Source organism: Solea senegalensis, linkage group LG10 (genome assembly GCF_019176455.1).
Source record: "Solea senegalensis isolate Sse05_10M linkage group LG10, IFAPA_SoseM_1, whole genome shotgun sequence".
NCBI classification, from domain to species: Eukaryota; Metazoa; Chordata; class Actinopteri; order Pleuronectiformes; family Soleidae; genus Solea; species Solea senegalensis.
The window spans coordinates 19,025,215-19,313,572 of record NC_058030.1 but is presented as its reverse complement, the minus strand read 5'-3'; the positions used below and the strand labels follow the sequence as shown (position 1 = coordinate 19,313,572).

General features: G+C 40.6%; 13 protein-coding genes, 2 long non-coding RNA genes and 3 other non-coding genes across 29 annotated transcripts; 9 read left to right on the top strand and 9 right to left on the bottom strand.

Moving 5' to 3' along the window:
* Positions 1-62,421: 62,421 nt before the first annotated feature.
* LOC122776302 lies at positions 62,422-113,122 on the bottom strand. The gene is made up of 3 exons (XR_006361199.1): positions 112,944-113,122; positions 93,405-93,449; positions 62,422-62,474 (listed from the first exon to the last, which is right to left on the bottom strand). It is a non-coding gene; the product is annotated as an uncharacterized LOC122776302 (long non-coding RNA).
* A 4,074-nt stretch (positions 113,123-117,196) lies between these two features.
* LOC122776485 (BTG3 associated nuclear protein) lies at positions 117,197-154,470 on the bottom strand. Of its 3 annotated transcripts, none has more exons than XM_044037055.1 (14): positions 154,387-154,469; positions 152,219-152,284; positions 152,008-152,086; positions 151,602-151,717; positions 151,293-151,492; positions 150,775-150,864; positions 150,404-150,576; positions 149,810-150,049; positions 147,507-147,665; positions 144,963-145,084; positions 143,242-143,313; positions 139,605-139,649; positions 125,950-126,090; positions 117,197-118,147 (listed from the first exon to the last, which is right to left on the bottom strand). In XM_044037055.1, exons 3-14 carry the CDS (start codon positions 152,075-152,077, stop codon positions 118,031-118,033), a joined length of 1,545 nt encoding a protein of 514 aa, XP_043892990.1. In that variant the 5' UTR covers positions 152,078-152,086; positions 152,219-152,284; positions 154,387-154,469; the 3' UTR covers positions 117,197-118,030. The 3 variants fall into 3 exon arrangements, with proteins under 3 accessions (XP_043892990.1, XP_043892992.1, XP_043892991.1); XM_044037057.1 differs by lacking the exon at positions 154,387-154,469 and adding an exon at positions 152,385-154,305; XM_044037056.1 differs by lacking the exon at positions 152,219-152,284 and having other exon boundaries at positions 154,387-154,470.
* A 2,800-nt stretch (positions 154,471-157,270) lies between these two features.
* Positions 157,271-161,785, top strand: LOC122776483 (fatty acyl-CoA hydrolase precursor, medium chain-like). Of its 2 annotated transcripts, none has more exons than XM_044037054.1 (13): positions 157,271-157,499; positions 158,414-158,603; positions 158,686-158,827; positions 158,989-159,122; positions 159,284-159,437; positions 159,555-159,659; positions 160,130-160,228; positions 160,351-160,494; positions 160,571-160,648; positions 160,740-160,887; positions 160,986-161,135; positions 161,215-161,287; positions 161,386-161,785. In XM_044037054.1, exons 1-13 carry the CDS (start codon positions 157,421-157,423, stop codon positions 161,570-161,572), a joined length of 1,683 nt encoding a protein of 560 aa, XP_043892989.1. In that variant the 5' UTR covers positions 157,271-157,420; the 3' UTR covers positions 161,573-161,785. The 2 variants fall into 2 exon arrangements, with proteins under 2 accessions (XP_043892989.1, XP_043892988.1); XM_044037053.1 differs by having other exon boundaries at positions 157,273-157,499; positions 158,411-158,603.
* Positions 161,786-162,485: 700 nt separating this feature from the next.
* On the bottom strand, positions 162,486-170,647 carry fbxo31 (F-box protein 31). 2 transcript variants are annotated; one of them, XM_044037051.1, is made up of 10 exons: positions 170,109-170,647; positions 168,349-168,420; positions 167,887-167,973; positions 167,451-167,527; positions 166,721-166,888; positions 166,552-166,626; positions 166,318-166,427; positions 165,818-165,971; positions 165,225-165,607; positions 162,486-163,766 (listed from the first exon to the last, which is right to left on the bottom strand). In XM_044037051.1, the coding sequence occupies exons 1-10, from the start codon at positions 170,527-170,529 to the stop codon at positions 163,544-163,546; spliced, it is 1,770 nt and encodes a 589-aa protein (XP_043892986.1). In that variant the 5' UTR covers positions 170,530-170,647; the 3' UTR covers positions 162,486-163,543. The 2 variants fall into 2 exon arrangements, with proteins under 2 accessions (XP_043892986.1, XP_043892987.1); XM_044037052.1 differs by lacking the exon at positions 167,887-167,973 and having other exon boundaries at positions 170,109-170,641.
* Positions 170,648-171,695: 1,048 nt separating this feature from the next.
* trnar-acg lies at positions 171,696-171,768 on the top strand. The gene has a single exon. It is a non-coding gene; the product is annotated as a tRNA-Arg (tRNA).
* A 3,747-nt stretch (positions 171,769-175,515) lies between these two features.
* Positions 175,516-186,226, top strand: fanci (FA complementation group I). Of its 2 annotated transcripts, XM_044035798.1 has the most exons (37): positions 175,516-175,854; positions 175,936-176,008; positions 176,172-176,302; positions 176,808-176,961; positions 177,079-177,136; positions 177,210-177,251; positions 177,359-177,482; positions 177,586-177,671; positions 177,767-177,899; positions 177,996-178,073; positions 178,173-178,309; positions 178,543-178,723; positions 178,825-178,912; positions 179,028-179,158; positions 179,250-179,320; positions 179,453-179,567; positions 180,127-180,249; positions 180,441-180,509; positions 180,817-180,918; positions 181,013-181,204; positions 181,780-181,901; positions 182,022-182,183; positions 182,422-182,601; positions 182,682-182,848; positions 182,939-183,015; positions 183,192-183,308; positions 183,408-183,459; positions 183,635-183,762; positions 183,920-183,985; positions 184,091-184,187; positions 184,273-184,457; positions 184,551-184,607; positions 184,686-184,745; positions 184,826-184,900; positions 185,000-185,095; positions 185,174-185,275; positions 185,613-186,226. In XM_044035798.1, the coding sequence occupies exons 1-37, from the start codon at positions 175,762-175,764 to the stop codon at positions 185,673-185,675; spliced, it is 3,987 nt and encodes a 1,328-aa protein (XP_043891733.1). In that variant the 5' UTR covers positions 175,516-175,761; the 3' UTR covers positions 185,676-186,226. The 2 variants fall into 2 exon arrangements, with proteins under 2 accessions (XP_043891733.1, XP_043891732.1); XM_044035797.1 differs by having other exon boundaries at positions 185,174-186,226.
* On the bottom strand, positions 185,759-194,762 carry polg (polymerase (DNA directed), gamma). Its single transcript, XM_044035799.1, has 23 exons — positions 194,631-194,762; positions 193,592-194,189; positions 192,954-193,149; positions 192,647-192,814; positions 192,398-192,544; positions 192,181-192,260; positions 191,891-192,073; positions 191,340-191,485; positions 191,138-191,261; positions 190,816-191,040; positions 190,543-190,660; positions 190,000-190,092; positions 189,641-189,748; positions 189,388-189,548; positions 189,255-189,308; positions 189,047-189,164; positions 188,841-188,976; positions 188,105-188,351; positions 187,881-188,003; positions 187,605-187,773; positions 186,650-186,858; positions 186,393-186,553; positions 185,759-185,823 (listed from the first exon to the last, which is right to left on the bottom strand). Exons 2-23 carry the CDS (start codon positions 194,161-194,163, stop codon positions 185,759-185,761), a joined length of 3,603 nt encoding a protein of 1,200 aa, XP_043891734.1. The 5' UTR covers positions 194,164-194,189; positions 194,631-194,762.
* A 225-nt stretch (positions 194,763-194,987) lies between these two features.
* trnar-ucg lies at positions 194,988-195,060 on the top strand. The gene has a single exon. It is a non-coding gene; the product is annotated as a tRNA-Arg (tRNA).
* A 191-nt stretch (positions 195,061-195,251) lies between these two features.
* LOC122775702 (Golgi apparatus membrane protein TVP23 homolog A-like) lies at positions 195,252-198,246 on the top strand. The gene is made up of 7 exons (XM_044035800.1): positions 195,252-195,314; positions 195,463-195,545; positions 196,785-196,929; positions 197,038-197,127; positions 197,592-197,717; positions 197,831-197,959; positions 198,050-198,246. Exons 2-7 carry the CDS (start codon positions 195,466-195,468, stop codon positions 198,074-198,076), a joined length of 597 nt encoding a protein of 198 aa, XP_043891735.1. The 5' UTR covers positions 195,252-195,314; positions 195,463-195,465; the 3' UTR covers positions 198,077-198,246.
* Positions 198,247-200,382: 2,136 nt separating this feature from the next.
* On the top strand, positions 200,383-210,590 carry LOC122776351. Its single transcript, XR_006361207.1, has 4 exons — positions 200,383-200,505; positions 201,845-202,046; positions 203,604-203,927; positions 210,121-210,590. It is a non-coding gene; the product is annotated as an uncharacterized LOC122776351 (long non-coding RNA).
* Positions 210,591-223,996: 13,406 nt separating this feature from the next.
* rhcgb (Rh family, C glycoprotein b) lies at positions 223,997-232,944 on the bottom strand. Its single transcript, XM_044035343.1, has 11 exons — positions 232,602-232,944; positions 230,653-230,845; positions 229,579-229,729; positions 229,203-229,350; positions 228,963-229,129; positions 228,064-228,201; positions 227,823-227,959; positions 227,256-227,380; positions 227,033-227,106; positions 226,238-226,305; positions 223,997-225,068 (listed from the first exon to the last, which is right to left on the bottom strand). The coding sequence occupies exons 1-11, from the start codon at positions 232,822-232,824 to the stop codon at positions 225,035-225,037; spliced, it is 1,458 nt and encodes a 485-aa protein (XP_043891278.1). The 5' UTR covers positions 232,825-232,944; the 3' UTR covers positions 223,997-225,034.
* A 4,158-nt stretch (positions 232,945-237,102) lies between these two features.
* Positions 237,103-240,066, bottom strand: gdpgp1 (GDP-D-glucose phosphorylase 1). The gene is made up of 2 exons (XM_044036427.1): positions 239,924-240,066; positions 237,103-238,841 (listed from the first exon to the last, which is right to left on the bottom strand). Exons 1-2 carry the CDS (start codon positions 239,937-239,939, stop codon positions 237,736-237,738), a joined length of 1,122 nt encoding a protein of 373 aa, XP_043892362.1. The 5' UTR covers positions 239,940-240,066; the 3' UTR covers positions 237,103-237,735.
* A 585-nt stretch (positions 240,067-240,651) lies between these two features.
* On the top strand, positions 240,652-248,452 carry LOC122775481 (titin-like). The gene is made up of 4 exons (XM_044035367.1): positions 240,652-240,736; positions 241,068-241,173; positions 241,766-248,032; positions 248,243-248,452. The coding sequence occupies exons 1-4, from the start codon at positions 240,716-240,718 to the stop codon at positions 248,275-248,277; spliced, it is 6,429 nt and encodes a 2,142-aa protein (XP_043891302.1). The 5' UTR covers positions 240,652-240,715; the 3' UTR covers positions 248,278-248,452.
* A 1,119-nt stretch (positions 248,453-249,571) lies between these two features.
* On the top strand, positions 249,572-252,978 carry LOC122776348 (calcium and integrin-binding protein 1-like). The gene is made up of 7 exons (XM_044036832.1): positions 249,572-249,733; positions 251,820-251,854; positions 251,948-252,047; positions 252,155-252,308; positions 252,402-252,520; positions 252,593-252,681; positions 252,763-252,978. Exons 1-7 carry the CDS (start codon positions 249,683-249,685, stop codon positions 252,782-252,784), a joined length of 570 nt encoding a protein of 189 aa, XP_043892767.1. The 5' UTR covers positions 249,572-249,682; the 3' UTR covers positions 252,785-252,978.
* A 15-nt stretch (positions 252,979-252,993) lies between these two features.
* On the bottom strand, positions 252,994-257,285 carry LOC122776346 (RCC1 domain-containing protein 1-like). 2 transcript variants are annotated; one of them, XM_044036830.1, is made up of 8 exons: positions 256,815-257,285; positions 255,660-255,875; positions 255,409-255,574; positions 254,384-254,505; positions 254,200-254,304; positions 253,495-253,677; positions 253,379-253,408; positions 252,994-253,282 (listed from the first exon to the last, which is right to left on the bottom strand). In XM_044036830.1, exons 1-8 carry the CDS (start codon positions 257,008-257,010, stop codon positions 253,125-253,127), a joined length of 1,176 nt encoding a protein of 391 aa, XP_043892765.1. In that variant the 5' UTR covers positions 257,011-257,285; the 3' UTR covers positions 252,994-253,124. The 2 variants fall into 2 exon arrangements, with proteins under 2 accessions (XP_043892765.1, XP_043892766.1); XM_044036831.1 differs by having other exon boundaries at positions 253,495-253,650; positions 256,815-257,284.
* A 455-nt stretch (positions 257,286-257,740) lies between these two features.
* On the bottom strand, positions 257,741-264,609 carry unc45a (unc-45 myosin chaperone A). Of its 2 annotated transcripts, none has more exons than XM_044037019.1 (19): positions 264,452-264,609; positions 264,140-264,332; positions 262,831-263,006; positions 262,628-262,717; positions 262,355-262,522; positions 261,867-262,035; positions 261,612-261,782; positions 261,272-261,443; positions 260,892-261,192; positions 260,720-260,814; positions 260,490-260,631; positions 259,966-260,106; positions 259,665-259,792; positions 259,521-259,587; positions 259,313-259,426; positions 259,120-259,235; positions 258,897-259,014; positions 258,655-258,810; positions 257,741-258,289 (listed from the first exon to the last, which is right to left on the bottom strand). In XM_044037019.1, exons 1-19 carry the CDS (start codon positions 264,473-264,475, stop codon positions 258,002-258,004), a joined length of 2,829 nt encoding a protein of 942 aa, XP_043892954.1. In that variant the 5' UTR covers positions 264,476-264,609; the 3' UTR covers positions 257,741-258,001. The 2 variants fall into 2 exon arrangements, with proteins under 2 accessions (XP_043892954.1, XP_043892955.1); XM_044037020.1 differs by having other exon boundaries at positions 264,140-264,329.
* A 2,886-nt stretch (positions 264,610-267,495) lies between these two features.
* On the top strand, positions 267,496-284,062 carry man2a2 (mannosidase, alpha, class 2A, member 2). Of its 5 annotated transcripts, none has more exons than XM_044036123.1 (24): positions 267,496-267,607; positions 268,808-269,727; positions 270,105-270,362; positions 270,575-270,719; positions 271,798-271,969; positions 272,167-272,294; positions 272,636-272,809; positions 273,178-273,364; positions 274,681-274,858; positions 275,107-275,309; positions 276,307-276,489; positions 276,705-276,819; positions 276,933-277,003; positions 277,090-277,255; positions 278,849-279,085; positions 279,324-279,446; positions 279,699-279,813; positions 280,800-280,933; positions 281,362-281,503; positions 281,816-281,949; positions 282,179-282,253; positions 282,763-282,960; positions 283,070-283,186; positions 283,870-284,062. In XM_044036123.1, the coding sequence occupies exons 2-24, from the start codon at positions 269,596-269,598 to the stop codon at positions 284,020-284,022; spliced, it is 3,540 nt and encodes a 1,179-aa protein (XP_043892058.1). In that variant the 5' UTR covers positions 267,496-267,607; positions 268,808-269,595; the 3' UTR covers positions 284,023-284,062. The 5 variants fall into 5 exon arrangements, with proteins under 5 accessions (XP_043892058.1, XP_043892059.1, XP_043892057.1 ...); XM_044036124.1 differs by having other exon boundaries at positions 267,496-267,760; positions 283,073-283,186; XM_044036122.1 differs by having other exon boundaries at positions 267,496-267,760.
* Positions 284,063-288,083: 4,021 nt separating this feature from the next.
* Positions 288,084-288,157, bottom strand: trnat-ugu. Its single transcript has one exon. It is a non-coding gene; the product is annotated as a tRNA-Thr (tRNA).
* Positions 288,158-288,358: the final 201 nt, after the last annotated feature.

The following is a 288,358-nucleotide window of genomic DNA, read 5'->3' as shown; positions in this document are numbered from 1 at the left end:
GAAACCACCTCAAACAGCCTTCTAAGGAAGGGAGGATAAAATCGGTAAAACACACACACACACACACACACTATCTGAAATGACTCAAACTAATTTGACCCCAGAGACACTGATGCCTGAAACACTTTCACTAAGGGACAACGATGTTATCTGGAATCCATAAAGTGTTCCCTGTTAGCACCTAATCAACTCATTTATGGTTACAGGGAAAAGAAAAGGAAAAACACCCCTCTGGGCTTTACGCAGACGAGCAGTAAATACAGAGCTTCATTTATCACCGTCACAGCTTTGGGGCACGATTTGACTACAAGCACGAGAAGTGAAAATGAGCAGTGGCTGCACGCTGCAGGACAACAGTGTTATCAAATACAAACACTGATGCACCTGGACACATGCACACACACTCGCCAAACAATACACATGTAATCATGTGCACTCGCAGACTCTTTTTATCCCTGTCTCCTGGCAACAGTCACTTCCTCAGGATACAGACCAGTTTTGTTTTACTTCAAACACCACCTCTCCCCGAATCCTGCCCTGTCCTGTTTCCTCCTCCGTACCCATCTGTCTCTCTGACTGTCTGTCTCTTAGTGTCTCTTTTTATTTTCCCCTTCCCTCCAAAGAAGTCAGGGACACAAACTAAATCAGGCAGACTGAACAAAGGAACAAGTGACAAGGGGAGAGAACCGCAGAGCTTTCTAATCTGCAGAAGGATGTCAGGATTGAAAAAAAAAAATGGGCATGAGCTACCACCATTCCCTACCGCTCACTTCCACCTAGTCAAACCAACAACAGCCATATTTTATGTCCTTACCCCAATACTAACCACAGACTGAACCCCAAATTACTATCTGCCAAGCATGACAATCTCACAAGCCCACCCACAACTCCAGCGATGCCGCTACCTCAAAGCGAGACAAAGACCGACAACTACTACTTTTGGCACATTCAGCACACTGTAATCAACCAGGCCCCAGGCAATTATTTTGTGTGTGTGTGTGTGTCTGTGTGTGCGTGCGTGCATGCATTGCATCTAAGAATGTGCACTGTCCGCATACAGAGAGCGTGTTTTCATTTAAAACAGTTTTACGTATTCAAAGAGGTGATGAACAAAAGGACGGGTAGTGTTGCTTTCTGGCATAGTGCATATCCTCCCGACGCTCGCCAAAACACTTACCTACCACAGAACCTGATAACATCTGTGTCTCTGGTTAAAATCGTCAGGAACACTCAGGTGATGTGGTAGAAGCTACATGATGTTATTTTCCTTTTTAGGGAGTGCCAAATTCATTGTGATGCAACAGCAGGTACGGTAGGCAGCGTAGGAAATCAAAGACGAGGAACTGCAGCTGGAAAACAATCAAATCCCATCTAATCAGCTCATCTTCCTGTAGTGTGTCAACAGAGAATGCAAGCACAGTCAGTGCTGTTTGTAGTGTCTTGCCACCGCGCATCCTGCCAGGCCATAATTAAGATGATTTAGGGGCTGTTAAATACAATTAGTCTGTCTGTGCATAAAGCTAGTGTGTGATTGGTCTTAACGTCCTATTATCTAGTGCACATGCAATGATTTAATGTGTAACATTATCATTGTTGTCATCATTAGTGATGTCATCATTGTCATTTGTGTCTACTCCGGCCTGACCACCCGACAACGGGACAACAACTTAGTGGCAGCAGGTGACCAACAATGAGCTAACTGGCAGGTTTATTCCCTTGTCAGGGCTTATCCTTCAAGTCACCGTGATACGAAGGGGTAAAAACTAATTTAGCAATGGAATTTACAGTAACTCAAGTCTGTCATATAAGTTGTTAGGTGTCACATATATGGTACAGTGTCAACTTGGAACATTTATGTTTATCGGAAGACAATTAGCAACACTTTTTAAAGCAGGTCAATGGGCAAAGGATTTATCCCTCTTGTCATGTCCTATTTTACAGCAGACATATTGACTTACACAATAAGGACAACACTGGGTAAAACAATAATGAATGAATGAATGAATGAATGCTGACTTCATTTCACTGCTTCGGGGTCCAGGTATTGTGCATTCTGGCTACCTGTCAAACTGACATTAGCTTATTGGAACGTTTGACAGAAAACAGTCTTCAGGTAAAAGTACAGATGTTACATTTAACTTGTTTGACAAGTCCAAGTGTTTGTTGTGGCCAACACAGACTGAACCACTGAACAACCTGCCAAGGGGCACATGTATCTTCTTGTCTATGCACAAATTCAATATCTTAAAACGCCGCCGCAATGACGTCACGCTTTTTTGGCCCACACTTGGGCCAGGGAAGTAAGTCAATATAGTCTTTGTTCACTCCAATAAGCTTTGATCGTCCCATCATCCAGACAAAGCTCCTGAATCAGTTAGTGAAATGTGTTTTCTTCACATTTGAAGGAAAGGATTCACCCAGACAGTTTAATGGCAGTTTAATTTCCACACCGCTGCGAAGTAAGTGGTGCTGGTAAGCCATTGAATGCATTATTTAAGTCCGAGACCGCAGCTATTTCATAGTCATCTGAGTAGCAACCAGGTTTTGGTTGACAGGTGCAAAAGAAGTATCTGAACGGCCCCTTATACGTTTCATTCCCTTTTTGTGAATGTGCCTGCATAAAGTGGCATGGAGTAAGTTCTTTGAGAGTTTGAGTTAATGAAAAGCACTGTATAAATAAAATGTAATATTAACATTAAGTGTGCACGCTCCAGCTCCTTTTGCACTTTGCATTCTGCTGGCCTTGCACCTTCATAGAAAACAGGCAGTGTGCGTATGAATTTGGAACGTCAGCTAATAGCGGGTGAAGATTGAGAAGTCTTTCATAAGATTTCCTGGAATGCACTACCAAACACAAGTGCATCAGAATGTCCAGGTGCTGTGGCCAAGAACTGTCGTACTTCAACTATAATGAGGCTTTTGAAGAACTGTGCCACTTAGCTACTCATTACAGATGCAGAAAACCCAATGGTCACTCTGAGAACTGAGAAATGTCTGAGGTGTCTAACATCAGACTTGTCCAACACAGAGTTTAATGCTTTTTACTGACCTTGAGTTACTGGTAAACAGTTTTTCATACCACGACTCAGGGCAGACGTTAACAAGTGGACAGGATGTTTGATCTGCTCAGTGTTGTTTGTACATTGTGTATACAAATTACTTTTTGAAATGAATAACTTATTATCAGGAAACTAAACTGTCCGCTCATCCTCGATTTCTAGAACCTTCTAGAAGCTTTAATATTCCGCTTGTGTCAGACGCCCACAACTCTAGAGAGGTCGAGCTGACAGCTACAGTCTCGGTGCTAAGGGCTCTTGTAAAACCACAGGGACCTGTCTACACGATATAAAAGGCATCAGCAAGGCCTCTGTAACACTGGAACTGATCCTCTCACAAATAACAAGCATGACCTCGTGCCTCCCAACATGGGATTTCACCACCGATTCATGGCATTCTGCTCGATAAGTGTTAGTGGGAGAGCCCTGTTCTGTTGTGCATGTGTGATGTGTTGTGTTATTTTACCTCTGTCAAAGAGCAAAGAAAAGGAAAATCATTCTGCAAACAACAGCATTTTTTTTTTTTTTTTCACACAAGGCAACACGTCTGCACTATTTCAAATCAAGTCACATGTGTTTTTGCGATACTGAACAGCAGTCATAAATGAGAAGAACAATTACATTGTGTCAAATTTAAAAACATTTCAACATATGGTCATTTTTCATAACTTCTCCAGGCCTGGTAAATAAAAACTTAAAATGATTCGACTTTTCCTGTGTGAGAATCATGGTAGTCCATTGTCCATGTCAGGGTGTTTTTCTTTTTCAGTCAGGCAGAGGGGCTGCATGTGTGTTTTGGCTTTAGCTCCCGGTGAATTTGAGATGAAAAATGAGAGGAGACAGCAGGCTACCTGTTATCACTTTAAATATTTTCTTTCCACATACCCAGAGTTTAACTTCAACAAATGATTGAAAATTAGATTACATACAGCTCATATCGTTTAATTCAATTACTCTTTAGAGACGATGGCCTGAATGTAGCCAACCAGTCGCTTTGCGGTCAAAGTTGTGCAGTTCATGGATTGTGAAAAGCATAACCCTCTTTAAATTATTGACAATGATTAAAAGATAACAGTACCAAGTGATTGATGTTGCATTATGAATTCCATACGTCCTAAAGTCTTGGTATTGCTCCAAACAAGTGATTAACAGATGTAACTTCACTTACGAGAGCAAACAGATTTGTGCATTTTGCACAAATCTCGTGGCAGTACAGACATAACTGTTCTCCTTTCACTACCTCCTCTTAAAAGTCTAAATGTCCTTGACCACTAGGAAATGACGGGATAGCAGAGACATGAGCGGTGTCCCAATTCAGGGGCTGTACCCTCTGGAGGTTGCATTTGAAGACCTTTCCATTTCAAAGGCAAAAACAGTCTACAAATGTGCCCTTCCATTCCAAAGGATGCAGTTTCAATGTGTGATTAATTCGCTAAAAACTAGCTATAGTGCAGTGAATTAAAGTACCTGCAGATGCAATGGTAAAGCTGCTGACAGGGACAGGAAGTCCTCCACAGACAAAACCGTCTCATTTTGGTTTGACCTGGTTGTGGCCATTGCATACCACAAAGAATGTCGTCAAAATTCTAGATTCTCTTCCTTTCCCTCCTTCTTTTATCTTGGTTTATGCATGTGGGCAAGGCAGTGAATCAAAGGTACAGTCAAGGTATTTTCTAATAGTTCCTCTGCAGTTATGATCTAAAGCTCAAAAACAGCTGCTTGAAGTAAAAACACACATGAACTGAGCTTCTGAATGGCAGGGACGCTGCTGTGAGAAGACATGTCTCCTCCTGAAGCTTTGTGACAGACACACAGACACAGAGAGAGAGAGAGAGAGAGAGAGAGAGAGAAAGAGAGAGAAAGAGAGAGAGAGAGAGAGAGAGAGAGAGAGAGAGAGAGAGAGAGAGAGGGGAGAGAGAGAGAAGCTGCCTCAGGACTATGTGGATTAGGAGGGAACTTTTTGTGGGTGTTTCTTGACATGTACTTTCAAGGAGGCGGGCAGTGACATCAGACTTTCCCTGCTCCTCAGGTGAGTCTGCAGAGCTTTCATAAAGGATGACTCTGGGTCCATATTCCAACTGTTCACTGCCATCTCACAGCATAGCAGATACTTTCACCTTCCTTCCATCAGTCATGATGTGAAAAGCATTACTCTGAATGAATGCAGTGTGGGAATATCACCACAGACATGAAAACACAACACCGAGAGATACTGGGAGAAACCCTGAGAAACACAGATCAACATTGTCCAGACCTGCCAACCTCTATGCATTTTGCGTAGCAGACACAAGGGTATAGCGGCTTTCAGTTAATCTGTTTACGTGCATCAGTGCAGCAACCCACGGGCTACAATCTAAGTCTAACTTTAGCAACTTAAGCCTGTGGAGAGCTGGAGAGACGCCAAATTGCAAGTGACGAAATCGATTGTATCCGTATCAGTCGATCTTGATAGTCTCCCTGGTTTTCCAGGGGAGGGCGGCGCTGAACACCGTCCTAATGCTACATGGACCGGGTTTAAGAATGTAAAATTGTAGAATTGCTGGTTTTGTAATTGTGTGTTAATTTTAATTACAGACCTCTAAACTTCTGGATGAAATTTAATATGAATGACGTGACCGTTTTAACGCCACAGCTAAAGAAATGTAACACTAGTAAGATGGTCCTTTTTTAGTCCCGCAGTGAGGAAATGTACAGTTAAACTATAAAGCAGTGAGAGCTGCTGCAACACGTGAGACGCCCATTTCACTCAAGTGCATGTGGCACAGAAATATTCCTACAGAAAAAATATGTGGATTATGATTATGGTTGGTTGCACCATCTCCATATGTAAGAACAATAACATTGACAATAATTCCCCAGTTGCTACTAAGTTGTCTGACTGTCTGAACTCATCATCAACATTTATACACAAATGCAAATATATTGATGTGGTGTAAAAATAAACCCTCCTAAATGTTACATACTGGCCTTTTAATGCCCCATCATTACACGGGAACACTGTGGAAATGTTTCTAATAGCTCATGTACCATCTGCTATGAATAATGCCCACACTAGTGTTCACTACACACCAAGCACCGATGCTAATGTTGCCCTTGTTTTACTTCCTCACAAAGCCATTTTGTATTTCCACATGTGTACATGGAATGGATGGGAAACCTGTACATACACATGTTTCCATTGCTGTGCCAATCTCAGCTGACGATAGGGCGATCACCAGTCACCAGTCCATCATAATGCCACATAGAGACAAACAACCATTCACTCTCACACCTATTTAGAGTGTCCAATTTACATAATCCCACATTCCATTCCAATATTGGTATATTCTGCATGGCCAGGAGTTTTGCAGCAAGAAGACCTGGGTTTGCGACATGGTTGGAACTAGAGTCTTTCTGCATGGAGTTTGTAAGTTCCCCCGTTTGTGCTTGGGTTTCCTTCAGATTCTCCAGTTTGAATCCAAAAAAAACAGAATGATTTGGGGATTACGCAAATTGGACACACTAAATTGACCATGTCAGCTGGGATTGGCCGCAGTGCCCCCCGTGACCCTCATGTGGAGGATAAAGCGGTAGAAGATTATACACGTGCGAGTACTGGTGGACCTCAAGCAAGTGTCCGTGGTTGCTGTCTTTTTCGCTGTCTCTATTGACCAAAACAAGAGTGGACCAGGACTTGAACATATCGTGCTACAGCGAGCATGTGCAGTTGGCAAACACAGCACATGCAGACTCAAACTGCTTACAATCGTCTGCGCAGGATCAGCAGAAATTAGTGGATGATATCCCACAGGCCGTCTGTGGAAATGCAAAGTATGATCTGGGCTTGAGACGGATCATTTTCAGCTGTCACCTGTCTGTCAGGAAACTGAAATGATTTCAGTGCCAAACTATTCCAAACAGGCAGTGTCGTGCACAGTGAAGTCAGCTGGCAAGTCTTTGCCAAAACAAAGAGCAGCACACAGTGTAAAATAATACCACCACTGAAGGATAGACAGTCCACAGCAGAGGGCCTCCCATCACCTCAGGCTCCTACATGTAATCACAATCTCTGCATGATGGGAACTCTGTATATGAACAGTAGCATAGGGGCCTCATTCATATGAGTTTAACCACAGAGCACGAGATTGGTGATGACAACACGCCAACCAATCAGAGCAGAGCATCCAACAGGGTTATTAGACGGTTTGTTTTATAGAAGAGGAGTCTCTGGCACTGGTCATGATTCCTGCTAATAAAAAAACATCGGGGGCCTTCACTTTTCTGTTCGGGGCTGACAATGATTTAGGCCTAAAACATTCTTCAGTGTGTTTACTTTGCATAGTCAATAAAAACCTGACCTCTGCACAGAGTCATTGGTATGCCTCTCTGAGGGTTTCAATAAGCATGTAAAATATAAACGCTAAATTAGAGATTTTGGTGTGAAATAGTTACAGTGTTGGACAAAGACAGTCTCTAAAAGCTTCGAGGAGCACAGAGTGGTGAGTGTGCTACTATACTGAATGAAGCATGCATTGAAAAGTTCTGGGGGTTCTTTGAGTTTTAAGAATCAGAGCCTTGAAGCGAAGCCAAAATTAACAAACTCTAATGGTCCATTATTTGCCCAAGCGCTTTAATTTATCATGTTGTTTCATTCAAAGTTGACTGAACAAAGGGCTTTGTCGAGGTTCCTCAATAGCCCCATTCTTTCCAGCGGTATTCTCATGTAAGTGTAAATTGTTACATACTCACTTTCTAATTAGGAAAAAACCTTGAATTATTTCTTGATTTCTGAAATATTGATCTGGGAGCTCATGAAAAAAATTTGTCCAGATGTAAAATTGGCTACTGTATTAAATATCTGAAAACTTTGCAATCTGGAACTATTTATTTCTTAATCTAACCTGATCCATCAAAATGATTGCACCATTATTAAATGTTTGGCTGCAAAGATGTGGATATAATCAGATAGCACTTACCTTCATTAGAATCCCAAATCACTGACAAGATGATTTCCATAGTTTAAACCACATCAGGGAATTTCTTTACTTTTATTCTACCTTTAAATCCTAGATATGAAAACCTCATTCAAGGCTAAGCTGGCACATCATTTCAAGATTAGAAAATGATGGAAATAAAGCATATCCAAAACAAATATAATCATGAGCATTTTTTTCATCTGCACTGCGTGTAAAGTGTATGTTCATGGGTCGACAAGTTAATAAAAGGGGATTAAAAAGTGCAGCCTACATTCCAAGTCTGACATCTTTGGAGCTTAAATATCTCACAGTCTGCGCTAGAATTTGAAATACATGTGTGGTTGAAGACAATGCCGTAATGACGGACCTGTAGTTCAGTTTAAATGCTCAAATGGAAATAACATTGAAGATTTTTATTTCGGTAACTCTAAATCTCTGTAGAAATGCAGTGCAGTAACGCATGATAACAAGTTGACAGACGCACACATTTGCACACAAAAAAAACCCCTTAACAATCAGTTTTCAGAACAGAAAGAAACACCCAAGGCTCAATAGTTACAACGACACAAAACCAGCGATTCTAGAAATATTACACTCTGACAGGTCTCAAACTAAAAACACACTACAAACAACACCCCACATCATTAAATACTTCAAACCCAAACCACAGGGATGACAAATGGCACAATAGTGCTCGCACACATTTACTACTATTACAACACAGGGTGAGGAGAGTGCCAAAAAGGGAACAGTAACACCACAACAAAAATGGTTGCTAAAAGAACCTACAGTAAATGTACTGAAGCTCGACTCATTTGCTTAAGTATAATGTATACGTCTAAGTTTGTGTAGTAATTAAATGGGAGTTCAAACTTCTTCTAAATTGTTTGCCATGAAAAAAATAAAGTAAAGTAAATCAGAATGGCACGATTGTAGTGGTTTCTTTTCTCCAGCAACACGCTCACTGTTTTCAGAAGTGCAAATCCAACATGTGCCAAGGTCATGGGTGAGGGCCCAGCATCTGATTTGGATGTGCTGACATTCATTGACTTCTCCTGACCTGCTTCTTTGTTTCCCTCACTCACCAACTCTATCTTTTTCCCTTACCCATTTTAACTCACCAGTTCAATTACTGCCTCTCATCAAGAAGTCTCACCCCCCGGCCACATACTTTACTGTGTGGGAAAGTTAATTGCATGTGAAACAGCAGTTCATGTAAAATACAGATTCAAGGCAGAATAAGGAAAACAATGGGACATTGTTGGATGTCGTGCAGGATCAGCTGGCGGAAGTTGTTACGAACATGCGCACACACGCAAAATAACTGTACATGTACATGCCGTGTCCATTTTTGTGCTGCGTCCATATGGTTCTTTACTGGAAGCACAACTGAGCTATATTTTATTAATAATGACTGACGCTCTATGGGCAACATTCAGCTCAGTGCTTTTGGCCATACACTCTCAACACAGCATGGGAGAGAAAGAAATTGGGCAACTGGTATGTTTCAGAGTCTTCAGAGAGTATTTTAGTTGGACCACCTCAAGACACTAAAAGTACATACATTTATCAGGTAAGGCTCACCTCCACGCTGTAAGAATTTAATGAACTCTGTCACTGACATTTATGATTTCTTTGTCCTCACATAACTTCACGTTCTCACACTATGTTGCACAGCTCAACCTTCAGAGCCAAGAGTTTCAGTATACGTCGCGCAATAGGTCACTCCATTCACTCATCACTCATCGTAAAGCCATATTTTTCCAGACATGTTTCTCTTTAATAGAGACGTGTGCAAGGTTAGCTGTAGCAGTGCTGCGGCAGGAGCAAAGCAGGAAAGCAGGTGATGGATATGGAATAATATGGATGATGCACTTACATCATCATTGTTGACTGTTCCACAGCTTTATTATTGTATCCATGATATCACAGTTCCGCAGTTGGAGATGTCTCTCGTTTGGAGAAAGGGAGTGAACTACACGTGTGTTTCATTACAACTTCTGCTGACAAACAAGTTTCACTCCATGTTTACGTTCTCATGTGTTCTGGAGCAAAAGACAAAGGAAAACTGTTTACTTTTGTCTGTGTTGTTCAAGACTTCACAGCGATATCGATGAATGTACGATATACTCAAAACTTGAAAATAGCACCTCAGTTTCCTTTTAACATGACGTATATGACAATATATCTGTTTCACTCACGGAAACACTGATGCTTCTCAATCATTTTAACAATCCCTCTGACATTTTGGCTGCTAAACCCCTGGTTATTATTTCTGCAAGACAAAATTAAACATTATAACTCAAAATTGACAAACTAAGTCAATATAATTGCATTTAAATAAAAACTACATGCCGACTGGATCAATTCACTGGCTTCAATGTTTGTCTATGAACATGTGCCTTAGCCTTAAAATAACAAAAAGACAAATGAGAGAAGGTTTCACTCTACCACTGGAGATTTGTCTGTGGGTGTGAAGAGTGAAAGAGTTCAGCGATAATCCCAGAGTATTAGTGTTCTATTTGCTGATCAGGGTAGCAGGGTGCATATGTATTACTCCACTCACTACGCTGTGTTTACCTTTAATGCCGACTAATAAGAAAATCCTTGAGAAAACAAGCAATTTGTCTGAGTCACTGCTGCTAATTCATGCCGGCCACGGAATGCCTGTTTGAACGCCGTTTCCTCAACCACTGACATATTTCTTTCGCATTAGTCAACAGGAAGGAAACCATCGTAGTTACAGGCAACCTAATGGCTGTTTGAATCTGATTTGATGACTGATATTCACAAAGAGTGAAGACAGAGGTTGGGATAGTTTCTCACACCAGGTGTCACCAGGAGGATTTAGGCGTTTCCGGTGCGAATTCATGTGAGATTTCAGAAAAATGTCACACTCTCGTGTTTGTCTGTGCCATCAGCGCACAGAAAAGGCTCCACTGATTGTTTTATTTCTGCTGGATTTCCTCTTCTAATCTTTCTGCATGCAGGAGCAGAGTCGCAGGGCAGATGCAGAGACACACACATCTCTAATGATGGGGCTCCCGTTAAACAATACCTTTTCCAGACATCACTCCTCAGCCTGTGTACACCAACGAGCCCTTGAGGACACTTCTCATAGCAGCGGCGCTAAACAAAACTAAAAATACCATGAACAGAAATACAAAGTGCATACCACCGTCTGCTGTCAAACATGAACGAGCGATGTGAAGTTATGGTCTGTGTTTTGTGAGGGGAAATTCATTGTCAGGATTGATGTTACTTTGATAACTACGATCATGCAAGAAGAAATAAACCGTTGTGTAACCGTCAGCTCAGTTTTTAGGTAGTAATGAGGCATTTCATCCACATATCATTTCTATCATCAATAAAATAAATTGCCTGTAGTCCTCACATTACCATAATAAACACGACCGATCCTTTCACTTGGTGTTTTTTTTTTTTTTACAAACGACATGAATCAAACTGTCATTACAGTACTTTCTCCTTCACTACTGTTCAACTTTGAATTTATTGTTTGAGGGTGGAGTTTTGAAATAAAGGCTTAAAGCCTAATTAAAATAATTGATTTGATTTGAAGAGAAATCTACTTAATACTTAACATGCCAGGCAATAAAATTGACTTTAACTGTTGACAAATCATCAATAAAAAAGGCTTTTCTCCTGGAAATCCTTTTTGGAATTTGGAGTGGACAAGCTGAGGCTTGTGACGAGCTCAGTCCATTTGACTTCAAAAACATTCACAAAGAAAAGAATAATTGTGCTTCAACAGGAGTTGAAAGCCGGGAATAACTGACGGGCTTTGTGAAAGCTTCAGTAACAGGAGGTGTTGAGTTAGAACAATTAATCATTTTCAAATCAAAATTCGCAATTTGAAACGATGCACATAGCCAATCGTAAACATATTCTATCAATGTAACATGTGCACATTGGAAACAGTTCATTTCTTTACATTTCAATCCTTGTTTTGATAGAAAGAGGAAGATGAAGGAAGATGAACAGGTTGAGAACTGCCTGCCCACTTTCAGCTCCACACCCCTTCAAAGCTGTGTTTTCTTTCAGATCATACTCTAAACAAGAAATCTTTCTGCAATACAAATGAGCTGTGCGCCTGCAACGTCTACTTCCACAGATCTCTGAAGTGACAAGAGCATTTCATCTCCATTGCATCACTGTTGGAAGCCACTCCGGAGAGAAACAAAGCGAAATGCAAATAACCACAGTGCATTAAGTTTTCCAAAACACAGCGTGCAGATTGAAAGCATGCATGTGGCCGTGGCCAGACAAACAACAGCACCGCTGTCAGATCCCCGATGTGAGGACTCGGTTTTGCAAACCACCAGAACACAATGAGCTGGACCTCAGCGTGGCCTCGTGGTCGTATGGACAGTAATAGGCCCAGAACCTCACCACAGGTTAAATAAGAGTGTGACCAGACTCTAACCGAGGGATCCCAAAATGTAGATCCCAAAGACACAACCCTGCATTGGTTCTAAACGTGGTGTCAAGGCCGTTCAGCAGAGGACAGCAGTAAATTGTTTTGAGTTTCTGGCACACCTAAGAAAACTACAAAAGAGGGTCACTTGTTCTATTCTCTTTCTGCAACACTGAGGGGTTTTCTTAATGATCCATCCTTTGTAAAATGAGCATGTACTGGCTCAAGATTTGTAGAAACTGGCAGTAGGTGACAGAAATAGTAATCCCTGCTTTTTAAGCCCGTAATCGCTCCATTATCATTGAGAAATACTGGAGGCAGGAGACGTCAGGAGAGTCAGACTATAGCTGAGAGGCACAGTGCCAAGAGGACATCCGGCTGGTGGTGGTATGGGTGTGGGCTGAGGCTACATTAAGGACAGACCAGAGACTTGGAGCTGGTCCAAGATATAGTATGAGGCTCTGGACCAGGGCCAAGTCAGCTGGAGAAAAGTAAAGAGTAAAGCCCTGCACTGGATCAACCTGGATCTGTGCAGTCTAGCTGCACTGCTGACAGATTTATCAACCTGGCTTGGAAGAATTGCCGACTTAAATGGCAATATACCTATAACCATCTCCCTCACTCACTGTAAGCTCCTCTCTGCATGAGCTGCTTTACTTTAGTTCTTGTATTTCTCCCACTATTCTATCTTGTATCTATCGTTTACTCTTTCACTTCATGTTCATACTATTCTTATTCTTAGTTTGTGCTGTTATGGCCCTGAGATGTAGGGCTTGATGAGGGTGTTGTTTAATGTTTTATGGGGACAGTTTAGCTTTCTTTTCTTTAATGGATCATCTGTCGATGCCGCCGGGGATTCCTCTGCCCTCCTGTGAGTGCTTTTGTTTCTCCACGCTTCCTGTGGTCCCTGTGCTACCTGCATGGATGTCACGTCAAGTCGTCCAATCACCGGGTGCAACAGTAATGTGTTCCTTTTTTGGGCTCTGTTGGCTGTGAAGCTGTCACTCACTCGCCTATAGTTAACAAGTATGCTGTAACTAAAGTTAAAAGTGTATATCTGTGTGTATATATATTTAGTTTTTAATAAATATATACAATTGCTGCATTGTAATCTTATGGGGCAATAGCGCTATTATTATAGTTATTATATGAAGTTTGATCTATAAAAATACCGGAATTCCCCTTTAACGCACTCCATTTTTTAAATGAGTAAGTTAGGAATATTAAGTTGGGTTTATGAATTATTGCTGCCCACAGCCTTTCTCTCTGCTCTCTGTAACTCAGTTGTTTTTACTTTATGGTCAGTAAACAGTAAACAGCTTTTAGCTATTTAACATCAATAGCCACTAGAACCTTATTCACAACATTAAAACAGTGTGCATCACTGAAAACAATTATGGTGCTGTATATAGAGCTGGCCAATATAATGACCTCAAAATGGGATCACAACAGAATTTAGGACGACAGTGATGGCAATCTTTGGACATATTTAACTGATAACAACAGCTGTCAACAAGATTCTGCCTGTTTGTTATGCAGGATATTGAGTGTAGTTTCAATTGCCATGGAACAGTGACGTTGGAAGGAAGGAGGAACTGAGCAGAAATCAAGCTGAAGGCAACAAAAGTAATGGTGGATATCAAAGTGTTTTGCTTGTTTTATCCCTCCAAGATCAGAACATTGTTGCTGACAGTGACAAGTGTGTGGAGCTGGTTTACGTCTCGCAAAGAAAAAAGATGAGGAGCAGCCAACCGGGATAGGAAACACAACAAATCTTTTCCATCACCTGAAAAGATACCGTGCCAACACATGATGAGAGAATGCACTAACACTGGCACATTACAGCACACTGTTTTATGTTTTATGTTTGATGAGGTCATAGGCAAGTGAGCTGTTCTAGAATGTTAAAGTTGAAGCTGTTGTTATTGTTGAAACAGGGACATTGTCCAAGTGCTCCAAGAGTACAAGCCCATAAAAGCCACACAAGCCCATGTACCCGTCTCTCTGCATATATACTGAAGTTGAACTAATTAAACTTCTGGTTACTTCAGGCTTTAGATGCTCCTGGAATGGGCAGTATTAGATAAAATAGTATGCCACAAAATGATTGACAAAAAAAATAAAATAATGCCCTAAGCTCTACACTGGTCTATTATTTTTGAGCATGTCCCTGAAACTTTCCATATTCAATAATTCACAATACTGTGGCAGCTGCAGCTTTCCAACTCAACTATTAATTATGAGCCATTTAAATTCAATCAAACTTTGAGCTGCAGCAATAAGACAAAAATGAGAGGAGAGATGGCCTGGAGGAGGCAAAGAGTCCAGAAGTGGGCTGTGCCACTGGAGTGAGGCGACTGCAGAGCGGCACACCTGTCTGCCTGATTAAGCCATGGACAATGAGACCTCTGTTGCTACCTGTCCACCTGTCTACCAAGTGAGGCCCCTTTGCTCTTTCTCTGCAGCCATTAAATTCCTTACTGCAGCTCCCAAACGTTAATGCACCCCAGGGTCTGCTGGTTATTAATAAATACTACTTGCACACACATTAGTGTAGAAAAAAAACATCAGCATGGAATACAGATCTTATATATCCGTGACAGTTTTTTTAACCAGAGCACCTGCCGGGAAAAACACAGATGCCTTGCAGCTAGAGCTTCACTTTTGTACACAATCTCACACAAAGCAAAATAACTTATCCTGTCCAGTCAAACAAATCCAAAGCTGGTCACTAAAGCAACTGTGTAGAAGCTTGTGCTGCCATAGCTGCAGATTTGAATATGTGTTAGGTTATTTCTAAGGTCTTTTTCTCAATTAAATTAAATTGATATGTTTATTCCTCAAATAAACATATCAATTAAATATCCTTACAGACGACAGACAATTATTTCTAAAAGTCATTCTAGGTTAATATGTACTTCAAAAAATGAAATATTTCCATCAGGGTAATTAAATATTGGTCTGTAAAATCCATCCATGCATGTTTAATCACACGATAGGCCAGGCGTGTCAAACATACGGCCCGGGGGCCAGAACCGGCACGCCAGACGGTCCAATCCGGCCCACAGGATGAATTTGTTAAAATTTCACACTAATCTAAATGTAATGTCAAATGCTCCAGATACCCGTGACTAAATGTTTGTGCCTTTATAGATCCAGTGTGCTGTGTAAATAGTCAATTTAGGCATGATATTGTTGAAATTGCACTTATATTTCTCAAGAAATTTCATGTTTTGTAAAATTATCCTTCATTAAATGTAAAACAAAGGAGTTGTTCATAGGTTATTATTCTATTATTTTGCTATTTTTACTGGTCCGGCCCCCTTGAGATCAAATTGTGCGATAGAGAGGTTGTCTGCCTTTTAAATCAAGTGGAAGCAGAGGGACACTTAGAAACATTTGGAAACAACAATGGCGACCACAAAACAAGTGGGAGAAGAATTCATGTGTTTGTTGAATGAGAAGATATCATGTGCAGACCCTCTATGCCAAGAGCTGGGGACTACAGTATGCAGTACTCTATGGTTATTGTTTTTCAACTGGACTGCAAAGTGTTAAACAACAAAATATAACGGAACACAGTCAGCGTCCACAAGGTCACAAAATCTGGATAGATTTGCATGTACTACTGCAAACATGAGCGGATGATGAAACGTGTGTCACACGGAACAAAGAGAGAAAGTATGGATCCAATGTGTTGCTTAATGGTCAAGGTCAGATTTCATTTTTGGCAACAACCTAAGTAAAGAGACATTATGGAAAAGAAAAAACAACATTTTCTTTAGTTAGCCCAGCACCAAGTCTTTTTGGGGAAAAATAAATAAATCTTAAAATAATAAAACGATTACAAATATAAAGTTAAACATGCGGTTGGAAACAGCTACATGGAGCATTTTCTGTAACTGAGCCATCAATCAGCCAAAACTAACACACAGTCCTCGTTCGCTACTGAACCTCATTATCAAGTCTTCTCTCCCACATTACGGCCTGTCTGGACTGCAGCCTGTGTCATGTGAAGCATGTACACAGTATCACGATCACCGATGATGAACGACGTGAATGTGATGTGAATGCTTCGACGGGTCTTTGAGTCTGATACTGGTGGCATTTTCGTTTTCTTGTGGTTTCCAATGGAATGGTTTGTGTGCATAAGAGTGTGTGGGTGTGTGTGTGTTTCTACACATTCCCTTTTCCTGTTTCCTTTACTGTTTTACTCATCAAACTTCTGTTTGGATCCCTCTCCGTCTCTTCCCCTCACTTAAAATGCACTCACATTTATCACCATTTACCTTCATCCCTGTTTTGCTTTGGAGCATGTGAACAGTTAAGTAAGGGTTACTTGAAACCCACTTATGAAGTAGGAGAAATTATACCATTACATCTTTGAGTTTTGGACAAAAAATCTATTAAACAACAAAAAAGACTGAAAGATGAAGAAATGAATCATTACAGTAGCAGCTACATCATAAACACACAAGCTTTTACATTTCCTGTACTTTATTCTTTGCATTACTGATCATAATATGACTTCTATAACATATCTTGTCTACCTTCAGACTGATACTTGAACCATCTCACTGGAAAGGTGAGTAAAAACCAGCAAAAGAAAGCAAAAGCATGTACAGATGTCACTCCTGGACACCACATCTTACTTATTTTTACCTGTGAAGACCACTTCCACAGTGTCTTGCAATGAGGAAAAAAGGTAATGATGTGTATAAAGTACTCAGTGCATAATAATCCCTTTTTAAGTAGGAACACATACCCATTATAAAAGCTCACACACTGCATGCAGGATTCAAACCACTTAGGATAAGAAGTGCAATTTCTTCTAAATGAAGTGACACATTTACGAGGAAATGTGCCGAAGAATATTTGGTGAAGAGGTCCCACAATGAAGTTTTCCAACAGACTCAGACATACTTAAGAAATTATACTATATTAAACTACGTATGGATTACAGACTGTGATACTTTCCAGTGGACTCGAAAATGCACAGACATTCTGACCTAGCAAATTTGTCAAAAGCTATTTTTCCAAAGCAGGCTAATGACAACCTTTTTTTGGAGAGAGCAGAGAAAGTGTCTGAGGCTGTATTGTTAAATGTCCCTTTCTAAAAACCCTCGCAGCTGCGCTCTGTCCCACTGCCAACCGTGTCCATTAGAAAAAAGCCACAAGGTTCCAACATGTATTGTTTAATGTGAATCGAATACCCACTGTTCACATTATATGGTTCCAAATTCCAGCCTCGCCGCAAAAATAGCATCAGAAACTTGTGTGTGGCTGGAAACTTTGTATGGACAGACTAAAGGAGGGAGAGATGAAAGCGGTGGTTTATCCCGATCAATGATATTCCCCTTTCCCACCATTCTCACTATTGTTGCACTCTCCACCACATCAACACGGACACAGCTTTTCAGAGGCAGGAAATGTGTGGTCAAGTTCAAGAAGGAGTTTAGAGTTGGGATGAGCAATAAAATAACCAATTGTCAGTTGCCTCACTTCAAGAGTTTACACTAGCTACTTATTGTTTTGTTATTTATTGGTTTGTCAATACGTAAGTGTATTATAAATTTATAAGTGTATAAATCGTCATCCTTCCCAGTGTTGCAGTTTGAACACTTCACTTGTTTGTCCTCATACAACCAAGCGGCCAACAAATGAACTTTATTTAAAGTGATTTTCTCCAAACCATGAAATAAATTCATTGTTTATTGAAACCAGTATATCAAAAACATCCGTGAGGCTCTTTTATTCCAGTTTTATGTTACTTACTCCACTTCAACAGTCTGAAGAAAAGACTTCCAGCCAAAGGGGGGATTAAGAACATGATGAGTGGTTTCTGCACCGCTGAATATCACATGAAATTAACTGCAGTCCATTTGATGGAGTTGAAACAACAGCGTGTGATACAGATGTTGGGAAAAGTGTGAATATATACACACTATATTGTATGTTTGGGATGAGGTTTACTGAGGGAGAAAGGTCGTTCCTCTGTTTGAAATGTACGTCAGTGCAGAGACGTGTGTGGAATCGCGAGTTCTTCTACTGGAAGGAAGTAGAACGAGCAAATGATGCAGGAGCCCTGAACTATCCTGGGAAGACAGTTCATGATTGGTTCTTTATTTGACTTTCCCCTCGAGCCTCATTACAGGTCAAGCTGACATTTACACATGTCCTTCGCTTTATTATCAGACCAAACTGAGAGAAGGAAGATGGTGGAGAAAAGACTGTCTCATACACATCATAGCATAGATCTGTCCAGCAGAGAGCAGACTCACAGCAAGCCACAAACCATTGCCCAGTGGTTTCACTCTAACACGTCAGCCACTGTGTGTGTGTGGCTACTGTGGTATGTCACCTCCAGTGATCGTACGGAGCTGTTTTCACAGACCCAAACTCTCATTAGCAGCGTCACTATTAGCTGTGATTAAAACACTATTAAGGCACACTTCCTCCCTTTCACAATTTCCTCTCCTCCTCGCCTAATCCGCCATGAAGGTCCTGGCTTGAAGGACAATAATGAGGTAGTATATTTAAACATCTGTGGACACACACCATTAGTAGATGTCTCACTTTTTAACCTGCGTACAGCGATGTGGGCTCGATAAGAAAGGAAAAACCCTATTTATAAAAAGATCCACAACATGACCCCCAGAACTCTCTCGTGTTTGCTGTCTCTCTCCCCGTCGCTCTGCTGCCAGACACATTAAGGAATGTATTTTTGTGTGCTTTGGCAGCAGATCAGCATTGGTTGGCGGAGTGTAGCTGTGCAGATGGCTATCAGCCTTATCTGCTGCTAATAATTCTCCCAGAGGAACCGTATAGAATCCTGTGCTCAGACTAAACTCTGTGCCTTTCAACCGGTCTTCATCACCATCCACCCAATAATCTGCACAATTTGGAAGGGAAAAGTACACAAGACCATGATGCAAAGCACTCGTCAACAAAATGACCTTCGAGCTTAAACGATTAGGAGAGGTCAGCATCAATAACTGGCTGGACAACTGTTCTGACTTTGTTTTAGAATCAGAAAATACCAGCACACTTTGCTCATTGTTGGCATTTCTCTCATCCCAATTGTCCCCTAATGAAGAAGCTGCCGACATCGTGTGATTATATTTGAGATTGTACTACGTTGTTTACTCTTTAAGGCCAAGTCTTACTTTCTGCACAGCACGTATCAGTCCAGTTGTTTTTTTCAAAAGAGACAACTAAAAGGACAGTAACCATGGAAACGTGCTTGAGGTTAGGTGAGGAGGTCCACCAGTACCCACACATGTACAACCCAGTGGTCAAAAAAGACAAGGTAATATAAGTGAAAACATGCATGTGGCTAAAGTGCTTTGTTTTGGACCTTTATTTTTAATGAATTTAGCAACATCAACAAAAAAAAAGTTAAATATGTAAAAATGCTGTTTTGTAAATAAATACGGGTCTAGAAAAGTGAGGCAGTGCAGCATGAAACAGAACTGCATCAATCTCTGAGCAGTCTCCTGATTGTGATGCTAATAAAAGCTCAAATAAAGGTAATGTGTGTTATGTAGCTACTTAATCAAGACACTGTTGACACTATCTTTAGGAAATCTCAATTAATGTGTTAAATGTCTGAGAAAATTAGGGCTAAAGGACTTCACCTCGACTCAGACCATAGTCAGTAACTTGATGGTTCGTGTCACATGTTTACATCGGTAACGAGCTAGAATAAACCTGCTGTTACCTATTATAATTTAGCCGTGGAACGTACAGTATACTTTGCTGTGATCAAACGGTTGTGGCTCAATACATTCCTGTGTTTATGGGACACTTTCAGTAGTGGCTGCACAACACATGGCTGAGAAATGGAGTAGAGGGAGTAGCCGTGGCTGAAGCCAAGCGGTCCAGTGCAACATCCAGGGATGCTGGACTTTGCATATATGACCTTTAATGTCTCTCACTGCTCCTCACTGAGCAACTGTTCCTTGTCAAAGGAAAAGTTTCACATTTTCAGCAATACAAATATTTGCATTCTTGCTGAGAGAAAGATAAGAAGATGGATATCACTTTCATGTGTACGTGAACATGAAGCTCCATCCAGCTGCCACTTATATAAACACCAGTGATGACTGAAATAAATATTTATGTCATAAGTAAACAAAAATAAACCTGCCCATCTGCTCCTTTGAAGCTAATCAACTCATATCTCGTATGATTGGACAGAACAATTACATTTTTACAAGGTAATGCCTTGAGATTGACACATAAATAGCTGATGCTCCAGGAGTGTCATAGAACCTGTCTGCCATTTTGAAAGGGAAGAGACTAAAAATCCACAATGTAGCTGATCATCATCTCCCAATCACACGCAGGTACATCCACACCCGCACATGGTGTGATGCAGAATGTGGCGCTGCATGGATCCTCACACAGACAGCCAGGGTGGGCTACATACCACCTCCCTTCAACCCTGCCCTTTTTGGTTCTCATCACATTTGAGGAGAAACAGTGTGTGGAAGAAGATTCACTTTGACCACAGCTGCCGAATGTACTCACACACTCTCATGCACTCACACCAGAACAATGCCACTACAATCCAAGCACAACATCTGTTCCAGTCAGAAAGCAAGCCACTGCCAGAAACATGTTCAAAAACAAAATAGCATAAAAGCAATGAAGTAAAAGAGAAATAAAGTAAAGGAGAGGTGGTGCATGAAAAACGAAAACAAGAAAGTCTGTATTTCCATTTGATACTCTGTGTTTTTTGTGGCACCCCGCGTCATTTTCCAAGTAGCTGCGCTCCCACACAGCCGAAGCCCTCAGTCCTGGGTTTTCTCTCCGAGATAATGAAATCACATTGACATTAAGAAAAGTGAAGTTAAACTAATTAAAAGAGAAAGGATAAATAACAGCAGAAATGACCGGAATGAACATTAATATTTACACAGAAGGAAGTGTGTGTCTCTATATTATATGTAAGTGTGTAGAAGTGAGCGTATGGGGAAAGCACACGGCAAAATGCTAAAGGGGAAAAAGATTCCTTCATGAAGAAAAATGATTTTTGTAATTTTATTTATTTCAAAAATCACACATTTGTATATTTTCTTGGCACTGCATGCTGGAATCTACATTGTTTTTCCTCTTAAAGGAACTTCGAAAATAGTTCAGCCATGGGTTAAAACTTCCAAAGATCCAAAGCAGCATTTGCAGTTAGCATCAAGCCATAGGTTTAAAGTCTGCAGAGCCTTGACAGGCAAACTTAAGAACAATTACAGTTGATTACACAAACACTTTCTTTAGAGACCATAAAAAAGTCCAGTAAATGTTCCTCAGGTGTCAGGCTATTAATGTCTTCCTCTTTCCTCCCATGAGGAATCTAATCAAGAGCATATGGGCACAACAGCTGCCACCTCCAGGGAGATAGACGCACATTATCTCACGTAATATCTGCTAAGTCGCGTAAACAAGTCCACTCTTTTGCACTGACTCTTGTTTAAGGCACAAAACGGTTGTGAAAATCATATTTAACATTTCATGACTTTTGAATTCTCCAGCTAAATAATTTAATCAACACGTTTTTTTTTTTTGTTTTAATAAAATGAAAAAAACATTTTGTGAAGAGACATTTTATGTGCAGTCTTTAAGTCGCTCTATCAGAAGTGGAAATGTTTCCACAGAGATAATTAACAGGTCTTTGATGACTCTTTTCTTCTGCTGCCTCCGTCGCCAAGTTTTTAAAGAACTACAGCATGTCCAAGTGTGTGCTGAGAGTGCATATACAATGTGAATGTGAGCAGCCGAGTGCACCGCGGGACACACTGCTGAGACACTGGCTGTGATCACAGGGATGGGCGCTTGATTTGGATACAAAAGGAGACAAAAGGAGACAAAAGGATTTGGACAGTGCAACTATTGCATTGAGCTCGGGGATGAATGTCAACACATATCGCAAGAATCCTGGCTGCTTAGCGTCAAAATGACTTCACAATCAGATGTTTTTGAAGGAGTCATCAAGGAAACCGATGACAGAAACTGTAACAGAGGGTAGAAAGTGGAACGACGGCTGGACCTTTGACTTTAATAAGAGTAAACGGACACACCCACTTGTTGTCTGCCTCCACCGCGCTGAGATTTAACAGGGTTTGAAACCTAGTTTTCAGTCTCTTGGGTTCTGCCTGAAGGAGCGCTGGATGTGAAAGCCAGCAATTAGTCTTATTTTAATCTGCTCCAACAGAAAGTGCAGGTGAACTGCGCGCCTGTGGATAATTCGCACAAAAGAGTGATTCATGGTTTTTTTTTCTGTCAGCACCGTAGTGAGTGCATGATTGAAAAACTATGTGTGCAACACATATGACAGAGCATGATGGAGCAAGCTGCAGCAAGAGAGAGAGCGAGAACTGAACGCTTGGTATAGGAATTTGCTGCAACACACGTGTGCAGCATGTTACGGTAAATGTGTAATTTTATATTATACAGTCATTTCTAAGAGTGGGTAGATCGTCTTGCCGTTCTGAAGATAATTTGCTGTGAGGTCACTTCACTGAAGCCTTTTGGGAGTTTTAAAAGGTTTTAAGTGTCATTCAAAGAAAAAGAAGGCCAATAGTTAATTTGTGTTATAATGGGAAAATGTGACAGGTCTCCAAAGACACAGGGATAATGAAAATGATCCTCTGGAAAATGTGTCCCTGTAACCTGAGGATCGTCATCTGGACGATCTGTTTACCCTTTTGTTTGGTGTGTGTGTGTGTGTGTGTGTGTGTTTGTGAACTGACCTTGTTAGGACCAGTATCCTCATGGAGGGCTTCTAGTGTTAGGCATTGGTTAGGTTGTCTAAATTCAGAGTCTCGCTACGTGAAGCGATGTGTGTTTTTGTGTGCGTCTCCCAATACTTTCCATGTGTGCAGGGGGAACACTGACAGTGTTTTGAAGGGACCAGAGAGAGCGCTCGCACAACAGGGCCAGAAAACTGCACTACTGGTTGTTGCTGACGCCATTCGTCACCGCAAAGACCACTATCAACAAAGAAGGGACAGTAACGAAGAGAGACTGTGTTTTTGACGTTTGATTTCCCCTTTTTTCCACAAAAATCATCATTGGACAATTACAAGCACGCTGTATACATAACCACTCGCCTTCAACCATAGATCTCCTAAATACTGTGGCTGGAAAAACTCCAACTACTGTTCTTTTGATCCGTCAAATCGAGGCAACGGAAAATTCCATCACAACAGATGCGTAAATGAAATATTACCTTACAATCACAGGCACGAGATGTGAAATCAATCCGCCGTGTCCCCACATCCCTTTTTCAAAATCTTAAATACTGGTCAAATACGTAAACAGCCGTGGGATTGTCAAACATAACAAAGCTCCGAGATGCGACTTTGGCTGAAACCTTTGAAATAAACATCACACGATGACAAGGTCGACACTGTGAAAACATTGACAGACGACTTTCTGCAAACGGCTGCCTCCAAGGACAGAAAGTGAAGCTTATACATATTTATGTATGTATATATCTATATATCTATATCTATATACATAGATATAGATATATACGTATATACACACACATATATGTATATTTCCTCAGCTGGTTTAGACTAAACAAACAACAGCAATCTTGTCGATTTTGTGGTTTTAACTTTAGGTTTTCCATGTTGTTGTAATTATACTCATCATCTTCTGATCCCTGGTTAATCCTTAAAGTCATTCCCCTCTGCCTCATACACACGCCAATGAAAACCAAACCTTTACTCTTCCCTTTCCCTTTCTCTCCCTCTCGCTCTCTCTCTGTCTCTCTCTCTCTCTCACACACACACACACACACCTCATTTTCTCCAAACTCATCCACATGCGGAAACAGTAGTGAGGCCGATGCTGTGGCGCAGGGATCCCGGTCTGTGTGATGTGGAAGCTGAGCGTCTACTGTTTCAGAAAATAAACATAGCAGGATTGCCCCAGAGAAACGTACACTTGCCGGCAGACAGACTGAAAATATTTCTCCCCACCTGATGACAACTGGGAGAGTTTTCCATCGTGATAACAGAACTGTTTTCACACCCTCTGGACACATACAGTCTCCTCATTGTGGCCATTTTCACACAGAGAACTTGTGTAGGGTCCAAGGTGCACACACCAGAGTCCAAATGAAGGCGGCTTGCCCACTGGAGACGCTGACAGATGATATATCTGTGGGTTTGGCTGGGATTTTCTCTCACAGTCAAAGACTTATCTGAGATTCTTCCTTTCTCTGTTTCTGATCAGGTCCTAATCCCCCCCAACTATATCATGTGAGTCAAACCTGACCAAACCTGTGCCAACACTGTCATTTAAAGAGTGCACAAGCACATTAGCCGTTTGCAGTTGTAACAGAATATGTCCAAACGTGCATTGTGTATATTTCTTGGGGTTGAGAGAGGCAGTGAGGCCTGACACAGCGGCAACCATTGATAATCCCTGGAACAACACAGGCAGGCTTTGTCGCTTCCTCTCTCAAACCAAGGCCCTAATATTACACACACACGCTTTATGCTACACAGAGACCATTGGAAACCACAGATGAGTGAATACCTGTCTATGTACATTCAACAGCCAGGTGAGAAGTCACCGCCTTCCAATGTCTTTCCTCTGACCCTGTGCAGGAACATCCTGGACACTTCTCATATCACGTACATCCTCATCTGCTGTGGTTTCTTTCTGTACATCGGTTTATTTCTTTCTGTCAGTGCAATAGTGGCACATCCTTGCAATAGCAATACTTTACAGATGTGTAGCTGATTACAGAATGAAGGGAAACACAAAGACTACTCAACTAGACAAAACATTCCGAGACTTCTCCATTTTCACCACCTATTTTCCCACTGAATAACCACCAAAATAGAATCATGTTTTTCTTTGGACCATAAGCGACATTCCCAGAAACTTTCCCCTAAATCCGTCCTTTACTTTTTGAGATATGCGGCTCACCACTGCCAGTCAGACAAACACAATCAAAAACACGGCCTCGTGGGCAGAAGGGAAGAGGCAATAATGTGATAACGTTTCTGAACATTGGAATAATGATATCAGTTAGAACAAATTCAAACATGTGGTGTTAATGTCTTTCTGCTTTGGCTAACATAGTCCCAAAAAATCAAATGCATTATTTCCATTGCAGCAACATTGTTTTATCTTAAACCCACAAAAATATGCAACAAACTGGTTTCATTTTAAATAAAATAATAACCTCAGTCCTTTTTATTAAAACTGCAAAACCATGTTTTTTCTCATTTTTTGCAAACAAAGTTGGGTATAAGAGTGTTGTAGTATGGCGATTTAAAGGTGTAGTTTGTAAATTGCTTGGTACATTCGCACCACTGTCAAATGAGTTCACACAACGCTGATTATGCTGATTAAGCGTGCTTGACCGCAATCATGGTAGGAAAAAAAAAAATCTGAAAAATAAATAAATACATAAATTCTCTACATTGATGGCAAGTTCTTGGCCATTTCTCCCAGCTCGCACTGTCTTTGTGTTAAGTATTATATCTTTTGTGATATGTATCTTGCACACAATATAACAATGAGGGTAAATGGTTGATATACTGTGCAGCCCTTGCAGAGGTAATGAAATAATGACTATATAAGTAACCCCACCAGTACTCAATTGACATGTTGACAAGCGTCACTGTTGGTGGGATCCAATTACATAATGGTCTTTAGTTTTGAGCTTGCCTGTGTTTTTGAAGTGAGGACTTTGCTTGGTTTTCTGAAAGCGGCTGATTGCCAGTTCAGAATCTCTATCTTTAAATCTGCCCCCTGAACCTTGCTCTCAGGTCCCTTTTGTGAGAGCCGTGACAAATTCACAAAATTGCAAATGCACGCTCATAAATACAGAGTCAAATTTCCACAGTACTGTAATGTTGCTGCTTGCAGGAAGCTTTTGAGTCCAGGCCAGAGGTGACGGTATGTTGCCAATCAAACTATAAAGAGTTTGCTCACTTAAGGCAGTTGACGAAGACCTGAATACATAATGAGGACCCAAGGGGTTCGTTGAGTTCCCTGCGCGTTTCTGTGAGCCCGTCCCAGCAAGTTCAGAGCAGATGGGAGGGTGGTGTTACACACACCTGACTGAGTTCATACCCGTGTTCCTGACAGGGTAAAAGAGCCATCACTGTGCACATACACACACACATCAAACAGTGATGGGTTAGTTAACAACAGCCTATGGATAGTTAACAACAAATTAACTAATGCTATTTTAATTTGCAAATGTATATTTTTGTTTTCTTTAAAAAAACTCCAAAGTTATTCACATGAATATGAACAATGATCACATTACCTGACTGACTAACATCCCAACATATCCCATCCTTTAAAACACACACACACGCACGCACACATGCACACACGCACACACGCACACACACACACACCGCAGGGACATCAGGAACAATACATGTAGCTCCTTCTGCCAAGCAAGTCCTGAGCATAATTTAATAAATTGTTGTCAGCACACTGTGCAGTTGAATGGAAGATGTATGGGAAAGACTATCCACATCTGAAAGATCTGAAAGAAAAAAGCTGGAGAGAGGCCTCTGCATTCCCCAGGGGCCAAGATAAGAAAAGATAACCTTTAAAATAACCACACTGTGACTGTCACGTCCATATGATAGGTATGCATATTACAGTAGTCGTGTGTGTGTGTGTGTGTGTGTGTGTAAAAAGCAGCTTTGCTTCTTAATTCTAGCCCGCAGAACCAAAGGAAAACTGCTGTTCATCAATTATAGAACAAATATTGATTTACCTCTGATTTACCTCTGCCAGGTAGCTGAGACTGACAAGAACTAAGTAGCTGATCGGAGCGATAAACAGGGAGCCAGGTCTAAACTAATAATCACACACCTGAGGCAGTGTTGTCATGATTTCAAATTCTGGTTTCTAATCTGATCATTTTGTTTTTCTTAAAAGCCTGCAAAGATAAAATCTGAGATATGATCTAAATCATGGCTTAACCCAAGCAAAAGAAAAACATTTATTTAGTTATTTATTGGTTTGTGTCATTTCCTCTGGCGAAAAAGGATGTCATTAATTATCTGTTTGCCAGTTACTTGCCACATTAAAATGTATTTATTCACTACTTATGTACACAAAATGCAGAGAAAAGGGAAATGCTTTAAATTTCGCAACCCTATACTGTCAGATTTGAACAAGAGCTTAAAGCTTATGGGTTTTGTCCTCTCAAATGCAAGGATTTGCTTTTTTCTTCAGTTATTGAGGCTTGATAGGTTCCACTACTTTAATTTGCAAATGTATTTTTTTTTCTTTAAAAAAACTCCAAAGTTATCTATCTATCTATCTATCTATCTATATATAAATACATATACATATATATACATATACATACATATATATATATACATACATATATATGTATATGTATATATATATATATATATATATATACACATATATATATATATATATATATATATATATATATATATATATATATACACATATATATATATATATATATTTATTTCGGTCATGACATTTAGATCACTCATCACACATCAGTGTAGTTCACACAATACACATAACCGATAATTCATGTGATATTGCATCATTTCATCAAAGCAATGCCACGGTGGATGCGTTATGTATTCAAGCTGAAGGCAATCCAAAAAAATAATTCAAACTTGTCGTCCAGGCAGACGAAATTCACGTCTTAGTGTGAGTCTGTGGTACAAACAGCGACACGTGATCTGAATGAAAACTATTCCTCCGGTGCAGATGGATGTGACACTTATCTGACAGCTCTGCACAGCACTGCATGCAGTTAAATAACCACACGTCTTTATGAAAGTAGCACAATGAGCTCAGCTACAACACATTATCCGGTGTGTCCTTACTCGAGCAGGGAACGTGTTGCAGGATAAAATGCATGCGCTGAGCCGAGAAAGAGGAGTTTGCCACATTTCATTAACCTCACACAGAGCTGAGCAGCACTGATGAAGTCATACACTCCTCACTCCATTTTGATATAACTTAAAAGACTTTCACTGCAGTACACAAGTCATCAATCATGTCCTCATGCGGGCTGCCCCCGGGTTCACGATGGAGCTGGAGCCACATGTATGAGCTCAAAGGCACAAGCACACACTTAAACAGAGCAGGAACATGTACAGCCAATCTCTTCTCCAGCCTCGCACATCATTTTTACCTTGTACAGTCGCACTTATGCAGATGCACATAAGTGAAGCAACATGCATCAGTCAGGAAGGTCAAATGGGCTCGAACAAAAGCTGAGGTAAAGCCTCTTAATTCTGTCACCTTTGAAGAGGAGGAAGAGGATTCAAAAACAAAATAATCAGTGATTCGGATTGAAGTTTAAATTCAATTTAAATTGAATTAAAGGATTTGCTAATTATTTCCGTTTTAACCCTTTAACACCAAGTTGCACTTTGGAATACCGTAATTACGCAACTGTTTGTGCTATCGGAAAAAACGGTTTCCAACAGTTTCTGAAAGGTGAAAAGTGTCATGTGAAAGCCAACATTGTGGTTATTGCAATAATTTCACTAGTGCTTGTGCAGGAAGCCGACAAATCAGCGTCTTTGTCGCCAGAGCAGGGAGTTGGAAAAACGCCCGTACATAGTTTCCATTTGTTGGCCTGTTTTTGGACATTAAGACAATATGTTTTAAATTCTAATTTAACATGCAAAATGTTTTTTTTTTCTCAAAGACCAATTTCCATTTTTGTTTCTCGTCATTTTAAATTGTTAATACACTGCCAGATATTCAAAGTTATTCTGGAAAAATCATTTATTCGGAGGACATTTTTCTGGCACTTCTACAGTTAAAATAAGCAGGACATTTTGAGGCTTAGGTGTTGAAGGTTTAAATGTACATAAAAGTGAATATTAAAAATAGTCCAGTTAATTAGGTATAGCTGTTAAACTGCTTGTTCATAAATATCTAATCAGTCAGTCACATGGCAGCAACTCAGTTCATTCAGACATGCAGACATTATCAAGACAACCTGCAGAAGACATTTTAGATTTATGGGACTTTAAAAATGGCATGGTTGTTGGTGACAGACAGGCTCATGCGTATTTCCATCCATCTATTCATTTATCCTCCACCGGAGGGTCGCAGGGGGTGCTGTGCCAATCTCAGCTGACATAGGGCGATAGGCGGGGTACACACCCGGGACAGTGCGCCAGTCCATCACAGGGCCACACATAGAGATAAACAACCATTCACTCTCTCATTTACACCTATGGTCAATTTAGAGTGACCAATTTACCTAATCCCCATATTGCATGTTTTTGGACAGTAGGAGGAAACCGGAGAACCCGGAGAAAACCCACACGCACACACGAGGAGAACATGCAAACTCCATGCAGAAAGGCCCTTGTTCCAACCGGGGCTCGAACCCGGGTCTTCTTGCTGCAAAGGCAAGAACGCTAACTGCTCATCCGTATTTGTATATTTCAGAAACTGGTTAACAACTGGGGTTTGCAATGGTCAGGAAAAGGCAACATGTAAAATGCCTTGCTGATACCATAGATCAGAGGATGACCAAACTAGTATGGACTTACAGGAAAGGCAACTCAAATGACATTTCAAATGAGATTTGTTAGCAAGTTATAATGAGGAGCATCTGTGAAAATGTCCAACCTTGAAGCAGATGGACAGCAGAAGATTACTTTGGGTGCCTTGTTCACCAAAAAAGCTGGCGACTAAAGATATAAAGCCAGTTCAGACACAACAAAAACTACTGCATTTTCCAACCCATTTCATGATAGCAAGAGAAAAAGATCCACAACTAGGGGGAATTTACAAAATATTAATGTGGGAATAAACCCCTGCATGTTGGTGAGGGCTGTAAATCCAATAGAGCGGTTAAAACTGGCAACCACTAGAGTCTGTTGAGAACATGGAAAACAGCACGATACCTGCAAGCTTCAGCAGACTGTCAGACCCTTTAAAGCCCGTCTCATCACTTACTCTGAGCGGTCTGCTGGCCTGCAGGAAATAACTCCTTACAGCAGTTGATTTCTGGACGCCCACTGGATTTGTCCATTTAATAAAGTGTCCAATCTGTGGCCAGGCCTGGACCCACTCTCATAATATTTTCCTTGATTCCTTCCATCTAAGTCCCAGATTTAACCAGATTTCCTCATATTAATAACTATGTAAATAAAGATAAATCCCGTTTATTCCTCCAATTCTCCTAATTAAAGAGAAGGAACATAGTAGCTGAAGTTTCCCACTGCCCTCCTTTACAATGTAACAGTTCCTCCATAGTTCCCTCTTTAGTGTTAGAGCCTCTCAGCATGAGCCGGGCGACGTCCCAGAGACATTAAGTGAAGATTTGTTAAGCGCAGATATAAATATATACATTATATATCATAGGACAGAGCTCTATGCGTTTGTTGACGTATCAAAGACATATCCTCCCAGCACTGATTTATCACAGATCTTCTGATTACAGTGCAAACAAACTGTATTACGATCACGGATCTCACCATTGTGCCCTCGGCATTACTCATCACCACCATTCTCTTTAACAGCTGAACCGTGCGCGTGCAGCGAGGTGGAAGTGTCGACTGGGAGAGGGTGGCCGCTGTCAGCGTGAGCTTCTCCAGCCAAAAACCATCATCTTGTTCTTCAACCGTGGCCCATAAAGATTCGTCTGTGTTTTCATTTTCAAGAGGAAAAGCGGTTTTTAAAGCAGACTGTCCTCATCTTTTGGCAGATATGGCCTCTCCTGCAAAAACACGCACTCCATCAAAGAAATATATAGTCGAAAAAACATGCATTTATTCTCTACGTGAATCTAATAGAAGGCTTAAATCGTGACTCAGACAGGCTCAGGGAAAACATTTTGGATAACTGATGGTTATTTGAAAGACGGGCATTAAAAAGCATAAAGAGCTGAAGGGGAAAAGATGAGCTTTACAGAGCTAACTAGGTGCTAACAATGTTCCCTCTTTTTTGGTGCAGTAAATGTCCTCATAAATGTCACATAGCAGAACGGTATATATCTGCATGAGAAAAGTCCCGCTGTTTAAGTGGCAGGTTTTTAACCTCATTAGGAAAACTCCTTATTTTCCCTTCTTTCTATTCTAATAAATGAGTTATTGTCGTTGTGACAGTTGTGTTGATATGAAAGAGCAGGAGGTTGGAGAAAAAAAACAACTGAATCCAACATTTTTTTTTCTCATGAAGATTTAGAGCCCTTGTGTGTTGGAGATGAAGTTGCTGTAAGGGTATAAAAGTGCGTGCAGATGTTTTGTCCTAAACCGAGTCACTTGCTGCCATGTTTAGACATTTACGTGGCTGCTCAAGTGTGTCAGACTGTCAGGGGACCATGAGCGTTTTCTTACAATGTTTACATATATATGAATTGCGGTTTCCGTGAGGCAAAGAAGACCAAACAAGAGTACATGGGTATGCCACAGAGAAACAAAGGAGACACAAATGACGGCAAAGTGGGTAATGTCAAATCTGGTTTGGTTTACTGCACACTTTAAAAATTAGTTCCATCATGAAGCTGGAATCACACACCAAATTTTACAGCTTCCAATTTCTGTATGAAATTGTAGGAGACAGGAGTGTAATGCTGTTGCTGCTAGAAAACACAGACGCTGAAGAAGGTGGAAAATGAGTAAAATGCTGTATATTGTTTTTGTGTCAAGATCACAACCTTCACTTCCTACCGACACCTATGAGAGTCCGATACAGTCTCTTTTAAACAACCACCGATTGACAGTGGTGGTGCATATCTCTCTATACAGCATTCATGTCATAGTTAGGGTTTAAGGATCAAAATAGATTTGACTTTTTTCTTTTCCTGATATCCAATCCAGTGATTTGAGCCAGTATTGAACCGAGATGAAATGAGAGAGAGAGGAGATGTAGACTGGAAGAGGGAAAAGGGATCTAGGGGACACACACACACACACACACACACAAAACTGATTTATGATAACAAAAGAGGCTCTATGAATTTATCCAAAAGTATATTAGTTGCATTCTTTGAGCATCAACCACCTCCTTTGTGGAAACTTGAAAACATAATTGCACATTAATATGAAATGTTATTAATAACCATTGGAAGACCCTTCCAAGGTTCCTGATGCAGACGCGATTTAGACTCAAGGAAAGATGAGATGGAGATGCTGTGGTGGCGGAAGGATGGCACTGGGTGCCAGGGGCTCAGTGCCACGGGGAAGAGAGCCAGTCTGGAGTACACAGCACTATCCCACTAACTAACCATCATCAATATGGTAGCAATCAGCTGTGGTGCTGGAGGAAAATGGAGCTGAAGGAAAAAATCCCCCACACACCGACTTCAATCCCCAACCCCCCTACACAAGGCGCCCCTATGTTTTTCCTCTACTCCTTCCCACCTTCTCCTTAAGTCAGTGGTGCTGATTGTTCATTTGGAGACATGAACAAACTAACATGACTGTTCTGGGCAAATGCACAGAAGCAGACATGCCAGTGGTTGAGGCAACTGGCAGGGCACAAGACACCACATTATCCATCCCAAACCCCCTTCTCCCTCTGCTTCCCATCTTATTACCCATGAGCAGAGATCTACTGATGTATGTATAATGACATATGGAGATACAGTTAAAACTACTGTTTCTTCTGCTGTTTATGGTGAGAAACAGAACATTTCTTTTCGTTAATTTATGCTTTAATGGATTTACAAGATTTTTATTACTGCCTGGTACGCTGCCCACAGTCTGAGGTGAGGAAGTTTTCATGTCAGTGCTTGAAAACCTTCAGCCCAGTGAGAAAGGCCCAACTTATGGGAGCACTAAATCAAATCTGCCAGCATTTAGATCAAGGGAATCACATTGCTGTGGAAAAGCACACTTGCACCCACAAACAGCTACAGTCCCAACCAAGACACATCTGTGCCAAGAGAGCACATGGTAAATCATACCCACCCCTGCGTACAGATCCAAATTATCTTTACAGACTGGGATGTGCATGTAGTAGCATTTCTTAAACGTCAGTACAAAGGCTGCAGCTTGAACAGAGTTTTTCTGCAGCACAGTTTCAACTGCAGAGAGATTTAAACCAGAGAAAATAAACAGCGAGTGTGAGGCAGCCTCTGTGTCGGTGCTTTTCTCCGCGAGTGTGCGGACAGCACGGCTCTGCTGTTTGTCTCTCTTTAATAACCACTAGAAAAGCAGCCACAGATCCAGCTAGATGTTTTCAAAACCAGTGAGTTATGGTTTTACCACACTGATGTCACCGTTTAATGGCTTGTATTTTGCTGAATTCTGAACTTTCCTCTAGTACTTGAAGCATTGAGGACAGAAAATCTTTGTTGCCCCTCAGTGCCCTTCTGCTTTCTGTGCAATCAGCAATTGTCATTGGGTTTGTGTTGAGAAACACAAGCCACAACCACACACACACACGCGCACACGCACACATACGCACGCTCCACCACTTTTATTGATGACTGACTGCACCCTAGACTTCAACTTCCATCCAACCATTTTCTACCGCTTTATCCTCCACATGAGGGTCGCCGGGAGACTTCAACTTAAACTGAACTATATACATAGTCTATGGTTTGCCTGTCGATAGTTGTTTGCTTTGATGAAGAAACCCCCCCGATATTTCTCTCCATCTCCCTCCTTCTCCATCATCTTCTTTGGGTTCTCATTCTCCAGCTCTGACTCATTCTCCATCACAAGTCCCAGGTTTGGCATCAGACAAAGCACACATTTACAAAATCAAGCTACACAACGCTGTCTTTTAATCTCCATGGTTTTCAAGTGGACATGCATTATTTCTGTGTCCAATGGAAAGTCAATATAATGTGTGTCTTCACTGCCAGACTTGTGCAGCATTGTTATAGGTTTGTGCATATATGGTTTAAATCATCCATAGACAGCTTTAGTTCATATACACTTTTGTATAAATAAGAAATGAGCAAAGCACGTGTTCTGCCAGTGTGCGCATGACCCTGGTAATGCGTTGTTTATAGACGCATAAATGAAAGACTGTACTTTTCAATTAGAGTCCATAAAAACACACAGAAAACATGAGACACTGCCATGATGACATCATGTCTCACAAACGAAGACATTCTGAGGTCATCCAACATCTTCTTCCTTTGCATAATGTCAAAAAAATCATATTAGATGAATTTTATATTTGTTTTCATAAAGAGCACAGGTCACAATTCTAAACAAAGGCAAACGGCTTGCCTCAACTCCTGCGATGGTGTGATGCAGTTTAAATTTCCTAACTATCCTAAAACCTTCTCTCCAGCTGTTTGCTGCCATCTACGACCACCTCAGCTGCCACAGATCAAATGTTACATACCTTTACATTTCCATACTTCCTAATTGCTGACATTTTTCACTCTGACAGTCATGGATGAGAGGAGGGGGAGGAGAGATCTCCCAGGTTCCCCGGTGGCCTTTTAAAGAGAAGCTCATCCATCACCTCCTGACAGCACTTCTGTCATTCCAACCTCTCAGTCCAGATTGAAAATTATTTTTTACAATAAAAATATTTCTGTCACTGGAAACAGCCGACAGCTCCTCCCTCCTGTACAGCATGTGACTAAGTAATGCAATGTAACTGTGCATGTGCATTACTCTCTATTTATTTCAGTGTGACAAACAAATTAGCTCCGTTTTGCACAATTATCAGTAAACCTATAATTCTGTTGAAAGTTTCACTTCACCTTGTTGTCAGCCAATTTTAAAGCACATTTCATATTTGCGCAAAGAAAAAAGCCTGAATAGAAACACAGAAAACTTGGAAAATGACATTGTTATGCTGCGAGAGGTGGAAAAGCTGGTGTATCGATAAAAGGCAGATGCGAATGAGTGCATTTCATATTACTGGAAAATTGGGGATACGGTGACTGATGAGGAAACCACCACAACATTTTTCAACTTAGTGCAGGACGCAAATATTATTACAATAATGAATTGCGGTAGCAATGATATGTTAGCACATATCAACAGCTCATAAATACATGATCAGGTCGTGACTTGTTATCCCTCTGTGGACGTTTGCACCACTTACTTGCTTATCTTGTTTCTCAGTGTACTAACGACCAATATTTGCTTACAGCAGTTGATGGAAATGTCAATGCATTTTAATGGAAACCTATCTTTTTAAGCTAAGCAAACAGCACAGGAGAAACTCTATTTCCTGTTTACACCAGCATGCCCGGTGTACCTGAATAGTCACGTGATATACTGTATGTTTTGAAGGCACATTAGAATGGATGCAGCTTAATTCTAAAACACAGCTGGAACACTTGTCTGTATACAGTTGTATTTGAAGAATAACTTGGACCAGTGGTTCTCAAACTACCACATGAGAAAATATTGAGCTCTCCAAGTACCACCATTATCATTATATATATTTATCTATATCATATATATCTATATCTTCACCAACTCAACTAACCACAATCCAAACCACCTCTTTCTCACATATACTTCACACACACAAGACGGAGCGAGAGATAAGGAGATTCTAATTATCATTATTTAATTTATTATTATTAATATTATTTGCTATATAATTGTCATTTTCCTCCATGTACCACCAGAAGAAGCTCACGTACAACTGGTGGTACACGTACCGCATTTTTGGTGCTTTTCCATTGTACAATTCTAGACCTACTCGGCTCGGTTTGGTATCAGGCACGTCACTATCAATGACTATAGTAGCTCCTACACGTGGGGAGCATGGAGCGGCCGCATGTAACTGCCATGACGTTGTTTTATATGCAACACAAAGACACAAACTAGTGACGAGCAGTTGTTTTTGGTGTACTGAACAACAAAAAAACGAGGAGAGTCGAGCTGAGCTGAGTCATGTATGGTGAAAAAGCTCTGTTTAAGAACTATGGCATTAGACTAACACAACTATGTTTTTCTTGTGTTGGTGGCCCAGCCAAGCTTAGGATTCCCTCTCTGGGTTGCATGATGGGGAGTGATAAAAGTCTGAAGAGGAAAGCCCCAATTATGGGGGGGGGGGCTGCAGCCATGTGTTACTCAATGCCATGTGTGGTGCCTACTGTAGGGCACACAGACTCTGCTCTCAGTGTAATGAATGCCCTTAGGGCCTGAGCTGCAGTTCCTATACCACCTAATGAAAGAAAGATGGCTGTGTCAGCATCCCGCACTCAAAGTCTTTAGCTAACAATCCCCCTGTGAAATATTCCTCTCTGCCACAATACCCCATTATTATATTCAAATAATGCATGCAGGGCCTGACATCCAGTCCATGTGTAGTGCTGTTTGTTTATTCTTTAAGACTTTGTCATGCACCGACATGTTCTTGTCGATGTTGTGCTCTTCTGCACCCATGTGAATCCCATAGATTTGATGCAGATTGCTCTGTGTGCTCTGTTGTCTGCAGTCACTGTTTCACTTGGTTCCTGTTTACAACAGACAGGCAGGGCTCACTGTATGCCAAGCTGGCTCGCTCCCTGGGATAATGAGAGACTACACTTCAGATTGTTGATTAAGGATTATTCAGCAACCAAACAAGCTACTGTTCAGCCATGTGTGCACACATGATGCATACCGAGCTTTAAAGTGCACAGTCAGGTTTGGTGTCGGCATACACAGAAACTAAATGAAAACAAGAGGAAAGTTAATATAATAATAGTGCATTAGTTATGTGTGTATCAACACTGGGTTGGCATCCCCTCACCCATGCTGTTTGCTTCTCTGTGCTGACATAAGTGACAATAAATACTTGTGTCCTTCTTTTGCTATTTACGAGTCAAATTTACAAGGCAATGGGGTTTACTCTTGTTTTTATAAACATTTCTAATTTAAGATTTAAAAGAAAATGCTAATGACATTGCAGACATACAGAGGTCTCATTATCTAGCACCCTACCTAGAGTGGTTAGATTCTTGTTTACTTTACTGGCCTTTCAGGAGGTATTTTGTGTCTTGGAATTCACTAGCAAATAATCATGAATGTAAACAAGGCTGGAAATCCTGTCTTTTCTGCAGTTACGCTGAGGTGCAATGAAATACAGTGAAGAGAAATAACCTACAGCCTATTGAATTAGAATTGGTGACATCTAATGGTGAGACAGCAGATTGAATTAACCCCATTTCTTTCCTAAACGCATAAAGGAACTACGGTGGCCCTCACATACCATAACAGTTATCATTATGTACTTATCCTGTCAACCTGCTTCATGGTCGGGGTTTGTGAGCAGTAGAATTCAATTCCGAAATTTTCATTGTTGCTTCTTTGTCTTTTCAGTCGTAAGCCAACGTGTTTGCAGACGTCTCGCATTTGTTCTTGATATAAGAGAAATCACTTCCTGTCTGCAGCCAGGGACTGTTGCCAGGTGACTCAAGATCACCACTGTACTGGGAAATGCAGAGACAGTCACATGGAGCTGATAGGCTTGTTCAGCATTGTGTGAACTCATTCGACAATGTAGTGAACATTTGGTTGTATTTAAAAGTTACACACTGGAGCTTTAAACAATAATCATAAGTTTTGGAAAAATAGCTAAAGGGCAGGTTTAAGCAGTCATTGTAATTACTTGTGCATACTCCCTGTGGTTTAAATCATAACATGCATTATCTGCTAATAACCAAACCAAACTTTCACCGTTGCATACATTATCCCACCAAAAAAAAGATCAAATCAGTGTTGTAGCTCACCGTGCATCTGCAGCTACACGACACAAGTGCAACACTAAATGCTGTGCAGCTACAGTGCCTCAGACAACTGCATGTGTAAGTACAGTTTGTCCAGATACAGTCACATTTGGGAATTGATTCGATACGCTCACTTAGATAAGTCACTTTTTAGATTCACCCAATTGCAGAATCAAATATCACTCACAGGGAAAGTGAGTATCTGTTTCCAAGAAAAGAACAGCATATCTAATACACTGTGTCCCTTAAACAAGTTAAAGCATCCTTTTAACGATAACAAGCTTGTTTGAATAAAATAGAAAACGACTTTCACATTTCACAAGATATAAAGTCTCTGGTTCCTTACTGATGAGGCCGAGCTGAACTGAGAGACAGAGCTGGACAGTAAATCGAGGGAAGAGGGAGGAAGGATGGTATGAGATGAGTTTTGACATGAACACTTGCTGAACTATATGCACACATTGAGAGAGCATGTGGGGAAACTGTGTTTGTTTTCCTCGTGCCTTCCATTCCACAAGTCATCTAAGCCGCAGTGAAATTACATTTATGTCAAAATTGTTTACTTAGATTTTTATATTCAGTTTGCTTATGCACCTGAACGCAACCTGTGGTTAGCAAAGATACTCGGCACAAATTAAAGAGGAAGCAGTCTTTTCTTGCACACTGCTCCCTTGTGCATTTCATCCTTCTGTCTATTTTGGCCTTGCAGACAGTTACTTTCCAGTAGCATAGATGTAGTAAAATTCACCTGGCACAGGAGCTGAAATCAGGGGTGACTGCACCTTTCCAATGTGCACTTATAATAACTGTTATGCATTTTCCAGTTTAAAAAATCTCTGGTAGGTGAGTGTGAGACCTCACTGTCGGCTCGCTACACTTTTTCAATCATGGAAAAATCAGTTATTCATTTTTATGGAAATGAAACAATATACTTTTACCATCTGTAAAGCAGCGCACTTAGAAATCGCTGCCAAAATAAGTGTTATTTCTGCCAAGATCAATCACAATGAATTTGGTTGAGACATGCAAGGCAGAGGTCCAGCAGGACACAGCACGGGTCCTCGGTGACAGGGCTGGCTGACGCACGTTACAAGGTCAGTGGTGAAACACATAACAAGTAACACACTACAGACCTTTACCATGTCAGCTGACAGCAGCCATGACACACAGGTGTGCAGGTGTGGTGCTGATCACAAGGAAAAAGTGATGATCATGGGTCATTTTAATAAAAGAATCAATCATCCCCATGAATGTAAAGAGCAGTATCTCACAGCAGATGGTTGGTTTTCTGTGCTAAAGATCAATCTTTCACATGATTGTGTGAAAAATTGCATGAAAATGGCCACACAGCGGCATAATGACTAGCACTGTTGCTTTGCAGCGAAAAGAATCAGGATCATGACCCTGCATGAGTTTGTTCTCCCCGTGGGTTTTCTTTGGATACTCTGGTTTCCTTTCACAGTCCAAAAACATGCAGATGCTGATTGGACACTCTAAATTGACCATAGGTCTGAGTGTGAGTGGTTTTCCATCTCTCTATGTTGGCCCTGTCATGGACTGGTGACCTGTCCAGGGTGAACCCCGTGTTCCCCCTTTGTCAGCTGGAATTGGCTGCAGTGGCCCACGAACCTCATGTGGAGGATTAAGTAGTCGACATAAGTGCATTTTAATATGGCAATTCACATCTCACTCATTCCCATGAAATAAGTGTGACTCACTGTTATCATACAGGTTTTTGTTTTTTTTCACTGCGAACATTTTCACTTTCCATTGTAGAAAAAGCGGTGTGACGAATAACATTAGCTGTGGCTGCATTCCACTCAGGTGTGCCAATTGCAGAGCCACTTGGCTTGGCTTACTGGCTCTCAGACGGGCCATCATTAATGAGTTTAGTTACAGTTGTGTTTGAAAAGTCAGATTTTCTGCTCTGATAAGTCTCTTCTGTTCATTTGAAACAACTGTGTCCAAAAAAAACCTCAAGATACTATAAACTATAAACGCAGCCATGACAAAGGCTCTGTGAAGACTCAGCTTTTATCACAGTGCTCAGAGATAAATGCTCACATCAACACAGGAAACAATGACAAAGCATTTTAATTAAAAATGTGTCATATGTGTGTAAATACTAATTGTATCATAGTCGCTGACCTCTTTCTCTCTGGGGTTCATTTTGACCACACGATTTACGGGTTTGTCTCACTGTCTAGCAGCCATAAGGTACATCACCAATGACTGTGGTTCATTAAAATTGTGCCATATTTGACAATTCAATTCTGAGATGTGTTTTTATTCAATATGGCTTTGTCCCACATAATGTGTCACTGTTTTCTGTGGATAACAATAATCCCGCACTGTCAGTGAACAAGAATCAAGTAGTGTCACAATTATTTGTATCCCAGACATCTCTTGAGTTGTTAAATCAGCTTTCTAGTTTCCTCTATGATTTTCTGTTAGGTGATTTGTGCAGTTCCCTGCCACGACTGATGGCATAATGACAAATGACATTAAGTGACAAATAAACATAATAAATTGAGATGTTTGGACTTACTTTTCACAACTTCAAATACATTTTTTTGTTACTACAGAGATGGTGAGAATCGCAAAATGGTATCGTTTGGTACGAGTGCCCAATTCAAGGCATGTGTATTTGTATTAGTACCAGTATCAGTTCAGATGTGATTTGCTAATAAAAGCAAATCACTTTCTGTATGCAGCGCAGGAATGCCATTGGGGGAGCCAAGATCTAAGCGCTACGATACTGAACACAGAGAGAAGTATTGTGTGAAGCTGATGAACTCCGTTGACAATTGTTTGAATGTAGTTGGACATGTGTTTATATTTAAAAGTTGTGCACTAGTTTTACAGGTCCAGTGTGTAAAATTAAGGGGAAATTATTTTCAATTGGCAGAAACTGAAAGTAAAATGATTCAAATGAATATTTTATAGGTGTACAAGTACCTGATTGTATAAATTGTTGGTTTTTTTATTAGCGCAGAATGAGCCTTAACCCAGCTCTTTGGAGGCCACCATTTTAAACCATTATATCTTTACAATAGCACACAATGGACAAACCAATAATCGTTTTATGCTTTGATGCTAACTGAAGGCTACACAGCTTCTCCAACACACCTGGGCGTGAAGGGTACATTTTACACACCGTAACATTCATAGAAACCAAGTTTGGGTGAGTTTATAAATATGGCCTAAGTTTAGATTTATATTGGATATCGCAATCACAAGGTTTCATGCAGAGGAATTAATATCGTAGGTAAGTAGTCTTATATAGGATTGTATTGTGTTTGTTGTATTTGTTGTTATTTTGAATTTACATATTGCAGTTAAAAATAAAAAAAGTTGTTTTTTATTTTTTAAATAACTACATTTCAACAGCAATGTACAATGTCACAGAGAAAGCTTGGGAAAAAAAAAAGTGACACTTCCCGGATTATAGGCCCTTGCACACAAACAGTATGCATGGAGAGCACGTGTGTTACATTCCTGTTGGGTGCACAAGTGGGAACCTGCCAGGCTCAGCATCCTGTGAAGGGGCGGGAGGTGACCGAGAGAACAGAGGCGTCTCAGGGACCGGACAGCATCATCATTATGAGCCCTGAGGATAAATAACCCAGCCTTAATGCAACACGGCACGGCCTGGCCAACCCTTGTCAATCGTGCCTCAGATAGCACAGCCCGCAGCAGCCAACATCTCAACAAGTATACAGGAAATGTCGATAAATACATAAATAAATATGAGTGTTGGAGTTGGCAGTCCTGCGTTGTTTGAGAATAACTCTGTATATTTGGGTTGCTACTCGAAGCGCCGTGCACTGCTGGATAGTCAGTGTCTATACAGGCCTTTCATGAGGCAACAGAAGGCTGAATACGGGGTTTGATAATTAGGGAGGAGGGCAATTGAAATGTACCACAGTTTAGGTGCTGAATGTTTAGCCTGGGTAAATGTAGATTTAATGAGTTATTGACATCATTATGCATCATTAATGTTAATGTGTCTCTGCTGCTAAACTTCTCCTGGAACACATGCATTCATTTACATGCACACAAAACTTAAACCTATACACTCACAGGCACTTCGTTAGGTATAATGTGCACCTAATAAAGTTCGCCGGTGTGGTCTTCTGCTGCTGCAGCCCATCTGCTTCAAGGTTTGACATGTTGTGCATTCAGAGATATTCTTCTGCATAACTCGGTGGTAACCAGTGGTTATTTGAGTTACAGAAAACTGCCACTCACTGGAAATTTCTTCTTTCTCTGACCATTCTCTGTAAACACTAGAGATGGATGGATGTGAAAATCCCAGTCGATCAGCAGTTTTTTAAATATTTAGGCCAGACCGTCAGGCGCCAACAATCATGCTACTTTCAAAGTCACAAAAAAATAGTCTTTCGACATTAAAATATCTAAAAACATTGAGATTAATGGTATTTTGTTGAATTGTGCAATTACACAGCCCAAAATGTTTCCAAGACTTCAAATCAATTCCATTTTTCAATTTAAAGTAAATAAAGGACAATTTAATATTGGTCACCTTTTAACAACGTCATCCATTTTACCCTTCTCTGCTTTGATGCCCGGGGGCAAACGTGGGCATCAAATGAAATGTCATGAGTAAGGGAAAAAAATGTTGGTACTATTCTTTTTTAAGTTCCCATAATTCCTTGCTGCTTCCCAATTTCATCAAACTAAGCCTTTTTTGATTATTGTTTCGACTGAGAGACCTCCTAAATTACACACTGTGTGTTGAAATCACCTTTCCTCCTTTGCATTAATGAGTGGATGAACAAGTCCAAATAAAGAGGTGACAAGTGAGTGTAGTTACACACAGAAAACCTGCACATAAAAAAGACAGTGTCATGGTATCTATGACAAATCTTGTGCAGTATGACGACGTTAATGGACCCGTGTGAACATGTGATGATGTGTTTAGTGATACAGTATATGTTGTTATATACATTTGAAATGAACATTTGAATTTGATCAACTCAAAGGAAGAAAACAACAAAAAAACAACAGAAGAACGTCTTCCCAGAAACACTTATTTCTCTGGATAATCCGCAGACTTTGCTGTCAACAGTTTTCACATGAACAATTTCTTTGGTAGAAATTTGTTCCACTAAAAACAGTTTACAAAAAAAGTCTGTGAATAATAATGTTAACACAAAAACATTTTTTGGAAAAATGGGGAAAATGTAATCTCTTAAAGCTTTGAGCACCACAAATGTAATGCTGATCATTTCAAATGATTCAAAGAGTGGTTTTAGTAAAAATATCTACATGACAAGAATCTCGGCACCGCTTCAGTACAAAAATATTGAGAGTTGTAATCCAACTGACCGTTGCAATAATGTCACCAAATTTGTTGTGTGTCGTACCTTAAATTGTCGAGTCTTAAATTGAACATATAGAGTGGGTTCAGTGTTCAGTCTTTAACACTGTGCACAGCGTCCCAAACCAACCAAGTCTGCAAGTTGTCTCCACTGTTGTTCTAATCCTTTTCTCTGCCAAAGCTCTGGAAAAGACGAGAAAGTTGGGGCAAGAAATCCCCTCGCAAACAACAGCTGAGACCTGGGACATGTTTTAAATCTGGACACTAATGTTGGCTCTTTTTACAGGCCTTCTGTAATATGTTTTATGTGCCTCTCAGATATTAGTTCTTGCGTCGCTTTCCCTTGTCCACTGCTCCACTCCTCCTTTATCCATCCCATACATCACACGGAGGAGCTGGATGTCAACTCGCCTTGGGTCTCCTGCTCTTTCTCTCGCTCATAGAGCAAGAACAAAAGGAGTTGATGACATGAGGGGAGAAGGGATAAAATAAAAGGCACGAGAGATAGAGCGAGGAGCATAAATCCTCACGTATAAGTCTTTTTCTACAAGAACAAGGGGGAAGGAAAGGTCATCTGCTGAAAACATCTGGTGTCAAAGCTTTCGCTGACTGAAGCCACAAATCACTGGTCCTTTAATTAGCAACAGAGCAAATTTTTTGGACATGAAACTGGATATCTAATATTCAATCGTGGTTGGAAAGAAAAAGGGAATGAATGACTCAACTATCGCTATTTACCAATAATATACATGTCTGGTTCCCTCAAAAGTAATTTAACACCGCTTTGTCCTCAAAGAACTAGAAATGCAACACCTATTTCTGTATGACCCCCTGACCTTCAGAAGCATGATCTAATACTATCAATTGTATAAAAGAAATGAAAATGATTTGCAGCTGGGGAGGAAAAAACGTGCAGTGATTTCTTCCATTTCAATACTAATAGGAAGCGTTATATTTTAAAACACATGTACACACTCTGAAGAGAGAGAGCGAGAGAAATATATAATATATAAATATGGTGTGAATAATATGAGTGATGAGGAGCAAATCCTCTCATCTTTCTTTCCCGGTGAAAGCAGGACTTTTTCTCACTACGGCTAGATTAATGGTGAACACATGTGAGGAGGAGGAGGAGGAGGAGGTCACTGTCTTCCAGTGGCTGCAATTTAGCATTAGTGGAAACAATCAGATGGAAACAGCTCGGCTCCCATTCTGCCTTTCACTTAACCCGCTCCTTCTCACAAGACCTCCCCGTCATTTTAAACCCCCTCATTCATTTCCCCTCAAATCACCAGCTGAATTGGAGGCCTCACGCTCTTTCCTACGAGGCTGGTGTGGTTTTTCTCCGAGGAGGAACATAAACAAGACACATGAATCGGGTTAGGGGAAAGGGGAGGAGAGGGACACGATTAGTTCTCTGAATGCTGGAGACCAAAGTGCTGTGGCAGGGAAATGCACTGGCAGTCAGGCTCTGTGCTGCTCCAACATTAACAGTGGCCGTCTGTATCACACACGATGCACACACATACGTCTTCCTGCAACGGCCTCGGCGTAAAACAGCGAGACTGACACACACACACACACTTGCATGCATGCACATGACATCAGGATAATCCCTCACAATCTGGGCTACTGCCACGGAGGTATGAAAGCCTGGCAAGGACATGTGAGAATCGACACCAAACCAGAACAAATAAACCGCAGCGTAACTTTTTCCCTCACTGCAAGAACTGCGAGAAAAACTGAAAAAAAAAATGAAGTGTTGTGAGAAAGTGAAAAGCTGCAGAGGTTTTAAAGGGTAGAAAAGCCCACAGCACGAGGCGCAGTGTGTGCCTCGCATGCAACTGCTTCCCACCCACAGGAGACGCGTCTCCATCATGCTGCGCTACACCAGGGCCAGCATGGTGAGCGCTGGAGCTGACACTGTTAAGACTAGATAACAGATATTACTGCAGCAGCGGCCAACAGAGATCAGGCTTGTTGATTTAAGAGCAAATGAAGGTCAAGAAGGCAGGGATATTTCAGGGAAAAGTGGTCATAAAGGGAAAATGTGTGTGTGTGTGGGGGGGGGGTAAAAGAAACATCCATTATGCGATCCACATGCAAGAAGATAAAAGAGTGGAAAATGGTTCTGTCTCACCTAACGTGAATGTGATGTGTCTATATGAAACTTTGTTTATTTGCTTTTATTTAGCACGGCATTGATTTATGTATATAAACACAGAGTCACCGCGCTCACATTACATTTGACTCAATGACAAGACGAATATCAGCTGACTGTAGTTCCCCCTGAGCGCCACGGAGCATTTCAACATCTTTCAGCAGCAGCTGCAGGCAACAGTTTACAGAAAAGTAAATCCACAGAACAAACTAGCAGCAAAAGAGAAAAGTATCTCGCAGCTAAAAATGTAAGTGTTTATTTCAGGGGTTGGAGAAGAAACCGGAGCTGATTTACATTTATTGTGGGGCCAGAAACATTTCAGCATGCATCTCAAACTACTGTAATCTGAAAGTACCATCAAAAGTGCAGCAGACTGCAGTAACAAATACAGACCTGCTGTTGAGGTTGAGGCAACTGTGCCAAGCAATCGACCTACAGTTTGTGTTTCTGTGCTGTAATGTTTCTCATATGTCCAGTATGTGTGTGTTGCTGCTCACAGATCTGGTTTAAAACTGTAGTGTGTGTATATAATCAAATGTCCATTACAATTAAACCATTGTCAAGACAGATGGAGGCAACAGCAACACTGCTAGAAAAGTGAGACTGCAGCAAAAAGGTTCAATGTCATATAGTGCATTACATGATTTAGTCTTGATGCTGCTTTACTCTACCACTGCCATTCACCCATTCACTCACACTTTCATACCGTGCATCTAGTGAATGTGCAAGCACGCATATTTCATACTCTTTCACACACAGCCATCAGGAGCAACTCTGGGTCAAGTGGCTCAGGGACACACATCAACATGTGGATTAGTGAAGCCGAAAACTTAACCTTCGATCTTCCAGTTAAAAGACGATTCACTCTACCACTGATCCACCACTGATCCAAAAATGATGGTGTATGAATGAAAACAAGTCCCAGGACTGAATTCTACTGCTCAAAAATCCAAGTCATTCATCATCTTGAATGGTTGCCTCAGGTCTGATAGTATTGCTTGACAGAGACCAGTTTCAGATGAAGGACGAAGCACACAAAATACGTTATGTTGTTTCTGTTTACAGAGACCAAACAGAGGCAGAATAATAACGTCAACAACAACAACAACAACAATCACCAACGTTACGCAGCACAGTTTTAACTTTGATTGTGTACAATGTAATGCACAAAAAGACAAAGATAAAGCATGAGAGGCAAAAAGTCAATTGGGCTCCTTTGAAGCAAATATTTTTCTTTTTTTTCTAGTTAAAATATGAATAACAATAATACAAAAATATATAATAAAATTAAGATAATTTAACCAGTTCAGGTCAAGAGTCTCTTCCAGAGAAAGAGGTCAGTCCTGTAGCCACCCTCAAAACAGCCAGTGACAAGTCGTGGCCATCACTTCAGACCAGAGTGGGTTCACATGAAGTGAATGTGGCTGAAAGTTGGGGGCAAAGTGGTGAGGGAGAAGAAAAACTGCAGTTAGACGAGATGTTAAGTTGATGGGAGGCAGGGCAAATGAGGGGGTTGGGCTGTGGAGAGTGGGCCCAGGGAGGCCCATGCCTGACCTCAGCTGCCGCGACGGAAATGATCCCATCAATTAACCAGGACATATTCCCAGAGGGCTCCAAACATTCAGTGGCCAGACTTTACGGCCGTAGGAAACTTTCTGCGCTGTTTAACTGCGGTGACCTCACTGCAGTTAGCGTGCACGGCAGCTCTGTGCTAACCCAAAAGCATGACGTCAGGGGCAGAGAGAGTTTAAAGGCCTGTGCAGTTTCTATACAGTAGTTAGCGTAGCGACGTAATGTGTGTGTCTGCAGGAAGCAGACTGGCTCGAAAAAGTGAACGTCTAGGAGGAAAATAGCAAGACTTATTAGCAACCAGACAGCTGTTTAAAGTATGCTACTGGATGGCTGAAGGATATAAACATGAGCTCAATTAAATAAATAAGAACTATCCATACTGCTGATAATGTAAACTGTTTGACAAAATAAAACAAGGCCCCTTGCTTTGGGAACATAAGTCCACCTCCATAAATACAAAAACGGCTGTTTTCATATCCAAGTCATTATTAAAATATGCAAGTGATATGTCAAGGCATAACAATTTATGCTGTGATGATACTTTGGTCAGAGATAGTTCTAAACAGGGCTATATTTTTTAAAATCATTTTAACACCAGTGGTGGAAAAGACAATACACATGATCCTACGCTGCTTCCCGACATAATCAAACTCCATATTTTGATTTTATTAAGCAACCGCTTACGTATATACTGTGCGTTTAAAGGTCCAGTCTGTAAGAGGCTTTACTGGCAGATATTGAATTTACTACACATAGGTATGCTTGTAAAAGTGAATAATCAATTTAAAATAAAAATCTTTTCATAGCCTTAGAATAACATTACTAACATTTCACATTTTGAACGAACCAGTATTTAAATACACAAACAAAGAAGAAAGGCTGTGCCCACATAAACCTGATGATTCATTTTATTAAAAACATCTCTGCAGTATCTATGGAAACCTCATCCTTTTTACGGACAACCTGACAAGCTTGTTGACAACATAATCCTTTCTGGTATGTGAAGGCCACCGTACTTCCCTGACATGCTTGGGTAAGGGAGCGGAGAGGAGAGGAGTCTTCCATTTGTTGCAGTCTGCAGTCTCACTATAAGAGGTCACTCATTCTTACAAAATGGACCTTTAATTATTCATAAGTATCTAACATATGCGCTCACACACAGGACGCTAACAGCCAAGCAGGGAAAAGTGAAAACAGGTAATGATTCTTGGCAAACTTCAACTCATGCTTGTCAAACCGTGGGCCAATCACAATGTTGTAAATAGTCATGGGCAGTCAAATACCTCAATGTCAGAATGTGGGGATATCGCAAATGTATCTATTTTTACAACTGTAATTCATATAAACTGTTGTTTCACACAGCGGCTGAATGCTGCCATTTGATAGCCAAACTGGAATCGGCTAGAGACCGATGTCAACCAGGATCAAAGTAAATGATTCCCACAGTTAATAAGGCAGTTAATTTATCCAATGCATTATTCATAAGTAAAACAAACACTACATGCGTCAGTTTTTCTTGGTAAGACTTTTGTGGAGAAATACTGAAAACTAAGTAACATAACCACACATATGACCTTCCATTAAGCTAAAAAAGATGTAAAATAAATAGTATGCTGCAGTCCACATATCCAGAATAAATGTTCTGCTGACTCGGAGAAGTCAGGGCACGACCTGGTGTTGTCAATCACACCCTGTGTTCAAGACGTGTCACTCATCAGATTCTGTTGTAATACAAGTGAAATATCATGTTCATTGTTCACAGTCAACAGAGCATGATTAATAATCCCCATCCATGCCAGTAAAACCATATGGGTTTAAAAGAAAAGATTCAGCTGTAAAATGAATAGTATTAGTCCATCTGACGGAATTAACAATTGGACAAATACAGTAAAGAGCAGCTCAACAGTTGGGCTGGGAGAAAAACACTGGAGTGGGCCAATATTGGCCAGAAAAAAGAAAGCCACTAATCTGTTTTTGCCTACATGCAAATGGGAAACAGATATAAAGGGCCCCACATACAGACCGAGGCTCGGTCAAGGAAAGAAGTGGAGACCGGTGAGCAGCAGTACGGGTTCATGCCAAGAAAGAATATCACAGATGCCCTGTTTGTTTTGAGAGTGTTGATGGAAGTATACAGTAGAAGGAGAAAGCTTTTGATCGGGTGCCAAGAGAGGAACTGTCGTATTGCATGAGGAAGTCGGGAGTGGCAGACAAGTATGTGAGGGTGGTGAAGCCTCTTCTTGTTTGCAATGGTGATGGACAGGTTGACAGATGAGGTCAGGCAGGATGTTGTTTGCAGATGATATTGTAATCTGTAGTGAGAGTGGGAGACAGGTGGAAGAGAGCCACCTGTGCATACCTCCACCAAGAGAGGTGGTGGTATGCACTGGAGAGAAGAGGAATGAAGGTCAGTCAGAGAGAGTCAGATAACCTGTGTGTGTGTGAATGACAGTGAGACAGGTGGTACAGTGAAGATGCTAGGAGGTAGAGGTAGCGAAAGTGGATGAGTTTGAAATACCTGGGGTCAACCATCCAAAGCAATGGACACTGCACAAGACAGATGAAGAAAAAAGTGCACGCAGGGTGGAGGCGAGTGTCAGGGGTGATGTGTGACAGAAGGATCACAGCAAAAGTGAAAGGGAAGGTCTACAAGATGGTAGCGAGATCTGATATGATATGATGTATGGCTTGAAGACATGTTAAAAGTCAGATTTTAGTCAGTTTCATAATGTCATGTAAACACATTAATTATTAGTAAAATTGAGCTAGTCTTAGTAGGACTAACATACCTGGATATGTTGCACATACAATGCGATTCATTGAAATAGCTCAATGATGGCTCAATGAAACTGTGCATGAAAACGCTTCGACTGGCACTGTCTTAACGACAGGTGATGCAGCTGGAGGGGGCAGAGCTGAAGATGATGAGATTCCCTGTGGGGGTGACCAGGATGGCTACGATTAGAAATGAGCATATTCGGGCCAGCTCCGATTGAACGGTCTGGAAATAAATTAAGAGAGACAGAGCTGAGAAGGTTTGGTCAAAAAGGATGTTGAAGATGGAGCTGCCGGGCAGGAGGAAATTAGGAAGACCGCAGAGAAGGTTTTTGGATGTTGTAGAGGAGGACGTGAGGACAGCTGCTGTAACAGAGGACAAAAGGGAGAGGACAAGACGGAGGCAGATGATCGGCTGTGGCGACCCATGAAGGGAGAATCCAAAAGTAGATGAAGAAGAAGTAGTAAGTATGACCGTTCACATCTGGAAATCCTAGATACATCTCATTTGACCAGATATAATTGAATCTCAAACCCGTTGTTTTAAAGCAAGTGTTCGAGAGAAGTATCATTGTACAGTCCCTTGTCAGTGTGTATGTGCGTAATGTGTTTGTGTATCGACGCAAGCAACAGAACTACACACTGATGTGTGTAACACAAAAAAACTGTACACTTGGAAAAAAGAAAGCACTTGTTGATCAGTGCTTATACTGGCCACAGTCTACAACATGTGATGCTGATTAGCATTAAAAATTCACTGTGAAGCTGCAGCATGTCACAGGACGTCAGATTGCATTTAGGAATGTGTCCTCAAACTCCCTCTGCATGTGTTTTTTGTGATTGGATCTGAAGACACATTCAGGACGCAATGGGTGTGTTCAGACCTGCACTTGGTGCGGTCTGTATGTGACTGGATCACTGAGGACATGTGTAACTACCTGGTCAGAACAGAGTCATGAACAACTGGCTTATGGCATTTCAAACAAGACACTACCTTACATGCTACACTGCTCATAATCAGATCAGGAATCGTATCTGCCTCAAACACGGAGGCAGATCTGAGCAGACGCACTGCATGTTTGCATGTACAAGCACGAGTACAAGACAGATGTTATGTGTGCTGCAATGAAGTCAGACAATTATGTCTTCACACTGGCTCCCAGTCAGCTATAGAATATTGTTAAGAATAAGTTATTTATTTTAGAATATAATTTTAGAATATGTTTTGTTGCTAGTCTACAAATCATTATACGGTTTAGGTAATAATATACATATTTAAAAAATATATAAACCTCGCAGGGCTCCTAGATCAACTGACTCACTGCAGATAGTTGAGCCCAGAGTGATGAAGCAGTGGAACAAATTACCAGTGGACATTAGCACCAAATGTTTTTAAATCAGGTTAAAACATTTTTTATTCTCGTATGCTTATGATTGAGGAATTTTAAAGCACTTTTAATTTTGAAAGTTTTACTTTTTGTTTTTATGTAAAGCACATTGGGTTTCCCTTGTCTATGTGTATGAAATGTGCTACACAAATAAAGCTGCCTTGACAAAGGCAATGCACACAATCTCTTTCCTAAGCATGGCAGGACGACAGATCCATCATGACCACGGAGCATGACATCATGACAAAAGGAAATACATCAGTCCCATAATAAATTCAGCGCTGACAATTTTAATAATCTCTTGTGTTTTAGCAGATTACCTCCCTGTGTAATAAATAGCGTCTGAAAAAAAAAAAACTGCACCACATAAATTAAGGTTGTGAGCCATTTTTTCCATCATTATGCAGCATGCTGTCTGTGTCAGTGTGGGTCACTGTGGAGGAGACACTTAAAATACAGAAGATGCTGACAGCAGAAATCATGTCACATGACATCACCCCCCGGGTCCTAAGGAATTAGCTGATGAGGGGCTGAGGTGAAAGTGGTAAAAAGGTCAACAAGTGTTTTATCGCTTGTGTGGAGAGGAGGTTTCATCACTAAACACACAAACACCAAAATCCACTACGACACTTTGAGCAAAACCCGCCAACTTTAAGTGAAGTGAGGGGGCACTTTTTTTTCTAAACAGTCTTTTATTGTTGCTCTACACAACTTTAGACAGCACCACTTACATCAAAGGCTGTGGCACAAGGCATTCATTAGTCTCTGACGCTGCAAAAATGGGAAAAACATTGAAATTCCTCAACATTGCATGCATCTCTGAACAATCTCATTTACCACATCACACATTTAGACTTTCCTCCTGCGGCCTCCCTCACACTTGGAGTTCTGCATTAATGCAAAACTCCAGTCAGACCTATTACTAACAATCACTTGACAAGTTTGACTTGCAGCATTTGTTCGTAGATGGGCTTCAGATGAAGTCCATGATCACACGTGCAGTTGCATTTAGCCTTTTTATTTTGTAAGTTAAAAAATGTTATATAAAGAATGTACTTAGGGCTGGGCAATGTGGCAAAAAAGATTATCATTACAAAAATATGTTCAATAACTGATACAGGCATTTGGTTGCAGAAAACATTCACAAATCTGATTAAAATATTAGTACAGTTTATGTTGCAATAATTATTGTGAAAGAACTCTCGCTACCCTTTCTTCCCATCTCAGCAAACAATGGATGCAACATTTTTCATAATGCAAATCATTCCTTCTGTTTATAATAAAGGCAAGAGGGCATACAACTTACCCACATACAGTATGATTAGCCTGCCTGCAGTCACTTGATACTCCAACTAATTTGGCCTTAAATATTCTAACTATTGCTGTAATATTAAATAATTAACAGCCACTACACACATAAAGTGACACTGTATGCACTGAAGCAGTCAGACCTTTAAATCTCGGGCAATAATATTTGGAGTGCAGGGCAAAAATTTTAAATCCCCAAAGACAGACTCCTGCCCACACCTTCACACCAGCAGTGTTTGTTTTCCATTCCTCGGATGTCAGTAGACATGGCAGCAAAGAAGAAACAACCAGAGCTATGTAGGAAATGGCTTCAAAAATAAATCTCTTTCGGTGGATTATTAGTTAACATAACAGTTGCATTCGTATCAGTGTCATAAGTAAGATCTAGTGCAGGAAAGCGATTGGTGGTAAAACTGGCTGTGATTTCATCTGCATTCATTAATGCAGATTTATGAATGGCTTAAGCTCAGCTGCAGCTCAGCTCACTGCCGTTAAATGCCTTTGGTCGGTGTAGCATTTTAGTAGTGTGTTTTACTGCACTTAATAATTGTAATTTTACTGCAGCACATTGGGCATTTCATTGCTCAAGGTGTGTTACTAACCAAGTCTTTTACTGCAATGTTGTACCTGGCAGCATGTTAGTGGGATCTGCATCCAAATATCACTCACACAGGTTACACAGTTTGATCAAACAAAACTAAAAACAGACTGAAACAGGCAGGCGTTTATGAGCTGTGCTAATAATATATGTTTTAATAGTTCCTTGACAACCTTGGATTGTTGTTTTTGCAACTTTTTCCTCAGTTCTATTGACAATACCCCACAGTCAGGAGCACTTAATTGATTCATTGCTTTGCTGCTTTTTTAATAACCTGTTTGATAAATGGCCCAGTCCTGTTTGAGTACTTTCCCCCAGTGTTTGAGGTGGAGAGGATAGAGGAGAGCAATGTGCAGAGCAGGGTAGCAATGGGCATGAAGAAAAGAAATATAGAGGGGGAGCACAATGAAAAGTGAGGCTATGGTTACGAAGACCTTCACATGAAAACAGTAAAACGACTATTTTCAAAGATCACTGCAGAGAAATTACAAAAAAAAAACATTTAGAATAGAATTGACAGAAATTAAGACTTGTGTGTAAAAATGTATGTGTGGGGGGTGATTTGGAGAACACAGCTCCCTTGATGTGCTTCAATGCACACACAGTCAATCCGTGGAGGAACGCAGTGGCCTCACCTGGCAAAGGTGAGGCCACTGCTATATGTTATATAGGTTCAGGAGTACACAAAAGACATGGTTCTCTTCCAAAACTCTGATTACAATTTTTGAAAAAAGAAGAATTTTCCTCCTCCCTTGATGCTCTGACTGACTCACTCACTCACTGACTCACTCAATGAAGGAAGTGATACTCGAGGCAGAGACAGGTCCCATCTTGTACACAGACTCGCTTGCCGAGAGCATCATGATGGAAAATGCATGTCCATCAAACCTCTTGTATCATATCACTGTCGGTGTCGAGTAAAGTGCAGAGCAGAGGAAAGCACAGCTCCAACCTGCCACATTTGTTATTCTTAGCTGTTAACGCACACATTTTTTCATAAATCACAGCATCGATTTTCTTCACAAATGTTACCGAATGCTTAATACTCGACGTGGGACTCAGTAACTTTTTCAAAGGGAAATGAGGTGACTTCAATGTCTGTCTGAGCACAATCATATTTAATAAGTGAGATAATTTTCCACAAGCTTATCCTTATTTTCCCCCAGTAAACTACCCTCTCGTTTTTTTCCACATTAGTATCCGCTTATGAATATGAATGAATGCTTGTCAAAGAAATTCCATATCACTCAATTTTCCACGCTGATTGTTGCTACTGAAGCATTCCAGACAGGCACATGTCATTAGGTCTGCCTAATCCCACATTAGTCTCCATTACTAAGACATGGTTTAATGATTCCACTATCTCTGCGTATTAGCCCACCACTACTGTCCTTCTCTCACTCCCCATAACACACACACACACACACACATACACGTTTGAGCAGCTACTCTTCTTAGGACACTGCTTTGACATCCATTCATTAGGACCAGTAAATACAAGTACACACACACATATATACAAAAACACACTATCTGTGCTGAAATACAAAATCCTTCAGTCACATGTGCCATGTTTTCATATTTTCAGACATGTGTCCATCTATGACAAATCTTTCGCAATGGATTTAATGCATGGAGAACACCGAAGCCTGTAAAACATATAGCTGTTAATGTCAGCTCCAAATGACACACATTTTACTCTCTGATTTACTGGTTAACATTTCCTGCTGAAATCTATCCAGCATTACAGAACATATGGAATGAAATCAAAACGTAAATCAACACATGTAAGGTCAGCCTCCACCTGAGGAGGCTGGACTGAACAGACAATAGCACACACTCCTATACAAACACACCAAAGCCAAGAATGGATATGCTATAGCACAGACGTCTTGCTCAATATATTATGGCTTTTTTACTGCTGTTGGCTTGTGTTCCACTCAACGCTCTTTTACAAACACACACAGTATATCAATCAGCTGCCTCTCAGCTCACCGTGTGGCTAAACCCATGGATCAGTTAGCTGGAGAAGCCATGAATGTCACTGGATCTGGGGTCAGCAGGCAGGGCAAACGGAGTGCACAGGAAAATTACACCAACCTTTTGACTGTTGTAGGTTTCTTTTACTGTACACGTGTGCATACTTGCTCCAAATGCATAGTATGCAGAAATGTAGAATGTATTCTCTCCATGTTATATGCCACATAAATGGGGTTGATATTTAAGGTTAAAGTAGGTTTCTATGGCCTTGATTAGACTGCGGCCCAAATTGTATTTTTAAGCATATCCAGATTATATCTAGCTTGATTTTTTTGGCAGCCTGGACAGCTCAAAAACACATTTTTCCAAACCACATAAGGAGGTGGTTTCAAATGTGATTCAGATCGGATTTTTACAGATCCGTTTCAATCTGAATGTCTCAGTCGCTCAGGTAGGATTTCAAAGTGTCTTCCCCCGGGGTTCTGCGTCCCTCGCAACAACATAGATCCGGAAATTAATTGAAGGCATGTTAAACAATCGAGTAGAAGGCAATAGTTTAAAAATCAGAAGAAAGTCTGCACCGCAGCGCCACATAACCATTTGAGACAGAAACAGGCATCGATTTATGTCTAATATAGTTAATTTTGCCTTGACTGCTTGTTTTTTTTTTCCAGGGCGTGGCCTGTAACCATAGAAATCCATGTGGAAGACTAGACTAGACCAAGTCAACATGGACACACACCAATCGGATCTGATTACTTGCAATATATAATGTGAACAGTTGGTCAGGATGATCAGATTCGAATATGTTTACAAATCAGATTTGGGCTGCCAGTCATATCATACCAAATCAGGACATGTAAGTACAAGTAAACAATGTAATTGCTCTGAATGATGCATGCTACAGACCCAATACCCTTAAAGGTCCAGTGTATAACATTTAGCAACATTTATTGGTGAAGTTGCATGTTGCAGCTGAATATCCTTCCCTCACTTTGCCTTTCCAAATGTGGTGAATAACCTATGTAGGCTTCAGTTAGCATCAAAACTGGAAAGATGTTTAGTTTATCCATTGCGGACTAACGTAAAAACATGGTGGGCCAAAATGGCACCCTCTGCACAGCTGACCCAGCTCTACAGAGTTAACCTTTGTGGCTTACATGCAGGATAAATCCCTACTGTGACCAGAGTTTGTATGAGATGGAAGAAGGTAAAGAACTCATGTTTTCCTCCGTAGCTGACAACATTCTTGACTAAAAAGGTTACACGTCAGTTGTGTGAGGTGTCGGGGGGGCGTGAGAGGCAGGGCAGGAAAACTCATACAATGCTTTATACAGATAAATAAATAATGATTAGGTTCTCATTTTTTAAAAACGTATTTCAATTCTGTCCTGGGGCATGACAATAAATAATAGAGAAGCACTGCACTACACCGAGAATGGAGAAGACTACACATGACAGAAATGGAGACCGATTGAACCGAGCCAGGGGAAAGAAAAGGAAATTTAAAAGTTATCATTAAGCAAAAAGACAAAACAACAGTGTTGACTTTGTTGCTATATTTAGCGACTTTACAGACTTTCTTCAAAAAAAGCAACACATCTAGCGAAGCGCGACTTTCTGGCATAATCCTATCAACTTTCCGAGAAGAAAATCGTCAGTTCCGCAGTTTATCTAGCTGTATTTACTGCAGGCGGCGATTCGGTCTGACTGTAGACACACAGAGAAAGAGAAACACTGACTGCACAGAGTCACAGACGAGAACAAGCTGTGGATGTGCAGTACAGCTGACAGTGTGCGGAATAATCACTGACCTGTAAAAGTAGTGTCTGTGAAAATAGGTTCCGTTTTCTCCTCCCCTTATTTTACAATTCTGCTTTACTGTTAATCTTCAACACTTATTTATTTCTTCACCTCTGTGGTGGTGAAGAAAAAAGTCGCTGAGGACAGGACGTGTCCTAGTGACATCTAGCGTCTTTTCAGACTGACTTTAGTTGCTATTCATTGATAGCAGTTGGTTACACTGCCAAACGATCTCCAAACACAATGATATGATGACAATAACAACTATGCGTGTTCACCTACACTCGTTTCCTCACCTAAAAGACTCTATTGTTAAGTTTACCTAATTAAAATCCTGTTTTTTTTAGTCTTCAGTCAAGATGGTCTTGTGATATATGATAATAATATACATAAAACACAATGTTGTAATAAATATCAATATTGATCAACATGGGAATGTAGTGTAATCACATTTAAGGTCTCCAAGCATGACCTTCAAACCTGATTCTTGTAGGTGGACTGAGCAGGAATCACAGAGGTAATGGATGTTTGGGTCTGTGGTGACATATTCAGAGGGGACAGCAGCTGAATGATCCCCACGGGACGCCTGAGTCATCCAGCTGAGCAAACACATGAGGCTGTGGTCCAGACTCTTTCAATAAAGCTGAGCTCTGAGCGAACACATGGACTAATGCAGACCAGGAGGGCAGTAATCGGCAAGTTGTCACAAAATGCAGAGTCATGATTAAGTTCAGCAGGTAGTAAAACACCGAAAAGAGAAACGTAAATAAATGGGAAAGAAATTAGAAAAGTAGTAGTTCAGCATTTTCATAAATTATGTTTTATAGACAGAATCACAGTTGTTGCACAGACTAGGAAAATCAATTTCCAGTATTAAGATTTGTACCAAGGCAAAAATGTTGATGTCGATTAATTGGTTCAAAGTTTTTTTCATGATTAAAACAAGATTTCCAATTGTTTGAGCTTATTAAATGTGAGTATTTTCTTAATTTCTTTGCTCGGGAGAACAAATAAATCATTAAAAGGTAATCATTTTGGTTTGTGGACAAAACAAGACATTTGAGAACATCATCATTTCCAGGTTTGACGAACACCGATCAACATTTTGAACCAAGGACCAACCGATTAATCGAGAACATAATTGACAGATTAATCGATGATGAAAATAATCATTAGTTGCAGCTCTAGTCCATAAGTACAAGTATCAAACGACCAACCTTCATACATCAGGTGTGTGTGGAGTGGAAAAGTTCACTTTATGCTCCATCATATTCTTTGTATAAGTTTGTCTGGTACAAACATGATGAGACAACAATATGCCGTCAGCCACAAGATAATGTCATTTTGCCGCTTTACGTTGAACCCTCTTCCCTCGAGCTGTAAGACAAGGTTGGTTAAGTCATAATTAAACACATAGCACCTTTCAGCTGTAATTTAACCTCTGACTGCACATAAGACTCACAAAAAAAAAAAAAATGCTAACACACCGAGCAAGATCTCATGGCACTGTTTTATGGAAGGTTCTGTCAACACTATGTCTCCTGTGATTAACATGATTGCTGTTCCACAAAACTGAAAAAATGAAATGAAATGAAATGCGGGTAGGTAATGTGAGGAGATTTGAGTCCAGACATTTTCTGAGTTGGCTGTTCACATAAGACCGATCACAGCGGGGGACACTGTCTGAGGGAGAGGCGTTCACATCAGTGGGAGAATCATCAGAGCATCCATGCGAGAGGATGGAGTCTAGCTTAAGCATGAAGGAAGCAGGACACACGCCCATCCACTCACTGTGGATCTTGCTCAGAATGTGGCAGAAGAATCTGCAGAGAATCTTCTCTCATAGAGAAACTTTGTGATTCAGTGCATGTCTGAAAGCAGATTTAGAGGTTATTACTGAATGCACAGAGTAACGGTGAAACTGATCCCCTATTAGCCTAACCTTCACTATATTATTCTCTTAACCACTGGGAACGGGATTTCCATGAAAATATGACAGCTTGATTTATGGCATGAATTAAATGCATTATTCCGTATCCAAAACAATGAAGAAACAGTGTTCTCCCAAAACCTATTAAGTTTTTTTTCACACAGGGCTGCTTATTTTGACCCAACACAAGGATAACATGCTTGTGTCCTTGCAAAGCTCTTGCTACTGCTGCATCTTTATGACACAGACCAAAGAACAACCACTATGTTTGTTTAGGTTTATAATCGCTTTAAAATAGAAAATGTTTCGTTTTCACGGCTTAGAATCAGCCTTTTACTGTATATTTACTTTAGGCGAGGACCTTGCTTTACGGAGGCCACCATATTGTGCTGCCATGTTTCTACAGCAGCCTGAACAGACAGTCTGTTATGAAATGAGAGCAAAGACCACTGTACTTCCCTGACACGCTGAGGAAATTGAGAGGTTCGTTAAAATCAACCTCCGCCTGGTACAATCTGCAGTCTTGTCATTAGACGTCACTAATTCTTACACACTGGAATTTAAAGAGGACATGTTTGTGGAAAAGTGACAGTAGCTGAGAAATGGTATCGTGCAATCATCACCAGAGCTGGATACCATAACCGTGACCATAACATCAGTTTTTATCCCAAACCATACGTCCTGACATTATATGTAGTGCAACTTTCATTAACAGACGAGAGACATGTATGTATCATGCAATAAGAGATCCTTTCCTTGAAAGAGAACAGCAGTTGGAAGTGGACTCTTTTCTACAATTATCAGTTTATGTCTTAACCCTGACAAAAAAGAACTGTGCACATAAGTATGATTGCACTAGCAGCTTAACCCCTCCTAACAGGCAGCTTCTGCCTGACACGTGCAAAGTGGGGAAAAGATTTAGTCCCATAAGAAATCTCAGTATCTCCTTGGTAGCAAATAAGCCATAAAATGCAGAGGCAAAAATCTCTGGCATCTGCTTTTCAAAAGGGCCATCGGGGAGTCTCCACTTTCTCTTGGTTACACAAACAATGGAGCATTAAAGTCTAAATGCCTTTAACAGTATGACTACTGTCGTTTCCTCCCTTCCTCCTTCTTAGCACAAACTTAACCTTATAGACCATGTTGTCTGAGTAAAGCTGCATCCTAAAAATGACCAAGCACCAACATTCCAATGAGGTTTGTAACTACGTGCTTTGTATAAACACTTTCACTATAAATGTACAAAAAAAAAAAGCTGGGTGATGTGACATCTAATAAGGTTTCAGGTCTGACCAAATAATGGCAAGTAATAAAAGTTATAACCAATTTAAGGTTGGCAGAAAAAGGAGGTTTTATGAGAAAATTAAATACAAAAGCAATATAGAGGGTGAGAGGGGAGGGATAATGTCATGGTCTTTTGAATGTTCCCAGCCTGAGAAAAGACAACACCGGCTCGCATTTAATTTGTTTACATCTTTCATGCAACTCATTGTTTTTAACAAGGCCAAGAACTTACACAAAAGCAAGAAAAATAAGCTTTGTTTTTATTTGAGAACAGAAGGGAAAGTGAGCATTTCCCTCAGTGTGAGCCAGCAAGCATTTTATTATGTGTTGCTGCATATGTGTGTGTGTGTGTGTGTGTGTGTGTGTGTGTGTGTGAGGGAAAGAGACTGTTTACACAGCTGCAAGTTAAGAGCGGAATCACTTCACCTGGCGGTGGTTCCTGGGGTGTCCACTGTGATCCCATTAAAAGACAGACAGGCTCTGGCACCTTTTCCAGAAAACAATGAGGATTTCACATATGCCCCCACATTAGAGCTCAAAAAGCTGGCCTTATCCCAACAAACCCCTGCTGAATTGACTTAGGGGGCAAATGGTTCATTCTCTGAACTGCTGATAGCTGATGGCACTGGCAAGGATAAGGTGGATCTGCTGAGTGGCCTCCAGCCCAGTTTCCACTCCATTCAAGTTTCCATTCAGACCCAGACCTGCCTCTGCACATCCCTCTCTCTTGCTCTCACTACAACCCAGCCTCTTCGCGTCCTCCTCCACAGGGTTCAGTCCTAAAGCCAAAAACACTCATGCCAGATTTAGTGAAACTTCCATATCAGAAGGTGTTTGAGGACCTACTGTACCTCTGTCTGACTGTCTATGCTGCTCTCTCTCTCGCTCTCTGACCCTGGAGCTTTCTGCTAGATGTGATTCACTGATGAGGAGATCCATTACCGAGCACAGTTTTGTTGTAGATCAAATGAAGCTCAACTGCCCCTCATGGGATTGTTAATCCATCTCACTAACAGCTCCTCTGAGTCATGGTCTGTGATACAGGACAGAGGACTACACAGAGCTTGATCCATTAATAATCTATTGACCCAAAGCCAACCTTAGCAGCACTACAGTCAGCCTGCCTGCATGTCTTTATCATTTTTTTTTCTTTCCTGGAGGCCTTCATGGCTTCACTGCGATATCAAATAAATATATAAATAAGCTCCTTTTCATTCACACTTAGATAAGCATGCGTGCCTCCAAATGCCCCATGAACACAAGCACACATGCTCAAACACATCCACATACAAAACTAGTTGCATTTCAGTCTGCAGAGCACAAGCCCAAGACTGTTTCTCACTTATCTTCTGGTCACTGATCTGCAGTCAACAGGAATGAAGCACGGAGACCAAAACCTATTACATTACATTACATTATCACTATTAGCAGTGAGCCTGAAGTCACGGCTGTCACGTGAAACATGGAAACTTAGACTGTATGTAACAATGTATGTGGTCATTTTTTTTCTGAAAAGTGAGGTCTACAAAGTAGGACAGACATAGCAGTGAGCCACAAGACGGTTGCAAAAAGAACTCATTTACTAACGGGGAAATGAGCTTCTACTTCTTACTTGATTTATAACATCAGTTCACATTCTCCTGAAGAGCCAGGAGATCTCAATCACTAGTTTCAGCTCTTCTTCAATAGAATATTATGTCACTTTAAAGCAGGGTGTGAGGCGCCAGTCAAATCGCAAATCTCACGGCCTCACAACGGACGTTCATTTTGCAACTAGAAGACTTTTTATATTCAGCCTATGCACAGAAACTGGACTCACTCTGTGTTTCATAATTAGTCTGCTGTCCCCGCCCCGCGCCTGTCTGATTAAGTTCTACTGAAGCAGTTCACTGGCTGCTCACTTATCGTTTGTGCGTCATACCAGACCGAAAAAAAGGGAAGCACTCTTGCATGTAATTAAGGCAACAGCATCAGCTTCATACACATTGTGGGAGGTGGAGGGAGAGAGAGTGAGAAAGAGGGGGAATAGTGCATTATATTGATATTGACCACATTTTAACCACAAGCAGACACATATTTAGACAGAAGAGACAAGTGTCCGTGTGTCATAATGTCAGTAGTTCTGCTTGTATTTTAAGTCAACAACAACACTTTTTTCGATTCAGTTCATACCTGTGTGGTGTTCAGCCAATCAGTCAACGCGAGGATCCAAACTGGAGCTGCAGCTGCACAAAAGAAAAATATGTTATGCAGCTGTTGCCATGACACGATACAGTGGGTCATTCATGTGTAACATTAACATTAATACATGGTCTTTATAGAAAAACATGAAGAACAGTGATATCACATAGTAACAGAAAGAGTAAATTTTTTGTCATTACTGTGATATATGTATCTACTTTTTTATGTGAAATAATAAAACATCAGTCTTTTACAGCTTTGTGATTTCTGAGCAAACGCTCTCAGATTGTACCTATCTCACCGCAAAGCTCTCGGTGTGCAAACAGGCAGAGGGTGTAATCTTTGGTACTCGTAAAATTCTGACAGGATGATGCCACAGAGATGAACACGTTACAAAAATCTGGAAACTGTGATGATTTAGGACAGGGCTCAGCAAGACCAGCCATTGTAAAACAAAAGGGTAAATATTTCTTCCTGCGAGAAACTGGCTTTGGAGCCAGTCATCGCAGATGCACAATAAAAACAAACAAATAAATCAACAGCAACATTGAGATATCCATGCAATTCAGAACAAGTTTTGATTCCATGGAAAATATAAGTTTGGTAGGTGCTGGAATAAGATGTTGGCTAATAAACAAAATGATCCAACAATAAGTCAAAGCATCATCTTGACGTGGTGCAAACTGCAGTTTGGCAAAAGTTCGTGCTGACAGAGCAATTTTATAAGTGCATTGTTGCTCCAATAAAAGTAGTATAAATTCAACCTGGTCAATATTTATTTTACATGATTTACTTCAAGTCAAGTAAATCAGTGCTTAAACTGATAAGTAAACAGAGATAGGTTTGAAAGCTCACAGCTGCCAGGGGGATTAGTGGTTTACTTATCTGTCAACAATCTGACTCTCAATATAAGAAGTCATATTTAAACAAGACAGTGTGTCGTACAAGTACAACAGGAACTGTTACTGTATGCAGTGAAAGTGCCTGCACCAACAATGTGTCAGCCTTCAGAAATCTTTCTGTCAACAGACATCACGATAAACACCTTCCAGTTTGGTGCTTTTATGGCAAGCTACGGCACGCTTCAAACTACCAGTCAGCTAAACATCATCAGGAGGGCACATAAGAATGTGCACGTCCACAGGTTACAATTGAATGCAATGTAAAATACAAGCTGCTGTGCTTATATATATGTGTGTATATATATAGATACATATATATATATATGATTTTATATATATTATGATATGACAATATGATTTTTAACCATGATTTAATATACCATAACATTTTTTTAAAAAACATGACACCATATTAGGGCCACACAGTGGTGCCCATGGCTAGCACTGTTGCCTCACAGCGAGTATGTGGTTCGTGCCCTGGTCCGGTGCAGTTCTGTGTGGTGTTTGCATGTTCTCTCGCTGTGTGTGCATGGGTTTTCTCCAGTTTCCTCCCACATGTCCAAAAACATGCAGCAGTTACTTGAACACTCTAATCCCCCGTAGGTGTGAATGTGAGAGTGAATGATTGATTATCTCTGTGTGTTGGCTCCGCGATGGCCTGATGACCTTTCCCCTACATTTTACACCCCTATTCAACAATGTTTTTAAACTGAGCCTGACATGTTACGCAACATTTTGAGTGACGGCACATTTCACAAACAAAGGTAAGCCTTCCCTTTGGGCCTTTCATTCTACTCAACGTAAATTAATTAAATCCAATTAAAATCTTGCTGAGGTTTCCCAAAATTTATAACCTTGAAATCGGAGCTTCAGACTTGTCCTTTTTTGATGATGGACTCATAATAACCAAAATACCTGTACACATTCCTTTTCTGCAAGATCAAAGGGATGTGCCTACAGCGACGCATTTAACGGCATAAACAACATGACATGTGTTTCAACATACGCCCAGGGATACATCGCTAAAATGGAATGACCATGCGCGCAAACATACTGGACGGATGCGTATAACACATACATGCACACTGATGCCAGACAGAGCCTGAATGCTGCTGTTTTGATAGGCAGTAGAGTGAGTGTTGGAGATGAGGATGTGTGTGAAAAATTGGACCTGCTCAGAAGCTGCTGCGCATGAAGCCTTGGAACCCACACATGGAACACGTAATTGAATGAGAAACGGTCTCTCGTTGGATCTAGACAGTTTTCTGGCTCAGCCATTAAAGTATGAGGTCGGTGCAGACCTTTAGTATTGTTGCTGCCTTCATTCCGTTTGTAGATCTTTTATTTAGTTAGCCTTTTTGGGTGCTCCCTCTGCATCCTCCCTGTACCAAAGCATGCACAATGTCATGAACCTCCATTGTTCAATATTTAATAAAACATATAAATCAGATCCAATAAACAGAGGAAGTACCTGTTTCCAGAAGTAAGAGAGGCCGAGAGATTGGCTAAGTGCTTTTACTGTGCTGCTGCAGCTACTCTGCCTCTCCAGTGTCACAGGTCTGCTGCCAAGATGCCTCAGCACTGGGCTCCTTCTTTCACACTTATATAAAAACGGAGGCAGCCACCAGGAATGACTCAGTGGTATGCCGTTAAGTAATGCAACAAGAGGTGCAGCAGTTACATGTACATAAATAAAAATAAATGGTAATGTGAACTCCAGACGAGGAGATGACAAAGTGACAAGAGGCAACTGATTTACAATCCATGGCCGCAGAGACAAAAAACAAAAACATATGTGTAAACAGGCTCTTACTTTTAGATGCTTTTTGGCAAACTCGCTGCCACAATCAACAAAATATATCCCCTCCGACTGACACGCTGGGAAACTTCTAATTATCTCTTAAAGGAACCAAAATAGTAGCCTATTCATTGACTCGTATGGGAATAAACTAACAAGGCCTAGAAAACTGCCCTGCTTCTCACAAGTTATTTGTTTGAACTGTGAAGTCCAAAAGTTTTATCTTAAAATCCTCTTGGCTGTTTATGTAGGCATCAAAATGTGGGAAGTTTAAACATTAACATCCTCCAGTGGCCGTAACATCAAGTCCCGATTGGTTGATAAAGTTATGAGGACAGTAAAACTGTCATTAAGTGGTGATACATGGGGTGGAAAACATTATTAATTTACAAATGAAAACACTGTCACTATCAAACATTTGTGGAAAAAATCTAAAAATAACAGATGAGCACAAAGAAAAAGTAACAGTTTTTTTTTTTTTAAACCTAAAAATGTTATTAGGGTCAAGAAATGTCTGAAATAATGGATTTATAGAACAGTCTTCTTCATGTGCTCTCTGGTTACTCTGACATCCTCCCACAGAAGAAAGTCATACAGACTAAATGATATATTGATAAGGATTTAAGTGTTGATGGTTGCGTCCTGTCATTTTAGTTTGAGTGAGCATGGATCAGGTTTCATGTCGGCGTGATCATGTTTAACGTCCCAGACAACCGTGGTGTTCACTTAACCTGTTTTTAGAGACAAAAAAAACCTAGAAACTCAAAGTGGGGTACACACTAATATATAACAGATATGAAGTTGAGTTCACCACGTACCTTATTTCAGTTACATAACCACAACACCATTTAGAAAACCATTAGGGGTCAAAAGAAGTGGGAGTTTAAATATGCATAAGTTACTTTTACCAATATCTCCAGCACACATCTATCAGAAACAGAGAGGACCACAGACATCAAGGGAGTTTTGACTTGGTTAATGATGTGACGTTACAAGACTAATGATGTGTTAACCCTAAACGTGGAGCAGATTGTTTTACAATAAATAAGTGTTTGACCGTAATGTGTCATCATCACCTCGGCAATTTACATTTAAGATAAGCAAAGGAATGGAAAACAGTGAATGGCAGTGAAGCGACCAGAGCTAATGCTATGTCAGAAAAAAAAGTTAAATGAAACAAATAACAGCCTATCGCAATACAAAAAAATAGACAACTGACACGTTGATGAACAGACACTCTTCATCAACGCAAGGCTTAAACATTCGACATACAAATATGTTAGAGAAATGCATCCAATAAACCAGTTTCCATCGAGTTATTTATCTCATTTATAAAATCAAAAAAATCGTAATAGAATTTTCCGATTGTCACTCCAATTTTCATGGTACTGTCGGTGCTCCCAAGTGTTAAACAATGGCCAGACTTCATAAGAGAAGTCAGTCCTGGCTTTATAAGGACTTTGGCTACTCACATAGCCACAAACATCTATCAATGTGTTTCACAATGTCAGACCACACTCATAGAAAATGAATATTTACTGAGAGGGAGGTGATGGAGGGGTTTAATGGAGTTAACGGAAAGAAGCAAATAGTTCTGGCTTCGTATCTTAAAACTAAAATTTGGCATGTCGTGCCTCTCGTGAACCCAGACACCCCTGTGATGGGTGGTTTTATTCACAGGTTTATACAGAGACAGGTGATTAGAGTGAAAGGATTTAGAGGGGCAGTGAAAACCAGAGCAACAAGCAAGTTCCTTGATTAATCCCACATTGTCTTTCTGGCACCCACAGAAACTGTTCTTTTGTTGCAGAACCCCTTTCACTATTGTGTGCTCTCAAACAACAAATACATAGCACCCTGGCAAATAAAAAGCAGGTTTATTAAAGTTAAAAAAGGTGCAAACAATCTGAAACACGATTTACAGCCACATAGGGTGTTCAATTTCAGTTCGATCCCTTATAAATCAATGTCACGAGTGCATGTGAGGAGGACTGGTCTGAACAGGAGCCATGATAACAATCAAATCCTCATCGAGTGATCCCGAGGTTGGACTAAGATTCACAGTTAGTGGGTGATCGGAGTCCAATGACTTACTGAAACCATGAATAAAGTGAAACATTTCATTATTCTCAGTCCTCGTTAGCTCAGGATCCAGATTTGTTTCATGAATTATTAGCCATCTGAGTAGCAGACAGTTGTGTACACAAGTCCCACCTGCATCAATTCCAAGACTTACAAGCGGCCCAAAAGACTTTTGAGTTGCTTCATTGCACAAGAAACATGGAAATGTCAATACATAATTGTAAACACACCAAAGCCCTGGACATGTGGATGCAGGCTCTCTGAGCAATACAAAAAACAAACCCGTTTTTACTGCAAACCGGTTTCTTTGGATTTATTTTGCAAAGTAATCCATACAAATCACACACAACAAAGATCGAACAGGGCAAATCCATTTGTCCCACAAAAGTATGTTTCTGGCCAATCAAAAGACACAAGGCTTTCATTCATAAACACTGCACTGGTGTCAAATCCTGAAGTCAGTGGACATACTCAAGTCAAGTGACTGTATTTACATTCACATGAAGTATTCCGGTAGTGCTAGCCTGTGACTCTTAATAAATTATCCCTGTAAGCATTACCCGAATAAGCCCTTATTCCAGCAATGAATAACCTGAATAAGATAGATCCCGGCTTGCACACGTCCACAGCTTTTCTCTCTCTCCGCTTTCCCTTTCTCTCCGTCTCTCCCTCACAGCGCTGAACAACGATCATCATGTTTGATCATTAATCGATCACTTACCCGTCACTACGATCCGCGTCAGCTGTTTTCTTCTTCTTTTCTTTTGATTCATAAACAACTCTTCAGCTGTGGCTGCAGATCAAAGTGATATAGTAGGATCGCATTAAGGCTTCATTACGCCACATGACTTGTCATAAGACCTTCAGGACATACTGAACTTTTCTTTCCATTCACCATCAAAGTTATGTTCAGGTCGTGCTTGTTGTTTGTTTTTATATAAAATGCGCCCCCCCTCCCCCCCACAAACATTTTTTATCACCAGCCACCGGTGAAAACACCGCCTTAAATTTGATGATCATGACTATAAATTTAAGCAACGTCTCACAAATAACAAATCACTTTGACATTCTCCAGCATTTTTTTTAACGTAGTTCTCCTAAGGTCATGTGTTCCACTCAAACTGCAGTCCGGATGATAACGTCAATCTTCTGTGTATCCTCCAGCCACATAGTTATCATGTTTGATCACATCACAAATTGGCAAGATGTGCAAGTCAAGACAAAAACATCTACTAATCCCCTGTTGATTTGTGGCAGATTCAATTGTAGCGTGCACAGGGTTTTAGAATCTCCAGGCAAATGACAAACTGTTTATGTTTATGGTGAACATCAAGATCTTACATCAAGATCATGCTGTAATCCAAACCAGTATCCCTCTCGAAACAAGTAGCCATGAAAGCCTGAGGCCAAATCACACTTCTGCAGGAACTGAAACATTCTCGCAATCGGCAAAGAAACACAAACACTGGCAACGTCAAACTATCCTATTGTGTATCTCTCCAACCAGCAGAGCTAGAGCCAAGGAACCTACACTACATGAAACCACAAGTCCCTCAGGATTTAGGCACAGAATGAATACCACACCATTAAAAAAATGTAGTTTAAGTAGTCAGGGATATTTTTGAACAAAGCTTAAGGCGTGATCTCATCTTAGTGTAATATACTTAGCAGTAATACGACAGAAAAAAATCATTAGGCTATGAACTCACAAAATGCTCACTTGTGGTAAAGACCAGCTACTCCATTGATTTATGGAAAGCAGAGGTTGTATTGCATTTTTGTTGGACCACGGCTCATTTGGCAAAAGAGACTAATTCCACCTTAATGCGGCAAATACCCGTTTACCTGACATCCCTCCCTAAACCCCTCTGGCCTCCTGCTGGCTACAGGACATAATGACTTACCCCCACCAAGACAGAACTGTTTGTCAGGCACTACAACATAAAAAAATAACACTAAAACTGGAAGTTCCTTTTTGGTTTTAACTCTTTCTGCCAAGAAATTTAATTTATGAGAAGGTTTGTCTACAATAACACATTAAAGCTCAGTGAGACGGCAACGGCTGTTTTTATTTCGCCTACAGGAGGAGCAGTCAACGGAAAGTGGAGGAGTGGAGTTGTTCTGGTTAGAGTCACAGTGCACTGCAAATGTACTCAAGTGGTTATTTGGTGTAGGAAGTGTGTGCTAGAATTTGACAGAAGCATGTACTGTATTTCTGAGGGAAGTGAAGGCATTTGGTATCGTGGTCAGGTTGTATCCAGAGCCAGCCTTAAGAGTGTGCCTCGTGTCTCAAACAATGCTTCAGCGCTGCAGCACATTGTTTGAGGTTAAGCCATGTGGTTGAGTAGAGGTCTAGTGCACACTGAACTCCAGTGTCTGCCTCTTCCTTTAAAACACTGCAGTCTCTCAACAACAAAAGGGAAACCAGTGACTCTGAAGTCAAAGGTTTAACGGGATTGACTCGGAGTGTTCGCCGCCATTTTCTTTCAGCAATGTACACGTTCAATACAGCATGATATGATAGTGACACTGAAGGCGTGACCAGTCTGAGAGAACCCTACACAATGTGTCAGTTTGTTTGATTTAACGGAACAAAAGTGTCTACCACCATTGACCTGAGACAGAATAGTTGTTTTGGGAGAGAGATGAAGAAGGTGAAGGTGATAGAGGTGTATTATGAGAAGCCACTTGGAAAATTGTCAGCCCAGAACAATGTGGAAAGGTGTTGTCTGAAGTAGACAAAGGATTCACACATGGGGCCACCAGCCCTCACAAAGAGACAAATATCAAAGTGACACCTTTTGTGGACACATGTGTGCTGATGTTGTATACCTACACATCTTAATAAAGGTGTAACTGCACTCCTCCAGACAAAATAAAAATACTACAACAGTCATGATGTCTGCAGGGACCTGTGCCCATATTCAAAAGGGAGTGATGTTGAGCCTTAACTCAGTTTTTTTGGGGAAATGTGAAGGATTATACAGTCAACCTCTAAGTTGTTTCAGGACTCTGGTGTGGCATTACAGTAGAGCTTCTGCATGTGTGTCCAAAGAGTAACAGTGGGAGTCATAATCACAACCCCTGCTTCACTTCAGCTCCACTAGACTACAGTGTGTATTATGTGAAGTAGATCAGAGTTTGACTACCAGAGTGCCAGGTTCAAGGGCGTCATTATGTGACCTCACACCCCATGTGTAACGAAATTGTTTGTTTTTGAGAAATTGGACGTGGTCATACGGCGCCCACCCGGATTATCATCAGTCCTGTGAACCACACTGTGGTTCTGTCCTAATTTTAGTAAGGTGTTTGACTTATAGTGTCATGGATTGTCTGGGGAAAAAAAAAAAATTATAAGTTCAGCTTGTCTGAGTTTATGTTTACTCTGCAGTGCAAACACCTAATAAACCTGTCTGAGCACTGGAGAACTGAGTAAAAAAAATAAAAAATGAACGCCTACATGTGGTAACTGCGCAAACGCACTCACAAAAGGAATCTTTGCAACACTGCCTGGGTGCTGTGGAAGTGTGTTTGGCCAGGTTAGCCAGATCCACTGACTTTCACAGCATATTGTAAATGATCATATCACTGCAGAGCCAAGGAACACTGGGGGAAGCTATTACAGGCGTTTCAGGCTATAAATGTTGCTGAGGCACACCTTTCATTTTTGACACTGATAGAACTGGTAACGTGCCACTTACTGCAGAATTTATATTTCTTTCATATTGTGCAATAAATTTAAGAGCAGCTGTGCAACAAAAAGTATCAATTTCCAGCATGAATGGCAATTCCAGTGACAGCTAGGAAGCCAGCCACTCAAGCCCCGCCTGTCAATGGGAAGGGGGCTTAGTGAAAGAGGCAAGCAAAACAACATTCTCCAGCAATGCTAATTGGCATACTTTCACATAGGCTGGAATGCTATGATAACATCCACCTCTATTCCCTGTGGAGGCCTTGATCATGCAGGCATTTAGTGGGTCAGGAGTCCTTGATGTGGATGAAAGCAAGGTAAAGGGGCTCCATTATGGATATACCAAAATGGGGGATGGTCTCTCACTCTTGGAAAGACACATGGTATTTGGATATGTTGGGGGATGTTGGAGCTTCCAGCAATGGTGTTTTGAAGCATTGGGGGATAGAGGGAGCTTTGGACTAAACTTGCTGTAATTTAGGGGCCTCTGCTGTCAGGTAGCTGCCACAACCGATGCACAGTGGGGTCTATGAAGCAGGGGGCCTGGTGAAAAGGCAGGGTGGGTTTGGGACAAAGTGGAGCCCTGTCTCTGCAGGGATGGTCACAGAGGCACGGGATTGATGGGGTGGTGATGAGAGACGGAGATGTCAAGAAACAGACACCCATTCAGTGTGGGACCAGTAAGAGAGGCCTACTGGGGAAGTCTGGGGCCCATCATCACCTCTGCTCTCTGGCCTGGGTTTGGTAGAAGAACCTGGGGGAGGGAAGAAAGGAGAAGAAGAGGGGACTGTCCAGTAGGGTTCACAAACATCACCCCCACTATATGTTTATTATTCTGGAGTGTGACCCGAGCCAGCTGCCCAGAGGTGTACAGAACATACAGTCTGTGTCCACACAATATGCCGGGAGTCAATAAGTTCTCTATGCGACTTCAGTAAAAAACATGCGTTTCCATGCGAAAAACGTTTCCTCATTTGAAGAGCATGACATTTTGGGTCACACAGCTCCATCAAAGGACCTCCCAGACTGAAATATGAGACTGATAAGAATCAGTCAGCTAAGGTCAAATGAGGTTCTCAGAGGGAGACTTTAGATGATATCCAAATGTAAAAGGGATTCATCAATCAAATTCTCTCGCTCTCTCCATTCCAATACCTCAACTCGAGGTCAAATTATCATTCTGATACAAGTCTTTCTTTTTTACCAAATTTAAAATCTGTGCATGTCACTGCTTTTTGGTCAATTTGATATTTTACTGACAATAGATGGTAAAATGATGAGCGTTGGGTCATTCTTTGCATGTTTGGTGCCAACAGAGAGCTGTTTCACATTTCTGCGTGTTCATACACAGCCACAGTTCCTTTCCTTCTAAAATGAGTCGAGTTCTAGTACTGGCCAACCTCAAACAAGCGTCCATGTTTATAGTCTTCTTCGTTGTCTCTGTGGACCAAACAAGAGTGCAGCACTATGTTGAGGCGCTTGTGTTCCTCTGAAAAGTGTCCACATGCACCTTTGCGTACATGATGGATCACAGCATATATGTCATGCGGACCCAAACCTGACCTCTTACCACACATGTGTAAACAATGACCCAGGCCTGACAAGAAATAAGAGGGGAGAGAGCATGAAACGTCGAGGAAGCCAGGTGAGATGTGGATGAACGACGTTGATCGATCCATTCATATAATTACATCTCCTGATATAAGGTAAATCTCTGCCATAGGGAATCAACAGAATGACTTTTTTTGTTAATTACTCTCTACAAGATAATACCGTATAATGTTTTGTCTATATACGCACTGGAAGCATTCTCACTTAGGGAAGAATTGAAGGTCTTTTTTTGTATTTTTGCTGGTTCTACCACCCCTGATTGTGGCTGCTGCTGCTGCAGACAAAGACATGGATGAATTGGCTATTGTTTGAGGTACATGTGGCATATACATCAAGGGACAGAGTAACCAGAGACAGAGCCTGTCCACATCCGCACCAGGGAGTTTAGCCTGAGAAACTTTAGTCACGTTCAAATAAATGCTTTCCTGTCCAAACTGACACCCTTCCGTTGCCATGGTGTGGCTTTGGTTTAGTTTACAGTAATTTGGAGTTTGGGTGGCAAACTGAGGGACTGGTTTTTAGGTTTCAGGTGACCTGAATGCACAAATGATGGGCTGGATTATCACTATTAACTATGTAAAGAAAATGTTTATCAGAGGGTAGGATTTTAAATGAGTTAATTGATCATCAAACCCTTAAAAACACGTGAAAAACACTTGGAGTTGTTTTCAACCAAGGTTACACTCATGCTACATCTGTCTTGGCTGAGCAATCTGGGAGTTACTGAGATGATTGAATTCACCACAGCCTTGCCATGTTAATTAATGGATTAAACAACAAGAACAAAATCAAAACAAACATGATGGGTTATCAGCACCCTATTTTTACAGCTTGACTGATCGATGCATGGATTAAAAAAACAGATTTAAACATTTGCCATGTCAGGGTGTGTCCAATGCTTCACCTACCAACTCAACAAATGTAGATATTTTTATCTTGGTGTGGAGCAGACATCTGTTGTATGTCTTCAATTAAAATAATGAGTTTGTGTGAACAAAACACTGTGCAGAAACCACCCATGAAAAACAGCTTAATAATGCATCTCTCTTCCAATGTGATTCTTGATCTTTGTCTTCCCACATGTCAGAATTTGTAGTGAAGAAAAAGAAAACGATGCATAAAAACATACTATCCCAACCAATGCATCTATTCCAAATATAATCAACCATTAACGTCACCAAACTAAAAACATTAAGTTTTTACACTAAGTATAAGAGACTGCCCAGACGGCAATACTGACAGACTTGGTTTGGTCAATTTGAAACAATGACAGATCTACATGTGGTGCAGTCTTCATTTTCAGAGGGCAAGATCTAATAAACGTTTTCTATGTACACAGGATGGACAGACACATGGTGTTCATAAGTGACATAATGCTTTCACTGCTAAATGGTAATGGAATCCCCATAACACAGAGGAATTAAATACAGACATATGGATATGTGCACACATCCACAAAAAGACAACATCCCTCCCTCACACACACACACACACGCGCACACACACATTTGTGTAGCTATTCTTCTCAGGGCACTGCAACGACACACTGCATTGGTTGCCATTCATTTGGACAACAAAGCGTTATCCATAACCTTCTAATCTTAGCCCTAAACTTAGACTTGTAGTCAAGACCGCCTAAACCGAGACCATGACAATACCAAGACCGGAGGGTATCGAGACCAAGACAAGACCAAGACCAGAGGGTATCGAGACCAAGACAAGACCAAGACCAAGACAGACCGAGTCAAGACCAAGACCAAGTCGAGACAAGACCAAGACCGGGGGGAAAAAACTGACTAGTGTTGAAGTTACAACAGCAGAACAGCAGCATACTGGAGTTCAGCCACAGTTTACATTCAATACATTTAAGAGGGTATTATTTCAACTAGAGGCAGAACAATACAGAGACAGAGTATGTCATGTGAGCTCACTCACTGTAAAGGTTTTCACAGATTGGGTGAGATAAACTATGACGGCTGTTACTGCACTATTAGAAGATTGAGACTGTGTTGAGGACTGACATGACTGCTACTGACTGGTCCCAAAGTCATCTGGGAAAACAGCCAACAGCCCCAACACCATCTTTCACCTCCAACAACTGTCTAAAATGGGAAATATGTAACTGATTTAAATCAATCGTAACATCAAATTCATGACACACAATTCGCTGACATGATGACTGACTGACTGCTATGCTGGATCTGTGCTCTTAATAGTGAGGCATAGCCTATTGAATGGATGAGCTCCCAGACCACTATGTCGGTCTGAGACAGCGAGACCTAGACAAGACCAAGAGATCCGAGACCAAGACAAGACCGAGACCAAAGACTATGTAAAAGTGGTCTTGAGACCAAGAGCGGTCTCGAAACGTAGAACTCTATCTAAACTTAACCAGTTCCTAGGAAATTAGGTTCCGCCTCATTAGGGCAAGGTTTTGGTCTCCATTAGGACTTATCTCTGTTTCTTCATCTCTTTTACACATTTTTACTATTCCTATACCCATAATCTAAATTGTCAGCAGTCCAAATTCCTGTCCTAATGTCAAAACCTGTCCTCTGTTGAGAGATGAGGCAGATCTGCAATACAGATCAGATTTCTGTTAGTGTCCATCTTACCTGCTGTTGGTTAAGATAGGGCAAGTTAAGGACAATAACAGTAGTAGCAGTCCAAATCTAGAGTCCCATAGAACAGGGACATTTAATTAAAATTCAGGAGACGTCTCAGTGGGGAAAATCTCCTCATGCAAAGGTTTGGAACATTGTGATGTCTTATTCGTAGTGTTATGTTTCAGTACAATATAAACTGTTGCAGCAGCATCTGTGTGGCAATAACTGACTGGAATGAAATTTTCACATTGAACTGGAGGGGTTCTCAATAAGCAGGTCACTACAAATCCTATATCACAGTAAACAAAACACATTTTAGGAAGAAAACGTGTAAAATCAGTTTAACTTCTGTGAACCAGAAAAGTCTGTCCAAATTAAAAATGTCATGTCCCCAGAGTTGTGAATTTTCTTGTCTCGATTGATCTTCTTCCGAGTGTCTATAAAGCTTGAAAAGCTGCACAAAAAAAATGCTCCATCAAAACATGGACAATAGGAATAGTTTATCAGATCAACATCTGGATCTGGGTCTGGATTTGAGACAACATCCTCCATCTGCCATTTTGTGACCTCAGCTATAAGTTACAGTGTGCTAAAAAGTAAGACACTTTGTAGCACTATGTTAAGTGACATTAACAACATTTTTTGTGATACATAAGATATTAGGTCACTTAAAGCTCAGCACTTCACTGCAGTATGAAAATTAAACCATATACAATTAGTTAACTGTTAATATTGTTAATATTATTATTATTATTATTATTATTATGATAAATGTTGAGTGTTGTTTTAACTGGGCTACAGTACAGAAAAGGAAAGGAGAGCTGAAGTGTTACAATGAGATGAAAGGTAGACCAGCAGTGTGCATCATGCAGCTTAAACAGCAGTTGATATAGATGCTAAATCAAAGTTCATAATATGACTGTGATCCTAGGGTTAAACCTAAACCTTTACAATGGTTCTCATTAAGTCACACTGTTTGGGGGCTGGGGCTGCAGAAAAAGCCTAATCTGTGTTACTCTTTAACATAGGACAACGCAACTCACATTTAATCAAATCAGTCTTAACCATAACATCACAGGCAAGGTGCACCATAATATAAATTTAAACTACCCCAATTTACTCAATTAAAGAAATTAATCTCGTCGTATCTTGTCTCTAATAATATTTGTGAATATAAATATATTTATTTACTTCATTTTATTTCATATTCTTTTTTTCTTAAGCGAGTGAATAATTAAATTCTTTCTCAGCCATCAGGGTCAACGATTCAAAGACATAAATAAAATATTAATGCAGTGGTTATTATTCTTTCCAGTTACATAGTACTGTGAAGGTTAAAGCAGTCTAACTTGAGGTTCACAGTCCTTGAGTAACAGGAGAACACACAGGGCAGCAATGTTTGCCCAGTCTGCCTCGGACATCAAACTGTTTCCAGGGTCTGGAAGCGGACTCCCAATGGAAGAGCTCACCAAAAACAATGTTCCTCTACAAATCCAAACCATCCTACGTGTCTAACAGCGCAGCACTGATGATGTCTGCAGCACAGACCACGAGGGATCCCCATGTACTTTAATGAGAGACTAAGCTGGATGTCACTGTTTATAAAAGGAGGCCTATTCTCGTTAATACCATTGCATATTTCCGTATGTTGCTGCCCTGGCCATGACCACTTACAACTTGATTATTACAATAAATCTCTCCACATACAGGACACAGAGCAGTAAGCGTCTTTACGGCCACTTGTTTCCTTTCCAAGGTTGATCACCACATTGAATAAAAGATCAGAAGTGCAGCGAGTGCGAGGCTGGAACAGTTAATCTCTCTGTTTGAAACAAAGAAAAACATCTCAGGTCAATAAAACACTGAAGTAATGAAGTGTTGAGTTCACAGTGAGTCAGTGGGACGGTCCAGCTTTGCAACGAGGGACAACAAGGCCAGGTTAGGTCCACAACTGTTAACATTGGTGCTGGACCATAAAGACAAGCTGGACAACTATGATGTATGATAGCAGGAGGAAATACACAGTGCTGACCAGCTGCTGAAAGAACAAGCCTTTTGTTTCTCTGACATCCATGTGAAAGAAGTGTTTGATTCAAACGTGTAGAAACTTGCTGTTATACTTTACATTCTCCCTTAACATCCAGTTTTTGAGACCTGAAATTCACATACGTCGCCTGCAACCAGGCACCTGTTGGACAGTATCAGCCGTTGATCACACTGGGGTTCTAGCCTCTTGTTCTTCACCCTGCTAACCCATTACTGTCCACCAAGGCTCAGCACCAATCACCCCATTAAGTTTGCACACGACACAACTGGAACAATGAGACCAATGACAGGAGAGATGTGAGCCACAAGACAGCAGGTGCAATGATAACCTCCTGCTTAACAAAGGAGTCAGTTCTTGACTTCAGGAGACGCCACATCCAGCACCGCCCGCTGAACTTCAACATCTCTGTTGTAGAGAGAGTCAGCAGCACAGCATTTCTGAAAGAGCACATCACTACGGCCCTCTCCTGGACACCCAACACCACATCGCAACAACAACGACGATGTCACTATTTCCTCCGCAAACCCGAAGAGAGCGTGGAGGCCTGCACCCATCGTGTCCACCTCCTACTGAGGCACAGTTGAGAGTATCCTGACTGGCTTTAATCACTATAGTATGAAAGCTGCTCTGTCCACAAAAGGAAGACCCTGCAGTGTAAAGTGAATGCAGCCAGCAGGATCATTGACGCCTCCTCCTCTCCCCATCGGCCATCTATAACATCAGCTTCGCCCCAAGAAACAGTGAGCATCGCAGCTGACCCCACCCATCCCTCCCACCCCCTGTCCAGCCTCATCCAAAACAGATATTGAGAAACGGTTTCAGATTCCAAGTTGTTAGGACGCCCACTCTCTCACTGAATGTATATATTGTCTAATGTTATCTTAGTAAGATTACTGTATTTTAGCTTGTTTATGGTATTTCATATTTTTTATTATATATATTTGTTATTTCAGCTCCAACTCAACACAACAGACAACAATGGAGAACATCCAGCAGCTATTTTTCCCTGCTCAGTCTGTGAATGTATGTCTCAACACAACGTCAAGCTTTGTATTTTGACTTTTGCCTCAACTTTCATGGGACATTTTTCGATCAGCTGACTGTCGTGGGTGAACCCTGACTGTACCAAACATTTTACTCTGGCAGTCCAATTAGAAGGGTGCCAAAGAATAAAACGGCTGGAGCCGGTTATTTTATACTATACAAATGTTTTATGGACTTTGTGACTTTGGGAGTTCCTTAAATATGGTAGATGAAGCTCTTTATTTTAAAAAGTACTAATGCGCAACTGGAATTCTTAGTAATTTCCAAAAACTGACAAATGACATATGCCTGAATGATCTCACACCACTCCCATCCCTCCATTATAGTTGCAAGAAGCATTTATCCCACCACATTGATAAATGTGCAGTTTTTAGTCATCCTCTCTTTACTAGTGTTATGTTGTTGTCAGTCTTGACGTATCAAATGACTTCATATGAGCAGTGTGGGAATGTTACTCAGCCTCACGAGATTCAAAACACCACAACACATACAAACGGAGAGAATCACGTGGGGCTGACAAGTTTAACGTCAGGACTGTTTTAATCACCCCCTTTCGTTCCCCCTTTCCTTCCTCGCCATTTACCTGACTGTGCTGTCCCTGCTGTTTTCACCTATGTCAACCTGTGTATATATTCTGCAGCACTCACCGCTGTCCCTGCCAGATTGTCTTTCTGTCCCTTGAGCCCATTACTCTGTTGAGTTTTCCTAGTGTTTGCCTGTTGATGTTGGACCTGGTTTGTATATTTGGTTTTTGGATTTTTGCCTTGCCGTTGCCTGATTTGTTTGCCTGGTTAAGACTGCATTGCTGAGTATGACTTTGCTTGCCCAGTGGATTTGTGTTTGGATTTTGGACTGGACTTTTGTTGTTTGTCTTCTCTGCATCTGAATTCTCTCTGTCCCAGTTTATGTCACATTTAATCAGCATTGTGTAAACTCATTTGCCAATGGCTTCAACGTAACAAACTTTCATTTATATTTAAAAGATACACGTTGCTTTCAGTCCTTATAACTGCTCTGCAAGACTGCAAAACGCTAAAGACTGCTGTGCCAGACTGAGGTACTTTTATCCACTAACTTTAACTCAGTCAGACACTGTTTGTGGAAGATCATACTCACCCACCAGAGTAACATAATTATTGGAAGAGAACAGGTGTTTGGTGTGAGGAGTGGGAGGGAAAGTAGCACCAGTTTCCCCCATTACTGGTCAGTGTACCATCAAAATGTTGATGGTGATGATGAAGCTTTTATTTGAAAAGGTAACCCTTGATGAAGAAAATCTACATATGTACATAACTGTACATAGGGCATTAAAGGGCCAGGGTTAGGGTGTTCATATACATTTTCTCCACTTTATCAGCAGTTGATGAAAATTACATATGATCTCATACTTCAGGTGCATAACATACTTTCTTCTCTCACCTTGGGGCTAATTCTCTGTCTGATGAATGCTTTAACAAAGTTGTTTTGACTTGGAGCATGGAGGGGATAAGCACCTGCTAATGTGGAAGTTAACAAAAAGGTACTTGACGCAGCAGACCTTATTAAAAACTGTTTTAATGGTTCACCAAACAGACAGGAGGAAAACATTTGACCTGGAGTTGGAGATGATTTGTTTATCCTCTGTTTTTCACTCCTGCGCCGGAGGACTAAATGAAAATGGCACAAGGACGAGACTGTGCACATTAAGTTTTGGGCAGATTTGCATTTTTGCACACGGTTTGAGTTAATAACAATGTGTGTATCATTTTGTATTTTGAGCCATTGCCTGACTCTTTTGTGACAGTGGGTGGGAGCCAAGGTCTGGCTTCACTTCTTCATGTAGGATCTGGCTCTGTTTACCTAGTCCTGATGGAGTCCAGATGAGCTCTCTATGACTCTCCTCTTCCTTACAGTCAAACCAAGTCTGGACCACCGACTCCAACAGCCGGACAGGGCTGAGTGGATCATCTCTGGCCAAGGAAGAGCAGATAGTTCTAAACTGAGAGGCAAGACGGCTAATGCATCATCATGACAAACCTGGATATGAATTCAAATATGAAGTCCAGCTAGGAATGAAAAAGATGATGTCCAAAGAAAGTGACAGAAAGCGCTGGACTTCAGTCCTCTGAAGGGTGAAGTTATCTTGGCAGAGAAATGTCAGTCTACCTAAAATCCATGGATAATGCATGATGCAGGATGAATAATTGTAGTGTGCGAAATAACGCCATTGACAAACGGACTACACATAATGTAAATTCTTGCAGACTAGGTTTCACACTCTTTACGGTTAAAATGAAACCAGGCCTTCCTCAGCTCCACTAAGAAGACAGGGGGCTTCAAGGAAAAACAAGCTCCTGGGCATAATGCATAGATGGTCTCCAGCCCCCTTTCTCCCTGTGGAAAAGCACTCCTAACCCTCAGGCTAATAGCTTCCATGTGCACAACCCAATGCTCTAAAAAAAAGTGTAATAACAACATGGAAAAAGAGCCATGTTATTGCATTGCATGTCATAATCTTCAAAAGGCTGACACTTCAGCGCGTCAGAGAGATGCACCTCCGACGGCTGCAGGGGCCCAAATGTCAGGTCTGTTTAGATACGTCACTGAAGCGCGCATCATTCTTCTCTCTCTTAATCACCCACATATTTATAAGCATATGTGTATTGTACAGTCACAGCAGCCATAACGCCAAGTTATGTTACAGTTTTTTTAAACAGAACCGCTATACACATTTTCTGCCTTCACCTATCCAAATGAAATATTGTCACATTTATAGCCATAGCCAACAAAAAGGTGTTGTACATGTACATGTCTTAGTAATTTAACAGTCAGTACACAATCCCCGAGTCAAAAACTACCTGTGTGAACAAGCCGAGCGTTGGAACAAATACAGCAACAATGTGCTTCACTTGTGACAGATATTATGGGATTGAAAATCATCCAAATCAAATGAATTTGACACTACATGTTCTCATTTTCCATTAAAAACACGCTGTTTTGCCACAGGCTGTTACTATAGCTGTTACTAAGTTTTCATACAAGCCATATTCATGAATATTATGCTTACATCACTTATGTACACAGAGCAGCAGCTGTGCAAGTACATACATATCCAGAGAAGGACCAAGGACAGCCAGGTTTGATTTTTTTTTTCTTTTTTTAATCAAAATGTCTCAGCCTTGAAACCTGAGATCATTGTCCTGAACACAAACAAATACACAGATGCATATATGTAGGTACCATTAAGTATCTCTGATTGCACTGCACTGTTTCCTCAGTAAATCAGCCCCAAGGACACTCTTTGTGCTCAGTGACAGTTCACCAAACTAAAAGTTGCTAAGGAGCCGGATTTTTACCAACCGCAACAACAAAGAGCATAATGACAGTAATCCAGATGACACCGGCCCAAGACCAGACGCATGGAGGTGCTTCCACACATTTAGCGAGACTTGCCAGTTTGCTCCTCTATTGCTGCAGAACTTGGTTCCTTCCTCCAGTGTCACTTCCAGTTGGAAAATTCATTTGAGAGCTAAAGCAAATCAAAATAGCACATTCCATACAAGTAACCTTAATGCAGTTTAAGCAAAGTAAAATAAATCAAAAGTTAAACCTCTGGGATTAACTTGGGTCTGCTAACAATTCCAGCACATAACTGTAAATGAATAGAGCCTCAAGTTTGGATCTGGATCACACAAAAGAACTGAAGGAAGATTAACGGTGTTTATTGCATTCATGGGGTGACAGACTGCTGTTATGTTTGTTGGATATGTACATATGCTATACTCAATTGACACACAGCTGTTCCAATCTCATATTTAATGAGCATGTTTTTAATTTGGGGTTAAGTTTAAGTTGGGGTTTGCATTAAAATTTAAAGGGATGTTTGTCATGAGCGCTGTGACTGCGTTTGACCTTCCTACCCCACCAGAGTCCTCGTCTGCTTATACAGATTTACGTCCTTCAAAAGCCCAATATTAAAGGACTGTTGACTGAAAATTTAGAAATGTCATGAGACGATAGGCTGTGGGCTTGATAGGGGCAATATAACATATGGTTTATTAATCTGTAGGGTTCCATCATAACAAAACACGCTTTGTTGTTGTCACACATTTTCCTGAACGGATGATGTCAGACTGAAGCGTGGTGTCAGGCCAAACCAAAATCTGTGACAGAACATGGCAGCATAGCTGCTTTCCCTCATTACTCGTCTCAACTGCTTCTCCTAAAACACCCTGCTTTTACCAGTCGCTGCCCTGACCTGCCATAAAGGCAAAGTACAGGACAGAACTAAACCACTAAGTGAAACTGATACAGCATTTCACAATTTAAATGCATACATGGATATTTATGTACACGAGCATTTATGCCAGCTGGAGCAAGGATGCAAGCAGTACTGGGTTAAATGACATTTTCCATCAGTCCCATTCATTACTTAACACCCATGAGAAGGGATGGATAGTCCAAGCTTACTAGACTGGACTACACAATGATACCCAAGTGGCTGCCAGGGTCTTTAAATGAATGAAAAGTAAATGGATATCCACTCAGTTATACAAGGAAATGGAGTCATTCTGTCCACAGTAGTTCCTCTCATATATTTTGTCCTTGTTAATCCGCTGTCTTGTGTATTGCTCTACATTTTCTTTCTTCTTCAATTCTTTCCATTTCCCTTGCTCTGCTTAATGTAAAAAATCATCTGCTCCAGGACTTTACTTCACCAATCATTATGCAAATCGTCTGACAGATGACAGAAAGAAAGCCTCCACCCACTGCATTATAGCATGCGTGATTTCTTTTTTCACCTGCAGATACAGATCCCTTGAGATGTCTTCCACGCTTGCATAACTTTTTGCAATATCGCTCCAGGAATATTTGTTAAAAGCAATGTGAGTCATCGGACTACTGAAGCTGCTGACTCGTGTCCAGGTGCACTCAGTCCCCCCATCTGTCCTTGAGGACAACTACATCATCATTCATCCAGATAACAATGGAATGATTGGATCTTCCTGAGCCACCAACCCAACTCCAAATTCCATCTGTAGGAGAATAGAGAACATATTGTTCCTTTAACACACGAACAAACGCTGTAGGTGATCCACTCACTGCATTCCACTCACAAATGTGTCTAATAGTTTGTCCTTGGTGATCCAAGGACAGAATATTTTTATATTTGTATGGACAAATGTGTATCTGTGTAAAATTAGACATAAACCCGTTGACTTCTGTAACCTACTGCTGCTCTCCATCAATTCTCAAAATCTCAATAAGAGTTTGGAAATGCAATGCAGCTTTTTTTTAGCCATTTTCCACTTCAACAATGCCCTAATGAGTTCAAAGCTTCCTGCATCAGGCGATTCAAACACATGACAACACACGGCTCCAAGCGAGAGGCAGTGCAGTGTCTGTGTTTCAGCACAGATCTCAATTCTGTTGCTGCTCATGAAAATGCAGCGTCTCGTCCTCCCAGCTCCAACTCTGCTAGATGTATGAAATGTGCTTATGGTTATGTGTCGCTACTGACTCAAGGTGCTGTTGGCATCACTTTTTAGAACTTCTACTAAATGTTTTAATCACAGAGGCAAGCAGTGGGCAAAGAAGTTAGTCCAAGAAGGCCTGCCCTCTAGTGGTAAGGTAACACTCTCTCGCAGCTCTCCATCACACCTTTGTGTTCTGGGTCTTTAGCATGAAATGATAACGATGTGTCAATAAAAGGATCAAAATGCATAAGTATTGAACAATTCAATAATAATAACAATAGTAATTGTATGGATAAAATCCGGACAATACCCATTCCTGACAAACTCTGATAGGTTCGACCCTGGTTTAAAAACACCCAATTTCCACTAGTGAAATTCACACAAGCTGCAAATGTAAGCGCCGTCAGGGTCAGAGATGTTCCGAATGTCAAAACCCAGCTACTAGGGAGGAGGAAAACGTCCAATATACTGTACATACCCAGCCACGTATGTTGGTTCAGCACTGACAGTCAAACAATACCGTCATGGACAGATGAGATGACAGATGACAGCACCACACCCACACTGACAATAGTAAGTAGCCAATCAAAGCCTGTATGTGCAAAAGAATAACTGAGATCATGCTGTAAAAGCAGCTTAAAATGGGGACCACAGATGGAAAAGCAGAGAGAATTAGGAGTGGCACTTGTCCAGACTTTCTGATGTGCAAATCAGTGGAGCTTGAATCTGAAAATGGAGTACAGCAAGTTCAAACACAAATGGAGACAAATTAGTCTTATTACAAACATACCACTGTGTCTTCATGATGAAAATGTTATAACTGCTTCAGCGTGTACCTTTTGTCAGATGTGATGGCGCCTGCTTCACGGGTATGAAATCAGTAAATATAGTGGCCCAGTAGCAGAAATTCCACAGTGTGTTTTTAAAGTGAGTTCATGCCTTGAGTGAATAATTTAAAACTTATGAACAATAAAAAATAAATGATGTCATAAGAGAAAGGTCACCTTTATAGCAACAGTGTCTTATTTTGTTTTGTAAGAGTAGCACACGGAGTATGAAACGATAGCAGCAAAACCTAAACACTTTCTATACACCTCCTCGGCCACCGATTTTACAAGATTAAACAGGCAACTGAACGTACTGCGAGAGGCGTCCCCAGTTTGAACTCATAGTTTAGTATAGTGCCAGTGCAGTGCAGCCAACACATGCTTGAATCTTACCAATTCAAGCCAAAATATTTCTCCTGAGAGTAAAAGTTGGAAAGTGTGACAATGGACTGACATTAGAGGACAATAGCATTACTGTGATTCCAGAGACAATAGGACCAACAAAAAACAAGGCAGAGATATGACTGCAGCGGTGTGGAGAGAGATCCATGGGAGAAAAACGGAGAGAAGCAGTGCAGTACATCAGACTATTTTGGAGGAGTGTCAGTATGGAAGTGAAGGGCCTCATATATCTGCAGACGCATACATAAATCAGTTATCCCCTGCACGCGCACACACACACACACGCACACAGACTTGATATGAAATTCAGCTGACCTGCACGGCCTTTGCAGTCAACAGAGGGTTTTAATTGTTCATGTATTTTATTTTAAAATAAAACATCTTTTCTCAGTTCAACACATATGGGAAAATGTGGACAAAGCACCACAAAAGGGGATCTGTTTGAGCATCCAATCCCTCTTCAAGTGTTCCAAGGCTCCAACACACTGTGTTGTCACATATTTAATGTCACATGTGTGTATTCGACACATGATGATGAGCCAAAACAACATGTATAAAGTCCATCTAATGCTTTTTTGCTGCGTTTCGTGCGTGTACACATGCATTACCATAGCTCCTGTTAGGATTATTTAACAAAACACTGTGTAACCGAGCAGTAATATTTATAGCTGGCAACATTAGGCTTTTAATCAAAAGTATCCCAGATTGATATCACCCATTCGTCTACTCTGAATCATTTATTTCCCACCCACCATTTACAGTAATGTCATAACAACAGACTCAACAATTGTTTTACCACCAGTCCAGTGCTGATGAGGGTCATCATGATAACTAATGAGAGCATTATGTTTGCATGGGAAACAAAAAAAATGAATTGAGAGCTTATGAGTAAGATATGCTGATTATCTCAAGATGTGTGTCAACCTGAAATTCCGTCTTGATCCTAATTTCCCTTCACACTGCCATGCAACATATGTGTATGTAGCTTAGGGAAAATGCACACACTTTCTGATCTCTTCTTTGTTTTCTGAAATATTCTTATAGACATTTGCTGCTCACCATCTTTTATAAATGTGTGATCGGCAGCATGATCTGTCAGTCTGTGTTACTCAAAGGTTTAGAGAGGGGCCTATTGAGATAATGATGGACCCTTACAGGTGATGACTGGGTCTTCTTGAGGATCATGTCCTTTGTCTTGCTGTGTTGCATTAAGTGCAGGCCATATTAGTATCCATTGTGCTGTATGAATTTGCCTATTAAGGACTTTGAACACAACTCAGTGTTTAAAAGTAAACACAGCATGAAGACACAGTCAGATAAAACAAAGTCAGATGGGATTCATTGTGTCCCTGTCACTTCCTTAAACTGATCCAAGTCTTTGACTGTGGAAAAAAAGCCCCATATGTGTGCTGAATGTCTACCCCCTTGTGGACAAAAGACATATTGCTCTGTCTTGTGCAGTAAAGACAATGGGGTTTGTTTGTTTTCACATCTGACAAGGGTCATCTGAAAATAAAGAAGTTAAATAAGAAAAAGTAGGCTTTAATATTAAACCCCATTCATGTAAAAGAGATGCAGGGCTTCTTTTGGTTAAGCGCTGTTGAGAATACGATAAAAAAGTGTAAATTATCCCATCCCTAATTCTGCCTTTACTGTTCTCATGAATACAACTGTCAGGATAATTTCCATTGACCCAAGACAATCCTGTGTGCCAAGCATCATTTAGAAGCTATAAAGGCTGCCAAGGCCAAGCCCTGCAGGCCCTGATGTAGACGGAGGAGCAATGTGCATGAACCTGCTAACCTTCAGCAAAGGAAAACTTGCACTAATCTCAGTGTCACTTCAATATGCTAATTTAAGAGTGTTTTTTATTTTTCAAGTATAGCAGAGATGCTCCCAATTGCACTATGAGTGGCACTGGTGCACACATTTGGACCAAGAAAAAGGAGACAGGAAAAAGAGATTTCTCTGGAACTGATCAGGATCTCTGATATTTCTTTCCACGCAGACTGGGATTTTTCTTTCCACACAGACAGGGATTTATTTATCTTCACAGGAACACGACTGTTGTGAAAGAAAGGCAGGTTAGTGTATCTGAAATCTGCATGTGCAAAAGTGCTTCGGATGCTATCGGCATCAGGGTTAAATTCAAGATAGTGATCTCAGAGCGATTGCTTACTCAGTGACTCACTATGGCACAGTCTTGGCCATTTACCAAGATGTTCTCCTGTCATGCTGCCAGATGTGTTTGTTTTGCTCATTATTCTTCGAAAAACAGATGAGATTCTCGTCCACTCCTATCGAAGCAAACAAATGTAGGAGTGGTGCACACAGATGACACAAAAACGATTTCATTTTGACACCATTACTGCAAAAAAACAGTCCTGTGTTTCAACATCTTGCTTCAATCAGTGACAGACAAATTCCAGTTATCGTCCATTAAAGCTCTCTCTTTCTCTTTCTCAAATATGAGTGGTGACATTCATCACACAGACAGGGCAACTCATAGTGCAGTTCTTAGAAAGCTGATATGTAATATTCTGTCATTCAAATTACTATCCATTTCCTCCATATGCAATAATACAAAGTGCATAACTTCCTGCTGTGGATGAATAATACATTTGTGTGTGTATTTGATTTTCTATGCGTCCGTGTCACAATGACAGTACGGATAACATTTATCCCACGCCAAATCTGTGGCACACCAGGGGAACTAGCCTCTGCCAGTGCTCACAGCAACTCCAAAACGTGGAGCATATAAATAACAACAAAAATAATAACCATCACCATTCCCGCTTTGCAGCAACTTTATACAGCAGTAAGTGCAGTGAGGGAGACATGGGATCAGGGGATCTTGGAGCAAATCAAAACCAACATTCCCTTTCCTGAGAAGGTCCCAGGGCCTTTGTTATCTGCCTTCAAAGTATGATTCATCAGCTGCATTATGGGTGTTGTTGTTGGCTGTGGGAAAGGGTCTTCTCATGACCCAAAAACTACAATAGAGATAAGTGCCTTTTTTATTACTGTATCCCTAGCCACCTGACATTTACGAGCAACATTTGTTTTGATCATTTTACAAGTGCAAGTGACGGTGGAGCCCTTTCATTCACCTCGCTGACGGTGCTTTACATCAAATATAAAGAGATCAAGCCATTGCTCCAGATCTGACGGAATACCACCAGCTGTCAATCATGTTTAGTGACCTGGCCTCTCATGTCCCACAAACCCAATCATCAGTGATCATCAGTCAGCATGTCTACAAAGCCTGGTGTTTACCCCGTCTAGACAAACCAGGAGGACTGGCAGCCATGGGCATCTGCGTCGTATACTGCACCCAGTTTAACCACAAATGACTGCTTCACTGTCATTTACCATCATAAATCAGCACTTTGCACATAAACAACCTATAAGGTTTAGGGTGTTGAGAGTGTTTCAAAGGATAAGCAGCTCAGCACTGGAATTTCCAAGCGTATTAGCACACTTGACTCCCCAGGCCAAGCTGTTTAGAACTGTAAATCAACAAGTCAACATACGATGTATGTTCAGTGTTCCCACTACCATTATATCGGGGGGGGCAAGACATAGCAGAGCAAACGCTGCACAAAGGTGAACAAAGCTACATTTCTCCCAGTTATCTGGGCAAATCGTTTCTCACTGTGGGCAGAACGCTCTTGTCTCTGAAAAACAAATGTTATTTCCACTCTTCAACTGGCCAAGCACTGAAAGAGACATGCTGTACTCGGCCTGCCTGCAGAATATCCAGCTGAAACCTCAGTACAACATTGTCTGCAGCTATGCCTGGAAAAAATTATGCCACCGCATATTATCATATTAATTACCACAATGTATTTTTTGCTCACCAGGAGGAGGAAGAATCACCAAATCACAAAAATGAAAACGTTGTCTAACCAGAGGAATTTGTTTACCCAAGTTGAGAGAGAGGAAAAAAAGAAACAACTTTAAACAGGAGGGATTTTTTCCAGCACACCACATTTTGCAAGAGAGGCTTTGGACAAAAAAGATTAATTGCGACATCAATTTTGCACATCTGTTGAAAGACGGATTAACACCCTGAGCTATGCTAGTGCTTTTCATGAGCATTGGACTTTCACACACTAAATATAAGGCTGTGACAGTATATTTGTGACTCTGCAAATTTAGATTATAGCACTGGGGGAAGTTTATACACAGCTGTGACTACTCTAGAAAACAGAGAGGCTGCTGTTTCTGCGATGTGAGCCGATAGCGCCGATTCCATCTGCTGCCCCTCAATTGGAACCACTGCCCTATCACTGGGAGGAAGTGGACCTGTTATTATTATGACCTTAAAGTCTTTGGGTGGTCCAGATACACAAAGACACACACATGAAGCAAGACAGAGAGAGCAGAGACAGCAGGCATACATAACTGCACAACTACACAAAACACTTTGATACAACTTCTCCAAACACCAAGCTGTCATTTCCCCTCTTAAGCGAGCACAGACATTGCTGCAAAGGGCAAACAGTGTATTCACCTGAACTTTTATAAACAAAATTAATCCATGGAATGCATTTTTCCATTGAAAGAATGCAAACTGTTTACAGTAGAAGAATATACACATGCAAACTTATCCAGCGATGACTCATTACCCTACATATATGTACAGTATAAAGGGGAGTAAATCTATAAACATGCACATATAGCAGCCTTTTTCAAACTGTGGGGCGGGCCCGGGTTTCGTGTGGAGACTTTTGGCGTGAGTCTTAACTAACGTTTAGCAGGTAGAACTTTTGGTCTCGCTGTAACCCGGACTCATTTAAGTGACGTACCACAACGAAATCTACACTGGTGACAAGGTTTGGATAATAGAGAAGTTTCTAAAAGGGACAAAAAGAAAACTGTGCAATGTTTCGGAAACTAACAACAAGCCAACGTCAACCGAACGGAACAATGATTCGCGACAACCAAAACTCAAGACGAGAAAATGCCACCAAAGACCTCTGTGGGTGTTGTGTCTCAAAACATTAGCAGGGGACAGCATCTGTATTGCTAAAACAAAACAATGTTATTTGAACAGCAAATTGTTGATATTGGTATTCTTTGTTATCCAAATGTATTTATTGTTTAAAAAATGACACTATTATAGTTATAATTGCACATTTCATAATTGCAGCGGATGTGTCTCACAAAGGGAGGGCATCATCTGCAGAAGGTTTGCCTTTGACAAATATGATATCATTTTTAAAACTCTAAACTCACCTAAATGCCAGGACTCTACAGTATGAAGCCACAGAACGGTCAGTACTGCAAATATAAAAACTGAATGGATTGAGGGAGCTGAACTGCTAGAAAGCTTTTACTTTGAAATGTTTTGCATCACCTATAGAAACTGTAAAGAAAGATATTTTCCATAGCCTAGTTTGCAGTGCAACATATGTGTTTCCGTAGTGTGCCTACGCTTATCAGTTAAGATGTGCCTCCATGAAAAGTAAGACACTTTTGCAGATGTAATGCACACATACATACATCCAGTGTGGATCCATCCACAGTAGTCTACTTGTGGATTAGGTGAAGTGATCTCAACACAAACGTGAATGTCCTAGGATGTCAAATCTGCAAATGTGAGAAAACACCAAGTGTACATGATGCGTCATGTCAGTGAGGTACAACAAGTCATCCCTCTACACAGATGACCATTTATAAATGCAGCAGCTCTTTCAAAGACTGCACTGTCTGACAGTGCTGTCCTTAACATGATAATCACTGTGTTGAGTAAACCGTTACACACAGAAGCTACACTCACCAGCCACTTTTATTAGGTACACCTGTTCCTGCCGAACACTAATATTATCCCATTAGCCAATCACAGGGCAGCCATTTGTTGCATTTAAGGAAGTAGACATGGATAAGGCAACCTGCTAAGGTTCAAAACAAGCATCAGAATGGAGAGGAAAAGGGAATTAACTGATTTTGAATGTGAGCTGGTCTGAGTATTCCAGAAACTACAGAGAATGGTCAGAATAAAGAAAATATCCACTGTGGCAGTTCTCTGGGTGAAAATGCCTTATTGATGCCAGAGCAGAATGGCTGGTTTAAAATGACAAAAAGGCAACAGTAACTCAAATAACCACTGCTTACAACCCAGGTATGCAGGAGACCAACACTCGACACACAAAACCGTGAAGCAGATGGGCTACAGCAGTTGAAGACCACATCAGGTGCTACTCCTGCTACTTCATTAGGGGTCCTGTGTACCTAATAATAGTGTGTGTGTATATACCAGACTCCAATACTGGAGGTTGAACATTATATTATTATGATATAATATTATACAGCTGCAGTCTGAGGTCAAATATAAACATTACGTTACCATCAAAACCTCAAGAAGATAAATCTTTGTTTATAGATCCATGTTGGGAACAGAAAAAAAAAATCACAATAAAACATGACATGATATAAATAACAAAATACTGAATACTGTACCCATACAAATTGTCTTGAATCAAAACGTGATTTATTTATTTATTTCAATGACAAAGATCCTGAGGTAAAAGACCATTTAAGTCTTCCTTTATTTCACTCTTACTACCATTTCTACAATGAATAACACATTTAAAGGAATTCCTTCATGCTTCAAAATACACTTCAGGGAAAAACTAATTCTAAGATAATTTCCCAAGGAAATGACTGCACAGCTCCTTTTTCTAAGTAAATCTTGATAATAAGATTATTTTCTCAATATGTTTCCCATTAAGCCACATACTGTTGTTCATATTGTGTTCTTTAAACTATGCGAGTGAAACCTTGATGCCTAAAGGAACAGATCCTAAGATCTTGTGTCTGGTGTGTGTTTTATTCAGATTTCCTCCATGTTAATATCTCATGGAGGTAAACAGAACGGTGCGCCTCTTGTTACCTGGCAGAAATTTAGAGATGGAGAGTAAATTGAATGCCAACAGCTCTCTGAGGGCTAATCATACAGCTCATTCAATAACAGATCCATTACACATGGGAATTCATAAATGATTGTTTTTCTTTCTTTCCAAACAGAGAATTATAGAGCAGCAATGTGTTATCAATGTTTTCAAAGCATCTTACTACTGTTAACAGAGTTAATCATTATCAGTCACCACTTCACTGCTTCCTGGTGGCTGGGCCTGGTATCACAGTCCACTGATGCCAAGAGAAGAGGACATCGCCATAACGTCTTCCTCCAGTGTCTCCTCACCAGCTTCACTCCTTAGCCCTTGGCATATGATAGTTCAGCTTCATCTTGAATAAATGTGTGTATTTTGTAATATAATCACACAATTTGATTATAGGGTCGGTAAACAATTTGAATTTGTAATGTTCTTCTTGAAGATTCTTGTTTCATATGCTAACTGACACTGTAGCAAAATCTCCCAATCCACACTTTGAATTTTGAGAAAAAGTTGTACTTGAGTTGTCATCTATGATGTTTAAAATGAGAAATGTGTGGGTCAGTTTGTGCTGCAGAAAGCATTGTGCGTTGTAAATAAGCCATGGACACGCAATATATATTTATATGTAAACATATTAAAGACCCCCTGTGGAGGATAAAGCGGTAGAAAATGGATGGATGGCATATTAAAGACCTTTAGCCAGCTATAATCCCACAGTTTGTGCCCTTTCCAGCTGAAGGCTTTAACATATTATCCTATGAATCAAAACCAAATGGGATCTTTCCGTCTATAAGAACTCAAGAACTCTTTTTTTTTTTTTTTTTTAAGAAAACCGTTTTCCTCTCTGTCCCTCGACTGGCGTATATGTAGTATGATCTGCTGATACTTTTCTCAGCACTCACAGCCAGCTCACAAAAGACATTAAAGGAGAAAGACAACGATTGTGTAGTTCAGTGGTTCAAGATTAACAGATGTGTATATTAGATATAGATACATGCATGTGAATGTGTGGATAATTTTCAGCTGGGATCTTTGACGGATCTCCCTTATTTCTTAGCACTTGTCTGACCAAAATATGACAGGAAAGATGGGAATCTAAAATCTCCGCATATAATACTTGTTCCGAGCCTATTGTTTGGCAATAATGGCATTTCTTCCATCCATCTGTGATGTACTGTATATATGCAGCACAAATGAAGGTGGTGCAGGTGGTGGAGGCATCAACTCAAACTCAGTATCAAGCAGAGGTGAACTGCTTCATTGCTTTGCTCTGCTCTAATGCACGTGGCACAGGCTTGAGAAATGTTTAATGGCAATGTGAGTACCAGCTAATGAAATAACATTTTGCAAATGTTCAAATCCCATTTTTGTGTTAAAGCTACAACACAACACCTTCCAAACAGAGTGCTTGACAGTTCTCTCGTTAAAGATGGGGGAGGGGGGGTGTCAGAGAGAGTGCACCTAACAACAGTCAACAGGCCTGCCAAATATCAAGTGTGAAAGCAACATAAAGGTACGAGTTGGCCTAAGGCTAAATAGTTATATGCATGCAAATTTCAATACAATACTATATTCATACATGCTTAAATAACATTGCACTTACCATTTTAGTTTCTGTACAAGTTGTACCTCTGTCAGTAGCACTGTCCTATCACAAACAAGAGCAGACACAACGGTCATGTGTTAGACACTCGGACACATCAGTAAAATAATTAAAGTCAGCGGTTTACCTGAAAACACCTGATGATTTTGGTATGCTAAAAAATATTTACAGTATTGCTCCACAGGCAAAGTGGAGTGGGAGTAAACATCTTGATAAAAGACAAATCAAAAGCAACTCTCCTCATCTCCAAATGTCTTTCCCATAACCATGAGACCATAGGATCACTTTAGTACAAGTGTTTCTTGGAAACATTTGAATAGTTGCATAAATCACTAAATATCTCTGGCAAGACAAGAAATAAATGAATGAGTGCAAAAAGAAGTGTAATCAATCAGGAAAATGACAACAGAATGACCTGGCCCATCAATTGCAGTGGTAAGAAACGGCATTCTGAACACTGGGGTCAATATCAAGTCACAACAAAGCCCAGCATATTCTCGATGCCAAGCTACAATGACAGAAATACAACTTCCATATTCAACATTAATAGAAAAACAATGGACAAGAAAAAAGGATGTGTTCTTTTCACTGATTAACTCTGTGATCGTAGCGTACAGTATATCTATTAAAGCATCTCATTGATGCCACATTAAAAAACCCTAAAAACAAAATATGCTTCAAAATATTTGGCAGAAGTGAAGACAGCAGGACTCTTACAGTTGCTTGTAAGAGCATGCAAGGTTAGAGTTAGAGTTAGAGTTGAGAAACACAAAAAGTACGCTCTTGTCCTAGCCTCCAGCGTAGAGTTATATATTCATGGAAATGCTGACAAGGACTCATTTAATTCAAACAGCTATGCACCCGACTTTATTCCAAAAGCACTCAGCCCAGCTGGAAAGTGACAATCTGATTTATTTCTGGTTGAATTCAACAAAAGAGCCTTAAACAAAAAATCAAAACATAAACATATGGACGTTCATTGTTAAATCTGAATGTCAGTTGCCTGACACAGCAATGTGGTGTGTGTGGAGCTGTAATTAGTGCACTATTTTTTCTGGATGGACTTCATTAAAATGGCTCAAAACCAACAGCGGTTTGTCAGCACTGAAGTTCAACATGCATCATGAGCACAAACCGAGAGTGTGTTTGGTCGATAAAGCATGACAATGTTTACGGTTGAAACGTCACAGACATCACTGGTGAGTCAAACAAACCACCAACTGTGAACTGTAAACAATAGGGATGGGTATTGAGAACCAGTATTAAATCGACATCCGTCCCTTGCTGGTCAATACCAAAATCTCAGTAAGCGGCTGGACAAACAATACCACTATTACTATTTATGTTGTGTTATTTCCAACTTTGCTTCATTGGAAAAAAAATGGCAGCGCAGGTCCCTTACATTTTACTTTACAGCATCACTTAATGATGACTAAGGCACTGTGTTGCTTGGGCTCATTAGCGAAACATAACAAAACAAAGTGACTTGTAACGTGTAACTACGTAGTTTAGAGTGAACGGGTAAAACCTGCAAACGTTTAGCTAGTGTGCCTGCTGCTGCTAATGACAGCAGCATTTTCTGTGCAGCCTCCTTGAAGTAGTGTACAGTGGTTACGGAAAGTATTCAGATCCCTTTAAATTTTTCACTCTTTGTTTCATTGCAGCCATTTTCTAAAATCAAAAAAGTTCATTTAATTTCTCATTAATGTACACTCAGCACCCCATCTTGACAGAAAAAAAAACAGAAATGTAGACATTTTTGCTAATTTATTAAAAAAGAAAAACTGAAATATCACATGGTCATAAGTATTCAGACCCTTTGCTGTGACACTCATATTTCTCACATGCTGTCCATTTCTTCGGATTGTCCTTGAGATGGTTCTGCTCCTTCATTGGAGTCCAGCTGTGTTTAAGTAAACTGATTGGACTTGATTAGGAAAGGCACACACCTCTCTATAGAAGACCTTACAGCTCACAGTGCAAATGAGAATCATGAGGTCGAAGGAACTGCCCAAGAAGCTCAGAGACAGAATTGTGGCAAGGTACAGATCAGGCCAAGGTTACAAAAGAATTTCTGCAGCACTCAAGGTTCCTAAGAGCACAGCGGCCTCCATAATCTTTAAATGGAAGAAGTTTGGGACGACCAGAACTCTTCCTAGACCTGGCCGTCCAAGAGCCTTGGTGACAGAGGTAAAGAAGAACCCAAAGATCACTGTGGCTGAGCTCCAGAGAGTAGTAGGAAGATGGGAGAAAGTTCCACAAAGTCAACTATCACTGCAGCCCTCCACCAGTTGGGGCTTTATGGCAGAGTGGCCCGACGGAAGCCTCTCCTCAGTGCAAGACATATGAAAGCCTGCAGAGAGTTTGCCAAAAAACACATAAAGGACTCCCAGACTATGAGAAATAAGATTCTCTGGTCTGATGAGTTCAAGATTGAACTTTTTGGCGTTAATTCTAAGCGGTATGTGTGGAGAAAACCAAGCACTGCTCATTACCTGCCCAATTCAATCCCAACTGTGAAACATGGTGGTGGCAGCATCATGCTATGGGGGTGTTTTTCAGCTCCAGGGACAGGACGACTGGTTGCAATTGAAGGAAAGATGAATGCGGCCAAGTACAGAGATATCCTGGAAGAAAACCTCTTCCAGAGTGCTCAGGACCTCAGACTGGGCCAAAGGTTCACCTTCCAACAAGACAATGACCCTAAGCGCACAGCTAAAATAACGAAGGAGTGGCTTCAGAACAACTCTGTGACCATTCTTGACTGGCCCAGCCAGAGCCCTGACCTAAACCCAATTGAACATCTCAACGTTCACCATCCAACCTGACAGAACTGGAGAGGATCTGCAAGGAAGAATGGCAGAGGATCCCCCAAATCCAGGTGGGAAAAACTTGTTGCATCATTCCCAAGAAGACTCATGGCTGTACTAGCTCAAAAGGGTGCTTCTTCTCAATACTGAGCAAAGGGTCTGAATACTTATGATCATGTGATATTTCAGTTTTACTTTAATACATTTGCAAATATTTTCTGTCAAGATGGGGTGCTGAGTGTACATAATGAGAAATAAAATGAACTTTTTTGATTTTAGCAAATGGCTGCAATGAAACACTTTCCGTACCCACTGTAGCTGCTTAGTCCTGATGTGCTAAATAATCCCAGTGAAAGTCAGACAAGCAACCACAGCAGTCAGTCTAAACAAGGTAACATGGCATGAAGTTTACTGTACGAGATTTACAGCTCTTCACTATATAATAGAGGAGTCCTTTGGTTTAAACAGAGTGGTAACTCACAGGTAGCTTTGTGCAGGCAGCTTTGTTCAGGCATCCTCAGCATCAAGTTATTGAAAAGTATCAATAAGCAAATCAGTATCAGTATTACAATCCTACCGATACCCATCAGTAGTAAACAGTAGAGCTGCAACTTACGATTATTTTCATAATTGATTAATCTGTCGATTATTTTCTCAATTACTCATTTGGTCCATAAAATATCAGAAAACCTTAAATGTTGATCAGTGTTCATCAAACCTTGAAATAATGTTCTAAAATGTCTTGTTCTGTTTTGTCCACAATGGACTAAACTACATTTTCAGCATTCTAATGAAGGTTGTCACAGGTGACTGGTTGATTTCATTTAAAGTGAAGTGTGTTTTGTGCACATCCATGTATGAATCTTACAACATGTTTGTGCACTGAAACAAACAGGCACTGTTTGTTCATAACCACCATGACCTTGTCATCTAAATATTCATAAAAGCAAATCGGTCCTTATCCACAAAATGAGAGCGTTTGAGCCAAACCCTCCAGTCACGCTGACAACTGTCCATGCTACAGTACAAACGCTGTTGTTCACGGACTACTCTGAAAAGTCATCATTTTGTTTCATACACATGGTTTGAATCACGGAGAATTGGCTGTACTCAATGTGTAGAATCAGAAAGCTGTTATTTTCATGGACCTCCTTTTCCAGGGCCCGCTGACAACACAATGTAACCTGTGCTCAAACACAGGGACACATCCCTGGAACAGACAGGAGTGATGAGTTCAGCAGTTATGCTGACTGCACATGAGGATGCTCTGCTCTCCTCCATCACTGTGCCAGCACAAATAGTAGTGATACCCAAGCACAACAGCCACTGCCAAAGGCCAGTACAACACATGTCCTCATCAATTCACTGTGAGCATCTTTCTCAGGTTACAATGAACTGTGTCGAGCTGTGTATCTTCACTGGCCTCACGACTCAATTACGATTTCAGATACATGATTTGAAATTTGGTAAATATTAATTTTCACTTGAACTCTTATTGTTCCTTTCACACAAAAAAAAAAAATAATGCTTCTGCAGTCAAGCTGCAGCTTCTACAAGCTGCATGTCGGCACATGTTAGAGATTCTGACATGTCACATTTACGTTTATGGTATTATAGTGTTGCTCTGCAGAGCCAACTACATAAAAGCAGTTAAATCATGTGATTTATTGTTTAAACTTATGTTAAATACAGTTGTACTACTAATAAGTATAATATCAAATGTTGCTGTAGTAGCTATTCTGATGTTGTCATGTTGATGCTGGCATTCACAAGGAAACACAGACACACACACACACACACACACACAGAGAGAGAGACAGAGACAGAGAGAGAGAAAGTGCTGAGCAATTCTTTGGGGCTACAATCAAACCTACATGAGATAATCCAAGGGGTTAACTGTGTGACCTCACAAAATAAGAGAGCCAAGCCAACAAATGTTCTTAATTATGAGAGGAAAAAAGGTTACAAAAATGAAAACACTTTGCAACACTTTTTGAAAACATTTTGGTTTATGAGTATGCAACACATTTTTGAATCTCTGAAACGATTCAACCCATGTCGAACAATTGAGTGTGAATGACAAACAATCCAAAATGTCCAACTGGCACTAGCAATATTTTATTGGAAAAAACAACAGTCCTCCAGTCCAAAAAGATACCTCAATTCAAAATATGGGGATTTAAATTTATCCCCCTTGTGGGCCAATTCATCTCCTTCCCCCTTAAATTTGGGGTCTCCTTTACCACTGATGCCTCTGGCTTCCCACCACTGCCAGTGCTAGCCAGAAAGATGAGCCAGAGAAATTGCCAAATTGCTTGCCAGTCATTTGATCTTTCTGCAAGTCATTTTTGGTGGAAAATAGTGGGCTGTTTTTGTGTATTCATGTACAACCAACCACAGCTGTTTTCCCCATTTCTCCTGTGCTTTTCCTGACACAAAGACCATTGGGGCAGATGTACACTCCACCTGGAGCAGGACTGACAACCAAAGCTCCCTTGTGCTTATGGATTTGGATTAAGGAGACATGAAACATATCCTGTCTTTAAGAGCTATTATGTGAAGGGCTTTGCTCAATTCATTCAAATAACATTAGGTCATCAGACAGACACTAATAGCTGCAATCCACCTTTTTTTACAGATGCTACTAAAATAAACATATGTATACACAGTCATGGTTACACAAACACCTAAAATTCCTTAAGTGAGTCTGTAGTAGATGTTTACGTACAACTTGCATCTTCATGATCCAAATTTCCTTCATCAGCATCAGGGAAGCCCAAGAATGTGTCTGCCAAATCCTCTCCTTTAGTCAATTTGCTCTGCTCGCCCCTCTATCCGCTCACTGCTCCCCTGACAGTCTTCACATTATCCCACCGCCCACCCACCAACCAACCTCTTCATCAGCATGCCTCCATATACCTTCTACTTATGTATTCAATGGCGCTATGACCATCTTAAGCCATTCCAGGGGCTCCTGAACCCCAATACAAACACAGCGTGGGCCTGTGAGGCCTGGGGCCTGACATATGGAAGCAATCACACTAGAGAGAGATGAAATGGTATATGGAACCAACACATAGATGGATCAGAAACGACTGAGAGGTAATGTCTAATCAAAATACGTTCACTCACCACCAACTGTGACGTCATAGTCCTGGGTGTTTGAAAGTGAAAGGCCCCTGGTCACTAATGACTCAGCTCATGTGTCTTATCATAATAGATTGGAATGCTCCCATTATACACCATTTGCCAAAAGCAGTCAAGTCAATGCACTTTACATATAGAGCAGGTCTTCATCATACTCTTCATTATAGTATTACAGAGAGCAAAACTTCATTTTCAGAGACATGTTGACCTTTTTTTGCAGGAAGAGTGCTGCATCAAACATTGATTCAGTTGGTATGTTATCAGTTTATATATCAATAACAAGTATGTGATCTTTTTTTCTTTAGGGTATAGTGTGTAAAACATCTAATGGTGAGCCCACAGATGTCAACAAAGACCTTCACTTATATGAAAGGCATTCCTGACTGGTTTGTCCATTTGGCAGCTTTTGCAAAGCGAGGTCGTGCTTAGTGCTTACATTTTAAGGACTTCTTCCAAGGCTATAAAAACCAAACCAAAAATGTTTTGTTTTAAAGTGATTATATACACATACAAACATACTTAAAAAAAGTAGTATATTTGATATCTGCCAATAAATCATCCTACACGTTATACACACTGGACCTTAAGTTCCTTGTTTCATGTGTTTAATCATTATATAACATAAGATCTTCTTAAAATAATGTGTGATTTAATTGAAGTGCAATTTAGTGCATTTAACAAATAAAAATGTTTAATATCCATTTATCTTTATTTAGTACTGTCTCAACTGTGTAAAAGGTATGCACTGGAACTTTAACTGTTATTTTTCCCGCCTCTGTCTGGTCTTTGTGAACAGAAACAATGTTACATTATTTTCATATTGTGTTCTTCATCTGATCACATGCTCGGTCTAGCAATACCATTAGACTGAGCACTTCAGGTCCACGTAGAGCCTCACTCATAGATGTTATTCTAACCAATAGACCTCATCATTACAAATCCGGTGATGTTTTTCCTCTCGACTTCAGTCATCATTGCTGAACAGCATGCATAATACTACAAAACAGCCAAACCACCCATTAGTTTCAAAAGAAACTGCAGTGTTTTCTCTGATGAGAATTTTTTGAACAGCTTTATACCACAATGACTTAAGGCTCATGATGGTAACTGAACCTATCCTGGGATTTCTTCATTATAACTTCATTTCAACAAGCACGCACCTCTAAAACTGAAGAACAATGTTATGTGCAGAGATTAGAAACATGTTACATGAAAGCAAAGCCGTCTGGTGTAAAGCACACAAAACTAAAATCACACACACAGATTGACAACACTGTAATTTACATAACAGATGTTTTACTAATATTAGAATTTCCACATCATCATTTCATATCTCAGCACTGACTCAAAGCAATGGGAACCCTCAGTAAAACCACTCTTAGCTATCTGCTATTCATCCCATCTCCGAAATTGTTCAAGGCTGCACCATTATCACATCCAGGAAAAGTATTTGTGACACATTTAATAAACAATTCATCAGATTTCATCATTGACAATCATGCACTTTACTCTACTACTCTGGCTGGTTCACTAAGAGCACCAAGGATTTGAATGGAACTAGAGCTCAAATGGGAACCGTGCCAGTGCATGAAAATGGTTAAAGTAGGATGCAATACTTAAATGTATCAAAGGCTTTGGATGTGGTTGGAAATGTTGGTAAAGCTATTGAAGGCTGTAATCATGAGTGATTATTGGCACAATGGTGGAAGATAATGGCTCGGATAATGAGGCAGTTGTTGGAGTTGAACACCCATGTGGTAGGACAGCAGTCAGGCGGACCATGAAGGGTGATGCCCAAGGTGGTAGAAGAGAGGGCAAGTCCAACAAGCACATACTGAATAAAATAATGTGAAGAGTCACTGTAATTCAGGTGAGAATTGGGTCAAGCTTTTCAGCAGTTCTTCAGTTGCAGGGCTGCAAACCCATTTGTAGTCAAATGAGTTTTCAGGACAGGATGTCTGCAGAGCTCAGATTATCTCATGGACGTGTGTAACACAAAGGACGAATGCTGGACAGATCGGTGAGGGAACAGTAGACAATGTCCAGTTGACAGTAAACGACAACCGCAGAAACTTTAACCAAAGCAAATTATATAACAGTCTGGCGGTACACAAAAGAGGTATTTGTTTGGAGGCAAGAGTTGAGTGAATTTCCATTTGTTAGACACGAAGGACAGTCCAACCTCCTCGAGCAGACTGACAGGAATTAAGAACTAGGGTCTGATCCAAGTCTCAGTGAGCATGGGAGGCTCAGTGGATAGCTAGTTAGCACAGACGGGAATGAATTCCATTTTGGAAAATGCAGATTGGCATACACCAACAAAAGGCGGTGGCGCGGTGGACAATGTTACAATTCATTGTTTTCTTTATACTACTTGTGTTACAAGGACAATGGGAGTCAAGTGAGTGTGCTTCACTACAAATGTAAGTGCTAAAAGTTTAAAATTTGACTAGTACTATAGTAAATAGTTATGCAGCCAATCTCTGCCACTTGAGCAGAGATTCATACTCTGGGATTGTGCAATTGAAGTGTCAAATGAGATTATATATTTATGGGCCGGGACTACTGTACTGAATCCACTTCAAGACAATAATCAAATAATCTGGATTTTGCTCAGCAGTCACTTGATTATGAATCTATAAATCTTAAGCATATTGCCAGTGCTACAAATTGTCAAAAATGTAATCAGGTGAACTTAATATGTAAAGAGAATATCTCAAACAGTCACAGAGAAAACAGTGTGCACAAACACACATTCTCAAGAATCCAGTGTCATGTTTCTGTCAATATATCTTCAGGTCACACTCTCCACATGAAGAATGTTTCTGAACCCACTCCGTAGTTCTCACTCCTTATCTCTCATTCAATGTCTCTATACTGCATGCCATGAGGATCAAATGTAAGAATCTTGAGGCTTCTCCTCGTCTCATGATGACTCAACACCATTCATAACATATCGTGTTGTTTGATTAACTCTGTGCATTGCAAAACAAAGTTAATTCTTCCACCAAAAAAAGTGTGGAGGGATATTTTGGAGTAAGTATTTTTATTATAAAATAAATTGGGTTTTCTCTCAAGCTTTGTTAGAAAATGACACAGAAAATGTTGATCTCAAAACATGACGCATTTCAGCTGTTACCATCAGCCATGTGCTTTAGACTGTCTGTATGTAAAACAAACAAGACGTGGTTTGAATCATACCAGAAGCCATCAGCCTGGTGAACAGCAACAGTTCACGAAATGGTCAATTCACTTAGTGAATGCACTCACACTGAAGACTTACCCATCCTTCAGTACACATGCTTCACTGTGACATCTGTTTTTAGAATTGTTTATTCTTGTGTTTTTGCATTTCAGAAATGTGAGACTTGTATGTGGATGAGTTTGTATGTTTGTGGATGACTTTGGTTGTCTGCTGTTTGTTTGTGGGTGACTTTGCATGTTTGTTGTTTGTTGTTTGTTTGCAGACCTACTTGCCTTTAAATTGGCCCTTGGGAGATGAATGAAGTATTTAGGAATTGGACTAAACATTAACACTATCACATTACTCCACACATGTTTGACAAGACTGCTCTCTATTGTTCAATAATATAGGCCACATAAAATCCACCGACATCTCTCCAACGATATAGAGTCTGTGGCCATTAAGCAACTCTCCAAACTGAACCTCATACATAACACCATCTCAGTGATGCAATGCCTTATGCTGCAACACCACACTGGGTGACTTTTATTCTGTGTTTTTGAGTTCACTCCGTGCAGACTGGAGTTCTGTTAATCTTCACGTTTACATCTGATTTCTCCCTGGACCTACTAAACGGCCACTGACAGCCATACTCACTTCTTCACGTGACTCAGCAGCGTCAACACAGCCTTTGGGTGTTTCCTGATCTTGTCTCTCACTCTCTAATTGCACTAAACGATCACTGAGCCAAGACACAGCTGGGTACAGCCACATTCACCTCATTTTCCAGGCCTGAGTACGACTACGTTAAGTGGAGCCGGCAGCCCACATCCTCGAAATAAAAAGGTTCTTGTTCAGAACTGATTGCAGGAATAATTGTAAATGCTGGAAAGCGACAGAGCCCCAAGTCTATTCTTTTCCCATCCCTCCTTCACTACTGTCCTTTTGTCGTTTGCATCACAACCTCAGCACAGTTTGCCCATACTTAGTCTGATCTGGATGCTGATTGAACCTGAAAACTAAAAAGTTAAGCCAAAATACAGCTTGAGCTGGGAGGTTTAGAACATCCTCCTCCCTGTTTTTTTTTTTTTTTTAAATCCAGCTAAAGCAGTGTTGTTTGTGATTTATTTCACTGTGAGAGATGTGGGAGCTTCTGCTTCTAGTTTTCTTCTCTCTCATGTTTGCCACACATTTTCTGGAGGTCATTAAGAAAAAATGGAGATAATGACATGGCATGAAAGGCAGCAGAAAAGCCATGAAGGTGCTGAGAAAGCAGCAGACTCAATAAACCCATTCTTGTGACGGACAGGGACAATAACTCTGCACTCTGTGTTGCCTTTACTTAGCATACATAGCGATGATTAGATTTGATGAAAAAAATAATACAAAAGGAGTGCTGGATTGGGTCACAAAGATGTCAGTTAAATGCTCTTCAAGGATAAGAGCAATATTCTATTTAGAATTCACAGTAATGATTAGCCTTTACCGTCCCTAAAGTATAAGTGGTAGTCCATAATAAAAGGTATCCAAGACACTCGATCTTTAAGTGGATCCTCACAAAACATGTGTGCTTAACTTTAAACAACGCTATAGATGGATGGATACTTTAATTATCCCTCTGAGGAAATTCAGGTGTCCAGTAGGTCACAAACTGTTGACAAATATGCCTGCATATAATACACAAATGCATTAAATAAATATATAATAGAAAATAAAAAAAATAACACATTGGTGGAGGTAGAGTGTGTGCATAAAAAACAAAAAGGAACAACCAGTGGTCCATATCATGATCCTTGCCACTGACAAACGGTGTTTAGTGGGGATTCAGATGATTTTCTTTTGAATTAATAATTTATAGACTTTCTCTAAAGATAAAAAGGCAATTACTGTGAATTTTGAACAGACTGTTGCCTTTGATTTTTAATCATTCTATTCCTAAATCAAGTACTTTCCCCAGGAGAAGTCGCTTGGGTGTGGAATTTTTTTTTTTCTATTGACATACAAGAAAAAAAACATAGTAATTACTATGAGCACTGACAGTCACCACAGCTGAACCCATCAAGACCTTCTTCAACCACCAATCAAAGGAAATCACTGCTGCTGATGTTGTCTGATGTGAATTCTTTATTTTTTTTTCAAATGACAACATATTATTCCTACTGTGGGGCTCTGGGAAGTGCTTTCAATACTTAAACCATCATCTTCATCAATCCACAGCCGCAACAAGTTAATAAGCCAGCTATATACAAAAAGTATTTTGTATTTTGGCTTCAGTATAGCTGTCTGTTACATCCAATGAGACCATACACTATGACTTGTTATAAAACTATTGGCAAGGTGACAATTAATATAGCATATTTAGCTTATATTAACATTGTGTAGCTCTAGGCAGCATTTAAATTAATGTTTGTTCACCACTAGTGAAGAGATGCATCATACAGCGAACTAGAGCTGAAACAATTAATCGATTAATCAATTACTAAATTAATCAACAACTATTTTGATAACTTGATTAATCGGTTTGAAGCTTCTTTCATGATTAAAACAAGATTTCTGATTGTTTAAGCTTTTAAAATGTAAGTATTTTCTTCATTTCTTTGCTCTACATAAAGAAATTATTAAAAGTGAATCATTTTGGTTTGTGGACAAAACAAGGCATTTGAGATCATCATCATTTCCAGGTTTGACAAACACCAATAAAGATTTAAGATTTTCTGATATTATGGACCAAACGATTGATCGACAAAATAATCGACAGATGAATCGATTATGAAAATAACTGTTTGTTGCAGCTCTACAGTGAACAATGAACTACTCCCAAAAATGTGTGATTTGTGGTTGCTGTGGTCACAGGGCAAACCAACTTTAAAATTGTGCAGACAGTTGGTAACCTTTTAGAGAACTGCACGGGATATTACAGACATTTTGGCATTTGAAAAGCAAGAAAAACACAGATGCAATTCATGACATTAAGGATAAATGTGTTTAAGTGCTTTTCTGTGATAAAGCATCTCCTATTTTTAAGCAATGTGTTCCTTCTGTTGTAGCAACACACGTCAGATATCATAATCCAGCAATTATTAAAATTACAGATGAAGTTCAAAATTTAAACAAGATCACTCAGAAACACAAGAGCCAGTGCTCACACTATTAAAAGTGAACATCTGCTAATGTGAAAAGTTAAAGTCTACACTATATCTATGTTTTGGAGCAAAATTTGTAGAATAAATAAATGAAATACAGAACCAGACTTCCTTCTTCCAGCTTATCTTCAACTGTCACTCGCGTTCTCCCTCCCATTTCTCGTCGTACTTTCTACTCTCGAAAAGTATCCTCCTTTCACAGACATTGACGTCATGCTCTCTATCCTCCATTTAGTTGAAGCTGCAAACAAACAGCTTTTTTTTTTGAGCATGCAAAGATGATAATGGAGTTGATATCCAACCCTTTTTGACCACATGTCATCCGATCACATTCACAAGCTCCAGCCAAGTACTTGAACATGCTATAAACAAAGGAGGAAACTTGTATGTAGACTAAACACGAAAGCATTGTCCCTACAGATGGATGGTGATGTTTGGTTGAATAAATCTCAGGGTCATTGGCCTGATAAAGTTGGGAATTTGACTAAAGAAGTGCTTGTTTATTAGATGACGAACAACAGTTGAAATCAAATAAAATGTATTATCCCCACAGGGAAATTCTCAGGCAAAAGTGATTCAAGGTCATCAAAGAGCAATATACAAGAGGGATAAACAATCCTTCTTGTCACTTCCTCCTAAGGTGATATCTATCATGTGACTTGTAAAAACACACACTAACAAATACAATATCAAATGTTTATGATAAACAAAGGGAAACTCCCCTGAATGGATGAATAAACCACTCTCCAGCTTGTACTACAAATGATTTGAAAACTTTAAAAGGACACAAAAGGCTGAGGAACAAGGCAAGAAGTTTCAAAGTAAAACAGGATGGAGTATAAGAAAGAAAACCCTAAAGCCTCAATTGGACAAAGTGTCAGGGTATAGTTGACGTTTGTCCTACATTTACTTACCAACAGTTGTCCACATGCGATTGGATCACTGAGGACAGACGTTCATGCCGGGTCTGAACTGGGCCTTTGCCAAATTTGCCAAAGTTTTGGACACTTTAAACTGATGTTTTTTTACATGAGGGGGATTGCAAATAAATAATGACTTTACTCTTTTGGGCAAAATGACATCATTGTGCAAAGAATAATATAAAATAAATGGTTGATTAATTAAGTTAATAGCATATTCTTAAATTCCTAGAATTATCCTGATTATATGAAAATGTTGTGATCTTGTTATGTCACCAACAGAGTTGGTTGCTCCTTCTGGGGCTATATTTTCCTTGCTCTTCTCAGGTTGTGCTGTGTTTGTTCCTCATAAGCACACTACGCACCATCGGTATTTCCCTCAGAAAAATACTACAGAAATTGTCCCTTACGAAAAAGTGGCCATAAAGTGCTCAAAATGGCCGTAAGAGGGCCCTCACACAAGATTTCACAGGGGGACAGCCTTAAATCCTCACGGGCCGTGGCGGCGCCTCAAAGTCTGTTAGTGTGCGAGGGTGGACATTGGGACTGGGCCATCGAGTCCAAACAAAGAGTAAAAAACTAATTTAATAAAGCCAGATAAGAGAAATTGGAAATCAAGCTCTAGTTGAACAGTCTTCCTCTCTCAAACAGGGTCCTCTGTTTGAAAGCTCTGCAAGTAAATGTAGGACAAACGTCAACTATATCGTGACACTTTGTCCAATCAGAGATAGAAGTCTCCAACGAGGCAGTCGTAAGGTTAAGCTGCTCGTTGTCTCCTTCCTAACAAAACATGTTTATAAAGTGACGATGGACAGTGGAAGAGGTGAACCACAACAGACGGGAAGTTAGCCAAAAGATGACGTCGCCAACAGCTGTATTAACCTTAATACATCCTTCCATCCAATGATCTTGTTCTTTCCACAAATTATTGCAGAATTTAAAGAAGACAGCATGAGTCATATGCACTCAATAAGCCCAGGCCTGCTGATCCCTTTCTGTCTCCGTTCTTAGTGAACGTAAAAGCTCATTTTCAAAAGACTGAAAAAGGCTTTACTCTTGTCCTTCGGTGTCTTTGGTGGCAGGCTTTCTCAGGCACACTGGTATTAGGTGAGGCTCAGGCAGAGAATGGCTTAGCCTTAAGCTACATCAAACACCTCTCCATTTTGGTATTATAACCCATAAATTCTGCTGCAGATATGCCTGCTGTCCACCCCCCCCGCCCCCAGAAGTTTCAAGCCCTGAACACTGAGAATTTTAAAGATTTATTTAATTTGGATGGTGCATGTAGAGGCAGTCATGGAGACCATTTACACCAATGATGCAGTACCCTCATTCACAACCATCAGCTGTTAACCATATGCTCGGTGAACGCATACTTTTAGTTTCACAGCAGCACATGCATGTCCAGTGTATCTGAATGGCCATGTAATGTGTTGCAAGTGTGGACGCAGAAGAATTACATAGCTGAAACAGTGAAGAAAGTTATATCACAATATTGATATAATACAATTACAGAAGTACTGAGAATGTAGCTTTAGACTTTGTGCTTGTAGAATAAAATACAACCACAAACCATATGCCCCAGGCTTATACACAAATAGGAGTCACGTTTCACTTTATGTAAATTCATAAACACTCACGAAAGATAATAAAACACGTCTGTCTCTCCTGCACACACACAAACATTGTAGATTTATGCGTGCTAGCCAGCACACAGAGTGATGCAAAGAATTTTGATAGGTTAATGTGTTAACATAACCAGAACTGGTGGGATGCAGTGTCAGACACTGGTGTTCAACAGTTCCTGTTTTCCTGGGCCGACCTCCTGGTACGGTGACAGCAGAAGAAAACATGCTTCGAGATATCAATCATTTATGGCTCCAGACAAAGCCTTGTACCACATGCCACATTTGGCATGATCATATTTATAACCATAACAAAGATATGAGGAGGTAAATCAAACACAGCCTCTCCGACCACTTACACGTCTGCTCCGTGAAAAGCAAATTGGAGTTTCCTTTCATCACGCAAGAGATTTCTGGCGTTAACAAATAAGCAGCCGCTCTCCCATGGAATCAGTACAAAATGGGCGACCTCTCTCAGTCCCTAATGTCTCTGAAAACAAAGGGCCATTCTGGCAAGCAAGAACTTACAAACTGTGAAGACAAACACACAGCAAGATGCAGTCATTTCCGTCTCTGACCTATAGTGGAAGAAAAATACACGTCTCCCTAAGTGAAGTTATCCTAACCCTTATTCATATTTACACAGACATTCTATAGAGCAGCAGGGCCGCGACCAGGCTATGGGCTGGGATGGAAAGGGACGCAAAAAACCCACAGCAAACAGGCCGACTAACATTGTGTGTTGTTATCATTTTCAAAAAAAAACATATCACAAGGAATTTATATGACCATAGCAAAAAACCCACGCTGAACCAAAGCAAGATTTCGCAGCAGACCATCTGCATCTACCACTCAAACTTTCAAAAAAGTCACACCCTCAAATGGACTGATAACCTGTTTCCAAATATATCACGATATTAAAACCACTAAATTCATACTGATCCATGGCTGGCTCGAATATTTAGTTGGATGGCCTTTAGCTCGATTACAGCATGCGTTGGCCTTGGCGTCTTGGTTTTGATAAGCTTACACAATGTCACAACATTTATTTCCTTCAGGGGCTGCATTCAATTTTTAACCAACATTTCAGAGCTCTAGATTTGCGTGACTCAGTCTGTTTATACCACCACAATGGCAGAAAAAAAAAAAAAGCCTTCAGAGTTCACCAAGCACTTTAAATCCACAGAGATCGAGCAACATATTACACAAGCAGACAAAGTGAATATATATCTGACCCTTCGAACTCCCACATGGGGTATTTTGTGAGTATGGAAACAGCCAGAGTGGATTTTTTCATAGCAACTTTCCCTTCCTCGTACTACAGAAAATGTTTGCACATTGGAATAAACATTTTGGAATATAATGGAAGAAACATGGCCGTTCAATACCTTTAGCTAGTCAGCTGACCTTACTTTTGGGCATATAACAAAAGATTGCATTGTGTGCATTATGCTAACTATAAAGAGTATGTGATAATACTATCGGCTCTGTAGCCTCTGCTCTCCCTGACAGGTCTATCAGAAATACTGAAATCAGCAATAAATATCAGAAACAGTCAAATTTTTTGCCTAATAAAAGTATTCAAAAAAGGTTGGAAACCCCTAACTAAAGATAAAACAACGCAGCCAAAGCATTCATTACTAATAAAAGTGTATAGTCACTTAAACAGACCACAGAGCTCATTGAATACACGCGTCTGGTTCTCACTTATACCAAACAGTGTTTGCATGCGTGTTGTGTTGTTAATGTGTGAGTGAATTGGGGGATGACATGGAGGTAATTTTTCACGAGCCAAAGTCATAAACACTCATTACATTTGCCTGTTTGGTATTAAGTGCTTTGGCTGCGTTGTTTTATCTTTAGTTAGGGGTTTCACGTCTAACTATCATCATATAATATAAAATATATATTTTTTTAAATAAAACTTGGTTAAAAGATTTCAGTGTTGTACTCGTTTGGTCTGTAAAATGTCAGAAAACGTTGATCAGTGTTTCTCAAACCTGGAAATGATGATGTTCTCAAAAGTCTTGTTGCATGCACAAACCAAAGTTATTGAGTTCTAATGATTCTTTGTTATATGGAGCAAACAAACCAGAAAATATTCATATTTAACAAGCTGACAAATCAGAAAGCCTTTATTAATTATTGAAAAACACCGGATTATCAAAATGGTTGACGATTCATTTAGTTGTCGAATAATAATTGTTGGAGCCCTAAATCTCTCCATCACTGAAACTGTCTGCCAATACCGACACGCGTTTCATTGCATTTAATGTCCAACTGCACTTTAGACTCTTTCCATTTTTAAATGACTTTGCAGCATAAGAAGTGGTTGCCAGAGCTGGAGTAGGTGGTGCAACATTTAAAGTTTGGGTCACCTAGAGATGTAACGATATGAAAATTTCATATCACGGTTATTGTGACCAAAATTATCACGGTTATCAATATTATCACGGTATTGTTAGATGTGTTCAAAATGTTCCAAAAGTACTGAACACACACACTGAAATATTTTAACCAAGTTTTATTTTAAAAAATATATTTTATATTATATGATGATTATTATTATTAATTATCATCTGACTGACGCGCGCACACACACACGCAGGTCCTCACTCTGTGTCCGATAATAATTAAGTAACAGCAGTCGTACACAGCATAAAAATAAAATTAAAAAAAAACAGAAACAAACACATTTTGCTCTGCTACGGTACGTGTCGTCTGCACACTACTCGCTTTCGCTGATATCACCCAATAACATGTATTTTTACAGGAGTAACGTTAGGTAACACTTAAGTTAGGTTTCCTTTATTGAGAAAACAGGAACGTTTTACAGACAAACCATGACGTTTCCCACTATTCCGAAATCCCATTTTGTTACTCGCTGAAAAGTTGTGGGTGGTGGTCACGGAGATGGCTCATCAAATTGGAAGTGTTACCCCCCTTCGCGGAGATTTTTTTTTTTTTTGCATTTTCTGCACAAGGGTTGATTGTCTTCAATTATTTTACTGTCAACATCCTTAAAAAATACAAAATATGCCCAGACTTCTGATCTTGTTTTTTTTACGGGGGGGAAATCTCTGGAGCGCAGGTGGCTTCAGCCGTGTTGTCGCTGGACAGACAGTGCAAACTGCGCATGCGCACCCGCTTCTGAGTGAGTGCCGTTGAGTTTTTCGGTAATCAGTTGCAGTCATCAATCACAGTTTTAATGATAATTAAAATTTGAAACGGTAGTACTAACCGTCGGGAATTTTACCGTGGTTTATCGTCATACCGGTAATCGTTACATCCCTAGGGTCATCACAGAGGAAGAACAAGGCTGGAGTGGCCTTTAATCAAGTGATTTGGAAATGTTATCTGTAATTATTTGAAATGTTTTCCACTGGACTTATTCACATTCCCCTAAATAAATAAATATATATATATATATATATTTTTTTTAGGGCACAAGAAAATACACATAAACATAGGATTACATGTTACATTACATGTCATTTAGCAGACGCTTTTATCCAAAGCGACTTACAATGGAATTGAGTACGTCAGCGAGGGGTGGAATCGAACTTGGATGATGGAAACCTAGTTCAGCTGCTCAACAACACAAATATCTAAATCAGCCAATGACTTGGACACCACTCCCTTGCATTTAGGCAAGTAGACATGGTCAAGATAACCTGAGGAAAGAAGGTAACGTGGCTGTCAGTTGGACATTATTTCAGAAAGCATCCAGTGAGCAGCAGTTCTCCAGGTGAAAATGTCATGTTGATGTCAGAGAACAACCAGACACATTCAAAATGATCCACAGGCAACAGTAACTTGGGTACCAACACACAACCAAGTGGAAATTCTTGACTATTGGGATTTGGTCAACATGATTTTCCGACTGGAAATTCACAGACAACACCAGCAACCAAGCACCTAATGGTCAGCTGTCAATCACACCGGTGTCCACTCACATGTGCCATGCTTCATTGTCTATTTCCATCTAAATAAACAAAGAATTTACTCGCCTGACATCATGCTCTATGAATGACCTACAAATAGTGATTGAGACCATCTTTACTGATGTTATGAAGCAAGTATGACTTCTAGTCAACATACCTTCTGCAACCAGTCGAGCCGCCCCCTAGTGGTTATTCAATATATTGTTTCTTCCTGATTATCTTCAACTGACAAATCAGAAAAATGTCTTTTCTCCCTTTTTATAAACAAACTACAGTATGCACACAGCACAGCACACACACACACACACGACACACCAGGTGTCACTCCTGCCACTTAATTAGCACCCATGTGTACCTAATTAAGTGAGTGTACATGATAATGAAGGGATATTATGTGTCAATAATTACATAAATAAATGCACTAAACGCACTTTTAAATGCAATACAATAACTTAAATCATGTCTTTACATCTTTAACTATTCCATATGTACATTTGTAATTGATTACAGGTGCTTGGTGATGCTCCTGCATCATACTTGACGTTCAGACCGCCGTCATGGTGTCAGCTGTGACACACGTGTCCGTCGCAAAAACCGACAGTTCACGTCGAAATTCGGGCAGTAAACAAGTGACACAAACGCACCACAGTATCAAGTGAGCGTCAAACGGACGTCATCACTTGTCAAAGTTCTTCTGCGCGACAGCGACGTGACGCACTTTTTAAACTAACAATAGCAAATGGCAACCAGTCGAGCTTCGACTTACCTCGGACGCTGAAAGAAGACGCATGGAGTCAAGTGTCCGACCTGACGCCAGTTTGTTTTTTAGGACACTCGTTGACCAGGAAGCATCTGAAGTTTGTCTGGTGGAGTGTGTCCCCCTCCTCTCTCTTAAACACACACACACACACACACACACACAGCTGCACTAAAGGAGAACCTCCCTCCATCCACTCACACCTCACTAGTGTCCATCCATCTGTACACCTCACAGAGACTATACATTGACGTACCTTCATGTATCCCACTTTATTGTTTCCAGGTGGGATAGCACCCATCATGCACCGCGTCATAGCTACTTTTTTTTTTTGTTCCTTTTGCTGAGCATCCATTTATTTTGACAGGTCAAAACAGGAAATGACAGGTGTATGTAATCAAAGTAATAATGGCTGACCCCTTGCATTAGATGGCTGTAAAATCACAAAAGGTTATTAATGTGCACTTTCATTTTCAAAGTGAAGCTCTACGTGTGGTGATAGTGGACAGGAATTGAAAAATAACAAACTACAACAGCAGACAATGCACCTGTTGTAAACAAGTGAACCCGTTTAATGGCTTTTGTTGTTAAATCTTTGAACAGATGTGCAAATGTGCAGTAAATGTGCAATCATCAACCGCAAAATAAAACCAAAGAACTTTTTACGTAGATGTCTAAATATAGCTACATATCTACAAACATATCTAGATTTCTCTAATACAGGGGCCTCAAACCTGGGGGCCAGTCAAGTGAAAAAAAGTAAGATTGGAAAAATGACCTGTTTACAGATTAAAATTAAAATTATAGTTTGATAATCCATCAGTATTACTTAATAGCAGTTCCAGCTGGGAAATAGAATTTACACGTTTCATTTCCAGAGTTTGTCTTCAGTGTTTTCAGTTCGCTCATAGAGAAAGAGTCCTTTCATTCCCTGTGCACATTTTGTTTTGATAATTGTTTTTGCTTTATTCTTTTTTATTTCATAATTTTCTCGCAGTATATACACACATACTACATACTAAATACTTAGAGTAGAAATTAGAAGAGAATTGCAGTTTGATTCACATTATTATGTTTCCGTTCATTTAAAATTAAACTCTGACAAAAAGTCAAATTTTGATTCATTTATTTTATGAGGTACTTTCTCATTATCACGACTTAACATCTCATAATTACGAGACACTTTCACATTTATGGGATAATAAGTCATACTTATGAGATGCTTTTTCATAATCTCCTATTTATGATTTCGTTTCTCATAATTATGACTTTGGTATGCATTCTCCTTTTTCCAATTGGCAGGAAAAGGCTTCTATAAGTGTGGGCTGTTTTTGTTTACTGTAGAGTAGCAGAAAGGGAAGCATTAGGATGTTCAATTTTCTTCCAACAAAAAACATTTTGGATTCATTTTGCAGATACGAAAAAGTAAGATCCCAAGTCAGTCTGGAGTCTGTCTCCCATTTGATATTTCACAATCATAGAACAAATAGGAGATAGTTTCATTCCTGTATTTGGAGAAGGTACAACATCAATGTCGGTGGACTCGTGTATGGTCACACCTGTTAAGTATTGAATTCAGGTGTTTCAATCACTATCTCCAATGTAGGACATTTGTGGCAACAGTTTGAGAAAAGTGCACAAAGCAAGGACGAGAAAGACCTGGTTTGACTTTGAGTTTTGCTGTGAAAGAACTTGACTGGCCCGCACAGAGCCCTGACCTCAACTGGAGCACCTTTGGGATGAACTGGAACAGAGGTTGTGAGCCAGGTCGTCTCGTCCAACATCTGTGCCTGACCTCATAAATGCTCCACAGAATGAACGGGCACAAATTCACACAGAAACACCTCAAAAGCTTGACGTGTGGAAGCTGTTATAGCTGCAAAAGGGACCAACTTCATATTAAAGTCCTGCATTTGAATGCGTCATTACAGTCCCTGTTGGTGCAGTGGTCAGGCGTCCCAATACTTTTGTTCCTACTTCTGCAGCTTTGTTTGAAACAGAATACTTGACTGTAGAAGGTGAAAGGCAAGTGAAGCCTTTTTCTTTCTTAGTTTATGTTCTTCAATACTGACGTCCAGACAAAAAACAATCCTCTGGGTTCAACTTTTGAAGGATTCAATAAATATGCTTATTATTGCATACTATATCTAATAGGTTGATCTAACCCAGCATTGGTGAAGGGATTGTTTGTGCTTAACTTTAGTTAGAAGGTCTGAAGATGATGATGACTGACAATTTGTCGGGAAAAAAAGGCCAGACAGTTTGTTGAAAATGTAACCGGGGATGAAAGCACACATGTACAGCTCTATAAAAGCCTGATTTCTTCATACATATGGAAACTGTGTTCTTACTCTGAAGTGTATTTCCAAATCACAAATAAAAACAGGTGCAAGAGGAACATCACACAAATCACAGCTCTGTCTTTACCAACTGATTTCTACATGAAGACAGTCAATCCTCTTGGAACGGTGTCATCTATTTTATCGTGCAATGAAAATTTCCATCTTTACTGAAAAAGGCTTGTGCTCTTTAGACAGATTTATATATATTCTTCCATCGGTGATCTTTTGGTACAGTCTACTAATACATTCTATAATATGTAATAATACATACACTGTGACCAAGATGTCAAGCTGCATCATACATCAAATTGCAGACTACTGAACAGCAACACATACAGAATTCCCATAATTTAATGTGTACAAAGATGTAACTTGCGTTCACAAAACTTTCATATTCAGCGAGTGTGTGTGTGGGGGGAAAAAAAGTGTATTTTAGGCTGTAAAGTGTAACGTGTGGTGTTTGTGCATGCGTCCACTGGTTGTCGGGAGTTTTCTTCTCCAATGATCGAGAAATGCTGATTTATGTTCATGGAGAACGACTGTTTGGATGATTTATCTCCAACTAGTATGTATTAATTCATCTTTTAAACACCCTGAGATGACTCCTCCAATCTTAGGAAATGTTTGGAGCAGTGGTGTCAAAGCCAGGTATATAACAGAGGCTGGTATTTGCATGTCAAATCAGATGCCAGCAGAGCTGAGCGTCACTGAGGGAGAACACAGGAGCCAAAGATTCACTGCCTGGTCTCTGTCCATCACTCTACTCCCTCTGCTCAAACACGCCGTGTACTTCCAAACAATCTGAGTTCTCCATCTATCACTCATTTCTGTTTTCAGCAGGTTATCTATAGGGGCAGCCCGTCGCTATGGTAACCAATCCAGCCCCTGGATGGAGCCCAGGGTTGTAAAAGTGAAAAGTAAGACAGTTATGAGCTGGGTCTGTTTCCTTCCAAGACCAAGATTTAATAGAGCTGTCACTGGCTGGGGACAGTTGCCCAAGCCAACATTTGAACTACATCAAGATTATTTCAAAGGGATGAACCCACTGGTCTACCCCATGAAATTGTAGCCTGGCTTAGCATAAAAATTTTAAAGGGGAGTAAATGGACTTTAACACAGCTTCCAGAGAGAGGAAAACAAAAGCTGAGAGAGAGTAAAGGAATAACGGAAGGGAGGCAGAGAGGGGGAACGGACAAGATGAAGAGGCGGTTTAAGTGGGGGTCACAGACAGCAATATCAGGCTGAAAGGAAACATGAAGAAGCAGCCAAGTCCATGGATGTTGTTTTATCAAGTTCATTGTGTTGCCTGGTTCTGTCCAGAACTCCAAAATACACTATTACATCACAGTGAGCATGGGAAATTTCCCCAAACCAACACCGAGGGTCTCGCTTATCTCTTTGCTTCATAACTGCAGACATATTCATCACTGGAGGATCATCACTCCAGCGCAACAGAACTAAACGCTCTGGGGTTTTTTTTAACCACACAGTTGACACAATGAGGATTTCAGAAGAAAAGCTAATTACAGCTCAGAAACTGTTAAAATGCAGCCGATATATTAATTATCGTTTTATGGCAACAAATCCCAAGACCAGAGCTTATTTTTGTTGTCTCGCTCGTCAAGATTGCCGTCAGCACAGTAGCCTAATCTTATGGTTGTTCAACTTGACATGATACATATTTACTTTGCTCAACATGAAACACGACCTCAAAACCAAACAATTGTTCCTTGCTTTCCTCAACTGTCTATTTGTAGCAGATGAAAGCAAAATCATGTCTAAGAAATCTTTGAAGCCACTTTTGATGAGCATGGCTGATGGACATGAAGAGAAATACAGAAAGAAAAACACACTTTTATGGCAACCACATAAACATATTTTATTCACTTGAATGTATCTTTCACAGAGACAAAATGTGTGTGTGTGTGTGTGTGGGGTCTCTGTGTCATGGTCTTCTACCTCTGAAATGAAAGCTCCCCCCAAAATTATAGCATAATACAATTAGGTAAATGGAACAAAGCTGTGTGGTTGAAGTAACATGAAAACAAGCTGAACCAAAGTTAAAGGAGGAGAGAGGTTCACAGCCAGGAGACAGAGTGTATGCTCATTTATGGAGAGTGACAGGGAGCCTGATTAATCACAAACAATAGTAGCTGTCCTCGTCTTAATATTGTGTTCCACTGCAGACACCTGCGGCCACAGAACTGATGAGAAAAGAAGTACAGCACCGGTTGTTTGACGAGAGATTCTGAGGTTTTACAAACTCTCACAGGGGCTTTCAGTGTTAGCCAAGTAGCTTAAGTCCAAATAACTTAACTCCACTATTTTCTATGGTTGACGTAAACAATTGTGTGCTGATTAAGTAACGGGGTTGATGGTCTCCTCCCTGGATAGACCATAATCCCATGGTGTGTACTGTTGTGTTCCAAGTCCATTCTGGTGGTGAAAGCACCAAAAAGAACAAAGTGGATTTTGGAGCATTGTAGTCTTTTCAAGTTTTTTCTTTGTGAATATCTCCATGTTGCAACATCTGGTTGGCAATGAGCTGAGCAATTGCAGATGAAAACCAAAAAACAAAACTGCAAAAAATGCTTCTTCCATACAATTTAGCAATGACCTTCAGTGTTTGCTTGAGAAACAAAAAAAGTTCTGACGTGACTTCTCAGACTGTTGAAAGTTGTTGACCTCCGATGTTGGCGTTGAGCCTCATCAGGCCGTGCTGGAGGGGGGAGTTCTGGGCTGAGCTGTGGCCTCTCAGGTGGCCACAGAGGTGACAATCTGGACCACCTCACCGTTCTCGCCCTGGATGGCGCCCTGGATGGCCTCTTTCACCTCCATGTCTGCCTGCAGGGCTGGAGCCAGCTCAGCAGCCTGGGACACATGAAAAAAAGAGGACAATGAGATCTCACACGTAAACACATGAAACAAAGCATTTTGTGTGACCAATAATCGACAATATATATGTTCAAAAAGCCCTGGCCAGATGAAATGTGATAACTGTGAATAGGTAGAGACTAAGGCCCTATCCACACAGAACAATCTTTTTCTTTGCCGTAAACACAACATAGTTTCAGTAAATATCTCCATCCACACGGAATCCCCCAAAATGACTCAACACGTTGTGTAGTACATATGCCGGGCCTGTACGTGGCACTGTAATACTACACTAAGCCAAGGGAAAGAAAAGAAGAAGAAAATAAGGCTGATTTAGTTACTTTTTATTGAAAGCAGTTGGCAACCCTGCCAAACAATCTCCACACACAAGAGAAAGGATGTTGATAACAATGACAAAGATACAGACAGTGAAGGCCAGCACAAGACAGAGGTGGGACTGATGACATCATTGTTTTCCTAAAGTTGTTTTTGTGTAGTAGTCGTAGTTTTTATGTAGTAACGGCAGCATTTGAGATTTTCCCAGTGTTGGACATTTATCAAAAAATACTGTTTGAGGTCTGGCCATATCCATGTGGATGAAACGCCAATAAGATAAAAAACATCCCATGTCCGTACAGAGGTGCACTAACACGTGCGCATAAATGTCCACGTTCCACTCAGACTAAAATGAGGGTCAGCGTCAGTGTTTTGAGCATTACATTTCATAACAGTAGTGGAGATTTCTGCCAACTTAAATGTCCTTGTAGTCTACACAGGTGGGGCCAGTGGTGGATTCCCTCGAATAACATCAAGCAAGTGTTGTGGTTACTTACATCAATAAAACAGGAGAGCGCCACCACCTGGTTTTGTGTGTTACTGGGAGCATGTGCAGTCAGAGTGTAAGTGTATGTGGACATGGGTGGATGAGCACATTTATGACACACAGACAATGGCTGATCTCTGTGAATATATATGACCCCAGGTTTGTGTCATTGTGGGTTCCAAAATTCCAGGTGAATTTTCTAAATTGGAAACTGTCCGTGGGAATTCACTGGAATAAACTGGGAATTTTCAAAGTTAGGGATTTAAATATAGTTGGTAAATAACATATTGTAGCCTAATCTTTGGCTAAAACAATCAGATTTGATGCCAATGCACTTGTATATCAATGCTACTCCTCAATCACAGGCACACAGCTCACCACTTCTTACTGCAGGGCTATTTAGGCCATGCCCTCTTTATGATGATATATTAAGGTGGATATTTGATCTATGGTGGTAAAGTTTAACTAGCAACTGTTCAATCCAAGTGTATTTAATTCTCATACATTTAAAATGAAAGTTTTCAGTTTGGAATAGTGGATGTAAACTAAAACAATTTCTGCCCCTTTGCAACCCCTTTGTTTGTTTGTGAATCAGAATCCTTGTAAAGTGACAGGCATGTATCTATTGTCTACTCATACATACCAGTTTCTAGTTCTGTAGTCTAGTCTAGTCAGTGTTTAAGGACATCTGTTTGGTCTATCATGCTAAACAGAGACATTGAAACAAGTTGAGTTTTATGAGATGGTCCCAAAATGTAAAAAAACTCAAGAATGTAAGAGGTGGAAGTTAATACTTTTGCATACCATGTTCTCTGTGATTATTCTGTCACATGAGGTTAGGACGGTAGCAAAAGTGAAAAAAAAAAAAGATTTGAAAAATCAAAGTTTGTGCCAAAAAAAAAAAGAATCTCAGGCCAGAAAGAAAATAATAAAACCCAGGATGAGAGGCTGACAGTGATTATGGGACATTCATTATTAACTGGGATTTGTTCAAGGAATGAAGGAGAAAATAATCACATCCACCAAGAACCTGCAGGTCATTTATTTCATAATTAATTAACCTAATTAAAATGGTATAAAAAAATATAATTTGGGAGCCTGGATGATGTATAGATGAAGATTTGGTATCAATTTCATGGTTGGTTGTTAAATTTGGTCAGTGCATTAGTAAGTAAATTATTAAGAAATGTAAGAAATTGAGTTTACTAGGACAGCTGGGCCTTTACAGGTGATAAAGTGACTAATATAAAATTACCAGCTTGCGGAATTTCTGGCTTCACTGATGTTGCAGCCACTATATTCACAAAATAGACTGCAAACAATGTTTATGTTGGGTCTGAACATAAACATAGTCGCATCACCGACTGCAACCCACCCACTAACGCAGCTCGTAGCACTTTTCAGCAGAGCAGGCAGAGAGCAAGTGGTCGCTAGAAAATACTGAATGACAAATAAAATAAAATGAAATACAAATAAATACAAATACAAAAAATGACAGCGAACCTAAAAAGCCTCTGTACCCTTCTAAAAAATCAGCAAGGTCAGCAAACACTCTCTCCCTCTCCCCCCTATTTCTCTCTGTCACTGGACGTGGATATTTAACATATATAATGTTCTGCTCTCATCATGTGACGATGCTGCTCTAAAGGCCCAACTCACACTTTCACCTTCAACCTCCACCTTGTGCACAGAATGTAGACGTGTATGTGCATGAACACAAATCTGGCAACCTGACTAAACCACACTCAATGTTTTAAAGTGGGATTGCAGTAACCTGTACATATTTTGCATATATCACCTTTAACATGTGTGTGTTTATGGGGTCTAAGAGTATGAACAAACTTGGGTAAGAACATGTTTGGGCCGTATCCTGAGTTCTTAAATTACACTGGTGTATTGTTAAATGCAGTTAAGGATTAGGCAATAGCGTTTCTACCATGGGATAAGGCCGTGCTGGAGTTTGGAGAGGAGAGGAGAGTCTATTCGGGTGAGTGGAGAGCGAAGTGGGTGCAAACGATGAGCAGCGGCGCTCTGACAGCTCCAAGTGGAGTCCTCAGGTTGAGTTATTTTTTTTACACTAAACAAAATGTTTTTACACACGTTACGGTTTGCTGCTTGCACTGAAAGTCAAGCACCGGCTGACAGATGTGTGTGTAAAAGCACCTGCACACTGATGAAATTGCAGATTTTTTTTAATCTTTTATTTAAAAAAAAAGGACAAACACCAGCGGGAATGGGAGGTATTAATACCAAGACTGGGGTATGATTTTTTCCTTTTTGCCCTGCACTAGAACATATTGATTAATCCCAGGTTTCCCTCAAACATTCATACACAAGGTTTAAGCACAGGCTTTTGCTAAGCCATGTGCTTGTGCCTGTTTGTGAATGAGGCCCAATGAATGGACCAAAGACAAGAGGATCAGAGGAATGACAGGAGAGATCAGAGAGGAGATCTATCAGAGGGAGAATGATGAAGGTGGTGAAAGGAATGAGTAGAGCAGTAGAGTGATAGTCGGATGACGAGAGGTGAGTTATTTGTATGTTAATGCTCTTTGACTGTCTCTGTAGCCCATGTCAGACAGAGCGAGATATTGTGCGCATAAAAACCTCCCGAAAAGACGAGAGGTTCATGACTCAGTCCTGGATGATGACCATGAAGAGTGACTCACTCCTTCCTCAATGTGGACGCCAAAAGTTCCTTTAAACACACCTGCAGCATTTAATCCTCGCTGCAGTCCAGCATGCTGTCACTTGACAACAGCCTGGCCTGGAGCACAGCTGCATCGCACACAATGGAACAACAGGCCAACACACTCACCGAACATGTTCAACTGTCATAACATTCAGGCATTTTCCAGATGAGTGTGCTTAAACATGGCTGCTGGCAACCCGCAGTACACACATTAGCCCCGAGCGGAGTCTAAAGTCACATACTTTTACCAGCTTGCAAAAATATTGCAGTGCATTGCATTGCTCTCAACATCGTCTCCTTTGTGTAATGGAAACTTAAATGGGGGTGATGAACAAATAAATAAATACAAAAGCTTTAAGTAATTTTTCAAGAACTTCAGTGTTCAGTGAACGCTTCCATGTGTCTGGAAACAGATGAGAGCAGTTCTCTTGATTCAACACTTTTGGAAGGTGGAGAGAGAGAGAGAGAGAGAGAGAGAGAGAGAAGAAGGGGTATGGGTGGCGACAGCACTGACCTTCATCTGAACATTGAATATACAGTAATGTTTAGACTCTGGAACATCAAAAACTAACTGTGACAGAAAATCCAAGTTTGTTCCAACATTGGCCAGTTGACCCTGGTCAGTGCTTTCTGCGCTCGTCTTTTAATAGACTTAATACACGCAGCATTGCGCCGTGCAATCCTTTGTAGTTTGGATGAAGTCAAGCAGACGGTGACTTTATCGGTTCAAGTAAAAATAGGGAGCGTCATTAGAAAAATAGTTGATTGGTGACACTCATCCCGAGGTCATGAAGTACAAGCGTTGTGATTGCGAATCTCTGTCCTGAGCCCCTCCCACCAGATGGTCACCAGAAGATGCACTCCTGCTCCTTGACCCGGGGCCATCTCTCCATCTCTGAAACTCTTCACTGATATTGACACTTTTTGTTATTAGGTATTTGTCTGATTTTTTGAGAGTTTCACAAGCTCTTCTGCTCCAAACTGCTCACTTCGTCAATTTCTTTCATACAGTATCATAAAGTCTCATCGTCTGCCTTCTCCTTCAGCTTTAAGGCCTTTAAAACATGAAATTAAATGTCTACTTGCGGCCTGTCCAGGGAGTACCCCACCTTTCCTATGTCAGCAGGGATTGGCACCAGCAGCCCCGCGACGCTCATGTGGAGGATCAAGCGGTAGACGATGAATAAATGAATGAATAATAATGGTTATCTTGAGAGTGTATACATACACCAGCCTACTTTCTTGGCACACGAACACCTTATGTTACGCTGGGTCTGAGATCCGAGAACCTGTTTTTGCCAGTTTAAAGAAATAACTCAGTTTTTTTGAAGTGTGGTTATATGAGGTGATGTATTATCAACACTGACTTTTGCCAAGCATGCTGCCATTTCCATGAGCCAGCCTTGGATGTGGATGCTCGCTCTCACAGATAACATGGCTGCCAGCGAGGAAAAAGGGAGGAAAGTTTGATTTTAGCCACTTAATAAAAGGCTCTCCTACTAAAACTTACTATTGCTTATGTCTGCAATATCTTCAAAATATGTTTGCAGCTTTATCTCATAATTTAACTGCCTCTTCTGGCTGAAAAGTGAAGTGTGTAAACCGCTCGCTGTCTTGATTGAAAGTCCATAGAGATAATCTGTGTTTTTGGTCCGCAAGGACACAGGATTTGCTACTGCTGCGACGTTTGATATGTTTGGTAAACCCAAAGAGGATTTCAAACACAGAACTCACAAGAGGACATGCTTGAACTTACTGATGGAGGCAGCAATGAATCAACACTTCTGGTATGCCGTAATGTAAAAACAGCTGATTTTCTCTCTGGACTTATGTGCAGGGAGAAAGCAGCTTTACAAACTTCACTTTCCTGTTTGATGGGGCTGTCTTAAGGTGGGGAAAAAGCAGTGAACACATTCTCAAGATAGATATCAAGATAGAATTAAGCAGGCATGATGTGTTATGTGCCTGAAATCTCTTTTTCTGACATCACTGACAGCAAGGGACCGGGGTTCCCAGGCTGGTTCATGAAAACAGTGGCATGCTCAGAGAGACATGTGCTCATCAGGTGTCAACCACACTTGAAAAAGCCTGGACTACCTCTTTATATACTGTTTGATGAACAGACACCACATTGTGAACAGACAGTTTCATCCTGTCCCAGACTTCATCCAAACACTCTTACTGAACCCAAAAGCTGATGACTGATCCGACCTCTGTCAACTTTGTTGATTTTTGTCAAGATCTGTGTGGAAAAGCGAGCTCATTTTAGGCATGAAAATCAACTTAAATCAGTTGAGTAAACAAACAGTTTGATTGCATGTGTGCTCCGAGTAACATGGAGCATAGAGCGAAGAATACAGTGACCTAGAGTGGCAATAATTGTGCATGTACATGAATGCACAAATAAATAAGGTTTCAAGATTTTATCAGTTTGTGTATGACCTACACCCAAAAGGCAAAATTAAAAGAGTTTGCTTTAGCAACCTCCATGCTCAGCAGGGCCAGGATCCAATTACCTAGCCAACTAAAGACAACAAATGGACAACAAGAGAAGACAAACTCTTCCTCTTACACCTTACGTGTGTCTGGTCAGCACATTTGTTCTCCGCATGTCTTACAGGGAGGCGAGTATAACCAATCACATGAACAAAGTCTGGATGAGGAAGATCATATCTCCATAAGACTGGCATTTTACAGTCATACACCATTTGAAGTTCTCTCTGTTTACATCATAACAACACAACAAAAGACTTGCCTCACATCAGGTCTAGTGGGTTCCCGTTTTTTAACATGTGATTTGAGGGAAAGAAGCCATAAAGAGAAAATGTTATTCAACATATTTGAGGAAAACAAAAGCAGGGAGACCAAAGAAAAAGTGCTGTTCTTTTATTTTCCTCGCGGAGTTAAAGTGACCACATCAAAGGCTGTTGTGCCATATGCACCATCCTGTTTCCACATGTGGCTCGGGCTCAACACGCTCATTCATCAAGAGATTTTAGGCATATCTACTAATGACTACTCTTCTCCTTTTAACACTCCATCCACTTCACTCAACTAGGTTAAATTACTGTTTGTCCAAACACCTGTCATAATGACTGAAAGCTAAGTGCTTTTTATTCAAGAAATAATTATGACAACAGGGGAAGACGCAGGCTCATTGTTACCGTAAGTAGTTTGCCTAAATTGCTGAAATTACATTGTTTCTTGACATTATAGTAATTATGAATTCAATATTTCAAGATTTATTCCAACGCAAGCTAATCAAACTATTATAGTACAAAAGAAAGCAGGTGTCAACACCAACAACCAGACTGGTTGGCTCCTAGTCAGCTTCTGCATTCTTAAAAGACAAGAGAAAAACGAGGACGGGAGGATAAAAAGGTATGTATGAATGCCTAACAATGAAGTCACCACAGAAAACATGGATTATGGGTAATTACTTAAGTGGATTGAGCTGAATTATTCAGTTTAATTTAAATTGCTGGCCATTTCTTAAAAAGACCATGCATTTTTCAGTATGATCTCAATTGCGTGGCATGTTTTAGATTCAAAATCCGTTTTTAACGGGTTTGACACAAATACAATGAACCACTGTTCTGACTGGACGGCTGTACAGTGTTGAAAAATAGGCAGACGGACAGTGAGGTGACTAGCTGTGGAAGCATTTCAGCGCTTATACGAGCATGAAATTGGACTTGTCGAGTCATTAGGTCTAACAAGTAGCAAATGTGTTTAAAAAAATTAATCCGGTTCATTAAATACATTTAAAAAGAACAAGGTTGGGTACTTCATTTTAGGTGATTACAACAAGCTCCATGGGACACTTGAATAAGAAACATCCCTTCTCTGAGTTTAGAAGCTACTGGCTGAGAGGCTGAGCCTTGTTGAATAGTTTTGCCAAGTTTAATAAAATCCTTTTTGGATTCCCTGTCAGTTTGCTAATGACTTGAAATGATGTGGTTTGTTTGAAGTGACGGTGTTTTAAATTAGCTGCAAAGGTAATTTTGTGGCTTTGACTGGCATCTTCAGCAGGAACAGCAACAGAGGCTCATTAGTGCTATATTTGACATACCAGATGTACAAAAGGTGCAATTAGTCAGGAATCAGAGCCAGTATATTTGTAACTGATGGAAATTAAACCCAGAGTCGCACAAAATTATCCAGAAGAAGCAAAATACACAAAATCATGGGACTTGCATATCTTGGCTGAGCACTGAGTAATCTGCACAGATTACTGCCATTGCACATGCACTGAGCATGAACTAGTACAGAAGCGGTATTTACCTGTACTGCAGCGGTGTGATCTGTGACAGGGGCTAGTTGGACATACTGCACTTGGATGTCAGGGGGAAGAGTGGAGCCCTCTACTGCCGTGGCCCCTCCATCAGCTGATGCCACCGCTATCAGCTGAGCCCCACGCAGCACCTAGAACACACAAGGAGGAAGATAACGGTTAATCGCCATCATTAACATCTTCCATCCAATTTCAATATCACGATGAGAGGTGTATCGTCATGCTCTCATTTTGATTACAATGAAACAGATCGGAAAGATGCCGCCATCATCAGCGGATTGTTGATTCTGTGACGATCTACAGCATGAACCGCTCAACATAAGAACCAAACAAAAACAGCAGAGAGCCTCATTCATGTGCTCCGTAATGTTTTTTTGTTCTGTTATAGATTATATATATATAGATTACCGCCGTCGAGCTGTGGAGAAACTTTATGGTCCATTCTATTCAATTATCTTTTTACAAGACTGTTTTTCTCTGGATTTCATAACTCGATATGTTAGATAGCATGTGTTATTATTTGGTTTCACTTCATTATGTAGGGGAAAAAAGAAAAAAAGGAAAGGAACTGGCAGAGAATGGTTAGTGAGACATTGCAGGGTAATCTCCCACAGTGTTGAAAGTCAGCCAGGCAATATAATTATATAATTACAGAGCAGTGCAGTGCAGCTGGAGTGTTGCTGGGTATTCCTATAGTTTGTCGAGGCTATTCCTATATATAGACAGTAACCACAAACTCAAAGAGGATTCCATGTACTGTATATGCACTTTGTAAGGTCACTCAAAAAACACACACGCTGTGGGATTAGCAGAGCACTGCTGTTAATTTGGACAGCATAACTCCCATGTGACAACAGACGTACAAATTAGAATACAATCATGCTGTCAACAAAAACACTGAGAAAGATGGATGAAGTGGAACATTCTTTCAGCTTTGTGCTTGTGAATATTCATTTTAATCAGACAAGGGTCAGAGACCAAACACTACCCTCTAGTGTGGCCCAAAGCTTTCTCAGAGGAGGGGGGGGGATCACAGGTTTGAAATAAAGGGCATTCCCACATGAGCCAAGAGCATGGTCTCATTTATCATTTTTTCATGGCCTAGAAATGAACACAGGCCTCGTCAGTGTTTTTTGGCTGGCACATTTCATTTGTATGTTGTCCCTGTGTAATTTCTCTGCGATGTTATGTGAGATCTCCAGCGTGCAGACTTCCTCCAGCTGCATCCAGCTTGGTGTTGAGACTGGCTGGGACATGGTGAACACACATTAAAAATTTAAGGGAGAATGTGCAAGCCCACAGAAAAACCTAAACCTCGCAAACCTCAATTACAGATGTTGTTTGTTGCCCCCTAACCCTTCCAATCCCAGAGTCCCACAGAGTCCCTCAAAAACCCTGAGTCCAACCTTTGCTTTGATGTTCAGAGTTAAGTGATGGGTCCAAAAGGTTCAGTTAACCCCCATGGTATCCACTGGCTTGCCTCGTCATCTACCAGACTTAATTATTTTCACCACAAAGCTGCCACTTCTTCACCATAATGCACTGGGCCTGACTGGCCCGATGGAAGCTATTAGCACACTAATTACAAGTCTGTCTGACTCACCCTATCAGACAACCAGGACACTTCAAAGACCTGGATCGAGGGTGAGTGAGTTAGACTCTTAATGACCCACCAGACTATGAGGGTATGAGGGGTGGGTCAAAATGAATCAGTGTTTGATGAGCAATCAAACATTACTCATCAATTAGACGATTGGCCTGGAGGGTTTGTGAAATCAGTAATGAGACAGTTACGAGAAACATTTTAAAATTGTGGGAAATGTGCGTAATTGCTTTCCGACAGAGCATTAGAACCAGAGATCAATGACACATCAGTGCCTGAAAGCTGAAAATTAAGTTTGGAGGTAGAGGCCAGTTAGTTTAGCCAAGCATAAAACTTGAAAGTAGGTGCAAAGAGTAGCTTGACTGGTAGAAATAAGAACACCTAACATTCTTGATCTAAACTTCTCTAGAGCCATGGTTCTCAGACTGTGGTACGTGTACCAACAGTGGTACGCAAGCTTCCTCTGGTGGTACTTGGAGGAAAATCTGTTCTACTGGTTCTACTGTGTATACCAGGGTATGTGATCAGAGATTTGACCAGTGTGTAGAAAATGAAACAAAATAACAATAATAATAATAATAATAATAATAAAAATGACAATAATTAGAGTCACTTTATCTCTATTGAAATGGCATTAAGCTACAGCACATAGCAGGCATCAGTCCACAGACAATGAATCCCTGCCAACAGTGCCAGGTCAGACATGTTAAAGAGAGGACTTGAAAACTAAAGTGTTTCTTCATGGTAAGAATCCATAGATGTTTTCTTATCTCCATCTTCCATCACAGTGCTTTCTGCCTGGTCCTTTTCTCTCTGCAGTTGTGTGTGTGTGTGTGTGTGTGTGTGTGTGTGTGCGCATGCGTGAGAACCCAAGCATGCTGATTAGTCTGTACTGTCCAACTAACCTAATCTAAATGTACAATTAAGAGGGTTGAAGGGATGCTGTGGTTTAGACAAGAGATTGTAAACAATTGTCTCACACAATTAGATTCTCAACCTCCATTTGAGAACACTTTGCATTCTCAGCTGTGAGCAGAAGCACACAGAGGCTCACAAAAGCATTTACAGAGTTGGATCAGTGTGTGAGATCTCTGCAGCGATTACACAGGAACTTCTCGGGGCTCATATCCTGTCCCACGACTTGCTTTGTCAGAACAACTTGTCTCCACTATTTTGGCAAAATACTGTCGCGCTTGGCCCTAAAGTATGTGTCAGTTCAGAATAAATGAAAACTAAATCTGTGCTCAAGATATGTCAGCCTACTTCACAGAGGTGGTCTGGAGTGTGAACTCTGTCTATAATTATCTCAAGGTTGGAAATCTGCATTGGACACTGCTTTGAACCCTATTAAACTGAATCATTGAGTAATGACGATTCAGCTGGTAGGACATCAACATTGGATTGGTTGGCAATGATGGAAAATTACAAAAAACAACTAAATCATTCAAAGAAGAATTTGTATGTGATGAAACACTGTTTTTTTTTTAAATGCTGACTATAAGCAGAAACTGATACATTAACAAGGTGACAAATATTTCAGGGCGCTGTCATGGGCCAAGCACGTCTCCTGACATTGGGGAAACTTTGCAGTCTTGCCTTGATTGCATAACTGCACCAGTTTGCACCTAGAAGCATGGCTGACTCGTTTAAAATGCAGGCCAATACATTCGATTTGACTAAGTCTGTCAGAAACACGGCCCATCAGCAGATCTTAAGAGCATTAGTTACTGCTGACCTCAAGGTTTTAGGAAATGGGTACCTTAAATAACAGCACTGGTTGGCTGGCCGCCCCCGTGCAGAAAGGCCCAGGAGCAAAACAGACAAGTGTGATATGATACTGCACCGCGGTAATGGACAGAGAAGCGCTGCACAATCAAGAACATCTTAAATTTTCTGCAGGCTTTGCAAGCTGCCATGGTCTTATGAAAAAAAGGGGAAAAGTAATAAATCTTTTGCTGATGCTGTAATGTTTTCAGTAATGGATCCAGGACACTAAAGAAATACAGCCATGGGAGAGGAAACACACACAGAAAACAGCAGCTTGATGCAAAAAGCATTCATGACTTCAAGACTGAAAGACAATAACCAACTGGATAAACAAGAGCCAATGTGTTCAAAACCAGCCACCATCTCTGCCGGTCTCACATGCATCTCTTTAAATGCAGTTTTCTCCTTTTACTCCCTAGGAAACTCGTTACATTTCAACAGTGAACGCGTTGAGGAAATATGGGTTGTTCAGAAACACAACAATGCTTCTGAATTCCCATCTCTATTGTTTTTAGCCATTTTGGAAAAAATGCATCAATTGAAAAACAAAATCTTCAAATGTGCATACTTGGTTGAGGCTGGCATCAATTCCCAGGCTCTCCGGAGGTCTCACTTACACTCAGCTGTGAATCGAAAGATGCTATGAGTCACCCACTTTGTGTCCATATGTGTGCTTGTGTCTGAGTATGCTTCACCCTAAAATCAAAGTCGGCTGGAATCTCTGAAAACACAAGACCCTTCTCCAAAAAAAACTTTTTTCTGTACACTAAAAAAAAGGTCTATACAAATCTGGTTCCTATCACTCTATACCTCCTCCTCCTCCTTTTGAATCTGGAAAAAAACTGAACCCAAACACGGAAATGGGGGGGAAAAAAGAAACATTTGGACTTTGGAGTGGCTGGAAGTTCCTCTCAGCTTCACAGTCGTCAACAACATCTGCAACTGCCAACCCCGGACAGATGTCCAAGCAGAAACACAAGCTCCGGGTGAGGATGTGTGGGTGTGAGAGGAGAGGAGGAGGGCGCAGTGGGGGTGGAGGGGTGGGGCAAAGGACTGGCTGTGACATTGCTGTAAAGGTGCCCAGCACAGCAGTGCGCAGACTGCTTGTTTGGTGTAGACTAGGAGAGTGAAAACACTGGCCTAGAAAACTTGTCTCACTGCAGTCATTATCTGTGTTAGTTACATATGCCTTTTATTTTACCTCCGAGTCTGAGGAGTTTTATGATTTCAGCTGGGCCTCGGCTCGCAATGTGATTGAATAGACAACAGAGGAGTTGTGATACAAATCAAAATGTGTCAGAGGTTGAAATAGAAGCCAAAGAGTATCATTCTTTGTTCCTCTATGATTTGGAAATTCTTTGACATATTTTCAGTTAAATGTGCAGACTTTTTACAGATGGTATTACCATACGTTGCTGATATGTCAGTTGTCTGTCTAGACATAATTCTTTTCAGGGTCAGGTGTGTATGAATTAGTGACATCTGACAGTGAGACCATTTCACTGTCCCCACTTTTTCCCCCGGAACTACGGTGGCCTTCGCACTCTAGAACGGACATAAACACTCTCTCTCTCTCTCTCTCTCTCTCTCTCTATTTCTCTCTCACTCTCACTCTCAACGGCCCACTGTCCCACCAGCTCTTCCTATCTTCGCTGCCATTTCCTCCTTCCTCTTCATTAATTTATGCATATCCCCTATCCTTTGTTCAGTTTTGTTTTATGACAACGAATTTGAATTCTGATTCAATCCAGAACCTACAAATCACTAAGCTGTGGACAAAAGTGAAATTAAAAGTCAGGCCCTTAAAGAAATCAAAAGGAAGAAAATTATACCAAGGTTTTTTTTTTTTTCCTCTGTTCTATAATCCAAGTTTGAGATCGGCAGGCCTAATTGATGAAGGCATTTTTAAAATGTCTGTAAATTTAGGATGACGACATAATCATGTTTTTAATTATCCTATTTAATTCAGTGGAGCCAGAGATGATATACACAGGTTGTAAAACTCAACCAACAACACATCGCACTGCACCAAAAAAACAAAATCTCTTAACAAGTCATGTAATCTAGAACCGAATCAGAATCTATAAAAGCACATTACGGCACATAACAGGAATGTGTCATATTCCTGACACACTCTGTTTCAGTTACAGGGGCTTGTCTTTAAATACCCCAAACAAATAAAAATGCATTAGAAATGGCAAATTGATGGTAAATTAAAAACTAAAACATCTGCGTCTCAGGAAGGTGTGGGTCACCGTGTGCTGCTAGAACAACTTCATGTGCGTTGGCATCTTTTCTACGAGGCTCTGTATCTGTGCCGGAGTGACAGAGCACCATTCATCCGAAAACACATTCTGTCATTTGGTGTTTTAATGACGGCGGTGGAGAGCACTCTATAAAAGTGTTCAGCTGGATTGCGATCGGGTAACTCCGAAGGTCATAGCAGAATGATCCACATCTTTCAAACCCAGAAAGCTGTGTTTCCATCGAGAGGAACAGTTCGGTTTGGTACAGTACGGTACATATTATTTTGCTTTTCCATTAGGAATAGTACCAAAATAATCAGTCCCTACCGTTCCATTTTTTGGCACCCTTCCCTTGAGGTCCCGGAGTAAAATGGTATGGTCGTGCGTGAAGTCGAAAACAAAGAGTTTCTGGATGTCCTCCTTTTTTGTCTGTTTTGTCATCGCACTGGTAGACTACGTAAACTATGGTTGTAGCTCGACTACACCACTACTACCACTGTTCTTGTCCCGGTATATAAGCACAAGCAGGGAAATTATTTAATGAATGACGTGCGTCTGCCTCTGCTGTTAGCTGGTGATATGCCCCCTTCCAGCTTGTTAATATTAGGCATTTTCCGATTACTTTACATAATTATTATTTTACATTGCTATATTTTATATTATAGCCATCCTTCTTCTACCGCTTTATCCTCCACATAGGGAGCGCTGCCAAATATGATATTAAATATAATATTTAATTCTTTAGGCTGACAGAGAATACACTCAGTCTCGTTGTTGGTAGGAAATTGCAACGGTCGTGATTTTGCCATGTTTTGCTGCTCTCGTCTTAGCTTCTTCTATTATTCACTGGTCAATTATTTTTGGGTTTTCTATTATTTATGGGTCAAAGCCCTGGGGCAGGAACTGTGGAACACACACAGAGTCCCTAAGTCAGTTCCAGTTGGGTCCAGTTGAGCTAGTATATTGCATTTTTGGGTCCAGTTGAACTAGTAAATCGCATTTACCGCATTATCTGGGTGTGTTCAACTTAGAGAAATTTGATTGAATATAATTTCAGCTGCACTAACATGTATGCATGTATTTTAAAAGTCTGGTTTTAGTCAGACTAACATACTTTGATTTCTGATGTCATGTCCCCCTGTATTTCCACTCAATTTTCAGGCGTCAAATCCATCAAATGCAATCACCTCCTCTGGGCCTGTACGTTTGACATCATTGATAAATTCGCGCAACATCCATCTCAAGCATCTGCCATGTCCTCTTTCTGTCATTATTATTTGTGCAATGGTCACGCTGAGGTCAAGCAGAATGGGTGGTCTGAAAATATCACAGTAAATCGTCATTTTGAATTTTGTTCAGTGGTGAATTTCACTCAACATCTTTTAGTTGCAGTGTAAGTCATGGAAGCCGTTTGCCAACATTTCCATGAAAAACAAGTTTAATTGTTCCCCCCACTGCAAAGTTATGCTGCTTCTTCCTCAAACACACTACTTTGCATCCAGTTCACTTCATGTTTGTGGTGTGTGGAGACAGAAATCAGACTATGCTATGCAAGCCAAGAGTCATTCGAAAGACTGATGAGTAATCCAGATCTGTTTATCAACTTACTCTATGCTCTCTATGATTATGACTTTCATGTGTGTTAATTACCTCGACTACGATGTTCATGTAACAAGAGTACTGCCTTGGCTTGGTTATAATCAAGCCAGAGTCCATGTCAGTAAAGTCATTATTGCTGTATTGTGCCTATTAGGAGCCTGCTGGAGTTGAATCTGATGGATGATGGAGAGTTGCAGGCCTGGGACTGATCTGCATCAGACCTGTGCTGATGGTGAGTCATGCAGAAGTGCATCTAAACATCTGGTTCCTTTTACTCGCACAGACAACACTGACCCTAGATTCTGCCCATGACAACAAAATGGGAACGCCACTGTGTGCGCTGTTTCAAAATGCTGAGTAACAAACACTCACACCCACACCTTCATTCAAAAGGAAGGATTTCCCCGATCTAACGCCATTTATCTCCAGGCAATGATGCCACAGGGACACAAAGCAGACCACTGCTCCTTTGAAACAGGATCCATCACTCGGCCTCCAAATCCCTGACTGCTTACATACACTCCACTTATACTAAACATTGGTCAAAAACCTTTCATTTCATCTCATCTCACTCATTTATGAGTGCTGTGAATCAGAGGAACCTGAACATCCAACCTCAACACTCTAGAAACAACATCCTTGAGCAGAGAGGAGAAAGAAGAGGACGACTGAATGACTCCAGCCACAGGCCAGCAGATTGATTCCAGTGCACATCATGCCCCGATTCTGTGAGGTTAACAATGCACATCCTTCACACATCTGCTTTGTGTGTAAGAAATGCCTGACAGCAGACATCAAAGGCGGTGACGTCTCGAGCAACAAACACTCACGCAACTGTAATAATGTCAACACTTAGCATAGCACAAGTTCAGAGGTCAAAACTCTCATTCATTAATGTCCTCTTCATGTCTAATGTATTGGGTTACATTTTACCTGTTTGGTACCTTCTTCTCCCTCAACCTGTCCTTCATCAGTTAAAGCTGTGCATCATGACTCCAATATGAACATTTATTGTTCCCCCAGTCCTGGACTGGCTCTGTATTTTCAGGTCCCAGCAGTGAGGCCTAAAAGGACCAGTGTGCCGAGCTTGACTCTGTTCTGTGACCCATTTCCCACACTGAACATTAATAGTGACGCTTGGGAGGATCCACCAGATGCACATTACCATGTGCAGAGAGGGAGGGATGACAAAGGCACTATTAGTGAATGACAGGATAAGTAAATTTGCTGAGGCTTTCCTCTAGAAGTTAAAAAGTCAGACTTTTTTTTTTTACTTTCTCACAACAATAAACCCCTCACATGATTTTTATGTGGCATCTGGTAACATGCATTTGTTCAACGGTGTGTGTTTTTGTTTGATTCACAGCTCAGCTTGTGTCAGTTTCCAATCATGAATGTGGCAAAACATCTCTTCCAGACGGTCTCGCTTTTGGCATTCCTCCCCTCATGTTTTTTTTCCTTTCTCCCCTCCTCCTCTTCTTCCTCACCAGTCACTCATTTCTTCTTCCAATACTCCATTTGGTCTCCATCAGTGCATGGCAAGATCACAGCCCAGAGAGAGAAGGGCACTTGATAAGAGGCTATGACGGACAGGGAGAGCAGTAAAAAGTGTTATGTTTTTCCCCCCCTCAATCGTTTAATGGGTTTTCCCTCTCTTCCGTCTGCACTACAGGGTTTTTATAGGCAGCCAGAGAAATTTGTTTGGATTCACAGTTGGCTCTACTGCACCGAGTTCAGGGCACAGTTGGCATCAGCCAGCATGAAAGCGGATACAGCCAAAAAACTACACAAATTCAATGTGTACATGCGCTAGACAAACAAATAAATTTGATTTGCGTAGCACACTGTTTAAACACTGTGACAACTTGCGAGTTTTTTATTAATGACAAATTAATGATTTTAATGTGACTATAAAATGTTTTCTTTCCTCAATTCAGTCGTTAGGAACGAAATTACACAAAATAAAGTCTTTACAGTGACAGATTGTAACGTGAGCGATGGAATCTCGTGTGTGTTTTCATCCACATCATTTGACACTAGTCGACATCTCAAAAACCTTTGTGTTCTTTGACAGCTTTGGAAAGGCAGAGTGAGGGGAATTCTGACTGTTGCAAAATGCAACTTCACAAGCAACTACTTGATTCTCAAAAGGAGTCATGCTTCTATAGTTTCATCTTCATACAACCAGCACACACTCTACAAGCAACATGAGCTGGTTGTTGTGTGCTGGTTACCCCGCTAACACTGAATCTGAGCAGAGGAGATCATAAACAGACAGACAGACATTAGAAGTCAGTTTCATAGTCTGCTTGCTTTTTATTTTTCATGATGGTAAATCAAATATTTAGACCCATTTCCAAACAGTCAATGGCAGAGAGAGAGAGAGGGAGTGGGAGAGAGTATGACTGCCCAACAGCAGTGCGGAGAACCATTTTATTAGGTCTCTAGAAAATTCCACAATTGGCCTAGGGATTTTTAAAGATATTTTGAGATAGCCTGGGAGTGGGAGTTGAGGACAAATGTAAAAAAAGAGTGATATATTCATGCAATCCATCTCCCTGTATTCACATAATCAACACTGGCAATCAGTATTATTCTAACCCAACGCTGATCTGCTCACACCATGCAAAGACTATACTCTGGCTACAGAGTAGGATATTAGGTGAAGAAAAGACAGAAAGAAGGGTCAGCCTGCAGACCTCTCAGCATATTAAAGCTGCCAGTCTCCTCTTTTTATTATCTCTGTAAAGCTGGACCTGGGGTTTGACCCCTAACCCATTAACAGAGCTAGAAAACCTCTAATTTCCCTCCTTAGGACACAGACCTCATTCTGAAAAACCTACCACAATACAAATCAACACCAAAAGTGTTTTTTCTGCCATCATAATGCAGCCAAAATACATTAAGAACTGTATTCCCAAGTCAGAAATGTGATTCATGAAAAACTTCTGACAACAAAGTCGGTATGAAACTGGCCAGCGGAGAACATTATGTGCCATGAGTAGCAGCCTCATAAACAGAAAGAAGAGTAAAACAACTAGCCAAAATAGAATGGCGTACCAATTTTTATTTTCCATGTTATAAATGTGTTGTTTTTTTTGAAGAAAACTGGCATGCCCATTACTTCTAAAGACAGTCAGCGAGGTCTGCTGACAATAAAAGGACTGTTTGGAGGGAGGGGAGACTTTAGATATGTGTTACTTATTAAAAGCAAACAAACAAAAAGATTGATTAGGCATGCACACAAGTAATAAGTTAGTAGAATGAGTCAACGATCTATTACCCATGTCAGTGCCAAGTGAAGGAGAGGAATCAGCAGAGGGAGTTACTAAACTGCTTCCAGAATGGAGGCCGAACAAAGCTCTGATAACAATATGTCCAGTATGTTGCTCCTTGTGGCTACACGCGACGGACATGACAGTTTCACACATAGCTGAGATATGACAGTCGAGTGCGAGCCAGGCCACCTCAGCATGTGGATTTTGGAAACAGCTTTCAACGAGACAAATACCGCAGATAGACACAAACTAAGCCAGTTGCAGACAAACAAGGAAAACATGTGCAACAATTAAAAGAGACCCTGTTGGAGACAGAGACTGTAAAAACATCTGTGTGGAGCAGTTAAAGCTTAAAGCCATGAGAGTACCACAACTCTTTCCTTTCCATTTATGTGATGGATCTAAATGCAGTCAAGAGTCAACCAGAGAGTGTAAACAACCGATAGTTTATGTGACCCGTAGTGTTTGGATGCGGCAGGTGGCCCTTAAAAGACAGGTGTAGACACAGCTACACAGTAAAAAAGCAGCAAGAGTGAGACGGAGATGAGAGGAACACTGCCCCAGAGAAAGGAAGTGGAGAGAAAGCGTTCTTATGTGATGAATTGCTCAGCCTAGGTTACACTAACATAGCTTCGGCACAGTTTTACCACATTACAAAAACAGTGACATCATACATTGTCTATTTGATCTAAGCCTCTCTGTAAACACACAAATTAAGACGCGCACATCAGTGAAAAATCTGATGTGTACTGTCTTTGTCTGAGGTCCTCAACAGACATCTGGTCCAAGATCAACTAACACCAATCAAGATAAAGACGCAATATGTCATTTGTACACAACCATATCTGGTCAAATGGATTTATCGCAATGAAATGCTATCACTAATGTCATACTTGTTTGGGCCCTGCTTCTTTTCAGTGTTTATGGTCTTTCTGGGATTCAGCAAATTTGGGAGCTGACCAAAAATTTGCCTGCACTTGTACTCCATGAGAATATAAGCATGAACAAGAACCGTAATAGCGTAGCACTGCATGTGTGTGTGAACAGCTCGACCTGCAACACAAGGTTTAAAGAATAAGTCACTGTGTGCTTGTTTTGGCTCCAAACTCTGTACCATTTTACAGACTCAATCAAAGTATGAGTGGAAAAATAAGGAATAATAAAACGAGCTTTTTATTGGACTAAGCTCCCAGACACTGCCAGGGGAATAGAGGTCTTAGTGCAGTTTTTAGTGCGCACATCCTGGGACACTTTGGTGTCCAATTTCAAAGGACTAATACCTACATACATACTGTACTCCACACAGCAATTTAAAATACTGCATGTTTAATGTACAGTATGTCGTATGGGGTAGAATTCATAGTGAGTCAAGGAACTTCACCAGATAAAGCTGATCAAAATCTGCAGGGACACATAATGACGGCCATATACTGAACTGCAAAGGGAAACGTCTGTTGCTGTGTTAAATCTCAACCAAACTTTGGCGAAAACTTGATCCAAGATCCTAGAGAGAGAGGGAGAGGAACGTTGCCGTCAGGATTAAGAAGAAGGTCATATAAGGACACGGGCATAGACGAGCGTCTGTGTGTGTGTGTGTGTGTGTGTGTGCGGGAGAGAAGCAGCACAAGCATGTGTACCTCGATTAACTGAAAACACACAAAAACAAATGGCCAATCAAACAATCTAAACAACAAAAGAAAACCCCAGTCCATTCACACATCACAAGTGAGCATGCACACAGATAACCAATAGCGTCTTGAATCTATCAGTGAATTGGATGATAGGGAACTTAATCAACACAATAAAATGAAGAAATAAGCAGCTGAACGCACATGGTTCCAGTTGGTGGGTGGCTTGTAACGCTTACTTCACCCCACATTTTGATATATTCAGCACATACGGTGATTGCCTGCAATTTCAAACGCAGCTTTATAGGTCCCATAATTCCCAACAAAGCAATGTTATTGTAATCACATCACTACTTAATGCAATGGAACAAAGCACCGCAGGCTGTTACTCAGAGACCAAATAGATTCTTACTTGAGTCAAAATTTTAAGCATCTTAATCAATGGAAGAAATCTCAGATTTGGATGAAATCTTCTGTGGATGTAGATTTTAACCCAAGGAAGAAATGACAACATTTTGGTGGTGATCCAAATACGGATTCAGGAGCTTTTAATATTGAAATCGCTGACGCTGTGGGAAACTAAGTGGTCTTGGTGGGGGGTTTGCACTTTCTGAGAGCTTTCTTATTGATTCATTTGACAGGGATGATATAAATAAGAGTAATCCCTTCTGATTAAAATGGAACGGATGCATTGTATATAAGAAACTTTGCCCTACCTAAGTTGCAGTCCAAGTCAGAAGGGGTAGCAGGGTTTGAGTTAACAAGCCACATTACTCATGAATGGAAGATTTGAGAGCTACGACATTTAGCTAACCAGAACCTCCAATGGCTGGGTTATCAAACTGATTCATAAAATCCTTAAATCAATCTGCCTTTTCCTGGATCCTCTACCATGATAGTCTCACCTGACCACAGCTTACAGCTGAATCCACAGAGTTTTCCCCCATTACTTTGCCATCTATTGTGCAGAACCAGAAATACTTACTCACACTGCTTTTCAAAATGGTTTCACTAAACAACATAACATCACTGTTTTCTTCTGTTCAGCAAAGGGAGGGGGATAATGGATGCAGGTTAAGCTGTGCTCACAGTGCCCTCTGCTGGACAACGTTGTAATTAATTCAAACTGTCTGATGCACTTCTGGGCTAAAACTGTACTGGACAGTCATATTAAATAAAAAAAAAAGGTTAATTTTTAATGCAAACATTACTATATTTTATGATGCATCAGGTTTCAAAGATCCTACTTGTGTGCAATTTGCAACATTAGGACAGTGAAAATCTCCTTCATGGCCAAGCAAAATTGGAAACAGAAAAATCTCAGAATGATCAAATCAATCAAACCGAATCAGTAGCGATTTCCTGAAAGCGACCTAGCTTTACATTTCTAACACAAAATGACAATTCCAGGCCTGGCTAGTGATGGATTTGAACAAAAGTACCACGTGATACAAATAAGTAGTTTGTCACCTATAGCAAGTTAATATATAATCACATCTTTAATTTTGTAGAAATGTGTCTTACCTGTCCATCCTGACCAACATGTACCTGGTGGATCTGGAGGTTTCCCTGAAATAGAGAAATGAGAAGACATGAGCAAGTACTGTATATATCGAGATTTTAAACACGGATAAGCATGGTTGACTACGTTCGCATTGCCAGTAGAGGAGTTTGTCTCTGTGATTTTTACTTGGTGAGTCATGCGAGTCATGTTTGACATTACGAACAAGCTGTAAACCCCATGTGCCAAAACACCATGGAGACCAGTGACAATGTTACAGTTTTGTATCTTTCACTTCATGTCCTCTGTCAAATTCAGCTTGACTGAACCGTTTAAAATTGTTGCTTGAAAGGAACATGTCGCAATGCCGCACCTGGAAAATGGACCGAGTCAGCAACTTGAGCGCCAACATCAAGACGAACAAGAAAAAAAATGGCACGTTCCCCTGGGCGTCATGTTTTTATTAATGGAGCTGAAACCGATTAAATATCTGGATTCACTGCAGGGTCATTCGATCCAGAAGTGAATACTGATTCAATCCATTCCGACTGCAGGAAAAAGCCAGATGTGACTGGGTTTTTGATCAGTGGAAATTGTGCCTTAGCTATTTTACCTGAGAAAGGTAAACGTGTAAAAAAAATTACACCTGGTCTACTCCGTATTCTCATAATCACCTGAACTAATAATTATAATAAATAATACTATTGGATAACAGATTATTAAATTAGACCCTTCAATATTCAAACCATTAAAAGTGTTTAAGTGAACCACCTCCCCCTTTACAGTCATGCATCATGTGCTGCATGACAGTGGCAATATCTGTAGAGTGTCTGAATTATTTTGACTGGATTCTGAGTGTGCAGGTTTTGGCAGCAGCTTATGTGCATACGATGACGTAAGACTGAAAAGTGGCTCCATTGTCCTTGTTTTTACATCTGTTCTGTCATTGCTGGTTAAAGAGCAACTCCCCTAAACAAAACCAGAAACACATTTACAAAAGGCACAAGCCCATCACAGGCTCATCAGTGAGCTGCACGAGCTACAATGACCATCATAAAACCTCTGAGCATCCGCAGTGATATTAACAAGACCACATGGCCATGCATGCCATATTCAGTCAACCCCAGAGTCAACTGCTCTCTCTTGCTAATTGTATTTCATGTATATATGCAGCACTGTCTGCACTGCCATATGGTCAGAGAGCAGTGCAATCTCCCAAACAGCTCATTTCCTTTTCTAGCGAGCTAAAATGTCTGTGATGAAAGGGCCCGCTTCCTAATGAAAACATATTCTGTGAGTGGCAGTTGGAGATGTGGGATTTCGTTGCTAAGCTTTGAACTTCGAGAAAACAAACAATATCATGCAACGGGAAGGAGAGAGGAGAAAAATCTGGGCCCAGCCACAAAGAGCAGGAAAAGCTTTAGAGGCTTTCTGCCTCCAATTCACTCTCACTCAAATGTGCATTTCTTCCTCTGAGCGCCCTTTAGCACAACTGAGGAGGAAATGAGAAAAACACTTGGTCAAGGTGTCAATTGCCTCTGCAAAAAGAAAAAGTGGTCATGCATGTGTGGCATGAATCAAATACAGTATGTGATGATTACGTGTTAGTGTGTACACAGACTGGCGCCTTGAAATAAACCCTCTACCACATCCTCGAATAAAAATCATTATCAATGATGCTGATGCGGAAATTCCTCTTCAGCAGTCGGTGCAGTTAGGAGTTAGATTTTGATTTCAGCTGGCAGGCCAACCATCTACATGGAGTGTGCCAGCAGAGATGTCTGCTGGGGGACACGACACATCTGGCCTCTACGTAAAGACGTAAGTCATAACCTCATGCGTAAGCGGACGATCGTATAAACATAAAGATGCTCCACACAGAACAGCTGCTAAAATTATCTAATGACTTTAATATTGTTAGGGTATTGCTCTCGCTGGGACAGCTGCTGGCAAAGGCCAACATAAACACACAGGGCTAATCAGGTACATAAATGTTTAACGATTTTTAACCTGACTCATTTTATAGATTAGTAACAGACAGTTGGATCTATTTGACTTTCTTTAAGAGGAAGACTGGTGTAGGTTTGTTCTGATGGCCAATACGTTTTGCTGATTTTCTTTGTTCTTCTTGTGTTTGATTAAGAAAAATGAATCAAGTTAGAAACTTGTGGTTTTTCTCTCCAATCTATATGGATTTTAAATCAAAATGATGTATCGACTAAATATTAATTACATGACATAGGTCGTCAACAAAACTAAAATCAACTTTTAGAGGACAACATAAGGTTTTGGTGACTTGGCAGAACTGATTAGGTTTCTGAGAATACAAATGTGTAAACTTAACATATGTAAGCAACAAACAGCCAAAGAACTACATTGAAAAATCAGCCTGATTATTCAGCTAACCAGTTATTTGGTCTACTTCGACTTTCTTGGCAAAGTAGACGAAGTTCAGAGTCAAACTTATGTGAGCTGCACAATCACAATATTGGGAAATTTATTGATGCAGTGCTACACAATGAACCATTATCAAGAAAGGTTTAGCATTACCCTGCTGTGAAAACATTCCAATGCTCCACTGACAATCATGTTTTGATAGATGTGGTATTTCATGTGAGAGTGTATGTGCGTGTCATGAGACATTTCTACTACTACACGTGCTAACGCTGAATGTCCCTGGCTTTCAACAGGCCAGCTCCCTCTGACAAAGTGAAACAGACCCCTGAAGCTTAATCTGGTATAATTTCATTGACATAGCTGACAGTAAGATCAGACCCACAATCACCACTAATGTCTGTTTATAATAGACATTTGAAACCTAGAGGGCAACATGGCCAACAAGTGTAATCTGGCAAAGAATGTTGCCGTTGGACATGCCAACAGAGAAAGGTTAGCGACTGTGACAGATAACATAATTACGTTCTCATGCCCTCAAATATACGTCAGTGCTTGTTTCTATTAGTAGAAGAAGTGCTCAGTGGAGCGCAGGCCATTACGAAAGGAGTGTTGAGTCTAATTTATATAAATTATTATTAAACACTGTGTGATAAACAGTTATTAAAAAAGCACAAGTAAAAAGCATATCCATGCATTATGACACTGATCCAAGTGTTATGAAAGTTTGTTATCTGTGTATACAAGTGTTGATTATTAATAACCTGAAAAACCTACTGAGCGCAGCACACAAATTAATTAGGTTATAATTACTTTAGTTTAGTACTTTAGAACTTCATTTATTTTCCATTTTCTCTTTTCATTACATAAATGATCACTAACCAAGTCATTTCCTCCATTGGTGCATTGTAGATTCCTGTGCTGCACTATTTACCTCCTGCTCACTCACATTTCAACACAATAGTATACTCCCACTATCATCTTCTGATAGTCAGATCATACATGCCATACATGGTGTTATTCATGGATTATTTAGCTCACATATATACATTCCACTAGCCACTAGCTAAATAAAGACATCATTAGAAGCCAGAAGGAAATCAATGATGAATTTGCAGTACTGACACTAATGACAACAACCATCATCTCTCCAGAGCAAAACCACCCTCCACTTTCACACTGTAGTTTGACGATGTTTGCTTCACTTTTTCCATTCTCACGCTAACACAAACATGCTGTATGTATATACACACACACACAACTTGCCTCACTGTCCTGTGTGATCTGCACCTCCTCTCCTTGTGGCACCTGGGCAATGTGCAACTGACCCTGTGGAATCTGAAAGAAGCATGAGAAACTACAGAGTTTAAATTTTATTTTTGATCATTAACTGACACAGACACATTTTTCCCTTTATCATTTGTGCTATTTTTGACCACATGATAAATAGAGAAATACCTCAGTGTGTACCTTAGAGAAATTTAGAAATTAAATTACAAGGATAAATGATGCAGTTATATAATTAGGGGTGCAGGGGTGAGTCACCACCGATGAGTATGCTTTATTTCCCCTGTTGTATTAACAATACTCATAAATTTCACCCTCAGCCACACCCTTTATTACTCAGGTCAGGAGTGTAGTAAGTGCACAGTGAGCTCTGGAAAGCATCTGTCTCTCTCCCACCCTTCAACCTTCTCCCTAACTTTCCGTCTTTCAGGCCTGTTCCCTCCTCATCATCATTACCTTCAGACCCATACAATGTCAAAAACTCAACGCTATTTATTATGAGGTGGACGCGGAACAGAATGTACTTCTCCGATGTTCCCTTTTTATAACAGAACTGCGTCTGATAACGATTACTACATTTTTATTCGGTAACAGTGACTTTGTAACTGAGACACATGCAGTTGTAGCACTTGGACAAAACAATCTAATTTAATCCCCCTCATAAATAAAATCCCTCATGCAAAACAATGTCCCAGACTTTTGTGAGTATCTGTCACTGATTGTTGGAGAACACAACAAGTGGCATAGGCTGAGCCATAAATTAAATTCAATTAATGACTGCAATTTCTGTGACCCAAACAAAACTTGGCATGTTTAATTAATCCAATTTGTTCCATACACACATACACATACTTGTTTTTATATCTTAGTGAGGACACATTATAGACATAGCCCCTTATCCTAACCTTAACCATCACAACTAAGTGCCTAACCTTTATCCTAACCTTAATCTAATTCTAACCCTAACTCTAGAACCGCGTCTGAAAAAGCACTTTAAAATTTTACTTTGTAGGGACTTTGTAGGGACTTTAAAAAGAAAAAAGTCCCTACAAAGATAGGTTTGCATTGTTTTTTTGGACCTCACAAAGATATAAATACAAATACACACACTCGGGTATCAGATAAGCTCTAAATATGTGAAGTTCTGTATCAGGTCACAGAGTTTACATGGTCAGTTCCACGCTTGTCCTTTAACTCAACTCTACTCAATTTTTTTTCTGGAGCACATTTAAAAACAACCGAGGTTTACAATTGGATCATTTGTAAATGTCCAGTCACTTCCTCTTCGTGGGCTTGATTTTGACCTTTGAACACAGCAGCTGAATAATAACGTCTGTCACATGTTACATATGCAGAGGGAGGTACAGAGTATCACTTTCCCTTTTCAGTTGAATGGGAATGTTTACTGTTAAAGAATAGAGGTGGCCTGACTTTTTTATTCTATTTTTTTTAAGAATCGGCATTGGCCTGGCTGATTATTACTTAATTATTCTCAAAAACTTGACAAAACCTTTATTTTTCATCCAAAAGTTTATTTTTTTGATGACCTGTTTTCACATATTTAGAGTTATATTGGCATCATACAATATAAAAGCCATTGACTGCTTTGATTTTAGCCATAGAAAAAACCCTTATTGGTCAACCATCTGTTTGCTTCTGGTGTGAGAGAAAGGTTCAGATATAAAATGTCTGACACTCACCACCTGAACTTGCCCATCTTCGCCAATCCGGTGGAACTGGACCTGCTGATTAGCCAGCGTGTAGTGCAAGGTTTGTGGGGTGGATGTCTCAATGTGGGCGGCTTCTTCTGTCATGCCGTCCTCTGGATAGGATTATAGGATTACAAGCAATATGGTTACTGGTATGCCTGTGTGTATAGTGGAGGTAGGTCAGAATTACAGTGCTGATACTGATACTTCAGAAATCAGGATGAGGTCTCCAAGGCTCACACACAGGCAGACACACAATCCCACACACACCCACACATGATCACGCAAGAGGCCTTGACCTCATATCTTTACAAAAAGAAAACTTAAAAAAAAAAACTGGCTGATTCCAAGGCCATCTGCTGAATGATGTGTGTTTATTCTTCATGCAACGCCTAAATACTCAAAGACAATTCATCACACCATTTAAAAACACTCAGGGTGTAGGTGAAAAACACAAACTCTACACACTCTCAGTCTACACACTCGCTAACACACAGCAGGCTGAAATTCCTGCATTGATGCATTGCATCACCTGCTACAACCATGAACATCTTTAGGCTACGTCTTTACTACGACATTTTCCCTCCTCCAGGAATTAATCTTGGGAGTCGCTTTAATCTTGGGAGTCGCTTTAATCTTAGTCGCTTTTAATCTTGGGAGTCGCTGAGAAGACTGAAGTTGCTGCAGTTTCACAAAATGAATGAACACATTGAGAAAATAATTCGAAACAAAAACAATAGATTATGTGTTGTTGAATATGTGTGTATGTGGAGAGAAAAAAAAATGACATCCTATCCTTCATCTCATCACTGGGGAGGGTCAAAGCTTATTTCAGAGTGGGCTGTGTGTCTCAGTGCGACTAAGATGTGCAAACAGGCAAATTGCAACTGGTGAGTGTCACAATGGACGTGTGTCCTCACTGAAAATAATATAACCATGTGCACAGAATACGATACAAGGGAATGGCCCCTTGGATACCTTATCACCAGTCAAAGACCAACAGAGCACTCTGTCATCTACACCACAGGCCACAAGATAATTAAAATCACGCCTTCACTTCTCAGACATCAAAACATGCAGCAATAAAAGGAGCCTTTGTGAGAGGTGAGCACTGACATCATTTCATGTAACAGACCAAGTAGCCATTAACATTGTTGAGAAAATGGATATGGCAAAATTCTTGACCATGAACAGGAAAACAGAATGTTGATTTAAAATGACACACAACACATATCACATACACCTGAAATGTTCTGTTTTGTGTTACTTTAATGCTTTGAAATGCTTTGCCGTCTCCCAACTTTCATTATTATGAAAATAATACTCAGCTCTTTTTTTGCCAGATGAGGAAGCACGAAACAGGTGCCTTGAGCAAACTACAGTTCTGGTCCGAGTTCTACCAGCTAGTTCACTGGAAATGAATGCCTTTAAATGCCAAAGATTCGCTTCTTTCGGCCCCATAAACATTTAATCTCATTAAGGATTGAAAGGATGTTTAGTATGCATTTTGCATGTTTATGCATGCACTATTTCAACTGGTATTTGCGTAGTACACTCCGGGGTGTGTGTGTGACCTGAATAGGCAGGGGCTGACACTCCAGCCCCAGTATGTGCTCACAGGATATTTGAGTTTCCCCTGCAGTCTTACTTTCCCTGGTCAGAGGTGAGAGGTGATGGCTCACAGGGAGGGAGGGACAGCGAGCATTGTGTGCAGATTACAACCATCTGCAGCAATGCACACTGTCAGAATTCCCACAGTTTTGGCCTATTTTGAGTTTTAAAGCCATCCAACCTGCATGTGCTACCAAGTGATATGACTTATGGGCACATTCTTATTTAAAATATCATTAAAGTAACATTAACATGATCAGGAACAAAACCTAGCACTATGAGATGGCAATGCTATGTGTTTTGAGCTATGTGTTTTTGACAGCCTAGAAGTTCAGTCTCAACTAATTAACCATTAGCCTACTGATTCAAAGCAACCAATCAATGAGATAAAAGGTGAGCTACCTAATAAAGTAGCTTTTTTGGAGCAGTTAAGTTAAGGATCAGACATAAGTTAAACTGAAATCTTCCATAATTTTGGCAAAAAGTAAATACTTCCATTTATTCTTTTTCGTGGGACATGCAACTGGCCTGTAAACAACAGAGGACAAAGAGGACTTTTTGTATGTCTTCCTATCAGTAGATGGAATAAATATGAAGTCTGAATCTTAACTCGTATACAGTAGTTTAAAAAAAAAAAAAATCTATCATCCTTAGTCTGTTTGTAATAAATCATAGGCACAAATAATTAACTCCAGCCTTGTTCAGGGATGTAAACACGAAGATGCTATTATGTATTTTCCTTAAATTGTTGTGTTCACGACAATTCATCTACCCACAAACGTCACCACATCTTATATAGCATATTCCATGGTTTTGAGTAATACTTCCAAGTCGTACATTCCCCCTCCACTGGAAAACATCAGCAGCAGCACAAACAAATACATGCTGTACAGTTTCCCGGTAATAATCTGTAAAAATCTTTACCTGTGACTGAACTGCGAGGAGTGCGTTTGGAGAAGCTCTTGACAGCCAGACTCTGGCCGCGCTGCTTGCGTCTCCAGGCCGTGCGACACTTGGAGTCAATGCTCTGCTTAATTCGGTACCAGTCTGACTCGCTGATGGAAAATTTGTGAAACAAGTGACCTGTGGGTCCGAGGAGAGATCAAAAGGTCAGCCTTTATCAATCAAATACTGTAACATGGTTATGAATGGACGTTTCATATGTCCAAATTGAGCATCTCGAGGCTAAGGCCTTATCTACACTCGCCCAAAGGCACTGTCCTACATGCAGCCACCGAGGTGTTTATGGTCGGCGGGCAAAATGTGACTTACACAAGACTAACTTCCACATCTAATAAGCTACATTAAAGCAGTGAGTGTGATAGATGTGGGAAGTTTCTGTGTCTTTGATACAGTTTACGTGTAACCTCTTCCCTGTGTTGCTTTGTTAATCATGCCATAAACACTCTTCTGTGATCCTTAGAGCTGCTTAAAAAGACACATTTTATTTGGCTAGTTTTCACGTGATGCACGACATTGTGCTGCGACAAATTCAGGAGTACACAGGCCTAACGCACCAGCAGTGATGACATCATTTCTGGCACGTGCAGCCACGCACCAGACACGTTACAGCAAGTACAACCCTACCAAAACTTTTTTTTTCCCCCAGTGACTCACTATGTCCCACTGCATCAGAGATTCTCCCTCTGTAATCAATGTATACATGCAAGACAACTGAAAGAAACACTTGAACCTGATTCTGTTCACTTTTTCTCACCTTTTGACAAGTGGTGTGAGACTGCATGCAGCTGAATTTAGTGGCTGTCTCCCTCAGTGTTATGAACTGTTTGAAGGGTGTGAGCCGCTTGACAGCTCATTTCTACATAAATTAACAGCGCCAACAACAGCCTGAGGTTAGAAAATGAGATATAGGAAGGGAGGGAAGCTGATGTGTATGAGCAGACAGTGGGGTGGCAGTGCATGGCAGCCCTTTTACACATGACAGGTCCTGTACAGACAGGTAGGGCAGGTGCTCTGTAATTCCTTTTCCTTTTTCTTAGGTGGGGTAAGTCACCCAAAAGTCATTTGGCAAAGCTCCAGACTCTGCATACTTCTATGTCAGGGTCAAGTCTGCATTTAACTACACACACCCACGCTGCTGAGAGGAAATACAGATGACAACAAATACAACCATGAGGGATATTCTCTGAAAGCCCCCTGCAAAATGCATGGGCTGAACTTAGGGATCAGCTGACGGTGCTTTATGAACCATTTCACATAGTATATAATCACAGGACATCATAAATGTCCATCTGTCTGCCATCATATCCTTTAAGGCTGCTTCAACAGGAATCAAAGAGCGAGTGTGACTCCATTAGGATCTTTCCACCCGACATGTGCTTGTCATTTAGAGTCTGGTATGTTATAAAATGTGTTGCACATTAATGCGTGTGTGCAGTGATGAATGCATGTTGTTGTAACCCGCCTTTGGAATACAGACTGCAGTCTATTTCTGTGTTCAATTCAGTGCCGCTTTGTAATGGAATGGGGATGAAATGTGGGAAGGTCTCAGAGAGTTCATTTATTGCCACAAGGGGGCAAGGCTTTAAACTCCAGCTGAGTGGTATTTATTAGCATCATTTAAATTGAGAGAAAATTAATGTAATAATCATGAGATCAACATCAGTTTCTAGACACTGCGGTTACTGGGTGATCATATGCATACTGCACTTATAAAAGACATACAGTATGTCTTATAGATTTACCCCTGGAGCTTGAGAGGATCTATTAATACTAGCAGCTGGCTCGGTTTGTGTTTAAAATTTTGCTCTGACAATCCCTGCTGTCCACATTACCCCTGCGTTTTAGAGTACTGAAAATAGAGAGGTTTAAAAAGAAGCTTGAGAAGATCTGTTTATTCTGGTAGATGGCTCAGTTTATTAATTTAAAGATGCATATAATCTGTTTCATAAAAGCCTGCTGTCCACATTACTTTGGCATTTAAGAGCCCTGAATGTTTGAAATCTGTGATGGCTTCATTTTTTCCTGAAAACTAGTCAGTGCACAAATTTACCTCCTGATTAGCTCTTTTCAGTCACAACTTGAATATCAGCCATGTATGAAGAGCTTTGTTTACACTCAGTTTCACCTCATTGTTGGACTCAGAAGAGGAACCCTTGCTCTTAATTTTCTCACTTAATGGGAATCCCCTCTGAAACCAAACGGGAACTGGCTTGAACCTGATACATTTGTCAAACGTCAATGACAATTATGACGTCAGGACTCACAGCGAATGCCATAGATCATGAGTGGGTCCAGCTGTTTTTTGCCATGTTTGCCTTGTCCAGATAGATTTGACATTGCCTGGACCTCCCGGTGGAAAAGGTAGTCCAACAGAGTCAGTGCCATTTTCTCTGGTGTACGGCAGTTTGTGCTGATGTGGAGCATGTCGGCTGGAGACACTGGACAACGCACTCTCAACTCCGAGTTGGTGTCATCACCCAACCAGGTGCCCTCTGGGAAATCCTCTGGAGAGCAAAAACATTTCTTTAGAAAAAAAAGCTTCACAGCCTTCTTACAGCACATGTGCAATTCATTAATAGCATTAGTACATTTCACTAGCCTGTTATTAACCCTATCAAAGTGTATTGATTCACAGGCTGACAAATACTACACAGGCAGTCAGAGAAACTGTTCTCTGTACCATGTAATACAACAGCACACCCATGTGGCAGGAAAGGTGAACTACCTAAATTTATGGGCAAACCTGTGTTATAATGAATTATCTAAAAATCTGAAAATATGATTTGGCTAAAAGACTAAAAGACTTCATGAGACATAGCACATACACGCATTTTTGTATCAAAAGCTCTGACTCAAACCTTCTGAATTAAGTGTGATGAGTGTGACGTTTGGGCCATTTTGTGCGTTGCTGGAATGACCGCCATTGGAGATGGTGTCACTGGCCTCTGAACCGCTATCCTGATCATCCTGGCTCCCTTCAGGGCCTGGAACCTTTACCAGGATTGTGTTCTGTCGCCGTCTGTTTACGGCGCTGAAAGGACACACAAATACAATCAGAAGATCAAATGAGCCCAGATATCATGGCAGTGGCCAGTGTGTACGAGGAAGTAAGATTCTGTACAGCCCTCTGGTTATTTTGGACTGAAAATTGGGAAGGACATGTGGTACTTTCGCCCAACAGAGATCACAAGAAAAGTAGATAAACAAAACAAACATAAACATGACTCACTTGCTAAGCAGATTCTCCAGTGGTGTGTCCTCTTGGCTAGAATCCTTCAGGTTTTCACTACTTACTATCACGTTTGTTTGTGGCACAACACTGCAGCAGGGATTGAAAACACCTTGGTTAAATGCTCTCCTCCATCTTCACCTTGACCCACACATTTTTCACAGCAAAATGATTTATCACCACAGTTTAAATGTCCACATTTGCCACATACTTCACAAACAGAAAGTGAAAGTGCTCTCATTCATACTGAAGGATATGACAAAAGAAGATGTATTTAAAAGTATTATTTATCAAACCATTTGCAAAGGCAAACGCCATTTAAAACATTAGCAGGTACAGAGCAGTTACACAGCTGACATGCTCCCTGTGTAAACAACAGATGTGTGTGTGTGTGTGTGTGTGTGTGCAAGATGCAGCTGACACACTCCCTGTATGCCCCATGTGGTGCTGCTAATCCCTGTAATTATAGCACAGCTTTGCAAATTGATTAAGGGACATTTTCCCTGCATCAAGCTCACCATCGCACTTTGTTCCACGTTTGAGTGGCTCCCTGCGGTGAGCCTGCAACCATAGGAACCTGGACAGGACTCTTAGCACAGGAAACCATGCTGTCCAGTTTGCGTCCAAGGGCTTTGCATGTGGCATCCAGAGCCTCTAACTTTGACTCAATTCCCTCCAGCCGCTGACTGATTGATGCAGTGAATGAAACCAACAGATTCTAGAAAAAACAGAGAATAAAAGCTTGTGTAATTTATCCACAATTTTTTTATTCCTCCAGTAATTGTCAAAAATACAAAAAAATATCGTCTATTATACAAAGCAATTACCTTAATAAAATGTATGTCTTGGTTGTTGCCGTTGTTCTCTTGGCTGTTGCTTAATTTCCTCTTTTTCTTCAGAGGCTTGTCTTCATCGTTTTCTTTGTTCTCCAGCAAATCTTGTGCTGGTAAGAATCATAAGAATCATAAATACACAACATGACAGCTTAGCAGAACTATGAAATGAGTTATGTTATTGAATATCTGCTGATACTAAATCCTATTTGGATATATTGTTTGTAAGAAATGTTATATTTCTATATATACCTAGGTAATAATACTGCACTTACTAGATTAAGACTCTAACTATTCAGTGAGGAGTGAAGATTAGGTCAACATTTGTCAATTTACAACACAATACACTGATAGAAAAGATAGAAAATTAAGAGCTGAAAGTGTTTTACAGGACTCTCACCTGTACGGCCATCCTGGTCAAAGTCCTCCACGGTTATTTGCACAATTTCATTCAATTCTTGCTCTGACATTATTCACAGCTAAGGTAAAAAAAAGAACAGGACAGGAAAGTTATTTTTATGGTACTAAAAGCCAGAATTGACTGTCTGTTGGGCCTGTGTTGTACTCAATTTTTGACTTTAATGCACATCAAGTAATCACAAACAAAATACCTTATACTGCATTTCACTTGTTTGTGTGCCCGGGCGACCAAAGTGTTTCTCAACATTAAGTTACTTCTAAAGAAGAAGAAAACAACTTATCCATTTAGGTGTCACACATTTTTCTTTCATATTTTCTGTCTCATCTGTTATTGTAAAGGTACGCCTGACACACAACTGATTTTAATGACAATTTGTCTTGTTGTTCTTCCTCTCTGGTGTTTTCTGGCACTTGGCATCCATTGTGTTTCACTGTTGCCTCTCTCTCCTTTGCACACCTTCATACAGAACAACTGCTGCCAAGTGTGTTTCTGTTAACCACAACATCCCATCTGTTTTCTTAGCTACATGGTTTAACACTGAAAATATGAAGATGATTATTGTGACCGTTTTTAGCATGTGTTGTTTGTCCCGAAGCAACCCAATGCCTTGCTTGAGTGAGCCCACTTTATTTTGATTTTGCGTAAGACTTTTCATAACATGGTAGTAGTTTCATTCGTTGAACTATTGTTTGTTTTTTTCAAATTTATATTATGCTACCCCTGTGACTATTTGGCAATTTTGTGTTACGTACAAGGTTTTGTACACTATCAAACATTTTTTTAAAAAGAATGTTGTTGATATTTCTGTAATTTAAACCAACAGACATTTGTTTGTTTAACATTTAATACATTTGAGGCAAAAATGTACTTTACAAATTGCTTTCATTTGATAGAAATAGAAAACTGAAGGCTAGATAGGTTCTCCAACACCCTTGGAAGGGAAGGGTTAGGTGAGGATATTAAGCTGCAACATATAACTTCCCAAAAAATGTTGCTAAATTTAACACACTTTGCCTTTAAGAGCAACTCATTGTTTGAGTTTCAGCATGGGGTTTTTGTGTGTTTCAAAGTATGTTTGTAGAGTACGAATACATTTTAATATATGTTTCATATTTTTTACATTAAAGTGACACAATGTAGGATTTCAACTATCAAATAATGTCAACTTCCAACAGAGTGAATGGCAACCCTGTCAAAGCCTGAGCAGGTCTGCATCTATGGCACTATGGAACTTGGAACAACATTCTATTTCATGGCATTAGCAATATACTCAAACTAAATCATTATGGGTGTGATGTCATTTTGGAGGGTTAGTTTATGTTTCTAATGTAACAATATAATCCTATTTGTGTAAAATGCTTTAACATAGGCCACTGTACCTGGCCTAAACACATGGTTGTTTGCGCTTTGGAAGTCCTGCTTCACAGTTCACAGGTAGGGTCGGCTTGTCAACAAATGCACGTTACCGTGACATTTATTTTATGACAATTGTAACAAACGATACTGTTTGCCAACTCTACAGGGACCTGAGAGTAAATCCTATAGTGTGTCACTTTAACTGTGAAAACAATGATATAACCATATATATGTTGTTTTTGCATTATTGCCCAGCCCTAAAAACATGCTCAGCTGAGACAAATACAGCAGAAAGCTCAAGCAAGGTGTTTAGTCTGAACAAGTATCCAGACACATCATGTCAGCCATGTTTTGTATCATCTGAGAATGTAGGACAACGAACAACATTTTAAAATTTAAAAACAACAGACTTTAAAGAAATTGTTAACTTAAACATGTCAACTGCATGTTATTGACACTAGCATCCGTTAGCTGTAGTACTATTAGGCAACCCGAGTATAGCTGTTGTGGTCAAACCATGCTTCTCTTCGTGATGCCTTCTTAGCTGTATTATACAGTGCTTGAGTAGCCATGTTAGCATAGCCTAGCCAGCTAACTGGGCGGGGGTCTTAACTCTTACAAACAAATAATTAAAAAATAAATAAAGGAGGAATAGAAGAAAAAGTGGTCTGTTTTTGGTTTTGTGCAGCTTAGATACGAACGTCCCAGTCAGCCAAAACGCTGCATTGCTGATTAGTATGAACACAGCCAAGCTAATATTAGCTGGCGCTACAAAGTCGCGTTTCCGAGCTTAGTTGCGTTCAAGCTGGAGAACGGCTAAGGACTATCTGTGTGAGCTAGCGTGGTGCTTAGCATGCTAAGCAGGGCCCAAAGGCCGTTGAAATGTGATGCAAAAACCATAAGATGTTGTAACAAATATCGAAATAATTTGTCGTGTAATCCGCTCATTTCCCTCTGCACTGCTACACAACGCATGTACCGTGTAAGATTGGGTTATATTACCGTGTGAATGATGAATTCTCGTGTTGTTTGTAGAGATTCCGATAACGACGCCGTTCCTCGCGAGAGATGAGCCTTCGTGTGTTCCTCGCACATTCAGAGGGAACAAGGCCCGTGCGCCAACTGCGTATGATACATCCAGAGATCGCTGGTACGAACCCCGCTCGACCCAACATCTTTGTGACGATACACAAACACCTAAATTAACAGAGTTATGAAGGAGGCTTATTCTAGAGCCAAGATGAAGACGTTTATATGAGAACAAGGGATCTTGTACATATTCTCGTTGTTGTTTACCCAAAGCAAAATATGAATATCTTTTTCACATTGCAGTGGTTTTGCCGATCACTCCCTATTCATTTATTTGGCTGGGATTTGTATGAAAAGGCAATACAAATAGGAGGAAAAAGGGATGAGGAATGTTAGCTGCAGTTACATGAGGAGTAAAAGTTAACATTGGTAGTAGATAATTTCCATATTATAAAGTTGGAATTCAACCTTCCTTATGTCCTTCACATATTGTTTTTAAATTGTTATTACCAGACTATTAGTTTCTGATTATTATAGATATATGATGTATTTCCAATAATGTCACTTCTCATTCACAAAATACCATTATCATGTTGTGACTGTACTATAATGTACAATGTTGCTGTATATATAGCTTCTGTGCCATGCCCTCTGACCATCCCATGTGGGATTTCAAGACCATTTTTTACAAAAAGTAAAAGTCTTCTTCCAGTGATAAATATATGAGCAGAAAATTACAGTAAATATTTCAATAAACATTTTCACACGCAACCACATTATTCCCAACTACAATGTAGTAAAGCTATTAGATGCAACATTGGCCTATCACTGTTACAGATAGTATATATCAGTATATGTTGTCTAGTATTGGCCACTGTGACATATTTATTGTTTTACATAATACATTTGCAAATATGATTCTTCAATTTCCAGTGCAGTTTGCTATTTTAGTCCACTGCTATTGCTATTTTTTTTTTTTTTCAGTAAATGAGTTTACTTGTTTGGCCTTGGTCTTGTGGTCTTGGTCCCTAAAAGTCTTAATCTTGGTACAGTCTGGTCCTGGGGCTTAGCCTCTGTTGGTGTGATATTGGCTATAACACTGATACTTTCACTTTCCACTGCTGTTTTAAGTCTTATAAGGTTATTTAGATGAAGCCAGGGTGAGCAGCAGTGTGTCTAAATAAAAACTGTGATAGTTTGGAGGCAGACATTAGTTCATCTTGAGTTTTGAGAAGTATTAATTGCATGTTGTATATTGCTGTTTCCTTTTTCAGTTACGCCACTTTTCCATATACAGCTCGAGCACTACTCCGCTTGACTCGACTCAACTCGGTTTGGTATCAGGCACGTTGTTTTCCATTACTTCATAGTACTCCCTCAACGTAGACCTGGTCGTGACGTTGTTTTATATGCGACACACACACTTGTCAGCCACCAAACACAGGAACATCTGCACCGCGTCAATAGACCAAGGTTTAATGTTTGACTCTTGTGTCTGATGTCGCGCTTATGACTCTTCCAGTGACGACACTCTGACCAATCAAACTTGGGAGAAACTCACAGAGTAGTAGAGTAGAGTGCTGTCATCGACTGGTATTAACAGTTAAAAATGGTTAGCCATAGATATGTATGTGCGTCCGACTTCTCACTGGTGACAGTTGCGCCTCAGCCAATTGTGACCAGATTATGGTCCGGTTTTGTAGATCAGTTAAAAATCCTGAAAACATGCGTTAATCGCCAACATTTAGCAAGACAATGTATAAAATCTCAATATTTGACTGAGGAGTCTGGTGTATTTAGCGACAGCACTGCTGAAAGTTGGCGATCGTGTGCCGAATCACGTTCAGCTGTATTTCAGTTCAGTCAGTGACTTTGTCAGATGAAGTCTGTGTTCCGGTCACGCAGGAAGTACTGAACTAATCTTTTTATAAACTGATTTTAATGATTACAATTACACCAAAAACAACTGCTTTGCTCATCACTAGTTTGTCATCATCATCATCTAACCGCTTTATCCTCCACCAGAGGGTCGCGGGGGGTGCTGTGCCAATCTCAGCTACATCGGGCGATAGGCGGGGTACACTCTGGACAGTTCGCCAGTCCATCGCAGGGCCACACACAACTAGAGACAAACAGCCATTCACTCTCACACTCACTCCTACGGTCAATTTAGAGTGTCCAATTTACCTATTCCCCACATTGCATGTTTTTGGACTGTGGGAGGAAGCCGGAGTACCCGGAGAGAACCCACGCACACACGGGGAGAACATGCAAACTCCATGCAGAAAGGCCCTTGTTCCAACCGGGGCTTGAACCCGGGTCTTCTCGCTGCACTAGTTTGTGTCCCTTGTAAAACCACATCACAGCAGTTTTGTGCAGCCCTGCTATGATGACTCCGCCCACATTGAGAAGGTATAGCAATGGAACTCAGTTGAAGAGTAGTGCTGCTATCACTGTAAAATGGAAAAGCATCATTTGTAAAAAAAATAAAAATAAAAATGGAAAAGCGGTAGTGGCGGGCTGCATGAAGTCAATCATGGGGCCGCATATGGCATATGGGCCACGAGTTTGACACCTCTCTCAAAGAAACCACAAGGTATACACTGCATGGCACCGCTGACGCAGCAACACAGCCTGGGGAGTCAAACCATCGTTAGAAAAAAAATATCGAATGCTTATATAAGTCTTATTCAGCTAATTCTTGTGTAATGTGTTGGTCTAATGTATCAGACGGAGGGAAAAAGGAAATCGGTCAACGGCAAATGAAGATCGAAGTTCTAACTTTGATTTGTGGTGAGAAGAAGGAAACAGTTCCGCTGTGGTGCGTGACCATCTACGGTTCAACTTCACGGTATTCACTGAATTGCATAGTCATTCGTGTTCGCTGTGTCGACCTGATGCCACACCCGCTCACGCGTCATTACATGTTTCTGCACCGGGTCCAAGTTATATAGAGAAACTCCACAGCCTGCGCTTCCTATTTGGCTGTGCAAAGATCAGAGGGAAAATGGAGTCTGGTGCAAGAGTAGCTGCTCTCTTTCTCGTGTCCATGTTATGCCTGTGTGCTGTTGCTGCAGAACAACAAGGTAAGTGAGAAACTAGTTGTATTTGAGCTGTTAAATCTGAAAAACTACCTACCATCACTTCGTGTTTTATTGCACCGTTATCAACGTTACCTTGCACCCACTTACAGGTCATACTGTTCAGAGGTGAACAATCATTTTCCATGCACTCTACTAAGTTTTAAGGACCAGAAAAGTAACCCAAAATGACCAGAAATAGATAATAGTGAGCCTACTGTTCTCTTCTTTCACCACACACCTGTTCTTCCAGTTTCAGGTAACATTTCCATTGTATTGACACTTTACTCAGACCTGTACATACTCCGTATGCATGCAGTAATGCAGGGAATGTAAACGAACAAAAAATGATAAAACAAACAGTTGCATTGTGCAACTGCCTTCAAAGTTGAGTTAGGTAACCAAACAGTATAAAAGTACACCCTGTTAGTTATTGTTGTAGCCATGTACTATTCATCTTTTATTTGTTTATTTCTTTATTTTTTAACTTATTGTGTCCGGACAATTCCTTATTATCTTTTATTGTTTCACATTTGTCATTTTTATTGCATCAACAATGTTAAAAGTACCAAATGTAGCATGAAACAAACTGTCCAAACAGTTTGTGTAAAAGATGGGACCCTTTGATACCCTATTGTAGCAGCCTGAAAACCCTTTCTCAAAATGAATAATGTGGCTGCACTGTATATCTTTTTTATTTTTTTATTTAGGGTTTGGGTTTTAGTTTTTATTTGGGTAACTGATTCCTAGAATCCAATACTGAAAGAACCAGAATGTTTTTAGATGAATGCACTGCTCATCCACTAAATCAATCATAAACATTGCACCACTATTAGTCAGTTACTATATTTTGTTATCTAGTGAAGACTATCGTGAACTTCCATTGTGGTTCTCACTTGGTCCTAATATCCCGACAGCAGCTGAAGTCCACACAAAGCTCGGAAGTCTGAGAGGTCAGTATGTCAGTGTGAAGGGGAAAGAAACAGGAGTCCATGCCTACCTGGGTGTCCCATTTGCCAAGCCGCCTGTAGGCCCTGCTCTGAGACTGGCTGCACCTCAGCCTGTGGAGGGTTGGGAAGGAGTGAGAGATGCCACCAAGCAACCGCTCATGTATGAAAAGATCCATATGCGTAAGCTTTTGAATACCACACATGTAGGAAACTTGTCTTGACTCAAACGTTTCCTTTTTCAGGTGTATTCAGAACAGAGAGTATGTTCTAGATCTGGTGAAAGTTCTTGGTGGGTTTCTCAAAGATATACCAGATGTTTCAGAAGACTGCCTTTACCTCAACATCTACACTCCTGCAAACAGAGCTCCAGATGCTAAGCTTCCAGTAAGAACTCATTGTTACAGATTTGCAGTGATGTTTGAATGATCATACCCAATTTTGGCACCAGAGAGTCGTTGGATATAGTCAGGTTAATCTTTGTTTGATCGAATTTCTGATGGGTGACCACAGTTGCTTTTAAGAAGACTGTTTCTTTACCTTCTCAGGTCATGGTCTGGATCCACGGTGGAGGTTTCAGTCTGGGATCAGCCTCGATGTATGATGGCTCTGCCCTGGCTGCTTACCAGGATGTAGTTGTGGTTTTAATACAGTACAGGTTGGGAGTCCTGGGCTTCCTCAGGTAAAAATGTTAATAACATTTAGCCACGGTCACAACAAACATGCAAGAATGACTTTCTGCTGCTTGTGGGCTACACCTCAATGAACATTCAACACTGTGTCACATGTAAGAGCTGATGTGAATGTAGTCTGTTTGATTGTCCCTGTATGTTACTGACCCAGCACTGGAGATGAGCACATGTCTGGGAACTATGGATTGTTGGACCAAGTACAAGCTCTGAGGTGGATTCAGGAGCACATTCAAAACTTTGGTGGAAACCCAGATTTGGTGACCATATTTGGGGAGTCTGCTGGTGGAGTGAGCGTGTCACTCCTGGTTAGTGTCTTATGTGCACAGACACTGTTTTTGCACTGTTCATCACACAGTTACTGTATGTCACTGCAGAGTTACTCTTTCCCAGAACCTCATTTCTTCTGTTGCTCTCATCAACAGCTTCTCTCACCATTGAGTGATGGCCTGCTGCACCGTGCCATTGCCGAGAGTGGCACTGCTGCAATGGATATGCTTTTTGTTAGTGACCCAATGCCAACAATGCAGGTTAGTGCTCAATGACCTGGTTCAGATCTGGTCTTAAAATATATATAAAAAAAAACACATTCAGAGGTGGTTTTGTAAAAGATCTGGTCACATTATTTCGCTTGAGTGAATACAAATCCGTTCTTGGGACACATTAACCACTTTATCCTCAGTTGATCTAAAGCGTGACCTGGACATTCAGTAGAACTGATTTTTGTATAGAAAATATGAAAGAAGAAAATGTTATTTGTCAACATAGACTAATCATGAATACATTATTGTCTGTATTTCATTTCCCTCGTAATCAAGGATTGAACTCAGGAATCCATAAACATGATGAATGTGAAAATAGTCCACATAAACTCACTGGAGCAATCTTTGTTCTGCTGGAGGTTTTGGAGGGAAAAGAGACTAGAAAGCAGTGCTGACATGAAATGCTTTCACATCACAATTTAAAACGATCCAATTTGTAAGTTGTCATGTTTTCTCAGACGGTGGCAAACACTTCTGGCTGTAGCCTGGAGAGCACAGAGAAGATGGCCAGCTGCATGAGGAACCTTGATTTGGATTCTATTTTGCCTTTGTTGGAGGTGAAATACTTTTATTCAACTGATGAAGTCTTACTTGAGACTAGTTGAATTTTGAGATTACAGTGATGCTGCAAGATTTCCATGAAACGACTGTTTTTTTATGTTGCTATCTCCACTCTCAGGATTTAACATTAAGAATTTCCATAACTATGGATGGACACTTCCTGACAAAAAGTGTGGATGACCTTCTCACTCAACGTGAACTTCTCTCTGTACCGTTCATGACTGGTGTTAATAATGATGAAGGAGGCTGGCTGCTCTGCCAGGTTAGTGCAACAAACTGGATCTTTATTAAAACATTTGCACTGAAGAAAGTGATAATCACTGCATTTTTTTTCTCAGTATTTTGCTCCACCGAACTGGACAGAGGGGATTGATCAAGAGCATTTCATCAACGTATTGTCCATGTTTTATCCTGATGTAAGACAGAAACTGCCTGACATTACACTATTACATCTTTATGTTTTTCATAGTTAAACTTGCTCAGACGTTGTATCCGTTTTTTCTCAAGCCCAAAGACGCAAACTTCAGAGATCTGGTGGTAGAGGAATATACTGGAAGTGGTGAAGATCGTGTGAAAAATAGAAATGGATTCACTGAGATGGTTGGGGATGTGCTGTTTACTATACCAGCGATTGAGACTGCTAATGCCCATAGAGGTAATTTAATACTGTGTTAGGTCGATTTAAAAACCTGCCTTTAATATCCATTGTCATTAACAGCATGTATTGTATGACACCCACTTATCTGCTACCAGATGCAGGCGTCCCTGTATACCTGTACGAGTACCAGCATCCTCCCTTATTCCTGCAGGAGTTGAGACCAAGCTTTGTCCGTAGTGACCATGGTGATGAAATGTTTGCAGTGTTGGGAATCTGCTTGACAACTACGTATTCCAATCTAGCTGGTAAGAACAAGAGAAAACATGCCGGCTCAGTAGTTTGTGGTGGTTTGAAAAGTGTTAAACCAGACAATCATCATTTCAGATAACTGCTCTGAAGAGGAGGTACAATTAAGCAAAACCGTGATGAGCTACTGGGGCAACTTTGCTCGCACGGGGTAGGAACGACCTCTTAATATCCAGTAAGTTTTCATTCATGCAGAGATGAAACTAACTTGTTCATAACTGGTGTATGTGTTTGCACACACTTGCATAGTTCTCCAAATGGGAATGGCCTCGCCTACTGGCCAAAGTATGGAGCAGAAGAAAAGTACCTGGCCATTGGTTTAAAGGAGCAGGTCGTTGCTCAGCACCTGAAGAAGGAGCACTTCATCCTCCTGACTCAGACCATCTCAGAGAAAATGCAACAACATACAGAGAAAAGTGAACACGGCGAACTGTAGACAACTCAACTCTACATTTTCATCCACATCAATTTGGATAGAGAGGTTTCTTTTTTTAAATCAACTGAAAAAGGCACGTGTTGTACTAATTTAAACCTTAACCTTCAGTATCGCATACTGCACATCTGTGAAAGATCAATGTAATGAGTGCGACGTGATTGCTGAAACTGACTGTGTCTGGATTTTAGTAATAAACCATCAAATTTGAACCTGTTCAGTATGTCAGTTTGGTTAAATACACTTGATTACCTTGTCCAACATGTTGGCTTCTCTGTATCACAGGGCTGTTGTGTAAGATGAAACTGTTAAGACTACTATCAAAGTTCAACTATCAACTATCAAAGTTCAACTGTGGCACGATAATCAGAGTAGGGGATTATTTGAACGTGGCAGCAATGTGATACTTAAGAAAAAAAACTTGACAAAAATATTACTTTCAGATTTTTTATTTTTATTACTGAGAAGAGTCCTTAGGCTGTAAAGCTCCCTGAAATTTGATGTGAGCAGTTTACTAGGTTAAACTTAAGTTTGTTATTGAACAAAAAAAAAATCAAGCTTATGGCATAAACAAACACCCTTTAAAGGCAAATCACTCAAAAAGCTGGATACAGAGGGCTTACAGACAGAAGAATGTGTGAAAGAATTGTACTGAAATTTAGAGGCAGTTGAGAGAATGCTCCAAAATAAATCAAATGATGCTATAGCAAACTTTTTTTTCTTCCACAAATTTATTAAAGCTAAAAAAAAAAAAGCCAGCCAGTGGTTTTGAATGATTCACTATCCTGCCCAGAAAAGTGCACTTGAAGTAAGAAAGTTACTGGGCATTACCTTCCGGCCATAATGGGACAAACAGACACATACTTGATGCACCTTGAGCTGTCGGGTTGATGATTATGGAATAACTATGCAGGCATGAAGTCAGGCAAAGAAAGTGCCAGCCATTTTAATAGACCACAAATTAAATACATTTGAAATGGTACATGTTTCTATGTTAGACTGTGTTTATACAAGATAATTATACAGACTATGATTTTGATTAAATCCAGCGTATGTACATTTTGTGTGTGTATGTGATATTGCAATCCCTCATTCCAATTTACGTAATATTGGTGTGACTGAAAATGTGTTGGATGTAGCTCTGGCTCATGGTCCTTCAGAGATATCTCTTCAGGTTAAAGGACAAAAGTAATACGGCAATCTGCCCAACTGCAGCATGTTAAGAAAAGCATGAGACAGCATGTTCTTTATTGCCGATGGTTGGCAAAAATTACCCGGCTGTAAAACAGAATCGGACAAAACGATGGAATGAATGTTGCTTCATATGTTTTCTCATGGACATAAAGAACACCTGAGATGCTGCTTGTTCTAAATCCTGATGTCTCAAAAAGGAAAACACAAACAAACAAAACATTCAAAGCATGCTGCTTCAAATAAAAACATCATGTCCAGATAATGTTCATGAGTGTAGTATAATATCTAAATTAAATGCAGCATGCAGTTCAACAAGTTGGGCAATGAAATGATCATTAATACTTTATATATTTGAATACATTTGACACCTTTATCTTCAAGCACTACTAAATACAGACATGGTTTTAGAGTCAGAGGCACATACAGTATGATCCATAATAATGGTTAGAAATATTGTTTTCCTCCTGCAGGGAATAAATAAATAAATTAAAATTTAACTCGTGACCTGTTTTCATGCTGCACTGGAGGATTAAGGTCACAGGATGTGAGGGGATAAATGTTGGCGGGAGAGACCTTCTCCGGTTCTTGTACGGGAACAGGAGCGCAGGGTGATTAACTAGCTTCATTAGACAGTCAAACACAATTTATGTGAATCACAGACAGAACCTGGAGAGTTAAGGGCATGAGCTAACACGATAGTTATATCGTTGACAGAGGTGATTGGTGTGAGATTGTTGTTGTTGAGTATTGTATTGGTAGGAGGAGACTTAAAGCTGTGCATCAGGATGTCCAGGACTGCATGTTGTGCAGCATGGCCTCAAACCGCTCCATGTTTGGGGCTCGAGCGTGGGGTAGATGGTCCGTCAGGCGACTATACAGACTGAAAGACTTCAACTCCAGCCAGATGAAACCAAAACGGTCCTCATCAAACTGCACAAAGAGGCCCGGGGTGCGCTCTGGACTTGTAAAGCCGTGCCCCGCAATCAGGCCAGTCCCATAGAAGCTGAAATGAAAGAGCATCATTGTATCAATTAATCTTAATATGTTGATGGAAATCCATTGGAGTTGGTTTTCTCACTTTGTTCAGACAAACAGTCACTGGGTTAGTTTGTGAAAACAAAACGGGACATTATCCAAACTACTAGAAACGTTTCCTGACGGCCCTCTCACTTCCTGTTGGAACCACAACATGTGCCAGTTCATTTTCAGCCATGCGGCATATACAGCACTGGTTAACAACAACAACAATGCACCAGGAAGAGACAGTCAACTCTGAACCTGCTTCACACTGAGAGCAACCTCACAGGTGAGATCAGTGATGTGACTACGCCAAGAAGATGAAACAATGAATATTAGAGAAAAAGAGAAGTGTTTTTAAAACTGCTGGTAAGGTGAGCTCCCATAGGCTGAGTGGAAAAGACAGAAGCTCCTGTTGTGCATAGTGCAAAGCCTAAAGGGGGATATACAGAGTGCAGTGGGTCAGAGGGTATACTCTGATTTGAAGACAAGCTATAGAGCTGTGAACAAATTGTGGTATTTTACAGGAAGCCGGTGCAGTGGTTGAAAAGTCTCATGTGATTCAGTGTTTCTCTACCATTATATAAGGAGGGCGCTCTGCCCCCGCCTTCGAAGGTCAAGTTCATTTTATTCAAATTGTATTTTCTATATAGCACCAGATCACAACAGAAGTCATTTAATGTTTCCTTTGCTCTATTTATTTTTAATAGCTTCTCAGCCAGAATTCTACACACAGTCTCTAGGCAGACTGATTTTAATGCCACTGTTCGTGAGGACGGAACCATCTGTCGATATGTAAAATGAATACAGTCAGTCAGTCAGTCATCATCTACCGCTTCATCCTCCACCAGAGGGTCGCGGGGGTGCTGTGCCAATCTCAGCTACATCGGGCGATAGGCGGGGTACACCCTGGACAGTTCGCCAGTCCATCGCAGGGCCACACACACAACTAGAGACAAACAACCATTCCCTCTCACACTCACTCCTACTGTCAATTTAGAGTGTCCAATTCACCTAATCCCCAAAATGAATACAGTAGTATAATATTATATTATTATATAAATGACATTGTAGTTCTATTAACATGTCATCACTGACTCTAACTGTCCTGTATAAAATAACTTATAACTTGATACCGTTGTTGTATATCTGCTCCTGGTCTCTCTCTTCTGTCTCTACCTCATCTCCCTCTTGTCCTTTCTCTCCCCCACCTCTCCTCTGTCCCCCATTTTTCCTTTCACCCCAACCAGTCGAGGCAGATGGCTGCACATCTTTGAGTCTGGTTCTGTCAGACATTTTTTCTCTCCACTGATGCCTAGTGCTTGCTCATTGTGTGAATTGTTGGGTTTCTCTGCTCTCCTTGATGTTGTCTTTGAACACTGCCTTGAGATAATGTATGTTATGATTTGGCACTATAAAAATAAAACTGAAGGCTGGCTCTTACCACTTCCTGCAGGTGCGAGGATATACCTCGTTGCGAGCTATGACTCCCAGGGGCAAGACAAAGGGCTGGGTGTCAGGAGGACTGCTGCTGCTGCTGCTGCTGCTGCTGGGGCCGGACTGACAGTTGTCAGACGAGGCACCGTGATCTACGTCCATCTTTTCCGCTGTGCTGGCACCACCACACGCCCCCACTGCTGCACCGCTGACTGTGGAAGAGGTGCCCTTGCCCCGTTGTTCTGCTTCTCGCTGCACTTCCTCGTGTATCCCCAGTACAAGGCGAGACAGTTCCTCTATTTTGCGCTGTTGTTCCAAGTCTGGGAGGACAATGGGCCGGGTCAGGTCGACGTCCAAAGTGAGCTGCCCAGCAGGAACGTTGGGGTCGCCCTGCAGGAAGGAAGGAGTAAATTTATAATTTATAATTTGCACAACTCTTGCAGCATCGTTTGTTGTTGGTGTGAGGGAGGGTGAGCAGGATTATTACTGATTCACAGGAAACCTACAATGACTTTAATCTCTCATTTTCATTCAACACTGTCAGCAGGAGTTTCATTTTGAGACAACACAATCTCTGATAATGATCATTCATTAACTTACGGTGAGTTTGGTGGCTCTTGCAGAATTTCCATGGAAACTGAGCATGACAATCTCCAAGCCGTGACTGCCATAGGTTCCTTTGAAGAGGCCTGGCTGCAGCAGGTCAGAGGGCATTGTGGGAGGAAGGTAGATCCTTCGGTATGTCAAGCAGTTACTGTCAAAATGTACATCAATGAAATATGTATTAACTGAGAGACGAGCCAACGGGATATTTGATTCAGATGACATTAAAGTGCAATACAAAACCATTTCTGCTGATTTTGTCACCCCACAGGAAAATGTGTTACTAACCACCTTGTGTTAGCAGGTGCCCCCCGACTGTTCGTCAGTGTTTGTACAGAATATGAACTCCATAAATCTTTTATGCTGTAACTGTAAATTTTTCCACATGTTCTCAGCCACTATTTCCTTACATATGTATGCACTTGCATTCATGTTAAACGATAAGATATTTGGTCTCAGCTACAGAGATGAAGTGAAAGAAGGGAAAACACTCTTACTCATATTGACTTGTATAAATGAACTTCATCAGTATGAGCTCCTGCATGTGCTCATGAAAGATTTCTTCCAGCGTCCGGCCCCATTCTTCCTCCAACCACGTCCTGAACTCCTACAAAACACACAAAATATAAAACACTTCTTTTTTGTGTTTTTTTTTTTTGTTAAATAGAAACACAGGCTACAGGACAACTGAATAAATGGGTCAATAAGAGACCGATCCTATTTTCACCCACCTCCTGTCTGCCTCCTGGCATGCGGTGATGATCCGTCTGATTACATTTAGTTGAAAACTCGTCCTTCTTGACAGTCTGAAAATATAAAAAACACATTAGAATATGAACTACATTTAACAGTTGCTAGGTTACGATTTAAATAGGATAATTTATCTGTAAATATGCTCACCTGTATGTCTCCTTTGTGGGGACCTTTGTGTCCATACATGCACTCCACTGTGGCCTTTTTGCTCTCCCACAAGTGGACACGGAAGAGTGGCCGTCTTCTCATGGGATCATCCACACGGGGGTCATGAGGCGGTAAATACATCCAACCAATGATAAACAGCCCGTCCACCTAAATGAAAGGTTATTTAAAGCTCCAGTGTGATACTCCAAAACACAGCCAATGTCTCTGTGTGACTTATGTGCTTTTCCTTCCATTGACGGAACATGCATTTTCGATATCAGAAAACAAGTTTGTTTAATTGTGATTGATCTGTGCAGCCCTACTGAGCATCAATGTTTATTTTTAGCAGTAGAATCCACTTCTACATCATCTCATAACAGACTCTTGGTGTTTTCAGCCGTCGTCCAACTGTATGAGGCCATCTAAACCTATGTAGCCGACTGTTGTGTGCATGCCTTTCGTCCATCAGTCGTAATTTAAGATGCATCCCTCCCTGTGCGCAGCGTGGGAATGATGCCAGGCAACATCACTATACTGATAAACAGAAACAGTCGTGTGGAGCTAATGGGCTTCATCAGCACTGTGTGAACTCATTTGACAATGGTTTGAATGTGGGGGTCATTTATGTGAATTAATAAAAGCACACCTTGAAATGACTAGCTGTAATGCTGTGTGTCGCAAGTTACATGCACTTGAAATGCAAATGTCTTGTATGAGAAGTATTACTTACCATGACATTGAGCAATCCACCATAAGGGCCTATGTCGGGCTGCCATAAACCCAAGATATGTCTGTATGGGTGAAGCACTGCAACACAAACGCACAGAATCACACCACCGTTGACAGTTTCTGTACTGCTGCATCCATGCATGGTTAAAACGACAGAAGAGAAGATGTTAGAAGCCATAGACTGATCTTTCTTTTTGATGTTTGTCAGGATGATGTCAATGAGATGTAAAAACCTGACAGAAGAAAAATTAAACTGTCCTCGTTGCCGTTAGCTGAGTTTGTAAACAACACACGTTGCACTTATTTGTTTCGCCTCCCATTTCACACTTAATATGAAAGCAAACACTGTAGTGCCACTGCTTGCTTCTAAACAATAGCAGTAATCGTCACACAAGCCCTCATGCTGCAGCAATCCACACTGAGGTCAATGTACATACAGTGCGTGTACACATCTCTATAGTCCATGTGCTCGTAGTCAGGGAGGAGTTTCATAAAGCGCCCAGACTTGACTCGTGGGTCGACACCTGGACAGGCACAACGCAGGCATGTGTAGAGCAACAGCAAGCCAACAAGGCGGGCTCAGTCCAACACAGCACTCTGATATAAAGTCAGTAATGGACCTAAATAATCTATGCAAAATATCCGACAAGCGTAATCTCTCTGCTGATAAACAAAGTAGGAACACATGGGGGAGAATATGTGTATTAAAAAACAGTCTGAATTGAAGGGGAACAGAGACGCCAGTCGTTTGAAAAAGAGCAATCTCAAGGAAAACTTGAAACACATTTACAACAAATGCTGAAACACACATGCAAAATGTAAAAGTGTAACTGCTGAGTGACATGATGGGATGAAAACAAATGCATCATTAGAGGCAATTACATGGAAGTCAAACTCACGTTTAACATAGATGTCCCTGCTAGATACTTGTCCCACTTCCATCTTCCTCAGGTCTTCCTTCATGCCAAACTCTGCAGAGAGAAAATACTATTTAAATTTAAACTTTTTAGGATTTTACATTCAAACTATTTATATCAGTTCTGCAGTCATCATTGGAATTACTATAGTTAAAGAAAGTTCTCAAGCTTGAAATACAACGTGCAACTTTAGTCAGGGGGATCACACATTTGAAGCAGAACCACAATTTGATTCCCAAACATCGGTACCGATGGCCACAAAATAATATTTGACAATTATCAATATTAAGAGTCTGCAGGGGCCTTTTTTTAAACTAACAGTGTGAGTTCTCAAGTCATGGCTCGACTATCAGACCATATTTTGCAAGCACAAAAGATGTGAGCTTTGCCTTTACGTCGCACAGTTGGAATAAAACAAGAAGATTTATGAAAACTGAATAATGTACAGTATACCTGGCTTTAAGGAGTGTGCTTTAACGATCTCCATACTTAGTAAATAATGTTAAATGTTGTGTTACTGATTAACTGAACTCCAGACAGTAGACACAAACTCATGCGATTTCTTTAGCACAAGACAGACCCAAGGTACAAGTGAACTAAGGAACAAAGCCATACAGCTACTGTTAAATTGTGTCACACTGAAAGAGAATATATTAGAGAGGGAGGACAGAGGGAGTAAAAAAAGAGGACTTGTGACATGCAACAACAGGGTAGATCTCTGCAGCTGCTCTGTGTGTGCGTGCGTGCGTGTGTTGTCAATACCACACACCACCATGTTAAGCCACTTTCATTACAGCAGTGCAAAACTGTGACAGCCCCACATATGTGGGCCTTCCTCACAGAACACAGAAACACTGGCCGTTAGTGTTAGGGTCTGTGCTTGATATTAAAACTGTGCTGCATAACTTATATTTGTAATTTGTTACATATTAACAAATGTCTGTTACATGCATTCCCAGTCCACACGACTCACTCTCTGTTTCTAAGTGTAGTGGTTTTTGGATCTTGTGTTCCCAAGCTGCACACAGGAAGTGATTTGGTCTAAGCATTAAGGACATTGCGTTAGTAAAGCTAGGTTGGCTCCAAAGAGTTTGAAGAACGACTGATATCAGAATGAAGTGTCCATGGAAAGTTTTAAAAGTGAAATTCTTCTGCTGAAGGCCTTCATGCATGGTGGCTGTGCACACAAACAACAACATTTCTGACAACATTCCCATACAAGAATTATGTCTAAAGGCAACAGCAGTAAAACCACATTTCCTCCGCCTTTATATCCCTTCATCGTTTTGACTATTTTGCACCATTCACCATCCAATTTATTGTCAATAAAAATGGAGATTTTAAAAGAGATTTAGAGATTTTTTTAAAAACAAAAGCAGTCGCCTACAAACAGGTTGGAGTATGACTGAAAGAACAAAGTGCACACGAAAGGTTTCAGACGTAAATTCTGCTGGTCAAAAAAACGATAATTTAGCAGGTTGTTGGGATAAACGCTTAAAGGCTATTACAGTTAACGGAAACTAACAAAATAACGGACATAAGGGCATCTTCAAAAGGCTGAGGGCGGCCCTGCACCAACAGTCTTATCAACAGAGGAGATAGCACAGGCCTGACAAGAGTGAAAGACCTATTGACACAAATTACCGACAGTTACAACTACCATCACACATCTGATAAGAATAATGTGACTCATCCCTTTACTTAGCCAGGGCGTCTATGAGCCCATTTATCGCTAGATTTACCTTCAATGCACCGCCTTCTCCAGATGGTTTCAGTATTGAGGATTTGCCTGAATGTCTTGCAGACGAGGGCTACATTAGGTAGTGTTGTTCCGGGCAGCAGGGACAAGATTTCCACTAAAAGCTCCGGCGGTAGTTCCGCTAACGTTTGCGGGTGCTGAGGTCCAGTCCTGGCGCGACTCAGAAAACCTCCTCTGTTGACACGACTGCTGCCATATTCACAAGCGTCACTCGGCCCTGCAGTGACGGCGCTGCCGCTGTCAAGGCCGCGGCCAGAGACGTCGCCCTGTCTCTGGCCCACGATCCTCTCTCCTTCTTCCTCGTCCATGTCGGAATCGCTCCCCGGACCCTGCTGGTTCGGCCGCTGTCGCCGCCGGCACCTTCGCGACTGACCCACTCCGCAGAGCCTGGCACAAACAGCCATCCGTAGTCACCAGACAGGCGGCATTACATCACGACTTTCCATCCATCAGCTGCAGTGTGACTGATATGCTGTTTGCTGTTGTGAGCATGAGCAGAAGCATTTCCTCCGACGTCACAACTGAACTTCCCGTTCTTCCACACTAGCACCGCCCCCTCTGCCTTGATGACAATTTTATCATGGTGGTCACTCATGGTACTGCAACAAAAAATACTCATACGCATATGCGCCGGGTGAGAAACTCCATAGGAGTTCTTATAATACAGCCATATTTCAGATATCCACAACTTCATTCCTTCGACAGATGACGTCTCTTCTTCTCCTGTTCACGTGAATGGAATTTCTCACTGCAGATATCTAGATAGTGGTTAATTTTATTTTAAATTCCCCTGTAATTGTGCGAGTAAGAAGTCAATTTTATATCTCGAAGTGGAATTATGTAGTAAATTATGACTAGATTAAAAGATTTAGATTTCTCAAGTTAAACTGTTGCGATACGTGTGGTGCGTTGGAGCAGCGAAACATCCAAACCAGGATTAAGAAACACTGCTTTAAAGACCAGTATTAAGTCAGTTTGATATTCAACATTCATTTGATATTCAAAAAAAAACAAAAACTGCATTTAACTATGTCAAACCAACTGTGCAACACAGATAGTAAGATCCCTCATGTATCGCAAGTTTTTGATTATTTTGTATGACATTTTGCTCAACTTAAATCTATTATGCTTCCTTATCTTTTGACCTGGTGATGTCAAACCACTTGTCTTTACGTTGCACAAGTGGTTTGACATCCCTAATAGTCCCTATAATAGTTTTTTATTTTGAATATCAAATGAATGTTGAATATCTAGTCCAGATTTGAGAAGTCGTACAGCGTAGTCGCAATGCACGTTAAGTTAATTTCCCCTTAACTTTCCCCTTAAATGCCGAATCGGAAGCTGGCGAATCGCAAGCTAACTTCAGCGACGTCCTACAATCGCAGTATGTGATCACTCCTACTACATTTATTAGTACAGCGAAATAAGTACGCTAACATGACACATTTTCCGTGAATAACGAGGAACGTTATACTCGTATGACTGCTAAATGATTTATAGAGGACATTTATCGTATAAGACATATAAAGATGTCTATAAATATGACCTAAAGTTCTGAATAGTTTCCAACGGGCTAGTGGCGCAATGGATAACGCGTCTGACTACGGATCAGAAGATTCTAGGTTCGACTCCTGGCTAGCTCGATTTTTTTCGTTCTTACCTTATTATTACGCCCACTGGTGTTGAAAGGGTTTTGATTTGTTTCGTATTTGTGTTTACAGTCGCGCTAAGTATTGATAAATGAGGTTTAATCACGTTCCGTCTCCTGGCAAGTATCTAACAAGTTCTGGCCAATTGTAGCTCCTCTCCCTGCCACCCGTGAGTCGAGGTAATTAAAGTATCACCAGTGCTCAAAAAATCTACAATCAACATCTTTTACTACACAAGACACATTATCATAACTTTAACTATGTGGATATACGTAATATTCGTTACCTGGGGGTCCTCAGTTTGACTGAACTTTGCCATGTAAACTTAACGGAGAATCGGGACTATCGGGAGTCGAACCCGCGACATCGAGGTCGGTTTACATGTCACCTGTAAGTCGAGTTAATTCTTGGTAGCGAGAGCCAATCAGCTTCCAGTCTCCTACCAAGATTCTACCAAGAATTGTAGGCTCCAGCCAATCAGCGGCCGGCAAGCTACCAAGATTCTACCAAGAATTGTAGACTCCAGCCAATCAGCGGCCGGGAAGCTACCAAGATTCCACCATGAATTCATAACTCAAAGTGCTTTACAATAGAGATTACAACACACAGAGCTTCAAAAGTCAAGGTGAGCATTAAAATACATTAAAATTAAATAAAGCTAATATGATATGACAATAAACAGAATTTAAAACAGAAGAAAACACATAGTTAAAACAATTAAAGCAATAATGAAGTTTGTTCTGTTTAACTGTTTTTTTCCAGCAAATCAAGTTTATCTTCTAGCTGCATGGAAACGTATCTTGCCTGAAGTGGAACAGAGATGGGGAATGGTGAACTAGACTCCGGCAGTGTTCACAGACATTGGTTGTTTCCTGCACAGGAAGAGTTTGTCCTTCATTGGAAAATGACTCTGGCCAGCATCACAAGGTCATGAAAACATGAACGAATACAGCAAATGGACACCATTTATTTTTACCAGTGATATGTTATTTCGTTTTTCAGCTTGTACGTTTGTTTTGACTCTGGTCCAAACACTGCAGCACTGGCAGAGCTTTATGTTGCCATGACGATTGACCAGGAAAGGATGCGCGTGACATCATTTTTACATGACTCCAGATTGTTAAAATGAGTCTCTGAAGTAACGCTAAACTTTAAAAGCAGAGGCATACATACGCGGGACACAGGTACGCTGGTTAGTTTTAGCACTGCTCTTTTCGTTTAATAAACGGGCCGCTCCAGTTTGACTGTAGGCGCGCTAACAGAGCTAGCACAGCTAACAACGCTAATGGAGCTAACTGGTAATTACTGCCAAACCGCTGACATGATGAGCTAACGTTAGCTCCTTGTCTACAGGTGTCGGGTGATCAGTTCTTCTTCACACCTCTAAAACAGCACAGCGTAACTGTTTCCAGAGCGGCAAAGAAGAACCGTGTCAGAGCTAACAGAGCTCTAATAAATTACGTGGTATTGGATCGGTGCATGGACTCCAGTACTCGCCGATACCAATGCCCACATTTTTCGGCAGTATCGGAGGCATTTCCGATACTGGTCTTGGAATCGGAACAACTCTACAGGCGAGTAACATCGGAAACCAAGTTTCCTACATTTAAGACTCCACTTTGCATGATGTAGGGTCTGAGTTGCTATTAAATACACACATTTGTAACAAAATATGTTATGTTGGCTGTGCTCTCGTAGAATTGTACTCATTGCTACTCAAACTACAAATTGACGTTCACATTAGGATTCTGTCTGACCTGAAATACCATCCTACGACTTACCGTGTTTAGGTTCCCCATGAGCTGACATCTTGATATTAATTGCAGGTGTGTCATTGCAAAAAAGTGCAATAAAGACAGAAAGCCACCATTACATCATGGGTACTTTGGTAACACCCTTCATCTTCATAAAATTAAGAAAAATAATGTTAATAATTACAACAAATCAGTGGCGTGCACACACATTTTGGGGGATAGGTGCTCAGTGAAAAATAAAGGCACTTTGTGTGGCATGTGGAGCTATCGGCTGCCTTACTGTAGCAATGAGAGATTATAAAAAAAACATTACAGGCATTGTGGCATAATGTAATTACATATTTATTTATGTCAACATGTTAAGAACTGAAGGTGTCAGAACTGTTGTACAAAGTATAATGAGTGAGTGAAGAGTTAGTATTGCCACTCTAAACTTTAGAGTGTGGCAATGCTCACTCTCTAAAGTGAGCAAGAGTGAGCATAGTTTAGCATACATGTTAATTATGTAGACTAATGTAAACCTACACAATACTAAATATTCAGCTTAAGTGTACTGATGGATTCACTTGTTGTACTAATGACAAGCTCTACCGACATTAGTTTTTGGGCTAGCGTCAAGCTTGTTAAGCAAGCCCGCAGTTGGCTAGCCTACTCCACCACAGCTGAGCATAAATTAGCCTAATTTATACTCAGCTGTGGTGGCGCTGTATGAGACAGACTACTTCACAACAGAGACAGAAAAATACAAGTTATAGCTTGGCAACTGAGGCTTAGGGGGCAAACAATACATTCGACTCGATTCATTTATGTGTTACCTGGCTGGTGGGACAGGGCCGGGAGCAGGTGTGTGCGGGCTACAGATGTGCACTGCTGCCGCAACGCGCCTCCGTTTGTGCCCGCTCTGCGCGTTCACGTTGACAAAGGAAGAGAGGTGTGTGCGGCGGAGGAGGAGGGGTGGCATATTAATTGGGGCAATATTATCACACGCTTTTAATCGTCGAGAATTTATAGGGCCACGTACACTGTTTAAAAATTAAACAACGAACTTTCAAAAGGGCACTTGTTTGGTCCAGAGGGCAACGGCAGGTGCTATAGCACCACCTAGTGTCTGCCTGTGCGCGCTACTGACAACAAATACGCTACATACAACGTAAGATTGCTTGTTTATTTTAGAGTGTTTAGAGTGTTTTATAACATTTAATATTTGTGAAAATGAAATAAAGGCATATTTTTCAGCATATAGAGCACTTTGGACCGGGTACAGATCAAAAACCACTGTACCTACTTCTCAAATCTGGACTAGATTATACCTACAGAGCCTGAAGATTCATAAAAACATGGTTTATGATTTTTGAAACCTTTATTCTATTTGTGAAAATGCAATAAAGGCACACTTTTGAATATTCACGTTTTATTACTTTCATAATGAATTCAAATTCAATATTGTTCAGGCCATCCTGTCCAGTGAGGAGGAGTCCCACTCTTCTTTTGTGTTTAATGTTTCTCAAGAGATAAACAGAACTTTTGTTTAATGTTTTATTATTAATATAAGTGAGAAAGAAGAATTCTTCATGTCCATAAGATGTTTCATGTAAAAATAAAATGGAAATGTCCTGTTTCTGTCATTTTCACAAATAGAATAAAGTTTTCACAAATCAGAGACTGTGTTTTTATGAACCTTCAGGGTCTGAAGGATAATCTAGTCCAGTGGTTTTTGATCAGGGCTTGGTCTAATGAGGTCTCGGTAAAAAACAAAAACAGTGTATTCTCCCCTCTAGTATTTTCACAAATAAAATAAAAGCGTAAGGCAAAGTTAATGTCTTACCTAAAAGTGTCATAAAAAACAGACAATCAGTCGCACTGCATATTAAGTTAATTTCCCCTTTAATTTAAAAAAAATTCCCCTTAAGTGCCGAATCTCAAGCTGACGAATCGGAGGCTAACTTCAGCGTAACACTCAAAGCAAAACAGGAAGTGCTCGCCGGCGGGAACTTTATTTAACATTATGAAAGCGTTTCCAAAGGCATCGAGGGTTTGAGCCTTTGAGCTTCACGCGGACTGCTTCATTCGTATTTTATTTTGTCATAACTCTTTTCGCGAAAACACCACAAACGCAGAGGTAAACCTGTTATTTGTGAAACTTAGATCTATACGCACGTACAGAAACACGCCTGTTGGGGTTGACAACAAACGGACGTGTCTCCGGCAACTTGTGAGCGTTTTTAGGTTGAACATGAAGACTGTAATAGATAAAATCGTGTCACTGTCAAATGGAGACAATACCGCCGAACTTGAGAAGTACATGTCCACCATCAAAAACGACCAGGTAATCATTGTGACAAAGTTTGCTTAAACGAAATTGTCAACGCCATCCGAAATACTTACCTACCTTCTATTTATTCTCCAGTTAATCGACGTCATTACCAATAGCGCGTTGAAGGGGAAGAAGGTCTGTGCCATAATTAAAGGCATATTTGAAGGTTGGTATGCATGTGCATCATTGTTGTTGGTTCAGTTAAAATGTCTTGTCTTCATGTCAAGGACTTTGGACCTCTCATTTCTAGTCTCTCCTACTTGACACATATTTGAGAAAGTGTTTTTTTTAACGCCATGTCCAACAGCAAGTATGTGTTTTGTTTTCAGGATCTCCCCCGAGTTCCACCGAAGGAGCAAACCGCAGACTTGTTGTTTATCAACACTGCATCCCCCTGTGCGAGTCCAGGGACCTTCAGACGGAGGTGGCAGCTGATATCATCGGAGTTCTGATGCTGGAGGTAAAGAGACAGCGCGCAGAGAAGGCAAACATTTGCCAACGTCGGTCGATTAGTTTTCCCCAGTGTCGATCAACACACTGCCCTATTTTGCACGGTTTACAACGGACCTTTTGCACAACAGCCATTTGGACTGGATACAGTCGGACAATCACAGGTGTAAATAATCACGTTAATGATGGCTGAGCTTCTTCAGTTTCAGAGTGCATGCTGGTTAACTGACTCACCGTTATGACTGAGAAGAAATCAGCACCCTCTCCTAACTGGCTTATTTACATCTGAGTTGTTATATACTAATTATATATATGTAACACACTCCCTTTTAAATAAAGATGTGATAATGTGATCAGGAACACCGGTGCTTATAAAACTATTGTAATTTAACTATAGAGTTCAACTATTTTACTTGGTTTTGAATTTGACAAACCTGTTTCTTTTGTTCCCACGTTGCCGCAGACATGACTGATATTGTTTCTGTCTAATTCCAGTTTTCTCACATTTTCCACAGACTCATGCGCTGTCCGGACCCTCGCTTGCACAACTGGCGTCTCTTTTCGTTGAAGCCATTAAAGTAGGAAAAATGGGAAGTGGGAAATCCCTGGAGCTCTTTCCCACCGTGCTTACCGCACTTGCAGCATGTGAAGCCTTGGCCTATGGCAAAGGTAAGTCCGTAAACTTTGTTTTTTTGATATTACTCGTGTCTTATCTGGTGCTAGAAATAAGGAATTTAAAAGACAATACATTTCTGGCTCTTCTGGGTGTTTGCAATTTAATTTTAGGAGATCTCAGTGGTGAGGAATACAAGAAGCAGTTGATCAACAGTCTCTGCTCAAGCAGGTACATATTTCAATACTGTGTACACATTATTTAGTTTGTTTTCTTCAAAACTCAAATCATTGTTTTCATGCAGATGGGACCCACAATGTGTTATCCACTTGACAACCATGTTCAGGTAAACCTGTTGACTATTGGGCCGTGAAATTCTCAGATACATATATGAATAAATGCATTAATTATCCTTCATTTAGAATAATTTAGTGCACTAACCTCACATTTCAGGGATGTGCCCCTGTCATCAGAGGAGCTGCAGTTCCTGGTGGAGAAAGTGCTACGAATGTTTACCAAACTGGATTTGCAGGAGATTCCACCCCTGGTTTACCAGCTGCTCCTTCTGTCTTCTAAGGTGTGTGTGTGTGTGTGTGTGTGTGAGTGAAACAGTGTTTCCATCATTTGTCATATACTTTTCTTTTAATGATTTAAATACCTGTGCTTGCATTGTCTCTCAGGGCTGTAAGAAACAGATCCTGGCTGGAATCATCGATTATTTTAAGGAGCAAGATATTCTCCAGGAAGAAGAGCAGAAAGATGGAGAGTGAGTGATTCACCCACTTTATTCTTTACTGTATTTACTCTTATTTATATTTCCTACACACTGTTACAGATTATGTGTGTCTGTTGCTTCACCAGGAGCCTGGATTTAGAGGTTCAGTCCATTCCACAGGACCAATTAAGACACGTGGAGGGCACTGCTATCCTCCACATAGTCTTTGCCATACGACTGGACCATGAACTCGGGAGAGAATTCCTGAAAAGTTTTAAGGTTATTCATGAGTTATCTGTCTGAATTGATTTTTTTTAAATATATATAAATGTACACGGTGGCTTTTACTGTAATTCTTCAATTGCATCCCTGCAGACGTCATATGGCGATCTGTGTCCTTTCAGTGCTGCCCTGTTGCTCTCAGTGACACGTATCCAGCGCTACGAAGAGCAGGTGAGGAAATGAAATGATTTTTTTGAGTCATCATCATTCATTCATTTGACCTCTTAGCTAAACTCATTTTTTTTCTTTTCCTCTCACTGTTATGAGTAGGTGTTTGACCTTTTGAAGGGGGTGATCATCAAGAGCTTCAAGGATGAGCAGCTGCAGCAGGGCTCCAAGTTCCTGCGGGACGTCGTGCCTGGCCACTGCAGTGTGGATCACATGATAGTGGGCACAGTCAAGAACAGGTCAGAACATTAAAACATGTATAATTTCTTTCAACATGTTAAACTATTATAAATAAAATGGTAGTGTGTAACTTTTGAATATAAACAATTGTCTGTTACATTCACACAATGTCGATTAAGCCTATCAGCTCCACGTGACTCTTTATTTTAAAGTATAGCGGTGTTTAAGCATTGCAGGATGCAGCATACAAGTCACACACTTACATTAAACCTACATTTGTGTGCCTGTGCAGTGTGTTTGGATGGGATCATGTGACACAGGGACTTGTGCAGCTGGGTTTCTTCCTCATGGACACATTTGGACCCAAACCTGGACCATTTGGCAAGACAACAGAGGGGTCCCCTGCCATAGCCAGGACCCCAGCCCAGCAGGCATGTAAGCTGGGGCGTCAGGTGCTTCTCCAGGGCTTTAAGGTAACATTTGGTTTTCATTTTATTGAATTATCCCAGTGTTAATGAGCGATATTGACTAATTTACTGCATTTATTCCCCTTACTCTTGTTATTCTTCAACAGATGCATGAGCCGATCAGGGGCGAGATACTGGAGCAGGTCTTGAGTCGACTGGTCACAAAGACGGCCTCACCTGTCAGCCATTACTTGGGTAACACAACCTTCAGATGATGGATCCAGATAAGAGATTTAAAATGGTGCCTAATCTGTCTGCGTAGAGGCTACATTTTCACTATGTTTACTTATTTTTGTTTCACTATAACCAGACCTTTTCTCCGACATCGTGAGCTCTGCTCCCATGATCCTCCTGGAGTCTTCTTCCAAGGTGACAGAGACATTTGACCACCTGTCATTTCTGCCCTTAGCCACTGTCCAGGGTCTTCTTAAAGCTGTACAGGTGCCTAAAAACACAGACACACTTTTATTTTTATTGTTTACACACGTTTCTCTTCCTTTATTGAAATGTTTGTTCACGGTTCAATCCCCAGCCCCTGCTCAAGGTCAGTATGTCCTTGAAAGATGCTTTGATTCTAGTTCTCCGCAAGGCCATGTTTTCAAGGTGCGTACGACACACAATGTTTCAGTACAGCAGATTTTTCATGCTGCGACTAATTCTGTGATCAAAAGAATCACAGTTGAAATACCTGCAGTGATTTCTTTCTCTTTTCTCCACTTTAAATGACTCTACCAGCCAGCTGGATGGCAGGAAGTCTGCGGTGACTGGCTTCCTGTTGCTGCTTAAGAACTTTAAAGTGTTGGGCAGTTTGGCATCGAGCCAGTGCAGCCAGGCCGTCTCCTCCAGTCAGGTATACACTTAGAGCTGTGTTTGTAGTCTTTACAGGAGTATGTATCTGAAACAAGGATGTTGGAAAAGAGATGCAAAGCTCCGATGTTCACATTCAGCTTCTTGATGTTTGAATATTTTCTAATTTCTTTGCTCCTTCATGACAGTAAACTGAATATCTTGGTTTGTGGGCAAAACAATATGTTGTCATTTTGAGGGTTTGGAAATACAGATTGACATTTTTCACCATTGTTATCTTCTAAACCAAAATAATCAACTGATTAGGTGATAATGACAAATGTGTACCCTTTGTGAACTAAACGATTGTTTGAAAATAATCCCGAATGTGTATTTATGTCTTGGTCACGGTATTAATCAAATCACTTATTTTTTGGGCTTTAACCTAAAAGATTTTATCCAAGTCTGCTGTATCTACCACCTTAATTAGACCAGCTTCGAAATGTAATGGGTTGTTTGTTCAAAAATCAAATCATGCCAGAAACCTAAACCAGGTGAATGTAAATATGCAGTTTGAAACCTGGTCTGTCTTATAACACGTGTCTTTGCGAACACGTGCACAGGTCCAGGTGGACGTTCATTCTCGTTACAACTCCGCTGCCAATGAAGCGTTTTGTCTGGAGATCCTCAGCAGCCTGCGGCGCTGCCTGGGTCAACAGGCCGACGTTCGCCTTACGCTTTATGAGGCAAGGGATCACTTTTCTATACTCTATAGTTTATTGCATCACAAATACACGTGATAGGAGTAAATAATTCAAATGTCTTTCAACTGTAAATACATGTAGAAGAAAATTTAACAGTTGTAGTATAGCAATTCTTAATATCATTTGAGAAGGACATTTTTATACTGAAGAAGGTCAATTCTTGCCTGTTTCAGGGGTTTTACGATGTTCTCCGTCGCAACTCTCAGCTTGCAAGCTCCATTATGCAGACCCTCTTGTCACAGGTATGTATGTGTGTGTGTCTGTTAAAGGTTCAGTCACCCCTCCGCTTTCCCAAGTGCACCGGGGAACGATGATGACCATCACATACTGCAATGGATGTCATCTTTGTTTGCATTGAGCTTCTGCTTCAAAACATGGTGCTACAAAACAGCCAAATGGCAACCTCTTTCTATTTCAAAGTAATTATACACTTATGCAGAGTCAATTTCTGCCAATAAACCCTCCCTAAATGTAAAACACTGGACCTTAAAGTGCAAACAGTGCAATGTAATAACATGTTTGCTGTCTGACATGACTGTGTGTCCTCAGCTGAGGCGGTATTATGAGTCTGAGCAAGACCTCCTGCCCCCGGTGAAGCTGGAGCCGTGCATCACCGCTCACGGAGACCAAGTCTTCCTCCAGGAGCCACTGGTATCTCTTTCTCCCTCTCCCCAAACACCCCAGCCAGCACTGTGGTGTTGCTGTGTTACTGTCTGCTATAAACAGTGTTTGCTTGTTGTCCCAGGCCCATCTGGTGAGCTGTACTGTTCATTGCCTGCTGTGGCTGCAGAACATGCGGCGATCGGCCAACGCTGCCGACGATGATGATGACGACGACGATGAGGAAGAGGAGGAAGGTTATCAGTCTGAACTCCAGACAATCCTGGAGAGTGTGATAAGACGAATGATCAAGTGTGAACTGGAGGACTTTGAGCTGGTGTGTATCCCTGACACAGTAAAAAAAAAAGATTATGTACACTGCATGCTGTTCAAGAGCGCCTCAACCTTTCCATGTTCGGCATGAGTATTATTTTGTCCTAAATACACACTTTAAGAACCTGTACAAGGCTGTAAAGATGAGACGCATTAACAGTCTGTTAATGTAAAATGTAATAGCTGAGGAAGCAAGATTTAGTGACAACTAATGGAGAGACTACCTTCACATACTAGAAAGGATGTATAAACACTTGCCACTCTCCCTCTCTCTGCTGTTCCCTCCTTCTTTGTTGGTTTATTTGGGCTTCTTCTTCCAAATATAAAACACACACTCTGGCTGGTTTGTCCATTTACACGTCTGCGGTGGTTTACTTTATAGCAGTTATACAAATCCTACCATGTGTAACCATGTTACACACTGGACCTTTTACTGTAATGACTTGTCTGGCCGAGGTAAACACACTAAGCATCCTTAAGGGATGTTTGGAAGGAAACACACATCTGCTTGAGTGTTTTCCTTGACTTGTTTTCTGTTGCTGTGATGTTGCTACCATTAAGTACTTGTGTTTTAATCAGGACAAGTCAGCAGAATTCTCCATGGGATCTAGTGTTGGAGTGAAGAATAACATCTATGCAGTGCTGGTGATGGGAGTGTACGAGGTTCTCATAGAGTACAGCTTCGTCAAATCCAACTACAGGTAGCTGTGTACCACCAATCCCCGCTTTGTTGTTGATGTTTGTGTGGCATAATGTTTTTTTGTTTTTTTTTACAGTGAATGACATACAGTACATGGTGTCCTTGTCTCCCTGTGTTGCAGTAAAAGCTGCTTTGAGGAGCTCATGCAGCTGTTTAACCGCTACTTCAAGCTGGCTGAGATTTTGAAGGAGAAATCTGGTAAAGGTCGAGCACCCTCGCACAAGACCCCCCGCAGTTTACTGTCCTTGGGCTTCATATCAACTTTGCTCACTGTGCTCTTCAGGTAAGCGCTGTTACTCCTTTTGAGATGAAGAAAATATGTTTAATTGTATTGTCTTAAATGTGAATTGATTGTTAATGCACTAGGAGAGCAAAACCTCCACCAAGGCTGCTCAGGTTCCATATATGGATCTCCTCAAAACTTCAGCTCACAAACAGACAAATTCAGCCAAAAACCATAATAACTGAATTGTTGTGGAAAATCTAAAGATGAACATATATCAATTTTTTTTTATTCTCAGAGACAGCACTCAGAGCAAAGAGGAGGCTCTCTCAGTGCTGCGCTCCAGTGGCGAATTCTTGCGTTACGCGCTCAGTGTCGCTGTACAGAAAATCCAGCAGTTGGAGGAAACTGGACACACAGACGGCCCCGATGGACAGAACACAGACAGGACTTTCCGCTTTCTCTGTGACATGACGAGGTTGGAACCCTTTGGCGTAAACAACACAGTTTGAGTCAGACACTAGAGAAGTAACGTGTGGTGTGACCGTGTCTTCCCAGCGTGTTGATGTGGCGTTACACCAACATCCCCAGTGTGGTGGAGGAGGAAGGGAGGAAGGAGAAGAGCTCCAGCTTGTCTCTGCTGTGTCTGGAAGGTCTGCTCAGGGTCTTCACAACCTGTCAGCAGCGTTATCCACACAAGATGGCTCAGCTTCTCGCCAACATGGGTAAAACGTGCAATGTTTTCAAACTGTAAAAGCAGAGCATTCTCATTTTCACCTGACGACAGACAGGGCTTTGTGTTTTTTTTATTGCAGATGTTGCAGAGGACCACCCAGAGCCAGATGAAGGCAACAACACAGAAATGAACTTCTTCTATATTCGACAGTTTCAGGTGTGTTTGTACAGCAGTTTCTTTGGGATGCAGTAGCTTTTTCATCTATTTCACAATTGTGAATATATTTTCATATATGCTTCCTATTTCCGTGTGACAGTTGTGTTTTTAAGGCCATGAACAGTGTTCATTTTGCAGCCTATTTTACCATCACCACTCAAACTCCTTTTCAACAGAGGGCGCTGTTCACCCAGTTAAGTGGAGGAGAGGAGGCATTTAACAGTAAAGAGGCTCAGCTACTGGTGAGCATCCTGAGTGTGCTCTCACATCAGCTGAAGCCCTCGTCCCAACAGGTTGGTGTGTGTGTGTGTGTGTGTGTGTGTGTGAGAACGTGTTTCTCAAATAACTCATTCAGTTTCACTGCTTCCACTTACACATGGTTACATCTACAGTTTATTCAGATGATCACATGGACAGTGAAAATCTGCAAGGAGACTGGTTTTGGTGAGTAACGTTGGTGCAACTTGTCTTGTTAGACGTTTTTTTTTTCTGTTTACTAAATAAATAAAGTAGCAAAGAAACAGGAAATATTCCAATTAAAGACTTATAAATGAACAATGTGACACTCAAACCAATTCTTTGATGATTAAAGTAGTAGGTGATGATCTATCTCCTACAGAGGATCCTGCTTTTTCCAAGGGGCTGCTCTCTCTGCTCTTCAACCTAAATGCTCTCTATAAGAGTCCCGTGAGCCTGCTGCTCCAGTTATGCCAAGACATCCACAGCGAGCTGGGGGATATCGATCCGGTACACACACTCAGTGATACCCACATATTATTCCATCTTACTAATTACATTCCACATCTGTATACAGTACATTTTATATGTGAGTGTAAAATGTTGGCATGTCTATGAAAGGAAAACACAAAGTGGATACATCTCCATACCTTCTCTTTCTGTGCAGGAAGTGGAGGTGGAAAATCAGTCACATTTTGCCATCATCAACACCAAGACAACTACGACTGCAACAGTGAGCGTTTAGTTTCTGAATGGAGGCATCTGATTTTCTGTGACCGTGGTTTTGTGTCATGTTGTTTCAGGCTTTGTCGTCATTTTTTTTATCTGTTTTCCACAGCTGCTGGTGCTGTCTCAGGTTGACCGAGTGCTTGATGAATTGGAGTGGTTGATTGCCAGAAAGAAAATTCAGACGGCTTCTGACAAATCTGGCTCTGGTAAGAATCCTGTCACACTGCTGCTCACTTGGATTCAAGGGGAATAAAACACAGACTGAAATGTTGCTGTGTCCTTGGTGCATAGACGAATCCACCCAGACCGCAGATCAGCAGGATCCCATTGAGAAAGCGGTGACGCTGCAGCTCGGGAAGCTTCTGACCGCGTTAAACGAGCTGGTCCAGACGTCTCTGCCCTCTGGGACCTGCACCGCAACACTGCTGAGAGAACTGAGCCGCACATACGCCATCCTCACCACTCTTGTCAAATATGTACGTGTATGTGTGACCGTGGTGTGTTGACGTGTGTGGGCACTTTACACAAAAACATGAACATGTGTCCTGTCTCTCCCTTTTTTGTTTCAGTACATCCAGGTGTGTGGTACCCAGCACGGTACGCTGCCTGCACGCTTCGAGAAGCTGGTGAGTCGCGTGTCACAGTTTGAACCTTACGTTTTCTCTGACATTTTCCTGATCTAATGTTTCGTGTCGCCCGTGCAGGTCAAACTCTCTGGCTCACACCTAACACCACAGTGCTACTCTTTCATCACACATGCACAGGTACAAATCCATTCACACATCAAGTCCCCTCTGATGTGTTGTGTGTTTTATTTAATGAAGGAACGCGTTTCCCCTATTAGAGTGCTGAACTCAATGGTGCAGGTGCCGATGACAAGAAGAAAAAGAAAAGGGCTGAAGTGAGCGTGGCTGCTTCTGTAAGGACACTTTACCTCTTGCTATTGTGTCACTGAAAATATTGCGATTGATGACGACAAGTGTACTGTAAACATCCCATTTATTCTTTCTTTTGGTAGGCAAAACTTCTGCGAGAGACAAAGACCATCCCTGAACTGATCTTTAGCATTGAACAGTATGAGAAATATCTCATTACACTCTCAAAGAAATCAAAGGTGTGCACAGACGTACAAAGGAAAATATGAAGGAAAAATACTGTAATTTCTGGCATCTAAGTCTATGTTGTTGTCCAGGTAAATCTGATGCAGTACATGAAGCTGAGCACCTCCAGAGATTTCCGCATCAACGGTGCTACTCTGAACGCTGCCCTGCAGGAGCAGGACGACAGCCAAGAGGCAAGTCCCATCTCATCCTGTAACTCATGTATAACTGTACTGTCAATTTCACATCAACGCATCATGGATCTTCCCAGAAGAAAAGGATGGTCTGTAGTAGCACATCCCACTTGCACTTTTACTAGCTGCCTCTACAGTTCTAGTATAGTGAAAATGGCAGATACAGATTTAGAAATTCTGGATGCTTTAGTAGCTTTTAAATCTGGCATGGAGAAGCATTTCTGTTTCCCTTTGTCAAGTCGATAGAAGACAATATGCAGATACTGTCAGACTGTCTGTAATCTACACATCTGGGATTCTATTTTTCAGTGTTTGTTCCATCTTGTGCTCCTTTCAGACTCAAAACTCTCAGGAGTCACAGGAGACACAAGAACCCAAACAGAAGAAACGGAAACAGTGAGCCGACGCTGAACTCCAGTGTTTCACACGTCACATTCCTCACAGGTCTGAATTGCTGCTGAACAGTCTCTTGGCAGTTTTGTGCTATCTTTCTTTGTTCAGTGAGCCTTTAGTGATGTTGATGATTTCGTAGACGTCCAAGGCTTCGCCTGTGGAAAGACAGTGTGTTCACATTTTACAAAAGCAACATGGGTGTATTTCCTGACACACATTTCTATTTTACATCACTACAAGGACTACAAAGTATTCCTGTTTCAGTCTCATCCAGATGAACTCTCTACTTATTTTTTTTGTTAAGATACATGTTACTGTTAAGAATTGTTCTGTTAAAGGTAGCACAGTTATAAAGATATGATACTTGTTTTATCAGTCTTTGGTTACACGAACGGAAGAAAAAGTAAGATCCCCTGAAGTTTGTTTTAAAATAAAGTTTTCTTTGCTTTTTTCTTTCTCACACGGGATTTTGTAGGTATCAGGGGTAAAGTATTGTACATAGTGTTTTGTATAGTTAAAACTTTAAATGTTATTTCAAATAAAAAATTAAAAATGTAAGCCACGATCAATTACATCTGATATTTGCTTGGGCTTTATGATCCTTTATTTCCCCTCCTGTTTTTTCTGTATATATCACAGTAAATAAATTTTTTAGTTTTACATTTACGATGCCTCATGCTACAGAAACTTCGATTAGATGCAGATGAAGGTTTGCAGAACTCACCAGGCGAGAGACCATATCTGCGTTCCAGACCCGTGGGGTTAGAGGGAGTCACACAGTCCATGGTGACCTCCTTCCTCAGACACTGGTCAATGTCAACTGCACTGAAGAAAGCTACTGACTGAGGAAGGTCCTGCATATCTAAGGCATGGGCAAATGCACTCCTGCCCCAAACAAAATACAAACGCGGTTAGTTCACTGCCTGATTCACAGCAAATCATTTGACAAAGTTATAAACAATTCTTTATCTGCGAGCAGACCTCGTGAGTAGGTTTGTGATCTGAAGTGCGAGCGCCGCCCGGTAGCGGTCTTCACTGCGGACGAGGTACCGCACCTCGTCATGGATGCTGATGCAGAAGCGGCCGTCGATGTTGTACTCCTCAAAGAGCCACTTCATGGCCACCAGCATCAGATGAAGGTAGTCCACCGCTGAGCTCTGGACCACCCAGTTCACTCTGCTGGTGATAAACTGACAAAACAAAAAGAGACGGCGATGGAAACATTAATATCCACCTTAAGAGGTAAGATTCTTTTGTAACTCAGGACCACAATTTTACCAGGGACTGGAATTACCAACCAGCAGGTGCTCTGCTGACCAACAGTGTTTCAGTCTGACTGAATAAATGCTTCTTGTCCCCTGCCCGACTCTGTGCTGTTGCTGTGTATACACATACACTCCCTCAGCTGGGTCTAGTTCTGGTCTAGTCTTCAGATGAAGGACACAGCATACAAATAATGTTACATTATTTCTGTTCACGAAGACCAAACATTACAACCTGTGTCTTCCAAAAGGAATTTCATAATTAAAAGAAAAATATTTTGTAAAGCAACACCAATCCATGTTAACTTTTGTGCCAAATTTGAGTCGATTCTTTTGAGACATTCTTGGGTATAAAGCACTCACAAGGCAAAAAGTGGGGTACAGCAGTCCATCACAGGGTCACATAGAGACAAACAACTATTCACTCTCACATTCACACCTACAGTCTATTTAGAGTGCCTAATCCCCAAATCTGCATGCTTTTGGACTGGCATAACATCAGCACACAAATATACATCCAGTCACTACTAAACTAAACATCTGGGATGCTGGTTGTCTTGAATATTCTGTGACAACCCTCACTGTAAATTATAGGTTCCATTGCCAGTTGGCTGTGGACAGTTAAATTGTGAATTTCCTCGTACTAATGATTTGATTTTTTTTGTGTCTCTCACCTCATCCTTAACTGCCTTTGGCTCCAGTGCTCGGCTAATTCTGCAGCCCAGGACAGGAGTGGCCGGCTGTGCTGAATGAGCGATACTCTCCAGCTTATTGAACATGTCCGATTCAGTTCCTCCAGCCCACAGACGTTTTCCCACTATGTCCCACCTCTTTCGCCTCGAGCTGAGGAACAGAGAAGGGGAATACAGTGAAAGGAGCAAATGAGGGGATGTAGGTAGGAGGATATAATATTGTGTTGTGTTCAGGAGAAGATTTGGCTGCTCTCTCACCAACTTGAAGCCAGTCTAGAAATCCTCCTCAACTCCTGCAGGGAGACACTTCCATTTTCCTCCCTATGCACCTCTATATCCAGCTCTTTGACCAGCCACTCACCCTCCTCTGACAGATTGTATCTGACAAAATAAGCACAAATATGCAGAGCTAGAGGTCAACTTAACCCAGCCAAGTAAAAATACATCATTACTTGAAGACACAAACAATTTGTTGAGTATACCTGCGTATACCCTTGGTTAAGGCATACATCTGCCTGGCCTTGCTGGCAGCTTCAACCTGACTGAGACGGTGGTTGAATTGCATGAGCAGCCTCTCTGCAAAGGGTTGTCCTGCTCCGTAGATGCGTCCATAGTTGAACACCTTTGCATGCTCTCTGCTGATACCCACAGCATCTGCAGTGCGGCTGTGCAGGTCCGTGCCCTGGCTCTTCTTCCCCTGAAGGGTCATCCAGCCAAATGCTGTACAACCTGATGATTTCAACAGTTGTCAGGATGAAACGCAGCTAAAACAAAAAATATCATTTTTAAGTATGAAAAATGGCCCGAATGTGTCCTAGAATCTGAAGATAAAAACCACATTCAGAGGGGGTTTGAGGACAAATGTGTCCACATTCACTGTCCCCAGGACACATAACAGTCCTTTGCTGACCGCCTGCAGTTTCTTAGTGAACACATTTTTTTTTTATACTTATCAGCACCCACATATATTGATTGTAGTCTCACTTTACTAACATTATGTTGCTGTTGCCTCTGTCTGTCCTCACATAGAACAAATCACTTCTGAATGAGCTACATCTCGGATCAGTGTGTTTACATGACATATTTTTATTCCAAGAGAGTCATGTAATCAACATTGTATGAAATCAACCCGACGATCAATCATCTGTTCTGAATCGCTCAGAACAGATGTCAATTCCAGGTCTGAACGGGGATGAGAAATGATTTGACTAATCTCACCGTGCATGGCAGCAAAGTGAGCCTCTCCTAGAACTGCAGCAATCCACAGCTCCTGAGAGTCGACATCTGCTCCAACCAGGTGATACCCGGGTGGCACCTGCACCATGGCCTTCAGCTCGCTGCCTACTCGGTCCCGCTGTGGACACAAAATACTGCAATTTTTTGTCATACGACGTGATGTGCATCTTTTCTTGATCGACTCTTACCCGAGCGTTACTGGCAGTCAGCCATGTTGGTTCCACAGCCCGACGTGTTACTGTTCCAGCAGTTACGACCTGAGGTAATATGGCACCATACTGGCCCTCTTCATCAAATTCTTTGTTTCTATGGGAGGACATTTTTAATGTACACTGAGTGTTTCCCCCTTATATATCAGATCACTATCAACTACTGTAACTGAGGCACCAGACAAACCTGACAACGGTGCGTGGAAGCTCTCCTTTACGCAGCCACAGCACCATCTGAGAGCTGTGAGGGCACACAGAGAAATCACTGACTTTATCCTGAACAAAGCTGATCCACAAACATGAGGAAAACTAACAGCTACCTGACACGTTTATGGGCATTCCTCCAGAAGGACATCATTTTGTTGATCTCCAGAGCTCGAGTGGCATTCGTTCCACTCCGTCCTGCCCCGAGTGTTCCGTCCTCCATTTTGGCCAGAAAGTCTTTTGAAAAAGGACTGCCGACGTTGTTTTGATTACCGTCCTGAAACAAAAATATCCGGTGAGATCGTTTTGGTGAGAAAAGCTACGGTTTATTTAGGAGACTTCAAGGAAACTGCTGAAACTTCACTTTACCTTGTGAGGTAATTTGAAAAACCAGCACCCTGGGATATTTACGTCATTATATGGACCGTTTCCATGGTGATAATGGCACTGGCTATGCTCAGGGACATTAGGGGAATCCTGGGAATGTTGTTGACAGAAGACAAAATGGTGTCTCACACTGAAGAAAATGTAGAATGAAAGCAACAATACACAGCACAATACCGTCATAAATGAATTCATGGTCATAGATTGTAAATAAAAACAGGTGTAGTTTTGTGGTGAAGCCCAGGAAGTAAGTCTGTGAACTTCCAGTTGCAAACACCGGTCAAATTGTACAGTCCGGGAATTTACGAACAGTATGTTCATGATATAGATAATAATTTACTCACAGCATGTTTTTTTACTCTGGTCCTTTCCCCAGGTCTCATCATTTTAACTTCAATATCTTCCGTCAAACTCTCCAGGGAACCCAACTCCTCCACCTTAATGTGCAATAAGAAGAAACAAAAACATCTTTGTCATGACACAAACACCTCAAAAGGAGAAAGCGTTACCAACCACCTTGCCAAATTCAAATGATTAAAAAAGTTGATTTATTAGGGACAGACATTTTCACCATTTAATGACTTATTTCACAAAAACACAGAGCTGGTTTAGCTACAGTCCTGCTCTCCCTCTTTCTCTATATGTGATACCTGCAGCCTCACAGCAGGAGTCTTTCTGTTCTTCTTCTCTATTCTATTTCCTCATCTCAAGGAATTTTAAAGAAAGTGTCAGAGTGTGTGTTTTTATAGGAGCAGGAGCATTATTTATTTTGTAACATATGCAATTTGTGAAGAGGAAAAACTCTGCATTAGCTTTACATGATCTTTAAAACAAACCAAAAAAAACCCAACACAATTTGATGCTGCATTAATCATGAATGTTTGTACCTTTGACCATACTGCGCTGTCAGTCAACATGAGATCATCTGGAAGACTGGAGTCCAGATCCTGAGGACGCTCTTTGCTGTTCTGCTCACAATACTCTCTGTAAACGCTCTCAATAGCTCTGTGAAACACAACAATGCTTTTCATTTGCACTTTAAATCTGAGGCTGAATAAAAACGACACATAAACAGCCATTCATGAAGACGCTAACACGCTTATATCTTTTATGAGAAGTACTCTATCATGCTTGGAAGTCATGAGCAGTGGATGAAGTACCTGTGTGGGCACACAGGTCCAGTGTCTTCCTCCTGAGAATCAAGGTTGTCCCTACGTCCAGGTACCAGATAGCCCCATCCATGTTTCTCTGAGTAATGCAGAGGGAATCCATCCCATGTCAGACCCATCAGCTTCGGCGTCAGTCTCATCTGTAGGCTGATCAGGCTGGCTCCAGGTGACCAGCTCTCCTCCTCTGACATCTTCTCACACAGCTTACGATACCACCTGACGACACCATAAAGAGAAGGACTGATGTATCTATAGGTAGAAAAGGACAATAACGTGGATTTCTTTGGCTGCAGTGGTCTGGTTGTGCTCTTACCCAGGATGTCCAGGCAGATGTTGCCTTCTCTTAGGAAGTCGGCTTACTGTTTCCTTCAGTTTCTCCACAGCCAGTCTGCTGGGGTGAGCATTTGCCATCTCCTCTTCAGATGGTGGACCTGGATCTAATATGACGAGAACTCAACTGTAAGAAAGACGGCTTTAAAAAAACAAACGAATATCCAGCTTCTGAGTGCTTTTACCTTCTTCCGTTTCTGGAGGAGGAGGAGGATTAACTTCTGTTTCAGCTGATTTTTTCAACTGTTTCTTCTTGCTGGCTGTTACTTTCTTCTGCTTGAACTCCTGCACGTCCCACTCCAGATCCCAAAGCCACGGGTCATCTTTGTATCTTAAATGTTAAATGTATGCTGTTCAGTGGATTTTTTGTACAAAGCACAATAGAGAACACATTTCTTGGATTTAAGTAGGCAACAATCTATCATACTTCATCACCATTAAGTATTAGATTTAGTGACATCTAATGGTGAGACTGCAAACCTCTCATTACTCCCTCCTACTACAGAAAAGCAGTGACCTTCACAAAGGGACGTCAACTGTTGTAACAATATGGCAGAGCAAAACGGCCGTCTCCAAAAATCTCCCTTGCCTAAATCAAAAAGGCTTATTCTAAGATAAGGCAGATTATCTTTATTTTAAAGCAGTTATACACTTATCAGTAGTATAAGTTTAATTTTGGCTGATAAACCTTTCTGAATATTACACACAGGATCTTTAAATGTAAATGTTTCCCCACCTCTCATCCTGCAGCAGTTGGCAGGCGTCGTCTGCCAGGGTCATCAGAGATTTCTTCATCTCCCTCTGCAGCTCTTCATAAATGTCTTGGGAATCTTCCAGGTATCGATTCCAGTTTTGATTGACAGGCAGGTAGCTCACGCCCATTTCCAGCATGCCTGCAAAGGTCACTGGATGAGGACACCTTACAAAAGACAATCAAGACAAGATTAATGATGCACAATTAACCATTGTGTGTGTTGATGCGAAAACACACTGAATCATTGTATTTGTAGGTTGAGATGCTCTGACCTTTCCATGAAGAGAGGCAGCTGTTCTAGGAAGACTTGGTGTGTGGCCTCAACATCCATGGCGCAATACTGCATCAACTCCTGAAGAGGTCAGCAAAGGCACAATTATTTGCCAACCTGCTCTTCGTGATGAATGCAAGTCACAAGACCTTTTAGAAACAACTGCATTTGACTTATGATGACCGACAGTCTGGCACAGTTTATAATGAACCTCTGACCTGGAAGTTGTTCCTGACATCCATCATGGTACCCTTGACAAATATCTCTCTGGCCTCTTTCTTCAGTGGTGGCCCTCCAACATACAGTGAGTGGACATCAGCGAGGTTATTAATGCTGCTGATATTCACCCAGTCCCATGAGCCGACCTGCACGCCACAAATAGCCACACTGAGTTTTGCGGATGTGAAAACAGCAATAGGACAAGTAAAAATGTGATGTGGAGAAACTTTGGAGACAAAGAGACAAACCATTGTGCCCTCTCTTTTTTGTCCAGTCTTTTTAATGTGTTCCTTGACCTCCTGAAGACCCCGCTTCTTGCCCATCTTACTGGCCATCCACAGTGTGCGCTGGAACCCAGTCAGTCCTGATATGGCCATATGAAGACTCATGGTATCCATGAAGCGCACCTTTGAACCCTTTAGGAAAAAAGGAAAAAAAAACACATTGTTTTCTGTTGTATACAGTAAATAAACTTTCCTGAGATACAAACAACAGAACTTCCCATTTACTTCCACAACATAGGTTGAAGAGGTCAGGATGCTAGGAAGCGGTTACCTTGAGTAAGTATTGCTCCTTGATGAATGATCGGTCAAAACTGACATTATGGCCGACGATTAGCCTGTTTTTCCACAGGCCTCTCGGAGGGTAGACAGAGTTTGTCGGTGTCTCAAGTGGTATGAGGTCAGCAAGCGTCAGCTGATTTGACCAGGAGTATCGTTCTTCAATCAGACGCTTACTGCACCAGGAATACCTAGAAAGTGGGAGATTGATAAAGACAATTAATACAACTGCTGCCTGTTTTAGAAAAGCACATTTATGTTTTTTTTAATCCTAGTTTCCTTTCGTGGGGCTATATAAATCCATCACCTCGCTACACCATAGTTAACTTAATCAGTCAGATTTTATTTGAGTTGCCAAATAATAACTGTGTCTTTTACTTTAGATTTGTGTGGATGTGTTTTATATAATATCTATAGAACAAAGTTAAGATGAATTCATCAAACATACACTGTATCGCTTGGAAATGCCTGGTTTACCCATTCAAATTTATTTTACAGGTTACTTTTTACTGTCAGAAATGTTGTGAATTGGGTTGCGGTAGTGTGTTGTATTTGAAAAGTTACAATAAATAATTAAATGCCTGTAGGTGCATGTCTTCCATTTACATCATCAATATAGTTCTTCATCCTCACCAGTTAGTGGGAGACAGAGCGACCGCCATTGTGGGACACCGTCCCTCTGACATGCACACCTCCACATCAAACACCAGAGCTGACTCCTCTGGGAAGTCCACCCTCTGACTCTCCCCATCGGACCCATAGCGCGTCCAGCCAACTTCCCACTTCCACTCCTGTGGCATGGGAGGGAGCTCGGCCTGCTGCAGGTCAATGGCAGCCTCAAGGTATGGAAGGCTCTGATTCTGGGCCAGGACACGGAAGTGTTCATCGATGTTTTTGCCATACATCTGAGGAAGTTTCAGCTCGACGTCTGGCAACAGTGACGTTTCTTTCCCCCACAGTTGGTGTTTTTGTAAATGCCTGATGCCGCGCTCCACATCTTCCTCTCTGTATTCTGGTTCCTGTCCTTGGAAGATTTGCTTATGGAGGTTCTTTGACAGCATCTGAATGTTGAGGGGATTCCGACGGGTCTCTGTGGAGCCCTTGTCTTGAAGGGAGTGAGGCTTGGTGGAAAGCAGGGAGCGCAGGCATGTCCATTGTGGAGAGATGAGATGCCTCTGCAGAGGACAGCGAAACACATGCAGCATCACCTCATGGGGACTTCACAGCAGAGCTGGAAGACAGTGAAGCCACACCAGCAACATGATTACAAGGAAGGACAGAAAGGAAGTGCTACATGGCTCCAGCTCATCTGACAGGTGCTCTTTAGCCAAACAAATGTTTTCTTCTGGTCATATTACTCATGTCTACCTATTACCTATTACCTATTTTGCATATTTTTCAGTTTGAGCTCACAGTTAATATCAAGCTTTTGCGTTAAATTAAGAGCCAAAAACAACGTTAGCATAATGATCTAATGTGACGGTAAAATTATTGACCTACATTACTGGGCCACATGAATACAGCATTATTCAGTTTATCAACGTTTAGCATGATGTTTTCCACCGAGGAAAGTGTTGCTAACCTGAGAGCAACTACACACCTTTGTAGCCATTACATGCTTGCTAAATGTTTTGGTTATATTCGGAACGAAAGCAAAGGAAAGGAAGCTTACCGTTGTTGTGTTATCTTGAGTAATTTTAAGTTATCAAACAATAACACAGCGTCACCTCACCACAGGACATGAGGCTGATGCTTCAGCATGTCAACATCTCAGCGACTCCACAGGCTTCTGAAGCAGGACAACTCTTTAGCGCCGCTAAGCGGCCCGGATGACTGCACCAGCAACCTGCAAGCAATTGTACCGCAGTTGTACAGAATTCTCATAAATTCTGTGTTCGGCAGGAAATCGGAACGCGGAATAATATTTACAGCATAAAGCAGTGATTAAACACCAGAATTTTAACAAAACTTTTACCTACTCACTGTCTTTTATATAAAACTTGTCGTACGACTTCAATTTAATCACCCCGACCGCGTGGCCTAATGGATAAGGCGTCTGACTTCGAATCAGAAGATTGCAGGTTCGAGTCCTGCCGTGGTCGATCTTTAGTCATTTTATAAAAAAATCTGATTGAAATGAAACCTCCTCTTCAGTTCAATATTGATCTACTTACAACAATAGAAGACTAGTATTATTTGTTGCTGTGCCACCAAGGACTAGTAGTAGTGGTCAATTTAGCGCATAAAACTTGTGTATATGGTGGTAAAAGTACCGGCAGAGGATGAGGCAGTGTCGGGCTTATTTCACTGCAACACCTTGCTCCAGCCAATAGTCCAGTGACGCTCTGCTCAAACGGTAACTGCGTTTTGCTTCATCCATCCATTGTCATAAAATAAAACAAACGATGCTATTTTCTTCTTAACACACTGCGTTTATCTTCGCTAAAGGTGTGGGATAAAAATCCTCCTGTGTTTGTTTGTGCTTTGTCTTCGCTTCTTGTCAGACGATGGCGGATGACACAGAGGATGTGGAGCTGGACTTTGCTGATGACGAGCAGGAGAGGGCGCGGAGAGGCGCAGTCATGAGGTGCACTGCAGAAAATATTATTATTATACCTTTATTTTGTGCGTTCTTTTCACTTTGATTTGGGATCGTCAGTTTGAGAATTTGCTACCTGTCATAGTTCAATATAAAATGAAATAAAATAAACAATTGCAGTGACCTAAGTGGACATTTTCCCTCACATGCAGGCTTCTTTTTCCTTTTATAGTTAATGCAATTATAATAACAAGTCCCCTTGTCTACTTTAGTGTTCTCGCAGTTTAGGGTCATTCATCCAGAGGATCCAAACCAGGGGCCCTGATACCAGCTGGTGGGCCCCAAAGCTCCATGGGGGGTCATGAAGCCCTTTTGATTTCAAGGTTATAATAACTGATGTGTAAAATATAGAACATTCATTTCATTTTTGGTGAGTAAAACAACTTAATTTAAGGGTTGCACTAAAAATGTATTCACTGAATACGTCAATAACAACAGACTTTGTTTGTTTGATGATCGTGTGGGATCATGGGAATTGGTGGCTTATTTTGTCCACGGCAGAGCACGCAGCAAGTGTCAATGAGTATTCTTTGTCTATCAGTGAGAAATACACACTATAGAACCATTCAACAAAAATATTAGTCTTGTTGTTTTGAGATATTTTGATGCACAAATACGACATATTACATCTTTAAAAGTGTGGTGTGTAATATTTAGGAGGGTTTATCTGCAGACAAGAAGTATGTATTCAAAAAAAGGCCTTGCTTTATGGAGACTATTTATCTTATTAAGATTTATTTATGGATCTTGTCATGTTTCTACTTTTTAAACAAAGAACAACGTCCTTAATGGTGTGCAACATCCACCTGTCTCTTACAGTCTCATAGATGTCATTTTTTCTTACACACTAGTCCTTAAAACTTACCATATAGTTAAAAAATAAAAGTAGTGACAACGAGGATGTTTGCAAATGTGACACACGAGGAGGAAGCTGAATTTCTCAAAGAGACGGCTCAGGAAAAACAGTCTCAGAGTGCTCATGAAATGTCAGGCTGCTTGGAATGTGTTTGTAACAGGAATATTACAAGTATATTATAATACAAAAGAGAATTGTATTCCTAAAATATAAAGAGAAAGCATTTAACACCTTGCAATTTCCACAGAAGGTAATCTGTTCTAAACTATAAAATTCTACTCAGAATATAAACACATAAAAAGTATGGGTCCTCAAGAAAAGGTTTTGTAACCACTGATTGCTAATCTGAAGTTAATTTCCTGCCATTGCAGACATCCCCTGGCCTCCTTCTTCCACCTGTTCTTCCGAGTGGTCGCCATCATTGTCTATGTGCTCTGTGACTGGATCAGTAAGAACTTTGCATCATGTTTTGTGCTGATCATCACTCTGCTTTCCTTTGACTTTTGGTCAGTCAAGGTGAGAGCTCCATTACGTTTCAGTCCAGTTCTACACACTCAGTATACATCACTTTATTTTCTTCCTCGTCCCCAGTTCCTATGGCACAGTTGTCCTGTGTTGTTTCAGAATGTGAGTGGCAGACTGTTGGTGGGACTGCGCTGGTGGAATCAAATCGATGAAGAGGGACGGAGCCTCTGGGTGTTTGAGGCCAAAAAAGTGAGACACTGTATTTGTCTGTGTGTGTGTGTGTGTGTGTTTTAGCATCCTTTCTGGTACAAACTGTAGTCCTCATGGAGACCAAAACCAGGTCCTCTATCTTTTTTTCTGAGGAAGTGGATAAGTTTAGGGCTAACATCTGAATTATGGTTAAGGTTAGAGATAATCAATCCATGTCCTTAAAAGGATAGCTGCATGAACCCGTGTGTCTGCGTGTCTTTGTGAAGACCCAAAAAACGAATAAACCATAGGGAGTGAGGATATTTTGTGTGTTCCTCACATTCTGTCACTCATTAAAAGTGCTTTTTGAGGGTTAATATTTGGCTTTAGGGCTAGGGTTCGAATTGGGTGTAGGTTTAGGTTATGAATTTAGTTGTGATTGTTAAGGTTAGGGTAAGTGGCTAGAATGCATTATGTCTATGAATGCTCTGATTGCTGTGCAAACGTGTGTGTGTGTTGTGCAGACTCCCAGCGGCAACACTGGGACAGAGGCAGAGGAGAGGATATTTTGGCTGGGTTTAATCGTCTGTCCTCTCATTTGGACATTCTTCTTCTTCACCTCCCTCTTCGACTTGAAGATTAAATGGCTGGTGAGACACATGTTGCTCTTGAGTGTGCCCCTGCCCACCTGTCTCACATAATACACACCTGCACATCCCCATTTGTCTGTCAGTCCATCGATCTGTCTCTCTCTCCCCCTTAGTGTCTTGTTGTGGCCAGCATTTCCCTCCAAGTGGCGAACCTCTATGGATATCTACGCTGCAAATCAGCGGGACAAGATGGCCGGCCTCCAGCCTCCCACTCTTTCCCAGGACAGCACCTCCTGCAGCGTGTGAGTGACAGACTGCAGCATTCAGCCTGGACATTTTGTCCTGCTCGTTTATGTTGAACATGAGCTCACAGATCATTTGTCCTCTTCCAGCCGGACATCATCTTTGGAATCCTATGATGACTGCCGCTGCTATCACAGCCTGTGTGTGTGTGTGTGTGTGTGTGTGTGACAGACTGCATCTACTTGAATGGCCATGTGCCTTTGTCTCCTGCTGCTGACTGACTGCTCACATGTTGTCCATGATTCAGTCCATGTCTGTTGTGTCAATAAAAGAGAAGTGCATTTTACATTGTGTCCGTCAATATCTCTGTGCGCGCACACACACACACACATACACACACCTGCATTATGACAGAAATCACACAGCTAAATCTGATGTAAGCTATATGCCAGTAAAATGTCAGTAAAGGATTTTTGTTCAGCTATAGGTTATTTAAATTCCTATTTTATTTTGCAGTTTAGTATAAATTAACCCGTGTGCACAGGTCAAAATATTCATTTCAAGACTAAATATTCAGTGAGACAGATTTGGAGTTGGGATGCAGAGGTAGTTTGGTGATTAAATCACCAAACACTAGTGGATCTATTCACTCAATCAAAACTGTTCAGAGACAATGAGTAGCCTGTCACCTACAGTCTATCCTTCAGTTTAGTCTACTAATTCAGTTTAGTCTACTCTAATTATATGCAGCAATTGTGGATAAAAAATATGTCTTATTTGTTTTAATTAAGTGTTAAAATTACATTTTATTCAAACTTTTCAGGTCTGGAGTTAAAATACTAAAATGACTCTTGACCATGGCTCTTGGTCTCATGGCCAGGACTTGCCATTGACCTCAAAGATCCTGTATCTGGTCAAGAGTGCTCACTCTGGCTTCCAGTTAGTGAAACTGTGGAATGAAACGAGCGGGAAGTCCTTCTGTTCTGCACTTACGTATTGTCTGAACGTACAATAGCTCATGGCGGGCTCCTTATGCATGGACACAATGCCTCCGACACCAAATTCTCCCAGTACATTGTGGAATTTAAGACAAAACCTAAAAAGCATTATTATTTTATTATTATTGCATTCAATATCTTGAATTGAAGAAACATAAAGAGTGCATACTATATCTTTAAAATCACTACAGTAACGAGACTTGAACATTCCTGGCCAGTTCTGTGTGTGACGTGTGAAGAAAGAAAATTTAACCTCCATTCAAAAAATGAATTAATCATTTAAGATCAGTCCTGCTGCCTAAAGTGTTTTTTTTTTTTTAACATGAGAAGAGAGTATTGGCATTGTCTAAATTTCTTTAGATTGTCTAAATTTCTTTAGACAATGCCAATACAGCATGAGTCAGTTTATGGATTCTGAAACAGACTATAAGACAACTAAAATGAATTTGCCAGAACATGTCATGATTTGTTTGGGAATAAAATGTGACAGTCTGACTGTCTGGTGTTCTAGTCTGTTTTAAATGTGTGTCAACAACAATGAATACAACATACAGTCCAAATCAAATGGAATAATTTAATTGAAATAATGAACTTTTTATGTAAACTTTCATGAAACTGCTCAAAAAAAGTAAATTTCAACTACTAAAGTAAATAGACCTGGATCATTTTGTTTGTGTAAAAAATATTATCATTGTTCAACTATGTTCAACTTAATTTGTCCCAAGAAGCGACTCACAGCAAGAAGAAGAGCAAACAGCAGGTGTACAGCCTTTTTTTCACATAAAACACAAGAAAAGGAGAGCGATGCATCTACATGAACAAAATATGTGTCCACTTATGATTGGATGTGGTTGGTTCATATAGTGATATTAGTATTAAATAGTAGGGCAAATATCAACCAACAATGTTGGAAAATACAACAAAATCAAGCAAACAGCTTAAGAGGAAACCACCACGACACAAGATAACGCAGCAAATATCTTATAAAATAAAATAAAATGACTTAAAAGGAAAACAGACCAACAGTCAAAGCAACAGAAAGTAAGAATTGTCCATTCTTTGCAGACTCTTATTTACTTCATGGTGCAAAACTTTCATTCATTTATTTTTGAGGTATTGCTAATAAAATATAAATATATATAGATATATTTATATTTTATTAGTGTATATATATATCTATATATACACAGCAAATGTGTTAATGTCACACGAGAGTCTTTGCGACACCGGGAAAGAAGAAAGAAAAAAAACAAATGAAAGAAAAACTAGGCGGAGTGAGACCTCTTGCTGTTCTCGTGCGCTCTTCGGAGTCGGCGGACGCTGTGATTGGTGGACGCGGCGGCCTGCTCCTGCTATGACGTCAGTGCGGGAGCGCGTTGTGTGACAGTAGAGGAGGCAGCGCGCAGCCTGGAGGAGAGACAGAAGCTGGAGGAGCGAGGAGGAGGATGAGGCTGAGCGCGAGCATGAGGAGGATGAGATGATGGTGATGATGAGGATGAGGAGAGTGAAGTCGCCACAGAGCAGCAGCTTCACTCATGTGATGTGGGAAATTGTGCTCGAGCTCAGGAGGACACACTTGTTTTTAATCCACGACAAAAAGAAAAAAGGTAAGAGACGCGTCACATTTTCACCTGCACACAATCTCCTCCCCTACAATATACGATATGTGTCTTATGCAGACAAATTATTAGTGTTATTACTTTTATTATTATTGTTGTTGTTGTTGACATATTTAATCAAAAAGAAACGCCCTTGTGTGTAACTTGGTGTTTTTGAGGCTGATTTAAAGAAGACAAACCCTCTTGTTCTTGTCTATAAAGTGCTGGAATATCACACTCGTGCTCCTCAGGCCTGAAATATTATGACCACAGTCACAAATTGGTTTGTGTAATAGCCTGTGCGGATAATCCTGCATGTGATGTTTGAAACAGTCCAGTTTTAGAAGAAGTAGGCCAATCACAACTCTCATTAAAAGTGGGGGGTTCGTTCCGTTGTCCCCCTCCACCACCACCACCACTCACCCTCAGGAGCTTTAAAGAGCCGAGAGCAAATTAAAGCATGTTAAAGCCCAGCTTAATTTAGATTTAGGACATTTAAAAATAAGTGAGAGTAAGAGTGTGCTGTTGATCATGTAACCTGCTGCATCAAAGAGCAGTGTCTGTTCCAATTTGTCTCAGGTTCATGGTCATGGTTATTGTTCCATGCTCTTATTTAAACATTTTATTATTATGTTTTACTTTAATTGATGATGTTAATTATTTAAGAACAGCGTGAAAAAATACAGAAGGAAGCCTCACATTATGCATATTTAGGAGTGTGTCTTAATGCACAGACTCTTCTACGGTATATTTTACTCCTGAAATGATCTTTGCACGTGTTTTAATTTTAACTATGAACACAGCTCAGTGTGTGCACGAGCATGTTTTTGAATGCAGCCTGAAACACGTGCAGTGTGTGAGTGAGGTTAGAAATGTGCCACAGATTTTACAGCTCTGATTGTGCTCAACATCAAACATGTGCTTTATAAATTATTCTGCTTATGTATATATATATATATATATATATATATATATATATGATCTGAACTATAGTCTCCCACATAATTATACATTTCAAATATTATTTTATTCTCTAGCATTAACAACATTTTAAATATTTAAAAATAAAATAAAATTGAAATGCGCAAGGTTCTGAAAATGCCATTTATAATTAGGTCAACAGTGAGCAGGCCTTCAAGCAGACACTTGATCAATCATGACATGAACATTTAACGTGTACATTAGTTATACAATAATGCGGCTTTGCCAACAACACAGGCTGCAGCTGTAGCTGTGGGTCTAATGTAAAAGGATTGTCCTCAGTTGTTTAGCTGTGATGGACAGATGCTGCAGATGTTTTCACATGTCATCTATCCTCTCTTTTTTCCTCTCTTTCTTTTCTCTCTAGATTATGCCAGTGTGGTGTCGGCCTGCTGGAGGACAGGATGTGACAGTGGAGGTCTGTTTTTGTCTTTGGTTATCTAGCTGTATGAGTGTTAAATACCTGTCATAAAGCTAGATAACCGAAAGTAAAAATGGCTTCCGTAACGTTGGGAACCGCTCGGGCTTTAAAGTCACCACAGTGGATTTTGACTTTCACCTCAAAAAAGGTAAGAACTTTTTTTTGTTTGTTTTTTTACGGCGTCATTGTTTCTTCAAATTGTTGTTAAAGTGATTTATGCTAATACAAAATACTGAGACCAAATAGTACATATATATTTCATTTCTATTTCATAATAGTTTGCAGACCCTTCCTCGAAAAAAAAACAAGACCATTTTAAATAAAAAAGTAGATATTTTGACTCTTAATGAAGGAAAGAGGGAAATTGCAGGCCGTTGGATTAGACTGCATGTCTTTGCTTTGTGCTCTCTTAATCTCTTTCAGATTACATATAACGAGGTGTGTGAACGGCCTTTAGGGTCCAGAGTGGATAAATCTGGACCAGATTTAGGGCCAGTCTGTTCACAATCTCTGCTGAATCTTAAACAACTCCTGAATCTTTTTTATTCTTCTCCAAGATTTAGATTTAGAATTTTGCAGAATGAACAATCAGTGTTGGTCGGGTAGCAGCAGCAGGCCTCGTTCACAGCAGACATTTTGATTGTCATCGACATTAACAATGGCTGCCATCTATTTCATTTGCCCCTGCTGCATGCACAGTGTCAGAGCAGCTGATGGAATTTAGCCATCATTTTTTAATTCAGTGTCTAATTTTATCGTTCACACCTGTGCTTTCTTTCTCCGCTCAAGTAAAAGAACAAAACACTTGATTTATGAAATAAATTTGTGTCAGCCTTTGTTTCTTTTTTAATTTTACTGGCATTAAAAGAGAGACAGGATTAGAATGATGTGCAATGTATGTGCGAGTTTCTCAATTTCTTGTGGTCCTTGTGACAAATACGAAAACAGGAACTACCGATTTCCCTTTCCCACCTTATAGTTTCATTCATCTTCAGGCACGGATTTCAAATATCACTTGAAACCTTTTGTTTACAAATGAAAGAAAAGAGAATGTCTGCAGGACGACTAATAATGCGTTTGAGTGGTGTAGCACCCTGCACACACACACACACACACGCACACAGACTTAGCTTCGGGTATTTAAAGCCTTTAGGAAACATTGTGTATGAGAATGAGAAGGCCAGGGCCATCCTGTAGTCAGGAGCTGAACCTCTTTAACCCAGTACTTCAGCGCCGTGCGCAGCAAACGCTCGGCACAGAGAATGCCACCAAAAGCCTGAAGAGCACCAAAGTGAGATGAGAGTTTTCATTCACTCTGTTAACTACCTTTTGCTGCGGATGCTCGCTGTCAAACCGGGCTAATTGCTTCATTTCACCACGAGATACTGGATATGTGAAAAGGCCGAGGTCAGAGCCTCTTTCCCCGGGTTTTTCCTGTCACATGCCTCCTTAATGAATGGGAATAAAAAACACTTAAGCCTATATGTGTGGGATGGGCCAAGGCATCCTTGTTTCAACCTGTGTATGCCTTTAATGATTCTTTTCATGCTGTTATTGTAGCCAAAACACACAAAAGAGGACTCTATGAAGGAGGAAAACCACAACCACATGGCTGGGTTTAACTCACTAACAGTCCAGGATGATGTGAAATAATTTTCATCTTTTTCCTCCTGTGTCTCCTCCCTTTTGTCTTCTCTTCTTCCAGGTTTTCTATTAACGTCGCTGAATGATGGGGTTTTCCTGAAACGATGGTATAGCCCTCATTAAAAGCAAACGAGGAGAGAGAGAGAGAGAGAGAAGGAAATGCAGTCACCCCGGAATTGCCACCTCCTCCTCCTCCTTCCTCTCCTCCTTCACCCTTTTTTACCCTGCAGCCTCTTATGCCATCTGTACTGCCAACGGGGAACACTTGCCCGTGCCAGGAGGCGGAGAAAGACCCTGCCAGTTCCCTGGAGTATGGGCGCACTCAGAGGAGCCATCTTGGGAGATGTTGCCGCGACACCTAAAATGGCTGGGCTTGGCATACAAGGTGAGCTGCATCATGGTTTTCTGTTGGGTACTGATGGTAATTGTGTTGGTTTGTGTGTGTGTGTGAGTGTGATTGGGGGGAAGGGTAAAAGGAGAAAAGATGAGGAAAAAAAAGAAGAGTTTCCCATTTCCTCCCCAGTCACACATGGCCTATCCCTTTTCTCTATCTTCTGCTACTGCTAATTAGCAGTTAAGGGGTGATGCGCGGGGAGGGGCACTGGTGGGGGTTGGTGGGGCAGCAAACAAAATTAATGAGCTGGCACTGGTTGAGGGAAACCTGCCACCCTCTCTTGTCATGGTGCTTCTTTTACTCGCTGACGCTCACCAGGCAACGGTGTTTCCGCCTGACAAACCTCGCCAGTTCATTCTTGCAGCTTGAAATGTTGTGGAATTTACATAGAGATCATTTGTACAGTATCTTAACAGATGCAAGCGGAGAAACAATGTCGCCGTCCAAAGGCGAAGATTTAATTTTCCCCGTGTGAACAAAGGATGTTTTGCTTACAGAGCAGGGATAGAATTTAGAGCCATTTGTTTGTCGATAGTCGGCATAAAACATGTATCGTGTATTTCACTGTTCAGCTGGGGAAAGGTGTGTGTGTTCACACATGGCTCTGGATCTGCGGCTCAAAGGTGCCACAGTTAATCAATTCACAGTTGTTAAAGCTGCATAACTGCACTCAGATTGATTACACCTTGGTCCTCAAGCCTTGAGACATTTAGTCTCAGCAATTTAATATTGATTACGATGCTCGCTGTGGTAATAGTGTTGGCATCCACTGCACACATGATTAAGAACTGTGTTTGATAGGCAGATGATCAGACTTCACTGGCGCAAGGCAAAAAAACAAAAAAAAAAAAAACTCTGACGACGGCAAACGGAAAACTTTCAGGATTATTTTTGTTTATTAGGATCCACGATTAGTCGCTGCATTGCAGCAGCTCTACTCTTCCTGGAGTTCATAAAAACTCACAATGTCAAAGACAAGGAGTGCAAATCTTCCCGGCTCCTCCCTGTAACACACACACACACACACACACACACACACATCCGTACACACACTACAATTATTCATTTTCAAATAAAAATTGCAATTTGAACCAACGCAATTAGCCAAAGGACAAGTCTGCAATTTAACCGTGTTATTTTTTTAATTCTCTGTGTTCCGTCCCCCATTACACGACACCACGTTGATATCAGGAACAGTTCATATCTTTAACTTCTCGTAGTTAAACACGTTGATGCTGTCTAATGCAGTTATTGTCCACCATGTGTTAAATGGAAAACACTGTAAATATTACACACACACACACACACGTGACCAAAAAAAAAAGTTATGGTGCAAATAAAATTGCAGTTGCAGTAAAGTCAAAAGAAAATTATATTTTAGCTGTAACACACACACACACACGCATGCTGTTGATGGAGGAGTTGGTCTGTAGCCTGTAAACAGCCGGTGTCTCAACCTGAAGCAGAAAAAGCGAGAGGAGCACGTGAGCATGTGTGTTCAGAGCCAACATGTGCAGCTGCGGTGATTGTGTGTTAATGAACAGCACTGTGCATTTTCACATTATCATTCATCCCCGGTCTCTCTCTCTCTCTCTTTCTTTCTTTCTTTCTTTCTCACTCACTCTCTCTCTCTCTCTGTCACTTCACACACCCAACTACACCCCCACCCCTTCAATAGCTGTTTAGTCGTCCCCCCCATCCCTCCCTCCCCCAAAAAAAGCCCGCTTTCCCACCATTGTGGGTGCTGGTGCTGCAGCGGGCCTGTGCTGGGGGGCAGGGTGGGAAAGACCCTCCAGACTAGACATGAGCAGATGCCTGAGACATTAGACTGTCGTGCAGATCACCAGGGTCGGGCGAGCCGCTGAGTTTAATGTGTGTGCTGTGCGGGTGTATGTGTGTTTGATATGTGGGGTGGGGGTGGGGGTAGGGGGGTTTGGTGGTGGAGCTCTGGAGTGCCACCTGACTGTTCATTAGTCCATTCAGCCGCCACTGCATGTCTGAAAGAGATGGAGATTCAGTTTTTTTTTTTATTCTCACTAAATGAGAGTGATTTCACTGGCATTAGTGATGCATATGCCCAAACCCACGCACATGTCGTCTTTGGATTGTGCCAGAGGCGCAATACAATTTAATATCAACACCTCAAAAATGTATTGACACTTGTATGTATTTTTTCATATGCACCATTTCATATGACAGTGTCTCTGTCATCAACCATGCACACACTTCATCTGTCTCCAGTGCAGCTGCGTGCACGTTTGTCCTTCATGCATGTGGACCTTACATATTCGTATCACTTCCAGGTTGAGAGAAAAGAAGAAAAAATGGACCGGTATTATGAAAATCTGACAAGAAACGTGACGCTACGGTCGTTTCACTGTGAATGACTCAGCTAAGGCGATGGGTGTGCCTAACAAGCTGAATGATGTAACCGGCGTATAATGATTATTAATGAGCCTTGTACTGTAGATGTGTGTAGGTGTGTGCAGGCCCACGTGTCAGAAGATGATTCCCTCTCTTCATTCATATAAAAGACTATGGGGCCGCCTGTGCAACGGTGTTTTTGTGCTGCTCATCTGTGATATGCAGCGGCGTGTTGCTCCGGGCAGATTTGACAGTGCAGGGAAAACAAGGAGAAAGCAGGGAATTCATCTTGGAGATACTGTAGATCGCTCCAAGCTGGTCGAGGTGGTTAGAGTTAGAGGAGACAGCGGAGAGATAAGGGTAAAATGTAAAACATGTTGCTCTAAATAAAAGAGCAACTACATATTGGCTCATCAGGAAAGGGTTAAAGGCAGGTGCAGCACATGGGAAGCCATGTTTGTGCCACCCGTGTTACCTCCAGTGCATTCTGCTGAGGACGTTAGCACGTGTTAGCTTCTGCAGGTGCCATGCTAGAGCCACGAGGAGATAAGCATGGAGGGACCTGTGTATGTTAAAGAGGGAGGCTGCTCTGCAACTGTATGCGAGCGCTGCCGCGACAGAGAGCGTGCTCAAAGAGAGGCGGTGAAGGGAGGAAAATTTGTCAGGGAAATGTATTCACAGTCAAAGCGTCTGCTGGAGGAGTCCTCACTTTCACTAACGTTTTGTTAAAAAAACAGCCACAACATTAATCATTTGTCAAATCACGACCTACGTCTGTAATTCTCACTTTTTTTGGAATATATTTGAATAAGGATGACATGTGATTAAGAGGGAGAAGACACTACATTACAGATCATGTGTCTCATTTTAATTTTTAACATGTGGTGACCATCTAAGAGTCTTGTTTTAATCTGAGCTGAAACAAAGACAGTCTTCAGTCCAGAATGTTTGAAAAACCAGTGTGTGGACAGTGAGGTCAGCGGATTTGACACTACGTTAAGAGGATTTAGGATTTAAAAATCTCCTTGCATGCAGTAGATTCAGTGACTTTATTCTTCAAGCCCTTCCTCTTGTACATAAAGCAACAAAACATTTGAAATGTATTTCCCCTCCAGACACAAGGCGGAAAATACCAAATACCAGAACAGAGATGATTACCTTTCTCTTTCTTTCCCCCTCTTTTTTCCTGTTAGTCATTATTAACTATGTATTGCTTTTGCTGCGTGAGATTTTCAGAGCAAGAAAATTATAATATGTGACATGATGAAGTGACAGAAGCCGACACTCACCACCCTTTCTGTGTGGGTGCAGCAGCGTAGCCATAGTAGCGATAAAATGTTAATACCATATAGCTCCTGGGTTACCTCTTTGGATTCTCTTCACTATGTGTGGACACTATTAATGTTTAAGCAGCTCTGCTGTGATATATTTATATAAAGCCCAGCTCACGGGCCGCCCATAGTCTTGGATGAGGTCCAATGTGGGTCAAACGAGGCTCATCACGGCTCTTTAATGCAACTTTGGCCGAGACTAATCTAGCACAAAGCCTGATGGTAAGTATCTTAGTAGAAGATGGAGGGAAGTCTCCGCATCCCAGGCTTTTCAGATTACGTCTGTTGGCTGCGGTGTCCCTGAGTCGGGGTCCTGTGTGCTCCAATCAAAATGGAGGAGAATTAGGTGTCTGAACCTTTAATACAGTGGGCCTTTGTAATCATATCAGGGGGAGGCGAGGTTCTCGGGTGAGGAGCATTAGGGGGAATCCGTTTTTTGTGCACATTTAGTTGCAGTAACATTTATCCCGTACCAGGACGACAAGAGTGACAAGGCAAGTGAAAGAGGGGAATCATCGTAGGTGTCGTTTTAATCACAAATATGTCCACCGTTCTGTGCGCTACCACGCCATCGCTCACTCAAGTTCAAGTTCATGGGTGTAGCCACTCTGTCTGTGACCGGTCAACGGGTTAAGGGAGTCTGTGGCCACCCTGGAGTATAAGAGAGGGAGGAGGTGGTGGTGGATAGAGGAGGAGGAGGAGGAGGGTGATGGTAAATAGCCTTTGACCTCTGTTAGGGTTGCTATGGGGAAGAGGCCGGCCGGCTCAGTAATGTACGACTGAAAAGGCCGAACTGTCAAGGTTGTCCAGCAGACGTCAACCCCCCTCCACACACACACACAAACTCCCACCCATTCACACATACACACAGATGGCACGGGCCAGCTTGGGAAAGTTAGTGACAAGAGCTGCACTTTATGTTTGTGAGACTTGTATTTCATCCTACCTTTAGAGTTACAGTCTTTTCATCAGAGAATTCTCTCTGTCTCTCTCCCCTGTGTGTGTGTGTGTGTTTCATGTGCTTACAAGACACAGCGTCACTATATCACTTGTCAGAGCAGCATAACTTTGCAAGTCGTGCAGACAAAAGCGTTGTCTCTGAAGTTCTTGAATCGAATCTCAAGCCTTTTCAAAGAGAAATCAAGAAAAAAAACACACAAAAACCTTAAGAGTTCAGCCTTTAAATCATCATCATACTGTACAGAGCCGTGTTTCCCACACATATTACACACTCTCACGAACCACTTCACAATGTTAATCGTGACAAGAGCAAAATGTGTGCATAATGTAACTTCTCTGTAGCATCTAATATCTATAATTTTTTTATTCAAGTTATATGAAATATGTTCAACAACTGAATCCCATCTCTGTTGTGGACATATACAAATGAATCTGAAGGAATAGACTTGGAAAAATAATAAACTTCAAATGTATCTATTGACCCAAGGAGTCGTCAACTTGCACATAGTTAATTGTGGGATGTCTGATGGACCGGCACAAGAAGAGCTTTGATTTGTGGCGAAATGAAGCTTCACGTAAGCTTGAATACGCTATAGCTGTTTGGATAAATGACCTGTACTGACATATGGACAAAATAATCGGTGACATTTCTGCACCTGCATTTTAAAATGGGTCAGTGCTGGACGTTTGAGTGTCTGCGTGTCAGCGGCGGCCATGCAAATCCACTGATTGTAATATGTGCGTGTTTCCATGCCCCTCGGTAAATGTGTGAAAGTGTGGCCTCATTTAAGGTTGCATTCATTCAGAGGAGGGGTCTCGCCAATGAAAGCGTATTTGCATACGCTGCATGCCGTCTGCAGAGAGGGAGCAGTCAAAAAAAGATATCAGAGGTGGACAAAGAGAACGAGGACAAATCCTTCATTGTGGGCTTGGTGGGAGAAAAGGGCTTGTCTGAATTGGGGAGTGGGTGAAAATTGACAGAGAAAGAGTTTGGGCTGGTTCCCTGCGGGGATAAAAGCCTTAAGATCCCTCCATGCATACAGCCTGAAAATGGGAGAGAAGAACAACATGCAGAGCACAGGGGCCTATTTTTACAGAGCATGAAAAGGAAGTTTGTTTTAGTTAAACAGTAGCTGCTATTTCTGGTGTACAAAACTTAAAAAAAATAAATAAAAATAAGGCACAAGTGCAAATCCAACGCTGTCAAAACATATTTTATTTGGGATAAGCAAAGAGTGTTGGGTTGCAGAATTATCATGGCCTTTTATGTTATTGTTCTTACATCGTATCTCTGTAGACTCGCTTTTATATGACAGTACTTTTATGTAGGGAGTTCATTTACTCTTTTTATGTGTTCTTTTACCCAGTGGTCTTTTGCTTTTTTGTTTTAATCTCTTTTATGGCAAGTGTTTGCTTTTTATTGACTGTTCAGCACTTTGCAAGCTCTATAAAAGGAGATTTTAATTATTACTAAGTTTTAACTTTCTTCCCTCCATTCTTTTGTCTTTCTCTCTACTTTCTTCCTGCAGATGTTTATGGAGTCAGGTTTGATTCTCATGCTAATGATTCCCTCCATCGTCGCGATCTGAGAGAGTGACTCTGGCACAAGGAATTCAACAAAATGCCGTCATCGGATTTCTTGAGAAACATCAAGTCATCTCTATGTGTCAACAAAACACTGCGAGAGTGAAGAGAAACAATAGATGTACTGCTTAACTATGGAATGTATACCTCAAGATGTAGATGTGTCTGTTGTCCTTAGAAATATCAGGCTTATTTGAAGAAATTCTGATCAATATCACATGTATTTATTAAAGAAAACTGTTCATAAACAAATGATTATTCCCTCTTTATTCATACTCAATGATTTGTATGTATTTCCATGCATTTTTCACATCATGGCAAACTGAAGTATTATGTTAAATTATGCTAATTCATTTAAGTGATGTAAATATTCTCATGTTAATGACATTTTTTTTTTTAAATAAAAATGATGAAAATCTTATATTTTTGGGGTGTTGAGCATTTTATTTTTTCAATCTTAGGTAAGAAGACAAACATGAAAAATATGTAGAATTTACAGCGAGCAAGTCCTTCTCTGCTGTTAGAGCAGGATAATGTGTGTGTGTGTGTGTATGTGAGAGAGAACGTGTTTGACTGACCTCGCATTAACTTTTAATTAGGAGGAGCAGATCGAGGGACGTGTGTTGAATCAGTGTGGCAAAGAAAAAAGTTCATCAGCCACACACTGACCCAGGCCACTATTAGAATATATGATGAGATTTTCTACATTGCCTTCATATTTTATTTATCAGGGAAATGTAACGTAAATGTAATTTTACAAGCACACGCTGCAGATTCTCCTCTGCTCTACTTGCCGTAAAAAGCAAAGGCCTGGAAATGAAATAAGAAGACCAAACTCTGTACAAAGGGTGTGTTGCGTCCTTTCAATCCATACATATAGTGATTACATTGAGGACCAGTTTTGACAATTAATTAGGTTAGGGGATTACACGGTGTCCTGGTGTCAGTCAGACCTCAAACAGTGTCCGACTGATCTGTGTCCGGAGTCAAATGACAGATGGACACGAGGAGCGGTGTCAGCGAGGGATTATTTCTGTCTCTTTATGTAGAAACAACAACAACAACAACAATCAGTTACAACAATGCAGAAAAACTATCTATTACCGATATAGACATAGATAGATAGATAGATAGATAGATAGATAGATAGATAGATAGATAGATAGATAGATGGATTCTCTTGCACTGAGAGTATTAAAACATAAAAAAGGAAAGACCCATTGAAATGAAAACAAAAGACATCCTTGCTATACATAACTGCACGAAAGCAGCCATTAGAAATACATCATTAAAGCATAGCATTATTTCATTAGGAGTGTCAGTAACAAGGACATTGCAGTAAAATTGTAATTAAATGAGTCACTTGGGTTTGAACAGCATGTACATCAGCTCTCTCTCTCTCCCTCTTTTTCTTTCATTTAAATCTAGACTCGTGTAGCAGTGGCGATGTGACTCGTAGTGTCCTACACTCAGGAATGTTTTCAATCCATCCAAACTCTACACATGCAGGCTGATTTTGGTGATTAGTTCCCCTCTCTCTCTGGATGAATGGAAACCAATTAGCGAAATCAGCCTCTGTGGAGCCTGGGTGGAACGAAAGCCTGAATGTTCAAATGATTTTGTTAAAAAAAAAAAAAAAAAGAGAGAGGAAGTTACACAGGCGTGATTTTCATCATTAAAATATTTCACATCCTGTTGGATTTACCCTCTATGCTCTGCAAATATGAGCTTTACTCTTTTTCCCTCCGCTAACAAATATTAGAACACTCTATCGTGACGGTTTCACTATCCCATCATCCTTCAGCCGGGGTAATTGCCCGAATAAGTCACTGAAGTTAAATATTGGTTTTTGATGAGTGTGTTGTGAGGCGGGGCAGCCGGTCACAGACCTTGTTGGTGAAGTCCCCGCAGGTCAGTGGGGATCAGAGGTCGTGACCCGGACAGTCCCCCAGAGGACAATAAACAGGCTGGAGAGAGGCTGAGGTCAGGAGCCGCCTGCATGAGCCACAGCCAAAGGTCAAGGCTCACTAATTGAGTGGCCACTTCCTACTACTCCCAAGTGACCACTTGACTCACATGGACAGGGAAGAGCAGGAGGAAGTCTATATATGTGTGGGTTCATAAAACCTGGTCACAAGAAAAAGATGTACCTGAAACAGCAAGAGCAGCAGCAGCTTCACTTCATGGAGCTTTTTACAGAGAGAAAAGAAAAATAAATTAAATCAATTAAAATCTGCCTTGAGCTCTGTTTCACAGAGTAAAACATTTCACTGAAAACAACTGTTGTTAAGTTACCGCAAATTTTCAACACTAACATAATGTTTTATACTAATACGGTTTAAAACTGTAACTGAGGGATGATCAGTTTTAATCATCAGTCCATTTTGAAAGAAAGAAACAGTGAAGATGTTTACTGTTTTAAAGTTTTTACATTTTAGTATGAAAACTGAAAAATGCAAAACAAAAAGCAAATAACCAAACAGTGAGCAAACATACTTGAGGTCCAGGAGTGATCTGTGAGTCCAGTAATACCATACACAATACATACAGTAGTCATTATCTGTCTCATTAGTTTAATAAAGATGCCATTTTTGCCATCGTTTTTTCACCCATATCATTTTGGAGCTGTTTTGAAAAGACACTTGCCCTTGGGCATGTAACCTTTTTACAATATTAACAAAAGCATGTATAGTGGGACAGTTTTTCTGGAGCCTTTTCACTGTTCCCTGTCGACTGGTTTTTACTGTCATGTAACAGAAAATGTCTTTCCAGTGTAACGCTTGCATGTGTGTTCACTTCTATGATTAGTTTTTACACTATTCAGACTTTGCTACGGGAGAATAAACGTCCGTATGTAGAATCGAATGTTGATGTCAGAGGCTACACTGAAATATTTGACATGCATTACTTTCACAGTGTAATAACTGTGTGTATGTTCAGCAACATGGGCTGTTACTGTGTCATTTTACACTCAATTACTGTACATTGACAGCTGTTCACTGTAACTTTAGATTTATGCCAAATGATTAGCAGTATTTTTTCTGTATAAACACTGTACTGTGTAATAATGTAACACAGTACTGTGATTTAGCAGTATGTTTCCTGTACAATTACTATGTTTTACTCTAAGCCTGGACTGGGACTGACATATGGGTCGAGGGAAGTAGCCACATACATTTGGTGAATAATTTCTAGCCTTTATATAAAACATGCGTAGGATTAGGCAGTGGTTCATTTATCAAACATATAGTATATCTTGGAAATGGCTGTTCTATCCAGTTAAATAATAAAATGACCCCTCCTCTGAATGATTCACACTGTGATTTGGATTGCGATGGTTTGGCATCTATAAAAGGTTTGAGAAACACTGCTGTAAGTTGACAGTGATAAAATATATATACCTTAAAATATTCTACTGTGATCCAACAGTAGCTTCATGTATAAATACAATGAAAAAACACATTGAAGGAGTTTAATATGATAGTTGCACCTGCTTATACACATTTCACACTAAAGAAAAACCCCACATTTGGCATTATAATATAATTAGCACTGTTAAATTTAGGGGAGATTATATTCATTTGGTAGAAAGTATACATAGTTTTTTTTGTGTATGAATTGTTGTTTTTCATTACCCTAAATTGAGCCTTTTAATATTTATACCAGGAGCTGGGTCAGCTCCACAGAGGCCACTGTTTTGCACCAACATAACAAACAGACTAATCTTTTAACTGAAGGCTACACACATTCGGGAAGGGTGAGGCGAGGAATAGTAACGCTGCAACTCCACCATTGAATTTTACACACTGGACCTTTAAAACGTGTGACATTGTGGATTGGCAATAATCCACAGTGTAACAAGACAGAGAGGCAGCAGCTCGCAGCACAAGCTGAGGAACCCAAACATTTTGGAGGGAAAGTTGGAGTTGGAGCTGTTTATACCGTCCCAGTCCCTGAATGAGCTCTATGTGTATGATTCCCTTAGCATAAGAAAGGAGATGGGGCCTGTGAACTCCTCTGACACTGACCTTTCTCCAAGGATGTGAATAGTATCACTCAAGAGCTGCCCGGCAGCCTTTCAGCACGACCTCAGCCTCGCCCTCGCCTAAACTCCTAATCAGGCTGATTTAATGTATCCTACAAGTCCTTCCTCACTGGCCCAACAACACTGTCACTGCTGCTGCAGCCATTTACTGCACACACACACACACACACATGGCCCTGCCTCTGCCCCCCCCTCCCTGCACTTTAGGAAGAAGAGCTGGGTTTGAAATAACAAGGGGCCCTTTCTCCTTCTAAAAGAGTCTGCTTCTCTTTATAATCAAATAGGTCCTCAACCAAGGACCTGATGTTTAATCCAAGCTCATTTTGATTTCGCAGTGTCAGACTTTACAATAGGGAGGAGTAAATAAAATCCACAAATTCATCTACTTCAACGACATACTTGATTTATTTTTATTTCCTCTACGTTTTTGCTATGGGCAGAAATTGTGGTTTCTATTAAAAACGACTCTGAATAAAATGCAACCTGCCTAACATCCTGTCATTGTTGCACCTACGAGAGGCAATTCATGTTACTTGAACATTTGTTATTTCTTGATATCTTTGTCTACATGTTTATTATTATGTGTACATGTTTAGTAAGAGCAAATGTATTTCAGTGTGTGTGTGTACTTGTATTTGTCACCTCTTTAGGACCTTTGTTGGTACAAAGACTTTATATTTCCTAGGATTTTTACTGTCGTTAAGTTACTGTTATGGTCAAAACAGTTTTCTTTCTTTTCTTTTCTTTTTACTAATTTCCAGAGATAAATGTGTTATTTGATCCCCAGACAGTAGATCTCAGATACATGTTTCATTCCCACAACAACAGAGGAAGTTGGGATTGAAAAAAATAAAAATAAACTGAAAAAACGTTGATCTCAAAGTGAGTGCCTTTAAAGAAAATAAAAGCCCTACACTGCTCTTCACTGTGTTTCTGACAATTATAACAAGTTTTTGAGTAAAATAATATAAATTGAACAAAAATGGTATCGTAATTGTTTTCAGTTTACTCTTCATTGACCAAGTGCATGGGAACAAAATGGGTGAAACAGGCCTTTAAGGTTAGGTTGTCCAGATAAATGAAAGTCAGATGGTGTGTGTGTGTGTGTGTGTAGTCCAGTGCTGAAAGGACAGCGCCAACAAACTGATCCTGCAGCAGCTGAATGAACGGAAGTGACCACATTTACTCTAAAAGAATGGAAGTTTACAGATGACCACCACCAAATTACAAATATATAACATTTTCTTTAATACATTTATATATATATATTTACCTTCCTCTAAAATAATAATGTAGAGGTTGCATTGGCTTGTTAAACACTTACAGCACTGAGATATTTGAAGAAATTGTTTAATCCACCACCATACTCAGGTATAATAATGACACTATATGACTTAATTAATGAAACCAATAAGTAAATAAATAAATAGAAACAGCAGCAGATAAATAACAAAAATGATCAACTTCCATTTAAAAGACACTCGTATATTTCGTTCTGTCCTGCGTTATTATTAATTGTCTGCAGGTTGTTGTTATAATTGAGAAGATTACATCAGTGTTTACAGCTGTAACGCGTGTGTTAATTGGAGTGTGATGTCGTGAGTGCCGCGTGTCTCTCTCTCGCCCTCCCTGTCTCTCTCTCTGCAGCTCATTCCCACGCTGTAATACAGTTAATGGACAGAGGAGTGATGGAGTGATGAGACTCTCACTGTCAGCTGCTACTTTAACCTCACTACACACACAATAAAGAGGGAGTTAAAGATAAATAGGTAAATACGTCATTTCATTATTATTATTATTATTATTATTATTATTATTGTTGTTGTTAATTTGAAGGCGCGCGCGCGCAGATCGTTTTCGGTTTGGAATAATTATCAATTAAATTACCCACGTGTATTTACATTGTGTGCGCGTGTGTCCCCTTTTTAAAAATAAATAAATAAATAAATAAAATAAAATAAACCAACAAAAAAATGTAATTACTGTTTCCCCCTCAACAATTTAGAACAGCAGGACACATTCATACATCAACAAGTGTAAATTATTTTTAAAAAATGAAAAAAAAAAAATAATACAAACAATAAAAAACGGAAAAAGGAAGAGACTGGAAAAAAGGACACCAACACTAATGTGCTAACACGCGCGCACGCACATGCCTGAGTTACAGAGAGCTAATAAACTGGTTAGTCATTCATTTATTATTATAATGAGATGATATTTTTCCATCAGACTCGAAACAGTTTGCCAAATTTTCTGGAAAAAGTCTCTGACTGCGTTTTCACATGATTTGACTGTAATTGTGGGGAAAAAAACATGTACATGATAATTATTATTATTGTTGATATAATAATAACTATTATTATTATTATTATGTGATTTGCTGTAACAAAATTAACTTCATTTGCACGTGGCCCTAATAAAAGGCTGTAGGGTGCAGGACACTACAGTGTGATTTAGCCATTTCTGACACGAACATTTAATTTAATGCAATCCTTCACTATCTACGTCATTTGAAGCAAATTAGAAATAAAAAAAATGATTTGACCCATACCCTAACCTGGCACTGGTGATCTTCTCCCTGTGAGTTTAAAAAGCAGGTGGCATCAGTTGGTGGTCAAGGCTTTAAGGCCTAGTGCCGATGTAATTTTACTGATTTGATCTGCAGTGAATATTAAACTATACTGATGTATGCTGTGTGACCGAGGGGATTTAAGGATTTATACGTGTGCACATATGCACACACAAACATTTAAGGTGAGGTAATTCCATCACGATCTAACACTGTGAAATTTCTAATTAAGTCACTCATATAGTGCACATGGATGATTGGTATGACTGTGGATCCTCATGAGATTACACATGTAATAATATTGCATGTGATCTGAAATGCATCTCTGCATGTTATTCCAAAGACAAAAGGAAGATGAGACAGGAAGGACAGTGTGTGAGTGTGTGTGTGTCAGAGAGAGGAGGGATGAGCCCACGTTGAGACACGTCCCTTGCTGTGCGCATGCTCTCATGACAACATCAGAGCTGCACTCTGTGTGGGTTGGCATTTTTCAAAAAGCCACGTGAGGCTGCAGCCGTTCCCTTCTCTCACAAATCTGCCATGGCACACTGAACGCTGGGGCGTGATTGGCCGAGGACTGAGGAGTGAATTAGCAGTCAAAGGTGAAATGTGGCACGGCTGCACGGAAATGTGGTAAAATTATGTTTTTTCTTAATGAATTAAAATGAGATCTGTAGCCCACTGTGAAATGTTGACAACAATACACGCGTGCTGTCTCATTTTTATTTCATTTTATTGTTTTGAATCCAATGAAACAAAGAGACATCATAAAATATCATCATTTGTTTTCACGCTCGTCATATGCCTGAAATATCTGGACGTGTCTCTGCAGGAATTTAAACGCACATTCCAACAGGCTGATTTTTGGGTGGTTTACCATTCAGCGTTTATATGGACACAAGGGACCCGAACCGTGTCTGATGTGTGGCTGCTGTGTTAGCCTTTGACCCCAGACTGTCTGGAGGGCCCCGGTGACAGAGTCAAGGTCAAGGGGAAGAGGGAAGGGGGAGGGAAGGCGAGGTGGCGGGGGGGTGAAGGGTCTGAACAGCATCTGACGACTGGAAGGGCTCCCAGTCTGGGAGAGCCGAACCCAGACAGTCCCAGACGTCTATCTGAGGGGAGACGGGCGTTTGAGTGTGTGAACCCCTTTAGATCCACACGTCCTACCATGTCTGCTGCCTCTCACCTCTGTGGCCCCAGAGGAGGAAACCGGGGGGGATCGCTGATGTCTAAAAAAAAGGGTGGGGTGATCGTTCCCACACTGGAGGATGAGAGACACTAATCTGAATATCACTAATCCTTCAGATGCAGATGAAACACCAACCCACAGTCTTGAATTATCATTTCAAATTAAAACACAGTCTGTCTCATTTCTTCTTACTTCTGACAGAAGCTTCATCTTTGTTGACGTGCTCATTCAGTAAAGTGAATTGTCCATTTCTACTTGCAAACCACAACCGACTGGACATCATTGTTCCCCTTAAACAGTATTTTAGCAACGAGCGCAGGAGTCTATATATAATTGCATATGTTGGATTCACGTTAAAGCCATGTTCTTAGAGTCTCTTGTATAAAGTCTGTGCAGAGAATATTGTAAATTCAGAATTTAGGAACATCCGTTCACAATGATAGTCTATAGAACATGGTATCTTTAAAGATTAAAGCAGAAATAACAAAGAAAAGTTACAATATTTGAGGAGGTTATGAAAAAGAACAGTGATTTTTACACTTGGTGCCTCAAATTGATTTAGTATCCTGTCAAAATTGAACCAAAAACTATAAAAAAACTGGCTCCACCTTTAGCAAAAACTGTGAAAAGCATCAATAGAACTGTAAAGACATATGAGTATTCTGCTCGCACTAATAATTTGTGTCTAATAGTTTTTGTAAAAAGACAATGTATACACATTTATGTTAATAAATCCTTTCATTGACATTTACACAAACTCCAATATTCTGATATCAATTCAATTAAGACAACAGTCTGACTAAGATTCTCCCATTACTTTTCCAGAGCAGGGTCATGCTCTTAATCAGCAATAATCTGATTAAGACATGGTGGCCCATTCTGATCTAATTTTTCCTCATTATTTAGACATGTATACGAGTTAATCAGATTAAAGCCTAACTTCGTATTGGTGCATTCACAACACTGAGTGTAATGCAGATGTGGGTCATAATCAGACTAAGCAAGGTGCACATGAATGGAAGATCCAATTCGAGCAGCTTGTGTAAACATCATAATCTGATTAATGAGGTCAGTAAAAGGATTATTGGTGCCTATGTGAAGGTAATTACTGTTACTAATGCCTGATTCTCATCTGGATGTATGGATTTTTTTGCTGGTAGATCATTTTTATCATCATCATTATTATTATTATTAGGTGGACAGAGAAGCTTCACATCGCTGCTGCTGCTGTCGCCAAGAGAACAGGCAATAATCTCACTGTCACATTATTACTAGTGATTACAAACAGAGGTAGCTCCCTCTACAGGTAATATGCAGTGCCACTTTCACAGTGGCAAAAACCTTGTTGGATTTCTGTACCATCACTACCAGCACCCTGTTCACTGACCCTTTCAACCAACCTGACCTGACACACACACACACACGCACACACGGGCCCCCTTCCAGACCTCCCGGCTGATCCGCAGTGGAGCGTGTAGCCACCTGTCAATCACCACATCTCAGCCACCTTAAGAGAGACATTTCGTCTGGGACAACGGCAGCCCGTCCCTCCCCATACATTCTGCCTCCCCTAGCAACCGCGGCCGGATGACTGAGAGGCTTTGTCCCCTCACAACAGGAGTCCACCATTGAACCCCCGAAGCCCGTAGCAACCAGGATTAGAGGGTGCCAGAAAGGGGGTCCTTTCTGTGAGACGCGGTGAAAGCTCTGTTCTTGTCCCCACGTCTGCGATTCATATCACGGGCCTGAATGGTGTCCCCCTCCTCCTTTTAAATGCTGGTGTAACGGAGCGTATGAAGGGGCTAGTGGTGAGCGGATAGGATCATGGTTAATCTGCTGTTCCTCTCCACTGTGGTCTGACAGGGATACTTAAGCAGCCTGTGTGGACAGTTAGTGGCGTGGGGAGGCCTGGGTCACAGCTGGGAGGTTCATCAGTGCAAGACATGGGTGTAATGGCAGAAGAAGAACTCAGATCTTAAAATCATGTAAAGGAATCACCCATCCATCCATCCATCCTTTCTTGGTCGCCAGTTTATTTTAGGGCTGGTAAAAGTACCAGCACAATACTATATAAGATTAGCTAGATGTACTTTGGGTGCCAAAATCTAAATTTGCTGTTGTGGATGTTATTATTCTGATCCATAAAACCTTTATTGTCCGCTTAACTGCTGACTGGGACGGTGCTCGTGTGGATGCCAACTTCAGCGTTGTTACAGACTGCAACGTTGATTAACTTAAATATCTTGCTTATTTTACGTGCTTTTATTGCGATGTGTAAGCGATGTCTGGTGAAGAATGAGAGAAAGTTTATCAGAAAAGTTGATACCTGGGGGTATTGTAAAGATCACTATATATTCAGTGGGTTAGGTTTTGTTGAATCTCTGTTCATCTAAAGTTCTTGTAGAATGAAACCAGCACTGGTTTCATTCATTTCTCTCATGGCTGCTGTGAGTCACATGATGTCTGGAGCTCTATTGACCATCAGAATTCACTTGGGAAACTTTTCATGGACACTTTGTTTTCAGTCTTACTCTGCTTTACTAGTACAATGCTGCTGTTGCCCCATCTGTCTTGACATAAAACGGTTCACTTCCTGTGTGTGGGAATGTCGCTCGGCCACACAGGATCTAAACACTGCTATACTGACAAACAGAGAGTCTTGTGGTGCTGATAGACTTTAACAGTTTTAATGTTTACGTTTAAAAGTGAAGGACCGCAGTTTAAACCACTGCCTCTGCAGAAAGAAATCCCTATGGCAGTTTCATGACAATCCTGTCCGTGTTGAGGAGATCCTATAGTAATGGAAAACAACGTGCCTGATATCAAACTGAGTAGAGTAGAGCCAAGCTGGTGATAGAACTGTATAATGGAAAAGCACTATGTGTGAAAAGTTTAAAAGGGAATTTAGTTTGGTCAAAGAACAATTTGTCATTTTCAAACATCTGAAAATTGGTTAGCACACAGTTTGGTAAGGGATTGCAAACTAGAGCGTTAAAAATGTCTGTAAATGTTAAATCTTCAACTGTTAATACCTGCCTGTCTGTCAAATTAAAGCACAACAGAAATAGAAATGAATGTAGCCTTACTTGGAGGAACACAAGAAAAGCAAAAGTGAAACTGCGCTCCAGTGACTTCTGAATGGGACAGGACTGAAGATGGTGAGAATTACAGTTTGAGCTTTGGTTTTGTGTCAGTGTTGGGCTGAAAAAAAGACCAGTCCACATCTATACAGTCAGAGCAGCTTTGGAAGTCAGATGCACCTGCTGAGAAATAACCTTTAGGGGTCACTGAAGCTACACAGAACATGAGCAGACTAAGCAGACAGAGAAAAGAGTAGGGGCTTGAATAGTTTATGAACAGTTTTATGGACCTTTGGATGCCTTCAATAGGGGCTTTTACAGCTTTCTTTATAAGGGAGTGAACATGGATTCCTGAATACTTCTCTAACCGCTGCACCTCATAACTGTAAAGTGTGAAGGTGGGGTTTTACTTCAGAGAACCTGACACATATCTATAAACTGCACCCATAAAAAGAGGCATCGGACGAAGTGACGGGCCTGCAACAGAAGCATCATTACATATATAATGTTGTTTTCTCTAAATAAAGCAACAAATAGAAAAAGAAAAAGCCAAATAGCTAAAAACAAGTGCAACACAACACGACCTCCCACGTTGTATTTGTCAGCTGTCGGCTCATTTTTCATCACCACGCAGAGAAGATTACAAAACTAATCTCAACCTACAAACAACATAGCTGGCATGCAGAGAAAACATGCTTTTCCTGGTATGTTCTTTATCATTAATGAGTGTCTCTGTGGGCCCCGCTCCTGTATGGGAGCGTGTTTTGCACGGCTCCCATTCTTAGCTCTCTTCCTGCGCCCTCTTTCCCACCCTCTCCTCCTCTGGACCTGTCAATCAAATATCATGATTGAGCCTCCGTGGCAGGCAGTCAGTCGTCAGCAGTGAAAGTGAGGCCTCATTCTCTGTCCGTCCCTCCCTCTTTTCATGCCCCCTTGCCTACTCAAGTTTTTTTTCCCATCTCACTTTGTCTGTGGCCTCCTCATCTTCCAACCCTGCACGGTTCTCATGTGGAAGTCCTAACCGTGGTCAACGTGAATGTCTTCAATACGTGGCTGCCGTGATGCCTCAAGGCCTGGCACCCTCAACCGCAGAGAGGAAAGGAGGCCGGGCATCATTTAAAATAAGTCTGAATTATTTTTTAACAGGCCTTTGCATTTGCCCTTTAAGTGGCTGATGAATAAACATGAGCAGCGCTGGGGCGGGAACTGTATGGGGGTATGATGAGAAGAGAGGCCCAGTTTATGTGTGTGTGTGTGTGTGTGTGTGTATGCACTGGGGGAAGAAGGGTAGAGAAGGTGGGGGTATCAAGGCCAATGGGGGAGCCTTTCTTCCCAGCAGGGCTGCATCTCGTTTAATTGGAGTACTTGTGGCACCATTACCTTCTTTACTCAAACACGTTACTGATGACAAAAGAAAACAGCACTAAGCCTGCCATTGTTAGCGAGGAGGCCGGATTCCTCATTGCGACTCATGTGTGGGAATCATCCATGCTCCCACCGCGAGCTACTGCTGCTGCTGCCTCTGTTCAGTCCATACATTTTTCTATGCACGGTCAAGTACTGTGCCGTTTAACTGGACCACTGTCCTTGTCCCAGGACACAAGCACTATAGTGGGGGAATTGATTTCCTGAATGAAATTTCACCGCCTCTGCTCCACTAGGGGCCAAAACACCGCCTTTCACCCTGATAATATGAGGAGGTTTCCGCTTTAATCGTGAATTTTGCCATGTTTGTGTTATTCTTCTGCACACCAGCTTCCTCTGTGATTTCCAGGTATAAGCCAGGGTTTGGAAACTGTGGCACGAGTGCAGAGAGTCCACTGTCCGACTGACAGTCGCTCTTATGTCACGTAAAAATATACAGTTGCTAAATCAGTGTCATCTTTTAAATCACTTCTTAAAACTCATTGTTTATAGACTTGCCTTTATGTGATGCCGTCTCTTTATCCTTTTATAACATTGCTTTTCTTTCATTTTATTTGCATCTTTTGTTTTATTTTTAATTTGAAACAGGGTTTTTTTTTTACTGTTTGGCTTTAGACTTTTCCTCTTCATTCCATCCTGTGTTGTGTTTTGTTGTTGTATTTGCTGTTTAAATGTTATTTTATTTAAATGTTATTTTTTACATGACTGTGGCATTACATAAAAGCCATTGTAGTCGTGGTTTTACATGTTTCCAAATCCAAAGAGCACCTCAAAGCAATTTGGTGAGTCCAGGAAGTGTTTCTTCCCAGAGAGTATTAAAGGCGATGCATGTAAATGATGTATAACAGTGATCTATAGTGTTTTAAGCGTGGTTTAAGTTGCCATATTCTCAAAATAAAGAGATAAGACACTGCACTTGTGCCTGGCATTAGCGTCAAAGCATTCACACACATAACTGTCCCACTATCTGTTTTATTTTTATCAACACTTGAACGTCTTCAGTTCATTTTCATGTGTCAGCAACAGGCAAAGTTTAAGAGTTAAGATGTGTCTGCTGTATTATATTGTTTAGTCTGGAAGTAAATATTTATATTTCTGTGTTAAACAGGAGTGAGAGCCTGAGCCTCGCTGAGACTACCTGTGGATTTAAAGGTTAAATAAAATCAAATCACAATCAAATCACTGAATGAATTTACTTCCATTAGTCAGTCAGTGTAAAAGGAGTGACTCCACCGTGTGTGTGTGTGTGTGTCTCTTGCTGACTTGGCTGTTTTTCCCTTTTTCCGTCTCTTGACCTGAGGTCATAATGACGAGGCTGATCTTGGGTTTGTTTTTGGTCACCACAGAGTCCCGAGAGAGTAATAAGGGTGTGACCTTTACCCGCAGTGTGACCCCCATGAGAGAGGACACACGATAGGAAAATTTACTTCCTCTTAAGCTTTTTGTTTTTGTAAAAAAACGACATATTCTTGTTTTATTAAATAAAAATTAGTACTTACACTTTATGGAGTAATCGCAGCTTCACAACAATGCTTTATTATTTGTCCAAAATGGCATCGTCATTAACTTTAACTTTTCAAAACAGCATGACATAAATGTTCAGTTTACAATATCTGAATGCACACATATCTATTTATTTATTTATTGGAATTACAAGCACTACATAAACACTTTATAGTTTGTTCATAGGCCATTATATTGAATAAAAAATGGACCATTAATGCCTTTGGACGTTATAATTATTGACAAACAATAAAGATTGAAAATCACTACGTTATAGTGTGTTGTAAATAATTACTACGTGTTTATGTAGAGCTTATAAACAGTGAGGACACATAACACACACACACACACAGATGTACAGACTCTAACAAAACATTCAACTTCAAACAAATAGAAACTTGCCTGTCTGTGTATTCACAGCAGTGCTTCAGGAGCCGTGTTCATGTTTCCACAGCAGAACACAGCGTCAGTAAATGAACCTGTCCTTCATGCTGAAATGTATTCCACAATATAGAGCCAATAAAACATCACTCAGTTTAGATTTATTACAAATCTTTCACAGAGAAAATGTGTGGAATTGAATTGAAAAAAACTAGAGAAAACAATCAGGGAGCACAAACCTCCGCTAAAGGCTGCTGAGTTTCCTGTTGTTGAGTTCACACTTAAAAAATAAAGAAATAATGAATCTGGATTTGGATCAGCATCAAAATCTAATCATTTATTTTCTTGTAAAATCCATCAAGTATATTTTCTGGTACGCTACTCACAGACAGACAGACAGACAGACCGACAGATAGACGAACAATCACCAGCAAAAATATAACCTAATTTGCATACTTAATAGAAATGTGGAGGATATTTCTTTTTAAACTTTAAACAAACCAACAACAACACTGTACAGTCTTACATTAATTGCATGAAAAATACCTGGTTTAAATTGATGACGGGGACATTTTTTGTATGAAATGATTATTTCTGTCCACCAGGAAAATAGAAGAAACAAACTGTCCGTGTTTGATAAAGACTGAGACATCCATGAGGTCTAACATCAGTTCTGCTCCATGCTGAAATTTGACTCCGTTCTGGAAAAAAATATTATCTGCATTCAATACATGAATCAATAGTATTAGACTCAGTAGTAACACTTTACATTACAGCATGAATGGATGAATGAATGAATGAATGAATGAATGAATTGTCTGAGTACATCTTGAGTTATTTGTTTGAAGCGTCCTGACCCCTCAGGTTTTTACTCAATGTTCTCAGGGTCTGATTTCAGGAGGGTGAGGTGTGAACCAACTGTCAGCTCATTTAAATCAGTAAACATTGTCATTTACTGCAGGTCTCCCATAAATACCCGAGCCATTTCACCACCTGCTTGTTTTTACTGCTATTAAATCACACTTTTATTGTTTCTACTTTATTTCCAATATTTCTCATGAATTCTAATGTCTTTTTTTTCTACATAAACACACTTACGGGTCAGTACCAACATGGTAATAGTATGATGATAATTCTGTAATATTATGGTAATACCATCTCATTTCTATTGCAATAGCTTGGTATTTTCAGTGTAATAACAGCTTGATATTGAGGAATACACTACTGAACAACTAAAAAAATGCATCAAAATTGATAATTACCACATAAAAATTAAATGAATCCAGTTTTACGTTATTACCAAACTATTACTTGGTGATTACTAAAGAAAGAATATTGTATTACTAATGTATTCCTTCCCTATTGGTTCTCTTTGTTTTCCACACATTATTTCATTTTCTTTTTCCACAAACATAACCTCTGTCGCGCTACTTTCAAGGGCACTTTGCAGAGCTGCACATGCAGAACGAAAAAACAACCACTATCAACAAAAAAAAAGCACAAGGAAGGTTGACTTGGAAGCAAAGAGCACAGAGCACAGAGCACAGGCCGCATGTCAGCATCTCATAATCCAGCAGATAGTGAGTGACAGCAACTGCATAAGCCTGTGTGTGTGTGTGTTCATACTGTATTCAACACCATGAAACAGATATTGCCAACAAAGGGCAGGAATGACACTTGTGTGTCACAAGTGGGCTCTAAAAAAACAACAACAACAACTGTGCTCTGCTGCCACCTAGAGGACAATGAATGCAATGTATACAACAACAAAAAGCACAAACTGCACTATCACCATTGCTTGTTTGGTGTGGGAATATCATCTGTCCATGACCAGAGAAAAGATTGTTGTCAGTTAAACAAAAGCACTTACACATCCTTGTTCCGCATGTGGTTGTTGTACTGCAGGATTGGTGGGACGCTCTCTTCATCTTCAGGAAGCTGTGAACGATCATGAAATGGAAGAATGTCAGTGTTGCCCATATAATATTCACCTGAATGACTCTATCCACAGGATACAGACAGCATAAACAAACAGTATATACAGAGGCTATAAGTTATATCCTTTTTTTTTCAGCACAACCTAGCCAATCTGATGACAAAAAAAAAAAAAAATTTCACCAAGTGTATAAACACACCTAAACAAAAACTACTCAAAATGTGTTGAATTTATCAAATTCAACCCCCCCCCCCATTCCCACGGCAATTTACCATGGGTGCACCTGCAGCACAGATCCGTGCAGTGTGAGCACCACGGGTTAAATTGTCTTGCATTTATTGTTGTCTTACTTTGCAGCTTTTTGTCCCACCTTTTGCTGACTGTTGACTTAATGTTTCATCCTGTTTCCTTGCTTATGTACTTGTATTTGTCCTGTGTCCCTCCGCTGTTGATTGCCCCACCCTGATGTGTTTCACCTGTGTCCACTTACCCTCGTCTCCCTAGTGTATTTAGTCTCATGGCTCAGTGTCTTTGTTGGTTCGCTCAGTTCTGCGCTGGCTTGTTGTGTTTGGTTCCACACACCGTAGTTTGGTTTTTACCTTAACCCTCTTCTTTTGCCTTGGGTTGTTTTTGCTTCTTCTGTTTGCCTTTTTACTTTAAGTTTTATTTGAGACTCTCTTTTTCTGTTTCTTATTTTGCCTGCACCATTACAATGACACTGTCTCTCACCTCCCAGTAAGGCTCATCATCAAAGCAATTTTCATCTGCGGCATCTCCCCAAATAGGTAATCTCAAGATACAACCTACGAAAAGAACACAACACATCAGTTATGTAAACACAATGTATGCAATCAGAGCCACACCATATTATTGACACATCATTAACATACTAAATGTGTACTTTAAGTCGTAGTGAAAGTCAAGCATGGCTGCAAACGTGGTCGCTCCTTACCGACAAGGATGCCACCGCCTACGCCGAAGCAGATGGCCACACAGATGCCTGCAGCCTGGTGACCACCCTGCCGTGTGGGTACCATGTTTTTGAACGCACCCTCAAAGTCAAAGGTGTTAATCAGCCTTTAATGCAAAAGAAAGGGGGAAAATGTTGTTTTATGAGAAAGAAAAATGATTTGGTCACAGATAAATGTGAATTTTATTCTGTTATCACATATTGTGAATGTTTTTTGTAACTTTTAAACACTTTAAACGGTTTTTAAGTTCTGCTTTTGCACCACACAAATAAAATGAATCTGACGCTTTATTTTATGTTAAATTTAAGTTGCTGTGTGTAAGAAATGTAATGAATTAAGCCATAAAATGACCATGCTATGTCTCCAGAGATTAAAGAAACATGTTTATTGAAATACTGGCTTCACTGAACCTGGCAACCTTGAGACAAACCTTTCCAAAAATGTTAACTTCCTGTTTTTAACGTTGGTTGCATGTGTTACATAAAACCCATTTGAGTAAAAATAACTGGTTGATTGTTTCCTATCTGCAGGTAAGGACGCCTTCTCACCCATCACGGCCATAAACTGATTCTGAAGCAGCTGCAGCTGTAATGGCTCCCACAATTCCTCCTATGACTCCTGGCATGGCGTGAAGGTTATGTATTCCACATGTGTCTTGGATCTTGAGGTACTTCTCCATGAACGGCTGAGAGTTTGGTAAAATAAAAAAAATAAATAAACAGAAATCTTAACAATCGGCACTCAAGAGCAGTCAAAGCAGCAAACAAAGCTTGAAGAGAAAAGTCATACTGTGAGGTAGATATATCCAAGCGTGGAGATGATACCACAGCAGAATCCTACAATCAGAGAACCGTAGGGCATCAGCATGAACTCTGCCGCTGTTCCCACTGCAACACCGCCAGCAAGAGTCGAGTTCTGGATGTGAACCTGAGAAAAGTGTGCAAATAAAATGGGTGTTATTTATTATCTTTTGCCCTTACATCGCCGTATAAAGCCTTTCATATTTACTTTTGGCAAGGACCTTATTTAATGTTTCTACAGCAGCAAAAAAGAAAAAACAACAACCAGAGTATCAGTACCACATTCAAACAGGAGGTTATTACAAAACAAATAAGGATTATATCATTTCTGACATGTAAAGGCCGTCATAGTTCACTGACACAGGAGGAGACCTGTTTGTTACATTCTACAGTCTGACCTTTAATTCTAAAAGACTGGACTTCTAAAGTCCTCACGACTTTGTTCTTAAAGCACATGTCGCTTCCACATATCTGCAGTGTTTACAGGAGAGGAAGCAGCTCAAAGTGGTCTGTGCAGTATCTGAGAAAGATGATGATGATGAGGAGGAAATATGTGGAGTGAAGACTTATATTTGAAGTGATATCCACTACCAGGGAGCTGCATGAGAGAGTTAAAGCACCTGAATGGCACACGGGTGCTCTTCCCTGAGTATGAGATGAGCTATGGTAAAGACAGAGCAACCTCTACAATCCAATAGGAAAATTGGCTCTATTATTATTAGGTTGCACACTGGAACGTACTGTACATGTGAGATTCTAAACAACTTATCTATCTAAGATTAATGCACTAAAATGTTGATTTTTAGTTTGACAGACCAATAAGTCTCTATTTCATACTTCTATTTTTTATATACTGTACATATACCCATCACCATACATGGTCTTTACCATGTCTAGTTTTCCATGCTTTTGAAAGAGGCTGGAGACGGCCACAGTGGTGAGCACAGTCGAGGCCAGAGCTAGGTAGGTGTTGATGGCTGCTCTGTGCTGTCCGTCCCCGTGGTCAGTGATGGCGGAGTTAAAGCTGGGCCAGAACATCCACAGGAAGAGGGTGCCTGGGCAGGAAGTGGGAGATTATAAATATGGAGATGAAAATCACAGAAAACTGAAAAATAAGCTCATTCTCACCAATCATGGCAAAGACATCTGAGTGGTAGACGGAGCCCTGCAGACGACTGCTCTGGTCCAGATTCGGTCGATAGAGCATCCACGAGATGGACAGACCATAATAACCGCCGAACGTGTGGATCACCATGGAGCCTCCAGCATCTCTGGCCTTCAAGTGAGAATATACGAGCATCAGTTGCAGACATTAAATAAAATTTAGATGTGTCTACAAGAACAAAATGAGCTATTTGTAGGCATTTTATCACCCGGAGTGATCCCGGCAGGAGATTTCATTATTTACAGTAAGAAAAGGAAAGAAACTTAATTTTTAATGTTACTAGTGAATCTACACTTTAACACAATATTTAAAGAGTATCCAGTGATGGTTTCGGCTTACATGAATGAGATTTAGGATAATATATTCCTCCACAGCAAACAACGTAATCCCAAACAGGGTCAGAACCATCAGCTGGACTGGACTCACTTTACCCAGCACTGCACCGTAAGCAATCAGACAGCCAGCCACACAGAAGTCAGCGTTGATGAGGCTGAGGAGAGGACAAGGACAACTGTGTGATCACTGTGTCATAATCTATCATTCTGGATCTATATATGTATTCAACTTATCTCATGCAAGTCGAGTTGCCTACAGCTAACTACAGAAGACAACTGAAAACCTTCACCAACATCTACTATTGAGTGTTTTCTGTCCAGTGCGTCACTTCTAGAATGATTTATTGTTAGGGCTTATCAGGAATTGCTTTAGAGTCAAAATTATTTGGAACCTCCAGGTCCACCATTTGATGTCACTATTTTTTACACACTTGACATTTTAAATTTACCAGACAGGTCATTAAAATGTATGTGTATATTTTTTATTGTTTCAGTGAATTACTTTGTAATGACTGCTCCCTCAAAAGTTCCATATGAATAATGTTAAAGATACAGTGTGTAAAGTTGTATGTTGCATTCTCAGGGAACTGTCCAGTTATGGGGAAAATAAAAACAACAAATCATACAATCAGGTGATTGAACCCCTTTAAAAAAAATCACAATGATTTTTTTTTGTTTTACCTTCAATTGTACACACTGTACCTTTTAGAAAATTGTACCGGCCAAATAAAACACACATTTTATTTTGGACATCTCATTCCAAAGAAGAACAAAATTGTATTATTTATTATTAGTAGGCTATTGTAAGGGATTCTGTCTCTCACAAAGACTCACATGACATACACACAGTGCCTTCGCTGCAAAGAAAGCATGATCATTTCTCATCAGCTACAAGAGATCCTGTTAAACTGACTCAACAAACTCATATCACGTGTGCCTATAAAATTTATGGGTTCACAGCAGTCAAACTGGTTTCTCCACCTCACTGTGTATCCTAGTATGTTGGTCAGTAGAAACCACGCAGGTGCAATAAAAGCAAAGGGGGCTTTGAACTCACCGATAATAAAACCACACTTACCTTTCAACTCCAATTTTGATCTTTCCGTCGGTGTAATCCAGGGAATGGAACCAACCCTGCATGAGCAGCGCCCACTGGAGGCCAAAGGCTGCAATGAGGAAGTTGAAACCCACTGCACCAAAGCTGTACCTCTTCAGAAATGTCATCAAGAAGCCAAATCCAACAAAGATCATCACATGGACATCCTGGAAGCCTAGTGTGGAAACAGAAGAGGAGGAGAGGCAAAGAGGGGGCGATAGGAACTGAGTTAAAGAATAAAGGGTTGTTGGAAACAGCATAGTGGTACAAATCCGTAATTATTGCCTCTCCTCTCCAAATGGACTCACTGATAAGTCACCTGCCACGTTTAAAGCCTGTCAGTTGTGCAGTTAACAGGCAGACGTCTCTTACATGAATAGACAGACAAAAGGAAGATTTTGATGAGATTTTCCTCAACATGTGGTGGCATCACCACACTGTGGCAGAGTTTTGAGGATGTGAATGCTCTCTGTTGTTTGTTAATGGTTTCAAGACACTTGATGGGAAAGGTGCCAAGTTCTCAAGATCAAACTTTATTCATTTGACAAAATAAAGGATGTTGTGTCTCCGCTTGGTTTGCCAAAGATGGTAATCGTGGCTGGTATCTGGTTGTGTTTTGTCTATATCTGGGTCACTGGTTCTGTCATTTTTTTCCTTTTGTTTCCTCCTCATCCTCATTCTCATCCTGGTCCATGTCCTCCCTCACTCCCTATTTCAACAAATTATGGTACACAAGTCCACATCTGATCAGTACGGTACCAATAAATACATTTAAAAATAAGATTTGGGGAATTCTGTTCACTTATAAGGCAGAAGAGAGTTTGCACAGTTTCTCCTCTTCCTGCATCACATTGTTAGGTTCAGTGTTTACCAAGAGAGCAGCCTCTTTAATCAGTGGATAATGGAGCCCCACCTAATATTCAGTAGATTAATACTCTCAATTTATTAAAGTCATATTGCATCGCTTTGAAATATGTCGATGGGGTCTATAATAGAACGAAAACCACATTGTCAAGGTTATAAAAGCTTACTTATTATCCTCTAAATAAGTAACACATTGCTATTCAATTATAACATGAATGAATGAATGAATGAAATGATATAGACAGGTTTGTTTTCACAACACGTCACTACAGTGCACAAACACATGAGGTAATGGGAGAAAAAAAGTGATGTATTTGTTCCTCGTTGACTGGATGTTGAAACTTTCTGATTAATAATATATCAGGATACTTATACAGGTATTGTGATTTCTCTACATTTTAGCAACTGTGAGATTAAATTGTAATATCTGCTATTACCAAGAAAACAACAGCATGTGGGTGCCAGCGTGAACAAGCCAGTGTCATTTACAGCACAACAACACCATGACACATCTCAGGGCACATCAGCTCTCCATCGCACTGTGAAACATTACAGTTTGTTCGGAAGAATATGTCACGAACAAGGTTGCATGGCTCTGAGATAAGAACTCAGTGGTCTGAGGCAACAAACGATGTCAAAACTAGCTTTTTCAAGTGACATCCAACACCGTGTCTGAGATGGTTTCATGATAATTGACATGATAGCTGACACTGACACTGTGGGACACTGACACACCCACCAATATACAGTCCGGACTCCACTCTAAATCACTAATAAAAATAAATGAATATTTTAAAAGAGATAAGAGTGAATTCATGCGAGGGACAGTTAAACTGGTAAAGGAGCCTTAGGGAGTCAAACCTCGGGGGTAATGTGCACTTGTGGATGTCAGATCCTTGTCAGCAATATGTTAGGAATATGTCAGGTCAGCTTGAACTGAGACTAACTGGTTAAATCAAGTAGAAGAAAATACACAAACACTTAATGCTAATTGTGCAGAATTGTTTGAAAAAATATAAAATAATATATGTGTCATTTTTACTATGAAGACAGATGAAGTCACTTACTTGGATATCTGAAGTAGAAGTCATTTTCAATGTCGCTCGATATATTGTTTGCTTTCCTGTGCTCAATCCAGTGTGTATCCGATTCCTCGTCATATCGAATAAACACCCCGAACAAGATGATCATCGCCGTCTGCCATACAATGCAAACTGCTGGAAGACTGAAACGAACATTGGTGTTCTTAGGACGGTCGCACAACTCCCTGAAGCTTTGAATACAACCCATTGTGTCTTCTTTGTCTTCTTTAACCTTTTATCTATTTCACGTCAAATATTTGACCTAAAGCTGAAACATTCAAATCAGCTGTCATAGGCAAAAAGGGAAAAACATGTTCAAGACCTGAGGATGTCAAGTAGAGAGTGGAGATGAGCAGTAAGCCACCGTGACTCTATTAGTATGGGACACTCCCCTGTCACACCCTACACTTTCCACTTGGAAAGAACTGGACACTTTCAGTTTAAGGAAAATGTTCAGGTGATCTTCTATTTAGACATGTCTTCATTCCCTTATTTGACTTACTGTTTGTTCAGGTTTGACCCATGATGTCATACAGAAACATCAAAATAAACAATTAATAGAGGAACCATATCTTATATCCCGATCAAACACAAGAGACTTGTTTACTTGGACATTCTGTAGGTGAGGCTTTTTTTTGGGAAACCCACTTCCTAAGCACAAATTATTTGCACATCATTCAAAGACAAACACATCCCTGTATATTTGCAGGGATGGGCTTTGCAATTAGTCTTTGCTCATTATTACTTTTAAGTATGGAGGGATTTGTGAGTGTGTGTGTGTGTACTTTGTGCAGGGCTGCTCCTATGAAGCATTAAGTGTAAATAATTTGGATCCATGCTGGGCCCCATTAGAAAGATGCACAGTAGGTTGGACTCATCACAGCCCAAGGGTGTGTAAGCTCTAAGGCAACAATCCACTAAGTATTAATCATTTTACTGAGATACTGAAGCATTTCCTTGACTTAAAGTTAAAAACAAATTATTATATTGCAGATAAAATAGAAACAGCTCAGCTGCTGGTGTAACTATATGTTTTTGAAGTAAAGGAAGGAATAGTTCAACATTTTCCAGAATCAGCTTGACTTCTTGTCGGGAAGATTGTCAGTGTGTGTGTGTGTGCGTGTGTGTGTATGGTAAATATGAGGCTGGAGCTGCTGGTTATATAAGCACAGTGCTCAATAACTTTTTACTGATTCTGTCCATATGTAAGATCATTAACATTTAAGTTATTATTATATCAAATTGGCTAAATCCAAACGTGAAGATTTATTTATTTGGCCCTGTGGTGACGTGCCAGGTAATTTTTTTAACAACAAAGTAGTCAGACATTGAGTATAAACTAGTTAGATTAAGGGGTAAATTATTTATTTCTAAGGTAAACTGACTGGCCATAGGCTCACAGTGAGAAGTGAGAGTGGTGTCAATTCTCTCCTCTGTCAGCAAACAAGCAAATTAAAGCTTAATCATGTTGTTATACCGTGTGCCAAACTAATGCCATGTTTTGTTTCCCTCAGTTCTGTGTTTATCATCACTACAAAACTGTATAACTTCTATGTAACATTCAGAGTAGAAAAGGTGTTTCTTAACACTCTTTTGGCATAATCACTGACCTTGTCATGGAGACCAAAACCTGGTCCTTAAGAGGCAGAACCTCATAAGGAATTGGTTAAGATTAGAGCTAAGGTATAAATGGTCCAAAAGAAATGGTTGTGTGTCCAAATAAATGGTAGTCAACGCAGTGTCCTCAAAAGAAAAGCTGTGCAAACCTGAGTGTGTGTGTGTGTGTGCATGTGTGCGTATGTGTGTCAATACTGAAGATCATCCAGACCGACCTGTCGTGACAAGGCTGTAACTGGAGAACATACAGCCACTGCTGAATGTCAGGCTGGTCACCTTTCTTTTCTCTGGTGAGTACAGACGGATCGATGCCACTGACACTTCTGAACATTTTAAAAAGGCAGTGATTTGAAAAATAAGAGGGTCTTTTATGTCTCTTTACATTACATTACATATCATTTAGCAGACACTTTTATCCAAAGTGACTTACAATAAGTGCATTTAAACATTTAGGTACAAACAAAGAGCTAGAAGTAAGTAAGAGTTAACCGGCTCTGCCTCCAACAAGCCCTGAGGGGATGATTGACAGGCAGTCTTGTTCTAGTATAAAGTACCTTAAAGGCATAAAAGTATCTTACCAGAAAATTACGTTGGTAGTAGATGAAGTCACCTTTTGTAATATGACTATAAGTAAATGACATTTATTGTATATCAAAAGTAATTTACTGATATAAAATGTGCAAGGACTTTAGAATTGAGCAACTGGAACGTTGTGCATTCTATTCCCAGCTCCACTAGTCCACATGTTTCTTTGGTTAAGACACTCAACCCCACGTTGTGTGGCGGCACAGGCAGCTTTGCGTGGTCATCAAGACTAGAAAAGCACTTAGTAAATACAAACCATTTTCCAACTTTTATAAAATGTAGTGGAGTGAAAGTGGCCACACGGTACTCCTGCAAGCACTCTTGCCTTTGCAGTAAGAAGACCCAGGTCCTGCAAAACAAGGGCCTTTCTGCATGGACTGCATGTTTTCCGGGTTCTCCAGTTTCCTCTCACAGTCCAAAGACATGAAATTGGACACGTAAATTGACCGTAGGTGTGAGTGTGAGAGTGAATGGTTGGTTGTCGTTAAGTGGCCCTGTGATGGACTGGCCACTTGTCCAGTGTGTGATCCCTGCCTTTCACCCTGTATGTCACCTGGGATTGGCACCAGCGACCCTCATGTGGAGGATAAAGATTGATAAATTTGTGCTTTTCACTAGAAATGGTTGTGTGTGGAAATCCCAGTATCAGTCTGTCTGTCAGCAGCCATGCCACGATCACTTCAATCACCTTACTCCCCCCACTGTGATTCTTAGCGTGGACTTCAGCGGGTCAACTTGACCTAAATGCATTAAAGGTACAGTGTGTGTGACATTTAGGAGGGTTTAATGGCAACATATGTGTTTTGTGTATTACATGTTCTTCTTCTTCTGCCTCTACATCTATAGAATTAGATAATACTGCACGTCACAATTGTCCATTCTGACTCATGCATGTGTACGCACACCACTATTAAATTATTTAATCAGATTATTTCCATGTGAATTGTAAACTACAATCTACAATCGGAACACATCTTTTTGGAATGATGACATTTTGCAATGTAAACACAGCATGTGTTCAGACTGTATAACTTTTATAGTCGTTACTGTATGCCATCATATACTGTACATACACTTGCATACTAATATTTTTTAGTGACTTCCTGGCCTGAAAGGTGTTGATTATTTAGGAAATATCCTCTTGTAAAATGAGGAGGGTAGGTTCACTGATTTATTTCATGTGTTGTGTAAACTCCTTGCTTTTCAATAAATGCAGCCATACTGTATGTCAGGGAAGTGGAGTGGGCTGAATATCAATATAAAACCCTGGGGAGTGCAGGTGTTCAGTGTGATGGTGTTGGTGTTAAGACAGGATGTTTTTAAGGCAAACTGGTTTTAGTTCACCAAACACCAATGACAAAACTAAACAGCATGTCTTTGCATAAATTAGCATGAAATGGCTATTAAAGAAAATACACCTTGTAATCGTCATCTCAGTGGGAAAAATTGACTTATCAGCAGAAAAACATACACATCAATGGTCTGGATTTGTACTCACCAGTGTGGAAATGAGTGAGCATGTATCCATGCTCATTGATCTTCCTGCTTGACTTGACACTGCTACCTTGGTGATGTAATTCTGGCAGTTAATGCGCTCTTCAGGGATAAGATGTAACACTGATCCAGCTTGACTGAGGATACCAGGCTTTTTGAAGATGTGTAGTATTTGTAACCGTATGCTTCCTTATTTACTGCTCTGTGATTGTTTTGTAAAACACATGTATCCATGTGCAACATGTGAGTATGAGGGATAACAAAGATATTCACAAGTCTTAGAGTGTCATTAAAAGCCACGCTGCTTGGACTCTTAAGATGTGTGTAGTGACAGTGAAATTAAAAGTAACACAACAAAAAAAAGAGAGAGACAAACATGCTACTGAAATGTAAGAAAATAATCAGCTCTAAATTATAATTGAATTCAAAATGGTTAGTTTTACTCAAACTCTAATATTTGTGAGGAGTCTAAGTTCACTATTTGTGAGAAGCCAGCTTAAATAGCATCGACTATGACCTCAGATCAGTGCAGCCGTGACCTGTGTTTTGTGTAACACAGCTTGCAGCCAAGTGGGTGTTTAAGTGGCCTGCTGGGGCAGTGGTATCTTGACAGCATACAGGAAGAGGCCGGACAGAAAAAGGTGTGGTCCTGTGATTCCCTTGTGACCCGGTGGAGATGGTGGGAAAGAGGAGAATGTTGGGAAAACTAGAATTTGTAATAGATAACCTGCAGGACACTATCAAAGCACAGGGCAGCCACTACAGTGACATACTGACTGTATAACCAGCATTATTTTTCATTTCAATTTATACAACTGTGACATACACACCATATACTACAGGTGAAATCCTTTACTGTCTGCTGTCTAGATATACTAATCTTTATTATAAATAAAGCTGCAGTAATGTGTGACTAATAACCGACAATCAAACTCCTATTAACAAGGAAATATGGGTCCTTCAAGAAAAAGGCTGGGAATGACCACAGACTCAGCTCAACATTTGCGTCACCCTCATCATCTTCTTCATCAATAAACAGTCCATTGTAGCCCCTTCTTCTGCACAACAGTGCAGTAACATGAGCAAGTTCAAACCAAACAACAAACAAGCCAGAATGTGTGTTTTTGTAATTTGTAATTGGTTTTCTAACTTTATTTTAAAAGTTTCAGTAAAATATATCAGCTGTTTAAAAATCCATAATGTCACAAATAATAAAACTTAATGTATAATCCCCCTTTATGGTTAGACCACAACAGTCAGCCAGAAAAAACCTGACTGGAACCTTGTAACTGTATTCAGTAGTGATGTGCACATCCTATATTTAGGCTAGATGCATCATTTTCTTAATTTATGTTCCAAAACATGAAACACTCAAACTGAAATCTATGCGACATCTATTTCAGGGGATTATTAATACATGGATTTAGAAACCCAGTAACAGTCGAGTAAGCTGCTGTTCTAAGGCTTGCATCCCATCCTCGGGCAGAAGGTACTTCTGAATGATATCGGTCACATCTTTCTCAGTGGAGAGCTCATAGTCCCTGTTGTTCTTAAAAGGTAAATGTCCAGCCAGCTCACAAAGAGCAACGTTGAAGGCCGAGTCCTCTTTGGCACCAAAACAAGACAGCCTGGGCCACACAGCAATACGAACACCTTTTCTTACACACACATTATTTTCGCTCTCGATGTGATCACAGGGTGGACATCCTCTAGTCAAGAACAGGTTGTGAGCGATGTTGCCATCCACCAGGAAGTCTGTCACTTCACAAATGGCTCTGGCAACGTCCTCCACCTCCTCTGACTCTGTGTAAAACAAAAAACCTGCAGTAAAGTCACACATTCGATAAAAACCCTTTTCAGGAACTAGCGGCTTGACCTTCATAGACTCTATCTTGAGCTCGTGGTCCATGTAATAGCCATGAAGGTGTAAATGATTGACGGATGCAAATCCTCCCAGACTGTTGAAACCCACACGAAAGCCAGTGCCAGAACTCAGGAGCACAGATTCTATTCCAACCTGGATGGTGAAACGAGTCAGAACCTGCGGTAAACAGCGTGACGGATCAGGAACAAAGAGACAGTGTCCAAACTCCAGAGGACTGACATTGACCAGCACGGTCATCCTACTTGGCTGAAGCAACTGTCCACCGTTTTGCAAAGCTGTGCCCCCGTGTGTGTCCTTGATCATTTCAAAAAGGATTTCTTCTGGATTGATTTTGTTAAAATTAAACTGTCTCGGATTGAACTCCTGCTTAATGCTCAGTATCTCCTGAGGCTTTCTTTTCTCTGTTCCTCTTTGAACATTCAACTGAGCCACAAAGTTATGTGAGCCTGGAATGACACGCGTCTGTAAATCACCCAGATTATAGCGAAACAGTCCTCGCTCCATTCTGTCTGTCCAGCCGGTTTGAAGAAGTGTGTCAAACTGTGCAAGCAACGAAGGCTTCCCGGTACTGTTTCCGCTACTGCGACATACGTCTGTGACAAAGTCCCGGTCAGTATACACGAACTGGAGCGGCACCGATGAATCTGCAGGAAATGGCAAAGAGAAATTTGATATGAAAATGAGGTTTGCTGTAATAATGAATGCCAGCAACATTCACACTGACCAAAACAATTACACAACTCGTAATTACGCAACGGTAATTACTCGTAATTACACAACGGTGTCCTACAGAACAAAAACTCTAACGCAGAGACTTGTGCTCCTTCACGCCCTGTTGTCCCATTATGGTCATTACGAGTCAAATCAGATAGGTAAATTTTTTTGTATTTGAATGTTTGTTTGTGTGTGTGTGTGTGTGTGTGTGTCCCAAAATGAAGAACTGTAAAATCCTTTTTTTCTTCTTGAAAAATGTACAAATGTGTAAAGCATGCACATTGGGGTTTATTAGGTTGTTTATTATGTTTTTCCTCTGAAATCAACTCTTTAAATTAATCGCATCTAATGGTCATTTTTCAGTGTTAAAACAATCAGTTTTCAAAAACGACAACCAATGTTTAAAATATAAATAAAAAAATATTTGACACGTTTTCTGAAACAAATGATTCAATGTGAGTATGAACTGAATGATGGGAAGATAAGGACTTTTAATATACATTATGAAAAGTTTAACTCAATGGGAAAAAATGGTGAGATTTACTTTCAAAAAACCTCCACAACTGACTATTACTTCATCTTATGCAAAAATTAAGGGTATATTTGTATCCTCTTCATCACAACAAAAGCCATCAATGAAAGGAGTAATTTTATGACACACACACACACACACACCCTATGCACACACATTACAGGTTATTATTGGATTTGGCAAAACATAGTTGTCCTTCGTCCGACAAGGTTTAGTACAACTTATAAACATAACTTTACTCATGATATTAATGCTTAGCTTAGCTTTACTCATGATGCTAAGGCTTAGCTTCACGGAAAAACGCAAAGGAATGCATGAACTGTGATACTACGTACTATAAGAGGCAATGTTTATGAACATTAATGTTTGTGCAGGCCTAGTTCCTGAGCCTCATTCATTAGACACACCAGAGACAGTGACACATCACCTCATTAGACACGGAAGGAGCCACGACACGAGTGAATTTCACCATGGACTCACCTTTAGCTTCTGACATCGTCTTGGAACAAACGATAGTTCAAAAATACCAATAAAAAAAGACAGTGATACAACACAACGCGTGTTATTTTATGTCATATGTCACATCTTCATGTGTCTGTGTCCTGAACCGGTTCCTGCGCCTCTTCTTCTTCTTCTTTTGTGATATTTACCGGCAGCTGACATAGACGTTGCTGCCACCTGCCGGCATCAGTCAGCTTCTGCAGTTGACTGGACAAACACAATTTGTTCCTGGAGTTTGACACTTTTTTATTTTATATTCTTAACAGTAGATGAGGGGCTGTTTGAAAATGTATTTGAAAATTCAATTTACGTTTTCCCTGTCATCATTATGCAAACATTACAATAAATGGTTGATTAATAAATGCTTTTCAATAACATTTCATTTTTGGGGGATGTAAGTTATGGTCCAAGGAACAAACCACCAAAAACAAATCATTTAATTATTTGTTTTTGGTGGTACTGATACAATTTTATTTATTTTGGAATTAGTCATATGTTAAACCCCCTGGACCTAAACTAGTATGTGCAAAAATCTAACTGTTGAGTAACTTTCCATTTTTTTCTGGCTGACTGTTGTGGTCTAACTTTAAAGGTATGTGCAGCTGTCCAATCAGGCATCATGTCTATTTTAGCCACTGCATGCTCTTGGAGATAAAGCGAGGGGCAGAGCTGTGTCTGTATGTCTGCCACAGTGGGATCACATCAGTTGAAGCACTGAGACTGAAACAGGATTGTTAAATAACATTGCATAAAGGAGAAGTAAGAAAAAGGATGGAAGACCACAACAAGGAGGTAAGTGGTAAAGTTGTGTGTTTTAAAAGATTCAAAAGTTAGATATAGAGCTTTACTTAAAGAGACGACATTCTGCCTTGTCATGCCTGCAGTTATTTTTAACATCATCATGAGTGCCTGTTACAACACATCATATTCACTACAGCCCACTTGCCCACTTTAAAACACTGCAATCACTATAATCACTATAATTAAATATGTACAGCTATTTTTTCCAATAACATGCTCATAAGCCCTAAGCGTACTTAAAAACAACCATGTAAACATATGGACCTGTTTGTGTTTGGATGCTTTTTACTTTCTGACAGTTTTGTACCATTCTCTTTTACAGACAGGAGAGAGACGAGAGGATACAACTCACACTCTAAATATAAATAGGACTATGACACAGGGTACTAATGCAGCAGGGGCTTCCCAGTCACCCTCAATTGTCCAAGGTATGTCATGCACTCATCAGTCAGATTAGCCTTACATATTTATACTTTGCTTTAAATTGTTTACATCTACATCTATTATATCTAAATTTTGTTTTATACTAAACAAACAGGATATCGATTATAGGGTAAATATAAAGGCAAAAATAATCTAAGTTCAAGCACTCGTAAAAAAAACAAAAAAACCACATTCTGAAGCTTACAGCTGCTCTTGACAATAAGAGACAACGTTGGAGAGTAGCAAATAGGTGATCAGGGCAAGCAATAGGTGATCAGGGATGACAGACAGGTGAGGAAGGGCAAGTGACCTGAAACGAGAGGAGCGTTAGATAAATAAAAAAAATAAAACAGGAAATGACAAGACAAAACCCCAAGACAGGACAAACCTCACCACAGTGTGACAAATAAAAAGAATCCTGATACCAGATCAGTATCTTTATAATCACAAAATCTTACAATGTCTTGCTTTAGCAATAACTTAACATTCATCAAAATATGTTATGTTCTTTCAACATTTAAGTGACCAGCAAATTACATTTTTTATGTTTCCTCTATAGAATAATTATTTAACCATCATATTTGATCTCTTCACCAGGTCCAGCTGACACTTCTTCAAAGATAAAACCAAACCCTAAGGTCCCGTCTGGCCTTGTCACAGATAACATAGAAAATGCAATTAAGCCAACTCTGCAGATAACATTTAGCACCTTCAATGTCAAGAATGGTGAGGAGCTTAAAGTCGAGGTTCCAGTAGCTGGGCAACCAGCACCAAAGATTGAATGGAAGAAAGATGGCCATGCAGTTAAAGAGACATCAAGGCTAGAGATTGCAAATACACCTGCGTTAACAGTTCTGCATATAAGACATGCTGCCAGGGAGCACTTTGGTCATTACTCGGTCACAGCAAGCAACAGTGCTGGACAGGTATCAGGAGAAATCACTGTGGTTGTTCTTGAAAAGCCAGATCCACCCACAGGGCCGGTGAGGATTGATGAGGTCAGTTCTGACTATGTTACCATCTCCTGGGAGCCACCTGAATACACAGGAGGCTGTCAGCTTGACAACTACGTAGTGGAGAAACGTGAAGTTACAAGTACAGAGTGGCAGACTGTGTCCGCAACAACAGTAAGAACCACGATCAAAGCCAACAAGCTGAAGACAGGAAGAGAATACCAATTCAGAGTGTTTGCCGAAAACAAGTATGGAAAGAGTACTGCTATTACCACTCCTATTGTAATTGCACGATATCCATTCTGTGCACCTGCTGCCCCTGGCACTCCCACTGTGTCCACCGTGACAAAGTACAGCATGGTTGTGGAATGGCAGCCTCCAGCCAAAGATGGCGGCAGTCCTATCATCGGCTATCACCTTGAACGCAAAGAGAAGAACAGCATTTTATGGACCAAGCTGAACAAGTTTGTTATACCCGACGCTCGCTTCAAAACAAGTGGACTGGAGGAAGGCATTGAGTATGAATTCAGAGTCTTTGCTGAGAATATTGCTGGACTAAGCTCATCCAGCAAGATATCTGATTGTTATGTAGCACGAGACCCCTGTGATCCGCCTGGTAAGCCTGAGGCTGTTGTCATTACAAGAGAGAACATCACACTTATGTGGGAAAAACCCAGGTATGATGGCGGAAGCTCGATTACAGGATACGTTGTTGAAAAGAAGGACCTCCCAGATGGAAGATGGATGAAGGCAAACTTCACTAACGTCAGTGAAAATCAATTCACAGTCACAGGTCTGACAGGAGGCCAAAGTTATGAGTTTCGAGTAATTGCCAAGAATGGTGCTGGTGTTTGGAGCACACCGTCAGAGAGTGTAACCATCATCGCTCAAGATGTTATTGAAGGACCCACAGCATTCATTGATCCTAAGTTCAAGAGTACTACTGTAGTTCAGGCAGGGGAGACATTCGTTATTGATGCTGATTACTTTGGAAAGCCCCTTCCTGAAGTAATATGGTTTAAGGATGGAAAAGAAATTAACAAAGCTACACCAAGAATTGAGGTCAAAAACACTCTCACTCACACAACACTTACTGGGAGGGACTGTACACGAGTGGATGGGGGCCAGTATTTATTGAGACTTATTAACATTGGTGGAACTACATCTATGCCAGTTAATGTGAAGGTCCTGGACAGACCTGGTCCTCCCGTTGGACCTCTAAGGGTAAAAGTCGTCAGTGCAGATAAGTGTAATCTTCACTGGAATCTCCCTTTAAATGATGGTGGTGCTTGTGTTTCCCACTATGTCATTGAAAAAAGGGAGACCAGTCGTGTTACATGGACAGGGGTTGAGGATCATGTTGAAGCGCTCAGTTACAAAGTGACTAAGCTGGTGCCTGGAAAAGAATATATCTTCAGAATCGCTGCTGTGAATAAATTTGGCGTTGGTGAATTTTTGGAATCAGACCCTGTCGTGGCTCAGAATCCCTTCACAACGCCAAGTGCACCCTCTACCCCTACAGTCAGTGCTGTGACTGGTGACTCCATAGCACTAACGTGGGAAAGGCCAGAGAATGATGGAGGTTCTGAGATTGATGGCTACATCCTGGAGAGATGTGACAAAGAGGGTGTCAGGTGGACTAGATGTAACAAAAGAAGACTGAATGATTTACGTTTTCGTTGCACAGGACTCACAGAGGGACACTGCTATCAGTTTAGGGTACTGGCAGAAAATTCTGCCGGTCTGGGCACACCCAGTGAGCCAAGTGAGTATATAAAAGTCTGTGAAGCTACGTACCCACCTGGTCCTCCTACTAACCCTAAAGTGGCAGATTATTCCAGCAGCAGTGTGTCTCTGGCATGGTCAAAGCCTATCTATGACGGTGGAGCAGGCATCAGTGGATTTTTAGTTGAGATGAAAGAAACAGTAGAGGATGAGTGGATTACATGTACTCCAAGCACAGGTGTAGAGGAAACAAACTACACCGTGAAGAGACTGAGAGAAAATGCAGAGTATAATTTTCGTATACGTGCCCTGAATGCCTCTGGCGTTGGTGAGCATGTGGATGTACCTGGGTCAGTAAAAGCAACTGAAAAACTGGAGGCACCTGAAATTGAGCTGGACACTGCCCTGAGGAAGATTGTGAATGTTCGAGCTTGTTCCACATTACGTCTTTATGTCAACATCAAAGGAAATCCCGAGCCTGAAGTTAAATGGACAAAGGAAAGTGGACCTCTCAGTGAGCGTGCTCAAATTGAGGTTGCAAGTTCATACACAGTGCTATTGATTGAAAATGTAAATAGAAATGACACGGGAAAGTATGTATTGACTGCTGTGAACTGTAACGGCACTAAATCAGCATTTATCAACGTCAGAGTACTGGACTCTCCCAGTGCACCGACAAACCTAGAGGTCAAGGATGTAAAGAGAGACTCTGTGACCATCTCTTGGGAGGCACCTCTTATTGATGGAGGAGCAAAGATTTTGCACTACATTGTAGAGAAGCGAGAAGAGGCTAGAAAGGCCTTCACAAGTGTCTGTAGCAGCTGTGTGAGAAATTCATACAAGATTGACAACCTACAGGAAGGTTCATTTTATTATTTCCGTGTCCTGGCTGAAAACGAGTTTGGGACTGGACAGCCAGCAGAAATCCTTGAGGCTGTAAAAGTGTCTGAGGCGCCTCTGCCTCCTGGCAAAATCACTGTCAGTGATGTCACTTGTCATAGTGTGAAACTCTCCTGGGAAAAACCTGAACATGATGGAGGAAGCAAAATCACATGCTATGTTGTAGAAATGCAAACTGAGGGAGATGAAACATGGACAATATGTTCAGAAAGTAAATCACTAGAGGTGACCATCAATGGACTGACAAAAGGAAAAGAATACTTCTTCAGAGTGAGTTCTAAGAATGAAAAGGGAAAAAGCGAACCAAAGTCCCTGTTCACACCGGTTTCTATAAAGGATACTAGTGCTGGGCCCCTTATTACGTTGCTTTCCAACACATTCAGTGTGAAGGCAGGGAATGATATAAGAATTGATGTTCCATTCAAGGGATTGCCGGTACCAATGGTAGCCTGGAAAAAAGACGGCAACATGCTTAAAGAGACAAGCAGGGTAAATGTGCACACATTTGACACATCATCTCAACTTGTTATCAAAGATGCTACCAAGATTGACGTGGGTGTGTATGAGGTGATGCTGACCAACTCAGTAGGGAGTACATCTGCTGAAATTTATGTTAATGTTTTTGAAAGACCTGGACCACCAAGTGTCTTCAGTGTGGATGAAGTGAGTGCTGACTATGTGTCACTGTCATGGCAGCCCCCACATTATACCGGTGGATCTCCAATCAGTAACTATGTTGTTAAAAAGAGAGATATGGGGAGCACGGTGTGGCAAACGGTGTCAGCTACAGTTGCAAGGACATCAATCAAAATCTCCCGTCTAACACAGGGGACTGAATATCAGTTTTGTGTTGCTGCAGAGAATCGCTATGGCACAAGCCAATTTGTTGAATCTGACCCTGTCATTGCTCAGTATCCCTTCAACCCCCCTGGTCCACCGACCAACCTGCAAGTTGTGCAGGCCTCAAAGTTGGTCATGGTCATTGCTTGGAGCAAACCGGACACTGATGGTGGTAGCCCTATCATCGGATATCACGTTGAATGCAAAGATCAAAGCAGTATTCTGTGGACAAAGTTGAACAGAAACCTGGTGACAGAGAAACAGTTCAAGGTAACAAGTGTTGAAGAAGGCCTGGTATATGAATTCCGGGTCTGCGCTGAGAACATGGCAGGTGTTGGCCCCTTCAGTAACACATCTGATCCTGTTGCAGCACGTGACCAGTGTGATCCACCTCGCAACCTCACAGTCACCAATATAACCAACAGCTCAGTTTCCCTCTCATGGGATAAACCTGAATATGATGGTGGAGCTAAAATAACTGGGTACATCGTTGAGCGTAAAGAGCTGCCGGAGAGTTGTTGGCTCAAGTGCAACTTCACCAACTTATTAGACACCTTCCTGGAGGTGACTGGCCTCACAGAAGATGAACAGTATGATTTCCGTGTGACTGCAAAGAATTCAGCAGAGCTCCTCAGCGTGCCCTCTGAAACCACAGGACCTGTTACTGTGCAGCATGATGTAGAGCCACCTAAAATTATACTGGAGGACAAACTTAGACAGGTGGTCATTGTGAAAGCAGGAGACTTCCTAAGATTAGATGCTGACATATCTGGCCGCCCCAAACCTACAGTTTTTTGGCTGAAGAATGGTAGAAATATTGGGGCCAAGGGAAGGATTGAGATAACTGTAACAAAGACACATACATCTCTCCTCATACGAGAAAGTGTTAGGAAAGACTCTGGACAGTATACTTTAACCCTACAGAATACAGGTGGTACCACATCTAAAGCTATCACCTGCAAGGTCCTGGACAGACCAGGTGCACCTGCTGGACCTCTGGAAGTGTCTGGACTTGCAGCAGAGAAATGCACTCTGTCGTGGGGACCTCCTCATGAGACTGGTGGTGCTGATATCATGTACTACATTGTTGAGAAATGTGAAACCAGCCGTGTTTCCTGGACTCTGGTGTACAGTGACATGATGGCAACAACTTGTAAAATTACCAAGTTGGTCAAAGGAAATGAATACCTCTTTAGAGTGAGGGCAGTGAACAAATATGGGGAGGGGGAGAATTTGGAAAGTGAGGCAATTAGGGCCATAGATCCCTTCACTATCCCATCTGCACCAATGGACGTCGAGGTCACAAGTGCAACCAGTGACGCCATGACAATCTGCTGGAAGAGACCCACTTCTGATGGAGGTAGCCGCATCAGTGGCTACATCATTGAAAAGCGAGAGAAGCAGGGTGTACGATGGGTAAGAGTCAATAAAAAGCCAGTGTATGACTTAAGAGTAAAAGCCTCCTGTTTGCATGAGGGATGCGAGTATGAATTCAGAGTCTTTGCTGAGAATGCTGCAGGGTTAAGTGAACCCAGTTCCCCGTGCCCACTAACGATGGCAGAGGATCCCAAGTTTCTCCCCTCCCCTCCAGCAAAGCCAACCATAGTTGATTCAACCAGATCCTCGATCACTCTATCATGGAACAAGCCTCTGTTTGATGGAGGAGCAGCAGTTACAGGGTATAAAGTAGAGTTTAGAAAATCAACAGAAGAAGACTGGGCTGTTGCTGTTCATAACACAGAAAAAACAGAGCTCACTGTAACAGGACTCACATCAGGGGCCGAATATGTTTTTATTGTTCGATCCATAAACAAGATTGGTGTCAGTGAGTCCAGTCCTGAAACAGATCCTCATGTAGCTGTTGAAAGAGAGGAGGAGCCCAGGTTTGATGTTAGCACTGAGATGAGGAAGACGCTACTTGTTAGAGAAGGCAGCTCCTTCACTTTGACTGTGCCTTTCACAGGCAAACCTGCACCCAGTGTATCGTGGGACAAAGCAGATGTAGATCTGAGAATCAGGGCACTAATCAACACCACCAGCTCCACCACCTCTGTGACAGTGGAACAGGTAACACGTGACGACTCTGGTAAATACATTGTCAAACTGCAAAATGTCGCTGGATCTTCCTCTTTGACCCTAAATGTAAGGGTTTTGGATTCTCCCGGTCCACCAACTGGAATTGTAGTTAAGGATGTGACCAAGACCTCTGCCACTGTTACCTGGGACATACCTGAGAATGAGGGAGGAGCTCCTGTCAAGAACTACCTTCTGGATATACGGGACATCAGCAGAAAAGGGTGGATGAGACTTACAGATAAATGTCGCCGACTGTCCTACAAGGTGTCTGACCTAGAGGAGGGAGGAATCTACTTCTTCAGAGTCACTGGGGAAAATGAGCATGGGATTGGTGTTCCAGCTGAGACCAATGAGGGAACAAAAATGACAGGTATAATCTCTAATCAATCTCTAAATAAACACGCATCATAATTATTATCTGGAATAGAAATTAAGAGTGTTTGAATTATTGTCTACTTACATTTAAATTGAAAACAAGCAATAGTTATTAGAAATTGATTCAAGCGCAAATTCTCATTTGTTTGCACACTAGTTTATTTATTGTATATATAATAATACTGCCTTTATTTTTTTATTTCAGATACAACAGATTTGGAGACAAATCCAGGGGCTTAGCTTGCTAGTCATCTCGTGATCATCTTGTCCTGAATTGTGTGTTTCTATTTAGAAAATGTTTATAAATTAATACATTACCAAACATTGCTGTTTTGTGGACATATATTTGAGATTTAATGATTGTATATTATAAAATCAGATAAATGTCACAACTGATTTTATTTGTAATAGTGAAATGCACTGAATCATTTTGTTTATTTTTTTTTATTTGTGGTAGCATTGCAATAAAATATAGATAAATAGAAATGTATCTGTCCAGCTGTGGGAAATCATGGTCATTAGTCAATCAAAAGAGATAGTGAACTTAATTCATGCACTGTAACATTTTAAATGGATTGATGAAACATTACTTACAATTCAGTCTCAAAGAGTTTCTTAGTCCAATTCATTTACATGCTAGTAATAAGTATCAATGCAACAATATACTGTAAAAGTACTGTATCGTAAGTAAACATGCATACTTCATATCTTTCTTAGCAACATAAAACAATAAAGATACTTGTTAGGTAGTAAAATGTCTCTCGAGACTAATATATTGTTTTACATTAAGTAACTGACCCTAAAAGTTTGGAAAGTCCAGGTATAAACTACATGTAAACTGTACATGTTGTATTTTATATAAAGTTGTCATGGAATACGCATACGATTTTAATCGTAAAATACAATCTTGTCATATTACATGTACGGCTTACAAAGCAAATATCCAGCTCAAAGAACCATACTTTTTTCAAAAGAAAAATAATTTAATGACATGTGAATAGTTTTAAAACTACAATGACATGTCATTGCGATTACTGAGGTTCATTTGACAAAAACCTTGATGCCTAATGTATCTTAACTTTGCCCTTCTTATTAAAAAGCTGAATCATCAAAGCAATTTGATAGATAAACTAGTTTTCAAAAATTATTTCTCTTTGTAAAACATTGTTATTGTTTCATATTACATATATATTAGGAGAAAACCCATGTTTATATATAAGTGAAACAGGAATCAAATCTATAATAGTTTATCAAAAGGAACTAAAGCCCCCAAAGTAGAAAACACATGATGAGAATTCAAATCTAAAATGGATCTTGTAAAAAGTGTTTAACAACACTAACCTTAAAGCTATTAACTGTGCTAAAATCAATAAAAAATAAGGTCATTATGATCATAATTAATCATGTACCATTATAATAAACTGTTTTTTGTTTTGCAAAATAAAAGCATGAGTCACCTCGTCAATAAATATTTAGTCAGCTGTTCCGGTGGCTTTTGTTTATGAGTACGTCACTATGGAAGCCGTGACGTATAGACAAACACAGGAACGACAATACGCTAACGCGAAGCCGGAAGTAGGCGATACAAGAGCAACTTGTTGACAAGTACTTCAATAAAGTACATGTTCGAGTGGAGAATTTCAACATGGGAACGACGGCAAGTCAACTTGGGAAGGATTTGCTCTCAGAATATCAAGTAAGTACACAAAACAAAGTCATTAAAGTAGACGTCATATCTTGGTGGACGTTAAGCGAGCGGCCAAAGTTGAGAGCTGTTTTTTCTTTCCGTGTGTTTCCATGTAATAACCGAGGATAACGTAGTACCTATAAAAATTATTAACGTGACGTTTAAAGCCTGGTCACGGTCACATGTAGATACATTTAGTTGTATAACTTCAGATAAATTAAACTCTCTAAGTAAAATACCACTCGTCAGCACGCTGTTTAATTCAGTGCAGGCTAGTGATGTTGCTAATGTTAGGTGGTAAAACCATGACAGGGAATTATATGCTGAAAGTATATTAGGTCACGAGTATCATATAAGTTATTACACATCACTGAACCTCGTCTTTTGATCATAGGTCAATGAGATAAACCTCACAACTGCTGTTGTCAGGCCACTTTTTATTAAAAACCACAGGCGACAGACCTTCTCTGACTGGAGGTTTCATTTTTTCAACGTTAGATCCTGACTTACCGTTAAGGTCTTATATGTTTAGTCTCTCTCTCTTTTTTTTAATAACAAACATGTACAAAAAACATAAAAATACAATAAAATAAGAAATAATTATTTAATAAAAACTGAGTTTGTTATTATAACCGTCTCTTCCATGTATTGTTTAATCTCACAATTGTATGGACGTTATCCCTCTTTTCATACAGGATTTGCAGAAACTATTCTTTAGATTGTTCCTTACTAATGTATACATTACTAACTAGATGTGTCACCTTGCTTGAATAGAATAGTATCAAGGGGTGCTGGTACTAAGTTATTGTGCAAGATAAAACCACCATCAGTCATCCAACTCTAGGGCTGGGTGATATGGTCAAAAATGTTATCATAATAAAAAGATTCAAATAAGTCTATATTGATATTTATTGAGAGAAAACATCAGATAATTAAGAATGGGTACTGAGTGAAAGGTGAACAACCTGATTGATTGTGGTTTAAGATTCTATATGAACAAAACATTGAACACTTGTTAAAGAGAGAAACATTTGACACATAGGCAAAATGTAAGGCAAAACATGAGGCTTTGTTTCTCAAAGTGCATTTGCCCAGTGCATAAACATTATATTGATCTTTATTGAAGCTTTGTTATATTGATATTGAGTACAGTACATATTTTGACATGTATTGAATTACTGCCCATCCCGAGTTCTAAAAACAAAAAAACTCTCTTGATCGGGCATTGATAACTGTATCTGACTAATAAATAATGTAATAAATAATGCCAACGCGCTCCATAATTCCTGACTGAGCTTCTCATTTTGTAATTTAACATATTTATGATTCCACATTTGACTGTGTCTGGGTACTGGGTTGAATTGAATTCAAGGGTGAAAATAAGTTGTTTTATGAAAGTTAATTTCAATTAATTTTAACATGGATTCACCTCTAATTAAGACTTTTACAAAAAGATCGTCCTCGATATAAGAAATGAACGTAATCATCATTGTGATGAATGTGAGGAGTTCAATAAGGATTTTTTAAATTCAGGTTCATGAAGATTGCATTTAATCTCGTTTTAATCAGTATTTATGTGTTTTTTTTGTACTTCGTCTTATCTTTTGTTGTATTTTGCCTTATCTAATCATTTGCCTTAGTAAAGCACTGTGGCTAAACTATTGTTTTTATTGTGCTATACACAGTACATAATGTACAGCATACAATCTTCAGTGATTATTCAGCAGTGCATCATCTATTCAATGATTTTCACTAACTAATAATCCTAAAAAGTTGTATACATGGGTCTGGTGGATGCTGAGACAAAGCTTGACGTGACTTATTTTATCAGAAAGGGAGTATTGGGTGTTTAGTGTGTTTGTGAAGGTCTGAATTCCTTTTGTTGTTGCTCTACTGTTGTTAAAGCTGATAAATGGTTCCTGCTCCGCTTCAATAGATTGTAATTAATGTTGCTGAGGGAACCAAAGCAGGCTATAATGTTAAGGACAATGACACATTTGATATAGGAGATCATAACTCATTAATGAGTTCCAGTGCACACTTAAAATTAACCAGTAACTCTTATCATTCTAATAGTTGTTTCTTTTCTTTACAGGAACTGACGTTCTTGACAAAACAGGAAATTCTTCTGTAAGTATTCATTCGGGTGTAAAAACGATTTTTTTTCCCCACACACGGTTTGTTCCAATACACAGTAAAATTGTATCTTTCTTTTTTGCCCAGTGCTCACAAGAGATTCACTGAACTGCTCTCCAAAGAAGAGAAAGACCTTCCAAACACCAGAGTATCAATGGAGAGGATTCTTTCTCTGCCAGAACTCAAGGTAAAATTGTTTTGGACATACAGTAAACAGGAAAACTGGTGAAACATGTCATGGATTGGTCTGTGCCTCAGGTACTACCCTAACCTTTGTACTTGTTTGCATTGCAGTCCAATCCTTTCAGGGAAAGAATCTGCCATGTATTTTCCACAAGTGCACATCAAGATGGAAGTCTCACGTTTGAGGACTTTCTGGATCTTTTAAGTGCATTCAGCGACTCTGCTACTCTGGAAATCAAATCCCACTATGCATTCCGTATATTTGGTGAGATTAAAATTATGGCGGTAGTATTTATTAATGTATATTAGGCTGCCACTCTGTGTAATACGCATTGGTATGTTTATATATTATTTTAAGACTTTGACGATGATGGAACCCTCGACTGTGGTGATCTTGAGAAGCTGGTGAACTGTCTGACCGGGGAGACTGATGACACAAGGCTTGGTCCAGAGGAAATGCGACAGCTCATCAACAATGTGAGTCCAATTAAACTCCTCTTTGTTCTAAGGCTACAACTTTGGATACATGGATTTCTTTGTGGTTTTTAGATTCTCGAAGAGTCCGACATCGACAAGGATGGAACGGTGAACCTCTCAGAGTTCCAGCATGTCATTTCAAGATCACCAGACTTTGTCAGGTGAATAAAAATCTCACTGTCATCCCCTGTAAGTATTTCAACTAGACAGATTTCCCATCAACTTGATTTATTTCTCCACAGTTCTTTCAAGATTGTGCTGTGAAGACGAGAAGCTTGAGGAAATGCATGACTCCTTTATCTCATTATGGTGTTCGATTTTCATTTAGAACTATTTTCAATATACTGTAAATAAATTATATTTACCTGTGGATTTTATCACATAACAGTTTTTATGTAGCATTTTTCAAATTTCAGTAATTTTTTTTAATTATCTGTGAAGAAAAAAATAAAAGAATATTTACAAACAGGTGCTGGATTCCTAATTGTTTTAATGCAGACAAAGACATGGCATGTATTACAAATCATGTCTTGGTGTTTGACAACTCCAGTTATGTAGTCCAAAGTCCACTGGTCATGCTTATCAGGGGGATTCCATTTTGTTTTTAAAAGCTAGCTACTTCCTCTTTGATGGCAGCAGCAAATGTGTTCCATGTCCCACACACCACATCAACAACACGCATCTGCTGCCCTCTGAAGAACTCAACCCTCTGGGGCTCATCTGAACTGATTAAAGTCTGGTGTCCAAGTTGGCCATATTCACCTAAAAAAGGGGAATGATATACAGTATACTAATGAAGTGCCTTTTTTACTTGATTCATGCTGCTGCTGGTAAGACTGCTTTTAAATTTGAACTTACCCCAGCCCCAAGTGTAGAGGTCACCTGTGGCTGAAATGAGAGAATAGAAAGAAACATATGACAGTGACACTGACTTGTAAGTACATCACTGTTTAAGAACAGGAGGGATTCCTTACTTGTCACAGCAGCTGTGTGGCGGGAGCCACAGCTTGCTGTGCTGATTTCACACGAGGGAGTGACGTCGAGCAGAGCAGGGAATGACTGGATTGATATATATACCTCTTCATGCTTCTCTCCCTCTTGTGGCTCTTTGCCAGGAGATGTGTCGACATCTGTCGGCACAGCACTCGCGTTCAATGCTGTCAATATAAATGAGCTTATACTTGAATTTAAAAGTATTGCTCTTGAGGCCACTACAAGCATACTGTGGATGATATACTTGAATTATAGAGACACTAACACCTTTTACATTTAAACCACCGAGACCCTAATACAGTGAAACTTGATGGCCTTGTGATGTCCAGTGTGTAACATTTTGGAGTGTTTATTGGCAGATATTGAATATGTATGTTTTCTTTAGGTGTATAATCACCTTAAAAAATAAATGTAATGATTTTGTAGGCTTGAAATAAGCCTTTTATGTGTTTTATGAGTTAAGTGTGTAAGAATTAGTGACATCTAACGGTGAGACTGCATACTGCAAAATACATGCTCAGACTGGTTACATTTAAAAAATGCCTATTCTAAACCCTCCTACATTTTACACACTGGACTTTTAAGTGACCACTTGTAAACTTATGACAATTACTCTGCACTGTGGTCAATAGAAAGTTGCGGACAGTGCAAAAATTGTTTGATTTACATACAGGAAACATACAAACCTGTTTGTTGGCTACTTTGCTGCTGCAGTACTTTCCTCAGACCTCGTGATGGGAGTCCGAGCTGACCGCTCTCATTCCAGCCCCACACATAAAGATCACCACCATCTGTGAGGCCAAAAAAAGATTTTGATTTCCACTCAAGTTGAGGAAAATCAGGTTAAAAACATCTTTACATAACATTTACCACTAATGCAGACAGAGTGCCATCCTCCTGTAGCAACACAGCTCATAGTCATTCCCCAGAGAGCCTCCACTGCCTTGGGATCCTCCTCAGGCGTGAGGCCTCCGTGCCCCAACTGCCCATGACTGAGAAATAAAATCACATGCACTGAAACAGTGGTGAACACATTTTTAAAATGGGGGCCAACTTTTTAAATATTAAAAACTATTGTGTTAACAGCTGGGTATTACAAATATAAACAAATGTCACATTCAAACCATTGCCAAATGTGTTTACACATTGCTGATGAAGCCTTTCAACACATGACTCTATTTTTCTCAGTATAGAAGTGTTTTGTTTTAGTATCTGTGGTGACATTCCCGCACTGCACACACACTGACGCATTAGGTCACAACTGACCCAACGAGGTGGAAGAAGCACACAGCACAAGTTAAGTGAGACCGCTTCATAAAACACCAAGAAGCACCCATGAAAGGTTTTTGAACAGTGGATTCCACGATTGAATTTTAATACGATCACGACTGCAGCCTCTCACGAACGTGATTGTCCGATATCAAAAACGCATGCTCAACAATCAAGTGCCTGCACCTCAGTTTTCTAGATTCGGTATCATCTTAATTGATACACAGATCGGCAAGGAGTTCCTCACTTTATACTGTGCTGTACAAATTTTTTCTTTTAACAGAGCTCTAATTGTGACCCGACTGTGAGGAGTAAATTTGTACTATAACGTTGCCAAGTACTTTTTTACTGACACTTCTGTAAAACCTATTGTTTTTAATAGGTAAATTATATATTTTTGAGATAGATATGTTTGAGAAATAAACCACAATATTAATTTTGTGCATATTATTACTCATTTTAAATATAAAGTGAGCTAAAAGTTCTGCAAATCTATTTGGCAACTCAAAAACAAAATCTCCTACCACCCATTCTCTCTGAAAGACTAAGGTGCAAACAGATGAAGACTTGCTTTATGGTGCAACTGCTATTCCCAGAAAATACAAATGCATGAGTATTAGCTCTACCTGCCCAGTCCCCATGTGTACACAGCTCCTGTGGCACAGAGAAGAATGGCATGCTCTGCTCCCAAAGCCAGACTCTTGGCTTTCAGGTGCGGCGATAAGGAGCGGTAAAGTGGTGGTTTTGAGGCAATATAACCCCCAGGGACCAATGGGAGACTCTGAGGGGATCCTGGTGTGAGAAAATGTACTAGTGAGCTGCTGATACATCATCCAACAGACTAATGATGCCCAGGATATTGAAATATACAGATAACCTGAGCTCTCGGATTGGGCCTCTATCTTCATGCTCCATTTTGGAGCCGTCCCTCTCTTCTGGAGGTCCCAGGTCTCAATCCTGTCTGGGAAAACTAGGGTCAGGTGGTGTTCAGTGATGAAGGCATCTTTACAGCTGTGACTCTCTGCCAGAGATACACCACAGGACTCAGCAGAGGCGAGTGCCCCGAACCCCGCGAGGCACACAAAGCCGTCACCTGACACACAGTGAGATGAGACAAGAGTTAGTTAAAGAGGTAGTATAGGTTTATTACAATGATAGAGTATTATACAATTGTATTTTCTTTGTTAATTGAGAAAGACTGAGAAAACTTTTTTTAAATATTCTATTTTGCTGTGTTGTTTTTTGAATATTTTTCTGTTTACATGAATTATGCACTCACTGTGTGTACTGGATATCTATTGATATCTATTGAAGAGTACTGTGGTTCATGCAACGTGATGCTGACAAGATCATAATTGAAATGGTAAAAACACATTTATAAACTGTACACTTATACATTGAAATGTGTTCATGATGTCTCATTATATTGTATTAGGTAACTAAGTGTATGTGATGTACAGGCTTCAGTAACGTTTTGTTGTTCCACTTTGAAGGTACAGTGTAACTTCTGTAGAAGATGGACACACATGGGATGCACCTCTGAAACAACATTCAGACACAGACAACGGTGAGATGAAATGTCCATCTATCCATCTTCTACCACTTTGTCCTCCAAATAAGGGTCACAGTGGGGCGCTGTTGCATAATTGCTGGTTTATAATTGTTCCCTTTTAGAATGTACCTTTATTAATTTCATTGAAAGTGTTGTTTTATGATATGAAGACATATTGCTCCCTTTTTTTAGTTATTTGGTCAATAGTCATCGAAGGCATTTCATGCTGACACTGAAATATATTTCAAAACTATTTTAAAAAGTTTCATATAAAGCTATAAAACTAAAGGTATTTTATTCTGTCAGAGTACGTCAGCCGTATAGAACATTGTAAAGCCAGCTAGTCAGTGCAAAACGTAGCTATCAGAACAGCATAAGCTACCTAGGTAAGTTCATTTAATAAAGTAGGCTCAACCGATAGAAATAGATATCAGATTGTACTGACGTGTGGCAAAAACAACTCATCTTCAACAGACTCACCATCCAAATGCAGAGACGCTCTCCTGCTCCAGCTCGCTCTGATGTGAGTGGTCCTCAAACAGCAGCCACTTGTTTCCACACGACTCCTCAGCTCTGTCGGACTGCTCACTTTAGCGTCGCCCCCTGCTCCTTCCGTTAATTCCCCATGAACACATATCTGTTCAAACGCGTTGAAGCCGAAGCCGAACCACCGCATTGGAAACTATCTATGTTCCATTTATAGTCTGGTTTCCTCATACGACCTGCAGCTGAGCCGCGCAGTGCAGTTGTCCGCAAGGACTTAACACATGCGATGAAGCACCGGGGTCTACTGCGCACGCGCCGCTGCAAACAAATTGAAATTACTTCACTCGGCATGCAGGACTTAAAGGAATTATTCTGTTTTTTGGAAGTGATACTACAGACAAACTGAGCCTGAATTCTGATGTCCTTCTTACAAAGGCTTTTCCGGAAAACAAAAAAAGCCTGCGAACCAAATAACCAAGTTGATACATCCGGTTTTCAAAATAAAAAACCGAGAGCACTATCTCTGAGTGCACGTTTGAAACCATATCTTTGAATGGGAAAAAACATTAAAAACTGGAACTGTATAAAGAGAGTTCTCTATATGTTCTGAACAAGACTGATAAAGTTGTGTGTAGCACATTGTATTTACTGTACTGTACAGTTTTAGAGAAAGTCCCACATTCACACTTCAAAATATTCTCACATTTGAGATGTAATGAAGCCAAAAAAATCCATAAACTTACATAATCAATATGGTCCAGATATGGAGTTTTATTAAACAGTAAAAACACAGAATGTAGTGAGGAATGTAGTGAGGACAAAAAACAATTGCACAACACACAAATTTGGTGTCTTAAATGAATGAAATGTTTTCATCTTTATATTTTAAACATAATAATAAAAAACAATTAAGTAGTGAGAACAATGCAAAACAAAACCTGACCATAATTATGGAATAATTACAATAAAAATTACAATCTGTAGCAAAGAATGTAAAAGAAATCCAACACATTTCTAGATGTACATGAAAGAACACATAGTAACTTGAAAATACAGTTATATTTCATGTGTAATAAAATAGGCCCATGTGACTTTGCTTGTTTTATATGTAATAACTCTTTCTTTATAGTTTTACACCATTTTTGTTGTTGTCTCAAACACAGACACACTGTGTGCTCTATTCAGGGTTCCATTCCTTTGTCCTTTTCCCTTCCTTCCCTGTTTTTGATGATGCCGTACTCCACTGCCTTGTCCAGGCAGCTCTGCGCTATCTTTGAAACCTGCTTTGCCGTGTCCTCCCCTCCCTTTGCCAGGACAGACAGGATCTCCAGAGCTTCGCTCTCCATGATGGTCTCAGCCAGGCTCTTCTCTGCCTGAATCAAGTTCTGGACAATGACCACTCCACGATGGCGTAGGTCAGATATTTCACTGAGCAGCAGTGCCTGCATAATCTCAAGCCAATGGGTTGTCTGAAAACAGAGGATGTCAGAAATTAAGGAAAACCAAAATGAACACTGAGTTTTTTTGTAGTTTGTATCATTGGTGTGTTGATCTAGGTGTGAGGAGAGTGAGCTGCTGTAGTAGATTCAGATTCAAGATTCAAAGTGTTTATTGTCATATGCACAGTAAAGAAACACGTTTCCCTGTACAATGAAATTCTTACTTTGCTGTCCACTCAAAAACACCAGCATAAAGTAAAAAGTAAAAAAGAGATGCTTTTGTAAAAAAAAAGTATAAATATACATAAGAAAAATATAAATATTACAAAGAGACTAAAATAACATATATGCATAAAATAAATGTAAAAATAAGAACTGTGTAGTAGTGTGCTTACTGTTCCAGGGATGCGGGCACAGAGCTCTGGCTGCTCAGCGGTCAGCATTGCTAGAGTTCCTGCTGCAGCTCTTCGCAGCCTCTCATCATCCTCGCCACTGTAGAGCACGAGCAGCTTCAGGCGATCATTCCCTGTGGCCAAGTACAGCTTCTGCACCTGAGGACACACCAAACACTTTTTGTTATTTCAACTTTTCACTTATTTTGTGTAAAAGACGGTACGATTAATAACTTGTGACTTACCTCTGTGTTTAATACCAAATTACACATGCACTCTGTGGCTGAGGCTCGAACCAGTTCATGTTCCTCAAACATGTAGCCTTCAATTTTTGGAAGAGCCTTTTCTTTTGTGATCTTTTGTCTATGAAACAATACACGTTATCAACACAAGCACACAACCCAAAGACTCGTATTCAGTTGTCTGGCTACATGTTATCTTGGGAGAGACTTCCCCTTAGTGGCCAACCTGAGTCTATCACTGATGCCAGCCAAGTTGGTGAGAGCCATGAGTGCTTCAAAGTTCTGCAGCAGGGTGCATTCAAGACTTAGTAGACTGACGAGTGGGCGCACTACCTCATAGATCTACAAAAACATCCAAGGTTTAATAATGGAAACGTTTTAGTTTTTGAATGTAGAGATTGTTTACTGATTCTCCTCACCCTTTCTCCTGGAAAGGCAATTTCTGGGTTGGATGTGATGGTTATCTTTGCCAGGGCTTGTGCTGCTTTGACTTTCCCTGCATCCGTGTTGTCAGATGCCAGCGGGATCAGAGCCTATGGAGGAAAACGTAACGTAAAGTAAACATGGATTATATAAACCTCTAAATCAAAGTATTTCAGATAAACCAAATAGATCATGGTGCTCTACCTTTCCTCCACCCTGCGCCACCACAGTGCCTCTGTCTTCCTGCCGTTGCACCAAAGCCAAGAACACCCTGCCATGAGAAAATGGCATCAAGAGAAAATCTACAAAGAGAACAGGATGCAAAAACCCTAACAGTCCTTTTCTTACCTGGCGATACACTCTCTACAAGCCTCAGTGAGGGCTGGACTTTCCTGTTTGACCATACAAACCAGTGCAGATACTACACCAGCCTCCAGAAGCTTCACCAGCCTTTTCTCCACATAAGATGGTGCATCCTGGCAAAATTAGCAAAAAACAGAGTTTCAAATAAACCTTGCCGTCTTCTCGGGGAAAACATGCATGTAGCATGATTTTTAAGAGCATCTAAGGAAACAAGATAAGGTTTGAGTGGTAGAGCTACCGTGTAGCATTCAGTAAATACAGTGTCATGTTGGTGTGTAAGCAGTACCTTAGGGTGATCCTCAGGCACATGCTGCTTTGCATATTTGGCCAACTCCACCATCTGAGGATCTGGCTTCTCCACTTCATAGCTGTTGGAGCAATTCACTAATGTGGAGCCCACCGCAAAGAGCACTGTCTTATCCTCAGACTGTGGAAACAAAGAAAACAAGGTAGTCAGTTATTATTCTGTTTGGACTGTGTGAACAGGAATATAACATTTGCATGATGCATTCTTCATCTGAAAACGGGCTCTGCCAAGCAACACTGTCAGGCCTGACGCAGGGAGTGTTTGTGTGTATACAGCAGTAGTAGAATTCACTTGTTACACTTTTCGTGGGCACCTCTTTTTGTTTTTAGTAATACATCAACATGTTTGTAGTTGTCTTGTTTTAACAGTGCAATCTTGCTGTTGCCTCCATCTGTCTTGAAATAAACAAATGGACTCATCTGACCATTTTATTTGTAACTGCCTTCTACTGTGCATGCGACAAGCGCAAAAACAAATTATTTAACTACAGTCATCACTCTAACCTTTGCTAGTTCGAACATGGCCAGCAAAGCACTCTTGTCTTCTACCAAGTCCTCCTTCACATCAGCATCAAAGGTGAGGTAGGCAAGGCCTTCTATAGACCAGCGACGGGAGGTTGGAGGCAGAGACTCATTACATAGCCACCTAACGGAGGAAGAGATAAATGCAACAGTGAGGAGCACAAATCCCTTGATCAATGCTCAGGTTCAAAGTCAATTCATACTGTACATACTTCCTGCACTGCTTGGCAAGCTTTAGTGTGGATCCCTCTGCAAACTGTTTCATGCTGAAATCTGTCCCTCCTGCCGATCCAAGTTTGCACAAACCCTGAGTGATAAGCAAAAGAAGTATTCTTTTCATATCCAGTCAGAGATTTTTTTTCTTCACCAGTCTTCAGCACTTACCACTAAGGCTCTCACACGTATCCTGTCATTCTCACTCTTCTTATACAGGTCCTTCAGAAGTGCCACTCCATTAGCTGTGATGAAGGAGGCTCTCTTGGCCTTGCCAGCAGCATGGATCAGAGCCTCCACTGCTACCTGCTGGTGAGTTACATCTTCAGAGGCACACAGAGAGATCACAGCGTCCATCATTCCCGACATTTCCAGAGTTCTGTTGCCCACATCACTAGGTCCTTGCAGGAGGGCCGATACAGTCTGGATGGCTCGCAACTTGGCATTCAGCCCGGATTGACTGAAGTGCTGCCTACCCAGAAAGACAGGATAATTTTTCTGTGAATGTAAATATGTGAGTTCAGACATACAAGTTTCAGAGGTCAACTCACTGAACATATTCTTCACAAAGTTTGTAGAAGTTCTCCCGCTCCTTTTCACTTTTCAGGTCATCATAGAGTTTGCTAAGCAAAACAGAGCAGCTCATGTGGGTGTTATCTGTAAGAGGTAGTCCCTCTGAGAGCTCAACTACTGTCCCAGCCACCTCCAGGATTTTCTTCAGCCCTATGAAGAAAATGGTGACAGGATGTCAAGGCTTTGGAGTAGCTGAAAAATGTGGCTATAGTGCAGCTATAATAAAACATTATGTGTACATTTGGCAGAGGCTATTTTGTTTCAATCAAAGCAAAGGTGTGAACAAATTGTATGATTACATGCACGTCTGTTTCATACCCTGGTCTATTACTGACAATGTGAGGGAATTGTCTGGGTTTTTCAAAGACTTGCGGGGAACTTGTTTGACCAGGAGGTTAATGGCACTGTCTCTGCCTGGTCCTGACACATTAGATGCTGTCAACATCCCCAAGAGATGCCCCAACATCGAGCGTAGCTCCTTGGACGGCTCTGTGTCAAAGTCAGACAATTAATAACAACAAAAACCACAGCTGACACGAAAATAATATGAACATGATGCGAGTGCAAACTCACCAGGAAGTATGGCTTCATCTTTCCCTCTGACCTCTCTTTTCATCCCCTCAGTTAAAGCCTCAAACATCACCTGCAGTAGGTGGCAGGCAGCCAGAGACACAGTGGAGGCCCCCGATCCCATTACTGTGCACAGCTGCTCCATTCCCAACTCATTCACTATAGCCATAGTCTGTAAGTAAGACAATTGATTTTAGCACTGGAAAATAGCCAATAAAGCAAGTGTGTCATTAACACGGAGCGTACAATCCCCTCACAGAAATCACTGTAGATATAAACATCAATGTGTAGTTATAAACTGCGCCAAAGCAGATTAACCATGAATAGAAAGAGACATGTAGCAATATTTAAAGGAACAAAGGGGGCAGATAAGAAGAACACCATTGTGGATAAATCACCTTATTTATCTGTCTTTATATAGTTTATCGACCTATTAAAATGACTTTAAAGATGCTGCAATGAATATCAAAAGAGAATATGAATGTGCTTACTCTGGACTGATGCCCTGTACACAAACCAACCAGTGTCCTCAGCGCAGAAAGGACCACCTCCTCCTGCTTTGACAGGAGAAGTTTCTGAATCAGCTTCACTCCATCATTGCGGAAGATCTGCTCAGCTCCTGCCTCTTCTCGAGCCAACACCACAAGGTTCTGAGCAGCCTGAAATGGATTAATTGAACTATATTATTGTGGTACAATACAATGTTTTAGATGAATCAAGATAAATGAAAATAAGTCAGAGCATTAGAACTGAAATATAAGGACCTTCTGTCGATCTGACTCTTTTGCAGAAGCATCCAAAAGGAGGGAGAACATCTGCTGCACACGGGCATCTGTGGAATTTGATTGTGCTGACTACAGGATTGAGAGAGGAGAGCTTAATTACAAACATTTTCTTTAGTGTCTGCAGTTTTCAAAGACAAAATCTCCATAACACTTCATCCACTTTATTAAAAACATTATATCACCTTCTGATGGATCTGGGCTCCTAGCTGTCTGAGCAAATCTTGGAAGGCTTTGTTTTTGGGCTCCAGCTGAGCACACCGCTGAGCATCCAGAAAGGCCTGGTCAAACCGACCAAGTTTCTGGAAAGCCTGAGCTCTCCTGAACCTGGCTTTGACATCACCCGGGTCAGTATCAAGAGCTGAGAAAGGTGATAAACATGACAACCTTTGAGTACATCCAAATCTTCAGGTAGTTAAAGGGACTCGATCCATGGGTTTGTGTTCGATACCAGTACCCCAACCTTCATTATTCACAGGTACTGAGCTCTGTGATACACACTTTTTTTATCACTTTTAAGCAACCAAGCAGTTAATAAGTAGAGATGAGCTGATACAATATAAGTGCAGTACAAGCCAAAATCATTGGATTGGATATTAAAGAAAGAATTAAGTAAAATCTAATGTGATCCATAAAGCCTAAATATAACACAAGCAACCATACAGAGAGATGTCTGCCACCACCGTCATGTGACATGTTCCTGAGTAAAGGCTGCAAATGACTGCCACACAGTCGGAGCATTATGTTCTTGAAATAGCTGGTTATACCTATATTGGACTGATATTGATAGATACTCAAGGTTGGGATATCTTTAGCTTACTGGACACGAAACAGTGGTATCAGCCATCTCTATTAATAAGCCATTTGTGCTAATGTAGACATCAACCATCCATTACAAAAACATAATCCTCCAAAAGCTTGGCAGACATGTGCAGCTCTCACATTGCATGCTTTAGGTTAGGTATTAGCTTTCTGTACTCTCTGATATTAAAAGCAATACTTTTGGGATGCTAATCTGAGGTGGGCTACTGCCAAACCTGTACCTTAGCAGGTCACAGTGTAACTACCTGGAAAGAGGTGGGTAGATGGAACTGCTGAACAAATTTTGTTCTCATAGTTGACACTTTACTCTTCATGATTTCAGTAATAGTGATTCAAGAAAATATATTTTACATTTTACATTTACATTATTGTAATACCAACTTGTTCAACCATTTCAGTTTACTTACTAAAATCTCCATAAACTTCTTTTCAGATATTAATTTGTCCAACTCAACAATCAGGGTAGTAACTTATGTTTAAGTTTACAGCAAAAACATTTTAAGGGGAAAATCAGATGTTCCGTTTCTTAATAAACTGCTGTTGAAGTTGTTGAGCACTAACTAGTAGATGGAAAACCGGGTAAATAACGAGCTTTTACAAATTGTCCATACATAATATAGTGAAGTCTGTTCAGCTCTACTAGTCTATATCGCCTGCAGTGATGTGAGTTACCTTTGGAGGCATCAGCCTCTGCCTTGCTGTAATCCTCCAGTTTGAGGTAGCAGGCTGAGCGGTTGCGGTAGAGAATAGCTCTGTCTGCTTGGCTTTCACTCAGCTTCAGTGCTCTGGTGTAACAGCCGACAGCTCCCTGCATGTCTCCTGCCTTGAACAGAGAGTTGCCCTCTTCCTTCATGGCTGCAGGCTGCTAGGTTAAAGAGAAGAAGAGGGCAACAAGGTGTCAGACTAACAGCAAATGTTCTGAGCAAAAGGACCTGAGTGAAATTTGCTAAGCTAATACGGCAAAAGCAGCGAATGTTGCCTTACCATTTGTTTGTCACTTTCGCTCATCTTCGTAGTGCAACACACAATACAGCTTTATCCCGAAAAATGTGGAACATATAGTTTAATTTTCGTCTACTTAATCTCAAACACCGCTAACTTCAGCGAAACATGTTACATCTTTAGTAGCTTCCGGGTGTGGAGGCACGTTGAGAACGTTACATTCCAGCCCCGCCCCCTTTCACAGCCTCCATGACCATAAAAGGAAGAGAGCAGCAGCGCATCTGTGTTCATCTCTGCTTTATTTGGTTATATTTTCATTCACTGTGTGCTGCACTTCAGTTCATACAGTCACTGATACTTTTATTAGTTTGCATTTTAGTTTTGTTAAATAAACACGTTTCCCCATCACTCATAGAGGCGTTTTAAAAACTCACTAATATACACTTGAAGGGGTTTTTATACGGAAGAGATTGACAAATACAGTGAATTAAATTAGAGCAGTATTGTTTTCCACAATATAATTTCTCCCTGCGGCCATAACCTACAACCCCAGAAAATGTCATCAAAAATATTTTCCTTTGTATTTGAATTTTACTGCTAAAAGTCAGACATGTGACAAACGGCTAGGTTGGATTAATTTCATGATGGCAAGTTGCTCTTATTTCTGTCACCTTTTGGGCAGGTTAGAAGCTTGAGAAAAACACACCATACTCACAATAACAGGATGAGGTACTGTAAGGTGCCAGAAAAAACAGAATACTCAACAAATATCTTTTTCTGCACACTAGCAATGCAACTGTATTTTGTATTAAACATTTATTCACCAATGTTGTGTGTTCAAACAAACCTAAATAAGACATAAATTGAAGATATTAGGTTAAACATGATAAAATAAGTATTAACATAATATAGAATAGTCCATTACTAGTACCACAATGGACAAACAAAAGAAAACAAACAACACAAACAAACAAGCAAATTAAAGTAAATACTATTACCATACTATAACACTCAAATAAGAATGTTGGTCTGTGTGGGTGCATTTTGATGTTTATAGTTTATTGTCTATACCACTGTAGGTATTATGTTTATATATATGGTATATTGATTGGACACTATACATGCAGCACTGCTACTTTGTGTCTGCATTACAGTGCATTCACATTTGAAAACCAGTAGATAAAGTGTCCCGGTATGGTATTTCCTTCATCCCTCCCCTGGGGACTCTCGTGTACCGGGACAGCCAAGTGCCATTGTTGAGTGTCCTCTGTTGCCATGGAGACAAGGTGCCTCCCTTTAAGCCCTGTGCTCAGGTTCACCTGTTAAGACACTCAAATTACCAAGGCAGTTTTAAATCTTCAGAAGAATATCCAGTCTGGACGATTCTGTATCTCTTCAGGGTTGGGCTCACTGTGAGACCTCATACATAATAGAACCACAGGAGATCCACAGTACTCAGGCCACAGCCTCTAATCAAAATAATAAAGCAGCTGTGTAAACATGTTTCCCTCATCACAAGTCAGTTCTTGGGAGTTGTTTTCAGAAAATGAATTCGCTTTTGCTGGTTTACTTTCCAACTGCACCACTATTCTTTCATTTGGGAAAAACAAATCATCACAAATCATTTTGAATTTAAAGAGCCAATGAAAATGTATGACTCTCCTGAACCAGAAAAACAAAAAAACAAAAAAAAAACATCTGTCATTCCCCACAGTATCTCGATAATTCATGGCTGAGGTGCCATTTAAGCTACCGTTTCTGAAAATACATGGATAGTCCCTGAATCGTCTATCAAAAGGACAACAATGTGATTCACCTACAAAGCATCATTACACTTTCCACACCAGGCCGCTCGGATGCCTTTCATGAGCACAGTGGATTTTATTACAGTCAGACTGGTATTTGATGAAAAAACTGGATGCACAGCTTGAGTTCCTCTAAGGTGACCTAGGCAACAAATCCAAGATTCAAAGTCCACAGACACACCTTAACATTTGCTGTTTTTCTTTCCTGGATTTACCCTCGCACTTCACAGAAACACAGTGCAAGCCCTATATATTTACCAATCCTGCATCCCACCTCTCAATATAGCTCTTCTTGCTTTTGAGAAGGGTTAAACTTGTTAGCAGGTCTGCAAAGCAGTCTTTTTAGCAAACACCACACAATCATTTTCGCTTATTCTGCATTGATTATGTTATTACCTCTACAAGGGAAGTTTGGAGGGATGTAGCTTAAGGCCTAAGAAAGAAATTATAAGATTTTGTCAGTGATTCAGATGTTACATTTGCATTATAGAGGAGTGAACTGAAGTGGGAACCTGAGTGGCCTTAGCAGTGTTTTGTACAATGAGTGCTTTCATTAGTTAAGTATGATTTGTTATGGAAGGAAAGTGTCTTTATTGTCATTATACAACCGAAGTTGCACAATGGAATTTCGAGGTCAGATGGACGGTTGATAAGAGATGCTGCAACTTACATGTACATCATACATGTTTTGATGGTGGGAGGAAACTGGAGAGCTTGGAGGAAAATCCTCAGGTCGGGGAAAGAATGCAAACTCCACACAGAAAAGGTCCCAGACCAAGAAGTCAACAGTGCTAACCATTATCAATGCTCACCACTGATTGATAATGGTTAGAAATTGCGGAATTTTGACAAAAAATAAAATAAAAATAAATAGTCTACAACAGCCTTACCAGAACATAGGTTATCTAATTTTCGGGGACTTTTGCTGTTTGGATTCTGGCTTTTTATGTAACAAAATGTGCTTCACATTAAAAGCACAATTTGTTATAAATTACAACAATCAATGTAAACAAGCAGAATTAAAATGACACTAATAATAAATATGAAGACTAAAAACGAATAAGCAAAATAAAAAAGACATTATGTGTTCATGAACGTGTATAAAAATCCTTGAGTGTGTAATGATTCAGAATTTCGTAAACGTATCACTCTTTTACGTGTGTAGAAATGGAAGGTTGGTGCATTTATTTAAAAATCCTCCGCAGCTGATGACCAATCACACACGGATGCGCGGCTCTTCTCCTCCCACAATCCTTTGCGGAAGCTCAGTGTAGCTAGCTGCTAGTTGTGTTAGTAATCTGTCAGCCTGGAGCTAAAGACCCACACACACATACACACACACACACCGCTGGTCACTCTCCTCTCCTCTCTTCCGGATCACCCTTTTTGATGGGTAACGTGTGTTTCTTTCATTTCCTCTCAAAAACAAAGTTTTATAAGGCGACGTGTGAATCTTAATCGACGCTTAGATGCAAACTCAACGGTTATCCCGAAATATCAGCCACGTCTTAATGTTGTCAAGCCAATACTTGCTATCGTCTGTAAGGTAAGACACACATCTGCCTGGGCAGCACAGGCTCCTCGCCGGTGCAGACACACAGCTGTGACTGTTGTTAATTTACATTTACCTGCAAATGACAACACTTATTGCAACGTTTACTGAATAAGACCTGAGCCTTTAGTGTGGCTCGTAAAGCAGACGAGTTGATGGGGTAACTTGACCTCTTATCTGTTAGCTAGCGCTAGCTTGTTTAGCAGCATATTCGTGATAACTATTTAATGATGAAATAACAGGGATATGCAAAGTTTTATGTTGTCATTTAATGTGGCTATTGAACAGAAAATGAACTGAATACCTTATCTAGCTGTCGTGTGCCTGTGCTTTCTTGGGATAAAGTCTAATTGCGGGTATTTCAGTGTTCTTTGAGTTTATAGCAACGCAGTTTTACTGGCTAGCTGCCCAGCTTTAGCTACCTTGATGTGAAGTGCAGTGACCCAGAGTGCAGTGTCCAGGGACACTGGATAACATTTATATAAGACGTAATCAGTATAGAAGAATATCCCCCTCTGTAGTAACAACTTGTTCCTCCAGCAACTTGGGACCTGTTATACTGTATGTTTGCTTTTGTCCCCTGAACACCTGCGGTTGTTTGCTGAAATTCTCAGTTCAAACTTCAAATACTTGACATATCCTTCACCTGGATCACATGGTTCAAGAAATAACTGTCTGCTTGTTGACACTGAGGCTGCTTTTCAGTCAGACAAGGCAAACATTGTAAGTACTACGTTATTATCACAACTCTCTGTGGCAATGCTGGGGATAGAGCCAGCCTGGAAGGTAAGCGGATTAAGATTTGTATGGATTTGCATACAGAGGGAAACAAGTACACCTATTAGTGCCGTGCACGGGTCACTTTAACTCAGCTTGATCCTCCTCCTCCTGTGCTGACTGTAGTTGTCAGGTCAGAATAAGTATCGCTCCCTCTTCACAGCCCGCTCTGCTTGCACTTCTCGTCAGCCTTGCTCTTGAAATGTCTGGCAAAATACTTAGTTTTTGCATGCTCTGTTAATCTAAAAATGTTTTTGCTAACAGCTGCAGAAGACCCTCCTATGTGATTTCAACTTGGCGCATGTGATCAAGGACAGATGCACTGCCCCTGCTGCCGCTGCAGATATGCAATTACTATGCCACTGAGAGAAGAATAACTTTTGTCGCATTTTAATTCCTGGAGCTGCTTTGGGCACAGTTGAAACTTGATTAAAAAGCCGCTGCTCAGAACTGTCTCTCTCAGCTGATTTCTTTGAACCATCACATCGTAGTGTGCAAACAATCATGGCACTGGAGGCCAACTGAGACAAAGGGGATTCTACTGGAAGTTTAAAGTCTGGAGGGGACTGGACTAAGAGCACGGACTCACAGTGAGATGCATCATGCTGCAGGGACACTAGGCTCACTGTTTAGATTCTACTGTGTGGTACTTTTTTTCCTTTTCCTGCAATCGCATCGCTTTGGATGGTTCAACCCAAGGATGACTTTGAGGAAATCCATCAGTGGCTGTGGTTTGGTCAAAGCTGACAAAGCTTTTGCCAGCTATTGCTGATTTAGTATCCTTCTCCACTGCTCCAATTTCTGTAGCCCCCTTCGCTATAGTCTCTATAGCCCCTGTAGCCCCCTTCGCTATAGTATGGTGAGTGATGCCTGGAGGCATCTCAGGATTGGAACTGAACCATTAATACTTGTGAAGCTGGTTTCTTGAAGGATTGTGTTCCATTTTTTAAGGACCTTTATTTCTTTGCACTGGAAAAAACAGCCCAACCCAGTCAAGGTCATTAAAGAAAATAAAGAAGAAAAGTTAAATCCCAGAAAGACGACCCAGGAGGATGAAACTGAGGAAACAAGTGACAGTGTGCGGCGGGGCCATATTCTGTGTGGCTGTATTCTCACTGTATCTGATGTTGGATCGAGTCCAACATGACCCTGCAAGGCGACAGAATGGGGGGAACTTTCCACGGGTAAGAATGATTACTTTAGTGGTTGTGTGGATACTGTTAGAAAACCTCTTTCTGTATTTTATCTTTTTAAGTTTTTCATTCTGTATATTGTTTTAACTCACCAGGAGCTGCATCAGTTTAATTGCAGAAATAGACTTTTCATTTTGCCTCCTTGCATATATATAATATTATAATATATATATATATATATATAGTATCAATGTTTTAAATGTAATCCTGTCATGTCAGTCAAGAACCTTGCACTTGCACTGCAGAGAACTTGCTGTTTTCTATTTTCACATAATTTAATATCAAGTCTTAAATGTTGTAATGGAAAAGAATGTGAGATTGATTTATGTGTTGATATGCAAGTATGTGTTTTATTGTGTATGTTGTAGAGCCAAATCTCAGTCCTGCAGAACCGGATAGAGCAGCTGGAGCAGCTCCTGGAAGAAAACCACCAAATCATCAGCCACATAAAGGACTCTGTGATGGAGCTCACAGACACAGGAGCTGTGTCTCCCAGTGGCCACCTGCCATTCAGAAGTGCCAATGGTTCCTGGGTCCTGCCATTTGATGGCCGCCCCACTTTCCTCGCTGTCAAAGCCCAGGATTGCCAGTTTGCCGTTGGTCATCATGGTCAATCAGATGTTCAGGTGAAATTTTAATTTATATATTTAGCCATAAATCGTAGTGCTCCATCTATCTGGATCTTTCGTCAGTGTAACCACCACTGAAATAAACAATGTATGTTAAGACACACATATGAATAACTTATGTATGTGTTTGGGAAGAACAGACATGTTATATTTATATTTATTTTTTACTTTTAATATAAAGTAAATAGTGAGTTTTCGTTTTATTTCAGATGCTGGATGTCTACTCCCTCCTGAAGTTTGACAACCCTGATGGTGGCGTATGGAAGCAGGGCTTTGACATAACTTATGAACCTGATGAGTGGGACAATGAGCCACTCCAAGTGTTTGTGGTCCCTCACTCTCACAATGATCCAGGTGAGTTGTAAGAGCATCTCACACACAGTAGAATGTTGAAGATGTCTTGTTGCAAGTTTGAAAGCCGGCGTGATTAAACAGTTTCTTGTCACAGTGTGAAGAGTGTTTGAACAAGACTTAAAAATAGTGCTGTGTTTGTGTAGAAGACACAACCAGTTGTTGTGAGGCCTTACCCGGGTGGGAGTTTGTGACAGGGGAGTAGAAATCTTTAAAAATCTGGTGTGTTTGTAGTCGTATGCTGACATGATGGAAGTCACACTCACAAACAATGACATTTAAAAGGTATTAGCATTGGAAAACTGTGCCTATTTTTAGATGGGATCAGCTCTGATTTTATTTCAGACTGACATTTTCCATTAAACCTGTTTACCAGCCTGCCACATGCTAGCTAACTTGGCAGTTATTGATATGTTGACAGGCTGTAGAGACTTGCAAATTATGGCCATCAATAGTGGGAATTGACTTCACTTGAAGCTAAATTTTTATTCAGCTATGCATTCAGTTTTTCCCTACAGTTATCTAGTGTGTCCAGCAACTTCGGTCCAGCAGTGCTCCTTTGTCATCCTGCATCCTTGGTTCACAGCATTTTTACGAACAGCGCATGCTCCAAACACACAGACTGGAGGTTATCTTAATCATAATATCTGCCACATATAACAGTAGAGTGATAGTTTTGCCTGCTGGAAAGTTCTACATAGTGTATATAGACAATAGTTTGTCACTAGAATGTAAAAAAATCTGCTGCAGTAAATAAACCTTTCCTGCACAAATGACTACACATTTTAGCTCACTGTTCTATCAAATATAAATAAATTAGGCTACAATTAAGGCTTGGCAATAATTCACTAACAGTATATGTATGTTGCAATATAATTTTCTTACTGATACTCTCCACTGTTACACACTGGAATGCTATTTATTTCAAACCTCTCTGCTAAGTAGCTTTGTGAAGGGAACATTTCTACTTGAATAAATTATGAGTGTTATTTTTGATCTCTTGCTACATTTTTTTCAGTCTTTACCTTCCCCGTCTCCGTCTCTTTGTATCAGCCAGTGATGTTAAATTTGTCTTTAACAGGTTGGATTAAGACATTTGATAAGTACTTCACGGACCAGACACAGCACATTTTAAACAACATGGTGGTGAAGCTTGCTGAGGATCCTCGTAGGAAGTTCATCTGGTCGGAGATTTCATACTTATCCAAGTGGTGGGAGACGGCAGATGTACACAAACAGGAGGCTGTGCGCAAGTGAGTAAAAGCTTACCGAGGCACACAGTTAATTCCCTTTCGAGGTTAGTTGAGATTTTTTTTTACGTCTACTACTCGGTGTACAGTATATGTTGGCACAGTGTGAAAAAATAGCTTCTAAATTGGTTAATGTTATTCTCCCTTCTTGAGTGCTGGATTATCCTCACTTTGTATTCTTAATCCTATTTTTTCAACAGACTGATCCTTGGAGGGCAGCTAGAGATTGTGACAGGAGGCTGGGTGATGACAGATGAAGCCAGTGCACACTACTTTGCCATGATAGACCAGCTCATTGAAGGACACCAGTGGCTGGAGAGAAATCTGGGTAAACCATTCATAAGAAATGAATCTCCACCATGTGTATGTAGGAGATTGACCCTTCAATGTCAAAACTGCAATGCATAATTTGATGATTTTAACACTGAAGCAATAATGTCAGACCTGATTGAGGGAGTATTTATGTGTATATAGCTGTAGAATTCAGTCCTGGGCACATGGGGGCCTCTTTGGGTTTTCAGTCATATTCCAAACCATTTGTTGCCATCCCGTTTTACTAGCACTGTGAGTTGTGTAAAGTTAAACTCTCAATAGTTTATTTTAAAATTATTTATTATTTTTTAATCTGAATTTAAAACTGACATACTTGACTCCTCCTTCATCTCATAGGTGTAACTCCTCGCAGTGGGTGGGCTGTAGACCCTTTTGGCCACAGTGCTACGATGCCCTATCTGCTGAGGAGGGCCAACCTGACCAGCATGCTTATTCAGAGAGTCCACTACTCCATCAAAAAGCACTTTGCCTCAATACGTAGCCTGGAGTTTATGTGGAGGCAGGCCTGGGGTGAGTGGAACAGAGCCAGCAATGTCCTCCGATTCAGGTGCTCATCTCAGGATGAGTCATGCCACCTGTTATGGCCTTTTTTAAAAAAAAAATAGAGAAACTTTGGAAGAGCAACTGGTGTGTAACTGCTTCAAAAGGACTATCTTCATTATTACTTATAAATGAATGATTTACTGTCAAATTCTATTGGAAAATTGTTTAATATTAGTGTCGACACTGATCAGTTTGACATAGTTTAAACACTATTGTAATGATCCTCTTTTTTAGTTCTGTGTTCAGCCTTACGCTGAGCAAAACGTGCTTTATCTGTGTATTTCTTTTTTGCCAGAAGTTTCATTTCATCCAATTTTATTTAACTGCTTTGACAGACACTGGATCAAGCACAGACATATTCTGCCACATGATGCCATTCTACAGTTATGACGTGCCTCACACCTGTGGGCCTGATCCAAAGATCTGCTGCCAGTTTGATTTCAAGAGGTTACCAGGTGGTCGGATAAACTGTCCCTGGAAAGTGCCACCAAAAACTGTGGTGGAGGCCAACATAGCTGAGAGGTGAGACACGTGTGTGGTTAGTTGTCATTGACAGCAGGAAGATTTATGTTGGGATTATAGATGACACATTTCATGATGTTTACTAAAGCAGTATGTCTGCTGGGATTACACAGTTACTCAGCTGTAATTTGGTTTTTGATGATAAATTGGCATTGGTTTTTGTTAGTGCTTCGATAATTAGAAAATGAATACATAATTATACAGTTGGAATCTTAACCAGTATATCATATAATCGTCCAGGCACATTAAATATGTGTGTGCTGTCTTGAGTTCTTTGTTTTAATTGACAAAGTACATGATAATAGATAGTAGATGTAAGGTTGAGTTATAGTGAATAAATGATAATTTCTGAAATATACCGTGTCATTTTGATTGCTAGTCACATAAAGATACTTTAAATAATTTGTCAACTCAATTAGTGACTAATTAATGAATATAATCAGTTACAGCCCTGTCCTGTTGTCTGAGACAATGACACAAATCTAGAAGATGTGCATGTACATATCAGGAAGGAGTTTCAAATAATTACATTAAATTAATCCTAAATAAGGACCTGGTTTGTTATATGCATTTGGCTTCTCACACACACCAGTTTGTGCAGCTTTCCTTTTTGGACTCTGCAGTGACTTCCATTCATTTGGACAGCCTAAACAAAACGGTGTCCCTAACCTGAACCATAACTAGTTAATGTGTGTTCTTACCTTCCAAATTCCCTAAGAAATTGGGTTCTGCCTCAGTAGGACCAGGTTTTGGTCTTCATGACGATTACTGGTCCTGACAAGGTCAGTGTTTGTGCCAGAAAAGGTTCTAAAGAAGTATTAAATACAAGTACACACATGCACAAAAACACACAAAGCATTTCACATTACATTACATTACATGTCATTTAGCAGACGCTTTTATCCAAAGCGACTTACAATGGAATTGAGTACAACCTGCCAGGCATGGAGTTGAACTTGTGACCATGAAGTCTTTTGCACACAGGGTACCGGTCTTAACCACTGAGCTACTCCACCCCAGTTTAGTTATCAGTATTTAAGGTCTGGGTATTCTGTACTGCTCCACAAATAAAGTGAAGTTGAACTTGTGCCAGCATCAACAGCCAAAGAGGTGGGATGAACTGGAGAACATTCACAGAGTGCTGAGAGTTTGCTCTCCCGTTAATCATCCTTTAAAAGACCTAAAGTACATTTCAACAAATTCTATTGGCTGATGTTAATACATGCCAGGTCTGACCTTACTCATTAGGTCAGGTTAAAAAGTAATTTGTGATGTTGAAGTTTTAAACTCTATGTTCTTCTCTCTCTCTCTTTCAGAGCGAACCTCCTACTGGATCAGTACCGTAAAAAGTCCAAACTCTACCGCAGCAAGGTGCTTCTTGTCCCGCTGGGAGACGACTTCCGCTACGACAAGGCATTGGAGTGGGATCAGCAGTATGTCAACTATCAGAAGCTGTTCGACTACATGAATTCTCACCCAGAGATGCACGTACAGGTTAGACGACAATTTGTCAAGTATTACAAATTGTTGCCAAATGCATATCTTGATCATTGTAAATGCATCTGGGCTTCTTGTCTGCCAAGTAACTCTGTGTACAACCTTTTCCTCAATCATGAATCATGCCTTGATATTTTTAAAAGGAATCTGTCACGACTCGATGTTTGGTTCAGAAAATGCCATGTAGGATGCACAGCACATGCATAATAATGAGTCTGTTTTTTCCTTTTTCAATCTGTCTGCAGGCTCAGTTTGGGACTCTCACAGACTACTTCAGTGCTGTATATAAATCACAGGGAGTGGTCCAGGGATCCAGACCTGCAGACTTCCCGGTGCTCAGCGGAGATTTCTTTGCCTATGCAGATCGTGAAGATCACTACTGGACTGGCTATTTCACCTCAAGGCCCTTTTACAAGAGCCTGGATCGTGTGATCGAGTCGCACCTCAGGTGATTAATCACACTTTTCTAATAACTGACAGAGCAATGTATTAATGCTGTGTTATGACCTTTTTAGTTGAGTTTTAGAACAAATAGTAATGTTAGTATTTCACTATTAGTCACTATTTAAATGTGCCTGGTTGAGAGTTTTAGGTTTGACTCTGTTCTTTAAATTACAGATGCAACTTTTACTCACTCACACACGCTATATGCACTTTATTTCAACTGAAGAATAAAAACTAGGCTAAATTATGGAGCCTTTAAAAGTATGGGGAAGATAATCATTTTTTGTGTGTAAACTTATATTTTTATGGTGCTGACCAAACTCTTTTACACAGTCATAAACGACTGTGATAGTGGTAGTTGTCGATCCATGGTTAATTTAGACCATCAGCTGTTAGAGAACAGGTTGATTGGTTGATTTCCCGCTGGGTTTTGACTAGGTTAGCCTGGGCTAGGCTAGGTTAAGTTAGATTAGGTTAAACTTCATTGTCCACTATGTTGAAAATTCATGAAACACAAAATAACAACTCTTTAAAAAGGGAGATAGTAAAAAAAAATGTTGTTTACTTACAAGCTATTAAATTTAGTTTAACAATCTCATAATTCAACAGTTAATTGCACTTGGTACAATAGATTGCAGTACTACTTGGTACTACTGTTGTGTGTATAGCAGGATGACAATAAATTTGATTTGAAGTGCAATAACCAAGGTTAAAGCACACACTATACAAACTAGAAAAAGAACTGGGACCTGCTGTCCCTCTTAAATGGAGAAACATTTTTAATACACTAAACAAAAATGCTCACATCATCTTAACTGCATCAGTAAAACAGTGTGTTTCGAGAATCATAGAATTAGATTTAGAGCACTTTGCCTAAATATAGCAATGGAAAGCACACATAATCCTGGTAAATGCTGTACCCAATCATGTCAAAATAGCATTAAGCTACTATGTCTGTCTTTAAAACTTCTCTCTGGAAATTGTTTGTCATTGTCCTTCAGGGGGGCAGAGATTCTTTACAGCCTGGCGGTTGCAAATGCTCGACATGCAGGCATGGAAGGGCGCTACCCAGTTTCAGATTACGCCCTGCTTGTCGATGCCAGGCGATCAGTTGGTCTCTTCCAGCATCATGACGCCATCACTGGCACTGCAAAAGAGAATGTTGTTGTTGACTATGGCACCAGGTAAGGATCTGCAGGTCTAGAGAGAAAGTATAGGATTGATTGGTTAGATTAAAGATTTACTTTAATCTGTATTATAGGGAAAACACTTTCCCCACTTTCTGTTCCTCTGTGTCTCTGTGGCTGTTTTATAATTTCCTGCTCAGTGCTTTGAAGGAAAAATATTGAAAATACATCTGCTGTGACTGATGCCATTGATTCTCCCTTCTCCTCCCCAGATTACTGCGCTCACTCATTGGTCTGAAGAGGGTAATCATCAATGCTGCTCATTTCCTGGTGATGAAGAATAAAGAGTTTTATCGCTTTTACCAGACGGAACCCTTCCTTGAGACGGTAAGAGGAATACTGGTGTCACACTTCTGCTTAAATACTATAAACTGTTTTGTAAATCTGCACATTTGTCGTATTCTGAGTATTGAGGTTGTTTCCGTGTGTTTCCTCTGCAGGATGATAGGCGTGCTACTCAAGACTCTCTGCCTCAGCGCACTTTAATTGAGGTGGACTCAGCAGGGCCGAGGTATTATCAACATCCACATCCACATCCACCTCTCCCTCTCCTCCACCATCCTGGGCTCATGATTAATTTTTCCCTCCATCTGTCAGGTACCTGGTTCTGTTCAACCCCATTGAGCAGGAGCGTCTGTGTGTGGTGACTGTGCTGGTGAACACAGTCAGGGTGCGGGTGCTTACTGAGGATGGACAGACCCTCCCTGTGCAGCTGAGTGCTCAGTGGAGCTCTGCTAGTCAAATGAGTGCAGAGGTTTTTGAAGTAAGATGCTATGCTTATTAAAAGGATAATTTTTTGAAGTGTGACTTAGCATATCACGTCACTGCTTCTGTGAATCAGTCTGGGAACTGGACTCTCATTTCTCACTGACAACATGGCTGTCAGCAGGAGCAGAGGGGAAGAAAAATAAGAACGATTTTAGCCGTTTAACAAAGGCTTGCCCAATAAAATCTACACCTGTTTAAGTCTACAATTTCGTATGAATAGGGCTGCTCAATTATGGAATAAAAAAAAACATTTCAAATAATTACTCCTCAGCAAGGAAAAGTAGCTATTTGCTGTCCTAAAAGTCCTAAATCAGCCAGACCTACATCAGCAATCAGTCTCTCATACTTGGCTTCTCTGGAGGTTTTTTTTTCTTTTTTATTTGCTGACCCTGTGTCTTACAGACTTGTTCCTTTTGTGTCAATTTGGTTTTTGAGCTTTAGAGGAAAAAGAACCCCAGAAGCTTAATTTGAACATGACATTTTATCTAATAATAGTATTGGACGTTGTAGAGGGATAATGTCGTGGAATAGACAAAAGTGAGTAAAAAAAATATCCAAAATATGTTTAGAACTTTTTTTCTTTCAATTCTGTCTTTTAACACTGTAGCAAGTTGCTTGATTTTGTTTGTTTCCCCAATCCCTGTTCTTTTTAATAAACATGAAAAACTAGAAAATTATTACACCACATCATGTGGAGTGGGGTTGTAATGGAGCTTCAGTGGGATGGTGTGTAAAAATCAAGCTTCAAAATAGTTTTCACTGACAACTGGTCCTTTAGAACGATACATGCTTTCATGGCAGAGTCTCCAAAAGTCTCTTAATAACACCAGAAAAAGTCGCTGGATTTAACGCAACTCAACGTTTTTTTGAAAAAGAAACACTAGAGGGATCTGAATACTTGCTAAATATAGCAACAAATTTACAGAAGTGAGACAAACGTACCACCTAATATATTCATCACATTGGCTGTACATTAACCACTTAAAGTATATTTACACAGCAGGACTTGACCAGAGCTGACTGGTTGTCCTTTTTAAAGATTTATTCTTGTGAAAAGGGCACTGTACTAAATAAATAATTATTCATTTAAATAGTATTACTAAAAGAGACAGCAGTAGACCAGTAGCTCCTGTGACCCCTTGAGCTATAATTACTGTGAAGTATAAATGCTCCTGCACCAAATTCCACAGAAAATAACAAACTATGCCTGAATAAAATATTTTAAGAGGAATTGAAAGTAAATGTCTTCCTCTAATGGAAGTCGGATTTGAATAAAGGCCTGTTACCTCCTGCAGTTGAGGTAAAAAGCAAAGTAGCTTGGCTGCTTGTTCTGTGTATTTTAGAAGCTCTGCAGTAAAAGAGCAGAAACTCATTTGGATGCAAGAGAAAGTATCAATGTATCCTCATCTCTCATTATATTTTAGTTACAGCTTGGTGTTACAAATGTTTATTAACAAAACTTTTACTGAATAAAAATGAAGCCAGTGTTTGTGTACAGCACCAACTTTGATTTGTTTGATGTTTGAGTGCACGTCTGATGGCTGTTGTTTTAAATCCTGTCCGACCATTTCTCCATCCTTTTGTCCAGGCAACATTCATGGTGCGTCTGCCTCCTCTGGGTCTGGCTGTTTTCCATGTTTATGACTCTCCAGATTCGCCCATGACTCTCCGCTCTGATACGCTGCTCAGGCTTTCTGGGCGCAGTGTTCCCGCCCGTGCTGCTGACCCACTCCCTGTTCGCTCTCAGCTCTCTGACCCTCAGACCTTCTACATCAGCAGTCAGTCCCTCACACTTGGCTTCTCTGGAACCACTGGCCTGCTGGAGGTTTGTTTTTCTTCTTTATTTGCTGACTGTGTCTCTCATTACAGATTTGTTCCTTTGTGTCAATTTGGTTTTTGAGCTTTAGAGGAAAAAAAGAACCCCAGAAGCTTGATTTTTCAATGAACTCTTGACAGTTTGATCCAAGTGAACATGACACGTGTTGTTGCTTCAAAAACATCCTTTCGTCTCTTCAAATTCTGCGCTCTCTCATCCTCCTGTGTGCTTTTCTTTTCATCTGCAGAGCATAAAGCGTAAAGACGATCCTCAGGAGGTAAAGGTTCAGATGCAGTTTGTGGTTTACGGCACTCGCCCTTCTAAAGACAAAAGTGGGGCTTACCTTTTCCTGCCTGATGGAAAAGCAAAGGTATTCCCTCAGATGTTTACTCAAATTCTTACACAGCTTTCATGGAGTCTCCCATGTGTATTGTGACACTGTATCATGCTGGGGAGCTCTGGGCAAAAAGGCAGTGCTCCTTCATCTTTTCTTTATTTTATAAAACAACACGCACAAGTCTTATTAATTATTCTGTTGCGGGTTCCCTGTAAATATTTCTCTGTAGTTCTTGCGCTGCTTTCTTTCTGCTCACTATTCCACTTTCTCTCCTCCTGCTTTCAGCCCTACCACCAGAAAGAATCACCTGTGGTGCGCGTCGTAGAGGGGCCTCTCTTCTCAGAGGTGGTGGCACACTACCAGCATTTCCAGCAGAGCATTCGCATCCACAATGTGCCAGGTAATAAACTTACCACACAGCAAAGTGGAACCGCTTCAAATAGGCTTTTTTATGTTTGTTTAAAGGCACCAGATGGCACAATTCAAACAAAATGAAAATTTAGAATACAAATTTCCCTCCCCCTGCCATCTGACAGTGTTGTGGCTAATGCTATTTTAAGTAGCATTTGGCCCAAATCTGTAGATTACACCTTTCCATAAAAATACCACTGTGTAACATTTAGGAGGGTTTATTGGCAGAAATTGAATATACTACCCATAAATATGTTTGTGGAAGTGTTTAATTAAAACTAAGCCTTTTCCATGTACTTACAGTTGGAGTGTGTAACTTTTTAAGCATAAAAAAATGTCTGTTACATTCAAATAAAAAATAAATTAAAATAAAAAATTGAAGGTAATAGAAGGATCGGGGTCAATAGCAAGTTAAATAGAAGATTACTATTATGAAAAATTAATTGGAAACAATCTGATGTATTATTACAAATGAACTGAAATGACAGCATTTCTACATCACGAGGGCAATATTGCAATGAAAACATAAAGAAACGGCAACGGAAAGTTTCCGAAGTAAATTCTCCTGCTCAAAAAACCCAGTCGTTGAGCATTTTGAAGGTTTAAATGCCTCTTGTCTCCACCTGCCCCTGCACTGTGCACACATACAAACACACAAACTCAGTCAGGTGTGATGGTTTTTTAGACGAAGGATGCAGCAAACAGTTATTGATCCATCTTTTCCAATCATGAAGATGAATCAGAGGCAGAATAATAATAATAATGACACAAGCACACCTTGCATGTCACTAATGTCACAGTGAGGGTTTTTGTGTTTTAAAACAGAGGTTTTCTACACAAACAAAGAAGAATGACATCCTCTCTAGTATGCAAAGGCCACTGTCCACTGCCACAGTCTCAACATTAGATGTCACTTTAATTTCTCTCTTTATGCAACGTTTAGCTCAGAATAGTTATATTTTTTGTGTTTTTCAGGCGTCGACGGGTTGTCTATAGACATCACCACCATGGTGGACATCAGAGATCAGACCAATAGGGAGCTGGCCATGCGACTGGTCACTGACATCCAAAATGAAGATGTCTTCTACACAGACCTCAACGGTTTCCAGGTGAGTGTGTTTTCCTTCTGTCAGACAAAATCACTCGATCTAAACAATCCAACACCTCTAAATATCACACAAATGCTTCACTAAGAAGAGACTGTAAAACGAGTAAATAAAAAGTAGCTACAGCGTTTTAAGGGAGTCATGTTGGGGGCTTTTTATTTCTTCTTTATGGGAGCAGAATATTTGTTCAACAGTTGGAGCTTTATGTTTTTGAAATAGCTGTTGTGGCTCAGTGGCAAGTGCATCAGCACAAATGTGTTGTTAGCAGCTTAGTAGTTTCAAAGATTTAAAACAACTGTAAAGTACTGCCATTGGTACTGGTAGATACTCAAGTTTATGATTTTGGTCACGGGACATAAAGAAATGATTCTGGGTAACAACAGTCCTTGATTATAACTTTGATTTATTGCGTGTTTGATCACCACTTGTAGATGCAGCCTCGGCGCCGCCACCTAAAGCTTCCCCTGCAGGCCAACTTTTATCCCATGCCGAGCCAGGCTTACATCCAGGACAGCCATCACCGCCTCACGCTGCACACAGCTCAGTCTCTGGGTGTCAGTAGCTTGGAGAATGGTGCGTATCTCTTTGCATTTAATTCATTTGATGTTTCATTTTTCGTCATTTGGCTTCTCTTTTATGATTGTCAGTTATCTCTGAAATGCACTTGGGTTTTCCTCTAATTCGCTGGCATTTTATGGAATTGAATTGAAGCAATTATCTCCCCCTCTTCTCCCTGAAGAGTTTTCCAGAAAGCAAACCACTTCACATCCGTATGTTTGTGTGCCGAACTAATCCCTTTACTGTGCTTATGCGAATAATGGGGGCGTCAAATTCAATACTCGCTGCTTATTTCTTGGTGTAAAAGTTGTTGTCCCCGCTCTCCAGGCCAGCTGGAAGTGATTATGGACCGGCGGCTAATGCAGGACGATAATCGTGGACTGGGCCAGGGCGTGAAGGACAACAAGAAAACCGCCAACCGTTTCCGACTGCTGCTCGAGCGGAGGTCCACTGGCAACAAGGTCAGTAAGATGACGGTGGAGGCAGTTACTGAAGCTTTGGCTGAAGCTCTTGGAAGATTTCAGCACATCACATTTGAGCATGTGGCACTCTATTCTTCTCTTTGAGTAGAGTTGTTGTCCTTCATTTTGATGATTAACACCTTTTTTTTCCCCAGCACTCATTACCGCTCCATCTGTTATCCTCTAATTGTATTCCTATTTTCTTCTTTTTCCACTTCATTACCTTCAGTATGATGGCTTCTTTGCCAGACTGTCATCCATGCTTAGTTCTTTCATCTCCAAATTCTTGACTGGAGTTCAAGAGGTAATGTTGCCCTGGCAGCGGTGAAGATGCTTCGTAGTCTGTGTCACAGTTTGTGCTTTAGCCACATTCCCCTTTTTTTTCTTTTTTGTTTCCCTCCTCCTCGTAGCTTTAGCGAAAGTGCTTCGTCTTAAGTTGACGACATTGAGAGAAACAAATGATGGGATTTATCAAAGTTGAATGAATTCACATTGGCAGAGAAAGGACAGCGTTAGTCGCGGTTTTATTGCTGCGCTCTGATAAAACTGCTGATGAAGTTGTGGCTTGCCTCAAACATCAAACATCATTTTTCAAATACCCTTAATTTAAAAATGTGACATAGTGCTTCTGTTGTAACAACCCAATATAGATGGATTAGTTTTGTGTCTGGACTAGAATTAGGTACGTACGTCCTCCTCTGACAGATGAACTGTTCCTCCTGTTGTAGCAGGACAAAAGGAGGAAATAAATGTCTAGATATTTACGGTGTGACTCAACCGTTGTGATGTTTAATCCACCTCTACCTTCTCCAGATGATGGACAGCTCAGCAACAACAAGCTTCCCGTCCATACTCAGTCACATGACCAACGCCATCCTGAACCGCGAGGTCCTGGCGTTGCCCGTGTTGCCCAAGAGACGCGGCATTCCTCCTCTGCAGACCTTCGCTCCTCTCAAGTCCATCATGCCCTGCGACTTCCACCTGGTGAACCTGCGCAGCATCCAGAGCCAGGTGACGACACGACCACCACAGCAGCAACAACAACAACAACAACAACAACATGCAGTTTATGTGCTGACTGTGTAACTAATGTGCATGTGTGTCTTAATGTGTGTGTCAGCAGCAGGACCCCCACGCTCCATCTCCATATACAGCCTTGCTTGTTCACCGTCTGGCGCTGGACTGTGGCCTTGAGGCTCAGAACCTGGGTTTCAACTGCACCACCACTCAAGGACAGGTCAGAGAAAAACACACACTTGCACCATAACATCTTGTTCGTCTATTTACTTGAATACTAGTTTACATTTATTCACTTCACTTGATAAAACTAGTACAGTACCTGTACCCTATCTCATGCATTTCTTAAACAAACAACGTAAGAGTTCTTACTGCACACACTGGTGCCCTGAGTTAGTCACCTGCCAGGTTTGAGGTCTTACCAAGTAAAGATACTGTACCAAACTCAATACCATGATGGAAACACAGTATAATGTATAAATCCGCTAAAATTAGTTCTCCTCTCGTGTGTCTGACAACATTAAAGTAGAGCTTTAATGTCAATGCACCTTTTAATAATGATTCAATAGTGATTTGATAATATGACACTCACAGGGACCATTTTATTTTACTGTTGACACTTAAAGGACATTTTGTTTCCAAATCTTTCACTTTTAATTGTATTGGCTACAGTTACAGTTATATTTACTAGCAGACCAGGATTTAGCCCAGTTTCCACCAATTGGAACAGGCCTTTATTTCTGTCATGAAACAGCACGACACACTGTAACCAGCCAATAAATATGAGGCAGATGGCAAACGTGTCGCAGCAGACACTGCTGTGTGCTGACATTATTCATTAAAAAGGAAAGACCAACATTGAATCCTTTCTAATGTTCTTGTTCATCTCCTCTCCTTCTGCAGCTGAGCATCTCAGGACTGTTCAAGAACCTGGACCTGCAGCTTCTTCAGCCCATGTCTCTGACCCTGATGCACTCCGGCTCACCTCTGGCCAACGACTCCACCGTCAGCCTCGATCCCATGGAGATCTCAGCCTTCAAGCTCAAACTGCGCTAAGAGCGTCGTGAACTGAACGAGGCAGTGATGATTAAAAAAAGTAAACCCAATAGACTCCTCGGACCAAGAAGCAGGTCCTCGCCAGGCCACAGACTTGATCATGTGGGTTTCTTTTGTTTTGTCGGGCAGAACCACACACGACTCTACAGCTGTAACAGGACTGACTGTACAGCAGGGGGCAGACCATGGCTGTTGCCGTGGACACTTTTGTGATCTGAGACTGCCAGTGTTGCTCGTTGGACACGGCCTGGAATCTGTTCATCGCCATGACCGGATAAAAAAAAAACCTGAAATCTCATTTGGTTCTGCTCCGTGAGAACTCGTCTTTTTTTCCCCCTATCGTCGCTTTCGTCCTGGACTGAACTACTGAATGTAAATATCCAAAAAGGACCAGAGGAGACGGAGAAGAGACGCTTGCCACGTCAGAGTGCAATTTACAAAGCTTTATTTGGTGTATGGGGTTTTATTTTATTTTTTATTTTAAATGTATGATGTCACACATCACAGGATCTTTGTTTTTGTACGTATCGATCTACTGCTGACTGCATTTACTGTTTGTTTGTTTGTTTGTTTAATTTTTTTTATTATTTTTGACAGACTCGAATGCAGCAAAGAGAATGTGTGGTCTCGCCATCTCAAACTCACCTGGAGACACAAGCTGCCGCTCTTTAAACTATCGCACGTCCGAGTCCGAGACTCTGGCGTCACAGTGACAAATGTGAGCATTAATCATATCACAGACGACTGTTTACCTTCTGTCTGTTGTTGCTGCCTGTAGATACTTCACAGACTTTCCTCCCCTCTCTTCTGTTCTCTCTGCTATACCTCATATACAGTACACTATACCACAGTGCAGATATATATATATGTGTGTGTGTGAGTGAAAGAGTGTGTGTGTGTGTGTGCGTCTGGTTGGGTGTTGAGGTGACAGAGTGCGCTCACTTTCAGGGACCATTAAAATAACTGTTCGGCGTCATTGACCAGTGTTTGTGCGTCTGTGTCGAGCCGTTTGTCTCGTCATCGCAGAAAAAAAACAGACACTTCCTGTTAAATGAAGGGCCTCAAAATAAAGGGACAGTTCAACAACCTGGAAAAAAAGGTGGTTAGGTTTAAAGTTGAAAAATATCCATTTATATGGAAGTGTGAATCTTGAATTTTAAAAAGCATTTCAATTTCTTGCTCTGTATTGGATTTCAATGTCATAGTTTTTCATTGAATATTGAAATAAATATTCAACAAATTTACATTCCAAAATTCCTGGTTAAAAGAAGGCATAATTTGCAGCTACCAAGGGTCAACAATCGGACAAACCTGACTGTGTCTGCATCAGTGTCACATGACCAGTGAAACACACTGTGATTGGCTGAATGTGGGTTTGATTTGAGCCTGAATTGATTCCATATTCTTGGTGCCCAAATGTTAAATATGACATTTTAACACTTCAGATTTTTAAACCTTTTGAAGAGACTAAAATACCAAAACACAATTTCACATTGTGAAAAATGTCTGTGTTAGAAGTTGAAAGGCTTTTTAAAATGTACTGATTCACGTCTGTGTGTTTGGTCTTCTGAGAAGCCAGTGTTTGGAGGATTATTTCTCACTTTTTTCTTTGTAACTGGTGTAAAGTGAAAGTTTTCACTCCAGTACAATTGATCTGCTTAGTTTATTTTTGGTGCATTCAAAATGATTTAACATAAAAAATCAACAGCATTAGCAGCAACAGCAACAACAACAGCAGCAGCTCTTCTTTTCAGAAAGTAGGTTTGTGTGTTGTTGATGTACAATAATGCATCACAGGAAGAATTGAATGAACGAGTGAATTACAATCAAACTGGACCTTTTTTTTGTATTTTAAATGTGTAACTGGACACATTCAGTCTACATTTCCTGCATTTATAACTATATACATATCAATCATATCTATATACATATACACATCAATAAGAAGACAATGCTGTTGAATTTTTCTTTTAAATCTTGTTTTAAAATGTTTGAGTGTCCCTTCATGGGTGAACTGTCCTTGTGTTTAAAGGTACAGTGTGTAAGTCGTAGCCTTCAGGGATCTAAATTAAATCAAATTAAAACATTGGTGGTCCACAGAGCTGACCCAGCTCCTGATATGAATATAGAAAGCTAAAAAAAAGACAATTTGTACAACCATGTGATTGATTTGTTCATTTTATCATAATTACACCACATTGTTACACACTGGACCTTTAAAGCAGAAACGGGAATTCAAATAATGAGTGTTTTTTGTTAAAAGTCCAGCTCTGCAGTGAGACTGTTGTCAAACCTGACACATGAACCTTTCTCTCAGCCTTTGGTTTTTGGTGTCTGTGCCTCTGCTGATGTCATCAGTGTCTGACCTTTACCTGTGTCACACTCTGTCCTGTCCCACTGTGTCCCAGCACTTTAACCACTCATCTTCCTCTCTCACAGGAGCCCTCGTCCTCCTCTTGTCTGGTCTTATAACGTGCTCATAATCTTCCTCCCTGCTGTTCCATCCCGTGTCTTCTCTTCAGTATCTGTATACATTTCCTCATCAGTTTTAGTTTTTTTTGTAATATTATTGTTAAACTGTGATATCTGTTGTAGCGCTGTTTTTGTCCCCTTTGTTTCCAGAGGTAATATATGAAGGTGAGCTCTCTTCCGTATGTGTTAGTCATGGTGGATCAAAGCCGCAGCAGAACTGCAGAAGAGATGGGGTGTGAATAAAAAAAGAAAAAAAGAAAATCTAAATGCAACAGTCGGTGTCGGTGGTGTTTTTTTTTATGAACCGTCTTCTTCTCTTCTTTGCCTCTTTGTCTCCAGTATATCAGCCTGGTGCTTTGTTGTGACACCAGTCAGGAGCTGGAGTTATTATCTGACAGTAGGGGGCAGCATTGAGTCAGTGTGAGCAGCACAGTGCAGCCTACAGAGGCAGTGGATCACTGTGTGAGTGTTTGAGACATCACACTGACCACCGCTGACCAGTGACACTCTGGACACTCAGTCAGACATGAGAACCTGAGCTGCTCTTTTTTTTCCCTCTACATCACACGTCCTCCTCCTCCTCCTCCTCTTCAGCAGCAGCAGCACGATGTGTCCACTTGTGTCTCTGCCTGTGAGGTGAAGATGTTGTTTTGAAGGTTTGGAGAGGAAGAACATGAAAAGAAGTGTCTCCCTGTGTCCATGGTACATAAATATAAGGATCACACACAGGAGTGGTGAGTGGTGGCAGGAGGCTTGAGGCCTGAAGGTGAAAGCTGCTCTGCCACTGTGCAGGGGGTGTGGGTTGTGGGTGTGGGTGTGGGGTTGAGGGGGTTAGTACTGAATACTTTGGGGACACTCTGCCTTTTGTGTTTTACCTCCTGACTCGGCTGGTTGTGAACCTTTCCTGTGCTCTCAGGAGGAACGCCAGAAACGAAAAGTCTGCTTTTTTTGTCCTTGAGCTTCAGATTCAGCACAAATTCCTTTTGACCTGCAGCGATAATGAGACCTGGAACCTTGGTCCTGTTTTTGATTTGTTGGTGCTGTTCTCAGTAATATACTCGTATATTATATAATATTATATATACTATATACTCAAATGTCTTCACTGCATCAGATATCGGAGAAAAAAAGAAGAAGAGTAAAATAAAAAAACAAATATGACACTTGCTGTAAAGGGAGATGTCCGCCACTGTCATGTGACAAGGACGTGAGCGTGGGCTGCAAAGGGCTGCCTGTAAATGCATCTGCACAAGTGTCTTTTATTAAAGGTACAGTGTGTAACGTTGCATGTTTCAGCTGAATATCCCTCTCTTACAGGTGTGTTGGGGAAACCATGCAGCCGTCATTTAACCTCAAAACTCAATACATGTTTAGTTTGTCCATTAAGCGCTATTGTAAAAACAGGGTGGTCCAAAATCGCAGTCTCCATGGAGCTGAACCAAATGACTCCTGATATAAATATAAAAGGCTCATTCTGATATTTAAATAACTTCTTTATTAGTCTTGTCCTCTACTAGAAACCTTCCTAAGATTACCCACTGAGTTCCCCCAACTCTTTTTTTGACCTTTGATTAAGAAATACTGGTTTGAGGCACTGCTGGGATTTGAACCCAGGGTCTTCTGTTTACAAGACAGATGCTTTGACCAGCTAAGCCACAGTGCCTTCTTTTACTCCACTTTGGGGGCGACATAAACAAAATGTCACCCACAGACGACTGCACCAGACTGATGTTGGTAGAAAGTCAATGACAACTGGGTCCTGATGTCACTCAATAAAAATGTAATTGCTATTTTGAAAAACCTCGAGATTACGACCGAGCTCATCAGCGGAATTTGAAGCAACATAATAAATTAAATTTGTTAA

Bases quoted from the DNA above. Each gene is read 5' to 3' on its own strand.
- LOC122776485 (XM_044037056.1), bottom strand. From the start codon at position 152,077: ATGTCAGAGCAAGAATTGAATGAAATTGTGCAAATAACCGTGGAGGAC. The intron at 151,493-151,601 runs GTAATTGCTTTG...TGTTTTTTCTAG, and splicing joins AAGACATACATTTTATTAAG to AATCTGTTGGTTTCATTCAC. The intron at 118,148-125,949 runs GTAAATACCGCT...CATGTGTCCCAG, and splicing joins ATCACACCGCTGCAGTACAG to GCTGCTGAGCTGGCTCCAGC.
- LOC122776483 (XM_044037053.1), top strand. From the start codon at position 157,421: ATGGAGTCTGGTGCAAGAGTAGCTGCTCTCTTTCTCGTGTCCATGTTA. The intron at 158,604-158,685 runs GTATGAAAAGAT...TTCCTTTTTCAG, and splicing joins GCCACCAAGCAACCGCTCAT to GTGTATTCAGAACAGAGAGT. The intron at 158,828-158,988 runs GTAAGAACTCAT...TTACCTTCTCAG, and splicing joins CTCCAGATGCTAAGCTTCCA to GTCATGGTCTGGATCCACGG.
- fbxo31 (XM_044037051.1), bottom strand. From the start codon at position 170,529: ATGGCTGTTTGTGCCAGGCTCTGCGGAGTGGGTCAGTCGCGAAGGTGC. The intron at 168,421-170,108 runs GTAAATCTAGCG...TTCTCTCTGCAG, and splicing joins GAGAAGGCGGTGCATTGAAG to AGTTTGGCATGAAGGAAGAC. The intron at 163,767-165,224 runs GTAAGAGCCAGC...CTTTCATTTCAG, and splicing joins CCTCGCACCTGCAGGAAGTG to CTTCTATGGGACTGGCCTGA.
- fanci (XM_044035797.1), top strand. From the start codon at position 175,762: ATGAAGACTGTAATAGATAAAATCGTGTCACTGTCAAATGGAGACAAT. The intron at 177,672-177,766 runs GTGAGTGATTCA...TTGCTTCACCAG, and splicing joins GAAGAGCAGAAAGATGGAGA to GAGCCTGGATTTAGAGGTTC. The intron at 179,321-179,452 runs GTGCGTACGACA...TGACTCTACCAG, and splicing joins CGCAAGGCCATGTTTTCAAG to CCAGCTGGATGGCAGGAAGT.
- polg (XM_044035799.1), bottom strand. From the start codon at position 194,163: ATGCTGCATGTGTTTCGCTGTCCTCTGCAGAGGCATCTCATCTCTCCA. The intron at 189,165-189,254 runs GTTTGTCTGGTG...GTCCTCCCATAG, and splicing joins CTTCCACGCACCGTTGTCAG to AAACAAAGAATTTGATGAAG. The intron at 185,824-186,392 runs GTGAGTTCTGCA...GTCTTTCCACAG, and splicing joins CAGATATGGTCTCTCGCCTG to GCGAAGCCTTGGACGTCTAC.
- LOC122775702 (XM_044035800.1), top strand. From the start codon at position 195,466: ATGGCGGATGACACAGAGGATGTGGAGCTGGACTTTGCTGATGACGAG. The intron at 197,718-197,830 runs GTGAGACACATG...TCTCCCCCTTAG, and splicing joins ACTTGAAGATTAAATGGCTG to TGTCTTGTTGTGGCCAGCAT. The intron at 197,960-198,049 runs GTGAGTGACAGA...GTCCTCTTCCAG, and splicing joins GACAGCACCTCCTGCAGCGT to CCGGACATCATCTTTGGAAT.
- rhcgb (XM_044035343.1), bottom strand. From the start codon at position 232,824: ATGGGTTGTATTCAAAGCTTCAGGGAGTTGTGCGACCGTCCTAAGAAC. The intron at 229,130-229,202 runs GTGAGAATGAGC...CTTCCTGCCCAG, and splicing joins AGATGTCTTTGCCATGATTG to GCACCCTCTTCCTGTGGATG. The intron at 227,107-227,255 runs GTAAGGAGCGAC...TTCTTTTCGTAG, and splicing joins AGGCGGTGGCATCCTTGTCG to GTTGTATCTTGAGATTACCT.
- LOC122775481 (XM_044035367.1), top strand. From the start codon at position 240,716: ATGGAAGACCACAACAAGGAG. The intron at 240,737-241,067 runs GTAAGTGGTAAA...TCTCTTTTACAG, and splicing joins TGGAAGACCACAACAAGGAG to ACAGGAGAGAGACGAGAGGA. The intron at 241,174-241,765 runs GTATGTCATGCA...TCTCTTCACCAG, and splicing joins GTCACCCTCAATTGTCCAAG to GTCCAGCTGACACTTCTTCA.
- LOC122776348 (XM_044036832.1), top strand. From the start codon at position 249,683: ATGGGAACGACGGCAAGTCAACTTGGGAAGGATTTGCTCTCAGAATAT. The intron at 249,734-251,819 runs GTAAGTACACAA...TTTTCTTTACAG, and splicing joins ATTTGCTCTCAGAATATCAA to GAACTGACGTTCTTGACAAA. The intron at 252,309-252,401 runs GTGAGATTAAAA...TATTATTTTAAG, and splicing joins CTATGCATTCCGTATATTTG to ACTTTGACGATGATGGAACC.
- LOC122776346 (XM_044036830.1), bottom strand. From the start codon at position 257,010: ATGCGGTGGTTCGGCTTCGGCTTCAACGCGTTTGAACAGATATGTGTT. The intron at 255,876-256,814 runs GTGAGTCTGTTG...ACTGTGTGTCAG, and splicing joins AGCGTCTCTGCATTTGGATG to GTGACGGCTTTGTGTGCCTC. The intron at 254,506-255,408 runs GTAGAGCTAATA...TTTATTTCTCAG, and splicing joins TACACATGGGGACTGGGCAG to TCATGGGCAGTTGGGGCACG.
- unc45a (XM_044037019.1), bottom strand. From the start codon at position 264,475: ATGAGCGAAAGTGACAAACAAATG. The intron at 262,718-262,830 runs GTGATATAATGT...TCAATCCTGTAG, and splicing joins GAGCCCAGATCCATCAGAAG to TCAGCACAATCAAATTCCAC. The intron at 260,632-260,719 runs GTATGTACAGTA...TTCCTCCGTTAG, and splicing joins CTTGCCAAGCAGTGCAGGAA to GTGGCTATGTAATGAGTCTC.
- man2a2 (XM_044036123.1), top strand. From the start codon at position 269,596: ATGAAACTGAGGAAACAAGTGACAGTGTGCGGCGGGGCCATATTCTGT. The intron at 274,859-275,106 runs GTTAGACGACAA...ATCTGTCTGCAG, and splicing joins ACCCAGAGATGCACGTACAG to GCTCAGTTTGGGACTCTCAC. The intron at 279,814-280,799 runs GTAATAAACTTA...TGTGTTTTTCAG, and splicing joins TCGCATCCACAATGTGCCAG to GCGTCGACGGGTTGTCTATA.